At 39.4% G+C, this 288358-nt stretch overlaps 1 protein-coding gene across 10 annotated transcripts; it reads right to left on the reverse strand.

The window, feature by feature from the left end:
• Positions 1-636: 636 nt before the first annotated feature.
• On the reverse strand, positions 637-160017 carry NTNG1 (netrin G1). 10 transcript variants are annotated; one of them, XM_069862570.1, is made up of 8 exons: positions 159910-160017; positions 152916-153622; positions 92410-93050; positions 59782-59954; positions 49501-49527; positions 32395-32562; positions 26754-26891; positions 637-961 (listed from the first exon to the last, which is right to left on the reverse strand). In XM_069862570.1, the coding sequence occupies exons 2-8, from the start codon at positions 153159-153161 to the stop codon at positions 744-746; spliced, it is 1611 nt and encodes a 536-aa protein (XP_069718671.1). In that variant the 5' UTR covers positions 153162-153622; positions 159910-160017; the 3' UTR covers positions 637-743. The 10 variants fall into 10 exon arrangements, with proteins under 10 accessions (XP_069718671.1, XP_069718672.1, XP_069718673.1 ...); XM_069862571.1 differs by lacking the exon at positions 159910-160017 and adding an exon at positions 159041-159060; XM_069862572.1 differs by lacking the exon at positions 159910-160017 and adding an exon at positions 158479-158653 and having other exon boundaries at positions 32473-32562.
• Between the last annotated feature and the right edge of the window lie 128341 nt (positions 160018-288358).

The following is a 288358-nucleotide window of genomic DNA, read 5'->3' on the forward strand; positions in this document are numbered from 1 at the left end:
GCAATAATACAAAAAATCTACATTGTACATTATTTCAAGAAAAATAACTTCATTTGAATACAAAAGGATAAATACACTTTTTGTCCTATAGCCACTCTTGTACAGTAGGTGAACACAGCATCTTACTGATGCAGTGCTGCTAAGGTATACAAGGGTATGACCGGCTCGAGTTTTATTGAGGGGGCTGTTACACATGTGCATCACTAACATCAGACAAAGAAATCTTTCAACCAACAAGGGTTACAGAGCAACGTTCACTAAAGCACAGGTTGGAAAGGATTCGGCGACTGAAGCAGGCCAATATGGCAGCTTTTACAGATTTCCTTATACCCACAATGCACTGACAGCAAAGAATGCCTTTATTTGGTCGGTCCACACACTGGGCGGAGGTACAGTAGCGCACCACAGAGGAGTAGCAAATGTTTTTTAAATTCTCTTCCCATTCCGGGGGCTGCCAAAGCCCTTTCAGTCCCGTGTGAGCTTTGCAGCTGGCACTGATTCGAAGGAACAGGCAGCTGCCAACTTGACTCAAGTCAGAGGTGAACAGTCTTGACTCAGAGCCCAGTCCGTAACTGATCGATATGGCTTAGTTCAGTTAGGCCTCCTTAGTTTGTATGTGGTGATGTTTTCCTCTCATTTTTCCTTTTTTGAATTTCAGTAGCAAACGCTTGGATTTTGTTTTGTTTTCATGTGGCACGTTAATCTGAAGCAGTCTGAATGTGATGCCATCAACCATACGGACTCTAGCATATGCACAGTCCCAGCAGAGCAGTCAGCAGTACCAGAGACCCATGTGATATTGCCCCCCGGCCGGAGTTCTGGCCGCAGCCTCCTGGATCTCTTTCACACTTCAACTTCTCGCATAAAATGCCAGTATAAGCCGGAGGGCACTGGCATCGCACGTTGTTGATGCACGTTCCTCCATTCTGGCAATGCAGTAGTTCATTGTCACATACATTTGCTGCAAGATAGCAGGGGAGGGAGGGGGAAAAAAAGCAGAATAAATATAAGTTCATTTATGGGAGAAACTCTGCACTAAAACTGGAATTAAACCACTACCTCTCTACTCTTCCTGAGACATGTAAACAGGGGATGTGGTTTTTAAAAACTTCAAATGTTGAATTTTGTATTTTATTTGACATACTCTTATCCTCTTTTTTGTTAGGCTGTAGTCTGGGAGAACAAAATCATTCCTTTCAGATCACTGACTATGATAATATTAACTAATGAATTAATATGAATAATGATTAATAATGAAATAATATGAATATTAATACCTGCCTTATGCCAGTGGCTGCATTTTTATAGTTACTATTGAACTAGATCTGTGGGTGGATGTGTTATTATTTGAAAGGGACTATGTATCCAGAGCTTTTGAACAGAGCGTGAATGCTGGTTAAAAATGCAATATGGCTTAGCCGAAATAAAAAGATCTGTATGAGAAGGCAGGGTTTTATAGTCAAGAACTGCATGTATTAATGATCTGAAAAAAATTACCCAAAAAAGATAAAGCAAGTACAGGCAGGAAATTCAGCACACTGTTCAATGGGATTATATAGCATCTACACACGGAAATAAAAGATAATGTTATTTCTGTTGCAGATTGAATATTTCTTCTTAATTAGATTTGCTGCTTTGGTACTAGCCTAACTGCAATCTTAAAAGTATCTTAGATATTTTAGCCTGATACATAACTTCAGAAGTCAGATTCGAGTTAAGAGGAAATAATACAGGCAAAAGTTTTAAAGCTGCACAATATTATCGTATTTGAAAAACCAGCAGCTTTACTTTGTATTACTTAATATCAGTCGCTGTATTTCCCTGGGTAAATATGTAGAGGTATGAGGAATGGATTACTTAAATGTGACAATCTTGTCTTTTGGTCCAGATGATATCACTAGTAGAATATAGGCTAGATCGCAGCTCTGCCTTCCATAGGAGTGACAATTGTAGTGAAGATCTTGCAGCTACTATCTAGGCAGAAAGTAACACTAAAAACTTTCCCTCTGATGATTAGGAAAAGATTATTTAGTTTAGAAGCAGACTTAACATTACATGCTGTTTATGCATACCCTAGCCTCGTAATACCCTAAATAATTCAGAATTGGGAAAATATTGTTAATTTTACTTTAAACATTGCTAATTTTACTTTAAACATTGCTATTTATTGTTACAAAAAAGTACAGTATTATAACTATTAATTTACTTATTTTTAAAAGCAACTCAAATATTGTCAGAACTAAAATTCGAACAGTCCAAGTGATATGCTGCAATTAGATATAAATCTTTACAATTCTGTGCACCAGGAATCTTACTGATAATCTTATCTGTCTTGGCTTGCTTTCAGGAAAATAATCTTGTCAGTCTAGGAGGACTCTCTGACAACTGCTTTCTAATGTCCTGCATCCAAGTGGGCCAAATAAAAATGCAATGTGTTAGAAAGTCATAGAAGCATTTGAGAGAGAACAGTTAATTTTTTTTTTGTTATTCTTTTAGCAATCAAACTTTTCTGCTAAGAGGTATGGATTTAATGTTGTCCAATTTCTGAATTGTGATGTTAAAGTACAACAAGCAACACATATTATTGATGACAAATATATGTCTGAATTTTTTATGTTCTATACATACAGCACAAAAAATAGTATTTACGTTATATGTACAAGGAACAGTAAATCATCACCAAATAAATGTGATTATATTAACAACTCAGAAAGATATAAGAATAACAGTCTGAAAAATATTAACTGTATTCAATAGGTGAGTTAAGTCTCTTATAACTGAGGCTTTATATCTTTAAAGCTGACTTTATTATTCATATTGTATATATTTAGATGTATTAATATGCAAAATCAAAATACTTTATCTGATGGTACAGCTACTGAATCTGCTTGTTCTGGACTAATTGCTGGGATGCTTCCTGCAGCCCAGGGAATAGAAATGGTGAACTATTAGTCCCATCTATAGTGACCATTGTTTGCCTTGAATGATTGAGTAGAAATCAATAGTTAATTAAATACCACTTCTTTAAGAGCAGATGAGATATTTCACTTCATGTTTGGCCTGGAATATATTATCTAAATTTTTCCAAGTATTCAGTAAACCAATTTTATTTTTCAATAGCTTTCCTACTTTTAAACTTCTGACGACAATAGCCTGTTACTTTAAGAGGCCATCAGCCCAGATTCTGATCTGTAGTTACAGATTGCTGGAGATGAGTGGCTGAAGTGGCATTTTGTGATGTGTTGGCTGTTCTGCCTGACACACTGATGCAGGCTGCTATCAAATGCCTCTAATTATTGCTGTCTACAAAGTTTTGCACACAATGTTATAGATGCTGATTTTTTAAATCAAACCATTTATTTTTCATTATGAAGTTTTAAAAAAATGTGCTTAAAGAAGTGATTGATCAAGAGCTTCTTCATTATTCTTGCATGCTTTTAAAAGTTTGCCCACAGAAATGCACTATAGCAAAACCAGGTAGATTATAAGGTTCTCACAAAACAACTACGTAGCTGAAAGTTCTTGAATTGTTAATGTTGTAATATAACAATTTGTTTTTCCTTAGTTTTGTCCTTGTGTCTCTTTCTCTTGCACACACATATATATGTATCATGTCAATAGCAACCGTGCTGATTTGGAAGGTAAATGAAACAATTATGAAAATTTTATAGAATCCCACTATTTTTTTTTGCCAACTTTGTTTTTATTTTATTCTGACCAACTCTAATACAATTTCTACCTTCCTGAAAGCATGGTCAGGATTACTTTTAAAACTTTAATATTAACTAATTATGTTTATTAAGGTTAGGGATATGTGCTGGCATATGTGTTATAGCACATATTATTTCAGAAGTGGCTCTAGGCTTTACTTGGAGAAGGCAGTGACCTGGGAGCTGCTGAGCAGGCCAGGAAGGGCCAGGACCTTGCAGAGCTCTTGCTTTGGGCTGAAGTTCAAGGAGAGCTGCTGCAGCTGGTGCTGTTGGGTGCAGGTAGGGCTGATGGAGCCCCAGCATGTTCCTGACCCCTGGCCTTTTCATTTCCCCAAGCAGCAGGAGCAGTGAGCCTGACAATTCAGGGCTTTCCTGCACTCCTGTCTTCTCTCATCTACCATACCCTTGCCCCTTCTTATACTCCAAGCAGTGAAAAGTTGCTTGCACTGCTGAGAGATGTTGAACCAGCTCTACCTAATCTTCAACATTAAAAGTAACAATTAATGAAAAATTAATTTGAATTAATCTGAAAGGCATCAGGTAACAAGTTCTGATCAACAAATAAAACGTGGAGAAGTGATGGAAGTAAAAGAACTGATTCTGAAGTAATCACAAATGACTGTTAAGACTTGTGTGGCTGAATTTGCTGTGGGTTTGCTGGTAAATCTTCATTAATTAGAAGACAGAACATCATATTTATCATTTAAGAAACAAAATGGGTATCTGATCTTCTCTGTAGAGCTTTGCGGGCCTTTTGGGTGGAATATTTCTGAGCACTGTCTTCAGCTCTGTGCTACTGCAGGAAGTGAAATATTTAAAGTACAATAAAGGAAAAAATTTAATGTTGTTTTCCTAATTCAATAATTTATAATCTAAGCTATGGTCTGATTATGGGATCTTTACACTAGGCAAAGGAGATAGAAAAAGGCCACATATAAAAATGGATAGCTATTTAAAAATTCCTGTTCTTGGCACACGCTTTCGTGTCCCTTCCAACCAACTAACACCAGTAATTAGTTGGAGATGATATTTTAATGAAAATGTAAACTTATTTCCCAAATTAATTATTAATAAAATATTGAAGCCTCGTTTTTTTTAGGTTAAGACCTCTAAGAATGATGATGAAGATGCCTTGCCACACGTCACAAAATATTTTTGATTGGTAATTCAGTGTTATTACATTTGTAAATGGAATACAAAAAAGAAAACAAAGGGAAAACATCTCATCTTTCAACCAGCTCAAATAGTTCAAGGGGTAAGTGATGTGTAATGGAGCAGAATAGATGTCTGTCAAATGTCTGATTTTTTCTTTAAGTGTTCAAATCTGAGTAACGTGGACATTTCTGAGTCTGTCCAAGTCTCAACTTTAGTACTTTTGCAGCTTCTTGAAAGAAAACAGATAGACAACTGTGGCTGATTTTAGTTCTGAAGCAGGAATATAGACACCATAACACAAATGCAAGTTTTGTTCTCTCTCTGATCTGGAGGGCTACCTCAGGCCACAGCACTAGGCTCTTGACTTATGTTCTTTCTGGTTGCTGATTGTGTATGGGCAGCTTCAGAGCACATGCACAGGGCTTTTGGTCTGCCTGCTGCTCAGATAGAAAAACAATAAGCTATTGGACTTAAGCACAATTTCTTCTAGCCCCGTCTTTCCTGAAGGCCATTGAAGAGGGGAGAATGTACATTTTGTACCTTTCTTTGTGCTAAATGAGTTTTTGTATAACTTGCCTAGAAAAGTGTCTTATTCAAGTGGGTCAGTCACATGAATACAAGGAAGAGAAATTTTTCTTCAGTGTACTCTTTTTGTGGTATCATTGTTACAGCTTTCTCTCTCCCTCTCTCTTTTTAAAACCATCTCTTTGGTTTTCTCCATTTTGTTTCTCAGATCGTGAGTATTATAGTCTCTGGACAGGATGGTGGGTTGACAGCTGTCAATAAATTACACAACATTTTGGTCTATTCTAATGCACTGATGTAAGCTTTGACCCTACTTCTGCTGCAGTGAATTTTCTGTACCCGTCATCAGTAGTTTGTGTGAATGGCACTACTTAAGTCACGCAAATTTTTTGACCTTGGATTCCATGCATTGTTCATAACTTTGAAAGCATGCAGGTCTAGTGGCTTCAGAAATTGCTCTTGGCTGTTTTTCTCTAATGCATCGGTTCTCCTGGTACTTCTTATATAGTAAAGAATATTACTTGAATTCATTTATGAGGAATTTTTTAGCACACATGCTAACAGAATATTCTGTCTCAGCATAAGAAGTGAGTAAAAAACCCAAGCATGCTGAAAACCATGTTTTTAGTAATGATGTTCACAGGTAGCTTCAATATATGCAGTGGTTGTCTATTTATAGAGGGCTGTGAACAGCACATTGAAATGCCATGGAAAAAAATTAGGAGGTTATATCTCACTACATAGATAAGTTCAGTTAAATTCAGGGTATGGACAAGCGATTTCTTGTCAAATATAGAATTAGTTCCTATTAATACTATAAAGATTCTGTAACCAACAGACATTATTCTCTAAAATATGTTCACTTAATCAATAAATGGTAAAACCAATCACAGAATATAAAAGGAATTGCAAAAAATGAGGAAGATTGTGTGTACACTTAAGAATACAGACATCTACACATACATACAGCAAACATGCACAAGAAAACCTCTGCAGTCCTGAAAGTGTTAGAAGTATTTGCCCCACAATTTGTCAATAGACATTAATGGAAGTGTGGAATGCAAAACACTTGGTTTCATTCAAGTGCAGAGGATTAAAATTGTTTCCAGTTGTATCAGAACATAAGTGACCACAACCAAATATTTTTGCATTGCCAGAGTCAGCAACATCAAATTATTCCCATTATTTGGAAATAATCCTAAAACCAAAATAGGTAATTACTGTGTGTTAAAGATCTCTATGTGGAGCTCCACTGACTCATGAGATTTTACCCACATTAAGTAAATGAGGATATAGGGCATAAGGAAAACTTGTAAATAGTCAGGCTTCTTCTAAAAGGTTCTAACTACTGCTTTTAAGAGTGTTGCACAGAACATGACAAAACCTCAAATTTTTGTAATTATATCATTCAAAGAACCAGTGGCTAATAACAGACTTGGAGGTTTTATCATTTAGATTTCTCCCCCTTATTACTCCCAATTATTACTAGAATTTAATTTATTGTTACCAGTTACAGTTGCTACCCAATGGTTTTTAAATGTTTTGCTACCATGAATACACACATCAATGTTGATCAGACTTTTTCAGTGGTTTTAAACCACGGACACACCTGATATGAGTAATAGCATTGCTCTTTAGAAGGAGATACACATAACGATTTGTTTTCTTGATGAGACACTAATTCAGCATTTGTTGTAACAGGATCACTAAAAGTATCTTATGATGCTGTCAAATCAAGATGAGGTAGATGCTTTGACAGCATGAAAAGAGAACAGGTTTCTGCTTATCCACCAAAGCACATTCTGAAGTTAAGACAAAATAAATCAGTGTAGACACATACAAGCCTAAAGCATATTTTACTGTGTCAAAATCATGGTCATAAAACGACAAACATTAATACAAAGATCTCCAGTGCAAAGTTGAAACAATGTTGTGATTAATTATATTGCCAACACTACAAAAAAATGAACATTGACTGATTGAGAGTAGTTTCTAAAGGCAGAGATGTCCATCTTGACTTGTCTTAGAAATGCCATTAGAGGCACAACTGAAATAACACTTTATTTTTTATAAAACCAATTTTATTAAGTTATCAAGGAGTAAATGAATAGGTAGGTAATGGAGGAACTGCGTTTACTGAAAATTTCTGTTAGAACTTTTAGATTGTTTGCCTACATGTAATTATCACTTTCAAGCAAAGCCAATTCTAATCAAATTGCAGGCAAAGTCTTCAGAATTTCTACAAGCAGATGCAGCTGCTACTCAGAGTTCTCCCAGCACAAAGTCACAGAATGGACAGTGACTCCTCTCTCCTGTAAATAGGTAACAATTTAGGCATCCATACGGGTAAGATTGGTCGACTATGTTTCACTATTGAAAATGGAAAATCCTCTATAGAACATCTAACGATGGCATGAGGACAGCAAAAGTAGAGAGTTACTCTATTTTACAGGTTGTGTCTGTGCTTTCTCATTTTCCATCTCTATTCTTAATGTAAAACCCTTGGATTTGATTAATAAAGGATAATGAGAAGAAATACATCAAATCTGTCAAAAGGACAAAGGGAAGAACTGAACTTTGGAATTTATACTCTGGTGTGGTAGAGAATCCATAGTAGCTTTGGCAGAAACAACACAAGATGGCTTGATAAAATGGCTGAAAACAAATCCAGATTTAGTTATGTAAGAATGACCTTTGAAACAAAACCTTCCAATCGTTCTCAGTTTCAGGAAATAACGGATTAACCATTCAGTTTTCTGATTTTGATGGTTCCAATTTTATACTTCTCCAAATTAGATGATTCCCACCGTGGGGAAAAAAAAATCCCCATCCTTTTTATTGCATTGGTTATGGAGGAGCACCACTGAGTTGGTATGACCTTCATCATATTTTAGGATAATCTCAGGAGAGCAATAAGCTACTTCATAGCTTTAGTTGCTGAAAAGGGACTACACACCTCTATCATTCATATTGCACTTACAAAGCTGTAAGCTGCAGGGCCATTATTTCTATCTTCCTGGAGATAAATGAACATTCTTACATGATCTGTCTCCTCTTTCCTTAACTTGGAAGAGAAGCAATTGAAACTGCAGGTTTTTTTTTTTTCCTTTTTTTTTTTTCTCTAGTGCCAAGAGCAAGGTCAGGGTTTGGGTGTAACCACTATCAATAAAAACTGGCTAAGCACAAAAAATGAGACACATTAGATGAAGTGGTCGTCAAAAGGTCCTTGGAGGGTGGGATTTGGTTCCCTAAATACAAGCAGCTGCTGCCATTAAAGGTGCCAGAGGGTGTTTCAGACATTTACATGGGGCTGGCAGATATGTCTAAGAACTATGAGAAATTCAGGCACGTGGGAGTGATAGCAGGAGTCCTGCCAGAGGGAAGCCTGTTCAGGCAGCTGTTGCAGCACTGGGTCTGCTGGCAGTTTCTGGCTGCTGTGGGGAGCCTGCAGGCCCTCACCCTCAGCGCGTGGCTACCCTGTCTGCCTTCAACATCTGCTCTGATCCAACATCTGCTCTGATCCAGGGCTGCTGTGGAACAAACACTGGACACAGCTCTTGTGGAAACCCCTAAGCTGTAAGCACGAGCTTTGAAAAGCCTCCTTGGAGGTCTCCACTCAAGCACACTCTGCCCACCAGCCTGGGAGTGTGTTCAAACTCAGGTGCTTGCCCTGGTCCTTGCCCAAGCGATCTAGTGGGCTTGGGCCACTCGTGGCCTTGACATCTGACCTCCTGGTGTGACCCCAGCCTTGTCTCACCCCTTGAGGCTTGTTTGGCACTCTGCAGGCTGTCACTGACCCTGCCACTGCCACCAGGGCTGCTCTGCTCACCTGACCCTGTGCCAGGTCATTCCTTGCCCTGCGACACCCCTATCCCCATGTCCTCTCCACCAGTCCCCTCCTGGTCCTGGCTTGCTCTCTCCTTGTGGAACCAATAACTGCCATTTCTCCTTAGCAGTGGCACCTCTGGTCAGTCCTAGCCAAAAAGCTATCAGGACGGTTTTCCCTGAACAGCAGCATTTTGCGCTTCATGCATGACAACAGTATTTTCTTACAAGCTTTCAAGAATTATCAAACAGAGATGCAACACGTGTAGCTTTTACAGAGCACAAAAAGGCAGAAGAAAGCCTGGAGAGCAAACCAAAGCAGGAGCAAGCAAAGATCAGCAACTGAAATAAATGATTATGAATTATACAGAAGGGTGACTGTTGCAGCATACTTAGCTGCTAGGGTGTTTGACTTACAATAATGTTTTTGATACAAAAGGACGCAAATAATTTCTCTCTTTACAAAGACAAAAATTTCTATTCCTGCTGTTGTCCTGATGAATGCTGCCTTGAAGACTGTCAAACCCCATTAAATCGTCCCCCACACTTATTAATTTATTTGGCAGCAAAACCAGAGAAGATAATCACAACTGAAAATAATTCCTAATGATTTAGGAGATTAGAATTATTCTAATAATTACTTTCCTAAATTTTAGGGAAAGAGAGAGAGAAAATGAGAGAATGTTTTAATGGTTTCTATTAACAATGGCATTAATTCTGCAATAGTACTAATCTGAGGACAAATATTGGATATATTGGTATTCCTCATTCCATTCTGCATGGCCCTAGATCCTGAGGTTCTTTGTAGACAAGATTTAAAATGATTTCAAAGAGAGCTACTGAAAGAGAACTTTAAGATTAAATTGTAATCTTGTTATTTAATGACAGTATTAAAATTGTTTTCTCCTATAATTTTTTTATTTTTTTCTCCCCAATACATTTGTGCATGTCTGTGTACTCTGGAAATTTCAGCAAAAGTGCTCATGATGTGTTTGATAAAGAAGAACACACTAATGAGTTATTTAAGGTTTTTATTGCCGAAAGTGATCTAGCTGTTGTATCTTGATAACATATGTCCTGGTTTTGGCATTAAGAAAAAGTTAAATTTGTAATCATCAGTTTAGTGTCACAGATGGAGTAAGGTTGGTTCTTCAAATTTTATTTTACAATACTTTCTGTGTAAAACAAACATTGTCTAGAAAAATTGTTTGAATTCATAACAGTAATTTTACATTGTAATGAATGTGTTTTTAAAGCAGATTTAGTTGTATTTATTTTCTACACGGACAATGTTATATTAATGTCAAGTTAAATTTTGAACACTGCTGTTCTAAAGTTATTTGTGATTTAAAATTTGAACATTGCAAACTTTCTTCTCACTACTTTGTCTCAAAGCCAATTGCATAGGGCATTTTTAAAAATTAGCAATAAAATCAGCCACAAATATATGTTATGATCAATTTCTACTCTACATAAAATTTGCTTGTGATGGAACCATCAGCAATCTTTAATTACAATATCATAAATATCAAATATATTAAGGTGGAGCGGGTATGTAACTAAAGAATAAGGAGTCTAACTTCTGTGTAAACAGCTATGTTATAATAAGTAAAGGTAAAGTCAAGTCTATATTTATGTCACTGTACATTCCTCTTGTGTGCATTTGTCAAAACAGAGAGATTTAATAACACCAGGATAATACTTTACTACCACAAAACAAAATACCAATGTGCAAAGTAAATGGTCTATAATCTCTCGGGAGATGAACATTCAGAGTTTGTTTGAACATTAGTTATAATGCAAAAGTAAAGGTAAAACATTTACATAGTTCGTATAATACATATGAAATGTGAAGGATATTATTTTGTTAAAGCAACAATGCTGGGAATTAGGAGGCATTCTTGCTGAACCTACATTGACTTATTGTTTTGAATGTGGATGAAACGCTTCAGAGTGCTTTTTGTTGTGCTGCCTCTAGAATGGGGATAAAACTGCTGCCTTTTGTAGGCCTCTCAAAGCTCTTCAGAGTAAGAGCCATTATTGGCAGGAAACAATGGAGAAGCTGATGCCAAGGAAAGTCAAATGATTTATCTATGCTAACAAAAGAAGGGAACAATTGCAGGTCCTGTGAATTCCAGTTCTATTTACTAGATTTGCTAGTTTATTAGATAAATGCAACAGCAGAGTTGACTACTGTTTGCAAGGGAATCTGGAGAATCTCAGCTAGAAAAAGGCTTATAAACTATGGCATTTAAAAAAGTAATATGCAACCTTGTCCACTTAAATGTCATATGCAAATGAATGATGTTTAAATATTCTGACAGTTAGAAATACTGGAGTCATGTATGTACCACCTTCTGATCTGACCAGTCAGAACTCAAGCAGCTTCAAATTCATATGTCAGGAACATGGCAAAGATTTGTTAACAGTGTTTATCCTCTCTGCTTTATCGTAGCTTTCAAAAAAATTATCTGTTGTTGTCTATTTTTAATTATTAAGGTAAAATTGAAAATGGCATTCAACAGGCAGATTCTTAAATCTATATATATCATTTGGCAAAACTGAGAACTAATAAATTAATGTATCAAATAATTAAACCTATTAGCTGCCTCATGGTAGTTTTCATCAACAATATTTCTTGCTACACACAGACTTGCTCTAGGAATCACTAAGCATTTAATTTCATGACAGAGCAGCCATTAGTTGGGAAAACAGATAAAAGATGTTTTCCTTTCCAATACAATCCTCTCTAGCACACTAGATTTTCTGCATTGTGCTAGGCAGGTGTAACCAATGTGAATAGACTTAGCCAGTGTTTTAGCTGAAAACACTTTTAAAATTGCCTTGCAATATCACATCATTCAGCAAAAATGTTGAAAAGATGCTCACACCAAAACACAAAATTACTGTCTTTGTTTATCTAATTATATTGTCCTGTCAAAATTTCAAAGGCTCTTATTATTTATTTGTCTTATCAAAAGCGATCTTTTCATATAATTCAATATTACCTGTTGCATACAGGCAATCTATATATTTTTCACAACATTACTATGCAGGTTACTACTTGTAAGTTATTGTGATAGTGACAGGATTGCACTAATCTCATTTAATCAACTTCACAGTTTTGCTATAATGCAGAAAACACCTCAATAACAATAGATCTGGCTTAGACTTAGAAAGAGAGCACTCAACATGTGTTTGTCGGGGTTAATGCCTAGAAAGGTCTTTCTACATGCGTATGAACTTAAAGCCTCTAAACTTGGAGGTTAACAGTGCTTACTAAGACAAAATGTTAATTCAGAATACTAAAAAGTTCAGAGTTAAAAGCCTCTCATGAGTAAGAATTGTTTCCCTCTGTGCTTTATATGGTTCTTGCATTACTTTTGACACACTGATTAACATCCTTATATTTCTATTTATCAGTCTTCATATACAAAGGTGTTAGAACTTAATTACTAGTGAAGACTGAAATAACCTGAGATCCTCAAGGAATAGATAACAGCAAAATATGATTTCAATTCAAAGTGCTTGCTTTATTTTATTTAAAATTAGCTTCTCTAATGTTTTTATTGTCAGGTTATGCCAGAGTTGATAAATAACAAAGATATCTACATCAGCCTAGACACAGGTAAAATAAATTTCTCTATAATCGGTGTATTATATATTTTTAAAGATATATTTTATCAATACCCTTAAACTTCATGATGAAAAGAAATAATTGTATTACTCGATAAGTCTTTCACTCCCATTTGAGACTGAAAAGGCAAGACCTTGGTCATTTTCTCATGCTCAAGCGAAGCTGTTACAAACTCATATACTCACTTTTGGTTGAGAGAAGGGTCACACAAGAAACGCTAATTTTTTTTTTTTTTTATGAAATGCACTTCTAGGATGTCGCAGATTTCTTTGAAATATATAGTCTTGACTATATTTATTTGTAGAACTCTCGGAGAAAACATAAATAGATTTCTGCCAAATAGAATTTAGATGATGAATCTGTATTTCCTGATAAGTTTATCTCTTTGGATCCATTCCTGTCCTCTGCCCCCAGCCATTTCTCCTTGCACACCCCTACCTTACATAACATGAACTCCCCCAAACCCTTTGCCATGCTTGTCCTTCTCTTCCAGACTTGTCTGATTGCAACTCCTCCAGAACGGTGTGCGTTCCTTTATATTGTCTCCTATGGCTGGAGCTGGTGTTCGCTATATGGCTGTGTAGAGTGCTGGCTGATGGATGCAAGTGATATTTAAGGATGAGGAAAGGCTGTACTTGCCAGTGCGGTGATTTTTTGTAGGACTAGCCTATGCCTGTATACCCTGGTGAGGGGTCAGACACTGGGGCTAAATACCCAGCCTCCTCCTCCTTCATGTAGCCATGAGGCAAGATCAGCTAGCCAAGCACAAGACCAAGCTCTGCACAGATGTGCTCTCTTGGGCAACAGAGGGTGCACTGTGGTTCCTGCTCAGGTTTGAAACACAAGCCCAGTGAAGTGAAACCATGAGAGGAGTGTGAAATGCAAAGGTTTTATGCTGCCATTGTGAGACAGCATTTCTTAAGTAGCATAGCTGAGTGGGATGATGGTTTTCTGAAGCCTGCAAGAAAACTACAGAATGAGTAGCTATTAGGCTAAAAGAGAAAGAGAAGTGCTAAAGGAAAGTGGTTGGAACTGGAACAGAGAGGTTTGGGCCAAAGCTAGGATAGATGGTAAGAGGTGAGGAAAGTATTCAACATATCTAGGCTGGCTCAGTGTTTTGTATTTGCAAAACAGTCAAGGTCTTCTAATGGTTCAGAGCAGTGTGGGCTGCAGCATTATCACTAAGTTGTCATGTTGCCACTGAATAAAAAAGATAGAACTGGAGTACACTTCTCTAAGCATCTTTTCAGTGTGTTTTAAATTGGTAATGGTTTTGCATGAACTAGCAAAGCACTCGGGTCGTTGCAGAAAAATTACAGCAGTATATGGCTTCATTTTGATAGGTGGTGTAAATCTTGACCCAAATTTTCAAGCTTTTTTAGAAATTATGCTGTGTATATGCTGCCTTTCATGTTTTCTCCCTAGTTGTGTACCAAATTGCATACGTGCATATATAATTTGAAGCATTTCAAGACATCTGGCTTAATTTTTGAGACATTTGTGTTTTAATACACTATAGTAATATGTCTGTAAAGATATGAAGAATACGATGCTTTTTCTGAGAAGCGATACCTCTTTGCAGAGAGCTGCACTTTGCTGCATAATATCAACATAATGGGGCTGATTTAAGGATGCTATGTTTGCCCTCAACATGAATTTCCTTGCACTAACAGCCTCAGTTTGAATCTCATTGTGGACTCTCCTGTTCTTGAAATCAGTAGGAAGTAAGCCAGGTTTTTGAACCTTATGAGAGTAGCTTGTTCTCATTGGATGCTAGTCAGTGCTTACTGCCTCACTATCAAAATGCAGCTTCAGCTCTTTAAAGAAAGAACTACATGTGGAAAAACTCTCTTTAGTCTCCTTGGAAATGAAATTCTAAACTCTTCAAAGTAAGAGTCCTATTTCAAGGATCTTCTGGCTTAAAAGGGAAGCTCATTTCCCATTTAAAGTATGTATAACATTCAGAGCTCAGTGATGTAACATCTCGTTAACAGAACACCCAGTGGAATTGTCTCCCATGGACAGCTATTTCTATACTGAGGGTATTGGAGGCGTTAGTTCTTTCTGCACCTGTCAGTGTATATGAGGGACTGGTTAGTGTATATAAGTAACAAAGCTGGTAGTTCTTTTGCTTGTAACTGTTGTGCATTCCTGACCTATAGCTGCTTGGTACTATTTCTTAAGGCTAACCTACATATCTACTCGAGGGAGAATTCCTTCCTCAAAGAGATTATGGCTGAGCTCCTTATACCCTAGCAGGGTCTGAAAAACCAGATTCTTGGCTCTGGTGGAAAAGTCTTCAAATTTAAGAAAGAAATACAGTAAGAACAGGGGCTAGAACAGAGGTGTTTTAGAAAGATAAAGGTGCTTTTGTTTGGCTGTTTAGAGATGCTCAGTATACAGCTCAGCTGCTGGCTCCATAAGCTGTTATGCTTTATGTTTTGTACATCTGGAAAACACACAGAGTTTCACAAATGTCTGTACAGTGTGAAAAATTTGGAAAGTTACTCCAGTCAGTCTATAGAATTGGTACATAGTGGGTAAATTGATCAGCAAACAGAAGTACAAATCAAAATATTGTCTCTAGATTCAGCCAGTGGCATTGTTATTACATGATTTTCCACCACTTCCATCTGAACAAAAGACAGATAGACATTGGAAAGAAGAAAATAGCATATAAAGAAGTACTTGTACAAGCTGTAATTATGAACTATCCAAAATGTTTTTGTGCATAATGATTTAATAATTGTGGACCCCAGCTGTATATTGAAATCAGTGATGTTAATGAACACAGACTCTTTAATATAATTATTTCAATTTTGTTTCAGTTATGAGTAATCTTCTATCCACATTAATTAACAACAACTGAATAATAATCAAACTCTTTTTCCCCTTCTTTGTAAAATCCTTAAACTTCCAGCACTGTCACATTTTCTCTTCTCACCTGATGATTATAGGTAGAAGTTTTATTGACAATTTAATTATTCCCTTTAGAAGCCAAGATAATTAAAATGGGCTTGACTTGGCTTCCATTAAAAGTCTCTCTTAATGATTTTGCCATTGACCATAGTCCAATGTGAGAGAACAGGTCATAATCAACAAAATCATATCTCAGAATTGTGCAGGGATGAAAGAAATTGAAAGAACAACACCACTGATATTATACAGAACATCATGGTACTTTTGGATGGGCTATCAATTCCCTCTAAATATACACTGGCTGAATCCTGTAACCTGTATCCACACGAACATGAATAGCTTGACCACAATCTGTGTGGTTCAGGTTAGTAATCAAAGACCTGACAAAAAGCTGGACTGACATCCATAAGATCAAACTTTTGCTCCTGATTTTATCATACCCATGTTCTTGTCAGAATATTTACTTGCACGCTTAACTTGAAGATGAATTTGAAGTTACTGGAGAAGTTAGTGCATGTCTCAGGGGTATGAATCTAGTGGAAAAGGAGATGGTAATGCAAGCACTTATTATAAAGAAATGCAAGGAGAAGCTAAAGGGGCAGAATGCGTGCAGATTATTTGGTCAGCAGGTCATATTAGCGATGCAGAGTAAAGTGAGTATCAAAAAAAAGACCACTATTTAAAAGCATTTTTATAGAAAGTGCATTGTTAGCAGCAAAGTAAAAAAAAACTTTAAGAAATACAAGCAGTTAAAAAAAAAGTTGAAATTATGATGAAATTACAGAAAAAAAAGTACATACAGACTCCCAGCATTTAGCTATAAGAACACACCAAGTACCAAGGAAAGCCAGAAATGATTGACCAATGTACTAAAGTCATAAAACTGAATAATTAATTTCTTTTTTAAACACATCAGAAGCAGAAACTTTCTAGGAAGTCTCAACGCAAATGAGTAGTGTGTAAGGTAAGGAAGGGGAAAATCTACAAAGTATTGACTATGGAAGAGGAGGAGAAGGACCTGGGGCTGTTGACTGATAGCCAGCCGAACATGAGCCAGCAGTGGCCCAGGTGGCTGAGAAGGCCAATGGCATCTTGGCTTGTATCAGAAACAGCGTGACCAGCAGGTCCAGGGAGGTTATTCTGCCCCTGTGCTCAGCGCTGGTGAGACCACTCCTTGAATCCTGTGTTCAGTTCTGGGCCCCTCACTACAAGAAGGATGTTGAGGCTCTGGAGCGAGTCCAGAGAAGAGTGATGAAGCTGGTGAAGGGGCTGGAGAACAGGTCTTACGAGGAGGGGCTGAGGGAACTGGGATTGTTCAGTCTTGAGAAGAGGAGGCTGAGGGGAGACCTCATTGCTCTCTACAACTACCTGAAAGGAGGTTGTAGAGAGGAGGGTGCTGGCCTCTTCTCCCAAGTGACAGGGGACAGGACAAGAGGGAATGGCCTCAAGCTCCGCCAGGGGAGATTTAGGCTGGACATTAGGAAAAAAATTTTTCACAGAAAGGGTCATTGGGCACTGGAACAGGCTGCCCAGGGAGGTGGTTGAGTCACCGTCCCTGGAGGTATTTAATAGACAGGTAGATGAGTTGCTCAGGGACATGGTTTACTGGCAGATAGGAGTGGTTGGACTCGATGATCCAAGAGGTCTTTTCCAACCTGGTGATTCTATGATTCTATGAAGAGCTTCAGAAGCTTATCAGACTCCTGCCTATGTTGATGAGGGCGTGCTCTGGAGGTGTGTCGTAAAGTTTATACAAACCATTCTTAAAAAATGGAAGATCGTCTATTGCATCAGATCACCAGAAACAAATAATATTACTCCAAGAATTTTGAAAAAAAAATGCAGAAACAAGTTTCTGCCTGCTACTTTTGATTTTACTAATTTAATTACCAGGACAGTCTTGATCAACTATAAGAAGGGACTATGGCAGATGTGATTTTTATAAAGAACTCTAAGGAAATTGAGAGGAAATAAAGACTACCAGGTAAAACTTCTGCAGCAAGCAATTTTATGGAGATTTTTATGAAGAATAGAACTAGCAGATAGATGCATGAGCATGATAAGCATGGAAGAGTGAACTTTTTTGTAGAGAGAAATGGTGTACAAACCTTGTAAATGACCTTCTTAAGGAATCAGTAAGCACATGGATGCAAATGATCGAGTTGATAATGTATTTGAATCTCTAGAAAGTATTTCACAAGATCCCTCAGTGGTGTTTTTCAAAGAAACCAATGAGAGGGGGTTTTGTGGGTGGTTTGCTTTTTTTTCCATGGAATAATCATGGACTAAATAATAGAAAACAGGGTAGAAATACATGTCAGGAACTACTACTCAGTCCTGTAAGAACTGTCAGGACTTACATATACAGAATTGTGCTAAAAAAGTGAGTGTAGAGTAATGTAATAAAGTTTGCTCATATTACAGAAGTATTGTGGCTATAAAGACTTTCAGAAGAATTTCTAAAGTGCTGGGTGACAGCACAATAAAACGGTAGATGAAATTTAGCATTCGAGAGTAATGTCACCCTTTCAGATACCTGTCTTTTACCGTTTAGGAAAGAGACCGTAAGAATAGCTCAGAATTTTTTAAGAAAGGGAAAAAAAACTTGTCTGATGACATTTTTTTTCCTCACCACTATAGATTACTCAAATATTGTCAATCAGTACATCAAATACTAGTAGTATGCAATTAAAAAGCCTTCAGTTCACCAGCTGTTAGATACTAGTATACAATACTGAAGTATACAAACATGAAGTTAGGAATGCTCTTTACTTTAGGACTACAGCCTTTCAGTATGTTCAAATTCAGGGCAGAAACACACCTTAACATCAGGTGTGTCCCTGTACCTCGAATAACTCTCAAATCCATTAAAGATGGAAGTTAATATAATTTTAAAGTTTAAATTTACAGGTAGATCAAATCTTTGTATACCTACTTCCATGCCATCCGTTTATTAATACATAATATTAAAAGGTATTTTTTTAACTTTCAATAGCACTGGGGTACTTAGCTTCTATTGAGGGAGGCAGTCGGCACCTTGCAAGTTAAAACCTATTAGCTGCTTCTTAACTAAATTTTGGTTTATTACCATCATTGTGAACAAAATATCTCTTGGATGAGTTGGATTTGCACTTGTGTAAATGAAGTTAAAACAAATAACTCCTGAAGTCTAAAAAAATCAGCATGTGCTGGTATCAGCAATGCCATCCGTTGTATCAACATCAAGATAGGAAGCGCCGACTATCTTTAATTGCCTTAGGTCAGTAGTTTTATCTGCAGTTAAGTAGGATGGAGATTATTTTACTTACTCCTAAATGATCCTACTAAGGGCCCTTCATAAAAACATCCCATCTAGGCATGTCTGTGGTCCTACTGATCTCTTTATTTCTGTCCTCATAAAAAGGCAGTGAGCAGGCAAATTACATAGAAATTATGGCCACTGATCAGGCTTAAAAGGAAAGCATGACAGATTTTTTTCAGAGGAAAAGCAGTCCTGCTCATCACTGTTCAAATGAACACTTAATAATTCATAACAACTAACTGAGTTATAAATTTCCCCTTCAATGCATTTCCAAATGTGAATAGATTAAATAGTAATTGCTATCAAGCTTTATGTTCTATTTCATGTAGCTAATAAAAGTTTATCTAGTGGAGCTTACTTTGTATCTTTTTGATCTATTCCTAACTGACTGCAATATACTATATTAAAATATTTATCATGTGCTATCAAATATTAACCATTTTTAAATCATCTGACTAAGGAAAACAAATAATGCTACTTGGTTAACTTTTCATGAAGTTCCTAATACTCAGTTGTTCAGAACTCTTCCATGATACAACACCCAAACTACTGAAGACCCTAGAACTTGTATTCATTCTTTCAAAATCAGGCTTTTTTGAAATGGTTTCTGCTCACGTCCATCACCACTGTTGATGGCTCTGCATGCAGAATCCCAGCTTTTCTGTTACAGAGAGCAAGTTATGATTCTGCTTCAGTACAAGAGAATCTCAGAGTTGTTTGTTTTCCTGTATGTTAGTGAGTTTTTAATTATTCTTGGAAGAGTATAGAATTACTATTTTTTTTTTTTACAAAAAAGTTTTTAGGAAGTTTCCTTAATTATCCGCCTACTCAGCCATCTGAAATTATGTGGCTTTGTCTGGTAAAAATACCAGCAACTTGCTAGACTATAACATGAATGATCTAATGATGGGAAGAGGAGAATACTGATCCCACAGCTGTGCTACTCCTGCATGGCAGCCTCGGTCAGCCTAACTGCTGGCTGCCAGGGTTACTTTGCTCCCCAGTTGAATAGGTTATGCTCTCCTAGGGTGCTCCTGCTTGTGCAACCTGTTGTTGATTTATATCACAGAACTAATACAGCAGAAAACTATTCTTCTTGTCTGGTTAGAGTCCCGCTGCGTTAGATCTGAAACAGTTCAATGAAAGGTCAAACAAGTGCATGAGAGATTGCTAGGGGTGTGGGACTGAATAGCTGGGAACTGGGAGAAGAGAGATTGCAGCACTTGCAATCAGAGCACTTTAGAAAGCCATGGAATAGCAGCTTTGAAGCCGACAGCTGGGCAAGATCAAGAGAACAATCTCTTTGCACCAATCCAATCCTTCACCTTGCTGGGGAAACATTATTCTCTTAAAGGTCAGGTGTATAAATGTTGCTACTGAATAATTTCTTTTCACTTTGGAGAAAACAGGTCTGATCAGCAGATTATCAGAGTAAATCCTGTGAAGTGAACAGCAGCAATCTGTTAAGAGCCCGGTGCCTCTTAATAAGATGCTAACTAGCTCCCTCTTACATGCCTCATTCTTTGGTTGATTTATTTCTGTTCTTTTCTTCGGCTTCCCTACACGCAGGCGTTATCTAATTCACAATCCCCATTCTGTTCATAGAAGCCTTCCTTCCAGCAGAGAGGTGCTGAGATAATGTCCTTGAGCTCTCACCAGTGCCCCTCTAAGCCTATTCCTTCTGCAGGTTCTTTCATTCCTGCAACATTCCACACATTTTGTATGCAGCAGTTCTAAAAGCAGCTTGAGACCTCATCCCCAAACTAAGCATGCTACAGTAACAGTGTAGATCTGTACAATAATTATATAGAAAAAGCATCCTATGTTTTCATAGAATCATACAATGGTTTGGGTTGGAAGGGACCTCAAAGACCGTCTAATTCCACCCCACCCTGCCATGGGCAGGAACACCTTCCATAGACCAGGCTGCTCAAGGCCTCATCCAACCTGGCCTTGGACACCTCCAGGGACGGGGCAGCCACAGCTTCCCTGGGCAACCTGGGACAGGGCCTCATCACCCTCATCGTGAAGAATTTCTTCCTAATGTCTAGTTTAAATCTTCCTCTCTCCAATTTAAAGCAATTCCCTGTCATCCTATCACTACATGCCCTTGTAAAAAGTCCCTCCCCAGCCTTCTTGTACGACCCCTTCATGTACTGGAAGGCTGCTATAAGGTCTCCCTGGAGCCTTCTCTTCATCTTCTCCTCTGTGCTTTTCATAGAGGAAAGATGAGTCACTCAATAATTTTTGTTAGATACAGTGTTTGTGTCCCGACACATTTATTCTGACTAAAATATCTTCTCCCCACAGAGATATCAACCTTCTTTTTCTTTTTCAAATCCAGTATCTCATTAAAAAAACCCCAACACTCCATGACATTCATGCTTTGGTGAGCAATTTTCTGTGTATCCCTCTATCTGTGTTGAGATTCTGTGAATCATGTATTTTGGAATGAATGCATTAACATGCACATTCATGTTGTCTTTTCCCAGGTTTAAAAGACCCAGGATATGAGTAGGGCATTACATGTATAAGTCATCAGCATGCTTCCCCTGAGGTGAGTGGAATCCTCTGAGAATCAGGCCTGATAATGCTGTAATTTTATTTGTAATCTTGCCTAGGTTGTCTTATATCTGTAAGCCATACTTTGCCTTGAGTTGCAGCAGTGGGATTCTGGACTGACTTAAGGAGAATTATTCTGGATTTAAGTTTGGAGCCATCTGAAGCAAAGTCTGTTCCTCTTATATCCGAATCCCTGTACACACACAATTTCTTTAGTCTGCATAACAACCATGTTAGGACAGGTATTGCACAAGCAGTATTTCACATATAAAGACCTGGGGCAGATGGTTCCTTTGGGGACAGCAATATTCTGCACCATCAGAACTTTATCCGTTTCAATAAACTCTCCCTACACTTTACTTCCCTTCAGCTCTAAGCATGGCAGTTCACTTACTAGCACCAGCCCTGGCGCCAAAACACACCAGAACTGAAAATACATACAGCATCTGTGCAGATGAGAAATCCCACTGTATCCCAACCAGCTAAAAGCATTGACACTGCTACTGGTAAAAAGTTGTAATAAAATAACGACAGATGGTCTATGGCTCCCCACACAGGCAGTTGCAAAAGTGAGCTGGAAAGCAGGGCATCCTGCTTTCTGTTTCTTTTTACAGAGCAAAGTTTCCCAGGCAGCCGTTCAATGTGTATGTATTGAAGGACTCACATGATACATTTGTATACAAACATGTATAAACTCCACTAACTTTCAAAGGGAGGGGACAATTACATTTATGCGTTTAATCTGTCTAGAAAGAAGTGCATGATGTATCTTTTCAAGATTTTTTTTTTTTTAAGAAATGGATAGTAATACATCTTTTCTTGCTGAATTGTAAACACAAACTTGCAAAAGCAAATGTTTATATAAGTTCCAGGGTTACAATTTCAGGTTTGATTTTCTCTGGAAATTCAATCTGTATGATGATTTTCATCAAATTCCTTGGCTTCTAACATTTGTAACAGATGATAAAATGCAGACAAAAAGCTTATATTTAAATAATCATATATTAAGTTGAATGCACACCGTGACAGAATATAAATTATCTAACAGGCTGCAGAGTGATACAAGTTCTGTCTGGAAGACAAATACAAGCACTGAGCACAGTTTGGGCATTGAAGATAATAGCGTAATCCTCTGCCTGCTTTAATAAAAACTATTTAAAATGAACAAAATACCAAAATAAAAGCGACTATTTAGAGTTTGACAGAAGGCATCTGTCTGAGCACTCATTTGCTAATTGATGATTTAAAGCAGCAATTCACAATAAATAACACCTGAATTTAATTCGGGTACATGCAACCATTTGTAACTTGTACTTGTTCTAGGTCTTTCTGGGCTGCAGGTTCAATGTCTTTCTTTGCTCGTTGACTACATGAAGGGAGATAGTGAATAATATTAATCATTGGACAGTCCCTCACCTTTTTCCCTCTGGGGTGATGATGCCTAATGAAATTCAAACTGTGCTGGTAAACTGAGATTGGCAGAAAAGACACTTTTGTCTAAGTGGATAAACATGCAGCTAGGTTTGGAATAAATTCTTGTGTGTGAAAGGTGTCATTTTTAGATGTTCCTGTATGTATGCAATAGAATTTAGTCACCTGAAAAGTCATGGCCAAGAAATACAAAAGATGCAAGACTATAAGCTTAGAAAATCAAATGAATGCTCCTGCTTCATATTTTGCTTTCATCTGTTTTTTTAAAACTTGGGCAGTTCTGTGTGTTAATGTTTCTCCCTTTTGTTACAGATTCCTTGTGTGGCAAAGCACTACATTCAGTTTAAGACTGGTCCAAAACAGCTGCACTCACTGGTCAAATTTCTTGCCAGGCTTGGAGATTTTTCTTATGTTTTTCTGTTCATTTTTAAAAGGAAATAATTTAATTTCTATCGAATAGAAAAATGAAATATAGCTATGTATTTTCTCATGTTTCTGGAGTTCTAAAAGGGTTTCAGGACCAGACTGTTCTCTTCTTAATTAATGCCTTGTGCTTTGATCTATGTATGTGCACTGGTGAGAAAACTATTGTCAGTGTCTGGGAGGGAGGCAGAAAGCTAAACTCCAGCAGCTTCCCTGCACGCACAACACCTGCAGCATGAATGGTTTTGGGGGAGGGCTTAGAAGTAGCACAAGGCACAGTCACATCTATTATGCTTCTTTTTCTGAGGGCTGCAAACCTTCCTGTACCAACCAAACCCTGCTGACTGCTACTCCTCTGCAGCATAAACCCTGAATTCAACAAGATAACAGCTGTTATCATAGTGCTTTTTATCTGGGAGGCAAAGTCTAAAATTGCATCTGACCTCTGTATGCACAGAGACGCAAGTTATGAGTGCTCTGACTAGATCCTCAGAGGTTTTAGATGAAATCAGTAAGAGTGAGGTACCTAAATGAATACTTCTGAGGATAATCGCTTCTGTGTCTTTTGCCCACGTGTGGTACAAGGTAGACTTGAAACAGTTATTTATCAAATGATATGTTGTGAGCCTTAGAAAACACAACAGGTCTTTAGTGCTGTTTTTTTCCCAAGCAGGATTAGTAACACGTAAAACTAAACCATTCCATTTACTAATACAATCATACAAATAATTAAACTACCTATGGTGCAGATTTAACTTACATCTAGGTCAAGCTTGTGGTTGCCCCAGGTCAATGTTTTTTAGCAAAAAACTTCCATAAGAATAGATTCTCTTAATAATGCCAATAGGCTATGTATAACAAAAAGTAAACAAGCACATATTGGTGTGTTGAGTATATGTGTATTCATCATTGCACACACACATTTCCGTACAGCACAAGCTCAAGGAAACAGATCAAAACCATGTGCTACATGTCCAGACAAATAATCTTTTTGAGCTTTGCTAAGGCAGCAGAATGAGTTCTTGTTTTTCTTGTATATTGGAGTCTGCTTGCTTGCTCAGTCATTGATTTAGATTTAAATGGGAAAATCACAAACAAAGCTAAAATTGCCACACTATGGAATTAAATGAATTGGAATTCTGTTCCTCCATGAAAAGACTTGAAATGAGATTTAAATCAGTGTTTGCTTGGTAATACGTGGCAATGTGATGCCTGTTCCATAAAATTGATAACCGCATCTAGTTGTTTTTCTTCTGAATTTGATCAGATAATTTTGTCAAACTTTGAGAATATCTAACAGTTACACAATCAGATTGAGATTCGTTCAGAAAATTACAATGCAGTGAAGAAAACTTGATTACTTTTGTCAGCAAATATAAGGATACTAGCTTGCATTTCCAGAAACTGTCTAAAGCTTTTACAAATACTGTGATTCAGCTAAAAGCAGTCTAATTATACGCTGGACTCCAAAAGTCCTCCTTAAAAAGAATATTATTAGTGTTATAATGTCCAAACCTGAAAAGATAGGAAATAATGCAATCACTAAGCAATTGGTTTGACAAACTGGTATACATATTATTACATTAATCATATTACTGTAAAATTTGCTCCATGAACTTCCAGACCTGCTCAGTATCTCAGCTACTTGACATCTTTTGTAGACCCACTGTGTGGACATGTTATTTACTGTACTTTATTCAAATTCTACTGCAAAGAATAATATTGATTTTCTTTTTCATTATTTTCCCTGTGGTTCCTGTTACTGCAACTCAATGCTTCACAAATTCTAATCCTTATTTTGCCAGTTCCTGTGGTAAGGCACAGGGGTGGTGACAACGCACTTCTACATAAGGGGTGCAAAGCAGAGTGAGACCCTATGATTTCTGAGCACTTTTTTTGCAGATACTTAGGATCTGATTTTTCAAAATATAAATAATAGAGAACTCTAAGATTCGAATCACTACTTCACCTGTTTTCTGCTGCAACTGTAAGTGCTCAATAATTTTGTGAATCAAAACTTAAGTGCAAGCATCCTGAAAATGAGAATACAGTTAACAACCACATGTGGAAAGTATGGTTTAAATAATCTGCCAAATATAAACAGGAGCATTCTGGCAGAAAATGAGGAAGTCCAATTTTAATTTCTCTTTATATACTAACTTTAATGCTAATTACTTAATTATCACAATCTTTCCTGTAATTCTTTTACTAGTTTTTCTTTCCACATATACTTGCTGACTTGTTACTAGCCCAAATTTTCTACTTCAGAGCTATTCAGCTCTTGGAGAGGCAGCGTTAATATCTAGCTGTTTTTTTAAAAAAAAATTATGATATAAGATTTGCATTACTTTTAGAGCCTTTGTGTGGTTATATGGCAAATTTTACAATATTTGGTTAACTGATGTAAATAATTACATTCTCTCCTGCATTTCTCAGTCCTAAAAATCAAAAGCAAGCTCTTGTAGAAATCTGTCTGTAATGTGTGTATGTATGAATGCAGAGAGGCAGGGAGAAAAGGTGGAAGAAAAACATGACTCTCCATAGTATCTCAAAGTAGATGATCAAAACAGCTATAAAGAATAGATCTTAAGAATTTACTACAGAAGAGATATGCAATTAATGTCTAATCCTGTATGCACCAATGTGGTATTTCCACTTGCTTGTTTACAAGAGCTGTTAACCAAATGAGAAGCTAAATGTACAACTAAGCATTGAAACAGCAACTGCTCTAGCAATATTAATGCAAAATTACATCTCTTACTTTTAAGGATTTACTTTTATTTTTATTTTTTAACTTTTGGCCAGTGTTTTCCAGTTTTATTGCCTGGGGACATAATTTTAAGACATGAAAGCATAGTTACTCAAGAAGTTGAAGTTTAGTACAGAAAATAGTGACCATGTAGAGAAATGACATTTTGTCTTTTAGTAAGACTTTAAAATTTGGAGTTAATATGCTCATTTTTAGTATACAAAACTTATTTCACAGTCGGGAAGACATGCATGTTTCCATATTTCAGTGGGAACTCCTCCAGACATTAGCAAGAGAAAGAGAGAGGACACTGAAAGCATATTGAAATAAATGGATGGCACAGCCAATTTACTGTCCTTATCTGGGAGTCTCCAAAAAAAGGTTCAAGCAGTATGGCGTTCTTACAGTTCCTAGAACATTTTGCACATTTTCTGCTCTTAAGTAGCTGTGTGTGATAGCATACAGGCGCAGAGGCAGCAAAGTTGCAGGAGAGGGGCAACTCTCATAATTACTTACGTTGACAGCCCAAGCTGTGCCAGATATATCCCGGCAGACATTTATCACATTTAGGCCCTGATGTTCCCTCCTTACACTCACAAAATCCTCTGTCATTACAGCGATCATGGACTGAACCAAAAGGGTTACAATAACAGTCTGCAGAAACAAGATAACACATACACACTGGATTCAGGTCTACATATGGTGATAATTCATTCAATTCCAATATAGGGTGCATTTCCAGTGCTAAAGGTAAAGGAAGACTGTCTATTAAGGATATATAGAGCAGTGAATATAACTACTATAGGTCCATTCATTTGTTTGAATATGTCATTTCAGGAAGAGACATTTCATGGTGTGAAGAGAAAAGAATAAACAGAAAAGATAAAAAGGCAGAAGATACGATGGTCTTTGAGAATAAGTGATTGTAATAGATTTTCTTTTGGTAAGAATATTTTTGACAATTTAATGAACATTAGAAAAGCTTTGTATAGTACGGATATATCAAAGTGCCATCAGAGTGAAATGTTTTGCATTATTAAAATAGGCTTGTCTATATTACTCAATATTTTCAGAAGTGCCAAATATCTTTACAGGTCTATATAAATGCACTTTACTTATTTCCAAGATAGTCTTCCTTTATAGTTTTGAGCAGTATAATAATTTATGTGGATATTTGCCATTAAATTGATGAGTTTGTATTTATCAGTGACATTAATAAACCTTTTACATTTTTTCATTACACAATGAAAAGATTGAGGTGAGCAGTAATGTAATACAAAACTTATACTGCCATCTTCATTTTTCTCACCCCCCAGTAGGCAGATGGAAAATGCATTGAGACTCATTCCCTGCTGTATATTTTCCATGTGTGTTCACTTAATTGAAGAGTGACTAGGGTAAACCGTTTCCTCCCACACCACTTATTGTGTTGTTCATTCACAGCTCTTTTCTTTAATGCTATTGCAATATCCATATTCAGCTTTCAGCTAGCTGAACAAAGACAAGACAGAGGCTAGCAGTGCTCTTTTAGCTCTTTTTTGGCACTCCTCTTCTTTAGTTTACTTATTTTTTTTTAATGAAAGGTTGTATCTTATTTGTATGTAGACCCATGTAGACCCAGAGTAACTCCACTATCAACTGAGACCACAGATGCAATTTGGCAGCATCCGATCTCTGCTGTTACTAAAGGCAAAAGACACACAAATTGATTCCTGAATCTGGGCAACCTGCTGGGAATCTGGCTTTATATGTCTGTGAATTGGTGCTACTTTGATGTCTACCTTTGCCAATTGTTCCCTAGCATGAGGTTAAACCTCAGTGCTATTGTAAATGACAAAACGGAGTTGAACTGAGAAATAAAATTAAATAAAAAAAAATCCAAAGGAAAAACTGTAACTGGAAAAAAATTACCAGGAAGACATTTGTCATCTGTTGTCTCAGTGTTTATTAACTATAAATTACAGATGGCACTTTGAACATTTGGCATGCTGAAGAAGAATAGTTACCTTTGGCAAACAGAGTTCCACAATCATAATAGAGTCAATTAGCTAGCAATGTTCGTTAATGAAGTTGAAAGCTGACATGCCAAAAATACTGTGCAAGGCAGAATTATAGCACAGTGAGTGCCATTTGAAAAGCTGGCAGTTCTGATGTTAATCAGATGTATGAAATGTTTATGTAAAAAGGCATAGAACTGAGACACATATTGGATGCAGGAAGTAAAATTTGCTTAAAGAATGTTTATAAAAAATCTTGAAAGATAAAAAGCTTGGAATTACATTAGAAACAGAGAGTCTAATTCTTGTACATTAAAAGTAGCTTAGTTGGACATAGTGGACTTAAAGTGACTTAAAGAAGTGTCTGTGAAAGAAATGTATGGACTCTGATATTTAACATTATAGATACATAATGTTATATTTCCAGGGAACAAGAACCTGACCCTGAGTCAGTGAAAGCTTTCCTACTGAACTCTATTGTATAAGTGAGTAAGAAGTGCCATGCCTGATTTGTGCTGTTTAAGGGAAAGTAGATGGTGGAAACAAAACTTTAAGCCAGGCCTTTTACGGAAGTAGTAGATCAGATCAGAACACACACAGACCCAGTAACTTCTAGTAACTGAATCTAGCCTCCCTCTTTCTCAATACACAACTGATACTACAGATACATATAAGCTACACCAAACATTCAAGCTTGTTGGCCAACACAATACCACAGGTTGTGGAATGTTTCCCAGGAATGGCCAAATACTTAAGATATTAGAAAGCTCAAAAGCCACAATTCCAGTGCCAGAGGGAGGCAGTGAGTGTCTCCAATGCCCTTAAAACCACAGAGCATTATATTAACATTTACATATCCTAATAAGCAGACCACACACCAGGTTCCAGGGTGGGGAAAAAAACACTGCAGGCCTGAACTGGGAAGTAATTTTCCTCCTAACCTCCACGTGGTGACTGTTGGAAGGATGGGATGATGACAGTAGTAGTCACCTGTTCACTGAGATTTACTGCATCAAAGTGATGCTGCCAACAAAACACAATGCAAATAAGTAAAAAAGAAGGTTGGGAAAATGGGCAGAAGCTTGCAGGGTTGCTGCTTATCCATGTGGGTTGAGAGTGACTACAGGACAACCTTCAAGGGTTCGCTTAAACATATTTTATTAGGGTTTCTAAAGGTCTCACAGGCGTTAATTGAGGCTTAAGCCTAAGGGACTGCGAGGGTGGCTTTCTTAAATCTGTGATGATAATGTTTTATTACTCTGGGTCTACTTGGTGGTTTCCATGCTATCCCTGCTTTCCAGTGTGTAGTCACTGAAATAAAGAGTTACTAGCACTTGACCAATAGCTTGTACAAATAAAAAGCTCTTGAAGTTGCTTTTTTTTTTTCACTGTAAGCATGTCAAGTGAATGATTTTTAACTTTAAATTACCTTGATTTATTTAGAATCTGTAGTTGCCCATATGAGGTAATTTTGGAGTTAACTGACAAATCCACAACTTTTTGATATTTTACTTCATGAAATAAAATTTACTTTGCTTTGAAAGAAATTAAGGGCATAATGAAATTAGATTTAAGCCCACTGTATAATGCATTGCATTTGGTTCACTGGTAAAAACCTTCTCAGTATCTCAATTCTTTATAATCTATCAGTTTTAAAAATGAAACACTTTACATTTTCTCCATTTAGTTAGCATCAGCTAAGATTCACAGATTTGTTATCCATGTACTTACCATATATATTTAGAAAAATTATATAAGTAGCTTTGATAAATCAGAGCCAAACCCCTGTTAGCTGCCATTAAACTGGCTTATCCAAACACATTTTACTTTTCTACATATATGGCTACAAGAGAAAAGAATTAGCCTGGAAAAATTACTTTCATACGGGAATAAGGCTTGCACGTGTCACTGGAAATCTGCTTATTAAAATGATCATGCCAACACTCCACTCACACTTAAAACCCCAAACACCGCTTTTAAGCTCAGAGAAAAGAGAAATGAGCGTTTCCAATAGAGCAAGACTCTTTGTGCTTGACCTAGAAGGATGGTGAATCCATCAACTGTCTCAGAGGTGAAAATACTCTACATTTTGCTCAATTGAATCTTAGGAGTCCCAGTTCAGGAAAGCACTTTAAGCACAAACTTCTCTGGTTTCTGAAAAGGGCTTAGGTATCTCCTTCACTTCATTGACTTTAAATAAGAAATAGCGTGAAAGCCTTCTTAAGTTGGCCAATCAGCTACGATACATACATTTTGTACGCCGTATCATTACTATGATCCTGAAAACTGACTTTGTCCAACAAGAACATTATTTATTTAAAACATATCACCTAATATCTAGCAAAACAGGGTTTGATCTTATAGTCATCTCACATAGTACCATTCTTATGGGAGTCCAAGATGATTCTGTTTGCATTAAGGGGGTAAAGTCAGCAAATGCATCATGTTGCTCTCTAATTTTTTTTTAAGACTCTTGCTAAATAAAGGCTTTGTTTATTTAATTTTTGCAGAGTCTGGGCAATTTCAAAGTGCACAATGTTTTTCTAAGTACATCACTTGCAAATTAATTTAAAATATACTTATTTTTTAACCCTGGTTTATAAATTTCCTTGTCTTATGTAGCTATGGCTGCTGTCTTAGCATTTCAGTGTACATAGGAAAACAGGTTACTGAATGAGCTGCTGAAAAATCCCAAATAGTGTAATTTAGTATCATATTCATCAAGCCTATTTAGGCAGCTGAAATTATACAGCCTTCACGCCATCCCAATGATGTCTATCATCTACATCAAACAAATATGAGGGATAGTGGGTTTTTTCCAAGAACATTTGATTGTGTTAATCTTCTCAGCAGAGTCATACAAAATCATGACTTGCCTAGTAAAGTTCTTATTAGCTGAGGCTAATTAATGTCAGAGGAGATCATGCATCTTCTGAATGTGTTGCCAAGCAAAGTTAAAAGAAGGACACGTGAAATGCAGTGCGTGGATGGATCTTGGTGTTTATCACAAAATAATCTGTCAAGCTGCAGACTGAAACAAATAATAGCAACTTAAATAGTTTCTTCCTGGAGTCTCAGCATTGGACTATAAATATTAAAATATAATGTATTTACCTATGGTCTATTTTGGTATGAAAGTAGCTTATAACTACTCTTTACTTTCTTTTTGCTTCCTGGAAATTGGAAATAAAAAAACCCACAATGAAAATCCAAGACAGGTTCTACAGACATTTATGTCTATAAAACACATCATAAAATTAAATTCTCCAGCCCTGTCTGTTGTTAGAAGAGCGCCTTTGTGGCTACCTCTTAACTACTGGTCACTAGAAGAGGCTTCCTCTATTGACTATGTTAATCTTAACCTCGAGTGTCCCAGCTTTTGCTATACACTGTTTGTGGTAACATGAGAACAATGCATATTCTTCTGATGTGATAAAGATCTTTTTCCTAATACACTTTTTTATGACGTTCTGACATTATCTTTAATTCTGCATTTTAGATTTTTACGGCATGTGCTGTACTCAAAGCACTGTTTTCGCCTAGGAATCCCTTTTCTAAATTGGCATCATGTCAAACTGATTTGACAAATTCTTCTCCTAACCACATGTGTGTAATTTTCAGTTTCTCCTTTAAGGAGATGGGAGGTAACACTTCATTTACAGCACTGTGCCTGTGAGCAGAATTAGCTGGGACATTTTTTTGTTAAAATTTAAGTGAATAAAAGGGGTTAATAAACACCACTCCCTATGTCCCATTGATGCAGATGGAAACTTTGGTAAGTGTGCAGGCAAGTATTCAAGAGTCTGCACTAATAATGCTGAAAGTTAGACTGGGAACAGGTATCTATGACTCAACCATTCAGTTTTCATGTGGTCGATTCCAGCATGGCTCCCTCCTGAAGAAGGATAGCACAATCAGTATCTTGGGGACTTCCAGGGAAAGTTTTCCCAGGACCCTTAGCCAGAGAGGTTCATTGTCATATACAGATCCAAAATACCTCCATGGGGCTACAGGGGCAATAGAAATGAGTCTACACAGATCTTCTTATCCATTGAAAAAGCTCATTCTGGCTCAACTGGCAAGTAAGCAGCAGTGGTCCCTAGCAGCTGCCAGTAGCTGAAAAGGCACAGAAGAAAAGCCGCAGTTATCCCGGGACTGACCTATGCACACATTTTCATCGTCCAGCTCTGCAGAAGCATTTCTGAAGTAGCCCAGCCTGCATAACTCACAGTGCTGACCTCTAGTGTTGTGCTTACAGCTCACGCAAATGACCGTATTGAGCAGCTCGATGTAACTGCACCGGTTGGAGTGCCCGAAGCATTCACAGTCTTTCAAGGAAGAACAGAAATGTATACAAAATGTATACAGCAGCAGAGTAATAGCACATTACATGCTTAGTAAAAATGAACCATGAATCAAAGTATGAATGAATGGCACATACATGTTAATCAATGTAACATGGACAACAGCAGATGTTTATCTGCAATGAAAGTGAAGTTTGTTTCAGGCAGGTTAGCGTGACCCGACGATCATGGCATGACGTCAAAGCTTGGCTGTTGTTGGCAGACCGGATGGAACTGAAGCATTTGCAGTTGTAAACCTTTCGGGGCTACTGGAGGCTCAGTTTCCACTGACAGAAATACACATCTTTTTGCACATTTGAGATGAGTATAAATCAAGACATGGAAAACCTTCCTCATATTAAAAATATTAAATACGGTGGACAAAATTGTCAAACTCCATCACGCTTAAATCCACAACTGCAAGTAAAATAAAAGCTTTGTTCTTACATAAATGGTAAGTATTAAAAAACACTACTGAATGCGGGCTACAGTAAGTAGTAGGCATCTGGGGAACTAGACTATTTCATTTTAAGATCAAACAAATACCAAGTTTGACAATTTCGGCCAGCACCTACTAAAACAGTTAACAAAGAAGAAAAGGAAAGAGGAGAGGTGTTATTTAAGAGCTACTGCATTGTACTTCTGAGGTAGGATAAACTCATTTTTATTTTCTGAGATGAAAAAAAATTGAGCCAGAAAAGAGAGTGAAAATTCTGAAGTGTGTACTAAATAGAAGGCATGCTTACTGCAGTCATCTGAGATGCAGCTGGCATGAGAGCCGCTCTTTAAACCCCCCATCACTAAACATAGAATGCTAGTGCCTTTTAGTCTTTAAAAACAAGCAATGTTTGGTTTTATGCAAAAGAAGTAGATATTAGAAATGTATCAGTATCATTATAGAAGGCACAACTATGCTTTTTGTAGAAAGCTTGTGGAAGTTTGATCACTCAACTATGAGACTATGAGCCCAGAATGAATGCAGGAAAGGTTATTAGGATGATCAGAGCAGAGGAGAACCTATTTAAAAAGTGAAGACTAGTATAATTTGGCTTGTTTAGTCCAGGAAACTGAAGACAGGGGTTATCACTTGCCTGTAAATACATCAAGGAGAGAGCTGCCTGCCATGAATATCTGCACTAATGGACAGCATTGGCACAAGAACAAATGGGTGTTATTTGGCCACTGAAAAAAATTCAGCTGGAAATGAGGAGATGGTATCTAGCCATTAGGGCGCTGAGGTTCTTGAACAGTCTTCCAGTTTGTAGCAAAGCCACTGATGCTTTAGAGATGTAGTTTACTAACTGGTGAAAGAGATTATGGTTTGTTTCCTGCATTAATGGAGTACTGAGTGCAGTGACTTGGAAGGGCTTCAAGGTCTTGAAGTTAATTTAGCCTGAAATAAGATAAAGCTGTAGCAGAGAGTGTAAAATGTTCCCACACATGACAGGGGCCAAGTTCCTTGCACTGCTGGGGTATAGTTTGCTGCTGATTATTCTAGGGCACCTAATGAGCAACTGGTTGTTTGCATACAGCATCAGATACAATGTATGTGCCTCTCTGTATTTTTATAAAGAAACAGCAATAAGATTATATTATGCACAACTAATACACATATATTCTTTGGCTGTTTTCTGATGTACTGGGCTCTAAATAGACACCATCTTTTCTTATGCTGTACAATACTTAGCACAACATATGTTTCAGTGTTGAGAGATGCCTTTCTGCTGCCAGGAAACATCAATTCAATTTAAAATACACATGTACTTAACATATATGCACTCTTGTTCTCTTTCATGATATACTGCTAAACTGATGTTTTGTGGTTCACGCAAATCTGATAATTTTGATGCCTATAACTGCTGGAGTATAGTAAAATATTTGGTGTACCAGTCTCAGTATGTTACCCCTTGACATAATTGAGAGAGGAGGAAAAAAGTGTTAATGTTTATTGTCTTGCAACTGGTCAGTATGATACAGCATCTCATCCAGCTACCCAGCAAAATTTCTCCCCTAGTATATACATCTTGTTCAAGTAAAACCTGCCTGTGTGGGGCAGTGGCAACAGATCTGAAAGTGGAAACTAGCAGTAGCAAATCAGGAGTCACAGGGAAAATTGTTGTAAGTTTTTGTGGGTTTGATTTTTAAAATAAGAAAGGCTAGTTAGTGATAAGCAATTTGATCCTTCTTAATGTCAGATGTTAACATCTCACAGAACATCTAACCGAGACAGCAATGCTCAGCAATGCTGTCTCAGTCTTTCTGTCTGACAAGGGACCTTTCTTCTGCTATTATTAGACAATTTGTTTTGGTGAGACAATACTGTCCATACTGGTGTGTTTGTCAGACTTGCAGCTAAACATAATCACACTGTAGGTCAATTTAGAGGAAATAATATACCTTATTTTCCAAATCAGTAACAGGCAGCAGAAGACTACATTTTTACATTTCAAAAATATGCATACTATAAAGATGTGACAATAAATTCTACTACTGCACATAATTCAATAATTCTACTACTGCACATAATTAGCCATTACAAAATCACAGGAAACAAAGCTGCACATAAAGTAATTCACTCTGTAACAAGGCTTGCTCCAAGTTATGATTTGGACTGAAGAAACATCTAATAATTACGAAGGACTTAGTTTGATGTACACACATGCTCCTAAACGTATGCTGAAGTGCTACCAAAGTTCAGACAGAATCATCAACATTAGAGGTAAACAATGAGACCAATTCTTATACTTGGTTGCACTCCTATGGGTTCTGCTCTTCTGTAACAACTGCACTGTGTGAAAGAAGGCCTTTGTCTCAAAGTTAGCTTATACTAACATCCTGGAAAGCTCTAGGAATCTTGATTGTCAGACTAGTAAATGTTACATGGTATAGGAAAAACCCCATTCAACTCAAAACCAGTTTAATCTTCTGATCAAATATTAGCAATGGCACACAGGAAAAAAGAAAGGCATTGCAAGTAATGATTAATTATTTTTTTTGCTTATTTTCACTCCCTCCACTCCTCCATTTGCTAGTGCAATAATATAAACTTATTTTGCTTACTGCTGTTGGCTTGATCAGTGAATCATTTTTACATCCCCCTGTGTTTATAGAAAAAGCTATGTAAAGAGTCCTCATATGATTGAATTGCAATTATCTTCTCCACTGGCTACATGAAGTGCTACCCTAAACCAGACAAACATAATTTGTAGAATTGCATTCCGCATCATGCCAGCTGGGAAGCTAATACCCGTCAATGCTGTATGGCCATATGTGGCCATATGTGGTGCACCTTAACCAGCACACCAAGACCAGAAAGTAGCCTGCTTATTAAACTTGTCAAAGCACAGTTTAAGTTTTTTATGCACATGCCTCCGGCTGGCAGCCCAACTACTTTTTGCAAAGCCATGCAATCACTGAAAGAGACAGCGGGAAGTATCATAATCAGGCTGCAAATGGTTTACCAGCAATGAAATTACATGAGCTTACAGTGCTAGAAAACGCTGCTCTCAGTTTGGAATACCACGTCAGAAAAGGCACAGATAAACTGGAGATGGTTTAAAGCTGAGTAACAATAAGGAGTAAATGGTTTGGAAAATAAAACCTTAGAGGAGAGGTAAAGATGGCTAGATGGGTTTAATGTGAAGGAGAAAGGGAAAAGAGATAGCCATGTTAGATCTGATAATTGTCTTTGGATGATTCAGGGATTGACAAATCCCTTGCCAACTCACAGAAGGATTGATTGTATGAGCCTTTAAAGACTATTTCCAATCTTATGTTGCAACAATCTTGATCCTGCTGTAGAAATCATGATAAAATTACCTACTGAAGGAGGCTTATAAAGAGGTTGATCATTTAATTGTTTTGTTTCTATAAATTAAATACTCCCCCCACCCCCATTAAAATGCTATGCATTTACATCTTGAGTTGACATGCTACTGTGCTGGGGGAAAAGGTTCAGCTGAAGCTTCAGCTGTGACCAATAAAATATGAAACCTCATCAAATGAAACAATGGTAAACACACATGGAGGGAAAGCATAATTTTAAAACTAAGACGGGTATTGCATGAGACAGCTATTAGTGTCATTTTCTAATTAAAAGTACAGAGTATTTAAAGAAAAGTGTATTCAGAAATCATTAAAATATTTTCTTTTTCATATCCCAGTAACTCTGCATCCTCCTCTATATACTAACAAAAGGCAAGCAAAGGAGATTTCATTGTAACCTTAGAAATGACCTGCTTTATAACAAACAGTATAGCTTGTTATCACGATCTCATCAAAGCAGTCAAATTAAGTTCAAACACTCGTTAATATCCCTATTCCCCATTTATATGTTCTTCACAAAAAATGAGATATTCACAATAGCTACAGAAAGACAAAACATCTTTATACATACTCTTCACAGATAAATTGATGAGGAAGAACAATGAGAAGATCTTAGGGTTCAGATTGTGAATGACAGATACGCAAATGAAACAGGTTGCCTGTAAGAGCGAATATTGGCATCCTTCATTATGCCTATAGAATTCCATTATTTTGATAAAACACTGAAACAACCGTTCAAAATGTAGTGCCTACACTCTGAATTTGCACACTGTTGTGAAAAAAATGAAGATGTAAGGCACAGTTACAATGCATTTACATGGCATTTACAGATACTACTTGAGGATATGGACAATGACATTTAATGTATTGTTTGCCCTTAACTAATCTACTTATGTATACTCCTTTACAATTAAAGCATCTTAGTGAAGAAAACAAGACTCCAGCAAATATTTGCTTTCTAGGCAACAATCTGAATTATTATATTCATACATTTAACTCCTTTAAAAACAAATGCCATATCACTTTATACGCCAACAGTGACTGTCTAAGAAGCGTATTTATTATTTAATTTGTACGGCTTATGTTTATGCGACTTAATACTTCTATTGTCAATGAAGATGCCTCACCAGTAAGCTGATGGGTACACTTCACAGATATTCCAGATTCATACAGTGCAGTGTTTTCACAACACAGAGCACTATGGAATCACTGTATGAATCCAAGAATTCCTACCTCTCTTGTGGTTTGCAACTTGAACAGAAGAAACAGTTGACATAGCTAATTTGGGAGCAACTGGATAGGTAATAAAATGAACAGCAAATTAGAAAAGGTATCATATAGGAACAAATCAAAAGAGAAAATAAAGAAGTTTATTTTAATAACTTTTAAGTTAACAGCAGTTATTTTTTTTGTAAGGAAGAGGGGGTAAATGAGGGAAAATGAGTTCTATATTATCAACTATTAAATCACTTGAACTGTAATATCCAAAATAAAGAAAAGGGATGTAGTTCACATCTAAACATTTTTGTTTTAGATGTCATTTGACAGTTTCTGCCATTCCATGACTACTCACTATGTGGTAACCAGAGTGGTCTGCAAAAGGTTTTATTAAATTTACATGCATATTTATTCTGGCCTAATAGGGTAAACAAAGAAAACACGATAAAATAATACAAGGTATAGGCAAATTTCTGTAATTATTCTCATCTATGCTATCTTTGAACGAAATATTTAATCTACAATAAATGTTAAACACTGTAACAATGTGCTGCAAATGCATAATCTGAATGGAAATGCTTTTAAGTTTTTGTGTTTTGTCCTCTCTATCAAAGCATCAAAACTAAATTTACTAAAACTCTTATTTTTGGGAAGAAACACCGAATAATTTTGTGCTGTTCAAGACACATTTTGCAATGAAGTTAAGCTTTAGATCACAAGCAATATAATTAAGCAATGAAATCCATTAGAAATGCTAAGTATCATTTCACTGGGAATGTTTTGATTTAAAATTCATGTGAATAATGTAGGCTAATCCTTACAGAGAACAGTGGAGCAGAGATCAATCTGGGAGGGTTTTTTTGTTTGTTTGTTTTAGGCACACATGTTAAAACTTGGAAAATATAATATGAGCTAAATGAAGTTACTGCAATGCAAAGTATCACTTTGTCAGGGATAGTTAATTTAAAATATATGTGAATAATAGAGGCTAAAATACATTGTTAACCCATATAGAGAGCACAGATCAATTAGTATTTTCTGTTTGATTGGGCACATAGAGACTTGCACATATAACATGGTGGATTTTTATGTATGTGCATGTGTTTTGATTCAGTCATCATTATCAATAGATTTAAACACAGACCCTCTAATGTAGTTCCCCAACAGATTCCCAATATGTTTCATTCAGTTTAGTAGCTAATTTCTACACCAACTTTTCACTAGTTTTATTCTCCATCTATACGTTTTATAACACAGAAAGGGCACCCTTTGAACAATCAAAGCATGCCACAGACCAGATTTCTGCAGGGATTTTTCATGAAGCAACAGTCAGTAAATAAGGAGAACAAAAGGATGTTATTCTCTATAATGAACAATCATTTTGAAATGTGAAGTGTAGCTGAACACAACTTCAAATAATCAAGAATCTTACTTTTATTATTCATCTTAAAACGTTGTTCTGTCTTTTAAAGCTAATCATCATGCCATAGTCTGTGAGTAATTTTTTGTGTGGCACTCAAATTGCAGAAAAATGACTCTGTCCGGCAGAGAATACTGTATTGTGGATGGCATGCAGGCTGGAATGCCTCTTAGCTCACTTGGGAAAACAATGTGGAAACAAGACATTAAAAATGGGTTTGATGTAGACAATGACAATCTTTTTCACTCAAGAATCTCGAAACTTACTCAAGGTATAGACTGCTGTCTAAACAACTCCAATATTATCTAGAAGTTTCTGCATATCAGTAATTTTAACCTGTGCATCTGCTTTCCTAGACTTTTTGCAGTGATGATGTGCATAGTCTGAATGTTGGAAGACTTCAGATAAGGTTTGTTTTATGGTTAGTTTCTCACAGAACAGCATTACTTAGCACCAGAAGAAAAATTAGTTGGATTATCATTGTTACTAGTTTTGTCACCATGAGGGACTTCTTGAAAGCAATTTCAGTAATTTTAGACCACTAGGAATTTTACAGCATCCTACCTTGGTTTGGTTTAGAAACCTCAAGGGAAGAAATATTCGGCCATATCCTATCAAACTTTGGAGGATCTGCATGCATCAGGAAAAATTAGGTTTTGTTATTTACATCTGTGATATTGTTCTAAACAGGCAAGCATATGGACAAAGACATAGATTACAAACATCCACTACTGAACTACTCTAGGTTACACTCGAACAGTACATGACTCCACAGTGAACAAGAAAACAAGCAATTGATGATTCCCAAAACACCAAATGGACATAAAATACTGTGCATAACAATTTATCTTCCATGGTTTAAAATATGATTTTTCTTGATGAGAAGATATCCTAGACCAGTATGTGTCATTCTAACACCAGGAACAAAACTGCAACATGTTCCATTAAATCTGCTCTGTAGAGATAAAGTGACAATATCAGACAAATACGAATGTCTTACCAAAACCACATATCTTACCGTAACATCCTGTTCAAGAGCCTTTTAACAGAATTATACTTCTTCAGAAGTATACTTATTCTTCACAAGAAATATATTTACCAGTACAGCGGACCTTTTCTTTTGCTTTCACACTTTTAACTGTCTTATCTATTTCCTATCATCTGTACTGATCTATTTTACAGCTTGGCTTTGTAAGATCATTAAGTGTCTACATTTCTTAAAGATCCTACATAGTATGTTACCTACATGTAGAAGAATTTAGTCTCACAGCGAATGAGTTAACTATGTCTCTTCAGAGCTTCATGGCCTTTGGTCAATGTTCTTTGGGGCTGGGGCAGTGGTGAGTGATAATCCTTAGCAGAGTGATGCTTGGTGTTGGGGCTGAGAATAGGTAAAGCGGATGGGGTCACAAAAGAAGGAAAGGAAGCTTTTCTTTGGGCCCTGACCTGGGAAATGGTCTTTATACTCTCCTCATTTTTCTGTTATAATCTTTTCTCTGGTTCAATCTGTCTGGGCTGGAATATCAGATTTGGACCACATTTTTATTACTTTCTGTGAGTACTGCAGTGGTTGATATCATTTCTGAGCAGAAGAGAATTTTCCTTAATGGTCACATCAGCCTACATAATTGTTATATTAGCGGAGAGAGCTATTTCTTCATTTCTACCTACAAGGAACTCAGTTAAGTAGTGAGTAGATTGCAGCTGTCACAAACTGGTTGGCATTAAGGCTCTAGGCTTATAGGTTTTTTTGGATGAAGGTGTGTTTCACTGTTATGTCTGCCTTAGTGTAAGAACTGCAGGGATGCTATGACAAAAAGACTGGGGCTCCAAACATCTGATGTAGAAGGAGAACATGATTTTTTCCATAGTATCTACTAACCCATTTGTCAAGGTTGAAGAGAAATTTGTGGGGATGGCTGTCCCTGAAGTCCTCCCACATGGAAAACAATTCAGGGAAAGGATGATGATCTGCACTTAGCCATTTAATGTTAGGATGAAAGAAAAACTGAGTCAGTCAGGTAGATTCCCAGTCTGTGAATTGATAAAAAAATACCCTGCCTGTACTGGTCAGATCCACCAATTCACACATATAGGAAGTGCAAACACAATAGTCATAGCGTATGACAAAAGGTATCTAAAAGCCATACTTATTGAAGTGGTACAACAACCCTAACCTGCTGAAAGACTCTATTTCCATGGACCTGAGACACAACCCTCCTCCTCCTCTTGAAACACTGACTGACAGGTTATATTAAAAAACTTTCAAGCACACACAGACAAATTGCTTGTACAGTTAATTCACTGTTAAAGTTTTGGTAGTTTTAGGAACATTTAGACCTGACCTAGAGATTTTGAAGTGACTGGACATTAGAGAATACATATAAAAATCAGAAGCTAAAAAAGGAAAAGCAATCTTTATTGTCTACGTTGTCCTGCTGTCCCCTGAGCCTTTCTCTTTTAGCCATCATACAACATCAGGGTTGTTGTAGAAAACCTGTAACTTTTCAGATCAGAGCTTCCAATATCCTGCTTCTGTTGTTGAATACTGGATAGCACACCTACTCCAAAAATTCACACGCATAATGATCTGCAATTTAAATGGCCTAAGTATTACCAAAAGCAAAAGTAATAGTGTCAAAGCTTTGTAATGTCTTAGGACTAACCCTCTGGAATATCTGTCATTTAATAAAACTCTAAATAGTATATAGAAAATAATATATTCTGTACAATCTGATTCATATAATAAATAATATTTCATATACAATCTTCTTCTGATGATGATTTCCCCAAGTAATCTCCTGTCTTGTTCAAATAAAATCATTACTTGTACGACAGAAAAAAAAAAGTGTTACATATTTCTTAATAACGTTGTAAATGATATAGATCTATGCTCATTTTAGCAAACTTTCTCAAAATGGATGTTGTGACTTACTGCAAAATAATTAGAAATTCCCTGACCCTTTAAATTATGTTACATTGAGCTGAGTTTCTTAATGGACATTCAAACCAATAGAGAGCATATTTACAGTGTTTGCAGATTACCAATTAAGCATTATTACTGGTGATTATTACTATTTATAATAATAACCTTAGAAGTGACTTTTGGAGACCCTTTCCTCATAGTAAGGTCAACTTAAAAGTCAGATTAGGTTGTTCAGGGTCATATCCAGCTGAGACCAGCTGCTGCCTTTAGTGTCTCTGGGATGGTTGGTAATGTGGTTAATGCTCCCAGGGACTTAATCTTCTCAGTCCTTAGGTTTTTTTTAATATTTGGTAAAAATATTTTTTTCTTATATTCTTATTCATGGAATGTATTATCACCAAGATTACGGATTTCTTGATAAAGGCCTTTCTTCTTATCTTTGAAATTTTCTGGGTTTGTGTGTTGTTTTCTTTTTTAATGGAGACAACTTTACATGCTTTATCTAAAAAGGTATGTGAGACATCCAAGTCAAGGATTGTCGACTGTCATTCGCGCAAGTACCTTGAAGCAGGGTGAGTCATCCTTTGAACAGTCACTGGGAAGATTCATTTAGCAGCTAGTTATTCTTTTATAGCAACTTGTGAAAGTCCTTAGTGATTACCACCAAGGGTTTTATTTATAAAGAAGCTGACTAGATAAACCAAGCTCTACCAGAACTGTTTGATGTATGGACACTGTATTGTGTAATTAAAGTAATTATTTGCCAGAATAATTACTGATTAATAATCAGAAAAATTACTGATGAATTTTGGTGTAGGTATTCTAGAAGATGTATAAATCTACTGTAATACATTCTGTGAGAGTTATTCTGGGCAAACAAGGCTACTGAAATGGGAAAGGAGTTTCCAAATGTACATTTTAGTGTTATCATTTAAAAGTGAAGTTACTGTAGGCACCTTTAAGAGTACAGGTATGTGGGCTATATGACTGAGCAGAAAATCAGATACGACATTGTGATTTTATAGCCAATTACGTGCAGAAAATAACTATTGTTAAAAAAAATACTTACTTTCATGAATAAGGAGAAACTGATTGCATGATATTTATTAAGTGTGTGATAATTTTCTTTTTTTTCCCCTCACAATCTGTATTTTTCTGTATATATATTGGAATTACTTATGGTATTGAATGAAGAAAATCTGTCTCAAATATTCACTGCGCTGATGTAAGCACCATGGGCTGCATCACGATTTCAGATTGGGGAAACAATTTCAGCCTGATTGCAACCAGATATCTGCACAGGAAATAAACCAAAAAAGTCATGATATTGGTAGAAATTAATCAGCACTTTGTTGTTTTCTTACTTCAGTCAAGTACCGAGATGGCAGTAAAATTAAAATGTGTTCCCACTGAGGGAGGCTACCCTTCCTCAGGGATGAAGAGCGCAGGTGATAAAGCATACGAAGGTCAAGTTGTTGGCTGGACTTCTGTGTTCTATGGCAGATAGTGTATTTTCATCTCCTAAACTGTTTCTGCTGATCTGGTCCATAAACAATGCATTTGCTGAGAATTACTAATAATAAATCAGTGAGTCTTAAACAATGCTCACTGTAATGGCAGACAGGGAGCACTTGTGTTGACAACTACCATTACTTATTTAAATTATAGTAACAGTAAGCAACCCTAGTGAGAAACTCTGATTAAGATGCCTTTTAAGTTTTCTTCAACTTCCATTTAAACACAAAAAAGCATTAAAAAATTGTCAGTGTAGGCTTAATGACTCTAGAAGTCCATGTTTCTAGTCACAGAAAACTGACCTGCCTGTTTTAAACCATGAGTAGCTGAGACTAAATATCTGTTCTAAAATATAGATGTCTGCTGAGCACAGTGGAGTTCTATGTGTGACAGTAGGTTTAGATGTTAATATCAGACAAAAAATTAGGAATAAAAAAAATAATGCTCACTGAAGCCAATGGCAGATTTAGTAACTGCTGAAATAATTGGGTGTGTTTGTATCAGATCATATTCCATCACTTATTGTAAAGATCACACTATCATTATTACAGCATTTCTATCTCATTAGGTTGGTTTGAAATTACGATAACCTACCTCACATAAAATTTCCTTTTCAGCAACTTCATAACAATGCAAAATCTAATTAATCAAAAGGGAAGAAATGCTGAAAAAGTTTCTTTATAAAACTCACCTCTTTATTTTACTATATATAATTTTTAAAAAAATACTTGGCCATTGTTAGGCAATCTTTTTTTGGAGCAATGTAGGAAGTTTCATACCTGATCCTCTGAAGAAAGGAGAATTCTGCATAAATGTGAAGAAGTGGTTGTTTTATGGCAGCTCCTCAGCCATAACAGCTTTTATAACTGTTGGAAGAATTTAAATGCAATTAGTCCTTTACTTGCTGTCTTTGAGTAAAAGAAAATGATCTTTTAGAGGCTTAAAAAAATTAAAAATCCAATGATCCACCTCTGGAAACTTTTAGATTTAAGAAAAAAATCCACTGATTTTAAAAAATGTGTTGGCTAATTCTCAAACTAATAAAGTCCGAGGGAGTGTTCTTCAATTGTACATATTTCCACTAAAATATTTGCAAAAGTGCACAATGAATTCAAGTGTTTCTGGAAGGCAATATTTAGGTAATTTGTCATGACAAAAAATGTCAATTATTCTGTTGATAGTTTGGGGGGTGTATTATTTTGCTTTTTATTTTGATTGTTTCTACTTTTTCCTGCAAAGATGCTGAAATCGGCTGGTTGACTGGGATTATTGTACAGTAATTCACAACTGATGAAGAACAGTAAATTAAGATCTTTTTTAAAAAATCAGAATGCTGATTTGGAAATCTTATTCTTCCCTTGTACTCCATGAGTATATGTGTAAAGAACAGAAAGAAAAAAAGGAGAGGCTAAACCACAGAACTTCATTTCTCCTAGCGATTACTCCCCAAGCTTTATGGACAATTAGATTTTAAAATATTTTGCTGGATTATACCTGCTCTCTATAACCTTCCCTGAGTAACTGTAGCTAAGCTTGCATTTTGCAGGTGCAATATGTTTTGCACGGGTACAAAGGTATATACTGAAATGCCCATATCTTATTTTCTACAGTGCCTTAGCACTTGATTGTTTATTAATGCCTAAAATAAAGGTAATTGTGAACTAAGTATTTTCGCATATATTATAGCAAATAAAAGAAGCACTGAAAAGACAATTTGACTGCTTCACTGTTTTTAGGTAACCCCAAGATGATGAAGGCAGACTGAGACGAAGAATAAGAAATGATACTAAACTGTAAGTGGCCATGTCTACTTGACTGGTGAGAGTGGCTCTTCTTATCTGTTAAAATTGGTGGATCTGGCAAAACAAAAACTGAAATAAAAGCTCCGACAAATCCCACCCCAACAACCAGTCACCAGTCTTTGGAGCAGCGTTGGCAGTTTCTGGCCCTGCACTAGAAATCACTCTGCAAAAAGATTCTGCTCAGAGCCGGGGTCAGCACGCTGAACTGATATCCTAGTTAAGCAGAAGAAAACTGGCTTTGTTATGAATTCTACCAGCTAAATAAACTACTCCCAATGTCTTTTATTTGGAATGTTAATTTTTTTTCACGGACTGTGTTCAAATGACTGCATTATACCACATAGGCTATTAGTACTTTCTTTCAGCTCAGCAATGTTTTAATAAAATGAAAAGTCTAATTCTTAAAGTGAAAAATTCTGAGTGCCTCAAAGTATTAAAGGATGGAAAACAAATACTGTTACTGGCTTGATATTATAATCAGTTACTTAGATAAGGTAATTGCATTAGACTAGGAGTCTGATTAACTGTATTTATTAAAAAGTCAGATTTGAATAAAACTGAATTGAAATGAGAACAGTTTGCTAGTATGTCCAAAATTATATATATTAATTTGAAGACAATATTTAAATGTTCTAAGGAGAAAAACAACTTAATGGTTTCTCAACAGTACCATGCTCTCTCTAAAACTTCACCTCAAATACTAATAGAAATGTAACGTACAACCTAGTTATGCATGTTTATATCCTACTGACATATCTGGGTGGGTGGCCTGTAGTGCAGAGCTTGGCATTGTAATGGCTTTGATCTCATGACTGTAAATTTAATGCAAGAACTTCTGTTACTGCAAGGGGGCAAAATCCGATGAAAATCTTTTGTGTTGTTAGAAATAAGAAAAAAATAATCTGCTAGTGTTTGCTCTCATGGCCTTTAATATGTATTTTTATCATAGTAAACTTTCATAACAAATACATAAAACAAATAAAGCTACAATTTTCCTGACACTGTTTTTGTCCCAGAAAAACACCTACTAGATCTTTCAAGGTTAAGAAAACAATAAAATACAAATGTGCCCATTCAGTGGGGTTTTTTTGGTTTTTTTTTTTTTTACTTTTGTGTCTTGCATTCATTAGCATTAAAAAAAATCTTTTATTTTCTCTTATTTGAAATTGGCTATAAAGAACAAAAACGTAGAGAACAAAGGATAAAATACCATTTGATTATCGTGATTGCATCTTGCATTTGGGTGCACGGTCTGTCTCTAAACTCTGACTCATCTGCCACCAGCAGGCTTTAAGGTGATAATCACCCACACAGAGCTATTTGCACATCATGTCTACCCTATCCTGTATCTAATTATAGCCTTTATAACAAACTGTTTAGCATAATTAGTGGAGTTATGCTTTACAGGAATAAAGACAGAAGCTATAGTTTAGACGATTCAACTTTTTGAAGGCATTCATGTACAGATTAGTAACGTTGGTATATGATTACAATAATGAACATTTTGATGCATTGGTCTATGTAAAATTGTACAATCATTATTTTAGCAAGTAAGATAATGTAACTTTCAGAATATTTACATACTGTATGTAAGCATTGCTTAAAATTATAGAATGGTTTTGGGACTCATTAATTGCTAGCACTTTCACCAGTATTTTTCCAGACATGGCTGAAAGATGCTGAAAGGGACAGCATTGGAATCAAGAATGCTGGAAATGACTAGTGAACCTATTATTCAACTGATAGACAACAGCAGGTACAAATGACCTTAATGGGAAAGCTCTGGGGTTGTTAATTTAATTTTTTTTTTTTCTTCTAGATGATCAGAAAGGATGTTTACCTAATGACCCTTTTTGAATTGTGGTCAAACTTTAATGATGAGTTGCTTTAATACAAGATCCTTTAAGGTAAAAAATGGAATAGGTAATGATACATATATGTGCGCACAGGTAAATTTATTTTTCTTTGCTTGCTTTCATTGCAGTCTTAAAAGTGTTAAATGAACATCACTTGCAGAGGCATCTTTGTATGCTGGCAGTTCTGTCTTCATAACCCTCTATCGTAGCCCCATCCTCCTTCTATTAGGAAAAGCTTGAAGCACACAAAAGCCAACCCTCCTCCACCCTTAGCTCCTACCCAAAATAAAACCCAAACTGTATCTCCTGAGAGTAACTTCCTGTCCCCAAATGGGGAAAAACTCTGCTGATATGAACACAAATTTTGTATTAGCATAGACAAAAGAAGAAATCATGCAGAATCCATTAAAGTAGCCACAACTAATTAATCTTGTTTGGTTTTCTGCATTAATAGTACTTCTATTAAATTCTCTTAGAGACCAGGATAAATTTATGTGTTCTATCCTTGTTTAACAATAATTCTATTATTTCTATTTTATAGGAAAGATGTTCAGAACATTGTGCAAATAGAACTATTTTTCCCTTGAGCTATTTAAGAAAAAAACACATGAAAAAGACAAGCAGTGTGCCAGTATTTACTTGTGCTTATGAAGAGGTGCCCATGCTTCATCCTTCCCAGGTAGGCAAAGAAACTTGTTGAATTCTACCACATATTATTCCAAGACATTTACAGCAGATTAAAAACAAAGCAGAGTCTTGCAGAAACTCTTTCATTTCCTGTGGAATGTTAAACGGAATTTTCTCCATTCATAATAGATAAACTGTACTAATCACCCCAGTATTAAATAGAAAGAGGTCAACAATGCATCCTTTCAGGTCACCATTGTTTAAAAGGTATTTGAGTTTCCCTATTAAGTTTTCAAAGGCCAACATCTGCTGATGCTCAGAAATGTAGATGTGGTGACAAAGGCTGTATGGAGTGTGAAGTGAAAACACAATCATATAGTCCATGCAACACAGTACGAAGAAACTATAGCACAACCAAACTCCAAAGAGCTATTTTCCCATTCATCCCATTTCTGCTTTTAATGACAAGAATATTCCTGAGAATACTGACATAAACTTCTTTTTCATTTAGTTCATTTTTTTTGATTATAAAATACATGCATAAACACAAACTTCTGAAAATCATGCAAATGCTAAAGGAGATACTACAGTGGGAAAACTACATTATTAAGAATGGATGCTTTCATTTGCATGCTATTGTCATTGATGCTGTTTTACTACTTAAAGCTGCAAAACAGATGCCATGGCCTGCAGCTATTAATGCTACTCTCATTTCTGAGGAGGTTAGTTTTGATGGTTAGTTTTGCTGTCTAGAGCTCAGCAAATCAGCACCATTTATGAGTTTAAGTAAACTGAGCTGATTTATAAACTGACAGACCTGACCCTGCATCATAAGAAGTAAGACTGTTTAACCCAAATTATTGGAAGCTCTTCAGCTGGATATCAGGTATGGCAAATTGCATTTTACTACTGTGATATTTTATCATTGTGATAGTCCTGCATCAGGATCCCATTTCTACCTGCCTGCGCTATTTGTTATCAGCTAAGGTGTCATGACTGTGCGCACTTCTCAGCTGCTTCTCAGAACTTGGCTAGACTCACAGCTGAGCTGCTGTCAATTGTTTTATTTAACTAATCATCTCTCATTAATCATTTCATTGATACATCAGTTCTTTACATAATGCTGTTATGGTTCTGTTATAGTTTGGGTGTAATATTTTGGTGCTGTAATTGCATACAGGGAAGTAGGAAGTAACACTATTCTGTTTATTTTGTGATGTAAAGACTGGTTCAAAGGCCATTGGGTTAATGCAAAGACACCAGGAGATGCACTGCATTTGATGAGCTACTTCGTAAAAATGAAAACTCTTCCACTGAAAAACTTTTCCATTTGCTCTTCAAATTTAGTCCTATATGTCTCTGTTATTAGCAAACATTATTTTTTTCTTTTCTTTTCTTTTTTTTTTTTTTTGCAAACATGCTCAACAAATGTTTTCTGTGGAATGGTGTCTTAATTCTCCGTAACATACTCAGTTTTACAGAACTCAGTTTTCATCTGCTGATCAGAAACGATCAGAAATCTGCAGTTGAAGGCAGATGTGTTGTCAGGAGTGATGTTCTCTCTGACTATGCAACACGGTTACATGGTGATGCAACAGAGGAAGGCAGATACGTAGCACCTGCACTATAGAGCACATTTTCAGAGAAACATGATCTACAACAGAAAGGGATGTTGGGAAATTAGATCCAAGAAGTTGAATAACAATGCAAAACAATACTGGTTTTATTACTTACTACCAATACTGGAAATACTGGGTATACCTGTAGAGAAAGAAAACACAGAATAATATAGTTAGATGCTTGCTGCGGTTGGCTGAGCTACTACATCTAAGATTCTGAAAACAATTTCCTCATAATTTTCAGAATATTTCATCAATACATAGTTAAACTCAAGCAACTGCCAACATGTACTTAGCCCTTTATAAATGCAGAGCCTTTAGATTTTTCAGTACGAGGCTGCAGGGACCACTAAAATGTATTGACAGATGGGTATTTCTGGGAACCTCACACGCTCCCTGAACTTCACGAATTTGTTCGGAATAGTTTTGTAGTTCAACTAACCAGCCATTAGGTTTAATGCTTTAGATAAAAATATCAGTCATGCATGTATTATGCAGATCTAGGAGAATAATTTAACCAGGGAATAGATGCATTGCTAACTGCTTTGGCCAGCTGCTTAAATCAGTTGATACCTTCTGTTGTATTAACTGCATATAGCTATTTTTTTTTCCCTCTTTTACCTGATGGCTACATAAATTAAGCTATGGAGAAAGGCAATTGAGCAAAACAATCTAATGCATTAGGCTGGACATATTGACTAAGCCTCTCATTGATTCCCCCCTCCTCCTCGGCTTTCATTTCAATTCTTAAGCTAAATTAATGCAATGAAACCATTCCAAAGGCAGGTGAGAATAACCAGAAGAGGTGGGGCTGCTGAGGAGTAAAAATCCTTTGCTAGATCAGCAATGCTGGATCTCATATTGCACGATGCAGTCCAAACATGTAGCTTGTTGTCAGGTCTGCCCTGAAAAGTGTGTAGCAAAGAAATAGGGACATGAAATCTTTCCTGAATGCCATTTTCTTTAGATTAAATGGCATTGTTAACGGCACTATTGCTAATCTCTTGGGTTAATGTGACAAACAGCAGATCAGTGTTTAAATCCTGGACGTTTGCATCCTCTTAGTTAACTACAGGTTGCCTTTTTAAAGTTTTATTGACTTTGATGGCATACATTTTACTGCAGAAATCTGTCTGTTTCTCCATTAAACATCTGCTAGACTTTTTTCAACATCTATCTTGAAGTTTGGTCTTACTCTGAGATGGTATAGACTTCATTTTGCAATTAAGTAAACTGGAGTGGAGGAATGTCTGGGAGGAAATTAATATTCACTGTAAGCAAGGGTGTAGAGTCAAGTTGTGAACATTTCTAACTCATGGCACAGCTAAAACAATGCTGAAGTAACTACATTTGCAGAACAGTGATCGTAACCCAGTCTTTTCTGTTTCACCCTGTCAGCCCTGGCACACATGCCAGAACTGCAGCTCTTTGGTTTCATATCCTATGGAACCTGAGGTCTGGCAGAGCACTGGGCACTGTCCTGGAGACAGCACCATTGTGAATCAAGCCCCACATACAAATATTGTTTGCAAACTGAAATATTTCTACTTCGGATGAGATTAACATGCATTTTCCAAAATTTTAGAATGATGGGGTTTTAAGAGCTAAATAAAAATATCATCATAATAGAACAATGCTGTTTTAGTTCTAAAAGTAGCAAAAAGTGCTTTGTCTATTATGATATTGTAAGAGAACTTCTATCCCTTTATCTTAAATGTCAAAAAGGCAATCAATTTTCAAATAATTTTCCCTGAAGTTTCAGTTACTGCTTGCTTACATTTTTGCAAGTCATTGTAGCTCTCTCAAATTAGCAGGATTTGTTTCCCTTTATACACTGCTGGTAACTGCACAAATATTAGATAAAATACTGAAGCTGCATTCTTGCACTTACACTTCCATTGTGAAATGGCATTTGTATTTCCTCTGGGGATACTCCCCCGCCTCAAATGACTCTCTCTCCTACACACACATAGAAATATCCTTTCCTTTCTTTCCTGAACAGATTGCAGCAGAGAGAGAGGTTTTCCTGCAGGTCTGCTCTCGTCATTTTACTGTATTTAAAAATTGTCAATGAATTCATAGTGATATATACTTCCTGGGAGAGAATAAAGGAAACAAGACGCCTGCTAGCCTGAAGGGCTCTGTATTAATCTTGCAAGGTTCTCTTCAGCTTCTGTTTGAAAAGCTCTTTTTCCATTTATTTTCCTGAAATGGGGAAATCTTCCAGAACCAGCTTGATTTTGTGATGTCAGGTATCCTTGTACGTGGTCACTGGCCTTGATACTGCACTACTTTATACCCTTTCTGCTTAAGAGTGTGAATGGCACATCTAAGTTTGTCAAGAAAAGAGCTCTTAGGTAGGGCCATGAAGCAGAATCGAGAAACACTCAAAACTGCACATATGATACGAAAATTATTCTTAGTAAGAGCGTTCTTGTGAGATCTGGAGTTAGATATTGAGGGTAGCTCCTGAATTCAGCTAAGCTGTGTTTGGTGCAGGTCCTTAGGTAAGGAGGCACAGGAGGTGTGATTCTGCCTATTCCTCTCAGTCAGTGTGGAGGCAGGCGGGGGCCTGACCACACGGATCCTACCGTGGCACTAGTGCCAAGGACCCAGGGACACCCACAAGTAGTGGGGACTAATTCTACTGCTGCCAGAAACTTGTATGTTATGTGACGTGGATCATTTCTGTTCAGCCTTCTATTGAAATCTGTGAGTACTTTGCAGCATTGAAATGATGTGAACAGTTTAGAGTGAGAGATAAAAAATCAGGCTCGTTACATCCCTTGACGAACAGCTCTTCAGGTAGACATGAGCAAGTAATTATATTTATGTATATTCAATTGTAAAACCAAAGCAATGTTCACTCTAAATTATCTTCCAGTTTAAATCACTGGAATGGTTACTAATGGTAATAGTTTTATAGTGAGTAAACAGAAAGGAAAGCATGCAAAAGAAGTTCAGGGGTGGTTACTGCCCCTGAAATGGCAAATATTACAGAAGTCTCTAATACTATATTATTTCTGACTTTACTTGAGGCTGGTGGTTTGGTATGTTACACCTTCAATGTAAGTGCATCTAAATTTCCATGCATTACTTCAGAGAAAAAAAAAATCTTGTATTTTCCTTTCATGCAGTCTTCTGCATCTGCCCTGTAATTTTCTTGTTTCCCTTTTTCCCAGAAATGGGTTGTTTTAGCTATCAGCTACCATTGAGCTGACTATTGAGAACGGAGAAAAAAAGCAAATCAGATGTTGGCAGAGAAAGCAAGATTTTTATTTCTTCTATAGATTGTGTGTATGTGAAATCCATAACAGAAAGGAACAGCACCAAGCTTTCGGTGAGAAGGGCCACACTGCTCCTTACAGTCTCAGGGTGGGTCACACACTGCAGTCCCTCGTATTACCTGTGTTGTCAATGTCTGTGTGAGGTTCCCACCAGCAGAACAAATAATCTACATCTCCTCCTGGGTAGGGAGTACATATGGGATGAAGGAATTATTCTATCAACTCAGTCTTGGCTACCATCTTTCCCATGGGCTTCTCTGCCTCTTCTCCATCACAAGCTGAACGTCTACCTGCTGTACAGCAGGGAGCCAGGGGAAGGCTCCTGCTGCTATTGAAATACTACACCCAACTCACAGCTCGCTCACATTCAAGGAAAGAGTGTCACAAAGAGCTCAGTGAATTATCCAGGTGAGGTGAATCCAGCCCAGAAACTGAGAATTAAGACTGTGTCCTATGAAGGGATGGCAGGATATGATAGTAAATAATGCAGTGCAAGTTTGGATTCAGATTAATTGCTGATCAAAGCTGTGAAAGAGCTTTTCTGACAAAACAGACATCCTTATAACTGCACTCTACAACACACATTTTAACTCTTCGACAGGAACAAAATACAGAGCGTTCCGTAGCAAAGAGTCAGAGCGGGGTTGTTAATGCCATATTTGATCTTTTGCTAGAACGCATGCTGCAGCCTGACAGCACTCCCTGCAGGGAGCCTTTTTTTCCCTTTGCCACTTCTCACTGAGGAATGATTGCAATATCAGATCCTCAGCATCAATTCCAGAAGTTCTGAATTCTATAGTAATTTAAAGCCCCAAGAAGCTGGAGGAACCTAACATCTTGTAATCCTTCAAAGGGAATTATCGTTATGATCATAGCAGTAAACTTTTTGAGTATTGCCAAACCTGTATTCAGCTAAAGGACCATACACAGTGAAAGGCCCATTTCTTAGGAAATTTCACGTTTCATTGCAAGAGCCCTAAAACTCCCGCTACTGTCAATTTTGCAGTTGCTTGCTCTGTAAAGATTGAGAATTTTTCGATTCCCAGAAAAGGAACAGTTTAGATAAAGTTTGTTATCCTCCATCTCTGCTTTCCCAAGCAATATCACCCCAGATAAACGGGACAGAGAAAATAGTTATTGGTTTATTGGATAATGCCTTTTAAAATGTGGGGCTTTTCTCATAATGTTTTAGTGAACTCCAAACCAGTATTAAAAAGCTCTCTGTCTAGGAATCTTCCGGTGAGATCAAATGAATTTCTTCAAGTAATCATAATTTACTTAGAATATTAGGTATCAGAAACTTCAAAAAGCCTATGACTCAAACAATTTTTAGAACTTTGAGTATCTCATAACAGACACTTTGCATTCTTTCTGCTTAAGGACCAGAACCCTCTTTCATTGCTCCTCTTCACTGTATATAGCAAAAAGAGAGTTGTTTGAAACCAGTGAGGGATGAAGCAATTCATTTTGCTGCAACAGATGCCACTATAATCAGTACAAACAACTAACTCACCAGGGTTATGCAAGAAGGTAGAGTGCTGAAGAATAATTTTTCAAGCCCCATTTAAAAAAAGTACATCTCATGCTATTTATAGTATATTGTTTTTTAGGTATGTACCTGCAATGTTTTCCTGGCCATTGTGCTGGATATATGCTGGAGGGAAATTAGTGTATCATTAACAGGTTTTCCTGACACTTTCGTCTTCCTGAATGGTCTTGATAGACTACAGTTTTGCCCTAACTGTCAAGATTCCCAGCCTGACACAGCTTTTGTGCAACATCTTCCTGTGGCTTTACATCTTCTGCAAGCTTCATGAGTCAAAATTAATATGCAATATAAAATAGGAACAATAAAAAGCTTTGTTGTTTCATAACTTATAGAATTCATGTCTTCCTCCTTCTCTATGAAAGTGGTTAGCAAAATCATCAAGGAGCAACATTTTACATCTTAAACGTGAGTGTCCCGTTCCTTCAAATCGAGATAATGTGGGATCACCTCCTGTACCTCAGTCATGAAGTAGTCGCTGGAAAGCTCCTTCCAGTTGTGTCGGAGAATGGGGCCCTTAGGAAATGGGACACTGTACTTTATGAGTCTGCTTTGACAGGACAGCAGGATGTGTGATCTTTTCAGTTACAAAGATCCATGCTACTTGGATTCCTGAACAGAAAGCTTGCCATCACGCAGCCTCTTAATTTACTCTGGTCCTTTGTGTCAGCAAATATTCATAGGAGAATCTACACATGCAGATGATGGTAATCAGTGCAATATTTCAAGTACCATATTTTTTGCCAAAAATTGTTTCTGTGGCAGCTGTGCTGCAGTGATGCCTCGTTAGGTCTTTTTCCATTCAGGGAGAATTAAGGCTGTGCTCCTGTACCATCAGAAGGGGACCCACCACAGGAGAAATTTAGCAAACTGACTGTGACTATCTGTCTAACTGTTGACTGAAAAGAACCACTGATGTTCCCTGTGTCCTGGTCAATCCTTTGCTTCACATTGAACTACGAATTAGGAAAGTCATACAACAGCTGGGAGGCAGTTTTCACTGAGTGTCAAGTGCTTCTGGTATAGGTTATTGGTTGTGGAGAACTGACAAAAAATGAGCAGGCTTTGATGGATGGCAGCCCAGCACAGTCTTAGACAGCTCTGTCTGGTGGAGCAAAGAACATAAGTGCCAAAGATGATCTAAACAACAGGAGGAAGAAAAAGGCTAGTGCTGTCAGACACAGACAACTGCTGAGGAGGAAAGCTATCTTGTAATACCAAGTATAGAGAAATTCAATAAGTTCACTTTGAGTGTCAAAACACATTGCAGAACAAACTACCCATAGAATGTGGCAGCACAAGGGAATAAATGTAATCAAAAAATAGTCAATAAGATAGAGTGAAAATATAAAATAAATGCTATGTGGGAGACAAATGCAGAAATACTGTTAGTGCTGGTAAATAAGAGTACCCGGTGTCTTTCACAAGCAAAACACAGGAAAAATGTTTCGTGTTCTCCTGAAAAACTCACGTTGACTTAAAATAAGAAGGATAGAGAAAGTGGCTTTATGTCAAGGTTTAGACTATGACTGGAGCATAATCTAGAATAGTATTGTATTTCATGAGCTATAGCTTGAAAGGATAGAGTAAAAAAATGGCAGAAGCAGAGGAGTGGAAACAACAGAAGTTCCAACTGGGAAAGATTTGGAAATGGACATTACGCTTCTTGTTGAACCTAACCAAATTTCCCAAATTCAATGAATCTCAAGAAAAAGAATGTTTTTATTTTATTAAAAAAAATTCTGAGTGTTTCAATTTTACAGCTATTTTTAGCTCTATCTTATTTAAGCACATTAATATTAAAAAAACACTTTAAATCCATCTAAAATATTTTGATCTAAATAGAAAAGATAGACACTAAAAATTGGAGGAAGGAAGAGTATCGAAGGGACACTTTATTACTGGATTACACAGCATTTTCCCAGGAAATTAAAGCAATGTATCAAAGGAAGTTTAGGGTCAAACCAGATAAGTTAATTCTATCAATATGTTTCAGCAACTATTTACAGAATTCATGCCTGACTAGGGAGAATATAATGCTAGGGCTGACCAGCCAATGGTGATGGTGACATTAGCACAACAAGGTAAATGAAATTACATTGGTTGTGCAGAGAGTTTACAGAATAATGTAAAATTTCATATGCTCCAACATATGCGGCATTAAAACAGGAACTGACAAAAGAAATGAAGCTTTTACATACCATAAATGATTGCTGCTTGTAGCAAGTAATCAGACAACCCACAAGAAGAGAAACTGATTTAGTTCTGAATAGTACATAGGACCCGATTCAAGAAGTAGTTATCAAAGAACCGCTTCTGAACTGAAAGTCAACATACTTGTTGAGTAGGAAAAGGATAAAAAAAATTCCACTGCAGTAATACTTAAGTTTCAGAGAGTGAGCAGATAAAAATAAGGAAACTACTTAAAAGAAAATTTAAAAGAACAGCTAAAAAGATTTAATACAAACAGTATGGAGGCAGGCTAGAGATAAAGTGCATGATAGACTCAGAATAATCACACATAACCCATCAATTGTTTTTTTAAGTTATAAAAATCAACTATCTCAAACAAACAAACAAAAAAAAACCCTCAACACCCAACCCAAACCAGCAGAATGAAAAAAATTTTGGAACGACACCCTTCAAAAGTGTAAGCCATCACAATGGACAAAGATGTGGAAAAAGCACATAAAATCTGTTAAATATAAACTACAGTATTTTGAGAATCGACTTGCTATAGACATAATCATTCTTTTTTGTTAAAATAACCACACTAGATGCAGGAAGCCTCTGAGAGAGATGACTGGGTAGATGGACGAATAAGGCATAGAAGTACTGAATATTAAATTAATTGTTTTCATTGATGTTCACAACAAAGAAGGTTAGAACAATTCTTATGATATCAGGAAGTTTCTGAATGTCTGTCATAATCTGAATATGTTTTAGAAGACATAATAATATTGAACAATAAGAATTGCCATAAGGTGACTTTCACCCCAAAGGTGTTTAAAGGAATTCAAACATGACATTTCTGAACTAACTACTGTGACATCTAACCTGTCACTTATGTCAGCATTGATGCCAGAAAAAATGTTTTAACTGTGGCATAATCTTTAAAAAGGACTCAAGGGCCGATCCCTGTAATAAAAAAATATAAAGTGGACTCATTTGTATATCATCATAAAAGACCCATGTTGTTCTCATGTCTGGAATATCACATGCAGTTTTAGCCTCACCAAATAAAATAATGACATCAGACAACCAGAAGAGAGCAAGAAAGCACAGATGGTAAGAGATGTAGTATGGTTTTATATATGGTAAGATTAAATAGACTAGGATTTGACATTTAGAAAATAGGTTGGAGGAGTGGACAGGTCAAAGCTGTATAAACAGTCATAAGTGGTATAAAGGATGTAAAAAGGGATGCATTATTCTCTGTTTCTTCCTGTCTAAGGAGGTACAGGCTTAACCATATAAAAACATTTAAGGCAAACAAAAGGAAGTAGCTTTCACTCATTGTGTCATGAAAAAGTGAAATGTCTTGCCATAAGATGTCACTGAGGTCAAGCTTATGACAGCTGGGTCTCTCTCTCCACTCAGCAGCTAGCAACCACTGCAGGTACGATGGAGGGTCCAGCTCAGAAAGCCAGTTTACTGCTGGCAACTGGGAAGGCAAAGAAGAAATTCTTCATACTTCTCTCTGTTTGCCATAAATTCCTGCTGCTAATCACTGCTGAAGTCAGGATTTGAGGACACGTGGAGCATTTGTCAGTTCAAACAATGTTAGATTTTCATGATGCTATCATGGTAGTAGCAGCAGCAGTAATAATAATAATAATAATAAGAAAGGGCTGCCTATTATTTGCAAGCTGTTTTGATTATTGATAGAACTGCATATCTGATGGAATTCAATAATGTTGAAATTTGTTTTAACAAGCTTCAGGCATCTTTTTGGTCGGCGCTAATTCCAGCGTTCTTGGTGTGTGCTCAACTGATTGGAAGTGACATAACTGATAGAGCAAGCTGCATTTAGAAAGACCCCCGTTTTCATGTTCAGATGTGTCTTGCCACTAGTTTAGATGATTGCTGGGGTAGCAACTGCATATTTTATATATATATGTGTATATATATAAAAATATAAATGTCTGTATGTGCACGCATATATATGTACGTATGTGTGTGTATATATATATATATAAATAAAGCTAACCTGGTATTCTCACGATTTTTTCTGAACACAGCTTTAAAGTATTAATTCTGTGAGCCACACTCACTCTTTATAACATGCGAAAAAGTGAATACTCTTACAAAATGTTTTTCCCCTGCTTTCTGGAAGTTCATTTTTTTCTGCTCAGTAAGAGTTTTATCATAATTTCATGCCCCCACACTTCATGGTTTGTTACTTGTTCTATTACTCTCACATTTAACTTGATAAGGTCCTGCTTCCTATGATATTCATTTTTGAGTTTTGATTCTTCACAGCTGCTGCTTTTGAAGTCTTAGATAACATTCTGAGCATTGCATATTGCTCCTGGTTTTAAACTTTTCATTCAGCTGCAGTACATAGCTCTGTTTCTCCCAAATAACTAAACCTGTTATATTCTAATATTCTAAAATGAGCATTTTGCTTTTAATCAGGACAGAACTGTGGACTCTTTTCTTAAAGAAGCTAGTAACTTCTGTCAGAAGGTTTGGTGATTTATCCTCATCTTCTTCAATACTTTCTTCAAAGGAATTTAAGTCTGTTATTCAGTTCAGGAGGATTCTGAATCCCTGTGTATTTCAAACATGCATGGAAGAAGGAACTGATGCTCATACTTGTCTTCGTGTCCTCTCTTTCAGCACCATGTTCTTTATGACACAACCCTATCCAGGACCAGGAAATGCAGCTGTCAATAACTTCGGATAATATGAAAGTGTTCTGGAACAGTGAGTGTAAATGTTGTTGAATGGCTATTAGTTGGATACAAGCAGTTACAAAAATTTAGGGTTTGCCCTTGCTTTTCTCCTTCAACAGTTACAGTAATGTAAAAGAGTGCACATGAATTTGGACTGCAGGTCAACATCAGGTAAAAATGTCCCTTAGCAACCTTTGGATTATTAGTTATTAACTTGAAAAATTTGGTCTGAGATTTTTTAAGTTTCTTAATTAGATAAAAAAATGAACACGACCTCATCTCACATGTTGAGCTGAGGTTGTTTGGAATCTTGAGGCAATAAGGATGAATGAAGAGCTGTGCACACCATGGCTGGAGCAGTACTGCAGATATTCCCACTGGTTTCTCTCCTCTGCGTGTGCTTTTTATGTGAAGGGTCTTATTTTTTTTCATTCTTTAGCTCTTTCTATGCAGTGACTGGGGATTTGTCTGTGGATACAAACGTGCAGTTCTCATGCAGGTTACTTAGATCCATGTGAGAGCACTTATAAATTGACACCTTGTCCAAGTATATGTACTGGGTCATAAAGAAATGACAAATTTTTGTCAGCATTAATCTTCCTTCAGAGTCACGATAGGGGCAGAATTCTAATAATGAAATAACCTTATTACACTGAACTACTTACAGATATTAGCAGTGCCCTTAGGTATAGGCAGATAAGAACCAGGGCTCCACGGTCGGCCCTGGTAATTCTTCTTGCATTTTCCACAGTCTGGGCCAGTTGTGTTGTGCTCACATTCACAAAGTAGTCTTTTGTTTTCTTCTTTACAGCCAGTAGCGTGAAGGTTGCACTTACACCTATTTTTAAAAGGCAAAAATAAAAAAAAAGTGGGAGATTATTTAGAGTTAAGTTTAAGTTCAGATTAAGTCTTAGTAAAGCATGTCCTATGGCACCCACTCTTTTTCTGTGTGTTGTGCCTGTGTTATTATTTTAGCATACTATACAAGACTTCACTCAAATAGCATGTTGTGATATCTTCAGCTTGCAGATATCTAAAAGCAGTAATTCCACCATGACTTTTCACCAAGATGCTGAATATTTTCTTGTTTTCAGTAACGCAGCTCCTTGAAACTAACTAAATAATTAATAATTTTGACTGCAGAAGGTCTATAATCTTGCAAAAATTCAAGTTACTCACTACTCCCTGGAATGAAACAAGTCCTCTGCTTATGTCCTTAAAGAATCTGGCCCAAATTAAGATCCAATATAGGTCTTGGGAGTCTGAGAAAACAGGTTTCAATTAAATATCCTCTGCAATGCCACATTTAAGTAGAAGTGAAGCTCACTATAATGGTGTTTTGTGATTCTTGTTCAGCAAGTACTCTCTTGCCCAGAAAGGAAATTGTTTTGCCTGCTTTAATTAGTTGTAGTAGTTGAAGGTCAGAGGAAATATTTTGTTTAGCATGTTTAGTTTTACTTAGGAAAGAACACTTAATCAAACCTTGTGAAAAAAATCATTAGATAAACCACATTCTGAGTCTTGCCTTAGAACAATTGTATTTTCCTTAAATTCCCCTCTTTCCCTGGAACAAGCACACTTGCACAATAGGAAGCTGGTCTCATAAACAGTAAGGTATTGTCACCTCTTTGCATCCCTTTCCAATAGATGTCAAAATCTGTTTCTGTTTGTGGATGGAAAGACAACTACTATTTAACAACCCTGTCTGATTGTTTTCCTAATGACTGTACATCTAGTGATTTAAAGTGTTCTCGTGTCAGCATTTGTCACCTGTTCCTTAGAGTGACCAATAATTACAGCAAAACAACACATGGGATGGCCAAGTGCAAATTAACAGTTGTCAAACTGACTTCCATTTGGAAGGAATATGACCTGAAGCAACTGCCCACATACACATATATCCCCAGGGTAAAACAAGCTTGCAGTTGTCATAAGTGGCTGCTGGAGAAAATCCACAAGAATCTGTAATACAGTAGATGATAGAACATTCTCCTCAATGCCAGAAATGAGGCAGATGAAACTGCTGTTATTTGAGCAATGCACATTCAAAATGGGGTTCAGCACTCTTTATATTGAAATTACCAAACTGTTTTGAACATGCTAGACAAAATAAAGTGTGATTCATTTTTTATAATTTCCAAAATATTGATGCTTAAAGACTACATCAATGGTATAGTAAATTTTCAATGACTAGCCACTGCAAAATGATGCTTGTCTGGGTGTAAGTGGATGAGATATTGAAGATTTTGGTAAAAAGCACTGCTATTAAGAAAAGTATAAGTGTTTTCACTGTCCAAAGGGATATGAAAATGGAAGACTCCAAAACAGGAGAGAGATAAAATAATGATAAAGCCAAAACTTAGAGAGTCAGAGAAGAAAGAAGCAGGAGAGAATGTGGGGTCACCAGAATAAATAAGAGGGATTGATTGGATGTCTTTCAGGGAGAGATTTCTGTTTTATTGGAGGGACTCATCAGTGTCAGAGGTAGCAAACTGATTTAGGCAGGAGGAAAAAGCCTGCTGATTCTGAAGAAAAGCTGTAGTTCCTGGGACTCTAAAAGGATGCTTCTGACTGGCAGAGGAATCAAAGTGGAGAAAATAAATACAGGTACCTCCGCCAATTGGTTTAAATGTGCACAGCTCTCTAAATAAGCACCTGAAAGTATAGAATGGTTGTGTCAGAAAACCTTTTGCAAAATCTGTTTGCGCTTCTGAGATGCTATACTTGTTATATGTTCCTCAAGAGATAAACTGACCCTCAATTTTGCTTGCATGGTTAAAAGTCCTGGGGAGATTCTAGCCTTCTCCATCTGTCTCCACCTCTGTCTCCATCTCCCTCTGCTTCCATTCATTCTCTCCAGTCCCATAACACTTCATATGTGCACAAAACACTTGCATATGTTTCTATGTATGGAGGTTTCACAGAATCACTAGGCTGGAAAAGACCTCCAGGATCATTGAGTCCAACCTTTCCTATCTGCCATTAAACCATGTCCCTGAGCACCTTATCCACTCATCTTTTAAATACCTCCAGGAATGGTGACTCAACCACCTCCCTGGGCAGTCTGTGCCAGTGCCCAATGACCCTTCCTGTGAAAAACTCCAGTTATACCAGTCGTCCCACCACGTTTCTGTGATGGCAACTATGTCACGGTCTCCGTGCCCTACAATAAGCTTCCAATTCCTCCTGGTTTTTGCCTATGCTGCATGCATTGGTGTACATGCACTTCAGTTGAGCTGTTATTCCCTCAGCTCTCATAAAAGGAATAGTGTTCATTCCCAAATGACTGGTACTTGGATTATCTAACCCATCAGTGACAATTACATCTTTTCCGTCTCTAGATGTACTTGCCCCCACTCGCTCTGAGTTGATAAACTAGAGGTCCTTGTCAGTACACTACCTCTCAGGCACTGGAGTGCTACTTCCAGGCTCACTCCTGACTAGCCTGGTTTCATCCCCCTTCACATCTAGTTTTAAGCTGTATTAATGAGCCCTGCTAGATTTTTGGTGAGGATTTTTGTACCCCTAGGAGACAAGTGTGCCCCATCCCTGGTAAGGAAGCCTGTAGGTGCATAGGCCAGTCCATGATCAAAAAACCCAAAGTTTTGCTCCTCACATATTTATATACATACACAAATAATTCCCGTAAGTTCTTATGTATATTGAATTCCTTTTATTTCCCACTTTCCCTAACTTCACTGCGATTCATCTCTTCATAGGTTCCTTCCTCCTTTTCCTTATTTGCCAGACAAGAAAGCACGGACAACATAGCTCATAGTCTGCTGCCTGCTCTGATGCTCAGGTTTTTAGTTTCCTAGGGCAAGACTGCTGCGGAAGAAGTGCTTCTCAGCCCAGAGCTATGGTGTCATGCTGTGGGAACTGTTCTGTGGTCCATGTGGGAGGGCCCATGCAGTACAATAATGGACAGGGTTTCTTCAGAAGGCATCTTCTGTGATTTTAGCCACCAAGCCCAAACAAAGGAAAGCTACAAATATTGGAGGGCTGTGTTTGTACCAAATATGGGCAAGTTTTCACAAAAACAGCCAAATGGGGTTTTTTTTGTGGAAAATTTTCCTTTTCTTCTGTCAAATTTTAAATGTAAAGACTTCTTAGCCACTTAACTTCCTAAATGGAGGAACTGCTAAATGACTCTTCCTGCCCTAAACAGGTAGAAGACTCACAGATTCATTCAGTCAATGTCTCTCTGCAAATTAACTTATTTTGATGTTTTATAAGAATTTTGAAAGCCTTCCCTGCAGAATTCCCCAGAATGTTGCATCCTGTATTAAAAAAAATCCAAATAATACCATGTTTATGAGAAAGGAGAGCAAACTTTCTATTTCCTTCAATTAAAAAAACAAAAACAAACCCCCCAAGCAATCCCCCAAACCAGCCAGTGCAATACCTCCCAAAATCCCAACCAGCAACGGGGAGAGATGTGTAGCTTTCTATGAGTGTAATTTAAAATGATCGAGATTAAAAAGCAAATTTGATCACTGACAAAAATAAAGGATTGATCTAAAACCTCTGTGGACAGATAATAGATAGTCAAAACCTAACACTAGCAACTGAGCTAAAAAGAGCCAACAATGGTGAATAATACTAAAATCCCTCAGAATAAGTCAAATTTAGCTATGTATGCAAACTTAAAATAATAATTCAAATAATTCAAACTTAGCTATCAAATTTCCAGGGAGAAGAAACTAAGGAACAAATGTGCTTACTGTGGTTTTCTACAAGGTTAGCTAAAGATCAAAGAAAAAAAATACATTTATATTAAAAATGTCAAATGTAAAGTTAATGGCAGCTAGTTAAAATGGGCACAAAAAGAAATGTTTAGATAAAATAAACCCCAAACCATAAAATGTCAGACAATGTGTGGCAAAAACCCCATTTCCTTTGCCTTCATGATGTATAGGCAACATAAAAGTTAGCTTTGTTTTATGATCATTAGTGTTATATAAGTATGAAAAAATCTGTAGAATAATGAAATATTAAGAGATTAAACTGGAGTTCTTGTTGGTGTCAGCAACTATACATGGGGAGTAGAAGAGCAGAAGCATAAGTAGAAAAAAAGATGTATAGAGGAATGAACCACAGAGGCTCTGATTTTCCTCTTGCAACAATTTTTTGCTGAGGTCACTTCACAGATCTCAGAGAGATTAATCATGATTTCCACAGCAAATCAAGGACGTAACTGAATACTGAGTGAGTGTGAAACGCAGACAGCGCTAAAATTGAAGGAGAAAAAAACCTGTCTGTGGAAAGCAAACTGAACGTAAGTTGGAGGGTACCATGTCTGGGGAAAAATAAGCCAATACCAAATTCTCTGCTGTATGCGAAGAGACATTTTTACTGAAAAGTGGAAATAATATTTTGTATACTTCGGTTTTGTTTAGGAATGCAGCATTAGGAATTGGGCAATCTGTCCCAAGGACCACATCAGACTGTATGTATGGACAATCTCAGTGACTTCTGCAAAGGAAAAAAATGCCTGTTGCACTTGAGGGACAGGTTTCTCTGGATGAATGAAAGAGGTAAATGTGCACAGTGGGGCTGAGATATGACTGAAGTACAATAAAAAGCTACTTCTATTTGTGGGAGAAGCAGTAAGGAAAATTGAAATATTTAACATTACAGAAGGAAGACTGCTTAGATACCATCCAGATACCATCCAGATGGACCATGAGAAAACTACTCTTGCGATGAGATATATTGGATTGTGAGCAGTGTGAAAACAAGGCAGCAGAGCCAGGACCTGAGGCATTCTAGGTAACTGTGAATCAACTGGGCAGTGCTGATCTGGTCACTGACTTGAACTCCTACCAGATCACTGTCAGGATGTGGACATCAGCTTACTGTGGAAGACTGCCCAAGTTCAGAGTCCTTCATCTGTCTCATCTCTTCTTTTAAAAGAAGATTACCTTTCTTTTCTGCTCCAGAGGTAAGGAAGTACTTTGTTACCTTATGTGAATATCCATGATGATAAACTTTTGCTGAAAATCCTATGTACCATTTGTAATTTCATAGAATCATAGAATAACCAGGTTGGAAGAGACCCACCAGACCATTGAGTCCAACCATTCCTATCAAACACTAAACCATGCCCCTTAGCACCTCGTCCACCTGTGCCTTAAACACCTCCAGGGAAGGTGAATCAACCACCTCCCTGGGCAGCCTCTGCCAGTGCCCAATGACCCTTTCTGTGAAAAATTTTTTCCTAATGTCCAGCCTAAACCTCCCCTGGCAGAGCTTGAGGCCATTCCCTCTTGTCCTGTCCCCCCTCACTTGGGAGAAGAGGCCATCACCCTCCTCTCTACAACCTCCTTTCAGGTAGTTATAGAGAGCAATGAGGTCTCCCTTCAGCCTCCTCTTCTCCAGGCTAAACACCCCCAGCTGTCTCAGCCGTTCCTCATAAGGCCTGTTCTCCAGCCCCTTCACCAGCTTTGTTGCTCTTCTCTGGACTCGCTCCAGAGCCTCAACATCCTTCTTGTGGTGAGGGGCCCAGAAATGAACACAGGATTCAAGGAGCGGTCTCACCAGTGCCGAGTACAGAGGGAGAATAACCTCCCTGGACCTGCTGGTCACGCCGTTTCTGATACAAGCCAAGATGCCATTGGCCTTCTTGGCCACCTGGGCACACTGCTGGCTCATGTTCAGTCGGATGTCAACCAACACGCCCAGGTCCCTCTCCTCCAGGCAGCTTTCTAGACAGACTTCTCCTAGTCTGTAGCACTGCACAGGGTTGTTGTGCCCCACGTGCAGGACCCGGCATTTGGCCTTGTTAAACCTCATGCCACTGGTCTCAGCCCAGTGGTCCAGCCTGTTCAGATCCCTTTGGAGCCTCCCTACCCTCCAGAAGATCGACACTTCCACCCAGCTTAGTGTCGTCTGCAAACTTGCTAAGGGTGCACTCAATGCCTTCATCCAGGTCACTGATAAAGGCATTGAACAGGGCTGGACCCAGCACTGAGCCCTGGGGAACCCCACTAGTACTGGCCTCCAGCTGGGTTTCACACCATTTCCCACCACTCTCTGGGCCCAGACATCCAACCAGTTTTCCACCCAGGAGAGTGTGCGCCTGTCCAGGCCAGAGGCTGACAGTTTCCCAAGCAGAATGCTGTGAGAAACTCTGTCAAAGGCTTTACTGAAGTCCAGGAAGATACATCCACAGCCTTTCCCTCATCCAGCAGCCGAGTCACTTTGTCATAGAAGGCGATCAGGTTAGTTTGGCAAGACCTGCCTTTTGTGAACCTGTGTTGACTGGGCCTGATCACCCAGTTCTCTTGCATGTGCTTCATGGTAGCACTCAAGATCACCTGCTCCATGACTTTCCCAGCACTGAGGTCAGACTGACAGGCCTGTAGTTCCCTGGGTCCTCCCTGCGACCCTTCTTGTAGATGGGCATAACATCAGCCAGCCTCCAGTCCAGTGGGACTTCCCCAGTCTTCCAGGACTGTTGGAAGATGATGGAAAAGGGTTTGGCCAGCACATCCGCCAGCTCCTTCAATACCCTTGGATGAATCCCACCTGGCCCCATAGACTTGTGGGTGTCTAGCTGGGCTAGCAAGGCTCTGACCACCTCCTCTTGGATCATGGGAGCCTCATTTGCTCCTCTAGCTCCTGGGTTTGTACACAGACGGAAGGACTTTCTTTATGACTAAAGACTGAGGCAAAGAAGGCGTTAAGTACCTCAGCCTTTTCCTCATCCCTTGTCACTGTTGTTCCTTCTGTGTCCAATAGGGACTGTATGGTCTTCCTAGTCCTCCTTTTATTATTTATATATTTATAGAAAGATTTTTTGTTCTCTTTCACAGACTTTGCCCATCTGATTTCTAGTTGAGCCTTAGCCCTTCTGATTTTTTCTCTACACAATCTCACTTCCCTCCTGTAGTCCACCCAAGAAGCCTGTCCCCTCTTCCAGAGCCCATAAACATTTCTCTTCTTCTTGATATCACTCAAGATTTCTCTGTTCAACCAAGCTGTTTTTTTCCCCTGCCGGCTTTTTTTCCGGAACATGGGGATGGCTTTCTCCTGAGCTGCTAGGATTTCCTTTTTGAAGAGCTCCCAGCCCTCATGGGCTCCCTTGCCCTTAAGTACTGTCTCCCAGGAGACTTTGCCAACCAGCCTTCTGAAGAGTTCAAAGTCTGCCCTCTGGAAATTTAATGCTACTGTCCTGCTAACTACCCTCTTCATTTCACCTAGAACAGAAAACCCTATCATCTCATGATTGCTTTGTCCTAGGCGTCCACCTACTGCCACATCCCCCACAAGGCCTCTGTTCACAAACAGCAGGTCCAGGAGGGCACCTTCCCTTGTTGGTTCATTCACCAGCTGTGCAAGGAAGTTGTCTTCCACGCGCTCCAGGAACCTCCTAGACTGCTTCCTTTCTGCTCTATTGTACTTCCAGCAGATATCAGGAAGATTGAAGTCTCCCACAAGAACAAGAGGCATTGATCTAGAGATTAACCCCAGCTGTTTATAGAAGAGCTCATCAGCTGCTTCTCCTTGGCTGGGTGGTCTGTAACAGACTCCCATCACATAATCTACCTTCTTGTGGGCTCCTCTGATTTTAACCCACAGGCACTCAATCTCCTCATCACCACAGTCCATCTCAATGGTGTCCAAGTCCTCCCTTACAAAGAGGGCTACCCCGCCTCCTCTCCTACCCTTCCTATTCCGCCTGAAGGGTTTGTACCCCACCATAGCTGCACTCCAGTTATATGAGTCATCCCACCACGTTTCTGTGATGGCAACGACATCATAGGCTCCTTGCCCTACGACAGCTTCCAGCTCTTCCTTCTTATTCCCCATGCTGCGTGCATTGGTGTAAATGCACTTCAGCTGAGCTGCCGAGCCTTCAGCCCTCTTAGAGGGAACAGAGTTCATTCCCAATTGCCTGGTAACTGGAGTAGCTAGGAACAGAGTGCCCATATCTCCCTTAGCACCCCCAGGTGTGTTCTCCCCCACTTTCTGTGTGGTGATGTACTGGTCCTCACCAGCACACCCTTTCCGAATCACCAGTGCCCCACATCCAGGCTCGTTCCTGTCTAGCCTGGTCTCAACCCCATCCCCCTTCACACCTAGTTTAAAGCTCCATTTATGAGCTTAGCTAGGTTTTTAGCAAGGGCTTTAGCCCCCCTAGGAGACACACGTGTCCCATCCTTAGCAACAAAGCCTGGGGGTGCGTGAGCCACCCCATGATCAAAGAAGCCAAAGCCCCTCTCCTCACACCAGGCTCAGAGCCAGGAATTAATCAAATTCTTCTTCCTGACTTCCAGCTCCTCTCTATTTAGCCTTGGGATGGAGCAGAATACTATTTGTGCCCCAGAGCCCTCCATCATTTTCCCAATGGCCCTGAAGTCTTTCTTGATGGCTTTGGTCTTTCTGTTTACTAGATCATCATTACCAGTTTGGACTGCTATCAGAGGATAGTAGTCTGTCTCGTGGACCAGGGAAGGAAGTTTTCTAGCTAAGGAAGTTTTCTAGCTAAATTTCATTAAAAACTTGCTTTGAAAATCTATTCCTGACTGTTACTGCTTTAAATCTGAGACAGTAACAAAAGTTTAATTAGATTTACATACAAAGCACATTAAACCCAAAATTTCACATATCCCTTTTAGATGCTTCCATTAGAAGAATGTGGTCACTTTGGCTGCATGTATAAGAATGGAGGAGAAGGTCTGAAAACCTAAAAACCTGCTTCTACATCCTGTGTACTGAGTTCCAGATGACAATATTTGATGCCTACATAGTTTCTTGAAATCCAAAGAAAAAAGTCAAAGTGCTTTACAAGGTATTACATACACGTACCCAGAAATGCAATTACTGAGTAGCAGTGGGTGGGTAGCAGCTACTTAGCACGTCAAATGGATTTGCTTGTGTACTGAGAAGGGATGATTGAGGGAGATGTAGCAAGTACAGCAGATATGAGAATACAGGTTAAGGTATGGCAAACGTAAGAGAATGTATGCTGCAGTCTTTGCACTGGACTAGAAAACAGACTGGGGCAAAATCCCATGTAAGGATTAGTATATGTTAAGGGCAAAGTGCAGTTCCAAGATACAATATAAGCTCACCATAAACAGTATTATTGAGGTCTAATGCTTTGTATACTACAACATTACAAAGAACTTCTGAAGTACATGATTATAGGTATCCACAACTCCATAAGCAATTAGGTTGCATACAGGAAATGCAGGTCTTGAAACAGCTTTCTACCTGAAGGGAACATTTGTCTGCCTGTTCCATCTGGTGACAGTTTTTCCACACTTTTCTTTTTTTGTTGTTGTGGGAATGGCTCTGTCAGTGCTGAGCTTGTGGAAGTGAAAACCACCTCCCCACAACACTTGTCTGCATTTGGAAACTTCCATCCTGATGTTTCCACAGCTCAGCTGATATCCATCTTTCTAGTTCAGCCTGTGAGGGCTCTTCCTGCTAAGCAGCCTGGTTACAGCATACGCAGGAACACATTTCCCTCCAACGTGCAAATTCAATTTTGAATCACAGGAGATTGATGTTGCTGTCCAACGCTATAAACTCTAATTGTGTGGGAGAACAAATTTGTTTTTCTGACCACTCATCTTTGACAGACTCATTATTTTGTCATAAGGCAATTGAAATGATATTTTTGGCAGTTACATAAGGTGCAGGAAGCACTCTGGCGTGTTGAAGGAGCAGTGTTGTTGTAGTGGGAGCAGGAACCCTGGGAGCACTGTGTTCTTCACAGGCTCTATTTACATACAGACAACTGACATTAAAATGCTGTAAATATCACTAAGGTAATCACTAATAGTGTGCTGACGCTCTTGCATGTGAGTGCCAACCAACAGAGTAGGGGTCACATGAGGGTATCATTTCTGTTGAAGAGATCATTCATGGGAAAGAAAGACAAGAGAAGCTCTTTGATACATTTTTAACAACTAGCCATATGTTCCTCACTTAGATACATCTTTGGATCATTCTAGGTCATCTTTAAAGTTTAGAAAATCAACTTAAAACCAACTTGTAAGCCCTCTGCACAGACCCTTAAATTTTACATGCCACGAATCAGCTCTCTGCTCCCAGATAAGCGAAGTCTGAGCTTGCAGAGGAGTTGGCTTGTTTGCTCTTTGCGTTACTGCCCACGCAACATGGTACACACACAACATAAAATACCATCCCCTCATGGTTTTAATTAGGTGTTTTAAAACACTGTTAGCAATGTTGGGAGCCTTAGTCAGCTCCCTAGTGCTAGCAACTACTTCCAGCACCTTGGTACAGTTGTCTTAAAGGACTTGGCTATGTTTAGCAGGACATCAATCGTGTTAAGGCTGTCATCTACATTATGCCTCTCAAGCTTGCTAATGACCTTGAGGCAGCTTCACCAGTGAGATTTAGTTTTCTAATATGTTGTTGACAAAGATGGAAATTTCATGTTGCAAATACAGTTTTAAACCATGAAAAAGGAAGAGATGTAAGTTTAGAAAGCGAAAGTTAAAATGTAAGCACCTCTAAAATATGCCATGAAGTCTTTGGGATAAAACCAGCTTTGCATCTGAATCATTAGATTTTCAGGTTTTACTCTTTCTTTTTTTTTTTTTTTTCTTTTATGAGACAAATTCATCACAACATGAGAAACTGTGCAGGCAAGTGACAAAACTCTTGCACCACTGAGTGTACAGGTAAACACCATGAAACAACTCAGATAAGTCTGTTTTCCTTTAAATCTCTCTAAAAGTGGAACATCTTTTCAGACAGGCTCACAGTCTTGGAAACATCACAAGTCTGCTGATTATTATTATTCATTATGTCATAGGATTTTTCTATGTCATGTCAAAAAAAAAAACAACCCACAAACTATGCTGATCCTTATGCTAGACAGCTTTACAATTGGAACAGATTTTGTGCGGATGAAAAAAGTATAAAGGACACTGTTGTGAAGAAATAAAATGATTGCTGGCCAATTTACTTCTGTGAGGATGGAATAGATACTGTGAAGACACATATAAAAGAGATAACAAGATAATTCTTGCAATCTAGGCTACCAATGCTCACTGCGGGGACTACCCTTCTGAAGAAGTTCTGAACTAAAAAGGTCAAAAAAACTGAGCACAGTTGGCAATCAGAAAATGGCATGGGCTGCAAGTAGGTCTGCTGAACAAATGTCCCAGCTCACGTGAAGCACAAAAGTCAACTCAATTTTTTATTCAGCATTTTTTTGAGTCACATGAATATCTCAGGTCCACATTGCTGTAAGGAATCCAAGTCCAAAAAAGGCACTACATCTTTTTTTGGGAAGTTATGAATAAGATCCCTGTAGTCTGCTGGTAAAATGTAGCCACTACAGTGAGAGTAATGAAATGCGAATCTTTTCTTTCATTTGTATATTTACGGAAATGCCTTTGGTCACCAGTCTTCTTCCCTGTCCCTTTCCCCGATTTTATCTAATACATCATAATCTCCCACTGAAAAAAAAAAATTCCTCTGTGGAATGGGGCTACATCAATAATGAAGGATAAAAAAATTCAATAATAACAAATATAACTTTGTATAGGTAGATATATTATTCTTTCATTTGCAAAGCAAGGACTAATGTTGGATCAGATTTTTTAAGCTTCTTAAATCTGTAAGTAGCTTTGTGGCTAGAAAAGAAGTTTAACCTGCGCTCAGTAATCCTACTGCACCTTAGTACCTTTGAATCCAGAGATTTACAGAAGCCTCTTCAACTTTATTCTTTACTGTTTAGTTTTTGCTGCTAAATTTGGGAGGCAATTGAATTAGATTCCCACAGGCAGTATGGAAAATTGGGGAAGATAGCTTCTTATTCTCCCTCAGCTGAATATAATGTATCTAGTAGGGAACAGTGAAACCTAGGCACAGAGAGCATGTTTGCTTTGCTTTCTCAGTGGCCTACTTCCAAGCAGGTTAGAGAGCTTGAAATTAAAAAAGAAAACAAAGTCCAAAAGGGCAGCATAATTCCCTTTCCCACAGGAGCGAGTACTTTCAAGACTCACAGAAAGCATGCAGGGCATGGAATTGCCTGCTGTTTGCAGTAAGCCTGCCCAACCACAGAGTACACAAGGGCTGAATTTAAATATTAACATGTTTTTAAGATTTGTTATGTTAAGATGCAAGTAAACATTTCTCTATAACCTGATTATTTCTATGGGAACTACTGTCAAATTAAATACTGGTCAATATGAACAAGAACTACAGGACCACTATTGATCGATTTGTATCTCAACCTGTATTTGATGAGTACACTGCCTGATAGATACATACTGTCTGCCTTTTGAAGCCAAGTGTTAGTGGGGCAGGTCCTTTTGGCTTCACTGCTCCTTTCCCCCTGCCCCTTTCAGACAGAGGCCCAGAAGCAATCTCACCTTGCCAAATAAACTGTAAATGTTTCTGAAATGCAGCAGTTTACTAGATGACATCCTACCATGCAAACAGAGGCAACTGAAAATGTTTACAGGCTAGGTCAGAAACACTCAGAACTCAAATATAGAAAGGAGGAGGCAGTAACCTATTTAATCTCTTACAAACACCTCAGTCTTTAAGCATTTGAAACTGTTCTGATTTCTTAATACAAAACATTACAGACCAACAGATATGAAAATATTCAGGCTTACTTCAGTCTCTTAAATCCAAAGTCTAAAAATAATCCAATGATGCTTATGCTAGTAGAAAGGAACAACTAATTCTGAGTCCAAGTTATTTCAGTTCACCATATAAAAAAAATACCTACCCTTAGTAATAAATACTTAGATACAGCTAGCCAAGTGGAATGGCCAAATGCTCTTTTAAAACTTTCACTTCACATTCTCTAAGTGTTAAAGCTGAAATAAATCTGTCTGGAAATATAGCTGTCATTAGCTGCTGTACAGAACTAACTTCCATCCCCTTCCCAAATATTCATTTTTGCTTTTCCTTCAGAGATATGAGGTTTCATGGAAATGTGTCAATAAAGAGAGTGGCTATAAAATCTGCTAGATTTTGCCAGCAGCATGTTCTGCAAATAATTTCACCCGTGAACACAGTTTGCCAGATTCTTCGCTGATGTAACTCTATCTGGCTGCAGCAAAATCAATGAATTTATGTTAGTTCACACTGTCTGAAACGTGGCCTAATTTGTTTCCAGTTTTCATTCATATTATCCTAGACTCAGTGGCTGTATTTTTAGATAATGGCAAATAATCACTTATAATTTTGAATGGCAGGCCCAAGATTTTGAACAAGTATGGGATGGAAACTGGGAGTCAGTGGAGGATAAGGAGCCCCAGGTGTGATGTGCTTTTAGGGACACAACTGCTGAGAAGGTAGGGTGCTGCTATTTCACACTGTTTCTCTTTTGCTTTTATCTCTACCCTCAGAAATAGGAAGCTTTTCTTATCTACGTGAAGGATGCTGAACAGGGACCTTGCCAGTCATGTCTCTCCCAGAAAGGAAGTAAAATCTTTTGCTAAGATGAAGATCAATAATTCCTCCTGGTGCTCCCAGTTGATCATTTAACACTAGTGATTGTTTTGCTAGGTTCCCAGGCTACCACTGAAGAACGGGGAAAAAACAAAGGATGTAAACTCTATGTATATCAGTGTTACAATGAACTTTTCTTTTTCCTTCCCTCCCACCTGAAAATGTCACTCTTTCTTTATGGAACCTCTCTGGTCTCACCTACTAACTTGCTGTACTTCACACAGCAATCAATGTCATGATACATACATGAAAGGGGATGGCAAAGTGGGAAGAACATCTGTTGCAGAGGTACCACACAGCTTAGGTGTTCTGAGTTGCCATGATATATCACAGGTGTTTTAAAAAGTTTGTTCTAAACATCAAGAAAAAGTAGTAGATAGCAAAAACCTGCATATGCTCAGCTGCCCATACTGTTATGCATCTGAGAGAGACAGGCTACTGGGACAAGACTGAATCTCTCTCCGCCAGCTGCAATAGTGCAATCCGCTTCGCAGTACCCTCTCATTATCCGTCTGATGGTGCAAAAAAGCTAAGGAGCATGCTGGCTGAGATTTTACCACTGCTTGTTGCCACCACAATATTAAGGAAGCAAAGTTTTTGTTATCTTTTTTTTCTGCTGAGAAACAACCTGCTTAGCCAGCCCTAGTTCCCTATCCATCCATTGGGCAGTAAGTCACTATCAGCAAGTCAATATAGACCAACAGATACCCTAGACACATCTTGTACTTTAATCACTATAATACCACCAGGCATAATTTAACCACTATATCACAGCAGTTGTAAAAATCTGTACCACAACCTGCTAGATCATTAAGAACGTGACACACAGACCTCAGATGAAAGACAGCAATATTTCACTGCTAAGTTTTATAGCTTGCACATTCAAAACCAAAAGTTAAAAATTCTTCAGAAGTCACAGTTTCTTCTCTTTTCTCCTGATACAAATCCGAACATTAGATTTGAAATTCCTGGCATTGCGTTAATGTGCATCACTACTTTTATTTTATTGAGAGACCAATTTTTCTGGTTTTAATTTAATTAATACCGGTCTTACATCTGCTCACTAGCAATCCCAAGAAAGCTGCTCTAAGATGCTAGCAATTACACCAAACTTCCTGTCTTTATTTGTAAGTAGTATTTCACAGTATCAGCTGCCAGCTGGTACCCTGAATTCTTTTTCCCAGCACAACACTGAAAAGGAACAATTTGTTGTGTGGGAGGTCTAAAACTGTGGTTATTAAATTACCATCCAAGTGGACATGCTTACAATACCATTCAAAAATATAACTTAACTCTCTGCAACAGAAAAATTTTACCCTCGCACGTAGCAATACCTCAAGTGAGCTGTTACTTATTTGTGTCCATGATTAATGCTGGACAGACCTAGCCAAAGCAGAAATCTCTTTACTTTAGCCTTAGAGAAAGACTCAGTGTGTAGCACCTATTGTATCACAGTAAAGAACAAAGATTTTCATGAGCCATTGTCAGGCGAGCAGCGTTTCTGCTACATGAGAAACAAACGAGGTTAATTTCATACCAATTGCGATAACTTTTTGAGGAATGTAATAGAGAAAAGCAGCATAAAAATATCTGTGGTGCGCACAGAATTCAACACTAGAGAAACCAGTTCTGTGAAGCAATACATCTGCTGCTCTATTCAAAAGATTTTAAAGGATTTCTGTTTAAGAGACCTCCTATGGACTCATTTAAAGTCTCAAATGTGCCCCTAGTAGTTATTGCTGCAGGGACTGTATATATGGAAGAGCCGGGTATGCGCTGTAACGAGTTGCCTCCAAGAGAGAGAAAATATGCATTATGCTACTCTGAGAAATCCTCCTGTGAGGAGCAGCCCCTGTGATACCTCACTCAGTGAAAAGGCCCCCTGCCACTGCTACTGCAGGATGCCGAGCGAGGGCTGGCCCCGTGCAGCTGCAGCAGCCGTGAGGGTGGGATCCCTGCACACAAGCACAGAAGATGTGCACAACAGCCCTCTCCGCATATGGCTGCTCTGGGACAGCAGATTTCAGTTGCAGAAGTAAGATATCTCTGATAGCTTTAATGCAACGAATAGCTCAGTCCTGTTTCTACTGCCGTCAGTAACAGGAAAGGCCTTTTTGTGGATCCTGGTATCGGAATTTAGTGAGGAACCTTCTCCCCTGCTCATTCCTTGATAGGCATCTGCTTGTTAAGTTTCTGTCTGTAGGTGAGAGGATTTTACAAATCAAACAAAGCCCTGAGGACACTTCCACCTCTCTTCCAAACAAACACAGAGGCCAGGAAAGGTTTGCCTCCAAGAGGAAAATGAGTCATAATTGAGAGAAAAGCAAATGCAAAGCAGAATCATTTACAGAGCTTTCCTTACCCTGTCAGAGTGCCTAGTTCAGCCCAACCCACTGTGGCTCCTACAGAACACCTGGTCGGGGCCATGCAGGATGCACCACGGGAGTAGAGCTGGAGCCGAGGGTAGGTTATAGCAGGAAAGCTTCAGGCAGTTGATCAGGAGACCCCACTTACCTCTCTTTGAAAACTGCCAGAAAGAAGTCAGACTTTTCTCCAAAGAGAAAGGACTACTGATCATATCCTTGGGGGTTTTTTTTCTACATATTTTGGCCACCTTTTGCTCTAAGTGTACCACCAATATGCACAACCAGCAATAAAACACACATAAAGAACACGGCTGAGTTCTTGATCCAGTCATGTTCTGTTAATAAATATAGTTCCATGTAACCTAACAGTCCCTGAAAAGCCCAGGACTTCAGTGCTTTAAAAAGACATGTACTTCCAAGTCATATTTCTTTTCTTTTATCTGTTTTGTTTTACAGGAGATGTGTGTGGGAAACCTAAATAACTGTCAACAGAGGCACCCTTGAATTTTCAGTATCACCATGAGATGTCTAGGCACTGACTGGCCATTTAGGAAAAAAACAAGGATAATCAAGGGTGTAGCAGAAATGTTGTTCAGGTTGGTTTCTTAAGAATCCCAAGAATCCAGACATGAAAACTTTTGGCATATTTGGAGTACTGTGTCCAGCTCTGGAGCCCTCAGCACAAGAAGGACATGGAGCTGTTGGAGGGTCAGAGGAGGGCCACAAAAATGATCCGAAGGCTGGAGCACCTCTGCTATAAGAACAGGCTGAGAGCGGGGGTTGTTTAGCCTGGAGAAAGCTATGGGGAGACCTTATAGCGACCTTCCAGTACTTAATGGGGCCTATAGGAAAGATGGATAATTACAAGGCACACGGCAGGTATATTCTTTACTGGCATATGTTCCAAGCTATTTGTGAATAAACTATCAGAGTTGAGGGCTGCATAATGAACTGTTCAGAGCAAAGGAAGCTGACTAAATGTTTCAAAAGTGGTTTTGTTCTGGTGTTTTCTTGTGCTTCATTAGGGTTCATTTTCAAAATGCTTAGGTCTCATAGCTCCATCTGAAATAATTGGGAGCTGGTTGCTTTTTATTACCAAAACAGAAACTACAAATCCATTTAAAAATATATAGACCTTTTTATGTTTCTCTTTTTTCCTTTTTCTCTTTTAGTTTTTTATCTTGATCAGAGGTCAGAATTTCAAAAAGTGAGAAAACAGAACAAAACATTTCTCATTGTTTATCATGCTAGCATCAATTTTTTTAAACTTTTAAATTTCATAAAATATAAGCTCCTTGTCACAGAATAATTCCCAGAGGGAATTATTCTGATAAGAATTATTTGCTGCTAGAGCCGTGCAAGTAATTGATTTTTCAGTTCACTGACTGAACTGAAAAAACTTGGGGGGGGGATAATTTGTGTCAAATGAAATGTATAGTTTTATGTTCAGGTTTTAAATCCCTTTTTATAAATTATTTTTGACAATTCTTTTAATGACAATATTTCCAAATGAAAAATTGTGCCTTTTTTGAGTTTTCAAAAAAATCAGTCAGAAGTATTTATTAATGTGGGTTGAATTCTGAAGATACTTTTAGCTGTCCCTGACAGAATTTCCTTCTGTGAATAATTTGTACCTTAAAAATACTAATCCTTTCTCATGCTGAAGAAAATTAGATGGAAGTGAGTGGTTTGTGTTTGTGCATCGTGTCTGAAGCATGCCAAAAGCAACTTAACATCCTATAGGTTAACTTAGACCTTGAAAAAAAGCTATTGGTTCATTTGATCTTTAGTCCTGTTGGTATAACAACACAGCACAATGAAATTATTTGCTGGGACTAATTATAAATGGTCCAGGAAATGAATGAAGTTCTAACTGTGCCTTTTCTTTTTAATTTGGGAAAAAAATTTCTTCTTTCACCTACTACATTTCAGTTACTAACTTTGCACAGAGAAAGCTTGTTTTCTTTTTCAAAAATAACATAACATGTTATGCTATTCAAAAATAACATAATAGACACTTCCTACTGTTATCTTGAAGACATTAAGTTTGGTGGATTCTGCAAACATTATGTTTTATTCAAGTCAATGGAATTATACGAAGATGGTAAAATTCCAAATGCTTTTCAGTGTTGGAAAGCTTGCAATAAATACTATCAATGGAGCCAATTTACTCACTTCTCATGCAAGAAAAATGTGAATGTCGTACATTAATAGACAGCCTGTGGGTATGTCTCCTAATGGATGACCTGGTCTTCTCAGAAGTGAGTGACCAGAGCTAGGGAAGGCTATTCACTTGTCAGATGCAGCTGGATAGGAGCTGTTAGACCTCAGATGGGAAAAAGGACAGGAGACCTCGCTTTTAGCATTGGCCTTGGAGCAGTGAACAGGAGACACATATGGATGCACACATATGCCTGCCTGTCACAATATCACCAGTGCTGATTGGTTTGCCAAAACAGGTCTGCCACTGGGTTAAATACTTGCCCTAGCTCCAAATTCCTGTGACACAGGAGAAGAGACTTTGCGTATGCCCTTCTTTGTGAAATGGGGTTGAGGATACTGCTTTGATATTATTCTGTAAGTCTAAGTAGCAAAGGACCAGTAGTTCCAAAACAAAGTCTTAAGATTCTGACCTAATGTCAGACTAGAATAAAATAGTGATTGCTTTTGGTCTTCAAGTGCATTGGAGCATTTATTATTCATGTTTGTTTTTAATGAAAACTCGGTAAATAAAAGAATGTTCAGACAGAGGCTAGAGAGGAGCTGCACTGTCCACTGAGGGCTCAGGAACATGTTTTTGTTGTCTATGAAAACAGACATGATGGGAGGTTGAATTTGATCCAGTGACTATAATACGCCACATACCATAAGAATTAGACAACTTCATTTATATTTCAAATGTTTCAAATCAATACTTGCCTTCATATTCTGTGACCCCCACCAGGAAACTCTTATAGCTGAAAATTTAAGGAATAGATTGCAAGTTATGAATAATATAAGGCTGTCGTAGGGGAAAGTAAATTGTGAAATACTGCTGACAAAACCAATCAGTTTATGTTTATGCTGAAGAACAAATCTTTGAAATTCCATCTTGCATAACATAGCTTTTAAGTTCCTATACAACTTTTTTCCATTTTCCCTGAAATGTCAAGCAGGCTTCCTCAGCCACAAACTCCAATGGAAAATTCTGTTCTCAAAGAATGTTTCAGCTAATCTGGAAGTAAAACGTATGCATATATATAAAAAAATAAACATAATGCATAGCTCTATGAACAGTACTGGAGAGCTAGTAGATTGAGCTAAAGAAAGAACCTAGATTTGAGGGGAAAAAAATAAAGTAGTCACTAATACAAGAAGGTCTGTCAGCAGCCATTTTTCAAGCAGCAGCATATTACAAGAAATAGATCTAGCAAGACTGGACAGAACCCTGTTTGAGGCATGGACAATCAGAGGGTGAACAACAGCTTCCTTGTGTTAAAGCATTCTTCATGCCATGGACTTAAGGAGACTGCTGTTTGAAATGAATTGTTTTTTGTTTGCACAATGACAGAGAGTTGCCATCCATTGAAAAGAAGAGGGATTTGTCTTGAAGACCTGGTAAGTGGGAAGAAACAAGGGGCACTGAGAGGATCCAGCGAGAGTTCTTCCACGATGGAGAGTGTTATCCTTAATGAACTCGGGCACAATTATCAGAAACCTCCTGAATTATGCAACTAAAAAACAAAAAGAAAAGGATAACAGACACTTTATTAGGCAATAAGTAATACTTCTGGGGATGAAGGCGCTAGTGTTTGTCTGGTACATTTCAGTGCTGTGTTCTTTCTCTCACACAATGAGAGAGTTGCAGAGGAGGAAGGAGACTGAGATTTAGGATGGTGCCCACAGAAGTCATGACCTTCTGCCCCCACCATTACTGCTCAATGTCTTTCCTCATCTGTTCTTATGCCTGCTCAGCAACTCCTCCTGTTGACCTACATGAGCCAGGAGAGGAGTGTTACATAGGATTCAGAAGTGCCTCCAGATCTTGTTAAAGCTGTTCTTTGCTTTCATGTTGGGTAGAAAACCTCAGAGGAAAAAGCAGAACATTGTGGATTTTCTGCTGTATACAGATTCATCATGATATATAGCAAATCAACTGAACTAAATGACTTAGTGGTGATATAATCATATCACAAGGGGAACAAGCTTCTGGCACCTGTCCAAGCTTCTTGCAACAGAAATTGCATGTAGCTTTCAGAATACAACATATTTATCCCCCCCCCCCTTTTTTTCTGTGCAAAACTCTTGTGTGTTTTGTCTCAGTTTTACCCTTTCATAATATTCTATGGGTTTTCAGATGCTCACTTACCACTGAAGATAAAGAACTTGATAAAATAAGGAGAAAAAAATGTCTTGGTCTGTAACAGGCTTCTCTTGAGATGAGTCTGCACTGCAGACTGCGAACTCCAATAACACCCACGACAAAACAGCTGCCTTCTCTCAGTGTTACTGCCATCCACTCCTGCGGCTGCAAGGCAGGACAAGTGCCCTGGCCTGCTGCATGCAAATCTCTTAGGATGAAGTCTCAACTACAATTCATGACAATTCTTTCCCCTTTATGTTTGTCTAGTGTAGTTACAGCAGCTGAATTTTCAAACATGGTTTCTTTTAAAATGTGCTAAGCTTATGAGGATAGAAAAAAGTACACATTTTATGTCATAGGAATTAGGGGAAGCTCCTGCATTCAGGGCACCAAAGACTGGACTTCGTGTTCCATTAATGTGTTTGCATCGCAGCAATATTTGTACAATACTTAGAAAGGCCTCTTTCCTGTTACAGCATACACTCAGCCCATTTTAAATTGCAGAACATTTTCTCTGGGAGTAAGCCCATTTTTAGTGGTCCTAATAAGTGCAAGAGATATTTCTAAAGCCCTGGTATAATACAACATAGTCAAAATTTACAAAATCTCCAATTTCTCTCAAGAGCCAGCACTAAACCACCTCTAGGTGGATTCATTTTAAGTGCCAAAGGTCTCTAAAAATGTAACATAATGCTCTTTGAATCAAGCCTTTAGACAGAGCATATGTATCTTCTCCCCACAATTCACAGGCAGGCTGAATGTCAGCCACACACTTAATTGTGCATTTGTTAGTCAAAACCTGGGAATGACTGTACACTGAGGAAACCAATTACCTACGTTTAAAGTATGTACTTAACCTCCTTTTGGAATCAAGATACAACACTTTGTCATTCCGTTGGTACCACTCTCCTGCATCTCTCCTATTTAAAGCAGGTGTATTTCATGAAGCATTAACAAAAAGACAAGCAAATGTATAGATCACAAAATGTATAGTCTGCATTAGTCTCCAGAAACAGCCGTTGGAATGAAGAGATTTCAGAATCTGATCTTTTAACACAGTGACTCTGTATCTGTAAAAAAAAAAAAAGTCCACATGTATATTTTAAACTATGAGATATTTGTATGTCAGAACTGAGGCTGTGGCAATCATCCACCTGAAAGGATGAATCTCAGGAAGAATCACCACCTTGAAGGCTCCTTCTGCAATGACTAACTGATCTACCTGATGAGAAGGTAAAATGGTGTGAACTGGTTTGAGTGTGTAAGGACTCTACGCTGTTGAAACTTTCTTTTGAGGAGAGGTTAAATTTTATTTTACATTTCCCTATTCCTTTCATCCAACTGTTTCTCCAATCCCCATTCAGAAAAAAAAAATCAAATGAAAAAGGGGGATGAACCCTCTTTTTTTCCAGATCTAGCTTGCAGAATCGGTTAAACATTTTCAGTGGCAGAATATCAGCAGCTAATGACGCTCAGATTGTGTGGTATTTGGCTCATTAGTAACTGCAACGCACCATTCTGGAACCACAGTTCCCATCTTTCAATCTGCAGAGGGGAAGGAGCTGCCCGTACTGACAGACTGCAATTCCTATGGGACACAAGTGATTAAAAATGTAACTGGCTCCTTGCTGTTCTGCTGTCCTGCTGGAAGAATGACTTCAGGGGCATTCAAAGGAAGGGAGGCATGGTTCCATAAGCACAGAAACCTTAATGAAGCTTGTTAAATGATAAATAATCTTCCACATTAACAAAGAATAATAAGTTTAGTTTTTCATTGTAAATTGAGATATTCCTACCACAGGTTTCCCTTCTGCCTTTGAGCCACTCAGGCAGCGACTCCCCATGCAATAAAACTGAAGGAGTGATGGTCACCACAAAAGAAGCTAAGACAGTAAGAAATGAGCAGCTGGAGCTACACGGGGGTGAGAGGAGGGAAGGAGGATTTCCCGAAGTGTGTCACTGACAAAACAGATGCTGTCTTATATTGCAGCTCTCTCCCTTGTCCCAACTGCCATCATTGCACCCTGTTTCCACCATATCTGCTCTCCCAGCAGTGCAGAAGGTTGTGGGACCTGCTGAGCTCTAACTGGGGGGCAGGAATGGTAATTTCCTGGATTTTTTTAAAGTCAATTCCTGGCTGTGCTTGCACAGCAAAATCAACACCCCTAGCTCTAAGCGAAGGGAAGAAGCAGCCTACGGTTCAATAAATACAATGAGAGGATCTAGAACCAATTCAAATGTGATGAGGCTATAGAAATACCACCAAGGTAAGGTTAAAAACCCCCAAACCTCTGAAATGACTCTCTCTCTTCCTCAAAAGCTACACATGACAGGCATCTGATGACCAGGACATCTGTGTTGCAATGAATGCTAGCAGCATACATAAAATGTGAGGGATCACCTACTGAGGGAATGAATTTAATGTTCCCTCTCCTGAACAAAGGCTACCAAAGGTTCCTGGACTTCAGTTCATGTTCACATGGCTTGGCCTGTTTTTTTCTGAACAGGCTTAAACACAAACACTACAGAAGCATTATCAAATCAAAGAAGTTAAAATTACTATGTTTATGACAACTTCAGTAAACACCATCCCAAAGTATAAAGGTCCTTAATGCACGAGGGATTTAAATGGGGAAATGAGTAAAATCAGTTTTACCAAATATATAAGTCAGAAACAATAAGCAGTCCAGCAACCATTCTCTCTCTGGTAACTTGCATTAATATATATATAAAGTGTTCTGGGAACTGAAGCAATGCTTCAGTTCAATAAGACTAATGCAATTTAAGAGAAAGAATCCTGTTTTTCCCCTCCTTGCAATTTCAAATGAGAGCTTCCTAAAACTTGTGACCATTGCTGAAATCCAATTCAGGACTCTGGCTTATCAAATTCCCAGCTCTGGCACCATGCCTTTGAGGTATTATAAAGTGCTGCTCATCACACCAGCTCTGTCTATAAATGCTCCAGATAACTTTAAAGTGCAGACACCCCATTTTGAAACAGGCAAGTGTTCACTGTGAATCAAAATGGAGTAACCAAGTGTGTGCAGCTTTCAGCCAGCAATTCTTTTCTTGCGAGGCAACAAAGGAAAATGTGTAAGCACAAAAACGTCTGTCTGTAACATTTTTTTTAAACTTGGAAACCTTTGCAGGACAGCACACCTACACAAAACCACCGCTTTCTGAGTCCCTGGAGAGCAAGCATCTTATTCTGTAATTCATCCCACAGCTAAGAAACCACCACGCTAACAAGCTCTCCCCAGCCTCTTCCCCTGCAGGTACTTCCCTGGAAGCACAATCTTAAATCAGACACTGCCATGCCAGATATAGACCCCCAGACAAAGACCAAACTCTCTCTGCCAACGCGGTATAAGAAAGCCATGGCAGCACCAGCATCTGACTTTGATGAAATCACCAACTTTTCCATTCAGACAGTTGGAGCTGAATTAATCCCTCATCTTCTTTAATGCTGAGAGCCATGTCTTGGGAATTCAGTACAGGAACATACTCATCTCTCTGATAGGCAATAATGCAATATATTACTGATGGGGGAGCCTGCACATCAGCACTGTGACAGTGACCCTGACCAGCAGATGACTGAATGTGTAAGGAGAGAAGGACCTGCTCTAGCTTGAAGGCACAGCCTCAACTTTGACAGACAGTCCTTCACTCTTGTCCCAGTACTAATTTTCCAATGCATTACTTTGTCACTTGGGTATCCAGAAATGCTTACTATGAAGGTATATGACAGCCCCTGATAATACATGTCTGTGGCAAATTAACTGATCCCTCTTTACAGTGGTGATCTTTAATGCTTATAGGGTATGGTAGGTTATTAGATGGAAGGCACTCTGTTATGGTCCCTGGTGTAATACGTTACCAGACAGCAATGTGCCAACTATCTATCACTTACAAAATCATGTCATCCCTGAAATAGGGCCTGGCAGCACGGGTTAAGGGAGGAAGAGAGTTTTAATTATATCTGTGGACAAAAAGAGGTCCCAAGAAGAGTGGGCAGCATGATTATTTATTGGCTGCTCAAAAGCACTCAACACAGTCCAAGAAAAAGATCAGGCTCTGAGATATAGTGGTTCACAGTGCTGTTACAGACTAGCCTTGAAGTCAAGTTCATGCTGAAGAATAAAATTACCTCTTACAATATGCGGTTTGCTTCTGAAAATGAAAAGGGTAAGAGATGTATTAGTAACGCTGGCATTAGTGAAGGCAGCTGGTTTTAGATATTTGGTATTTCAGGGATGTGAGTTTAGCATCATTATTAGAAGTACAGCTTACTATACTCCTCTGCTAACTTCCCAACAGTGAGCAGATGGTTACCCTATTACCAACCATTTGCATTTAACATATTGTAATGATTTATATACCACATGTCACTGAGCAAAGTGAAAACGTTCACTGGCAAGTAATTAGTTGAGTGCGAAGACGCATATCTCAATGTATATAGCTTTATTGTAATCAAATTTTATCTTTTTGGTTGTTAATAGGTTTATTGTGCAGCATAACAGAAATACTGATGGCAGTTAAACATGAACCACTATGTCCCTCTGTCACTGGGACAGCACTGGGACAACATATCATTAACATTCGTACCAGTAATGGTGCAAGGAGGACAGATTATAATGATCCATTGTGCTTCTCTACCAATCTTTCTTAAGTGTATTTCAAAGTACTCTATAAAACTTCATATATTAGATACTGGCTCATACTACAGGCCAACACACATCTAGAGAGGGTGGAAGGCAGGATACTGCACGGCAGAGAAGAGAGAGACTCTGCATAGCTCCCATGAAAACAGAAATGGATTTAAGGATGAAAATGAAAAGAATCACAAGCTCTTCCAGGGCGTTGACAAGGAAGAAGCAGACAACTATTGATGTTTTCACAAACATCAAAGTCAGAGGATTGACTCAAAGGTTCAAAGAAAGAATATAACTTTAGAAAACTGCCCTCCAGCACTGGGATATGGGCATGTATACGTACCTTATGCATTGCATTATCCATAGTACGTCCCAAGGCCTAGTTGGATTTAACCCACAGTATGAAACTATAGATGATCAGCTCCTGTTTGAATTGTTTTTGTTTGGTTTTAGGCTTATTTTAAAACAGTGGTCATCACCCCAGAAATGTCAAAATAATCATCACTGAAGTACAGCTACGTTACTCCACAGTATGGCAACATTTCCAGCATAAAAGTCATACCAATCATTCCTTTTTGGTAATTGATGCTTGCTTAGAACTCTGGATGAACTGTTGTGTAAGCAACCAGATGCTGTTGATGGACAGAATCTAAGGCTCCAAGGACCCAGTGTGCTGCAAAAATTAAAGGTGGTCTCATATAGCAGTGGTAATATATTAAGAAGTTCTCCAGTTCCTGCTCCCTCCTAGTGTCATTAGGATGCCTCTTGCCATTCAGCATCCTTTCATTTCTATTATGTCCCATGAATCTAACCAGGACACAGACTGTTATCCTGCAAAGGGTGCAGCCAACATTATGCTTTCCTGAACACGTCAGCAGCCAGACTTTCTCTTGGGAATACTACCTGCAGCATAGCCTCTTGTCTCCTTTTCCCTGACTATATTACTGCCTGCGAAATTCACAGCATTGCCATTTCTTTCTGTAGCACTTTTATTACTTTTCCATGAACAAGATTATATTCTATGAAAACAGACGTGCAGCACTGTTGAAAACTTACCCTGTTGTTCAGCCCATTTAACAAGATGTTTTACTTGATCTTTGGTGCAGACTCATTTGCATTACAGCCTGCTCTTATCAAGTAAGAAACATGACAATTCCCTTTGTGCACTAGTACTGCTGAGGCCCATTACTCCCAGAGACAGACTCAAAAGCAGAAGGGTTCTCACAGATCCCATGTAATGAGACTGTTAGACCTTCACCTTTACTAATTCACTTTCCGTTCTTCTGAATAGGTGTCTCTGTGTGATTGTATCACTGGACTTAGCAGAACTGTCCTGCTTAAATGATGAAGGCATCAGCTGCCTTAAATGAAGATGAGAGGATGAAAAGACTGAGAGGTGTGGTTTTATCTCATTTCTTTTAAACAGAAGCTGGGACAGCCTCTTTAATTCTGTCCTTCCTTGCCTTTTTTCCTTCCTTCTGTCCTCCCCTCGTCTCCATAACATATAGGGAGAGATACACAGCATTTACTACAGAACTGTACTAATGGAAATAAGAGGAAAGTTAATTATCTTAGTTTCAAGTATTTCCCTAAATCACAGCTGAATGATGGCTCATCTATCACAACTAATGAAAAAGATTATCTGAGAGAGAGAAACGCCACCTGTGTTAAGAGAAAGCACATGGATATTCTGGGTTCAACTACTACCTTCTGAGGCACTTCACATGTGAGGAGTATTCAGGAAATATCAGCTCCTAAGCATGTGTAATTAGGTACTGAGGTGGACAAAACAAACGGCAGGCAATCTCACCATGCTGATAGCCATGGAAGGGATCAGAATGTTAAAATAAAAAACCAAAGGAAAAAACCCCAACCCTACAAGTTGGTAGTTCCTATTACTTGTAAAACAGTTGGAAATTTTAAACTTTTAAGATGATAATATGCTGTATCACTCCAGCTTTAAATTCAACCTGAAGGACACTCCTGTGCCAGGAATCATTTATAAATGTGATCCGGACGATCCTTAAGCTTATTTCAGTGTTTGCATTAAACTGAAATATTTTGAAATGAAAAGCTTAAAGGAAAGAAAGTTTCTGCAAGATACCGGAATCACTGAATTTATTCAGAAAGGCTCTTTGGATAGCTTTTCAGCATACAAAGCAATACAGAAAGAAAATTTCTCATTTCTTTCATCAGGAGTTTCATCTCTACTCCTTTAATGTTCAATGGCAAAATGAATTATACTACAAAAAGGCTTGGTGCCTCTCTTCAAACACCCTGATCCTGCATGATACTGAGCTTCCTTGAAAGACAGCTGGGGGAGATCAGTATGGAAATACTTGACATCTTGCAAAATGAGCCAAGAAAAGATCATCAAATGCTAATGAGCAAAGACGGTGAGTGAAACCTGGTGATTTAAACCCACTCAGTTCAAAGGTGCATGGCAGAATTAGAGACCTAGTCAGCCATCCAGACTCTAATGCTCTGCTTCCCTTCCAGCCACTGCAAGACTGAGACCACTCTGAGCTGATGGACAGGACTTGTGTCACGAGGACAGAGGGTGGAAACAATATTATTTGAACATAGGCAGGAGTAAAAGTCATCCAGGACATCACTACTGAGCAAAACCTTTGAGAATGCTCATGTGTGAAAAATCATAGTGACCACTTAATTATTTCAATTCCTGATTATCCTAGATTTGTTTACAGAAAATGAAAGACCATTTTCCTTAGCAGATATATTAAAAAAAGCTAATTGCACTTGGGAGTTAAAGATAAATTGACATGCTTTTAAATACATACATTCTTTTTCTTTCCTATTCTCTAATGAGTTCATAATTTAATTGGAGAAACTGCTAGATTCCCTCCAAATACTAGTGAAAATCTCAAAGGGGAATAAGCTGCTTATGCAAGTGTTCTCATAAAACAAAGAGTATTCAAGTATGGTAAATAAATACTAGAAACAAGAATGGTTTTCAGTTGTCTCCTTAGAAGCTTGAAGCCTACATATTGTCATATTGATGGTCTGGTTCTGAGCTGAACATTAACAGAAACAGTTTCTATTATAAATAAAACTAAAGCACTTGTATATATTACCTCTTCCCTAGGGCAATGTTCTCCTTTTGGGTAAATTACAGAGGGATATTATTACAGCATTGTCAAGTGTATGCCAGCATAACATACAGGTTTAATCCAATTAATCCATCTGTGGAATGGATATGTAGAATAAACCAGAGGATGAAACCTGGTACAAACCAGCCTTTATGGTGTGATTGTCCACTGCAGGTAGCAACGCAAACTCCTGGCTCAGGAAGGTAGATCAGCTTTTTGGAAGAGGAGGGATGCTCGCCTCCCCCAACCCATCATAGCAGTGCTGAGTGGTTCGGGTCACAGCTGTCAGGAGGGGCAGGCTAACTAAAAAGACAAAAAAGCCCCAGCTCCCCAAGCAGCAAATATGCTTTCCTTCAGAGTAATTTATTCAGATTCTGAAATGGCTTTAAATTCAGATGAGATGATGTGAGAGCAAGAAACTGTTAAAACCGAGGATATTTTTCACTTGCTGTGAGAGGTTTCTGTTGCTGCTGGAAGTGCAATCGTAGTTGAGACAGGGTCAGAAAACCCCGGGGCTTAAATACAGAAACTTCAAGGCAAGAAGAGTATAAAAATAACTTCCAAAGGGCTTGATAACATTGTACAGAGACTACATATTCTGGTGTCATGAGGAAACTGGTAGCTCTTAGATCAAACCCTAATCACCCAAAAGCAACAAGATCCTTTGTTTTAGCCAGCTAGTCATTCTGTCACCCACTGAGGCGATGCAGTTTTACTAGCATCCAGAATTAATTTACAATACATGTCACTGACAATAACACTTAAAGCAAAAATACTTTGGAATGAATGTGATTAAACCTTTAGCAGCCTGATACAAAATCTGCTGAGAACCTTTTGCTTGACTTCAAAGGAATTATTATCAGGATTTTAGGGAACTTCTCCTACAAAAAAAAAAGTGTTAAATAAGGGAGCTGTGCCTCACAGCTTACTTCCAGGACTGTCCTTCACAAGGAATTGAAGACAGGCAGAGTCCACAGACAGTCCAGGCCATGACTGCAAGGGAGCAAAGTGAGAGAAACCTTTCTGAGGTTACTACCCAGGACACGCTCTGATTCTCTGCAGCAAGGCCAGATGAGGGGAAATATGTCTACTCCTGCTTAGTTTCCCATCCCAGAAGACTTTATTTATGCATTAGTCGACCTTTCTAGCCGTTAGGACCATCTTGCTTCAGCAGTTAATTAACACAAGTGCCATAATTTAATACAGCTAATGCTACTTGATGCCCTTTAATGTACCTTCCATTAGTGATATTATTGTAGTATTATCCTGTAAATTAAAATGAGATCAAGACTAAGAGAGGCTCTCTTTAATTAAGGTACTGGCACACTACATCGTCCATTATTCACTAGAAAAAAATCACCCTGATTTAGTGAAGCAGACCATCAGTAAGTCAGAATTGGTTCATGTGGATTATTAGGTTTCTTGAATAATGCAGGCACAATGGGGTTGCTGAAATTGCTAACAGCCACATTTCCTTTTTTTATCATCTTAATAAATACACAATGGAAGTGGTACATTGAAGATGAATAAACAGGTAGTAATAGAGGAGGTAAGGCATTTGTTGAGAGTACACAGGTTTTTATCTCTAATGCAACATACATCAGGCTTATTTCACACCAGAATGCAAAGCAATGACAAAACAAACCCTATATTAAGTGGGAAAATCTCCTACCTATTATTTGTTGTGAAGTATTAACCGCCACAGCATCTTGTATATTAAATATGGCAGCTTTAAGATAGATGCTTTTCATTGTTATTGATCCTTACAGTGTGAAACAAATTACATTTCATGCTGCCTTTAGAAACATGCTTTTATGAGCTTTGGTGATTTAAACTATATTTAACCTACAGATTATTTTTTTCAGTAAAAAGGACTTTAAAACATGTCTGCTAGCATAACTTATCTACCACCTCAAGCTCCTTGGTAATGTCTCCTTGTATCCTGCACTCATAGAACAGTCTAATCTAGCTTTACTAAATGTATATCTAGGTTTCAAAGCCCAAAATATGAATCACTGTAGCAAAAAATAATAATAAAAAAGATACTTACTTTCCAGTTAACATCAGAAATTAATGTGCAATGTCTGGAAAGTTCAGCTGAATCAGGAACAGTGGCACAAAACCCCTGGCAAAGCTTGGTCCCCTCCATCATGTTCCCATGCTCAGGCCATACCAGGACCCTATAATGCTGATTTGGAGACTTTTAAGGGGGAGGCCCTACAAAGTTTCTGGTAGGAAACCAAAAATACCTAAAACCAGGTGACAAGTTACATTTGATGTGACTAAATAGTTGGGGCTGCATACTGCAGGCCCACAGCTACTTAGCAGTAAACAAAACCATAAAGTCTGTAACAAAGAGGTCTCACTACACACTGAAGGAAAGGCCAACAAACCCCCAAAGAGTTGTTCTTCTCATTAGCAGAAGAGTGATAAGAATTCACATGAATCTAATCTAGTGAGATACTATTACACATCAGATACTTCTTTTAAAGCACGTGTCCAATTACTGCAGCATTTAGACAACAAGCATCAGCATCAGATAAGCTCTCTGTACAGTCACGCTTCATTTCTATAGATAATGTTTCACAAGATTGCCATGCCCCAGATGTGCTCAGAAGGTTTCTGTTTCTAATTTGCACGCAATGCAAATTTTTAATCCTTCAGATGCTTTCTTTGATAAAGTACTGATAGTCTAATTGAACTCAGATTAAGCTCCAAATGAGCTTTCAGATGGGGAGCAGCTTTTCCTGAAAGTGTAAGGACCTTCAGATCCTGAGCTTTGATACCTATGTAAATCTAACCTATATAGGAGTCCAATGGAGAAGGTACACACATTAAATAGAAGACTTTTTTCATATAGTGAGGCTAATGTTACTAAATGATTTCAAACAGTATCTTAAGCTGTCCATGATCTACTTAGTCCTCCCAAGATACTTCAGAAAAATAATTTGTTCAGTAACTAATGAGAGTTACAATAAGAATTCTTAAACCAGCAACAGTTATCTTATACTTTCACACATTAAATTAGTGATTCTGTACATGTGAATAGGTATTGGGTATGGACACAGAAGATTGTAGCTACACGCTACATTTATGGTCCTAAGAAATGTATTTTGATGTCATTTAAAATTTTATCGGCAGTGCAAAAGTGCTTATGCATTCAAATCTGCATGTGGCATCAATTCTTCCTTTATATGAAGTTAGAGAAATATTTTTCAATAGATTAAATCACAGTACTTTGCTTCTATTTTGATTCTGTGTTTCGATTTTTGCAATATGGAAATGCTTATGAACATAAAAGGCTTGTACACAAGAGGCAGAAAATGGCAAGGTCACTATGGGAGTAACAAAAATATAGTCACCAGTGTTTTATATAATCACTGTCTCTACATTTTTTCACTCAGTCCTGTGTCTGCAAAAATGCCCTGGCCTTCCAAGACACATTAGCTTTTCTGTTCCTTTCAATACTTAGCTTCTCTTAAAAAAAAAACCAACCAAACAAAAAAAAACAGAGGAAGGTTTGAACTCTCTATAGATGGAACAGAGGAGAGGGAAAAGGTACATTAGAGAGGTGAGTGAATTTCTAGTAGAGTAACTCCCATTTATTTCTTCTGAACAAATTGGCATCCAAGACATGCGTAAAGGCTATCACCCTCCTGCTTGAGGTCATCAGTCAATTGCTAGTTTGAGTTCAGAAGAAAATTTCCCGATAGGAATGTCATTGCACAGTTATTATTCTTAGGACTACGGCACCTGATACCAGCCACTGCTTGCCCCAGAGGGAACTATTTGTCTTGAACCCAGCTGAGTAATCATCTTTGTTATATTCAAATCAGTCTTTTCAAAACACTGTTGGTTTTTTCCATTTTACTTCAGCTTCACTGCATTTCAGAGCTAATTAAAGTACAAGGAATGGAGTCTAATATCCGCCGCCTTCCCCTTTCATACGCATTTCACAGCTGGATCTAGTGGGAAGGGTCTACACAAGGGCTGCTGTATCAATCACAGCTTACATTAAAGGCCTGAGAAAGTCAAATGATAAGACAGAATCTCTCTTTTTAGTTAATTGCTACCAGGTGAGGCTTTAACTTTAAGAAAGCAGAAAATGTCCTGGTAAAACAGAAACTGCTGGTATTACCCTGCTTTTGAGACCTAGGGTTCAAACTCCCAGGCTAGTGACGGCAAACACCCAGGACTTTGTGCCACTGAGTCAGAAACTTCTACTCTGACTAGAAGCAGACTTCAACTGTGCCAGATTTCCAATGTCTCAGCAGAAAATGTTGTCATGTTTGAGGAAATAAATGGTTTTGAATAACCTCTAAAACTGAACATACAGGCCTGTTTTTAATGGTATATATTCTCTTACCTTCCGTATACCCTTATGTCTGAAATTGCATAAAAGTAGCGTGCCAGATGTTGCTCATCTACATATATTTCTCCAGTTGCTGGCCTAAGCAGTCTTATCCTCAGGTCCGTGATGGTAAAGAAATCTCTTAACTTCTTGGTTGTGTCAAGCTGTCCATAAAGAGAAGCCATGTTATGTAGTCGAGGTCCAGCAAAAAAAGCAAATCTATCTTTGATTTCAAAGTGGATTATCTTGCTATTTGTCATGTACCCAGTAGAGTATTCCTCTGTGCAAATAATTTCCAGGACTGTGTGCTGCGATAAATCCCTCACTGATTTTGGATCCATGTGGAAAGCATCTAAGCAGTCTGTGGCATAATATTGGTAGGGCTGCCATGTTCGTCCATAGTCGAGTGATTTCTCCAGGATCATTTGGTCTGGACGGCCAGATTCAAAAGTGATAACTATGTTATCTGTCAGCTCAATGGTTTTGTTCCAGGAAAGTGTGATATTAACATGAAGAGGCTTTGGATATTCCTTCCAAGTCGTAGACTGCCAAAATGTGGAAGGATGTCTTCCTTCAAGATCGAACATCAGTTCTGGAGGATGAGCCAGTTCTTGGGTACTTGCATCACATTCATTATTGCACATGTAAGGATTGCCCTGGAAAAGAGCAAAGCAGTGTTACAAGAGGCATGGTAGAGGTGACTGTGACACATAAAGATGTTTTTTGTCTGGCACATGAGAACCACTGCTTTTAATTCAGAGGTGAAACCAAGAAACAAAGCATAAATGCTTGCAAGAGATACCTTTATCTTAATGAGATTTATCCTGGCTATTTTGCCAGTTGAAGTAAACGTACAAACACACACACATATATATAGCACCCTTGCTTCTCTAACATTAACATTTTTCTTAGTATGTTTCAGAGAAAGAAAAGAGTTTATTTACCCTGAGCAACCTGGGCCAGCAATTGAGTCACAGAAAACCAAGAACAGCAGGCAGGTCTCTAATAACTCAGTAACTGCGACTTTTCCTAGAAAGATGCAGCAGCTGAAGAGAATTTCTTTTTTAAAACAAGTACATTCCTCAAAAGCTCTGGTTATAAAAGACATAATTTTTAGAGCAAATGTTTTGAGGTCAGCAAATGCAGCCCATAGGTACTCGGTATGAACCAGTACCCAGTATACCTTCAAGTTCCCTTTCACCTGGGGTGTGACATTTATCATGCTTAACTGTGCTTCCAGCGTAGCACTCACCACCAAAAGCCATTAGAAAAAACAGTGCTCTGCCAGCTCTGAGGCTTGATTTAGACATCTGCCATGTTATTACAGGGTAGCGAAGTACTTCAGGAAAGACTCTTCATGAGGCTCTGGCTCCAATTTATCAGGACAAGATAATCCAGTACTTGATTAGGTAGGAGATGTCAGCAGCTCCTGCTGGAATGCTGCCGAGGTGGCTGGAGCTCTGAACTGGGGGTTGAGTTAAAAACAGCAACAAAAAAAGCTTGCCAATAGTGCACAGCTTTTACTGCTGTTTGTCCTTTGTAGCAAGGTGAAAGTGAATTATTCTCTTCCTGGCCTTTTGATGCATTAACTTGCACATTACAATCTTCTGCTTCTTCACAAAGGCTATTTTCTCTGCAGATTGGGGATATCTTGCCAAGATATCAGACCCTATAGGCTGTACTAAATAACATCTATCTAATTTCAGCTTTCAACAGTACATTAATACTTTGATACTTGTTCATTCTGTGTTTGTTCAAGAGAGCAACCACTGCTGTATATCCTCCTCTCTGCCTTACTGTCCAATTGTAGAGGAAGCCAAGCCTCTTTTCACTGATGGTCAGCACTGCTGGGGTAAAACATGCATATGCCTATACCTAACACTTCTCGACAGGGGTATAAGCATAGCTGTTATTGTCATTAATCAGAGTTCCCCCCACCTACCCTGAAAACAGAACAAGCCCTGGTACAATAATCAACCTTTTATTTTCTTATAATTACACTTATGCTTCTCTCCACCTCAAGATAATGAGGCGATTCAATGCCATACAGTGTGGGAAATAGGTTTCTAACATGAGTTTCCATCTTGGTCACTGCTTTGCTTCTTGACATACTCCCATGAAACACAAGCAAAAGGCCTTTGCGCTCACTCTGACCTCCCCACTGGCAACTTCCTCTTACCTGGGCAGGGAAGTACTATTTTCTTTCTCTCTGTCTTTCCTATTAATAGAGCTGAATGCTAAAACTGACAACAATTCACTGCTCAAAGATTGGAAAAAAACTACAAGACAACAAAAAGGGTTATTCGAAAAGTAGCACACTGCTTGTTACACTGACAGCTTCAAAGCACACAGCTGTAACTGGAAATACTCTGTAAAGCATGTCTATAATAAGTCCCTGCTATGGCTCCGATTTCAAGCCCATGGTTGCTATTTCTATGCCTTCCTTTTGAATAAAACAGTGAAAATCAAAAATAAGTTTTAAGCAGAACAGAGAAAACACCAAATATTTTAATTATTTGAGCTCCACTTAATATATTAGACAAATACCAGGATTTGCTAACTTACTTAGGCCTCTTCTTTTCCTTAGGGAATGTACACATATTTTGAAATCTGTAAGGTTCCAGACCCTTTGACTAGATGTAAATATCAATTTTGCAGAAAATGCTCAGAGCTACATAAATCACACCTTTCTGAAGTTTACTAGAAAAATCTAGTCACTTTGTGCCTGTCACTATGAAGCTGCCTCTGTACCTATAACGTATATCCTTCTGTCATCACTTTGGCAAAAGCAACTTCACTGAGAGGTCACGGGTATTGAAACCCAGCAAATAAATGCTCCCGGTTAGCCAGACAGGTGCATTAAGCACTGCTGAGGAATGGCTTTGGGCTCCTGCTGCACAACCAACCACTGAGTCTGTTGTGATTCTTCATGTTAAAAACTAAAGTTGTTCTTATCTGCTAGTCCTGGATGCTGGCGAAGGCACGTTTTATGACTTCTAGTGGATAACCCAGATTGTGTGGGATGTATTGTTTCTTTCTGTATGTAAGAGCTGACTTCTTTTGTGCTCTTTTTCTTTCGCTTTTACCTTTTTAGCAAAAGCTGAGGTGACAACATAATCAGAAAACACTGGGAGACAGGGCTCTAACAAAACACAAGCTAGTGTGGGTGCAGGAAGATCAGGAGAACTGATAGCAATAAGGTAACCAAAAGAATGGTGCAGGGAATGCTAAAAATCAGCCCTAGCTTACTACTGGATGGTAGTCTACATCTCTGTGGGCACAAAGCTTTTTGGGAAAGATGAAACTATTCCAATTAATAGCAGAATATAGTGAGAAATGGGCCAGAATTGCTGTGTTGTCCTGCACCTAAAACTCTTACCGGAGGTAATATCACCACTGAAAGCCTGGGGACATCCCTGCAAATGAGAATGCTAATAAAAAGCTTCAGGCATATCCTCCCCAATAAACTAAATTCTTCTTTTGATTTTATAGCACATAGTTCTTTTTTAAGAGGTGAATGATTTGATGACACCAAAATAACCTGCATGGAGTTCAGTATTCTAGAGGAAATTACAAGGGAAAAAAACCCCTAAGCTGATATAAGCCGATAAAATAACTGTCCTGAATTCTAACACAGGGAAGGGGAATGAAATGATGAGTTCAGGTAAGATCCTCCCTGCATATTGACAGGGCAGTTGCTGATGTAATTTTGAAATATTTAACATGATTATTGTTTCAGAGGCTTGGAATCAGATTCCCATTTTCTCTAGCAGCAACTTGACTTTAAACTGCTTCTAATTCATCTTCAATGTAATTTGCATGTTAAATTGTACTTACATTACCAAAACCGTGCAAAGGGGTCTTACACAACATGAACGTCCCTTAATACATATTAGTATGAAAACAATTAATTTAACTGGGATGAGTTACATATTTTAATGTCTTGATCTCTGTGATAATCCTCTTTAAAACCTCTATCTCAGTAAAATGAATACAACAACGAAAAACTTTCCCTGGTTTGTGAAAACTAAGCCCATTCTGTGTTGGGGGCATCTAATGGACTGGAGCATTAGCAGCTGTCAGTAATTTTGTGACCAGCAGGCAGCCATAAATAGATCTTCATTTAAGCCTTCCAATCAGCAGTTCTTCAGCTAGACAAAGTGGAAAATATTTATAACTTTTCTAAATTATATTTAAGCCATTAGGAGAATGCTAAATAATTAAACGCTAATAAATACTTCTAAACACTTTACTGCCAATTAGCATAAAAGGTAGCTGAAGCTTTCCCAACAGCATGACCAACTAAACAAAACCCACTATTTCCTGTACGGTAATTGGAGATTGGTATTAAATAGCTCCTTGCAGGCAGGCAAATTAGAATGCTATTTATTTTGTTTTATGCTGCTAATGGAATTCAAAATATTACCAAAACCACTGACAGTCTAAAAGTTTTGGTTTTAGGAAGAGGCACAACAAAGGCATGTGGCTATAGCACACAATTTCATCATGCTCGGCCCTGGCTGGAAAAAGCAGAATTACCTGAGAAGCTGCTAACCAGGGCTGACTGGTCCCTGTAGGGTTTCCCCTCAATTAGCTGGATTTAGTTTGTTTTAGCACACAGTGATTTATGTTTGTGCCAGCCAGGCTGAATTTTATGGTGGTGTCTGATCTGCTCTGCAAGTGTCCCTGCCCAGGAGGGGGTTTCGGGGCTGGCCTTGCTCCCGACGGGCAGGAGTGAGTCTTACTGCGTGCATCTTCAAGAACAACTTGGTGATGGCGAGGACAGTGATCCTAGACTGAGAATTTCCATTAAAACCAGAGGGCTAGCAGTAGTATGACCTTTGCATGTCAGCGGGGGACCTGGCAGTGGTGTTGCAGCTGCCATTCAAGGGTTAAAGTCCAAGTGCTGCCACTCAGGTGAAGCCACCTGCCCCTCAACAGGATGGCTCCCCAGTGGCACCCACACAGGCTTAGAGCTTGATTGAAGATGTTGCTTCTTTCAATCTGCCTCGTGTCCACACTAAAACCTCATGGACTTTTTTACTCAGGAACAATGACAGAGGGGCTTAACTTTTCTGCAGCGCGAGTATAAGAAGCTGTATCACAGATTACATGCTGTAATAGACACCTGGCTAAGTCTCTACAGAGGATTATAACTTGCATTTTCAAACTGGTGAAGGCTGCTGAGGTCAAACAGGCCAAGATTTTAAGAAGGAGCAAAATAAATTTTCAAGAATTGAGTCACAGTGACCAATTCCTATATTGCTGCCTCAAGGTAGTTACCTCAGATGCACGAGAAATAAATATAGCCCCAGTCACGTTTGGAGTGAGGTTGTGCAGTAAATTACTGCATTCAAGTCACACTTTTGGAATAACAGAGTATACCTTTTCCTTTCCAAAAGATCATCACAAGTAGTTTGCCTGGTACTGTGCTGTACATCACAGGTGACTAATTAGACAGAAATAGCTAAAAGCAGCAACTGCCCTAATGCTTATGTTTTGCATTTGGTTTCTAACCAGGAATTACGTGTTTACCATGACAGAGACAGATTACAAAACCATTTATTGGGAAATACTACTCATTAGGCATTGTCCTACTAATGGCGAGCAGTCAGGGTGGTGGAGGGTTGGCAAGACACAGAATTTGTCGCATGACAATGGATGTTATCAAACTCTCTACATCCATTAGCTAGTTTGAGAGCATCTCGGTCAATGTCTGCGGAATTATTGTTGTGATGAAGACAGGGATGGCTGTAGACAAGAACATTTTTCCATCAATAGCCTTTCATCACTGCAGTGACAGCATTTTATGTTAAGAAAGAAAAAGTGCTAAAATCTCGGTGGAAGACTTGATGCTCTTTCACAGAGCTCCCAAGTGAGAGGCATCTGGGTGGCCAGACAAGCGCTTTGAACTCTGAGCTGTAGGCTGAACAATATATACATTCTCCAAAACCAGCAAAAAGAAAATAAAAGCATGTTTAAATCAATAACTTCTGGAAAGACTTAAAAAGATTAAATCAGTGAGTATCTGACTGGCTGAAAATAAATAATAATGCTTAACAACTTCATGCACTTTTAAGCTTGAAAGTGCATTGCAGATTACTTCCCTGATCCTGCAACAAACTTGGTGCAAGCAGGCCCTTAAAATTAAGATTTTAAAAAGACATTGAAGCCCCTCAAGATCTGACACTTTGCCTTGTGGAACACAGATCTAGCTAATCTTCATGACAACACCTCCATGACAAATGGGATCATATCCCAAATTTACATATAGATGCAGAATTAGAGAGAAATGCTTTTGCATGATGAACTCCGATTATATTGCATCATTTCTTTCACAGCCTTTTGGTAGATCATGTGAAGGCATTCTTGGCACTCAGACAAGCTCTCAGATTATTAGATTATGCCTCTTTACAATACAATGAACTGAAAATGCATCATAAGAAAAACTTTTCAACATTTGCAGCAATGAATTCATTGGTGCATTTGTCAAAGGCATTTAGCACTTTCTCAGGCAGGAAAGGGAAGAGACCGGCATGGCTGAGTCAAGACCTGTTGATTAAACTAAAGAAGAAGAGGGAACTGCACAGGCAGTGCAAGCAGGGACAGGGAACCTGGGAGGTGTATAGGGACATTGCCCAGTTGTGTAGGGATGAAGTCAGGAAGGCCAAGGCACAGCTGGACCTTAACTTGACAAGGGAAGTAAAGACCAACAAGAAGGGCTTCTACGTCAATCAAAAGAGGAAGGTGAAAGTGAATGTACCCCCACTGACGGTTAGGAATGGTGACCTTGTATCAACAGATGAGGAGAAGGCTGAGGTACTTAACAACTTTTTTGCCTCAGTCTTCACCGATAACCGCTCTCCTCACCCCTCCTGGGTCATGGGACAGCAAGATGGTGACCATGGGGGTAAACCCCCTCCCACAGCAGAGGAGGATCAAGTGGTGTCCCACAGGGGTCCGTACTGGGACTGGTGCTGTTTAATATCTTCATCAACTGACAGCGAGATTGAATGCACCCTCAGCAAGTTTGCAGATGACACCAAGCTGAGTGGAGTGGTTGCCACACCAGAAGGACGGGATGTCATCCAGAGGGACCTGGACAAGCTGGAGAAGTGGGCCTGTGAGAACCTCATGAGGTTCAACAAGGCCAAGTGCAAGGTCCTACACCTGGGCTGGGGCAATCCCCAATTTCAGTGCAAGATGGGGGATGACATGATTGAGAACTGCCCTGCAGAGAAGGACTTGGGGGTGCTGGTCGATCTTATAGCGACCTTCCGGTACCTGAAAGGGGCCTACAGGAAAGCCAGAGAGGGACTATTCATAAAGGCTTGTGGTGATAGGACAAGGGGGAACAGGTATAAACTGGAGAGGGGCAGACATACGCTTGTTATAAGGAAGAATTTCTTCACCATCGGAGTGGTGAGACACTGGAACAGGTTGCTAACAGATGCCCCATCCCTGGAAGTGTTCAAGGCCAGGTTGGATGGGGCATTGGGCAGCCTGATCTAGTGGGATGTCCCTGCCTATGGCAGGAGGATTGGAACTATATGATCTTTAAAGTCCCTTCCAAACCTAACTATTCTATGATTCTGTGATTTACTTTGTATCAGAACATTTTCTCATTTTAGTTACGTTAAGTTACTTTTTGGAAATGTTATTTAATGTACTTTATGAGGCAAATGGAGTTTTGTTTCTTCCAAAATATCTCTACCTATTTTTCTGGGGGAGAAGCTTCCTTATTCCTAGTTGGTAATTTTATGCTTCCAAGGCTACCTTTGACTTGGCAACCTTGCTGATGTTATTTTGACCATGCAACCATTCTGGCATAACAGTACCTTAAGGCAGTTCTACTGGAACTCACCCAAGTGTGGGTTTGTTATTTCAGAAGCTGAATATTGGTGTTTTCCTTTTGTATCAGCACATATCTGGCAATATAATCACCTTCCTATTTATAGCTTTTGCAAAGTCATGAGGTGCATAACCCTAGGACCCCATCTTGCTGAGCTCTGGACGAACAATAGAGCAGAATCTTTTTTTTTCCAAGAATATTGGGGTTTCTTTATACACCAGACACATATTTGGGCTTGAGAAACCAAAATCCCTGGGGACACAGCATCCCCTTCTCTCAGTGCATTGGTACTAGTTCTGGGGAAGCCAGTCCATCCACTGTCGTGCTTCTTGGAGAAGGCAGCAGAGGGTATCAGTCTCCAGCATCTTGTTCAGCTTGCATCAGTGCATTTTTGTCCGAGCCACTCTTCCAGCTGTCCCGCCACCCTGCAGGAGCTCTGGCAAAGAAGGTATGCAGGAGATATGGGGGATCTCAACTGGGAACAGCTTCTGCTGTGAATAACAACCTTGGGTGTCTCTACCTTACATTCTGTGGTCTGTTAGAGATCTCATCTTGCTCACTTTCTGATTATTTTGGACTATCCATGAATTTAGAGTGGGAGACATTAAGGGGGCAGGAAAAAAGGAGATGTCTAAAACACTACAGTTGAAAGGTGTCATCCCTGGGCAAGGGAAAGCTATCGCAAAGGCAAGTTGGCCTGTTATCATGGACAGATGGTCTCAGTTACTGTGATGATCACAGATGGAACATGAGCATCAAAAACCTGAGAAAGAAAATCACCTTGGTGGCAACAGGAGGAATCAAGGTGCTGGAAACACTAAAGAAAGTTCATTTATTTATATACTCGTGGTTATAAATTACTGTGTTCAGGTTTTTTTTGGTCCATAAAAGAAATCTGTGGATAGCAAAAAGGCTGACAAAGGTCCTGACTAGCCCCACCTGGGCAGCAGGTGTTAACAATCCTGACCAGTCCCACTTGAGCTCCTGGTCCAGGTTCTACTTAAGGTTAGGCTGGGGTGTTCAGCTGGCTCTTTTTCCTGGGTGAGTCTCAACTACTATGTTGTAGCTCTGCCTCCTGCTGCTCCTGAGGGGGCTTCCCTTGATGACCCTGCTTTGTCCAGTTGTGCCTGGGGCCAATGATGGACTGTCTATGTCTCCTGGCTGTGCTTATGCTATGAGGGATGGTGAAGATATGTGAGGACATGGCTGGTGCTTGGGTTGTCCTCTGCTCCTATGGGTGCCCCTTTGTTGGGTGACTCTGCTCCTGCTGCTCCTTGAGGGACATGGAGGAAATGGGTGTGACAGAAATGCAAAGCTTCACAGCTTGTCTTAGGCAACAATGAAGCAGATTTACATTAGCTGAGTACAAAATCAGATCATGGGATATTGAATCATGGGAGCATGGAAATCCTGTGTTGTCAAAAATTTCAGGAAGACTCTTGGTGTGAGGAAACTGGAACACTGCAGTCTGGGTGGATTCCTGCCCTATGCTGCTGAGGGTGGCCCACCAAACCCTTCCATACAAGGCAGGATGGTCACTGTACGCAGTGCTTGGCTGGTGCTTCCTGTCAATGGGTGAGACGTGCATGAGTGCCAGGAGGTTCTCTTCTAGTAGATAATGGAATTGAGTATATAAGTAAACAGAACTAGTCCTATGGTTTTTTTTGCCCACAGACAAACTGAAGAAACGTGCCTTGCAACAGGGATGGAGGCAGGTGGGACGTGATGTCTGTGGCTTCTGCTAAAGGTTGCTCTTAGCTTTCTAGTGGTTCCCAAGGAAGACCCATTTTCCACCCCAATGGCCCCTGCTCCTGTGGTAAGGGTCTCCTTGCCTTCCTGGTGGATACCTCTTGAGTAGTATCTGTGGAGGCTCATGCAAAGTATTGACACTGTGAGTCCTGGCAATTGAGTATCTTCTGATGGAGGTCAAGAATTGCAGCCTGATTTCTATGTAAATCAAGTGAAGTAAGCAGAAAAGAGCACTGATGTGGTGTTTAACTGATGAGATACAACAATGTTCAGTGCAACTGTATCGTCTGCTAATTTCAGTAAATATGTCTTACTTAGACAGCTCTATGTAGACCATTCATCACAGCCCTTGCAAACTGTCAGTTACGCACACACTAACTCTCATGTGGCGTTCAAAGTGAGCAGTGTATAAATGACTAAAAATTCTAAAGTTATTGAAAAATGAGCATACAGTTTTGTAACAACTTAAATAAAAACTAGATAGGTCTGGATCTCTCCATCTATGGACAGAAATATGGTTTTTGTATCTCTGTTTTAAAGGGAGTTACAGTGAAAACTTTTTTCACCAAGCTGTTACTGGTTAGTTATATCTTTTTATAGTAAGATTTTTGATATACCTGGAGAGGCTTACCCTGTAGTTCAGAAATCTTCTATCCTTAGTACATCTGGACTAAAACTTTCTGTTACCAAACTGCCAATTAAATAGCTTAATGACAGTGTTGTATGTATTATTTATTGAGAAAGATGCATCTCCACCCCCACTTATTTTCTTTTCCCTTAGCCATGGTATTTTCAGTCCAGAAGGTTTCTAAAGCACTATGTAGCTCATCAACATAGCTTTCAGTATCATCTGACTGTCTACCAAAGCAGACTGTCATAGCTTTTTAATAGCACACAGTGTCCAACTATTCAGAGTGGAACTGATGATTGCTGTATTTGATCTAAATTTCAAAAGGATTTTACATAAGCATGTGCAAAAATGTACAGTGCAAAACAATAAGCTCTTCCTAAACTATACAAGCCTTTTTTGTGTATTGCTACTGTATTTAAGTTTGGAATTACGGAAGTCCACACTAGTACAAACAGTTACTATAAAGCAAATACAAAGAAGAAACTTTTTAAAAAATGACACCCACTTAACCTCTATGTTATTGGCTTCTATGCAGGTTCAAACTAGGTAGTAGAAGTCTGAAATGCTAATGTCACTAGGAATATGTAATGACAACTTCAGCACTTATTTGTGTGGTCCATACAGTAGTTCAAGTTGCCTGTTAGGCTTGGCTGACTGAACAATATGATAGATAATATGCTTTATAACTAGTGCTTAATAATTTGGCAACTTTCAGAATCACCGATGCTCCAATTGCAGTCACAGCGCAGCATCGCATAGTTTTGAATGGGTGGTTTGAAGCCACATTTGTAAGGGTGGGTGTAAAGCTGCACCTTTCCAGCCACGCACCGAGGGTTCCCATCCTGCTGGGGCCTCGCAGCTGCTCACTTGCCCGTTTTCCTCATGGCACAGCAAAACAGACCATGGGCTTCCAGTCACTAACACTCATTTTACACTAAATTAGAATGAGGCTACTCTTAAAAATAGCACAAGCTTAACTTTTCTGGGTTTGAGGGGGGGGAGCTCGGAAAAAAAAATAAATTACAAACCCCCATTTTACCACTTTTCTTTCCAGCCCAGCAGCTTCCAGTAGATCCACTGGAAAAATCTCTTTCCTTCAGAGCTGCAATTTTGCTGTGGGATTAGCTCTGTCTGGAGCAAGCATCAGCCTGCAATCTAGTGGCGTGCTGCTTGCTCAGCCCTCTCCCTGCTCGCCTCCCCCTGCACTCCTGCTGCGGAGCTGACAGCCTTCCAGCTGGCAGCCCCTCTCTAAGGACAAATTTCCTGAAAACTTGGGAGATCCCACCGTTGTGCGTAGCAATTACACTGCTGTGTGGTGAGCAAGTAGTATTTACTCCCCCTCACCCCCCACCTCGTAGTGTTAGCTTTCCCCTGAATCAAGTCTCTGATGTACTGCTTGGCCAGCTGAGTGCTGATACAGCCAGAAGGGAAGCAACAGCTGGGGATAGAAGTGAAGCAGTGCAGATAGATTGACTGGCTTGAGGGCAACATGAAAATGCACCCTACATTGTGAACAAAGAGCTAAACTATGCCTGTGCTGTCATATTCTTGCTTCTCTGTTAAAAGGTCATTTAAATACACAAACAGCTACTTGCATGTGCGTAAAAGACTACTCTGGGGGTGTAAATGTGTATTGGGCTTGGGCACAACGAGTCCTGTCCCAGCAAAATGACTTACACTACATATGTCACCCCAAGGCACCATTATATTTTATTCTTACAAAGGGCAGCAGGATTAGGACAAGAAAGTCACATTATTTCCTTTCCTACAGATGTTAACATAGTACTTGCAAATGCTACTAGGGGTCTGCACTAAGGATGTTTCATCAGCAATTTCTACAATCTAAATTGGGATATGAAGAATTCTGGTTTGTTTGTTTTGCAGGCAGTCCCTTTTTGCCTCTACATGAATGCATGTGTCTGAGCATGTTTCAGATTTTTTTCTTTGCTTCATCTGAACATTTTATTCTTTCCTAGAAAGGGAACTGTACAATATGCCAGAGGTGGGAAGTACAGCTGAGTTTGATGGGAGGTATGTTATGTTATCTGATTGTGATTGTAGGCTTTACATTTTACTCTGAATACTGGCACACTCTTATGATGAAGACTAAGATACCAAAATGCACTCTATCAAGCTATTCTGCTTCACACAGTTGATACAAAACTGTTTCATGCACCGTAACATACAACTCCTGTACTGGGAAGTTAAAAGGGGAAATAACAAACCTAACTGGCTTTGTGGAAGCAAAGTCCTTGTTTAAGTATTAAACATCAGGAAACAGATCTTATTATTTGTTTCTTGCTTATAATTCCCACCAACTTAAAAAATGCTATTTGCTTGCCTAAAGGTGCAGCTACTACAGACAGTCAATTGGCATAGTCTGTGGGATATTGAGTATGAATTGTGGTAAAACAATGACAGAAGGATACCAAATCCTCCATGGTATTCATGAATGGTTGCCTGTGACAAACCACTGCCAGCTTTAAGAGTTTTCCTGGGGCGATTCCTGCTTCCTCTATGGGAGACTTTTAAGACTGCTACAGAGAATTCCTAAGTAGTAGCAATTGTTAAATAACTTTTGTTAAATGGGACGTAAAAAATAGTTAGAAGTATCTCAAATGTTGCTTTATTTCTTCCAAAAGAAAGTAATCTTTCTTAGAAGAGATGGTCTAATCAAATAACTGTACAGGCTACATCAAGAAATACGTATATTCATCAGAGCACTACCTGAATAATGAGTTGATGTTTTACTAATCATGGCAGTGAGACAAAGACTGAGTGTAATTCAATAAATAGTCAATTCCCCAAATCTGAAAAATCTTTTTCTTTGTTATCATTAAAAGCAGACAGCTTTGCTAAGCCAAAGCAGGTTGTCTTTCCCAACTATGCTAGCTCCTTATTTCACATACTTATCACACCAATTTCAATAGGTTACTCATGTAATAGGATATAGTAATGTAGCATACTTGTTATGAATAAAGATAGAAAAACTATGTCAATTAAAGCTATAAGAAAATTTATCAACCCATGTTTATGTAATATTGTATGTTTATATAATGTTTTGCATATTACTTTTTCGCTGGAAATCTCCAAGTGACTTACAAGCAGGTATGTTCAGCTGCCCAGAGTTACAACTGGGGGAGATTACAGAGAGAGAGGTGAAGTAATTAGTCCTCAGACAAGTGGTAGCTCACATAGGAACAGACCCTTTTCCTTTGGCCCACAGGCCCTTTTTTCAAAGAGAAATTCTTTTTGTCTTTGTATTAATGCCATAGAGAAAAGAAACTGCAGAGCCAGACAACAAATAAAAGGGACTAAAGAGGCAGACTCAATGCTTTTCTTCTTGGGGATGTCTCAGCTGTGCTTCTGAGACTGTCTGCATCTGCAGGCACTGCAGCCCACTCCAGAGTGTTATTGATTCTCTGCCCATGGATTTAATGCAAAATTGTATTTCTCCAATAATTGTAATTTTATTTCCAATTCTTAATGTCAGTATTTGTTTTGACAATTTCTGATCTGCTCCTGCACTACCAGTGTGTCTATTGCCATTTTTAATAAGCTTTAGAGCTGGTGGATTAACACTGAATGTCAAACACCACAATTAGAATTGCCGATGTTGTGCAGAAACACTGCTTTAATATATATAAAAATATCTCTCTTACTACTGCCACAGAATATGCACCTAATTCAGCTGTATTTGATCATTTTTTTGTTAAAGAATTCTCAGGCTCAGAGGACCTTTGCATGTATTTGAACCATTTAAAGGAAGAATGAAAAGGAACATGAACAAAAATGACAATTGTAAATGAAATCCAATTTAACCTCATTTCTCTTAAAAGGTGGGCTACGTTGTTTTTCCTTAATTTATGTTTGTCAGGATGGCGAGATAAATATTTTAATGAATCACAGTATGTACCTACATAATGAGGAATTGTTATAGAAACAAATTTAAATGTTGAATTTTATTACACAGTGAAGAGATGTCTTATTGGTATTCACAATGAATTGTGTGATGTCTCTGCACATTCAGAATATAGCACACAGTGCTTTGAAAAAGAATGAAGATGCTTATCAAGCCCATGTTATGATATGGCACCAATATAAGTAATTCAGTAAAAAAGAAAACCCATACGGTATCTTTTGAGCAAGGGTTGCAAACTTTGTGAACAACTGGTAATTTGTTCAGTTCTGTGCTGGAGATTGTCGTATAATTTCCTTTATTACATATAACCATAATAAAATAACTACATCGCTCTGAAAAATACACAGGCATTTCCTATAATAATTTGTACTGTTACCTGCAAACTTACAGTTCAGGTAAGGCATGCGGTTGCACTGATTCCTAAAAACCTGTCATTTCCAAAATGTCTTTCATCACAGCATGTTGAGATTTGGAGAATCCCAACTGACTGGATGGCAGAGAAAGGGGAAGGAATGCAGCTGCTCCCCTGTCCCATGCAGAGGGCAAGGGCATAATCCTTGCACAATCTCTGCCACTGCCTCTCAGGCTGTGCTGCCTCAGGGTGGGGGACTCAGGGAAATGGGAGCTGGGGATAAAACTAGCCTCCAGAAATATTTCATGGCCTCAGGTACTGTCCAAAATGACACAGAGTACCTCCCAAGTCTGAATGACAGTCTTCTACCTGAAATAAAAAGCAGAGCATCTCTAAGTGGAAGAAAAGAAAGAAAGAAGAATGGCTTATGATAACATATGTACTACTTTCAGTTAATGCATGAGAGGTATAGCATGCAAGCAACTCCTTTGAACTGAGCCAAATTTGCTTACTGAGTTGACTGTAAGGTAATTCACATCTGGAGATGAAGAAGCTTCTTTCACCACAGAGCTGTGGTAAGCCTGCTGCAATACGAGGTTCCACTTTGAACCTCTGCATGCCTCCACTGTAACAAGGAGGTGTCATTAACTGGGCTAGCTCAGGCAACCTCATTAGTAAGAACAGGGAGTAGTGGTGCTCAGCAATTTGATGTTGTTTCCTTGCATGCTCTTAACCCTTCACCAAGATTAAGCCTGGATGCTTATGCCAGGATGAGACAATTGTAACTCCTGAGCATTGTTGAACCTTAAATATTTGAGTTGTGGTAAGCATTAGGTGGGAAAGTTTCTCACAAGGAGAGACTGAATCTAATTTTTCTGTAGTGGGAAAATAGACTTTCTACAATTGCCTGCTGGGATGCCTGAAGGTAAAGTTTAAGGACAGGGATTCCTTTTGTCCTAATACATTTCAATCTATTACAGAGTAAGTTGATAGGAGAAGCTCTAAGTATGCTCCTTTCCATTGTATCACCCTAAGAAGTAATAAATTACAGCGTATTATGTTCTCTATCAGTTCTACTCACCATAGGCTTGTCTTACACAAAACGTGATAAAAGAGAAACACCTCAGATAAAGTAATGCAATTAACCACTGCCATTTGAAAACTGAAAAATTACGTTTCCTTACCCCAGCCTGGCTAGCTGTTCAATTATTTGTGAGCAGAAATCTGGTTAATTGACTTGCTGGTTCACTGTAGGACTACTCTCCAACAGACTCTGCTTCTAGTAGTGTATAGGAAAGGTCAAAATCTTGCACCAGCTGCTGGTATTCCCAGTGGCACAGCCCAGAGTTTAGGGATGCTTAGGGGCAGGAGTGCACCAGGACAGCCCAGCTCCATTTCCAGCTGCCTTGGTGAGAGGCATGACAGTGACATGAGCTCCCTAACACCTGGATGTGCCTCTGAAGTAAGACACGCTTGTGGCTGTATAAGGCAGCACCTGAAGCCAGAAAAACATGAAGTTGCCTTGCTGCAGTGATAGATATGCCTCTGTGTATTCCTACAGTTACTCTGTAATTTAAACAATCTAGTATCATTCTGCATTTATCTTTACAGGGCAATTTACGCCCCAGTTTGGACTAAAGGAGCTGTATGAAGTGCACTGATTAGAATAAAAGTAGCTGTCTATAAAATGAGTCACTATTTGTAAGGGTGCAAAAATAAAAGATCTCAGAGAAGGCAAGGTATTCTTTCCTCTGACACAAAATTTAGGGCTGTGCTATGCTACCAAAGCCATATGCCTCTTTCTTTAGGGGTATGAAGCATTTAAATGTTTTATATAAAACCACCTTGCATATACCATGTAAGTATGATCAGGCCCTAATAAACTTCAAAAGATTTATGCCCTTAGACTTCTTAATTTTAATTTCTCCTCATCTTTGATTGGGCATTTACTGAAAGTGCAGCAGTGACATGAGTGGCAAATAACTCCAAATTTTAGCTGATTACTTAAGTCAATATAGGGCTCTAACTAGTTTCAAATTGTTTTGAGATTACTTTTGTGAATTTTATCATGTAGCATTTGGATACATTAGTTAAATAGTACTTTACATGGAAAATTGCAATTTAAAAAAACTGGCTAACAATTAAAATATACATAAGAAGAAAGCAAGCCTGTCACGTTATCTTTGATTTTAATAACTCATAGTGACATATTAAGGTTATTTCAAATGACTTATCAGTTTAATTTATTTGACCAGCAAGCTGAGAGGTACTTTGTCATAGAAGCTGCTTAGAAAAAAAAATTCTGTTGTTTCTCTCGCCTCCTTGCAAACAGTTGTGATTCTCACTATCTATATCTCTATACCTATCTGTATGTATTTTGGAACACAGTACTGACTAGCTTTAGATTATAAAATCAATTCCTGCATCTGACAATATGGCCAGTAAAGTTCCTTCCTGAAGTGCCAATATTTCTTAAGCTGCTCTTCTAGACTTAATTTTGTAAGCTTTATTTTGCAGATGTATGAGTAGAAACTTAAAATTGCAGCAATGTATATATGTAAAAGTTTGCAAACAGTTTTAACTCTAACTTTGCATTTTCTTGTAGTGCACTTCCCAAAAACTGCACTCCCCCAAATGGAGAAACTGCCTGTGTACATGTGGATGATTTGGAACTTGTTTGATGTCAAATTTTTTTTATATAATGCTTCAAAGTGGAAACTTCTGATTTTTTTTAATCTACAAGCACATAAGAAGAACACAATTTTAAACTGTATGTTGAATATATGAAAATTTATTATGTTATAAAATAACCTTATACCACAGAATATACCTTATTAGGACTTTATGGTTTTATTTAAATTCTCTGAAGATCCTTTCAATGAGACAAATCCTATCCTGAGATTTAATGAGTTTAATTCCTAGTCAAGAATTCACCAAAACCAACAGATGTTCTTACTGAATAAAACCTGAATAGCAATTGAATAAAAGCTCCAGGAGGTATCCCAGTAATTATGAGGTCCCAGATCACGCTGTCACTTCTCAGCAGCTTATAGCTCTGCGTACATCGCGCTTCTCTGAAGGTGGCCCTGCTTTGCTATCAGCTGCTCTCCCGCAGCATCAGTGGAGGAAAGTGACTTGCACTAGTTTTTGCATGAGAAAAACTCCTGGAGTGTGGAGATGGGGCAGAGCTGAGGACGAAGTCCCTGTGGTGCTCTGGGGCTGTGGGGAACCCACAGGACTGGGAAGCAGCAGCCACAGCCCCACCTGAAGGCAGATAAAAAGGCAGCAGAACAAATGCATGACTTGGGTAAATCTGGAGTAATTGTGTTTCTCTGCATGTTAAGGCAAGTGCGTTTCATAGCAGTGCTTGCCTTCTCAGGTATCATCTTCTGTTAATTAAAGAAATGCTTTATAATAGAATAGCTGTCATAAATGATATAATTGCTACCAGTCTGATATCTTAATTAAACTACACCACAGGCTGTAAGTCCTTCAGGGCACCTTCATTTAAGATGCTTGATGTTTGTCAGTCACCATTATGAATGGCATTTTGGTTTTCTGAATATGACCTACAAATGCACGGCTTTATGAGCTGAGCTTAGGCTAGCAGGGCAAAGTCACACATGGGCTGATGTAACTACAAGAGATAAACAGACTGAAAAGGCAGGTTTGTGGAGGTTCTTACTAGCTTTTATACAATAACAAAACTCATCATCCCGCAGAAGAATTTAGGATCAGTTATGTAGTAATGGTGCTTGAATTCTGATTTTGTATTGGATACCCACGTTTGTCATTAAAAAGCACGTTATATGTCAAAGACGGATTCTAAAATCAGTGTTTCTCATCCCGCTACTCATTTTTATTAACAGCTGAGGAGACCACCAGCCAATTTGTAGCTTACCCTATTGTCCAAGAGACACAACTATGTTGAGTACCATGTGTACGTGTAAAATGTTTATAGTTCAGTTACGTAACAAAATTAATATAATGGTCTAAGATAAACAGAGAAAGATAAAAAAGCTTTCTTCTGGGCAGCTGAATGTATTGATTATTGCTATTTGTTTACACATTGGTATTGCAGTAGGCCCCCACTGAGAGGTCCGGGCCCACAGCCTACCAAGGGGCATTGCCTACACAGGGATGAAAGCAACCTTGGCCATGAGGCATTCCACATCTTGACATCGTTTTGATAAATGCAATTGTCAGCTTTATTATTTTGTTGACAGTGAGCTTCTCTTTTGCCCCCATAATGATGACATCCTGTCATGCACCGGTCTTAGCAAAGCTCAGGTGTTGCTTGTTGCTGTGCCTTGGAGAAGGGGATGCAGAACCGCCACATCCTACACTCCTGAGTTAATAGAGAATAGGAAAACTTCAGGAAAAAGTGCAAGAAATAACAAAGCTATTAGGCCTTATATGTATTTGCTGTTACTCTGGTGTTTGGGATGAATAGTTTCTTCATGTATCCCTCTTAAATCCCACTCAAGACTGTGGGAATCTTTGCATGGATTTCAACTGAAGCAGATTTGCCCCAAGACACTCAACTACATAAACAGCAGCAGGAATCTATAAGACGAAATTCTTCCACAAGAAACAGTAGCAAAAATACCAAGGGGCATGCTGTGCTCAATGGGGAATACCATGAGTAAAATCAATCTCTTAATGATGAATAATTGTAAAGGTTCAAAGAATGACATTATTGCAATAAGTGATGTCCCCCTCCAGTCATCTCAGACGAGGACTTTTCTCCCACTGTGTTTTACTGTTTGGGATTATAATATTACTGGACTTCACATTATGTAAAATTAATTATTCCTTATTATATCTGCATTTTTTAAAAAACCACCAATTACGAAGTATGACATTTAAAATAATTCACCAAGTGAGTTTAATTAAATTACAAATGGACAGAATGATCCACAAATAGAACTACTGCTTTGAGAGCAGGCTGCAGCATGCTGCCTGCATGGCATTAGCAGAACAGGCAGTAATGATGCATGTGTATGCTAGATTTTGGAAATGAAACTTTTCTGAACTGGTGAAATACCAAGAATAATAATTAAATATGAGTGTGATTTTGTAAGAAAATATACCATTCATCCATAAAAGCAGCATCCCAGACTGCAGTCTTCCTGGTGGTTTCATGCTTTGATTTTTAAAATACTTCTTTAAAGGGCAGTCACAGTATAACTCAAGTCAATGGTGAGAGGCTGCATGAAGGATTGACTTTGAGTTTTGAATCTTTAGCAGGACAGATAAGTAAGAAGGGCTAGGGAAGGCTTACTTAATTTTTGCAGTGATACAAGACAAACTAAGTACTTGTAAGGACAATACAATTGCTTTTCCAGCTTTAGAGGAAACTCATGTTTTTTTCACTCTTACATGACATAATGCAGAAGGAGCTATGTACTGAGTGGATTCTGTGTTACATTCCTAAACTACTCCAGAGCTTGAGGGGAGATCATCTTTAGTCTCCTGGATGATTATCAATAGTGGCTGAAAAAGAATCTCTGGAAAAATACACATTTGCTTGTAAGTGCTGCGAAAATCTAGTTAAGATTTGGACCATATCGCTTACAATCTTGTCTTTAAAGAAATGTTATAAGAAGTATGTGGGAATAACTTCTGTGACTTCGTTAAAGCTGCTACTGCGAAAAAAAAAGATGAAATTAAATCCTCAAACATGTGTTAGGTTTTCCTGCAAATCAATTTTCTCTGATAAATGCATTAAGGCTTCAGAAGTTGAAGATTTTGACACTCAAATACATGTCAATTAAATTATGTTTTAGTTCCCTAACGAATCACAACTGATGCTGGTACCATTCTTGGGATATTTATTTGTCATGACTAATGCCACAGAATGATTAACCTCTTCAGAAGTGGAGAGTCTCAGGGACAGAGGAGCAGCACTCAGGCAACACTTCTCACAGGAAGCATTTACAGACACATGCTGTTGCAAATCTTCTGGCCAGAGAATAAAATGTGAATTCTTTATTCACAGCTGAGAGCCTTTACTCAAAGTAGCTCCCCCTGAAGTCACTGCAACTATATCTGAGAGCTGATTGTGTGAACCACATGTGATGCCGTGTAAATGGGATCAGTGACTGGAGCATCACTGAAGTGCCTGCTTTCAGAAATCCATCCTAAGGCCCTGCAGTCCTTACTCCTGCCTTTCTACAGGTAGGGCTTGAGGTATGTCCTTGGTCAAGAAAGTAGTCTGAAAAGAAAGTCACTGGGTGGGGGTGGAGGGGAGAGTACAACTAAATTTTGGAACAAGTTAGTGATAACTGTTGGCAATGCCGGATAAAACTGAAATAGAGAGGTGATAATGGTATGCAACAGGAAAGCAGGAGTGCGAAGAACTGAGGTCATAAAAAAAAAGGAAAAAAACAATTAAAAGTTTAAAAATGACAACTTCTTTTTGTTACCATTTTCCTTCTCTTTAATCCTCAATTATTTCAGATGATTTCTATGAATATAAAAGTCAGGAAGACACAGACAGGTCTTTCTTTCATAAATGGTAAGGCAATACTGGAAGCCCTGCTTGTTCCTCTTGAAGACTGATGATGGAGAAGGTATGCTGCTAATGCAGTCCTGCTGATGTGCTCTGAGTATGCAGAAGGTCCCACTTACAGGGCATTATAAGTGGATTGCCCAGAGGCAGTATACCTGTCCACTGGGCCAAGCATCTTTCCAGGCAAGGTTCTGGCTAAAAAGCACCTTTCCCTCCTTCTTCTTTTCATCTCTCTTCCTGATTTTCTCAGGTATTTAGCTGTGGTTCCCTTCTTTTTCCTAGAACATGATATTATAACAAAAAGCACACATACCAATCTCTCCTCAGAACACTGTTCCCGACCAATCAGGGTCATAGTCACTATTTTAGTCATGGCCTCAAATTCTTTATTCCAGAAGATAATGCCCTCAGAAGGGCAAAGTTTATAATAGGCAACAAAATGCATAGCATTTCACCTATCCTTATTCCCAGCACAGTGGATATGCTCACATGGGAAAACCAGGGAATAACTACAACACAAAAATGCCCATCTATGCCAGTTAAACTCTATTCAGTGTTTGTAAAATAGGCACTGATAGTGTAGGGTGACAGGATCACTCATTACTTGGAGTTTCCAGAGGTTTTGGCTCCTCATTCCTACCTTTTATTTTTTTTTATATATGGGCTAACATAATAAAAATAGCATAACTCCATTCATGCACATAAAACCACACCTTCATTTTGTTGTGTATGAGGCAAAGAATCAAGTATCCAGTCTGAAGGCAGCAGCCTACCTACAATGAGGAATATTACACCCAAGAAGAAAAGCATTAGAAAATAAAAAGTCACTGTCTTAAAATGGGTCAAGAAAATGGCATGGAAAACTGCTAGATTACAAAAAAAAGCAAATTACCATTAAGTCATTTCCCCCACTGTCCTATTTCGTCTCATTCCTCCATCTGAGTGGTCATTAAGCTAAATGACAAAACATGCGGAAAAGACCAGGACAAGAACTTCTCATGCTGAACTGACAACTTTGTACGTCCTCTTTTTCCTGCACTCTGTTCCCCAAAAGTCTAAAGATGCTGTTATAAAGAGTACATGTTTGTGAACCAGAAGTTGGCTCTTAATGGAACCTGAGCATAAGGTTTTTTTATGGCTTGCAATGTTAAGTAATTTTACTTAAAATGCCATTTTGAAAACTAAATACATGAGAATACGCAGGAACTGGTGGTCTGGTTCACTGACACTGTATTTCACCAGTACTGGGCAACTCTAGCAGTTAAGTCTCCTACAGGGTTTGACAAATAAGCCTACCTAGTGCCTCTAAAATACTTTTTTCAAATAGGAGAAAAATCTCACAGTTTAATATCAAATTAATTAATGGATGGACCAGTGTGTGGGCATGCACTAATCACTGCATTAAGATAGGTATCATTGCACAGAATTTTGTTTGTTGGATGCAAAGAGTTAGAGGCAGGCCAAAAGCAATTGATATTAACTATCTGTTTGGAGTTATTGTGTAATATCCATCATCCATCACATCTAGTACCTGCTACTTGACAGTTATCTCAGTCTAACTGCTAAAAAGAAAAGCGTCCTCATACTCAGGATCTCTAAACCCTTTCTGACTGGAGCTGCTACTGGCTCCACTAGGAAAACTCATAGGAACCAAAGCTCCTGATGGCAATACTACTATTTTGAATATTTTCTAAGACTCTTTATCAGGCTCTACCGATTATTTTGAATTTCAATGTAAACACTTTATTTTTTTTCTGTAAACAGAGAAAAGTCAATTACACAAATGAGCAAAGGTAAACATCATGTCTGTTGCAAAGTTATACATAGTCTTATACCTTACTTGTGTTATTGTTTAAGTATTATATTGTATGACAATCTTTAAAAAATATTTAGAGCAACTATCATTGCTATGATATATTTGTTTTACCATTTTTGTCTTCTTTTCAGTACCTCATACTTTCAGTGTTGTAAAAAGCAGCTTATGATCATACATTTGTTGTTTGGACAAAAAAGATGAAGAACTGAGAGTCCATCTGGTTAATTACCATATTTCAAGAGTTAAAAGAAAATCTAATGGTTTACATTTGCTTTTATTCTTGACCAGATCCAAGGATCTCCCCTAATCTGACTAATACTTGAATTTACTCTTGAATTTCTTTAAAGCTAATGTGCCTAAAAATACCTGTAAAATTTTCCAGATGTGAACTGGAACACTGCTTTTTTTTCCTCAGGAAGTCTCATATTCCTACTTTTGCCTCAAACCAGCCACTTTCTAGGAGAAATATCAAGGAATTAATCGCATCTGCCTACAAAGCCTGGGTCACTGTTATCAAATGACGAGATTCAAGGCATGGCAACTTGGATTTTTGCAAACTGCGTGACAGGTACAGCAAGGTGGGCTCTTTTGTAAATCATTTGTTTCATCTACACAAATCTGCTAACTGGTATTTTTCTGTTTGCTTTTAAATTTCTTTTCCCTTACTGTGATTATGAGAGGTACATGAGTGCCTAAGGCTATGTTACTATCTCCAGACTCGGGCACTTTAAAACAAATGTCTTTTTTATGCATCTTCTGTTTTCTGTCTTGGTATTGACGCAGACGTATGTTGTGGCTTCTCCATGTAGCAGGCGTAGGTATCCTCACTTCTCAGTGGCCCTGTCTGGCCTTGGTATATTTGCAAATGTCGAAGTCTAAAAGCTGCCTTCACCACAGAAGTCACAAGGTAAATGTAATGAGTAATCAATCTTCTGAACAGCAATCAGGAAACCTCTTAATGAACATCCTACACAAACACAATAATTAATTTAAGCTATGACGTGAATAGCAATTAAGATAATCAGCTTCAAATGGTGTGCCTACTGTACCCATTTTTTGGCTGTCACAGTTAGGATGTTATATACAATACAAACATATTGGTTTGTTTTGAAGAATACTAATTTCAGGAGGGAAAGGTGACACAAATGCTTTATGCTGATCAGGTTGTTTGTTCCTATGTGTTCAGACTAAAGCAAAACACAATATCAATGTCAAAGCAGAATAGAAAGGATGTGCTTAGAAACTAAAAAAAAAAAACCCAAGCCACCAAACCTAACACAAAACACCCAGCAAAACCAGTCCTCTAACCACAAGCCTCAGACAAGCGATCGTGGTTTATGTACATTAAGTGCTGGAGAACGAGTTGTGTTTGGGCACAGGTTCAAGTCAGGCAGTGTAAACTTAGCTCTTCTTTATTAATTAGGAAGACATGTCATTCTGAAAACCACAGGCTGATGCTCAGGCAGCATAAGTTAGCCTGGTGTCACTTTACTCAGTCCAGCTCAAGATATGTAATGCAATTTTTTTGAGACAAAACATTTCCTTCTCTGAATTAGTAAGTAACACTCAAAAACTTTACAGAGTGAATGAATTTCAAAAGCCCCATTCACTTCACATTCATAGAGGGCAAGAAAAGCAGGCGGGATGGTGTTACTCCCCCGTGGGCAGGTTGGAGGCAGCTCTGCACAGTCACGTTATGGCAGCACTGCAGAGGTGTATTTAAGCAGGAGCAAAAATGTTTCCTTAAGGATTAAACAATGCACCTATCTTCCCTACACACTTCTAACAATCTTTTCTTTTACACAGCTTTTATTTTTACAAATCCTAACTACTAAAATTGTCAGAAATGACTAAAGAAATGTGTCTGAAGATAAGCTCCTCCTAGGCAACTTTTACTGACTTTCAGTATCAGTATATTTTAGGATCTGGTTTACTTATTACTGTTTATTTATTTAGATTGGCTGTCATTTCAAAATGATGGGGGAAAAAAAATTCCTTTTCTTCTAGCTCAAACTAGTCTGATGGGTAACCACTTAACAGTTATATGTCAAGAAGAAAATTGATTATTAATAATAACCTCACATACTCACAAATAAAGAGGATGAGGAGCAATGGAAAAAGAAGGGAAAAAATCATAAAATGAATCAGGCTAGAGAGAGGAGTGGGATAGAAGAACAGGAACATGCTAACACTGGTTCAAGAAACACCCTAGCACAACTAATATTACATACATTTATTGAAGGTATTTCCTCTTCAGTAATTATTTTCTACTCTTCTCTAGTGTCTCCGCAGATAGCTCTTGTTCTCAGTTCCTCTATCATGCTTCAAAACAAACCTATGCTTTTCTTCTCCATACAGTGTGAAAGTGAAAAAATTACTTTCCTAATTTCTCAGCTGTTAAAAGAGCACCTGTTGCCATTGCCATTTGCCAAAGAAGGAATCAGTAACTCCCAAATGCAAGGGTCTTTTTTCTTTCTCCATTCCACAGAAAATGCAATGTCTAGAATGGAAGCCTCATCCTTCCCTCTGTCCTCCCCATCTCACAATGCCTGACCGTTTCCTTTGGATTTCTTTGTGGCTGCTCTAATCTGTTAGCACCGGCAAGACCTTCTCCTGCCTCCTGCCTCCTGCAGGCACAGTTCACATCTAGGTTCCACTGCCCTAGGGAGTCTTGGCAGCCGCACTGTCCTCAGACAACCCCCGGGATCTTCTCCTCCATGCTCAGAGGCATAAGGCAGGCAGATGGGCTCTCAGATGGTGATGGGGACAGCAAGGCACAGGATGTGCATAACAGTGCCTTGTAGAGAGTGAATGGGAACAGACTGTGAAAGGCGGGGGTCAGGAGGTTTCCAGTCATGCTCTGAAGAGGACAGAAACTGTAGCACGTGAAAGAGTCTGAGATTTCAAAGTCTTGTCTCTGAACTGGACATCAAACTGGAAAATTTAAAAAATTTTTCTTGGAAGAAAATTTCCACTACTACTAATTTCTACATTTAGCATATAAGTTGTTAAAAATGTGGACACAAAACATCTGACTTTTTCTGGGGGGGGTGAGGGGTGCAATTAAAAAAAGAAAAAAAAGTGGGATATACAGAGGTAAAAGAATGGCAGCACCAGACAGACCATGACTTTGATTTGTGAGATTTTCATAGCTGTGTCAAAATCAATCTGACTTTTTAGTTCAGTAGATAACAACATCTATTAAAAAAACAACCCAAACCAATACCACCAAATAGATCAGCAGACTATCTCTACCCACTTCAGTTGTTATGATATAATTGAGTAGATTGAGTATGTTAAGGGTATCTCTGCAGAAATGTAGAATGCAAGCACTAAGAAACTAGCCAAGCCGTATGAAAGCACACCAGTTGGGCTGGGACAGAAAAGGAGGAAGGTCAGGAACTTTGAAAGGAATGAAGATCAATACAGAAGTCTTGAGAGAAATTAATCTGAGACTGACCGAGAAACCAAAAACTACCTTAGGTGAACTGGCAGAAGCAGCTGCCTGTTCTAAAAAGAATAGTGTTTGCACTTTTGCTGAAGTTTCTTTTTATTTCTCTCTTTTTTTTTTGGCTTCTCATTTCCTTTCCATCTCTGTTTTCCCTTGATTAATAACAGAAAAAAATGGTGTTTTCTTTCTTTTGCTGCTATATGAGGCTATTGCAAAACTGCTGAAAACTGCCAAGAGCAAAAAAAGCTAGAAAGATAAAGGATTAAAAATGTTCAAGTTCATTCAGCAGCCAAGAAGCTGACCCAAAACTTTAGGTAACAAGTGCATGCAGATGTCAACTTAAAGTTCAGATAGATCAACATTTCAAGTGAATTTTCTGCACGTTTTTTTGAGAGAAAGGTAAGAAAGAAGGCAATAAAACTGGAAGAAAGCTTTTAAGTTTCCTTTGAGCGTGCAGTCTGCTCTGCAGCTCAGCTTAGCTGGAAGAGATATTCAAATAGTCTAGATTTTTTCTTTCTGGAACTTTCCCAATTAGAAATGGTTTATTAACCAAGGGAAATTAGTGAGAAGCCCCACTAACTAATAAGGTTTCCCTTTGAAGAATGGCTTGCTTTCCTTAGACTTGGCATCAAGGGAGAGCTCCAGTACCGCCCCTGGGCTACGTGCAAGGTGCAGAAGGAAGGAGAGGAAGCACAAAACCCACTCCATTTCATCCCCTGCTCTCCCATCTCTCCGCCCTTCCTGAAGCTCAAATTTTGTCTAAATAACCCTTACCACGGTGGGGCCTGGACCATTAGCAGTTTTTCAAAAATCCTAAAAGTGACAGACAAAATGACAGCAAACCAGTACTACTTCTGCTAAAGCTACTGATGTTAGTTTGGATATAACACACGCAAATTGGAGCAGAGAGTGGACCTGAACAGCTGGAGAATAGTATTCACTGTACAAAAGTCAGTGTTGTGTATAACTAAGATCTATAAAGTCTCTTCATTCAAGTCTTTCGCTCCAAGGAATCTTTGTGTTTTCACCTTGGTAACTATGACGTGGAATGAGATACGATGCCTGCTAAAGACCTCAGCTATCAATTAGTAATAGGCAGGAATGAAAGAAGAATATCTAATGTATGACTGATACAGTCTCCTGTGAGAATAGCTGGGTTTGTTAAGTGCATGCCTGCATTTCTGGGGAAGACACAGTGAGCTGCCTGATGCCCACAGCAGTTGGCACTGAACAGTTGGTAGCTTCTGCATCTCCCTCTCAGGAGAGCGCCTGATTTACACCAGGGTTTGGTTTCATTTTTAAATCTCACACAGAACCTGCCATGGAGAATGACACTGATGGTCAGGTAAGAGATGTTCAGCAAAGGCACCTGTCAGACATGGTGAGAAAGAAATGTTGCTTATGAGGTTTAAGTGATGGCTCAGGAACAGGTTAAAACTCCTGTGGCACAGCCGCCCACAGATTTGGTGGGGTTTGGTGAACTGTATGCAAACTTGCACAGGCATGAGCTCCCACTTTGCTGGCAGGGCAGGTGGAGCTTGTCCCTTGTCCTGGCACAGGAGCACAAGGTAGCAGAGGCACAGTGAGTGGGGTCACTCTCAACCCTCTCCTCCCCACCCCCTCCCCTTCCTTACCAAGCACCTCTGTTCAGAGACAAAGTTTTATCTAAGGAGGCTTAGCTCTCTGAGCATGTGAATGCAAGGGTGTATCATAGATATGTCAATAATATAAACCCTTAAATGAATAGCCCACATAATGTTTTGGCACCTGGAATGCAGACCAAAGAAGCTTTTCTGTTAGAAAAGTGTTTTTTGATAAACACTTCATAACAAAAAGCCAAAGTCACAAGACTGTGTTCCATATATGCATAACGGCAGCCAACACATGCACTACAAATATGTCTATTATTTACTAGTCACCTGAAGCTTTTTCAGCACCAGCAGCGAACCAGACAACCTTATCAGTGGAACTGCTTTGACACCAAGCAGCTTTTCTCACAGATAAAGTTTTCTCAGATTCTGCCAGGCTCTGCAATGAGAACTGGAGAAAAGTTCAGGATGGCATACAAGCTCTCCACAAAAAAGCACACAAAAGCAGCCTGTGCTTATCATCAGAGCCGCTGGCACACTCTTAACCTTCTCACCAACAGCTGTGAAAAGATTCTTTTTTCTGATCTGAAAAAAAGAACCACAGTTTTATTTTTTCCTCAAAAAGTTCCAGAAACAGTAATATGACCTTTTGGGGAACAGTGTAGAAAAGGGGAGAGATAATGGGTCCTTTGAAACAATGAATCAATGGAGAGAACTGAAAAAGAATCTGTCAGAAAAATTCTCTTACATAATCTATTACCCTGATGAAACTTGTGCTTGCTGGGTTAGAGAACAAACTGGTTATCATTCTGTGGTAGGAGAGTGGCAGTACTGTGTACTGCAGTCTTTAACAGGGACACACAACTTGGGATATTTTGAGCTTGGCAATTTATATAAGCCAAGAGCCTAATCCTGTGCATGCAGGGATCTGGAGCAACGAAGAAAGCAGGGAAACAAAAGAAGGATTCGGCTAACTTCTCTGCAACCCCATGACTCCTGAGTGGAAAAGAAAGGAATGGAAGATAAATTAATTGGCTGTGCATGCCACTGGCCAGGCGGCTGGTACCAGCTTGCGGGGGCGCTCCCACCTGGCTTTTCTGCTTGCTGGTCAAGTTAAAGAATCTGATGTTCATGAAGAAGAAAATGTGTGCTTGTTAGTCCTCTCTGACAGTTTAACTCACCTTTTGAGATTTGGTTTTGAAACTGTGTAACCCACAATTGAGGATTTTTTTTGTAGACTTCAGTGGCAGTTAACAGAGACACCAAAGGTAACCAGAACTGGATTAACACAAGACTGACTGCAGATATAAATCACACAATTGCACCAAAACCTTACGAGTTAAGCTTGTAAAATACCTAAATACCTAAATATTACAGAGCAAAATGGCTTGTAAAATTTCAAAGTTTTCCATACTCTGTCTATTAAAGATAGCTATACATCCACATGTATCAAATACAGTGTAGAACATTTGATTATTTTAAGACAGTAAGTACAATGAATTAAATAAAGAATTAAAATTATCTTCCAGTTTCAAGATAAAAAGATGCATCTGCTAAAAATTGCTAAAGCCCACACTAATATAAAGTTTTCTGTACAATCTTATAGCTGTCATCTTCCAGCAAAGCCAGAGTCCTTTGGGAATCAGAAACACTTCATGCTTTTAAAAGCTTTATGAATCCACTACGAAAAGAAATCATATCACAGCAGTATGCTTAGAAAAAAAAATCTCAAAACTAGTATTCTTTCAAAATGCTGATGAAATTTATAATTCATGGTGATAAAACTCAAATTCAGTGCACTTTTTTGGTCCTTGTCGTAACATCATTAAACAAATAATTAAAATACCTCCCAGATTTACCTGTGCTTGGTTATTTGAGAGAGTTTTAGCCAATTACTGCTGAAGACAACCCCTCCCAATCCCCCAAATTCTACCTGTATAAAATGAAAAGATCAGAGGATTTCTTCCTCTGTTTTCGCCTCCCTTCATCATTTCTACATAGGACACAGTACTTCTAACATAGTTAATTTCAGTGCTGCCAGTGCAGGGCTGCCCTCCAGTTAGTCAGGCTGCTTCTCTTGTGCAGGGTGTCAGAAACAAACATGAGAGAAACGAACACAGAGAAAAAAAATTGAAATTGCTAGGAGGATTATACAGGCACCATAGCTGAAACTATTTTTGCCTTTTTAAAGAGAGTATTATGTTTCATTTTGATACTGTCACCTCAAAACAAACAAAGGAAATTGAAGAAAACAGTACTTTCTTAAAAGCCTAGTCTTAAAGTTTATTTAGATGTTGCTTTTTCAGAACTGGAATAATCCACAGTAGAGAGATAATGTGTTGAAAGGTGCATGGTTTGTTAGCAGTAAATAGTGGTAAATACAATCCTGCTCTGCCTTTTATATAGCAGAGCTGGCTGGGCTGCCAGCTCTTCTGTCCAAGAATACATTAGCAATTCATCAAAAGAGCAAATGTCATTATACATGGGAAGCCCAGGGAATTATTTTGCATTTGATTTCCAGCTCTGATAGCATTATTATTGATTTAAATATTCTCCAGCATAACATGCACTAGACACAAAAGATCATTGTATTTTTGAACTGCCAATCACAGTAATCCCGAGTTGCCCAAATACTGATGGCTTTAATAAAATTGAATATACAACCCCCTAAGGTCAGCTTTGTAGCCTGTTAACTAATGAACTTCATCAGAAGCTCCCAGACTGAAGAGTAATTTATGAAATATCTGAGAATACAAACCTAAAATAGATGCATCAGTTGCACTGTGCACCCCAAAAGCCAGGAATCCTTTACTGCAAAAATCCATTTTAGGTAAAAGTAGTGAAAATGAGGAAGGAAATATTCCCTTGTGTTTCTCATTTCAAGTAAATAACAGTACAGTGGGGTCAGCACAGGGAGGTCACGCACAATCCCAGCTCAGCCTCCCAGAGGGAGTGAGACTGGGCCTCCCAGGAGCACAAGCTGCTGCTGCCTCCATTAGAAATCTCCATCTTAGAAGGAAAATCAGGACAAGAGCAACCAGGTACAGAAGATATGTGATAATTTTGTCTTAAAATGCAAAGGCTTTTTACTATATTCCTTAAAAATGCAAGTTTATACTTTTTTTAGAGTGCAGGACTATCTGGCTGCAGTGCTGGGTGTACGACTGGAAGTTACCCAGGGCTATGGCTTCTGGGCCAAGAGAAGGACACTCCTCTGAAGGTGTCCAACAGATGCTGTGTGTCTCAGACCCCCCCCAACATGCGATGGAGGGTGTTACTGCTGATATGAACAGTTCAAGAAAAGAAGAAAGTTGCCAAGTGCACAAAACAGGCATCCCAAGCTGCCTCAGCAAGCTTAGGGTGTTGCAGAAAACAAGGTCTTATGGATAGTTGTTGGACCTCCTGAAGAATAAACAACCTAAGTCATTGCCTGAACATAAAAGGGACTTGGCAGGAGACTGGGCCACAAAACAGTTTTGACAGTGGTTAGTAAGATGTCCAGAAGAAAGATGGGGAGTTATTTCTGCAGCTAGCGAGACACTATATTCTGCCATGAGTGGGACAGGCAGGGCTACAGCTTGCGGCAATTTAAGACTGCGTATGGATTTAAATCAACACAGCTGCTGAAGGAACTGGGGAAAGGAAACAAAAAGATCTCACAGCTCCATGTGAGCATATCTGAGCGGGACATCTGGGATGTTCCTTCAGGGCCTAGAGAAAACTACGAGCGAGGTTGAGAACTTGGTATGAGAAAACACAAGTTTACTACTCCGTGGTTAGTCTGTTTATAACTAGTACGGGATACAGAGGAGAATGGATGCTGAAGGAATTTGATCCCTCTTTCTGTAAATGCCAAAACAAGCAAGCAAACAAACAAAACAGAGAAGGAGCTTTGTTTAGATAAATGCACCCATCCAAAACCAACAGATATAAAATGCTGCTGGAGCTAGACACAGTAACACTTTCAGCTCAAGAAGGGCTTTGATGTCTACTCCCCAGCATCTCTGGCTTGAGAGATTCAAATCATAGCCCTGCTCTGGAGGTCAGAGACCCACAGCAGAGTTGGAAGACTAGGCCAGCTGCTTGCTTTAATGCAAAATTCACCAGCGTAGGGGACTGCCCTATCAGCTGCAGTTTAAGCTAAACCAGGGGACCTCAGGCTGAAGGCATTCCCTTCTGTGGCCTCTGCTTGTGGGAAAGGGACAATAACCACAGCAAGGATGGAGAGGAGGAGACAGCAGCAGGCATGCTATCTTGAACCACACGGTAGAAGTATTGAAGTTTTAATGACACATGAAACATCGTGTTCTGGGGAACTTTAAAATCTCCAGGCGTGGTGGCCGGTAGAGTGAACAATAGCAACAAATACTCAAAGATCACCACCACTCTTCCAGATGCTTCACCAGATCAACTTTTGCGTTATTGACATGTGTTTGTCTAGCTTCCACTTCCATTCTTGGAAGTGTTGGAGTCTGTCTTGCCTTTATCAGCAAAGGAAAGAGAATTGTGGTCCCAGGAGAAGCTAGGACATATACAGAAACACAGACTACTGTGCTTCCCAGTCCCTGCTGGCATAGCTCAGCTTTGTCACATTTAGCCATAGACAGGTTACAATTATTTTCTGTTTTCTTTTATTCTCACTTAGTGAATTACAGTGGAAAAGTTTAGTTAATCAGAACTAACTTGTTCCTGCCATACTGGTAATTACATACATAACTGCCTACATGGTATATAAAAATTCTGTGATCCCATACCTAGAGAAACACATGCATGTGGGCTAGGGAAAGAGTGGGCTGAAGACAGGTACAAATAGCATGATTTAGTTAGCTTGTCTGAATGTTAAGCTTCAGTGTGTTATTCTAAGATATCCATTTATTTATGGGTTTGGATTCTTACCATATAAAATATGTACTTTTTTATAAAATTAAAGTATCCTTTACTGAGAAAGCATAAAAAATCCCACTCTAGATATTCAAGGATGACAGTGGATTTGCTCTGCTTGATTTATTTCTTTACATTTTATCCACCTACATCTTTCTCAGGTGCTACCATTCTCCTTCTAGTTTCACATATTAAAGGGAGCATTATCCTTCCAAAAGGAGGCATTCTTCAAATCCTATGTAATCTGAACACTAGACTGTTATTTCTAAAAACATAAGCCTAAAAATGCAGTGCACAAATATATTTTTCATCATATAAAAACACAATACTGATGGAATGCTCCATGTCTGAATAAATAAATTGTAAGTATCATAGCATGCATTTATTCTTCTACACTCAGGTTTTTAGGTTCCCTTTTTTTGAAAGCCATGCTGCAAGTTTCTCCTCATTATGGACCCAGCTTTCAGGAATGCGCTGATAACTAGATGTGGTTGATTCTTCTGTTTGAGACCATACACAAATTTACCCCATTAAGGTCAGTGTTGGTGATTATTCTTAACAAAGAGCTTAAGTGAGCATGTCAAGGCTAGCCTGTGGATGTTACCAAAGGTTTGCAAAGCTATGCTGGCTTCTGGTCACTTCTGAGCAAGGTAAGTGTCAAACGACATGAATAAGACTTGGGTGAGTTTTTTACTTTTCTAGAATTTTGCAGATATTAATTTATGGATAGCATGTTACGGGTAGCCAGTATGTTTATTTCTAATCTTGTGGTTACCTGTAGAAATTGTTGTATGCTAATCTCTGCTGTGTGTATTGGTGCATGTTCGTGGTGGAAGTGCTTTCAGCCAAGTGGTAATGTGGGAAGCCAAAGGAGAAAGTTGGTGGGAGAGAAATTGCTTGTTCTATGTTTTGTTGTTGCTAGAGCTGGTACTAGCCAGTCACGGGTCTGTTCTGGACGCCCTCAGTGGAAGTACTTTGACTCAGTTATGCAGTAATGTTGGTTCTCAGGCTCTCGAAACTGAAGGTTTGTGAAGTTGTGTGCTGTGCCCCCTTAGCCCACGGGGGAAGGCTGCTAAGCATCACAAGACACCCAGGCAAAAATCAAGGCTGGTGTGTGGGGCAGCAGCATGCCCAAAGTGCTACAGTATTCACAATCAGAACTTCCCTTTTTCTAATTTAGAACTTGATACGTGCTGTGGAAGCAAAAGAGCTTCTAACGATATGTGTTTTAATAATTTGCTAATGAGACACTAAAAATATGTTGAAATAATAAAGGACTATATATTAATCAAAATTTACACTCCTCCACAAGGAGGAGACTACACTTGACATCAGATGTTCTAAAAGCACCTAGCTTTTAGCTAGCAGTACCAACTGTTTTCCAAGATGCTACAAGGCCAGGTCTCTTCCAGAAAGCAATGTAAGATGTTAATTGCTAAAACTTTCTCAGAAAAGCTTCTTCCAAGGTAAATTTGATAATGTTTTTATCTTATTTCACTTAAAACTGATTTCTGAGTAGCTCTGCTTAAGCTTTGCAGAGTTCAGTACCTACTCAGCCATTTTTTAAATATTTTCTGTGGTAAACCAAAGCCCTTCCCTGGTAACAAAAGAACCATGGACACAGCACAAAGCATATGGAACAAACTTTCACAGGGGAAAAAAAAATATTATATTAGGATGCAAGAAAAACAGGATAGAAATGCTGGCAATATTGGCCACTCCCTTAAATCATTGCTGTGCCCTCTCTTAAAAAATACTTTTGCTTACTTCACCTGCCATAGGACATAGCCAAAATAAAAAAGAATCAAAACGAGGGGATGGAAATGATTAGATGTCTGGGCTTTCTTCTACAGGATGAAAATGAGAGCTTCATTTGCTTAGGGGGAAACACAACAGCATAGTGTGACTTGCACAAAACTAGTAAGTGAAATGCTCTATTTGTTCTTTTATATAATGAAATTAGATGAGATAAATCAGTGAAACAAGTAATATAGTTGAAACATATTACTGATAGAACTTATTCCTATGATGTTTAGCTGAAAACATCAGCATTGTGAAAAAGATGACAAACATGAGAAACATAAGTGGAAGGGAGCACCGTTTAGGTCAAGGCAGGTTCTGGATTTATGTTCGTTGTTGCAGAAGGCAGAATTTAGTACTGAAAGTACAAAACGGCCATTTGAAACTTGAAAAGGGAAAAAAGAAAGGTAACAACTCTGTTTCAAAAACCGTTTTCAACTCTCAAAAGGTCAAATTCAGCCCAAATTCAGAACAGCAGATACAAAGTACACACAAGCTGAATTTGGTTCTAGAAGTGTATGACTTTATCTTTCATCTCCAAGGTTTTACTGATTTTTTTGTTGTTTTTTTTTTTTCTGAAAAAGCTTGGACTGAGTTGTTATTCTAGGCACAGTCCCATATGCTTTAATGTGACTATCATTTTATTTGTGCATTTTAGTCAAATGCATTAGTCATGTATTAGAGATGACCTTGTAAGGGATATCTTTGAAAGTAGGAGAATATTATAATATTATGAAAGGAACTCTAATTAAAATGATATAAAGCTAATAAAGATGGATCATTAAGTCTAGAAAAACATATGCTCAGGGAGGGCAATAACTCTAAATGGAAGTATGCACTGAATAATGTCATTCTGACACAAACATCCTGAATTATTTTTGTACTAAGTATGCCCATTGCTATGGGCTTTTGCAACTGAAATACAGTTAGTATGTTCCACTTTGTCAAATACAATTATACAGTTTTTGCAATCTATTTTACACCAATTCCTTTCATTACAGTGTTCAAAAAAAGTTGCCCATTAGGAGATATTTAATCAACAGCAATTGCAAAGTACAAAACAACTGAAATAGGAAAAGTAGTAATTTCTTATTTCCTAACTAAGAAAGCATGGTGGACTTGATGAGTCATTTACATTAGTGCTACAGGAGTACAAGAGGCATGTAAAACACTAAAATGCAGAAAAGCTCTAGCCCATCCTCGAAGTGGGATGGAAACGAATTTTCATGTGACAGTGATGATACTGGAGGTGCTGAGCAGTTGTGGATATTTACAATGTTAAGCAGAGATGTGGGGAGCAGAGATGTGGGGAAGCACAGGTTTTGAGTGGTTCTCCCACGAGCCCTGCATGAGGGGCAATGATATCACTTTTTTTTGTCCTGGGAACACAACAGGCTCACAATTTCCCCTGTTCAAGCTGATATAACCAGGTTGGCCCTGCCCTCGGCACCCAAGATGTGTGCTGCCACATCTGAGCCCAGAAAACGTCATGGGTGCTACGTCTGCCTGTTCCTCCCTTAGCCACTGAGTTATGTACATATGCTAGACAGCAGATTTATGAAGGTTGTGGTTATAGTACTGGAAGCCCAAAGAGAAGATTGAAGAGACATATTTACATCCACTGCCAATGCAGAGATGCAGAAATGCCAAATTTTGGCTCCTGACTTGCACTGAAAACTCAGAAAATGCCATCATTACAGCATCATGTACAATACTGCCTGAGGATGCAACTGTGGCAATTTGCACATCCTTGGGAAAACTAATGATTATTTCAACATGTTCAGAAGACAAACTCCTGACAAAATAGAAGTGAAATAAAAAAAGCCCATAACATAAACACCACCAACAGATATGCATCCGATTAAATGCCACCCTTGGTGAGGAGAACCGAGTTTTACATGCAGAAGCTGTGCCATGCCTCAAATAAACACTTCAGCTATTTAACCCACATATGGTTAAACTGAAAATTGTGTTATCCCCTTTTTAGCCTAAATTATGGGCAGACCTTGGCATATGAAGCCTGACTTTGGAAATGTGCCTACTGCATGTCACTGCTTCTTTGCAGCAATGATGTGATTTCGATTCCTGCATGGCGGTGCGAGGGGGATGCTGATTGTAAAAAGCAATCCCATCACCTAACAATAGCTCCATGATGAAATCTCTTACACAGATTAAAGAAGGAAGGGCAATCAGAAAAAGCAGAACTGTCTGCCTAATTACTTGAAAAATGTCTCAGCCACTACCTTTTATAATACCTGGTGGGTATAAACATGTCCACAGTTTTAATTAATTTTACCTCTTCTTTCATTGCACCTGGATAGCCTGAAGAAATGGAATTCTAATGAAATTACAGTCAAGCATTTCTACCCGAGTTTGAAATACATTTTGGCAATAACAGGAAAATGAGGCATTTCCATGGGATTAATTGGGGAGAAAGTATGTATTTGGAAAAATACTTTCCTACAATGATAATTATTCCAAGTCAAGCTACAATGTAAATTCCTTATATTAATTCATATAATATTGCTTTTTAGTGTCCATTTTAACTTAAGAAGGTAATGGAGCAGGCTTGTCCCTGTGGCAAAGTGGAGTTATGGTGAAAATCCCTCTCTTGGCGTTTTCAAAGCAGCAACAGCATGAGCTCATACCTTTGACCTTGCAGTCCTGCAACTCTCATTTAAAACTGATGAGTGAGATCCTTGAATTTATTCTGCTGAAAACAACACTTTTAATAATGATGTTTATAAACTTACCACTAATTGTCCAGCATCCTGAAGTGCCAGCTATGCAGAAAAATGAAGGGAGCAGAGGTCTTCCTCACCTTTTTTTTTGGGAGGGGAAGGGAAATAGGTTTGCTTGTATTCTTTGAGGATGTTAGATAGGAGTTGCTGTCTTGTCAAACAGCCTGAATTTGGGCCAAAGTTTAAGAAAAAGGTACCTTGCATGTTCCCTCTTCCACATGACTCCAGGGAAGCCTCATGCTTGTGCTAGTCTAAAGCAGCTAAAATGGAAATAAAACCCTAAATATAAATCTTGGATAGGAACCTAATGTTCTCTAATGCTTGCAATTGTCAGCCACCCTTCTGCAGCTGAAATATTTCACTCCTTTTCTTATATTATTCGTTAAAGTCGTTATGCATCTTGTAAAGAAAGCAAGTGCTATAGGGGTTTAAATCCATGTGGATAATGAAATTGGGAAAGCAGGACAAATACTGGGGGAAACAGAATCCAAAATGTGTATTTATAGGACAGTCACAGTAACGCAGTGTCAACATTTCCATCAAATCTCAACCTCCAAAGCTTGGGAGTTTGGGGTGGTGTAGGACTAGCACTTGGGTGTAGGATCAGCCAGTATTTCCAGCGTTCCACAGCACTGCTGATGAATACAGCATAGAACTGTGGCTTGGCTAATGCTGACCTGAACATTTTCCATGGTCCCCAGCCATTAAAAGCAGGAACCTTTTGAGCTGGTGAGGGATGGCTTGAAGCTAGCTACTAAATTTTACTTTTCTCTTGGTCATTAAATCTCTCATTCTGTGGACAGATATTGTGTAGTAAATGTAACTCTAGTTTCTTGTAAACTCATTGTCTTTAATGTTTAGCAAGTTTATACAGGCATTTAGATTGGTCTTATTTTATGCAAACAAGCACATTACGCTTGTTTTAATTTTTTGCTTCAAAGGCTTAACATCTGGAAGTTACAGAATTAACAAGTCATTGAAAACGTCATCCCAAGTGTATAAAACATTTTTAATGATAATATTGTAGGCTAGCCATTCAGAAAAGATCAATATAATGATGGTAGTCAGATGCAAAGTATCACAACAAGAATTTGCTCTCAAAAAAAGCTGGAAAGCTCTCAAACATCCTCATGCATACACAATTATTTATCATAAATGCATTGAATGGTTTGGGCCTATGATGGCAAGTGTGGAACCTGTACCAGTGCAGCCTGGGACTGCTAAACAACTCCAAGGCAGGCATGTCTTGGAATGACTAGTATATGCTTTGGAAAGCATGTGAAACCCTATATGTTTAATTGTCCTGAATAAAGCCATGGAAAATCTGCCATGCTGAGGCAGGAGAAATTACAATATGCTTCTTATACAGTAAATGAATCGATCCAGAAGATCCGTCTGTTCCTTTGAGTACATCAGTCCCCCCAGTGCATGTCATCACTGACCAGCCACCTTATTATCATGAAAAAACCCTGGTCCCCCATGAGGTGGAAGACAAATTACAACCTGACCCTCAGTCTTAAATATGAAGTACTGAGGAAGGAAAAAGGGTAGTTGTAGGGAGGTTGATCAGAAGTAGCAGAGAGGCTGTAAGTGACAGAAATTGAAAACTGGGAGTCCAAAGCAGGACTGCAAGCAAAGAAGGAAAATTCTGCAGGGAACATTCTGCAAAGAGTGACTTAGCACAAGCAGGATCTGTGGTATCTCCTGCCTGTCAGGTGGATTAATTTGGAAAGTCACATTTAGGCTAAGTATGTTTACACTGTCCTTAGTTGCACAGAGTGGAGATCTGAGCTAGCCATAAATCTGTTGTTTAGAGGTTTCTGTGATAGCTACAAACCTGATAACTTGGGTAGCAGCAGCCTAGTTTTGGCAGTGCAACACTCATCATGGACTAATTGACCTTGCTGAGAGTGCACTGGCTCTGCCAGATGATTTATGGCTTCCACACTACATCACTATCATATCCCTATGATATGGTCTTTCCTATCTATCTTCCCACTTAAACTCTCATTCAGGCTCTTGCTATGTGGTGTCTTGATTACAGCAACAACCTTTTCTCTGGCCTTGACAAATGCAATCTTGCCCTGTTGATAACCATCCAGAACGCTGCTGCAAAGATCACTTTTCTAGCTCATTGCTTTGGCCATCAGCACCAGCTCCCCCTCCTCCCTCTTGTCAACCATCAGCTGTTCGCCCTCACTTTCAAAACCCTTCACAGCCTATTCCCGCCCCACTCATCACCTCCAGTTTGATATAAGGAAGCTAACTCTTCCCTCTTATCACTGCCTGGTGATAAGAGACTTCAATCCTTACCTGCTTGATTTTTATTTACTTATTTATGACACAGGCACCCTTGTACTTTCTCCCATGCTGCTTTTCACATTTGGGAGGAGTTCTCCATAAACATCAGTGAAATGAGATCATGAATCTCCTTAAGCTGGTGTGCTTAGAAGCCTCTCGTTTACAGTGATGACTAGAGGAAATGTGATACTTAATATTAATTGCGTGCTGTATTACAACTACTGTCTGTCATGCAGACTAGTACTGACACTCTGCTACTTTGTGCTTTACAACTTATACCTGCTACCTCCTTAAAATGAAAGCTTGCATTTGGGTAAGGGACCATCCAGATGTTTGGACAGTACCTAGTTAGCACAAGAAGGGCTCCTAAATATTATGGCTGTATAAATAATTTTTATAGCGGCACTATAGAAACTACTTGCTTGGGAGTTAACCAGTTAAACCCTTATCTTCACTAAGTTTATGGAAATTATATATGGTTAACTGCTGATGCAGACTGTAATATTACCCTCTGCCTGACTTCTCCTGCCTTCTCCTACAACTTCTTAGACATTGTTGGTTATTCTCATGTGATTCGATGTTCAGTGAACTCTGATTCCCTTGTGACAAAAAAAGGATGAGAGGCATGGAAAGTGGTTTTGGTTTTGTTTTTTAGCTGGAGGTGTGTGAGAAACAGTAAGAAACAAAAGAAATGCAGGAAGTATTTTAAGTTTAAGCACCATCACCTTTTTGTTTGTTTGTTTGTTTGTTTGTTTTTTTAAACACTGGAACGCCCGAGTTTTAACACTAGTCTTTTAAATTTAACCACATGGCAAACACAAGAGAGATTCCTTGGAGGCTATCAGTGACTGACTTTCCACAATTTTGTACAAAAGCAGGAACTTCCATGCTGTGAGATATTGAGTGTAGCCCCTAAAACTCTAAAAAATACACTTAATTTTTTTGAAGACACCTAAAGTGAACAGTGAGATAGTGAAGGAAGCGTGAATTATGGTTTCCTATGACTTTCTTACATTAATTTTCCACTGGGAGAATCCTTAATCACAGTGTTCATTAGAAGCTTGTACTTTAAAGCATTTAGAAGCAATGTGGTACTGTGGGAAGTCAGCAAATGCTTTGGTTTGTTCCGAAGAGCAAGAAGGAGCATTGATTTACATGCTACAAGCTGAAAAAGAACACGTGAAGGGAATATTTTCAACTTAAGATAATACTATTCTTAGCTGGCAAACTTGTGGTTTTGATCCTTCTCAGATATATAGCCAACAGTGAGCTATCTGGCTGCAAATTCCCCCTGCTTTTTTTTTCTCTTGGTTAAATCTGTGATTTGAATGCACACTCCAGTACTTGGGAACATTATGTGGATTTCCAAAACTTTCTGAAAGACTTTCTGTCCATTAGCCATTGGCTGCTTTACAAAAAGGCATAAAGATAGCATTTTCCTCTTCTAACAGATGCAATCTCTTTGCAGTGTTGTTCGTACTGGTGGAAGGAAAGCAATATTCCTTTCCTCTTGGATTTGCTGAAATAGTGGCATCTCTCAACACAAACTGAAAATATATTTGGAACTTAATTTGATTCAGCTTTCAGAATTTCACACATGAGGGATAAACACATGAGGATCAGCTTTCTGTAATTAGTGAGGCTGTTAGAAGGGCTGAATCCCATGAGGTCATTTGGGCAGCAAACAACTGTTTTCGTAGTGCTAAGAAGCAGCTAAGATCTGCTCTTGACATGACCCACTACACTGACAATTTTATATCAGTTTTCATTCTTGAAGCTTATATGAAAGAGTTTTACATTTCTAGTTTATGAATATATTGTAGAAATTGTTAGCCACAGTGTGGACTGAACTCGCCTATTTTGGTTTCCAGTTTATGCTCATCACACATGAAAAGGGAGAAAAGTAGTCCTGAAAAAGTATTTCATCCTGATTAAGACTTGGAACAACTGCAGGCATAATTGGGAGCACCCTGAAGGCTGCTCCAGCTTATGCTGGTTACAAAAGTCCCAGCAATCTGATTTCACTGACTCTGTGGAAGGGTTTTTCTCGGGTCTGTTCCACATCCTCCAGCTGCTGGCATGGTCCATCTCCTGAATGTGCTTCTGAAAGAGGGGGAGGATCAAAGAGCAGATGGCACGGAGCTGGTTTTGCCAGTCCTCTGCCACCAGAGGGATTATTCTGTGCCAGTAAAAATCCTCTACTACATCCTCAAGCCTGATTTTTGACTACTTTGCATGGCTGAGGTAGCACTGAGCATCCAAACCAGGGTCTAGGCACTTCCACAGTGGACTTGCTCCAAACTCTCCTAGGTGCAGCTGAGTGTGCAGAGAAGCCCACAGCAGACAATAAGTGTTTTCTAATGAATGAGGCAGAGCCGTGCAGTAAATTTGTCTGGGATACTGTGGCAAGCCCCAAAAGAGGCAGAGGTCTAATATCCATTGAAGAGTGAAGATAAAAATAAATGTCGCACAGCAGCTCTCCTCACTTTGCACTAAACGAGGACAGTTTTAAAGGGTAAATATTGTTTAGAATAATCCGTTGTGCAGAAGCCTTTGGATCATCCACCACTTCTGTAACATGTTTCAGAATAGTTACCCTGAGTTGTATCAAAGGACTGTCCACAACCCTTTAACTAAGAAAATCATCAGAAAATCCATGTGTATTTCAAAATCTGAACAAAGTACTTCAACAAACTTCACAGTGGAAAGGGGGCAAGCTGCTGGTTGAGTGGTGACAAGGTGTTTCATAACTAAGGATCTGCAAAGCCTTGCTGACGGCAAGATCAGCACAGCAGGACCAGTGTTCAAGGAAAGATATTTTTAAATCTGGGAGAAATTTTATGGCTCTTCTACAACCCAAATCATCACAGAATCAATTAAGGCCATTTTTATTTCTGAAGGGCAGCATCTGGCCTACTTGGCACACTCAAATATTTCAAATATGTATTTTTCAAAGCAAAAAGCATAACAAGAGTATATAACTCAAACTGGCAGAACACTATACTTCGACATTTTGTAGATAATAACAGTTTAACACAGCATAAACTCCTCTTCTGCTGTGCTTTAGCCTGATGCAACCTAGAAAAGCATCATACACAGTTTAGAACAGAAATGCTAGGAGATCTTTAAAAGCAGTGGTACTATCAGGCTCTGCTGCTCCTACAGGAGCTTCTGTGGTATTTAGTGACTGGTTTTAGCATCTGAGGTTTATTGTAAGTGGACAAGACTCTGAAACAGCAAGGTCACAACACTGCAAAATTTATGCTACAGTTGTCTTTTTCCAAAATAAGAAAAGAAAAAGGCTGTACAAACTTCAGAAGACTTATACCAAATTCACTTCATTTGATTTGTGTCTCCATTCACATGAAAATCTCTCCCTGGCGCTGAATCTGACCCTGCCTCGTGCAGGACTGGCTTCTGCTTCATTCGTTCCCCTGTTCGATTTCAGTGTCACTTATACATACTTTTCCTTCTACAAACTACCCAAACATAATCCAGGCACGACTCAGAGAACTAAGCTATGCCTGAGCAACGCGACTGAGTGCCAGCTGCCTTTGTTTGTCCTCAAGTACCAAGATACTCCTCCACTCAGCACATTCTGGAAAAGTCTGGGTAGCCCCTCACACCATGCCCAGGAACAGCCAGACCCTGGGATGTGTATGCACACTGCAGGCTGGAGGAAAGCCAGATCAGCCAATTCCTCATTTGTGTCAATGTGTTTAAGCTTCTTCCTAACTATGTTTTAACCTGGGTAGAGAAGAGGAGCCATATGGCACTTTCTGTCCCTGACAACAACTGCTGTTAGTGCAGTCAGCCCATTACTGGGGTGATTTGTTTAGTTTCAGCTGGGTCACTAACTTGTGGCAAACTCAGTTGTAATTAAGTTGGGTATTAGGCAGAGCCCTAGCATAAACTGGTTACATTTTCATATGTAATTTGCATTGTATTTTCTGCTGTAATACTGCTTACAGATGAAGTGTCCTGACCAACTGCTGCTCATGGCCACTGCCTTTCCCACGTTCTAATCCGAGCCCAATGTGCCTGGGACCCCCAAGAAATCAGGCAGCTATAGCATCAGCCACAGAGCCATGCCATAATTACAATAAGAAATAGAAATAATGCAGTCGTCAGCCTTAGCACCTCTTCTAGCTAAAGTCTGCCTTCTGATCCCCACATTTTTATTGCTTTTTACATTTGTGTTTCAATTACACTGCAAGCTACTTAAAACAGGGACAATGCCTTCCCTTTATTTTGCACAAAATCCAGCCCAATGAGGCAGAACCATTTTGGTTTTTTTTTTAGACATTTGCTGTACTATAAGCTAAATGGCTCTGGGATTCAAAGCATTTTCTTAGGTGCTTATCGTGTATATTTTCTCAAAAGGCATACATGAAAGAATGATACCTGTTTAGGTCTTCTAGAATTCCTGATTTCCCCAGTTTCCTGTGTTTAATAACATGATGAAGTGCTCAATAGTGCCACCACCCCAAAATTAAGCAATGCACTGTTAACAGACCAGTAATATCCTCTCCTTTTTACAATAGAGATTTCTGAATCTAATATTAACACTAAGCACAAGGTAAATTGGTTCATAAAGCTTAGAAAAGAACAAAACAGTGTTGAAAGTCATTCAGGGCTCCTCTATTCCTTAACTTGATTGTGTTAACATGTTAATAAAAGGCATGCAGTTCTTAAAAGCTTACTGTGTAAGAATACCAAATGACAAAAAAAAATGTAGATACTGTCAGATCACACAATCATTGTAGCTGCTTTATAACCTCTTGACTTGGAACCATAACCTCAGAACAACGGAGAAAAAGATCATAATAATCTAATTACAAATAATGACTGAGTATAAAATAATGGCTTTGATAACAAAAAATTTAAAAATTGCAATGATAAACAAATCAACACCCTTTCACTAAGCAGTAAATAACTACAGTTCATCATAAAAAATAACAAAAGAATGTCATTTCTGTAGGTATTTAAGATAAGCATGGGACAAAATATGGGGCAGCAGACAACGGAGACTTAATCCCAAATGGACACTATTAATACCATAAAAATTCAGCAATTCTGCGAATTCCCTACATCCTCTGCCTGGAAATGGAGATGACCAAAATGAGATGCAAAGCAGTGCCTTTATCTAATGAATAATGCAAATGAGTGCTCCTCTTATGGTGCAGCAGCCTGCAGGAATCCTCTCTGCCTCACCTCACATTTCTTGTGGATTTAAGCACCATGTGTCAGATGAAATTAGAGAATGGAATTGCCAAGAAATGACAAAGCCTTACAGCCCCAAGTTGGTGCATACAGCAAGGTATGTTAAGATGCGCAGTATGGAGGAGGAGAGAGCAGACATCTCATTAAAGTGAAAGTGTTGCTCTTTTTCTTTCACCTAGTTAATGGACTTGTAAGACACAGCAATCTGCAATTATTTGTGTGTCTACTAGTTAGAAACATCCTCTAAAATGAAACCGAGGTGGGATTTTGAAAACTTTACTAAATCTTTCAGTTTTTTTTCTTAATGGTGGTGCTATTTTATCTCTGATAGCAGTTAACTGCATCAGCATTTTTCTCCTAGCATCACAAAGCACAGTGCATCTTATCCATTAGTTACATGCCTTACTGTAACTTTTCCTTAGCATCAACCATTACCCTCCAAAAATATTCTCAAACAAACAAACCTGGAGGCATATAAGCCCTGAAAATTAACTCCCCTCATCCCCCTAGTCATTATTTTGCCTGAATGCAGGACAGATTTCATTTGCTCCATTAAAACCTCTTAGCATGCTGAACAGCCGTCACCAAGTCCCTTCTCTTTGCCATTGCATCAGGTCCCCAACATGGGAATTTCTGAAACTTGATGCTTTTCTGACAGGTGCTTTCTTAAAAATACAGAGCAGGTAGACCTAACCTAACAAAGCCACTTGCTGCTCAGACAACTTCTTAGTTATCAAATACAGAATGGTGAAGGAGCAGCCCAACTGTGAAAATGATCTCCCAAGGATCTGGGATCCCAGGAGGGGATTCCTCATCATTGAGATGTACATCTTAATACACAGGGACTACAAGACTGAGTGTTCAGTTTGGCCACAAAGTGGTTCAGGCAAGCACACTTTGGTATAGAGGGAAATGACCTCTCCCTTGAAAAAGGAAGGGCACCCCAAAGTCATAAACTGTAAAGCTGATAACTTAACACAGTCATTAAACTTTAGGGTACTACACAACTTTAGGGCTGCATTCTTATTGTTCACTGAGCTATGCTGTGAACCAGCAGGCAACAAATCAGTGGTTTGATTCAGTAACTCATTAGAGAGGTAAATCTATGTACTACGCAAAAGAAGAGATTAGACCTGTCTTACTACACATCCTTTCAGGAAACGTGGAAAAAAACCCAATGCCTTTTTCTCACAAGCTGACAAAGACATCATTGCTATTTATAGTTGTGCTTCAGTTCATCAGTTGGAGGCACACTGCAGAAGATGCTAAAGCACTAGCAACATTGCTACTAAATTAAGAGCTTACAGTTTGTCTTTAATAGTTGAAAGCAAAGCCATTTCTCTATTGGGCGGCTTGTTGCAAACTTCATAACAAATGTAAAAAAAAAAAGTATATTTTGGATGGATTTTCTCTCAACTCAATCCTCGTGAATCAAGGGAGAATTGCCTGGGATGCACGTCTTAAAGAAATTTAGTGCCAACTCCATAAAAACGTGACTTACAATCAATACAGCATTTTCACCCTCTTCAATTAGAGGCACACGGATCAGTTCTCTACTCTTGTTCCTGTTAGTAGTTACCATGACAGGAATATACAGAGAGTTTAGGTTTCTGATGACAAGGACAATGATAACTAGAGAAAAAAAACCACTGTTAAAGCAAACTAAGCAGTTGATTTGAAGCAGGGAGACAATTAAAGCACAGCATTTCTGAAACAGTAATAAAAATGTCACTGAAGATGACGGATTGTTACAAGTCCTTGGCTTCTTCCTAGCACTGCAATAGAATATGCTGTTTAATCAGTTCCAAGAGATTATTAGTGATATATGTTATTTTCACAAACTTAAGGAATTGAGCATCATTTGATAAATCTACTGCAGGCTAAAATTAGATTTTTTTTCAACTTTAGTTCTGTAACCTTTACACATACTATTAACAAAAAGAAAATTATAAAAAGATAGTTGGAACCTGGCTCAAACTGAGAAGAGCTAAAAACATTCCACTAAACAACCAAACCAAATTGTAAAATAGCTCTCTTCTATGGCTGCAGATCTGCCCAACACCTGTGAAGTTCACTGACTGCAGAAGAAGTTATTGAGCCACACATTCCGTCGAAAGGGACTCTCACTTTTTATTAGCTTAAGGCTCTTTAAATTACTTGTAAATCAGCACATATTTTGTGCTGTCTGCATTGCTTTTCTGCACAAAGCATTAAGAAACCTAGGTCACAGAATGGTTTGGGTTGGAAAGGAACTTAAAGATCATCCAGTTCCAACTCCCCTGCTATAGGCAGGGTCATCTTCCACTAGATTAGGTTGCTCAAAGCCCCATCCAACCTGGCCTTGGACACCTTCAGGGATGGGGCATCCACAACTTCTCTGTGCTTGTGCTTCACCACCCTCACAGTAAAACAATTTTTCCTAGTATCTAATGTAAATCTATCCTCTTTCACCTTAAAACCATATCATCCTATCCCTACACTTCCTGACACAGAGCTTCTCTTCAGCTTTCCTGTAGGCCTCCTTTAAGTACCGGAAGGCTCCTTTAAGGTCTCCCTGGAGCCTTCTCTTCTGCAGGCTGGAAAACCCCAACTCTCTCAGCCTGTCCCCTTATGGGAGGTTCTGAAGCCCTCTGATCATCTTCATGGCCTCCTCTGGACGTGCTCTAACAGAATCATGTCCTTCCTGTGCTGAGGATTCCAGAACTGAACACAGTACTCCAGGTGAGGTCTCATGAGAGCAGGGTAGAGGGGCAGAACTACCTCCCTCAACCTGTTGGCCACACTTCTTTTGATGCAGCCCAGGACATGGTTGGCCATCTGGTCTTCAAGCACACATTCCCAGCTCGTGTTGAGCTTCTCATCCACCAACACCATCCACTACCACTATGTCGAGTAGACCCCACTCACAAGGAAGTCTGCTGCCTCCCAGAAGCCAGGGTAAGGGATATGGCCAGGAAACTTCCCAGCCTGGTGAGATCTAAGACTATTACCTATTACCACTGCTCCATGTGGGAGGGGATGAAGCAGCAGTAAGAAGCCCAAGGGGGATTAAAAGAGATTTTAGGGCCTTGGGATGGCTACTGATGGAATCTCAGGCCCAGGTGATAACTGAACCTAGCTACCTGGCACGTGGAGATCTACGAAGTGCAAGGCTTAAGTAGACACATGTATTGTCAGATGCAGCAGTACTGTAGGCTCAATTATAGTTTTCTCTGCTTCATGAGTTATTGGCCAGATGTCTTCCAACAAAGTCTGTGTGACAATACTGCTGGAATCTCACAAGCATTTCTTACATGGAGAAAAGCTGGTTGCTCCTGAAAACCAATCATCCAAAAATTCTCAAAGAATTGCACAGAAATAATGACAGATCTCTGTCCTCCTCTTCTGAGATGCAACATTACTACATGCTTCTCTCCATATGCATGGGTTGCTTAGGGGCTGCAGCACCTCCTGGGGCACAGGGCACATTACCTTGTAGGTTGACATTACTAGCTCAAGAGAGGAGGTTTATCACTCTGTTCTTCAGCAGCAGCAGCCCTTTGCTATAGCTACCCTAACGATGTTCACACATATTTCCCAGCAAAACACTATGGATCTGATCTCTGGTTAAGAGAGGTATTTTTGAATTCCAAAGGTGTTTCCAATTTATGATTTATTTAATCATTGTGAAAGTAAACATGTTCTGCTCTTCCTGCAAGGCTTTATACAGCTCATGATTATAAACAAACCAATTGCTAATTCAGAGCAAAGGCAATGACAACGAAGGCTTGCTCAGCATTGCCCTTACATCTACTTTCTGAGGCCTTGGACATTGGCTAGGATGACAGCCAAAAAAGCCCCAGCTGTGCCTTGCTTATGTGACAGGAGTTTAGAGAGGCTCATGTAAGGCGGTGTCAATAAAAAAAAAAGGTGTTAACATAGGTCATCACAGGTGCCATTCATCTCTAATTATTTTGCAAAAAGCATTATTTTTTCTTGGTCAGCTCCTGTAAATCTTGTCTTAGGGTATCAGAAGGAGTTGGCCTGGCAGGAGGAGGATGCTGAAGGTTACACTAAAATAGGTGCAATGCCCTTGAGGATGAGAACTAGAAAAAAAACAAACCCCAAACCCAAACAAATGCTGAGGCTAAGGTTAAATTCAGTGGGGCCCTGCTGCTGCTGTCTGATTTTTGTTTCTGCTCTTATGTACAATTTTATTATTCTGAACCCATCACTTAGCAGTACGAGGCCCTTGACAAGATACAATCACCAGAATGACATTTACTCCAAATTCTTAGTCAGATTATTATTGATTGAAAGAGTCGAACACTGCCTGTAAAAAGGCTGCACCTGCTTTCTCTGCAGTCCTGCAATGTATTTACTGTCTCGGAGACTTCACTTAGCAAAAGCACGATGATGAGGTGGGGCCTCATAAACCAATCCACATTTCAGCACATGTTCCTCCTATCCTGCTGCTGAACTCCTTAATCTTAAGACTTCAAGAAGATCTTAAAAACATTTCACTGGTACCTGTCTGAGGGCCACACTGAATTCTGAATGGGTCTGTGCCATTTTAAGAGACTTTTGCCCAAAAATGGGTAGCAGAAGTGCAAGTTAGAACTAACCCATCAGCTCTGGTGGCTTCTCAAGCTGTAGAGCCCTTAATGTGTGACGAAACACGGATTCAGCCAGGAGGGAGGCAGGCTTTTTGTCTTCTTTGGAGCAACTCCCCATTTCTTTCTTCCGTCTTCCTTTTCTCCACCATTTTCTCCTCCATTTCAGAGAGGCTGGCTCCAGGAGGGGTGCAGAGGTGCCACAAGTGGCAGAGGTGCAGGAGCCACCTTCTCCACAGTGGCTGCACCATCCTGTTCAATGCACATACACCATTTTACATCAGCTGAAGACTTGTAGAAACAACTTGTACAAGGAGGAGAAACAAATATGTGTATGGCTTCAAAAAACCTAATAAATCTCCTACAAATTTCAGACATCAACCAGTATCCATTGTTTAACGTTTATAAATTACATACTCCCTATTAAAGCCTAAGATTTCACAAAATGCCATGCTAAACCCCACGTCTTTTGTGATTCACAAATAACAGAACTGTTGAATTCTTGTTTGGAGACTTGTTTTTAGACCTACAAAACCTGAAGTTCATAAATGATGATGCTTAGCTAATGTGGACTACTGCAACTGATGATGGTGCAAAAATGGAGAACTATGGGAAGATTATTCAATAATAGTCTTCTGTCCTTTTTAATTATTTATAAATAAGCCATGAGATGCATAAAACTAAAATAATCTATTTTAATATGCAAACCCCTGATATGTATTTAATATATGCATTCCAGCTGGCACTTTACAGATAGGTCTAGAATGTGTATTCTCTCATGCGCCATAATTGCCAAAACTGTACCCAAGAAAAATCGTATCTCATTAACCAAATCATGTCCTGTCACTAGAGACAGCCAGCCTTGCACTGAAGCTCACAAATAAAGTAATCCAAAACCAAGAACCAGTATAATGAGTAAAGAAGATTTTATAACTGGAAAAGTTTGCAGATCAATGAACTGCAGTGAAATTCCTTCTGATGAGAAAAAGATGAAAAGATAAAAACACACTGCTAATTTTGCTTTTACTTAAGACGTCTATGAAGTTTCCAGTTGAGACTTTCAAACTGGTATAGTACAATAGTACTATAGGCAGCAGTATTTGGGCATGACCAATTGCTGTCAGTAGAAGTCCTCCTTTTGGCTTATACGTGGCACAGATTTCAATGGAAGATCATATTTGAAGTCCTGTTTATGGAAAGCCAAACACTGAATCTTAGGCATGAAATATACATTGTGATTCACCTCCACCTGCTTTCTTGTTAATGAAGGATACCTTTTTTTAAAATCAAACCAACTACTTTAGATAACAAAGCACTTGTGTGTTCTTCACCTTTTATTTTCAAAAGTTTCTCTCACTTCTATTTCAGGAAAAAGGGGACTGTAGATGCAAACTACTGGCAAAAAAATTACCCTCAAATTTTAGCGAGAAAAGTTACAACACTTCAACCCCTTAAGCCCATTACTTAATGATTCTGAAGTCTGAGATACCTTGCTAGGATATTTCTGCAGGCTATCGCTACAGTATTCATAGTGCTTGGCAGATCCATATGGTCAAGGAAGCCAAGAGGCATGTCACAGTCTGGAAAACTGCGATAAAAATAGACACGGAAAATAGCACATGTAGAAAGAATTGTTCTAGCAGTCAGAAAACTAAATTTTGTACTTTTTTTTCTACAGGAATGCACATTGTTATCGTTAAAAAATGAGGGCTTTTGTGTAGTTGTTTGCTATTGCTTTTTTTTACCTTCCCCCCACTCATTTGTAAATGTCACCCACAAGCAGCTCTGTCTAGTTTTCACTGGAGGAAAGTGCCTTATGAGCAGGTGTAGATGGTAAAAATCAATTTGATGAGCTAAAATGATGCCTCCTGACAGTTTTACAGATCAAAATCTAAAATGTACCAGGATGCTGGAAATACACAGTATGTACATGTAAGAAACTGCTCTTCTCGTCATAATGGTGTCCTCTTTTAAAGGTTTTACAACTACTTAGCTATAAAAATTCTCTCTAGGCTGAAGCCTGACATAAAATATCTCTAGTATTGCACAATTTCTTGTTTGCAATAAATATAATTAAAATTAATTTGTGCCCTTTTCTTTCCTCTCCTTTTTTATTCCTAAATGTCTTTAAAACAATCTGCTTAAAGAACTAGAAGAAATAAAACCATTTTACAGAAAAGACGATACAGCAAACATTAAAGCTACATGAAATCACTTATGCACATTGCCAAGCCAGCTCAATGCCAAGGATTTTCATATCCCTAGAGATATTTGTACTTGCAGGTCAAGATGGTGTCACCGCAAGTGACCTGTGAAAACATAAACCTCCATACCTAAAATGTGTATCAACAGCCATTGTTTCTACAAGTAAATTGGGTACAGAATGATTCCTGCTTTTCAGCTAGCGAGATTAGTATCCCAGCGTACACAAGGTCGTGCATCTCATCAGTCAATGACCTTAATATATCTGGGATTATTTTTGACTTTTCAGATCTAGCTAGTATTTATAGGCCTTGAAAAAAGTCAAGAAATATTCGGTTTAATGGATGTCTTACCTGGTTTTAGCTACTCTTAATTAAGTATGTTGGTTTTTATGAACTGGAAATTGCTGCTTTGGCAAAACAAAATCAGCACTGTTTAAAATAAAAAAAAAAAAGGCAGCAAATGCCACAAATTCAGCCCTTTCTAAGCTTGGTAGATAAAAAGAAATGACTGGGTTTTGTCCACGTGTAAGAAGATAGGTTATTTACATACTTTGTCAATGAGGACTGCTAATGATTGCCTGAATTTTCCCCACCTCTGCTCCACAGCACAGAGGAGAAGGGACGAGAGAGCTTGATGATCATTTCAGTCTGTACATCTATATTTTTCTTGAATGTTTTGACAGAATACTTAATATTTGCATGGGGTGACTTGGGCTGTACACAGGACTTGCTGCTTTATAAGGAACAAAAATATCTAAAAGTTAAAATCATTATTTGGGAGTCAGCTTATTGACTTCTGTCATCTTGTAGAACTTGAGGAGAGCCCACTAACCAGAACGGTTGTCCTGACATACACAGGGTCTGCAGAACTCTCAGCTGAGTTCACTTGGTTTTGTTTCAACTAAGATGCTTACAAATGGAAATTTTAATATACAGAAGTGCCTCAGGAACATGCATTTGGTTTCCAGTGATTTTTAGCTGATAGAAAGTACAAGCTCTGCCAGAAAGAAACATGAAACTTGGGGGTTTAGAGACATACAGGTAAAAAATTAAGAAGGAAAAATATGTTTGTCCAGATAATCCGGACAAACCTGAGCAGCCTAAAACTAGCTTTGCTCAGTTCTGCCAAGTAAACCTAAAATTGGCACTCTGAGACTTGTCTGTCACAGCGGGAGGAAATACAATATCACGCTCCTTGTACACTGTCCTCAAAATGAGACAGCAGCCTGGAAAGCCCAATGCTGCACAGCTCGTTAGGACCATGGGCCATCACACCCCTGACCAAAATTTGCAAAAGCAAAATTGGCTGCTCTCCGTGAGGAGGGTGATCCTGCACTGCTGCTCTGCCAGGCTGGCTGCACAGCATCACCAGCTTAGAAAGCAAAGGTTCCTCTGACAAAAGGTGAATTCACCACCCCCCCAAACCCCGCCTGTAAAAAAAAAAAAAAAAATCTTAGTTCAGGGTTTCTAGCAGAGCAGAGCAGGAGCGCAGTCACCCGCTGCCAGGGGCCCTCAGTCCAGGAGGGTAGGGTGGGGTGATGACCCCTAGACCAGGAGCACCACTCAGGGTGCTGCTTTACTGCATTGTTCCTCTGTACCCTAGCAAATTCTGTTAGGAGAGTCTGCCTGCAGTGAGTCGGAGGTTCGAGATCACCTCTGCCGCACTGGAAGTGGTACAGATTACAACACATTGCTAGTAAAGACTTTATTTATAAAGCAGTATTGTTTTATTGCGGAAGGCAGCAATAAAGGTGCTGCAGAGGGGACATTTCTCGTCCAGCTGCGCTGACAGCAAGCCATTCAGATTGCCCCTGTGGATGTCAGAGTATCCGTTTTACAGTGGAAGCCATTTATTTCCTTATAAAATTGCTGTTGCCATTTCCGCACCCAAACAGAGTAGTTGGGCAGCTCCCTCCCAGATACCTGTCTTGGCTGGTGAGGATGGGTGCTTCGGGGGCCCCAGGGTGCCAAGGGCAGCAGAGGGGACACTAGTTCAGGTATTTGTGAGAACCTCATCTGCAAGGCCAAAATTGCCCCCAGCAAGAGGATGCGGATGCAGTGGAGGGGACAGGATAGCATGGAAGCAGCAGGCAGCTCGCGGATGCCGTGAGCCACCGTGTCTCCACCTGCACTAACCTCCCAGCCAGCAGCAACTGCCTTGCTGGCCTGCCAGGAATTCTCTCTCGAAATTTTCTATGGACAGGAGAAAAGTGTTTAAGTAAGTTCTCCCCAAAAGTTTAAAAAAAAATAACATTTAAAAAAAAATCTGAAATTAAACCCTGATTAAATTGTTTTTGTCTTGCCATGGCCATCAATAATCTGCCAGTAAAAGGAGCATCTTCATAGCTGTTTCTTTCAAACATGTGCACTGCATGACTCTTACTAGGTGACAGAAGCCCTAAAATAATTCCCATTACTGCTTAAGTTTTACATGACACGTTATAATCCCTTCCTTTCTACAATCAAGTGTTATTAAAAGACACTGATCTTTTTATTAGCTACAAATGTCTAATATTTCCAGCTAAATCCAGGGGAAAAATCAAAATAGGGAAGCAGGTACTAAATGGAATAAAGGCAGTGTTAAAAGCAGCAGCTAAGCAGTTTCTATGAAGTCTATTTATAAAACATACGTCTTGTTAGAAGGATGCACTTTAACATGTTGAAGTGATATGTGCCTTAAAAATCTGCAACTAAAAACAAGTAGAAACCCTGACTTTGTTTAGGAACTCTGGTTTACCCCTAAATATTTTTAACAACTGAAGTACTTTGTGGGTGTACTTTTGCTAAAAGTTTTGAAAACATTCCAGTACCTAAAGTGTAACTGAGAAGTAAAAAAACTGAACAGTTTTGATAGTGATTTACTGGGGAATCTTGATGGGTGATAATGAATAAAATGCAAATCTTTTTTACTGGCAATCCTCAGTTTTGATTGATGAGAAATTATTAATTTTTAGATAGCTCCCAGTTGGAAGAAAACAGACACTTTACCAAACCAATTTGTTATGCCCGCTGACATTAATTATATCAATTTTTTTCTCTTTTATGAAACTAAGAATGCCTTTACCAAGAAGTCTGAGGAACAAGGTACTTGTGCAGTGTCTGCGGGCAGGCTGCTACCAAAGGCACAGATAGGCTGTTGCTGCTGTGCTGACCGGTGGGAGGGAGCGCGGACAGCACAAGTAAAGGGATCCTCTGGTCTCAGGCTGGAACGTAAGGACCAAAATGGTGTTTTGATGGGAAAAGCCACGTCAGTCGGGCAGCGGCAGAGTCCTGCCCTAAGAAGGGAAGAAGAAAAAGGACAGAGGGGCCGTAGCTCACCGTATAGGTCTTATGGTACTCAGAACTGAATGAAATATGCAATAACTTAAGAGGAAATGCCCAAATAAAAGCCTTGCTCCATGAAAGATAAAGTTCTTTCCAACAATGACAAAGCAACACTTGCATTAATTAAATGTGCTCAGAGGAGTTTAAAATAGATGAATGCAGGTGTTATAAATAAAGTCTGCAAAACTGAGCTATACATATTTTTAAAGTATACAATCATGAAAATCCACATTAAACAAGACAGTAACAATAACCTCACCTTTAACTCCTGCTCCAGTTCTACCCCATGCTGCCTAATAAGATTGCACAGATGGAACTAAAATGAAGGATTGCATGTCCTTATTCAGCCCATAAAAGAAAAAAACCTTTTTTTATCAGCATCTTGACAGCACTGTTCAACGCTGTTTTAAAGTGTCTTACCCTAGAATGCACGTATGCATGACAAAATGCTCTGAACCCCTCAGTTTCATGTCACATTTTGATTTATACATTACTCAGAAGAATATCTGTTCATTTAATTATTTCTGTAAACATAATAGTGGTGTTGCTAACTACACTATAGAGCATTTTTCCTTTTTTAAGGAATATGAGCCTACTTGTAATTAAAGGAATGCTATATTAATGATGCTGAAAGTCTCAGAGGAAAAAAATTTAATGTCCACCTCATAATATTATGCCAGAATTACACGCACAGAAGACTTTTTAATAATCTTTGTTTCTTAATTTAGTTTTGATTAGCTATGAAATACAGAGTAGCACTCAAGGGCTCAAATTTCTACTGTCATCAGCATTTCTGCTCTATAAATTGTACAAACTCACAGGTCTCTGGTCTACAGGCTTCTTTTCAAGCCTCTCTTTAACCTATGAAGAAAACTAGCTGTAGGCAGTGATAATTGCTGATAATTTTATATTTTTTTAGCCTTTGGGATACGGGGTGGTGTTATGATAGCTAGGTCTAATCACAAGCAGAAATTAGTATTTTTATGTTGCCATTACAGTCGCAAATACAGGTTGGTAACGTAAATTCGTCTTCAGTCTGCAAATTACAGCAACAGCCACTAGGAGTCTCCTAGTTAAATTGGTGATGAATTTACAAGCTAATCCTGGCTACAGTTTGAATGCAAACCCCGTTTGCTGGGTTTGAGCGCAGAGGAGAGCCAGTGTGAGGGGTAGGTGCAGCGCTGGGATGCTAGGAGTCCAGAGCTTTGAGCAGCATCGTGGGGCTCCCGATGCTCACACTTAGGGCACAGCCAGAAATTGTTTCATAAACAAGGAAGTCACAAGTCACCTGTACACTGCTCTTACAGGGGAAAAAGACAGGGATGGTCATCAAAGGCAGATATACTCATTTTTGTAACTGGACAGAGTTTTGTGAAGTTGTAACAGGTGCTGACAAAGAAGGAAGCAGATTTCACCAGCTGTTAGTTACTCCCAGAGATTTAAAGCAGATTTATTCTATAAACTGAAATCCTGCAGACCACAAGACCTAGCACCCCCAGGTACTTAGAATTTACTTGCAGTATCTGCAAAGTGAATCCTGCAGTTCTGAAAGCATGATGAGGCTTCTTTTTCTCCTCTCTTCCCTTCCCCTCTCCTCCCAGGCCAACTAAGCGTAAGTGTATGGTGCCAGACACACTCTTACCAAAGACAAATAAATGCTCCACGTTCATGAATTACAGACCCGCAGGAATGGTCACGCTCACTCAAATGCTCTGACTGTACAGTCCAACTCTGTGACAGACAAAAGACAGCCGAATTTCCTTGAAGGAATGCCACAGAAAGCAGTCTTGCATCATCTGCCAGCATGTGCGCCTCACTCTAAGCAGCTAGAGATTGCTTTAAAATGTACAGGGAAGCCACAGGTTACCAGTCAGCCACAGGGCTGGTTATCCTGTAGGCAGGAGGAGTATTCCCTGTTAGGGAAGGATGCTGTCACATCCTCCTTACAGACACAAGCAACACCACAGCCACAAACTGTGAGCATTCACTGCTCTAAGCCATTCATATGTTTATAAGTTCCTTTCATGCATCTCTCATCTCAAGCAAAATCCTTTCCCAAGCCCTAAAAATCCTGAGTGACTTTAAAAATGATGAGATTTTAAACAAATAATAACTGGGAGTGCTATTTATTTGGCTTCTGCTTTTTTGAGATTCTCAGTTTCGTTTTCAAAATTTTCTCCACAACCAAGGACTAAAGAAATAAAAATGAAGTTTTACATGAAAGCTGAGAATCTCACATAATCATAGGACTCCAGGGGTTTGAGGCTTCGGAATAATCTCATGAGTTGTCAATACTGAATGTCACCAGAAACTATAACGTTATTCTCAGAACAGTTTGCATAAAAGCAGTTATGGGATAGTTTTTTTTGCTGCACATTCCGTGTAATACCTATGGATGCAGTCTGGGAAGGACAACCCAAAGATGTGCACAAGTGCTGAGCTGCCATGTGCTGAGTTTAGCAACCAGCTAGAAGAGTGTTGCATTTTGCAAGAAATCTGCATGTACAAAACCTTGTTATTTGGTCTGTTAATTAAACAAGCTCACAGAGTAAAAAATCATAATGGACTTGTAAGAACATTTAACTCTGTGGGGAATATACAGAAACAAGGAGGAGGCAAATTTTACCATTAACTCCCACCTCCTCTGCACTGTATGCTGGCGTGCATTGCAATGCATGATGCATTGTGTGTTATTGCAGACTCTCCCTCTCAGATTGCTTTAAATTTTACCATAATCTCCCAGCAAGACTTGGGTGCATCGCTCAGTCTGCTTGTGTTTCAGGGATGTAATCTATGCTGCACTGATAGCTGACACAGGCTCAACAGCTAGTACCTTAGTTGTTATAGTCTGTGATGAACAGAAAAATGACTAAGCCTGATCAGAGGACTGACGTGAAAACAAAACAGGAGGCTGCTTCGATGACCTCCTCTTCCTGCAGAAGCAGGCTCAGTTGTTTGGTACCCTTGCTTATTCTTAGGATATCCAAAAAGGCCCTGATCTCTTATAAGGAATTACCAGAAAGCAGTTGAGCTTTAACCTGTTTTCAGTTACAAAGCACTGGTACACAGGTTCGGCACACAAATATCCAACACTCACAATAATAAACTCAAACATTTGTATAAATCAGTTCATCACTTCACCCTGCTGAAAAGAAAACTTTGAATCTCTGTAGTTTCAAATTAGGGATTTTTTAGTGTAAGGACATACCTAGCAGAAATGCACTCTTTTCCACTGCCCACGTTCTTCAAGCATGACAGTGCTATCTTCTGAACTCATTTTCTAAAACTAAAAATGAACACAAAAATGAAAGATCTCCTCAAGGGGAAACATCAAAGACTCAGCCCTACAAATATGTAAAACCTTGGTTTGAAAGAAATGTGTAATTTCTATCTGTAGCTGTAGCACAGGTGGACATGGAGCATTTTTAGGGAATTGTGGGCTCTGCTGCTGTGGAGCACCTCAGGAACATCAAACACTTCTGACATTTGCCTGATGTTTCAAGCAAGTCAAGCCATTAGCAATGTGTACGGGAATATGGTGTATAGGTACAATATATGTTTAGACTGAAAGCAAATCATCTAGGAGTCAGTCACTATACATTCACATCACTAAATACACTCCCTCACTGTGTGTGCTCTCTCCTTCTCCCCAGTTCTTCCTGTTTCTCTGCGCCTTATGTCAGGATTTTGGTGGCTGCCTGGATCTCAATGGCTTAAGCAGCAAGTAAGCTACACCCATCACCTCAGGTGATTCCTAAGCAAACTTACATCCCTCACCACAGCATTAAGAACCTCACTAGGTTAAACATTCACAGAAGGAGTCCTGGCATCATTTTTAATACTCAGATTTAATCAAAATGTCCTTTAAAAAATCTATTGAAATCATTATTCTAACTAGAGTGGATTGATAACCAAGGCATTCAGAAACTTAAGAAATTACTTACGATGGGAACTGCTGTTTATCTATACTAAAAGGAGGAAGCAAAGTTTCTTTTGTGTTAAGAAGAACTTTTGACTACACCATGAATTACTAAGTGTCACTGATTGAGGGCTAAATCACACCTCTTACTATTCTGAGGGAGAAAATACATTTCAAGATAAAGACCATATTATATGGAGCATATTGCTTTTATTTGTTTTTAAACAGTGGCTGCCTGAAGCTGCCTGGAGGTTTAGAGTGTCAAAATCATGTCAACAGAGATGGATTAGTGGGCAGAGAGCAAGTGGTGCCGTCAAAGGTTTGCAGTGAATGTAATTTATTCACATAGCTCCACAATTTATCCACGTGGCTATTACCATAATGTATGTGGGAAGCTGCTGCACATGTGCAGATAATGACCTAAACGTATGTATGGTTGGACCTGAACTCCTTACAGAACAGTAGTGGTCGAAATGATACTATAAGGCATTTAAACGCAAATTTCTTTCCTGTGAGGATGCTGTCACACAGTGATGATGGTTCGTACACAACAAAATAAACATCTTTTAAACTTTTCTCTGTTATGATAATCTAACTTACAAGAACTCATTGTTTTTTCAAATATAAATTATGTAGGTAATGAGAGGTATGTTTCCAATACTTTATTAACAGACGTAAGTACATACGTTTTCCACCTCAAACTCACATTCTCCAGTCAAGGAATAATGTATTTTCCACTCAATATTGAACAGAAATATTCATTGCAAAGAAAATTAATTTTCCATGTTTGCGGTGACAAACAAGTTGCCTACAAGTTGAAGGTTTTCTTTACCTTAAACGATCTCTTACAGCACGATCTCTCAAACACTTATGATTGGCACTTCTGTAAATGGTTGATATATATAGTGTCTGCTTGGTTTCTCATACCTGTACAATTATTTTCCAAGCCTAACATTTCCAAAAGTAGTCTCTAATTTTAGGAGCATCTAAGTTAAGGAGCTTGACTTTGGTCTCTCTTAGTTGGCTTGAATGCCTACCGTTTTAGTTGAAGAAAGGTGTCAGCAGCTGGTAGAGCTGCCCCCTCCTTCTTTTCCCCCCAAAGGTGTTTCTCACTGCTCTGCCTGTACAGGCAGGTGGGGTACCTGCTGCATGGGGCAGCAAGGCTCCAGCAACGCTGCATGTGGCTGTGTGGGCTTGCCCAAAAAGCTCCACCAGCCCAGCTCCTACCACTTTTTACCTTTTGCAGTTTGAGTTGCTAAGAACCACTTCATTTTTGAAAATCAAGCTGAATTATACCCTGCTATAACGCTTTCAGGCAATCATGTTGAAACTAATTCACTCAAGCCTTTTGTGATCCAGGCAAACACTGCCATCAGACATCAGCACACTAAGAATTTTATGCCACTTTCTTTCAAGTAATTAGAAGTTGATCTAGAGAGATACTGAATTCAGACAAAGGCAAGCTAGGTCCCCATAAGAAGAACATTTCACTGCCCAGCTTAATGCACCACTCGGCATTGTGTTCAGCGGAATCTTTCACATTCAGAACGTGATGCAGATTTTCCTGGATACTTACACACGTGCTATAGGGCTTCTATTTTGAAGGCATCTATTGCAAACATACCTCCACTAATTATGCAAAATGAAAAGCTTGCCTTACCATTGCACAGAAAGTCTCGGGGGGATCTCCACACGTTATGTCAGGGGGATCCAGAGTCACTTTTACGTATTTGATCATGTCTCTGGCTTCCGGCTGGCAGGCCATGTAATCCCATACTTTTCCTTCTTCTGTGTAAATCTGAGTCTTACAGACGTCATAGTGTCCCCACACAGAAGGGTAGTGCTGCATCATGGAGGACACGGTAACCCAGAGGGCGTGAAGTGACAGGAATCTTGACAAATACATTTCTAAATCCTTTTACGTCACCTTTGTAAGGATGCTTGGTACCGGTGTATGTGCAGTCTATAGATTATACATAGATGTACATATACATGTATATAATTTATAGAATAGGTTTCAACTCAAATGTGAAGCATTAGGATAGGGTGTTTGTTTCACTAAGTTGAAGACTTTGGTAGAAGCCAGCCAGACCCCGATGACAGCCTTTCACAGCAACGCAGCGCTTGTCTTTATTTTTTAACTTATCTGTCAGGGCTTCTTGTAAAAGATGTCCAATAGTAGATAATAATTTGTGAAGCTGTGGGTCTTCAGATACACTGTCGATAACCCTGAGTGATTCTCCGTGTTCAGGGCTAGCAGGGGATGCCCAGCTGCACTGATAAATCAGTATCCGAAGCAAAAGGATGAGCGTCTACAGGCTGGTGTCTGTTTCCCATCAATCATTCTTTTCCTCTGGCACCGGCACCCTTTTAGAAACAATAAGAGTTAGAGTTATTGTCCAAGAATCAATGCATTACAAAATATATGATATGTTGACATTTTAGAGGTTTGATGCAATATAAAGCAAATTGGTATTATATGGATAACCTTTACTGTGGGTGCTGTACTAGAATGAACAAACTACCAAAATCATTCCCAGTGAAAAGTATTTTGACATGAGGGATTTAACTCTTCTCTAACAAAGACAGATTTATAACATTCCAGGTGAGTTACAGGTTTCTGCTTTCAGAACTGTATTTTCACCCTAGCAAAATGGGAGAGCAGGCTACTGAACTCAACCATTGCCCATATTGTGCAGGCAGGCAGGGGAGTGGGGAGCAGCAGGAAAGCTTTTTAATAAAAGTGATAGAGATGGGTATCAGGGCTACCAGGTGCTGATAGTCTCTTAGCGAGATGACCTCAGCAAGCTTCAAAAGCTTTACGCATTTTTAAAATTTCTCATTAGCACTGAAAAGCTTTCCTCCTTGTTTGTTGTTTTTTTTTATTATTATTATTTGAACTGTGATTTACTGATCACACTGATGGTAAACTACCGATAAAGATAATGGTTCATTTGTAGCTTACAGTAAGGATGCTTTCCCCCTCTGTTATGACAATCTTGTTCTCCTAGGTTTGGGGATGGGGGTATCTGTGTACTCAGCATTTATTTCATAGCAGATATGTCCCCTTTCCTCTCTTCAGAAAGCAACTAGAAATTCCCTTGGTTTTTATCACCTCAATCATATTATTACAGCTATGAAATCCTAGGATGTTATTACAACAACTTAAAATACACAGTAAAAAATACAAATTATGCATGAGGGAAACTGCAAAAATGGAATAAGTTCCCTGAACATGGAAAAGAAAAAATAGGGCTAAGAACTCTTAACACACTTCTCCCAGCCTGTGCCCAGTGTCAGCCCGTGCCAGCCAAGTACAGGGAGCTCAGGTGCTGGGCTCTGTGCAGGACGAGGGTTCCAGCCAGCTGCTGCGGCACCTCTGTACTCTTTTTGTCTGGATGCTAAAATCTAAGCAAGTCAATCAGATAGACATTAAGAAAGAACCGCAAGTCACCACTTTCTGCAGCCCGCTTTGCTTGTTCCCGGTTTTTAATTATGCCCAGTGTCACGAACCCACCTATATCCCAAAATCACAGGAAGTGTTATGTGACTTGGTGAGCTCCTTGGCATGTCATTTTGGTAATATGCATTTTCAAAATTTATCTTCAGAGCTATTCGCACATGGCCTCCCTATATTTAAGTAATGCTTCATCATAAACTGAGCTAAACTACAGACACTATGAAATGCCAACAGATGGTTGAATTGTGTTTCCATAGCAAAGTAATTTACAATAATTGCTGTAAGGACGTAAATGCAATTTTCCATTATATTCATTTTATTAAGTGTTACCATGCAACTCCCTTATATTTTATCAGAATATGCGGGGAATGTCTTAATTTTCATGTGATAACAGTTCTCAATTAGTACAAATATATTTAAGTTTCAAAACTGAATTTGACAAAAACCCCAGAAATACCTAAGACCAAAATAAAAAAAGATCTTTTTCGGAAGCACACTGTGCAAGCGCCACAGCTTTTTTAGTGACCTTACATTCTTTTTCGTTTTCAGTGTGAATGATTGCTTATTATTTTGGGCTTCAGTAATCCAGAGAAAACTTTCCATGTCACTGTAAAGACACTTCCTACTCTTTCCTGCTAGTCCTTTCCAATATATTTCAGTATTTTGCAGGCAAAAACCCCCACACTACCTGTCCCCCCGCCAGCTTATACAGTCATTATACAAAAGAGAACAACTGCCCTGCTGAAAAAAAGTCAAAATATTGTACATTTGTGACAAATCAAAATGTACTCTCTATTGGAGGAGTCTTGGTCATAGCTGGAACAAAGAGTAAGTGAATATGATGTTTCTGTCTAGAAATAAGAAGTTATGGAGTTTAATTATCCTTAGACTACAGGCCTGTATATTCAGGCAAAACCAGATTTGTTTGCTTTAATATTTTCCTTGCTAGCTCTTCAGTTACCCATAACCTTTTATAACTGCTGAGACTGGGATCTACTAATAATCAGGGCTGAAATAATGTGAAGCAAGTCACTACCTTAACACACTGTGCTGAAATACTTCCCATATAACGAATTCTCATTAAAGTAAGCTAGAGTCATAATGATGGTCGTTACATGGAATTATAGACTATAACATTGATCGAATTTAGTGCACTGACAAGGAAAAAGTGCAGAGGAGTGCAAGACATTGCTACAGCATTAGGCAGCAGTAGCAGTGTACGACAGACATTCCTGACAAGAAACAGCCAATTATAGCTTAAAATTCTGGCATATAACCAGTTCTGATTAATAGTTTTCCATTACATTACAGACATATTATTAATGTATTAAAAATGTCAAGCTTTGGCAAGAACTAATATGGCATGGCTCAGTTAGTCTGCAATATCTTCTTTAATGAGCTTCCATTGATACAGAGAAAGATATTGACCAAAGCACATTAAGGATCATGTGCTGAGCACTACTGGAGTTTTTCTGATGGGGCTATACCATTTGTCTTCCTTGTATTTATCCCTGCAGAGTCACTCAGTATATGCATTCTACGTTTCGGTGCTCTATTGCTAAGGACATATCTATTCGATTTATTCGGTAAAAAACCTGTCTAGAATAACATTTCTGAAGTTTACAGCTGCACCAGTCGCATAGCGCTAAGCCTCCAGCTGTAGGCAACACAAAGCAAGGTTTTTTTGTACCTAGTCATGCCTATGCCTCTGACCTTACCAAAAAAGCAGTCAAACAAATCACGAATAACTAATGTCTGGTGCTCCAATTCCCTGCACCCTGCAGTGTTCTGCTAGTTGCACACCCTGGATGTTGGGGATCCAAAGGGTTGGCAAAGAGGGAGCAGTGTGGAGGAACAGCAGACTGCTGGAAGGACATTAGCTAACGCATGCAAAGCCTCCAGAGCATTCTGCTTCTGGAGATCTTCTTTGTGGGGCAACCACGGTATTAACTGCGGGGCATTTCAGGTCTTGAATGTTCCCATGTGCCATAGCCTCTGCAATATGGAAAGCACTGGGGGGAACAGTGCTGAAGGTGACTTCTGCTGCCTCTGCCTTCCCCAAGAGCACTGCTCTGACTGTAAAGTGCTGGGTGTTTGGGCCACAGCGAGTATGGTAGAGCTATTTGAGTAGAATGGCGTGCAGCTGACCCCTAGGCTAAAATCAGCGGTGAAGGTGGCTCTGAGCACTCGCATCCCTTACCAGGTGGTAAAGTCACACTTTATGCAGCATTTTAATTCTGCGGTTTGAGCTGGTATCCCCTCTGCAAACCAGCTGAAATGCACCTCAGCAGAATTGGTGCTGGTCAAGAACTTAAGTTCTCATCAGGGGCTGTTAGCAAACACTCCTCCTATGCCTCCTTCCATCACCATGAAAATCCACCCCCTTCCCCACATCATTCCCTCCGCACACGCCACATCGCTGGACGCCTTGCACAAGCGCCCTGCTGGGAAGTCACTGTGCAGACCCTATGGGTGGGCTCCTGGCCTCCCCCTTTGCCAAACAGCAGGTATGTGAAGGAGGTAATAAAATAAAAAGTGACTGCCACTCACACAGATCGAGCGTTTGACAAAGCGTGCACTGCTACCGCACACGAGTAAGAATGAGCTGTTATAATGCGCGGCAGCCTGAGGAGAACCGGCTAAAATCACGAAGCGAGGCAAGGAGTGCTGGCTGTCACTACCCAACACTGGCAGCTGCAGAACAGTTTTCTTCCAAAGGAAACACATTTTGAGTTTGTATCCCTAAATAGCTTCACCAGATGAATGTATCTAATCAAGCCAACACAAAAAGACCCTTGGTGTCCACTCCAGTCATTAATTACTTAAAGCCAGTTTGCAATGCATGAAATAATGTGATTTACAAAACATAACTAGTCATCATAGCTGCAAGTTACAACAATTAATAAATAGCAAGTGTTTTATACCTTGCTGCACCTAGGCAACTTGAGAACATGCTAAATACAGAGCTCCAATATTTTAAAAAATCCCACCAAACCTCTTTAATAAATGCAAAATTATTCACCTTTGCAAACAAGAAGGGACCCTACATTTAATGATTTAATACACACTTTCCATCATACTTGCAAGAAATACAGCATATTCCAAACAACTGCTGCGGTGCCTTTGCTGCTCCAAAGAAAGTTTAGGTTCTATTTTTATCCAGCTTATTTAACTATTTAGTAGAAACAGATTTCTTAACCTCAGGAGGAATTTAAAATGTCAATATCTATTGGCTGAATAAAACAAAACACAGCATTCTGCTACCAAAAAACCCTGGGATTTGGCACTGTATTTAAAAACATTTCTGGCTTTCCCACATCATTCTTCGTTAAGTGACACCTCACATTACCGCTGCCATTACTTCCTGGCTATTATCAGCTGTCAGCATACAGAATAAAAGCTCTCCAGCTTTAAATATAAATTTTAGAGGCTTTGCACATAGGTGGTATAAGTTTTCCCCTTAGAATCTTTATAATTGTGGCTTATTGCCTTAAATACCTCTGTACCTAGCATAAATCTGTTCTGCAAGTTTTTCCTCTCAGGAGTTAAGGCGGTTGCAGTTTTTTTTCTCATTATTTTTCACTCTCAGCGAGGTAACAGACGCTCCTCAGGCAGTGTATCCAGCGTACAGGGCTACCAAGCTCTCAAGCTGCAGTGAAAAGTTACAATTTTCTAACAATAAGTGCTTAGCCTCAAAACTGAACAAAAACGAACGACTGATGGACTCTGAATTTGTTGTGTGCTACTGCCAGATTTTACATACGTAGCTAGAAAGTTGGTGCCGCTTCTTATCAGCGTCACAGGGCTGTGGGTTGACGGCAAAGTCCATGGCTCCGTGAGAACACTGCCACTAACTGCTGGAAACTCTCTGGCAAACATCCTTTAAAGCTCCAAATGTATCCCAGAAATCAACCTTTATTTTTTTTTTTTCCAAATGAAAAAAAACAAACCAAAACGGCTCCACAGAAAAAAAAAAAAAAACAAACACCAAAACCAAACCGCAACAAAAAACCCCCTCAAACAAACAAAAAAACAAAACCAACAAAAAAACAACAAACAAAAAAACCCAGCCGGGGAAAGTTCTACTGTGTTTCTCTTCCCTTCGCGCGGCTGCTCAGGCCACAGCTGCTCATCCTCAACCGCACGGTCCTTAGGCAAGACAGTGATTTATTCCCTCTTTAAAAGCATCTCCACCGCTCGTTTCACTTGGTCTCCGCTACCATCTCCACAGAAGCGAGGCCGGCTCCTAGAGCACCAGATCCGGAATCTCTAAAAGTTGATTGCAGAACAATAAAAGTCTCATTCGGCTGCGGCCGCGCACGCACCGGCTCTGAGGGCGCGGAAGCCTCCGCTTTATCGGGTTCGGCCGCTCCGCGCCGCGGGGAGGGGGGGGTCCCTCGGGGGGGCCTCCGCGGCCGCCGCTCGCGGGCGGGGGAGCCGGTTCCCGGCCGAGCGGCGGGACCCGCCCGCCGCCCCGTCTCCTTCCCGGGCCGCCCCCGCCCTCCGCCGCGCGGGGCTCTCGCTCCGGAGCCCCGAGCTCCGCCGCGCAGGTTCCGCCGCGGCGCGCCCCGCCCCGCTCCGCTCCCGGGCGGCAGGGGGCGCGCGCCCCGCGCCGCCGCGCTCCGAGCCGCGGGGGGCGCGGCCGGCCCCGTCCCGGCACTCACCGCGGGCGCGGGGAGCTCCCTCGGCGGCGCCGCGTCCCCCCGGGGAAGCCGCGGGCGGGGGCGGCCGCCGGGCGTCCGAGTCGGTCGGGGCCGCGGTGCTCGGGCGGGGCGGGGCGCGCAGGGCATCGCCGCGGGGAGACGCCCCCCCCCCCCCCCCCCCGACCCCCGCTCCGCCGCCGCTCCGAGGCGCGGAGCTCGCCGGGCAAACTTCGTGCGGCGACGGTAGCGGCTCCTCCTCGCTTCGGAGCGACCTCCCCACGACTGCCGGCGAGCGGGGCGGCGGCGGCTACCCCACCTCCGGGCCCTAGCGCCGCCGCGCCCGCCTCCCCCCCCCCCACCCCGTCGCCGCCGCGCTCCCCGCCCCGCCGCGCCGACCCGCCCGGGGGAGCGGGGGGCGCCCGCCGAGCGCCGCCGCCCCCGGGAGGGTCCCCGCGAGGAGCCGGTCCCGGCGCTGCCCGCGGCACCTGCCGAACCAGCGGGGAAGCGTTACTTGTACCGCCGCGGAGCCGCCGTCACCGCCCTCCTCGTACCGCTCCTTGCGGGCTCCCGAGCGACGCGAAAACTCCGGCCCCGCATCCTGCTCTGCCCGACTCCTTCCCTCCTGCTCCCGCTCCGCTCCTGTCGGTTCAATGAGAGACGTACACAGTTCTCCCGGTTTCTACAGGCTATAAAACGTACCGATAACTAGTAACGATTAGCGAGTCCCGTGTAGGAACTGCTCGTACTCCCGGCAACTAACCGGTTACTGGATTTGACCGAGTCCCGGTGCCGGCTCCGGGCGGGATCTGGTGTGGATGCTCGGGCGCCGCGTTTATTGTTTGTTTGAGTCTTTTGCATATTCAGAGGTGTTAAATGTGCGTGTGGAGGCACTGGTGCCGTTGTATTCGCTCGACGAGGTTTGGCGGTTTGAAATGCCAGGGTGTAACCAGAGGAGAGGAGGCAGCGGGTTTCTGGTAGAATAAGAGACTCGTTCTCCGCTTGGGCTTCGGAATTTGGTGGGTCGTGTGAATAACTGGCAGGAGCTGTTGAGGAGGATGTTTTACTTCTTCCCCTAATGGACACGTAAACCAGCAAAGTAAAAAAGATGCCTTCTACTTCCTCCCAGCTTTTGTTTGCCTGTGTAGGTGGTGGTGTTGCTTCTCTCTTTCCATCTCTTCTCAGGCGTTTCTGTGGCTGTGTTAGCGCAGGTGCCACACACATGGAAAAGCTGTTAGTGCGGGAAAGCTGGGAATGATCAAAGGGGTGGGGAAATTAAGCTTCGAGGTTTTTCAGCCCCTAAAGCAGTTCTTGCTTGGTTTGCAGCCTCCTGACATATGGAAATGGTCCCTGAGCTGGTACAAAAGGATAGACGATGAAACGAGTGTTTTTCTTTTGCCACTTGAACTGGAAGCATGTTGGGCACTGAGGCTCCGTAATGCTTTGCGCAAAGGAGAGGGTCAGAGTTTCACTGCGGTTGGAAAAAAATGGGTTGTTTTCCCATTTGCAAGACAAATGGATGGCTGTACGGTAAAGTGCGAGACACTTACGCCCTGAGCCGGGTCCCTGCAGTGGGACGTGTGGGTGGACAAGCCCTGCTGCCTGTGACAGCTATCGGCGACCTCTGCCTCGGAGGTGCTCCACACTTGGTGGCTGTGGGCACGTCTGGGTTGACTGTTCACAGATGCTGCAAGGTGAATGGTCTGAGAGTGTTCGAGGAGGGCTTTCTTGCTTTTAACTTGGGGAGAGGAAGCTTCCTTTCCACTCATGCAGGGTGCAGCTCTTCATGTTAAAATAGTGCCAGTGGCATACTTGGTGGAGAGCAGAGCTGAGGGTGCCGCAGATACCTGTTTTGCACCTTGTGCCACTCGGGTAGCGTGCCCTAAGCCTCACCTAAGGAACTGTGTTGAACGTTTTCTGTCCTCCGCACCGAGTCTTTGGCCTGTCTTGCTGAGACCATCGCTTGGCTGGTGGAACTAGTTGGTCACAAAGATTAAAGGCAGGACCAAGTCATTTGATTTGTCAAACATCATTAAGTTCTTCTGCTAATGATATTAGCCTCTTCTGTATCAAAGCTGGAGCAGCTGGTTTGAATACAGTGTCACCAAGTCTGAGATTAGATGTGCTGTACTGTAAAAATGATGGCCAAGAATCAAATCCAGTCTGAGGATGTGGACCAACTTCACAGTCAAATTTTAAGCTCATCAGAGAAAAGGATCTGATTTAAATTCTTTGTCAAAGGCTGTTGCAAGGATTGAAAAGCAGATGGAATTCAGCAGCTAAAGGAGACTTGCCTGTGTTGTTTTTTGGCTCGTTAGAGTCATAAGCTGGAGCAAAACATGGAAAGGATGATGCCTGTATATTCAAACTGAAAATATTGCATGAATGCCTGTATTGAATTTCTGACAGCCGCTTTAGCAGTGCATACCAATTGTTCACGTGTAAGTGGACTGGGGAACTTGCTGCCACAGCACCTTGAGAGTGGGCTTTAGCAGGATTCCTAAAGCAGATTTGATATTTAGATAGAAAATAAGATTAGACAAAGTTTGAATATTTATAAATGTGCAGACCACTGCAGGTCCCAGAACCTGCTTTACTGGGTTGGAAATTTGCTAAAAAGAAGATTTATCCAGTTGTTGAATACCAAAGGAAGGAAAGTCACAACGCTGGGAACATGTTATCTTGAAAGTGCTTGCAGCGTTATTTCTTGTATTTTCACAGCAATAGCTGGTATTTGCCCCGATGGAATCAGTGAAAGGGATTAATTTTTGATTACTGGCCTGAGCATGAGAGTACCTATGCCTGTTAGGATACTCATTGCTACAAGGCATAATTTCTACTGGAAGCAGCATAAATTGCTGGTACAAAAGCGGTTAATGCTGACTGCAAACTTTTTAATGAAACAACAGCTGAACTGTAATTTTTTTTTTTAACCAAGTTCTAAAACTAATCAAGCTTTGCATGATTTTCAAGCTGTGGTTTGGATATTTAGTGCGTCCCCTCATGTGCCATTATGAATCTTTTATTACCTACTCTAGTCCGAGTTGACCTCTAGTGATACAGCAGATTATTTTATTAATGCACTTCCCCACAGCAGAGGCCCATTGCACTGGGCAGTGACAGAGTCCCTGCCTTTGCCTGAACTAGCAAGTGTCCCTGGAAACGTGTCCAGAGATTAGGAGAGCTTCTCTGTCTGAAACCCATTGTTTCGGCATAGTTGTATTTGAGGCCGGAAAGGAAATGTGCAGGTGTGAGAGATGCAGTGGCTGTGGTCTGACCTCAAAACAAAGAGGCTGATCACGGCGGAGGGGCTGGAGCCCTGGCAGCGCAGCAAGGAGTGAGCAGTGGGTGCAGCTGGTCAGGGCTGAGCCCTGTCAGGGAAGGTCCTGCTGCTGAGAGAGCGACTTGGTGCCACCGGGCATCTCTACGCTGCGGAGCCACTGCCTGCTCCACATGGAGCTTGGCTCCACCGGCATGCTGCATACTTGTTTCTGAGCTCTTTTGCTGCCAGCTGAAGGAGGTTTTGCGAAGGTGCAGGAAGGAGGAGCAGGAGGAGCGCTGGTTTGCCCTTACCTCTCCCTGCTGAGCTGGCATAGGGGTAGAAATAGCCAAGAAACAGCGAACTCTCTCAGTGATGGGCTTGTCCGTCCATTTCATTGCTGCTTTGTCCACAGTAGTTTAACCTCTGGTAAAGACAGTTGATTGGCAAAGATCTGAATGTTGGTCTGGGCTGGCAACTTTGTTGCCTGCAGCAGAGCCATTTCTAGTAGAATGACCGGAAAACAGTATTGAGATAAATGGCAAAATCAAAAGGTGTCTGTGTTTGTGCAGGCAGGGGGGACAAATCCTGACCCTACTCAGTGAAGCCACAAAAATGCAGACATCCCCGAGCAGTGTTTTGCCACTTCCTGAGCTTCCGTGCAGCTCAGGGGCAGGAGACAGGGAGTCTACAGAAAAACATGTCACCCTTTGCTCTAAAATCTCCATTACACTACAGATTACAAGAAGTTTTGTTTGAGCAGGATGGGTGGCTGAGCAGAAGAATGCTGGCAGCTGCAAGTGCCTTGTCTAGGCTGGGGCTTCCCTCATACGCTCTGCCCAAAGCGGACCCAGCTAGCAGCACTGGGATGTTTTAATGGACAAGGCCAGCACTTTCAAAAGCCCTCCAGCCCCTGAGTAAGGTAATCTGGGTGGCCAGCTGGGAGTATGATATTGCACTGATGCGCACTATGTAACGAGATGTGTGAGTCTGACATCCTACTCCTGCCTCCATTTCCATATGGCTTGATAATGACTTTTTCTCCTTAGAGGGAAAGGAGATCTCTCCCAGTTATGTTTTAGGGCTGCAGGTTACTCTAAAGAGAACATCTTGGTCTGAAATCTTGAAATTGGGTATGTATGAAATCTGGGAGAGAGACTACTTTATTAGCAGAGTTTTGCCAGGGATTATGTCCTGCTGGCAGGGTGTGGGACCCCATTACTCATTCCTTGAGACTAGGGTAGAAAACAAACCATTTCAGGTTCCCTGGGAGAAGCGTTTCTGTAATTCCCATGCAGGCAAAGGAGTTCCAGGAAGCGTGCCCTTGGTGAGAAGGCAAAGTCAGTTACTTGATATACAAAGGGTTATTCTTAAGTATCGGACTTGTTGATTCAGATATGCATGTAAATTACAGCCTGGATTTCCACTTGGAGGATGAAAAATGTTTTGTTCTAATAATAAATACTGAATCTCTGCTGTTTCCATTTGCATAACACACATGGCACAATGTGTAAATCCTTGACAATATTTTTTCAGAATTTAGCAGCTTGTTTTTCTGCAAACATAAACATTTACTTTTCGTGTTAATAATTAATAATATGCCACATGCCCATAATAAATGCAAAATCTAATCTTGTATAGACATAAATGTTTCTGCCAAAGTGGTCTTCCTGTGCTGTAAATGACTTTCACAAAGTGGTAGCATACATTCTATTTTCCATCACTGGTGATTTGTTTTGTTAACAGATATGTCATTAAACTAAATGTCCTAAATGTTTTCTTTGAAAATAACAAAGAGTTCACACCTTCTTTTTCACAAAAAGAAAATTGTCAGGAATTATTAAAAAAGGGGAAGTAGCTATTATCAAAATCTTTGCATCTGTATCCAAAGCAAAATGTAGTCAGGGATGTGGAAAATCCCAGCAATGGAGGGAGGGGAACATGAGATATGAGAGCACCCATCTTCATCTCTGGAGTGGAAAGAAGGAACTGGCTTCCCTGGGGCCAAAGTCACTCCTGCTATTGGACGGAGAATGACTCTACATGGTGCAGAACAAGATACGGGGTGGTGTAGGGTAGAAGATCTAGGTATACCCTTCTCTTGCCTATTGATTCCTCCTTTCAGAGCCCAGTATTTTGAGGTTTAATCATTTCCTAGAAACCAGCAGGAGCTGAGAAACCGTCTCACAAAGCCTTTGGGTTGTATTGCCCTTAATGGCTGTCCCACCTGGCCGCCGCACTGCTCCTCCTCACTGTGCTAGCACAGCCGGCAGCAGCCAGTGGGCTGAAAGCTGTAGATGTGCTCATGAGCCCTCCTTGACAAACTGGATCGTATTTTAACACAGATTTCTGGTACAAAATGGAATGTAGTTTGTCTTATTGTCAGTGAAGCCACGTGTAACTGTGGTTTGCTAAACAGCACTGGAAATAGCCGTCTTTCCAGAGGAGGCTGAACCTGCTTATGGGGAAAGGTAGGAATATGCTAACACCAGAGGAGTAACAAAACACGAGAAGTTTTATTAGTCTGTTTTGTAAAGACTTTGTAATTTCTATATGTTTTGCTTTTATTTATACTACCCCAACCAACTGATAACTCTGTCTTTAGATAAGTCTCATTGTTGCTGTAGGTTTAACTATTCAATGTGTTTGTTGTGGTTGGCAGTGTGAATGACAAGAGGATCTTCAGAAAGTGGTCAAACCTCACAGAAAAGGTAAACATTAACGTTCCAGCATGAAACAAGAGAGGAGAGGAAAGAGGTTTTTCTGAAGCATTTTCATGCTATCCTTGTGCATTCTGTATAAGACAAAGATTGTAAAAGTCCGATTGCTATTCGTGGGCCAACACTTACTAGTCAAATGAAAATAGGGTGCCCTGATAAGGATGGGTTCAGAGTAACTTAGCTGGGCTGACTCAGCCATTTTTACAGTGACAAACTCTCTGAATGGTATTGTCCAAGGTACTTTGGAGGAAGGTTTTCAAAATTCTCTTATTTTCTGAATTTCTCTGTGCTCCTTCTGCTTGGGCAATCTTTCTGATGGAAACCCACAGGCATGTAGAGCTTCGTGGAGGCTCAGGTTGCTGTAACTGATCTGAGTCCTTGGGGAGCTTATTCACCCACATGGGAGACCGTAGGTGCGGTGCAGTTGTCAATACAATTGATCAAAAATGTGCACAGCACAGGTTTTTTTTGTGCTTGCGAAAAGGCATTTGAGAATGAAATGTTCTATAGAAACGGCCAGCACCAATACAAGCTTCAACTATTTTTCAAATATAATAGTAAGCATGATACGTTATAAAAAGGAGTAGATTATTTGTCCAAAAATAGTGAACCTATTTTTTAAATGGAAATGTCATCTTTTAATTCTGTATTTTGAAAGTATTTCATGTGCTTGGTTCTTTTTAGCAGATAGACTTGTCAGGTCTTGGAGTGAGGGACTACTTATGTTTGTGTACAGAACCTAACACTGGTCTCATCCAAATTACACATCTAAGGTTGGACTTGGCTACACATAATACATGGAGTAATTAACAGTAATTCATCATCTGTTGTCAGATATCTTCTAGCTGTTAATACTATCCTAAACATCTTTCCTTTTCAAAAATAGCTTTTTAAAGACATATAGTGCTCATAGTATGTGATAGCCAGCTGAAGCAATGAGCCACCCTGAATTCTGTTTCCAAATAGAGCTTAATGTTTGGGTCCAATGCTGATTATATTTGCTGTGTTAAAGAACCAGCTATATTCTTTTCTTTCAGTAGGGCAAAAGGCACGTATTGAGAACTACAGGTTGTTTACACAATCCTGCATGTGTTCCTACACAAATATGGACATTACTTAGTAGCAGTTTTAATCAGCCCAATATTTTAATATTGAATAGAATCACTCCAGGGATGATTTGCATTGTTCTATTGTTGATGAATTTCTTTCATGGAGGAAAAGCATAATTTAACATTCAGGAATGAATTACAGTAGTGCTCTGACATGGGATAAAACCAGAAGAACAATGGCAGAGAGAGTATTTGAAATTATCTTATCCCTCCCAATGAAAAGGAGAAATAAGTATATAAAAGCATTTACTACTTGAAAACCCGGATTATGAAGAGGCTTTTTTGAGTGCTCATTTGATAGGAGTGTGGAACTCCTGAAGATAGTGAAACAGGGGAAACTGTTTTCATATGGCTGAGCTACACTTTTGTCAGGTAAGCATTAGTTTTGATTTGTGGTATACCACTGTGAACCAGTGAAGGGCAGCACTAACCAACTGTTCTAGGTAACTAGAAAGATCACTAATTACGTTTTCAAATTAAATGTGATGTAAACATTAATCGTTTGACTGGATTTGCCATGAAATTTGTTGCATTGCGGGTTAGTACAGAACAGTAACTTCAAGAGTGTTCTGTGCTGCTCAGAGTGGAATTTGCAGCTACAAATGAACAGCTTGCTTGTAACAGATTTTAGGAAATCTGGGCATTCCTTTTATTGAAAAGCTGAATCTCTTCCTAAGAGTATAGTCAATTCAATTACTTTATTAGGTTATAGCATAGGATCTACACATCAAAACAGATTATAGCAGATCGAATGATGGTTTGTATCAGAAATATGTAACAAACAATACAGGTATTTTTGTAGTTCAAAACACTGGAGGTATGCTTTTCCATGCAATTTGGTAGATGACATTACTTCATTTATTTCTGAACTTTTCTTCAGCTTTTTTACAGGAAAAAATTATTTGTATGTCTGATAAGCTCATGTTTATGCTCAGTATGACAGGATACTGGAAAGAACATTCATTGGCAATTTTATTCTTTTAATTTAGTTGTAAACTTGTAAAAACTTCTTCAAAGTACTGTCTTACTTACTATGGTGTTTGGGATGGAATAAATTAAATGGTGATCTACTATTTAGTCTCATTTTAAATCTCCTGTGCTCATGTGCACATTTAAAAATTATTTTAACAATGTTCCTCCCCCCCCCCCAAATATATTGATTTTTCATAGGAAAATATGTTATACTGTAACTTCATGCAAACACTAGTTCATCTATTTACTTGTAAAAGTAAGGCTATACATCATTCTCAATTTGAAGTATTTGTCATGGCTATGAAAAACAGATGAATCAGTCCTGTTAAATGATTAACCAAGTACCCTGTAAAAAAGATCTTCACTGTGGTTTTATAATAGAGAAAGGTCTCTCTGTATTAATTCAAATAGCAACCAACAATATTAATTTGCAGCATTGTTCCTTTTTACGGAGAAAATCGTCATTCTAATACTAGGAGTATTTTACTGCTAAAGAGAATATGTCTTGACTCAGATCACAAAGGCAAGCATACGCGCATTCAGCCTTACTGTATCCTTCATATCCAGGCTGCCCGCTGTGGCCTCTGGCTGCCCAGCCAGTCCGCACTGGGGTCATGCAGACCCAGGGTGGTCCCCAGGGCTGAAGAGAGATGGAGAAACGTGTCTGGGATCTCCAGGAGCAGTTCTGAATTGAATGACTCCTGCTGACCCTCTGAGCAGTATGCTGCTGATTAGCTTTTTAGACATGTGATAAAGATCAGCATAAAGCCCAGCCGTTGGGCAAGCTGTTCCCTATTAATCCAAAAGCATCTGCTTTAACCTCAGAAGTTTTGATGTGCAATATATGTACACGCAATCATCGCAGATGCCTCCACTGTCAGCAAAAAGCAAGTTTGTGAGAAAAGCTTTAAATGGTTGCTAGAGTTAAGAGGACCCCTTGTGTTGTCTAGAACTATTTTTGTTGCTGTTTTGTCCACTCTTGAGTATTTGAAGTACTAATATGAATCCAATTAATGCGTTTTACTTTGTACTTGCAATGTTTTTCTTCTATTGAATCCTTTGGGTAGGAATGGCATCTATGGCACTTCAGGCACTGAAAAGTAGGTGTTTGGTCTAGGTGAGTTACTTTGTCTTCCTAGTGCGAAGGGATGAGATACGCAAGGATTCATCCCATGTAAGAGATCTATCTGAATTAGGGAGACTTAATCAGAGAGAGAATCCAGCTGGGAGCTGTAAGGCTTAGTGATAGGCTCCAGGTGAGTGATCCCCGTTGCACTGTCTCTGCAGGCCAGGGACAGCTCTGCTGAACCACTTTTGAGAGAGGTGCTGATTTTATTTCCTCACCCTCTTTTTCACAAAGATGTGCGATTCCTTCAGCCTTGTGGTGATGGAGGGAAGTTCTTGGGGCCAAGATAACTCTAGTTGTTTTCTTTCTTTATCAGATTTGTGTACTAACTAAACATAAATATCAGGATTTTCACATTCCTAGGGCCAACAACGTTTTTTTATATTTTACATTTCACCTGCATTTGAAGACATTTATTACTGTGTTTACTGTGCAAGACTGTCCAATTCATGAAAAATTTCCCTTCTCCTTTTAAAGGATTAAAATAATATTTTATGGGATGCTAGTTACAAATTAAAATGGTGACATTTGCTGCAATGATAGTTTGTATGTTGGAGAACGAGACCGATAGATCAGATTATAGAAAAGACGCATGAATCAACAAATAAATTAAAAGATTAAAAGTTTAAGCTGGCACTGAAGTTTACATGTTTACTTTAGTATGTAAAGCATCTATTGATTTGAAGTTTGATCAGTAGTAGTTACAAATTTATTCTCATATACAGTATTATTATTGTATTAGAAGTATGCTGGGTTAACTGAGTAGGTTTCTGGCACTTCAGCCTGAACACTGATGGTCTGGGCTGCTGGAGGTGCTCAGATAAAAATGTTTTACCCCTTGGTGAAATTAGAATCATAGAATCATAGAATAACCAGGTTGGAAAAGACCCACTGGATGATCGAGTCCAACCATTCCTATCAAACACTAAACCATGCCCCTCAGTGCCTCGTCCACCTGTCCCTTAAACACCTCCAGGGACGGTGACTCAACCACCTCCCTGGGCAGCCTGTTCCAGTGCCCAGTGACCCTTTTTGTGAAAAATTTTTTCCTAATGTCCAGCCTAAACCTCCCCTGGCAGAGCTTGAGGCCATTCCCTCTCGTCCTGTCCCCTGTCACTTGGGAGAAGAGGCCAGCACCCTCCTCTCTACAACCTCCTTTCAGGGAGTTGTAGAGAGCAATGAGGTCTCCCCTCAGCCTCCTCTTCTCCAGGCTAAACAACCCCAGCTGTCTCAGCCGTTCCTCATAAGGCCTGTTCTCCAGCCCCTTCACCAGCTTTGTTGCTCTTCTCTGGACTCGCTCCAGAGCCTCAACATCCTTCTTGTGGTGAGGGGCCCAGAAATGAACACAGTATTCGAGGAGCGATCTCACCAGTGCCGAGTACAGAGGGAGAATAACCTCCCTGGACCTGCTGGTCACACTGTTTCTGATACAAGCCAAGATGCCATTGGCCTTCTTGGCCACCTGGGCACACTGCTGGCTCATGTTCACTGCACACTACAGGTGCGTCAGTTCTCTAGGGGCATTGTGCGTTGCTGAGGAGGCTGAGAAGAGCTGGTGGGGATGTCCCTGGGTACAGAGTGTGCTGCCAGGTCCTGGGTGGTTGTAGCTGGAGTGGGAGGGAGAGTGCTCTGAGGCAAGAACAGTGGAGAAGGTTGAGGAATACAGACTGGCCATTGGCATGAAAGAGCTGGAGGAGAGGGAAGGCAGGAGGAGGTCAGGCCTGTCTGAAACATGGCCCTGTACCAGGCTTGTGAACTTGGACTGCAGGGCTGTGTGCCTCTGGACATTTGTTTGTTTTCTCCAAGGCTTCTAAATGTAAGGCTTCTGTGGGTAAGCATTTCTTTTCCTAATCTCTTCGTTTCTCATTTTCTTCATCTATCTTCTGAAAAAGCATTATATTTGACATCACACACAGTTGTGACCTTGATGCCACCAGGGAAGGGTGCATGTGTGACCTCCTCACCTCTAAGTTTGGGCCTTTGTAGGGGGGGTCCAAGGACTGATTTCAGGGCCTGAGAGCATGGGTACTTGCTGCACTATGCTCCAAAGAGGCACGTACAGAGAACAAAATGTGTGAACCTGGAGGTTCCTATTATAAAATAGAGCTTGAAACGAACTGCTTACAATAGACGCGTAATTCCAGAAAAGCAAAACTGGGTCAAGCTGAACCTGGGGTTTATTAACAGTGGGAAGCTGGGCAATGGACATGGTCTGCTGGTAAAACAACAAGTACAAAAGATCTCCAAAAGCAAATTGTTTAACAGAATTCATTTTTTTTCTTTTCAGAGTTATGCACAAACACCAAAAAAGTATTGGAAAGAAAAGTTTCTGAAATCAGAAGTTAAATGCTAAGGAGATGCTTCTAGCATCCATCTGTAGTTCATGCTAAAGCTATAACTACTTCCAACAGGTGCAGGGTGGAGATCTGGCCCTTTTGAAAATGCCTGCAATGTGTCATTCGGGCCTTCTACCCTCTGTGGCTATTTGATTTCAGCAGCTTTGTTTGCAGATCTGTGGCTGGGTTCACAGGGACTGTGAACTCGAAGAGCATGTTTTGATATTCCCATCTGCCACACTGGGGAGTCTGGCCACTGGCTTCCAGTCCTACCTAGCATTTCATGCAGAATTGACATCAGCTGAAGCTGTAATTTTAAGTATTGGCCACGTGTAATCTTCTGACTGTCCAGTTTGCAATGCCTCTCCATATTTTTTCCTAAACTGAAAAATTGTGATTAAAATTATACGAGGAACGTAGAACTGGACATTGAATCAGTAGAACACAAAGAGCATAACCAACACAAGTAAGAACATAAACTGAAGTACCTGTTCTCATTTTTCATATTCTTCACCTGATGGCTGAATACACAGATTATATCCAGAATAAGAAACTGTGCTAGACCAATATATTACAACATTTAAAAAATGTATTATTTATAGAGTAATAAATATATTATTTTACATTTGTAGATATTTAGTGGCATGGATCTAAATGATAAGTTTACAGGAAATAAAAACACGCTGCTATGATTGGAATCGGAAGTGATTGTACTGGAACAAACCATAACGAGCACCACCAGCAGACTAAACAGGGCAGGGGAGCCAGAGGGAAGATATTAAATGCTTCTGTGAGGGTCAGGGTAGTACAACTTATAACTGCAGATGCTGAAGCTTGTAGGTAAGTCTACTTAGGGGAGTAATTTTATACTAGCTCTTAAGGGTTCTTTAGTCTTTGTAATTGCATTCTCTTGTAAATAAATATGCAGGCTATCTTGCCAAACGGAGTCTTTTGCAGTAGGGAATTACAATATTTAGACTTATATCATGTCACAAGTTGTTGCTTGAACACCTATTTATTTCTGAGAAACTCGGTCAGCTGCCCTGAAATAGCTGCTTACTCCATTCAGATTCTTATTAAAAAACTATTAAAATTGGGATCTGAACTAGGTTTTGGGGTGTTTTTTAAAGGCTGTGTTTTGCTCAGCCCAGCAATCTGATTGTTCAAAAGATGAGCATTTCTCAACACAAACAGCCTGAAATGTGTTTTAAAAGAAAGCCATTACAAACATTGTTTTCTAATACATTTCACAGTTTATTGATGCTGAGTGGTGCAAAAATTATGGAGAAATACATCTAGAGTCATTTTGTCACTGGAGCATCATAGAAAGTGTGATTAGTCTCATAATGAATAATAAACAACGTACAGCTTGAACTGCTGGGAGGATGCATGTGCATGACTGCAATAGCAGTCTCGTAGGCTGATTGTGGATGTTAAGGTCCTCTCCCCTCCCCCAAATGCAGAAATGAGCATGTAGTGGCACAAGCAATTGCAATTCAGTTGTCTTTCATATACAGGCTGCTAAAAGATGATAGGGATTGAATTGAGATGTGTGTTGGAAATGACATTAACATGGAAAGGCTATTCCCTTGCTTTGGTGCTCTTTAGGATAACCTGTGCGTGCTTGCCTCACTGCAGCTGTAATCTTAACATTATCACTATCAAATGCATATACTTGGTTATTTCTGCATCCTTTTATTCATACCAAATGAAAACCAGTATGTGTGTTCTCCAGTCGATCTAATCACTTCATCTGTTTTCTCATACAGATAGGCTTTTTCACTCCCATCTGCCATGTAGAACTCTGCAGCGTTGTAGGAATAGCTTAAGCAATGTTGGTGTATCAGATAAAAGAGGCATTTACCGTGGAACAGATTAAGAACTTTTCCTCTCTTTTGAATCAGTTAGATAATAGATGGTTAGTGGTTCATGTAGCTTGTTGGCTCCTTAGCAGCATCCTGAGAAGGCAGAAATCCTTGGATGGTGTTATTGCACCACTGTGACATAGTGCGCATGACATCATCCTCTACCACAGGGAAGATGGAATTAATGCAGTAGCCTGGGGATTTCTGGAGAAGCTATTCTGGTTTTGTCCTGACAGATACTGAAAAGGAGAAGGGTACCAGTAGGATGAAGTTCTTGTTAGTGCCATCTTTGCTCCACCTTCTGTGGTATATTAACCATACCTCAGTCATCTGTCTATGTCTAAATCCCTCAATCCTATTACCAGTTACTGGAACCAGCCACTCCCCGTATGTATTTTAGAAGTCAGTCTCTGATTATTAAATCATGACTGCATGTTAACACCCATTATTTTTATAAACCCACTGCAGACTCCCATGCATAATAAATAAATTGTATTAACTCCAGTTCATATAAAATATTTATAAATATTATGGAAAAGGCTCGCTTTCTGTGCATAGTTATTAGACATTTTAGATTACAGAAGATTTGAAATGGTCAATTATGTAAAATTATGAGAATACAGACTTAAAACTAGGCTCATAATCCTACAACAAGAGAGACACGCAAAACAAAAATTCCAACTGGGTTCAAGAAGAGTGACATGCTTTATGTTTCTTAATTATCTTTATTTCCCAGTAGTAATGCTGTTGCCAGAGCTCAATTTACTATGTGCCAATGAAAGAATAATAAGTTGCAGAGAGACTCCTATATCAGATGACAGTTTGACTCTCCGGTGTTCTCAGAACCTAAAGCCATAAAGGAGAGATTATTTTATCTATACTGTGTTTGACTCAGAGCAATTTTGGAGTTTGGGTGAAATTCAGTTGCGAAGTAAATGGTTCTTACCAGAAACCCTTCTGGACATAGGTAATGAGGCTGTTGATGTCACTGAATGTTCAGCAGCTAATAGGAATTACAAATGTAAATATTTTTTTGCAAATCTAGGTCATAAATCATAATTGAGTCCTTGAAAATATCCCCTAGTGTGATAGTTAAAAACAAAAGCTGGAGCAGGAGTACTGTGGCTACTGGTTTGCAGTGCTGTGGTTTATAGAACAGGGAAGGACATGACTGAGTGATAGAAAACATTTTTGGAAAATATTCAGATTCTGCTGAATCCGATAGAAATCATCTTCACTTCTCTGGGAGAACCTGGGGAGGCCAGTGACAGATACCTCTGAAACCCTCAGCCTAGCTGTCATACAGCTGCCTGTTAGCTTGCCCACCAGGGATTAGACGATTTTGAAAAGTTTAAATTACTGTTTTGGTAAGGAAGCTCTTCTAAGAGAACTCAGTATAGTCCTTTACATAAACAGGGTAAACCTGTTTACCCAACCTCCTCTCATCCACCGCCTCCTTCTAACTAAATCTAGGTTATGTCCCTAGTTAGAAAATTTAATTAATAAATAAGTTAAATGTTTGTACAGCACCTTGAAGCTGTAAAGTGGTGTCTACATCCTGAGTACTAGCAAGTCTCTCAATTATGATACAGCATGTTTATACAAATATGTTTGATGTCCTCAGAACATTTGGACTAAGTGGAGCATATTTCCTGTTGCGAATAGATTTTGCTGGTTGGAAGCCATGCCTTATGAAATGCTGACTGCTGTCACAGCATCCAGTTCAGGAAAATAACAACATAAAGAAACATAATTTGCGGCATTAAAGCTGCATTTTCTGAAGATTTGGAAGCAGAAGTAAAAGATTTCAAAGAATACCCTCTTTCTTGTTTAATCTGAATACCATTGCTTTGCCGATTACAGAAGCACCTGCAAGTTTTATTTATAGTGGTATTGCATTTGACTAGTTAATGGTCTGACTATTTTCCTTCTGTATTTTTATGAGTTTATAATTTGGACATTTTAAAATGGAAATATAATGAAAATCATAATAGAATACCATTGTCCTCATCGTAGTTAAGCAGAGGAGAGCGCTAGCTTTGGGAACACCTGGACTTGCTGTGAATTCCAGGACTGTAGTCGGGGGGAAGTGTTGCTCTGAACTGGCCTTGCTGTCACTGTAGTTGTGGGAGAACTATAATAATATGCATGGTAAGACTAAGAAAAAAATGTAGTCTAAGTCAGAATCCTCTTCTATTTTCATGCTTAAGACAATGAATTCTCCCTGTATATACCAGGCTGTACTTTATTACCATAAGCTTTCTTTGACTTAAAATATCTTTAGCATTCTGATTTTTGAGTGTTGAAGCTGTCAGGCAGTGCTTCAGCAAGGAGAATCTACGTTTTCCAGGGAAATATTTCATATCATTACAATGCTTTTCAACGCTAACTGAGGATAGTTTATGAACTACAATGTCACTGCTAATGCCAGTAAAGAGGTCACATTTTGCTGTGATGGAGAAGAAAAATTGTGCCTAAGGACACCAGAGAATGCACATACATTTTGGGTAAAGAGCTGTTAGACTTCTAACAGCCATGTCAGAATTCATATGCTTGTAATTGAAAACTGATACTGGATAATTAAACCATGCCAGCAGATAGCCTCAAAGATATGCTACCAAGGATACAATGTGCTATTCATGGTATTAAAAAAGCTTCAAGGTAGAAAACTGAATTGCTCACCATTAGGCTGGCTTGGCTGCTGCTGAAGTGAAAAGCAGAACTCCTGTAAGCCTCCGTAGGAGCCACACTGCACTGCTGACATATGCATCAGATAATTTCATCATTAATTGCATGACCAAATATCTTAATTGTAAATCTGACTCAGACGTACTCATCAGTAATATATTAAGAGTATAGGTGGGCAAAGAGCAATTGTTCTTGCAATGACTGTCAAGCCTTCAGCATTATGTGTTTTTTTTGCCAGACGAAATTAAAGTTTAGAGGAGACAGAAAAAAAACCCATTCAGAATAGTGGTCTGGTAAGAACCACCTGATTAGGAAGTTACCTTAGTGATGGTTAAGAGAATAATTCCACAAACTTGAGCACTATCCTGCTTAGGTGTTGCTTTCCCTCCACTCCATGGGAGCCACTGTGCTCCAGGAGAAGTAATAAATCATGGCAGGTAGGGCTGGAAAAGGCTGCCTGGGTGTCCCTGCGGTCTGCAGGCTCCCTGGATGCTAAGTTCCATCCTGCCTCCCTGCTGGGTGGCAGGCGACACCCACGCTTGCACGACTGGTTTCACTGGCAAAAAGTAGCTGGCCTGAAACTCTCTGTAGTTTCATGATCTTTTGTCATGCTGCCTTCTGAGACCATGATTAACTCCCATGTTTTATGTCAGGTATTACCCTGAAAAGCATTTCCAAATGGTGCTTCCCTCTTCTAGGTTATGGGCATTCACTTCCTACAGTTGCTCTTCATAAGCCAAAGGACTTTTTTTTTCTACCGTTCTTGCTTTCAGCTCTATTTTCTCTGTTATTTTCTATCTATCTTATAGATATCAGATGACAGGCAGAACTACAGATGGAATTTAACTGAGTAATCCTCAAATTCATTACTTCAGACTTCTACCTATGTTTTGCATATCTGAAAGCTGGTAATGATTTTTCTGTGGATAATTCATCATTGGTGCAACCTTTTCTTGTCTTATCTTTTCCCCTATCTTATCAGCTGAGACTGAGCCTGTAGAATAGAAACATCTTCCACTTCTCCACCTAGTGCTGTACTGAGACCTCCTGGTTTCTCTGCCTGTGATCCCACACCTGCAGCGCTGCTTTGCATCGTTGAACTTCTTATCTCATCTGTTTTTTTTGTGTGAAATACACGAGGTGATATTGCAGGCAGGTTGAGCTGTCTTCATTATATGCTATTTGCTTCCACAACACAGTGGCCGTGGGAGTGGGCTGCACTACTTTAGCCTCCTCCTGCTAATCTGGACACCCAGTACTCTACCACAGCTTCACCAACAGACAGGATTTCTGTTTAGCCAAACAGTTAGTTGATCCCATACCTGCTTAACTGCCTAAATCTCTGACTTTGTGTTTACTTTTAATCTTGTTTTGCAGATGATTTTTTTTTTCATGTGTCATGGGGTATAGAAGCTTCCCTTCTCTTCCCATTGAGGTTCTTTCAGTTGAGGTAGCCCATCAGCGCAGGCTTCTTGGTCCTGTGTGACCTCAAAGAACTTCTTGTCCACAGCAATTTCACATCACTATTTAAGCTGATTAGTAAAGAGCATTTACTGTAGATACTAAAATCCTAAGCACTTAGGAGATCTTCACACTGCATAAGCTATTATGCAGTTTGTCTTTTTTTCTGACATAGTCATATAAATCTTATAATATCAGTTCTCTCACTGTGAGCAATTTCCGATGTTGGTCATATGTTTTCTGCTGATTCCTGAAGTTTCCTGGCTGTCAGCTAGGGTAGGGATGCAAACTGTGTGTTTGGTTCATGCAATTTCCTTCTTGAGAATGATCAGAAATCCCAATACAGAGTTGGGAGATTGCTGTGTTTTGTTCCCAAGCACTGAGCTGCTTCACCCACTAGGTTGTCCAACTGGGCAAAGTTGCAGCCAGTATCTAAAGTGTCTGTTCTGTGTGATGGGGAAAGGATGAATGATCACAGTGTGGATCCTTTCCTTGTTTCTCCAGTAAATACTAAGGGTTTTTCATGTTTTACTGGGTGAAATACTGTACTAATTTACATGAATGTAATAGTACCAATGTCCATTGGATTATATTGTTAAAAATTGAGAAGAATTTAATTAATTACATTTTTGGTTAAATGCAATTACTAATTAAAGAATAGTAGTTTCTATGATACTCTTGGCATTCTTTGTAGCATTTTAAGGAAATGTAGACTATATATGGAGATCATACTGGGAGGTGTGAGGGTTTCCAGAGCAATTGCTTTGACTGAAACCTACAGTGAATAGAAGAATAAAACCCAAGGTAAATATCAGTAGCTTTATTGCTCCCATTCACAACAGGGAATGCTACAGGAAAGCAGTCAGTTTCTATATAGGCTCTATTTTTCGCCTTTGGCTTTCCAGTGGATATTGTGATTTGGAATGGAAAATGCACAAAAATAGTTGCTTTCATGCATGCTAAATGCTTTCTTCAGTGCTCTTGTCCAAGAAACAGCTGGTGATACATGCAAGAGATCCCGAAGCTGCAGCCTGGCTGAGATGAGTGCCCCTCGGCATGTTTGTGTGATGCTATGCAGTGTGAGACCCCTGCCCATCAGCCACCAGCCAAGGTGGCATGTCCACAGCACGAGGGTGGCCCAGAACTCTGGGATGTGAAGGGGGCTGAGGGGTACATCTCAGTCTCATTCAGGAGTGAATGCTGCCTCTTTTCTTGTTCCTTTAAGGTGTCCCACCTAACAAATCTTTACTTTCCTTTCTCTGGTTTCAGTTGTAGCTCTCCAGCTTAATTCTTCTGTTACTGTGAAATACGTAAAGAGATATAGAACATTCTCCAACAAAATATTTGAAGACAATTGTACTTCCCAGTACTTGTTAACATGTTATCTGGATGTGACTTCCTTAGGAGTTATAGTATAAATGTGCAATAAAATATATGAATAATTTAGCTGCTGAAATATTCTTGATTAACCAAGCTGACAATATCCTTTTCTCTGACGAGTGGAAGAAAGAAGTCAAGCATAGGCGAGTGAAGTTGTTTTATTTTGGTGAGAAGTATGAATTGCACTGTCTTAAACCAGAATACTTGGTTCCCCACCCCACTCTGAAACTCAGAGTACACGTCCAGAAGGAGCTTAAGATGGGCCAGTCAAACCTTCGCTTTCTCTTAGACCATTCAGTTTCTCCCTGGTTGCCATCAGGCTCAATAGCTCACTGAATTCATAATTAAAATATGTTCTTAATTTTTAGCTTGAATTAATCTGCCTTTAGCTTTTAGCCCTTGCTTCTTATTATGCCTTTTCCTGCTAGATTAAAGATCCCTTTAGTGACTGGTGTTTTCTCCCCATGAGGTGCTTATCAGTTGTAATCAACTCACTACTCAGTCTTCTTCTTGATAAGATAAACAGATTGAGCTGTTCAGGTCTCTCACTGTAAAGTATTTCCTCCCGCCTAAAATAATGTATGTGAACCTCTTCTGCACAATCTTCAACTTTTTTTAACATCCTCTACCTTACACGGCTTCTCATATCTAAAAGGAGCAATCTACCACAAAAATTGCCTTTTTTTTTTTTTCCTGAGGAACAATCATCATACAATGACCCTATGCAAGCCTCAAAATAACAAGAACTGGATTTCTTTTGACAGCAATCATTTATTAGGCAGTGAGGCCAGCTGAATATCTCTTACTGCTTCACTTTCGTGTGAACCAGATTGCAGTAAAATCCTCTGATTCATTGAAGGGGAAGGTGAACAGCAGCATGTGTCCCCAAGAGGGGCCACCTAGCCCTGTCACAGCTGCCAGCGTGTCGGACTTAAACCAGGAAGCTTTGCAGAGGGGAATGGAGTTACGCACAGCAGTGGGACAAAGCTAGGGATAATGCCATGGCCAGCCCTGCTATGGCAAACCTGGGAGCATGCTAATACCATAGTGATTTGGTGATTTTAAGCACATCCAATATTAAGCAGTAGCAAACGTACTGTAAGAGCAGAGTGCTCTGGGGAGAAAGTTAAGTCAGATGAGCTCTGCAGCCTTTGGGTTTATCCCAGCTGTGAGGGGAGGGCCGAGAGCAGAAGGAAACTGCTTCCTCTCTCGCAGATGCGATGCAGATCCCTTGTTTACTACTTGTGATTCTCATTAGTATCATTGATAATGATGTGGTCCAAGAATCAAGCCATTGTAAATTTTAAAAAATTGTGATTTGCCCAGATTTGGTAATTACCTCACTTCAAAATACAGAGTAGATAATACATAATTAAAAAGGCAGTTTTAAGGTTAGTTAAAAAAAAGCAGAAGAATAAAAGACCTACTGTTTAAGTTTCTGGTTAATCTATATACCTGGTGGAATCAAATTGCTGTTTTAGAAGTCAAAGTGAGTTACAGGCAAGTTCCTCCTGATGCTGTCATGCAGAACCTAGTTTTTCTGCTGTCTACACCTGCAAATCTCCACATGAGTGCAGGGAACCTGCCCACAAAGACTTCACTGCATGGCAAGGACCCAAATACCCCCCAAAATCTGCACTTTTTTACAGGAATGCTATGCATGGTGAAACACGTGGCATTTGTGCCTTCAGCTGCTGAAGGACCAACGAGATCATGTGTTGGGATTTTAATAGACATCTGTGACTGAACCGTAATGGTTCAATAGTTTTTCTATGCTGTTTGAAAAAAGCTGTATAAGAAATTGCTAATACCTCATTTAAAACCTTAATCCTTTTGATGTGATGACAGGGGGTCAGGCTTGGAGGCGGTGTCACAAACAGAAAGATACGAATGTTCAGCATATAGAAGTATTCATTAATGACTCATAAGCAAGTATGCCTGGCTACTAATTGGAGATTTTTATGCAGAAGGATTGCATTTATGGGCTCCATACAATCTAAATTATTTTCATTCTTCTGCTCGTGAGGCTATCTTTTTGGCAGGAAGAACTCATTAATCAAAATGGTGCTTTTTGTAAATGACAGACTACTGGGAGGGTGGGGAGAGAGGAGGGCAGGTAGAACATGCGTCTGAAATGCCAGAGAGATACTACGCTGATACAGCTCATACCACCAAATAGTAAAAGGGATGTCAGAACAGAGGAAAGCTTCTTTTCCAGTTCTCCTTGTATCAGTGCATCGTTGATGAAACCCAGTTCTACCCCTGCGTGTTGAAATCTGAAGTCACACTTCTATTATCATTTTGTATCTGTTCATTTTTTTAAAGCAATGTGGCTAAAATCCAGTCTGCTTACCATCAGGGTATTTGAATGAGCATTTTATGTTCTTGGCTGTTGCAATTTTTTCATTGTCTCAGGTTTCTTGTCTGAGTCAGGGTTTGTTGGGGAGCTGTGGTGTCTGAGTAGGGAGCCTGATCCTGGTACGGGGTAACCCCTTTCTGCTTGTGTGCAGAGGTTGCTCTGCAGTTACCAGAGGGAGCACAGACTGGAGATCAGGCTGTGCAGAGCAGTGCTAAAGTGCATGAGGTACCTAAGGATAGACAACTGCTACGTATGTGCTTAACAATGTGCAAGGGAAGACTACAAATGTTTCCTCTGCTTGCTTCCCTCCAAGCTAAGGCCTCTGCTGTTTTCACATTTATCATTCTTGAGCAAGAAACAGATATAATTTAAACAGCTAAAAAAAGGTCTATCCACCCTTTTAAAGGACTGAACTATGCATTCTCTGAAACAGTTTTCTTGGCACAGAAAACTCGGTATTTGAGCTCTTTTTGCTTACCCTATATCACTGGCTAACAGACAGCAATTTCGTGTTTCTGCTGGTGGGACGACCTTTTATCCTGTTCTAGCAAGGCCAGATTGATCTATTTTTAAAGATAATAAATACGTCATTGACCCTGTCTGCTAGCATATTTTACAAATTCATTAACACTTTTCTTAAGTTGTATTATTTACTGTCCTATACAGCTCTGCAGAGACAACTCCAGCTATTGTACTGTAAATCACTGATATGCAGACTGAAAGCAGTTGCTGTTAATGAGGTAGCTCACCTACCACTCACTTGTCAGAGATGTTATTAAGAGCAGTATGATGTGCACAACTTTGGTGGAGGCTGAATTTGTGTGTGTAATAAATGGAGGAAAAATTGACAGGATGATTGGCCACACACCCAAGCAGACTGTCTGCAATGGCAGGACTTCACAAAAAACATTAGAGAAATTAACACAGATATCCTTCTGATTAACCAGATTTTCAAAGTCTAGCACAAGCTCTTTACTCTTTGGAAGGAAATACTTCCAAGGAGAATAGAGAATTGTTTTTAATGGAGGTAATCTTCTAATAAATTATTCTGACCAAGGGGAGACTTGGAGGGGCAAGGTAATCCCAGAGTAAAGTTGATTTAACTTCTCCATTATCCTCAGGAAGGCTCTGGGATTGGAGCTTTGAAGATCTGTATGTGATGTTCTTAAAAGGTTTCAGCAGAGGCTTAAACTCCTATAATGTTAAATATGTTTTCTGAAGAGATCAGATTCTTATACCAGAGCAGGACATGAGCAACATTTTTGTGCATGCACTAAAGCAGATGACACTGGCTTTTTGAAAAGGTTACAAGATGCAAAAATATTTTTTTTTTCTTCTGACTACAGCCTTATTACTTTCCCAGCTAGGAACAAGCAGATGTTTTACATTTTTCTCCAGAATTCAGTAACGCATATGTAAGGAACCTGTGCTTTCGTTTTGGTTCCTAGTGGACATGACAGTACCTCAAAGCTGTGTGTAATGCAACCTCTGCCCACACACTTGAGGTCTGGGGTGAAGCACATTGGTGGGGGATGATTTCAAGGCTCATAGTGTAGCTAGCTGCCCTCACTGGCCTGCACATAGAGAGAATATGATTCTGCACGTCTTAAGAACCAGCACCCTTTTTGTCTGGGTACAAGAAGGAAACCTGAAATTGTCATCTTTCAACAGGACATTCTGATTTGCATTACAAGGCTGGGAAGAAAACATGCATTTCATCTTCTTTGACAGTTGGCCTTCTGAATTACATTTATCAGCCATATTAGCCTAGTGGCCTTTGGCAGAAGAGGAGCAGGGGTTGGTAGTGTTGTTCTTGCTGATCAGAGACAATGCATGGCTCCAGAATTCTCCATTCTCCTTGTTACCTCGGTGGCATTTATAAATGTGACAGATGTGAATTAGCTCAGCTATTTACAGGCTGGATTGCACATGGCTTGCTGGCAGGGGAGGTGCAGTAGTTTTTTTTTCTTCCTCTCACTTAGTGTTTGATATCCACCAGGAAAGCTGCGGCAGCCAAATGTAATAGCGGTCACAAGCCTCAATAAGACTCTGCTGATCTATTTGCCTTGCTAATTTCTGTAGACAGTTATGCTTGCATCTGTGGTGGATGTCGCCAGGAGGATCTTCCTTTTACAACTCTATGTGGTCGTGTTATGGGCTAATGAAGATGAAGGAGGCTGCGCACCTGAATTCCTGACCGTGCAGAGGGCTGCGCCTCACCCTTGTTAGTTGTTGTTAGGATGCTAATGATGCTTCTACCTTTCACATAGCCTGTTTGATTGGTGTTCCCTCCTGAATGGGGCACTGTAATGAACAGTAATGCATGGTGAGGAGTTCACATAGCCCCTGAACCAGTACTTCGTCTTGCTTAGTAGGAATAGGGGAAAAAACTCACAACCACTCAGCTTCTATTTTCAGAAATTTTTCTCTATATGCTACTTAGCTTGTAAGTTCACATTTTTGCTGTGTTTCTCTGCTGTAGTAGACAGAAGTGAGTTTTCCTTAGACTGTATTGGCATGTCTGTATATGAGTGTGTGCAGAAAGTGCCTGGTGGGGTGGGAGGAGAGGGGGGCTCAGCTGGGAAGACAGGGGGCTAGTGAGCAGCCACAGCCTCTCAAATCCACCTGGGATGGGGTGAGAGGAGGCTTCTAAAGCTTGGGTTTGCATTACAGCAGGCTGTGTGCTGCTGGGATTCAGACGAGGCGTTCATTCAGACTGAGCCACTCTGAGGTGCTTGCCCGTGTCCCCTTCCCTTGGCTGAAGCTCCTGCAAGCCAGCAAGGGTTTAAATAAGGGGGACACAATCCTTCCTCCAGATGCTAAAAGGTCTCACTGCTGCCTTCTGTGTCAGCCATAAAATCTCCATGTCCTTGTTGCTGCTGGTGAGGCTCTCCCATGCATCACAAACAGTGCTGAAGGGTCTTAAAGTAGGGACGTACTTTCCACCCTGAGCTCCAGGGGAAACGTGGGCTTCCCATGTCAGACCTTGCTCAGCACCGCCTCTGCAGCTGCTTCTTGTATAGGCTTAATTATGCGGCTGTCTTATGTCATATACCGTGGGTTTGTGGCACAGAGCAAAAGATTGATGTGGAAAGCTATTTTCTGTGTTAAAAGAGTTATTTCTGTGATAACTGCATGTTTGCAAGCGCGCACCCCTTCAAACTGTTTGAGAGTGATCTCTTTTACTCTCTTCAATACCTCCCAAGCAAGTGTGCACAGTCACCACCAGAATCAGTTATTGTGGAAAATCCTTCCCCTTCTGCCCCTTCACATTGCTGAAATTCAATTTTAGCCTGGGAACAAATTATTTAAAGGATTCATATGGGCAGGGCAAATTTTGTAACGGACTGGTCCATATCGCCATCCTGGAAGCAGTCCTGCCTGTCAGCTGAGCCACTGCAGTATTTGTAATTTTTATGTATTAGTGATCTGGCAACTTTCTCTGGCGTCTTATGCCATACAAAATTAGCCCAGCATATGGGTAGTTTAAATTGGAGGACACAGGTTTGAGTACTGAGCAAACAGTGACTATGCTAATTGGCTTCATGGGTACAGTATTCCATGTCTGCAAAGTAGAATCACCTCAGCTGTTTTATAATAAATAAATAATAAAAATGAGAGTCCCTGATTTGGGGATTTTTTTGTTTTGTTTTGGCAATGGCAAATATTTCCAGCCTCCTACTTCTTGTGATTGGAGTGTGCATGCAGTCCAATTCTCTATGTATTGTAATGAATGGCTCTTAGAAACAGGTGAACCAACATCTTTTTCCTTTGAGTTTCTAACGTAGCTATGGTTGATAATAAAGATCGAGCATCTGAAGGTGTTCATCAAGTTCCTAACGTCAAAACAGTAAGGAAAGCAGGAATCGCTGTGCTCACAAGAGCTGTAAATATCTCTTAAGACTGAATATCAATTTTCAAAAAACAAAGCTTGCTATAAAAAGAAAACCCTAGGAAGATATAGTTTACAATAAGATTTATTATATGAATTTCTACTGACTACAGCAGTTTCCAAGCTTGCCAAGCTGATTTTTTTTTTATTATTTGTTTAGCTGCAAGTGTTTTAATGACCCTCATTCTTCCTCTGCCTGATCCTAATTCTGCAGCCCATAGCCACTGATGGTTTCTGCGCCAGGGTGACCTACTGCACTGGTGAACGCCGAGTCAGCAGCAGCGCCAACTCTCACCCAGCCCTGTTCCTAAATCCCGTCTGGCAGAAACACCCGATTGCTGCAGGGCTGAGCATGTGCTTTGTCCTTCCAAAAGTCCTGAGCCCTGCTGGGTGGGAAAGGCAGATCCGCCACAGAGTGGGAAGCTGAGATGCGTTTGGGAAGTCATTTGCTGCTGTTTAGGTCCCTGTGCTCAGTGCAGTTCTTGCCAAACGCTAGCATTGGGATTTAGTGCGTTTACTCTTTGTTACTTTAATGCAGCCTGAACTTGTGCAAAGTGAGTACAAGTAATTTCAGTTATCTTCTCACTATATATATATATAAAAGAGTAGCATACGGGGAAAAGGAGAGAAAAGGATGACTTTGCTTGGCAAAAGCTAGTTCCTTGTGAGCAGGTGTGCTTTTTCCTCCATACTGTACAAACACACCTCAGTTCTTACATTAAATTTTACCATCTGTGTTTTGGGAACATAGAAATGATCTTCCAAATAGGTTATTTTATATTTTGACTATGGCTTTTTGGGGTTATGGAGGTATTCAGAAACTGAGAAATGGGATCTAAGTGTACTCTACTGAGGGCTTCCTAAGCTGCTTTCATTCTTTGGGCTGGTTTTGAACACCAAGAACCTGTGTTTTAGATGATTTTTCTGTAGTTTTAACTGTGAATAAATGAAGGAATTTGATTGTTATATCTGTCCTGGATGAGAGGAAGCTGCTGTAGCTCTAACAAACATTTTTCCCAGCTGGTTATAAATCATAGTTCATAAGGATAGATCATTCTTCATGGTAAATGAGCTAGAGAAATTCTCCTTTCTGTCATGCCCCTCCTTGATGAAGCGATGATCATTGCTATGCTAAAAACCTTAAGAAAGATGCTAAACAATCTGCTTACAAATACAAGTGTTTATAATGGAGATATGTGTGTATATATATATTTGGATATAACAGCATAATAGTATTGTTATTGTAGTTCTCTGTCAGCCTTGCAACAATACTCCCTCTTCAGTGCAGTGCTCACACTCTGCCTCTTGTTATTTATGCTGCTGCTTGGGTTCCCCCTCTAATCATGAACAATTAAAAGCACTATTTTGTTACTTCAGATTGCACCTCTGTGTAATTACCTGTGGGAATAAAGTCCTGTTGGCTTCTCTAGCCAGAGGCAAGCTCACAGTATATGTTGCTTAGAGATTTCCTGTTTATGACTGTCCACAATTCTCCTTGGTTATTTTTCAGGCGTACTGCTCTTTTCCTAAAATTGGATTGCAGAGCACTCCTCATCTCGCAACTCATACAATAGGATCAGGATAGCAGTAAATGCAGTAGCTTTTGGCCAGTGTTACACCACCAGCTGATCTACTTTTTGTTAGAGGAGTCTGTTAGTTACTGTCCATTGGTGAGCAATGACTTCATCTGCTGGGAATGCATGTAACCTAATTCTGAGTAATTTTAGAAGGGTCATGGCTACAATCTCCTATTGGCTTTGTTATCTGCAAGATTTTTTAAGTAAAGGAGCTAGCACTGTTTTACTTCCCATATGGTAGCTTCTGTTTCGAGAATAATCTGAGGATTTTGAGAAGAATCAGATGGGTTATGTCATGATAATGAAAAGTTTATCTAACCATAAGTACAGGCTTTAAAAATAACAAAAGAAATCATGATCTACACTTGTTATTTTGGCTGTCTTGTAGCTTTCATGGATTCTTATATACAGCATGTGCAACAACAATAATGTGTTCTTGATACTCTGATAGATGACTATGAGAACAGCCAGTCCTTCTAAAACCTGAGCATCAGACACTTTCATTCTTTCTAGTACATAATTTTTAATTCTTTTGAAACAAAGCAGCACAATTCAGGGAGTGCAAAGGTTGGCAGGTAGCATGATGATTAAGATTGAACAACTTAATTGTATTCTAGATAGAAAGTGTCAAAAGGAATCAATGATACGGGAACCAATAAGAAGCACAACTTGGGCAGTCACTTTCTTTCTCGTTTCTATCACAGAACAGAGTGCTTTGTAATTTAGTATGGCCACACAAGGGATTTTTTCTTTTTCTTTCATAGAGGTGTTCACAGGAGAAAGTCACAAAACTTTACCAATATTTAAATTAAGTTTCAGGTTCCCTGTATTATTATTCCATGCATATATCAAGTGAAGCACTGTTTTTTTGTTAGATGATCAGACTTTGGTCCAATGCATAAAATACATCTGAAATGTGTCATTCTATTTGATAGCTGCCCATATATCCTAAAAGAAAATCACAAGTACTGTATTTTGCAGGTCACAAGCTTGGCAAAAGGCATTTCCCAGTTCCAACATTTTTACCAGCTCTGTTTTGTACAGAGAAATTAAGCACGCTCATGGTAAACGTGTTTAATAGCATTGTATCTAGCAATTTCATGTGGACAGTAAAGAAGTAACTAACCATGTTTTAAAATAAATAGAATCATACCCTTTAGGTTACCTGCTCAGTGTGATCCATTGAATGCCAAAGGTTACACTGCCAAATCTACAAGAAAAGAAGCAATGGCGAGGACAAAAATTCTTCAACAGGAGCGATAACAAGTTTCTAGCTGGAGAATAATCTGTATGTCCTTTTAGAATATAATGGATTTACTTATCCCACAGCTGATCTGGTGGTCATCACCACACACGTACTGTTAGAAATAATTGAGTACAAAGTCTGACATACAAAAAAATAAGACTGTAATACTTTTTGTTTAAAAAAATAAGAAAATCAACTATGATCACTTTCAAAATAGTTCCCTTCTGAGCTGACATACAGCTGCATATGGTGCTGCCAATGTTCAAAGTGATTCCGCAGATCATTTTCTGAAAGGCTTCACCTTTTTTGCTTTCACGTATTCTACCAAGAAAAGATGGGTTCCTTTGAGCATTGATTTGATCTTTGGGAAGAGGTAGAAATCGCAGGAAACCAGGGCTGGCTGATAGAGTGGGTGCTCAAGCACGGTGATCTTATTAGCTAAAACCAGACGAAGTGTTGAGCACTGGTGCACACCAGCGTTCCCCAACCGAGGGTAAGAAAACGGAAATCAAGAGTAAGAAATATTTGAACACATCCATTTGTACTGAGTGAAGCTATGGAGTTGAGCCTTATCTCACTGTGACAGGCTAGAATGTGTTCTATTGCCTCTTTGTCTCTCCCCTCCCACTATTGGTTCCTGAACTACATGCTTGGTCTTTGGGTTTTTTTTGTGTCAGACCTTTTGTACCATAGCAGCACTTCAGTCTTACACATTGTTGCCTTAATTGTAAACAGAATAGAATGAATATGTATTGTATCACTACTTCTAATTTTCAATTTTAGCTGTTCTGTGAGTTTAAATTAAAAAAAATAGAGAGAATGAAAAGACTCTTTTTGTCCTGAGGCAGGAATCATTTCACCTCCTTCTGGTCTGGGCTGCAATGGCTCAGTGATACCACAGAACACTTTGGCAGGGAAAGAAAAAAAAATCTAGCATGTGACTGTAAATCCAGCAGTAATTTAGCATATCCAGATTGAAATTTCTCCCAGCTACTGTTATGTTTAACACGCCCACAGCTGCAGGAAATGCTGGGGGCCTTTAAGCAATGACTGTCCCAGGGAACTTGGCTTTCTGTTTCCCTCTGAGGCTGGGCTGCCTGGTGGCACATGCACCCACCCCACATAGGCACTGCGGTTGCTCCTGGAAGATTGTGTTGGATCTCTGATTCTTCCTTTCACAGCTTTTTATTGGAGGAGAGTAACAGGACTGTCCCTGAGGGAGATGAAAAAACTTGACGTGGCTTTTGTTCATGGTATTGTCATTCTTGGACGCACCAAGCAGGGTCCCTGCCTGGGAGTAGGGCAGAAGCCTTCCTGGCATGGATGGCCACAGAGGCTCCTGCACACTGCCTGCCCCATTGGCAGCTCTGCTTTTATAATATAAACTCTGGGCAGGTGGTATACCTATGAATCAGCCCTTGGAGGGTCTTGTGTGGCCGGTAATACCTTTCCTCTTCCTACATCTTTCTGAAGCTTAAGGAGAAGTTTGGTGTTATGTAGGCTACCAGCTGCCTGCCCCTTACCCTTCTTCCTGGGGCCCTAATTGTGTTCCTGCTGGAACAGGAATGGTGTGGCTTGGCTCCAGGGTTACCTTATGGCTTCAGATCCTGTTCCTGGAGGAAGCTGCCTTTCCTGGTGGCTCAGTTTTCAGGAGCTGTTTACATGGTCTCCTCTCTGCCTTGTGAATCAGTGAACCGCAGCACACTTCCAGGATGGCTTGCCAGCTCTTGTGTTGCTGGCAATACTTGCCATATCTCTCTGTCATGTGTGCCTTGAACATGACGGGTGCGTAGCCAGCCTGGGCAAGTGTCTTCTCACAGGCATTGTAGGACATTGCTGACTCTTCCACTTTATTTCCCTAAACTAATTAGATGCAAACCAAAAACCTATGCCTTTAAACACTGAGTATAAAACCTGTGTTTGTAACTGGAATAAACTGTATATGTAATTGTCATTAAAAAAGGCAGCCTGCTCAGGTAAAATGTGCAGATGATTATATATAGGAGTAAAAACCAGAAAATGAGAGAAGCATGAACAGTTCCTGTGTTTATTCATGGCTGGAATTTACTGCTTTCTCCCTGCTTCCACTCACTGTATGAAACTGAATTCTTTCTTCATGGGACAATGGTTATAATAGTTCTAATTTGGTACTACATCAGCTTCCAATTAGAATGAAAGTTGAGATTTTCAACAGTTCTGCAAGATAAAATCTTCCAAAAACTTCTAGATCAGAAATGCCAGATCAGGAGATGCTGGCTGCTCCATCAGTCAGAATCGGTTTTACATGTTAAAATCAAATTTCCGTTTTAGAATCAGCAAGCAAAATAAATAAATAAATAATGGTTTCACATTTTTATTTAAAATAAAAACTATTTTGAAATGGTACTTTGAAGAAATTATTCTTCACTTGTTCTGTGTGGAAGATTAAGACCTTAAAGAAAACTGAGTTATTTCTGCAGAGAAGTAATATATTGTTCCACAATATGTTCCACAAATGCTGTACATTCCAAGGAAAGAATCTTTCAGCCAAAAGGATGTGACATTGCAGCAAGAACTGAAGTTACGTTGTTAGACCATGTTAAAATACATTTGAAAGTGATAGCACTAAGCCTGCAGCTGAAGTCTGCCAACTTTTTCTGAAAATTTAGTCCAGCAATGGCAAACCACTTCTAGTAGTGTGAACTGTGGTGCAGGCAGAGATCTGCTTTGCTACAGGGGCAAAGTGCAGCAGTGTCTGTCCAAGTGACCTTGGCCCCAGCTGGTGAATAATTCCCCTGTCAGATATGGGCTGGGTGCTGGTGGTCCTGGAGTCCCCCGGGCATGGAGATGACTAGCCCAGCTAGCCCAACTCCAACCTCTTTTGCTCCTTCCCGTGATTTTTTCCAGACAGTGTGTCCCTGCTCTGTTTTGCCATGTAGCTGTATGAAATGACAGTGGCGTATGAAGGGGGTGGCCCTGGAATGACAGGTTTAAAGAGCTCTGCTCTTAAGTGTGAGCCCATTGCCTAGTGTGTCCTACCCAGATCTGAGCTTCCCATGGGGAAGAATCAATAGTATGTCGGAAACCATGGGTTTCTTTAATTGCCAAAATGTGTTGGTTGATAAATTGTATATACTTCCATATATACATGTGTGTGTGTATGTGTGTATATATATATAAATATACTTCCATATATATATGTATGTATGTATATATTTATAATTTACCAACCAGTCATGGTGGAAAAAAACCCTTGCAAAGCTGTAGCGTGCACTGACTGCTTTGGCTTACTAGACACAACACCGACTCCCTTGCTGAAGACACAAAAATTATGTTGTAGCAAGTAGTAGGGCTCCCTTGAGCAAAAATCTCACTTGAGGAGTGTAAAGGGACAGTAAAGAGACAGATGGCAGGTCCCCTGGGTATTCACACAAGGAGATAAATTCAAAACAGTGGTAATTTAGCAAAAAAAGATAGATTCATTGTGACAATTTATTGATTTGAGTTTATCAGATGGGGGGAGGAGGAAGCCAAAAGAACAATGGGGAGAAAGACAAGAGTAGCTTTTATCATACTTACCTATAAAAATTTCCCCTAGTATGGACATATGCTGTGACTATAACTTCACCTTTGAGTTTTGGTTACATAAAGCAGTGTCTTGAGCATCATTGTCAGGGTTGCTGCTCTCATCAAACACAGTTCTTCTTGTGTACTCTCAACTCTTAAAGGAGTTTGGATTAAACACGAATGTAGCATCCATATATTACCAAAATGCATAAAACCCAGAATTTGTGTTGCTCCCTGTGTTGTTTGCACTGCATTGTTCCAGTAAAGATGTTGATATCAGGAATATATATAATATAATATAATATACCTGGAATCACTTTCCTGATGTGGTGGTTATTAGAATAGGTAAAGGTGCACACAGAAGAAATGCTTCCTCAAAATATAGTGACTGATCCTACATTTTCATGCTTCCTACTCTATATATCCTTGTTTTTATTACAGCATAAAGTACTTTTCCATGGTACAATAAATAGAAATACAGCATATGCATGTATATTTATCACATTTGTGGCTGATACCTTCCGGTGAAAATTAGGAACACAAATAGGGCTATGAATACTAGGTCAATGTGACAAGTAAATTTAGACCAAGACAGCAAGCTGCTATGTGGGACCAAACATACAAGGATTTTCTGCTTACGGATATAAGGATAAATCTGAAACAACTCCACAAAATTAATTAAGGTGGAAAAAAAAAGTAAGTTTGAGGCAATTAAAGCCCTAATTATGAGTCCTCTCTAGTTTGGGGGTGGATTTTGGAACTGCAGTTTAGGCCCGATTCTGATCAAAAGTGTATCTGTTCAGATATAACTGTTTATACCTGAAGTCCAAGCTGAAGAATAAAAACAGTGGCCTGATTTTATATGAATTCATTAATTATAACTGTAGTTATAAAAAAAATTTGGAATAGTCTAAATTTTGAGGAAAACAACCCTTATTCAAATCCCACTTTAATGTAGTCCTTGCCAATTTGCCTTTGATAACAGATGTTACTTCTCTTGATAATTTATTGTGGCCAAACCACTTATTTCAGGCCAGAAAACTGAATAAATGATAAAAGCTAAAAGGAAACAAGGTGCATATTTTCATCAGTCCAAAGGCTTGGTTTTCCCCCAAGATGCTCTTGGTTGCACAGGAGGTTGGGTGCCTACCCAAGTTCATGTGCAGACACACATACGTATTTACCTCGTTCTTCACATGCATTCATTAGCTTAGGACTTGTTCATTTACATTTTTGCTCTTCTAGCTTATTTCTTTTTTTGCCTCCTCAAAAGTCTGTTCTCTCTCTGTCCTCTCGGTTCTGCTCCAGGGGAATCCTCTTTGCCAGTTCAGAACATTTTGTCTGCGTTTGAAATGATGGCCCCTTCTGCCCTTTATCCATGGATGCTTTTACATCTCATTTCTCAGCCCTTTTATATGCTGTCCAACTTCTTTCCAAGACTGAAGGGTGCACCCTGCCCCATAGGTCAGAGTGCTTTGAAACCTGAAGTTCTACTTTTAGAAGATAATGATCAGACTCTTCGACTCAACAGCAAAATACCTTTGATAAGAACTTGCTACTAAACTAGCATTGTAGCCTGCTGAAAGTACCATTGTTTGGAGGAGATGGAACATAACAATTAAATAATTATTTACTAAGTTATCTTTTTCCCTCTCAGAGATTCTAAGCAGGGAATTACACTGCTTCATTTGTCAATGCAGCAAGAATTTTAGCATGGAAGTGGAAGTAAGAGAATTTGTCTTGTAATATTGCATTCTATTAAGACACAGGGTTATCACAAGCCAACTACAGAGATAAGCAGGTACTTTAGTGGACAACAGGTGTATAAAACAGGAGTGATAAAGCCTAAAGGAATGTTTCTGAGGGAGTCCTGCTGCCACACCAGTGTGCCCAAACTTCTCTGTGCTATTGAATCTGATCCATGTGTATTTCACTCTTAAATCATAAAAAAAGATCCATGGCTTTGAGTACAAATTGTCCTCAGAAATCTTGCTTTCTCTGTGCCAGTTGTCTCTCTGCCTTGCAGTCTTTTCTAGTACCCTTTTCATAAGTTTAACAGCCACATGCATACAAGAAGCATGCAGAGGCTGAAACCATCTTGGTCATAGTTCTACAAGAAGATCTAAGATTTCAGCAGAAATCATAGAATCATAGAATAACCAGGTTGGAAAAGACCCAGCGATCATCGAGTCCAACCATTCCTATCAAACACTAAACCATGCCCCTCAGCGCCTCATCCACCTGTGCCTTAAACACCTTCAGGGAAGGTGACTCAACCACCTCCCTGGGCAGCCTGTTCCAGTGCCCAATGACCCTTTCTGTGAAAAATTTTTCCTGATGTCCAGCCTAAACCTCTCCAGGCAGAGCTTGAGGCCATTTCCTCTTGTCCTGTCCCCTGTCACTTGGGAGAAGAGGCCAGCACCCTCCTCTCCACAACCTCCTTTCAGGTAGTTATAGAGAGCAATGAGGTCTCCCCTCAGCCTCCTCTTCTCCAGGCTAAACAACCCCAGCTCTCTCAGCCGCTCCTTATAAGGCCTGTTCTCCAGCCCCTTCACCAGCTTCGTTGCTCTTCTCTGGACTCGCTCCAGAGCCTCAACATCCTTCTTGTGGTGAGGGTCCCAGAAATGAACACAGTATTCAAGGAGCGGTCTCACCAGCCAAGGACTAGAGGAATTTTTCCGGAAGCCACTGGGAGATGGGTATGACGAGAGGTAAAGCATTTTAGTGGTAAAGTTAAAAGCAAACTTCAGACGTCAGATTCAGAGAGAGGCTCTGACTTGCATCATGATGATTTCTACATCTGTGCTGAGATACCAGGATCCTTCTGCCTGGACGCCTCATGTGCAGCCACAGCTGAGCTATGGGGCTGAGCACTGCCTTGAGAGGCTGAGAACAAATTGCTACCAGTGGTTTGCAGACTGACTAGGAACCCTTCTGGACAAAATAATCTATGGAAAAGTAAGGTGTTGTTCTTAGTAGTAATACTTTTCATATTCCTTTTCTTGCAATTACTTTCACAACATGAATGAATAGACGTACTGCTAAGAATAAACTTGATACTTGCACTACATTGTAATAAAATTGAAGATAATTTTCCATAGAAAGAGAGAGTAAAAAGAAACATTTTGTCTTTACTGATGGCATAGCAAAATACCAGCCTGCCACCAGCTCTACACTGCTGCATTACCTGGGAAAGAGGCAAAGGTTTCATGCTCTTTGAAACCTTTAATTTCTCTGACTAAGAAGCCCATTTTGCATTATTTATAATTGTGCAGATTTCATGGCTTGTCACAACCTTAACTACACTTGAATGCAGTTTCTATGTGTGTTAAATATAGCATTTTCAAATAAGTGACATTTCCCACATTTTACGCAGTGACAAATTGCAATTGTCAAAGTAAAGATCTTAAAAATACTAAATAATCTGTGTCGTAGGCTGGTGAAAACAACTATCTTGGTGTTTCACCTCTTTGGAGGGGTTCAGGCAATACATGGTCCATATGCAAAGTGTCAGCAAAACCACCACACAATGTCATGTAACGGGCATTGTTGTGTTATTCCTCTTTGTGCCGGTTCCTAAAAGTTGGAGTCGTGTCTCAGGTTCAGTGTGTCTTGAGTACTCTGCGAGAGGACAGTCTTTGCCTTGAAGGATTTATTATCAAAACCAGTCTTACTCTGATTATTATTTTTCTTTTCTTTTCTGGAGTATTATAAATAAGAACAAATTCTTCTGTCAGTAGTAGAAGTAGTTTTTCTTGATTCACTGGATAAGCACTGAGCATTTAAAGTGGACTATTTTTATCAATTTTTGGAAGCATTTAACCCTAAATTTCTTATTTTGTCCTACAGCTACGCATACAAGGAACTACTAAGAGCTGCACTATCCTTATGATAAAATAATTTAGGAACTGCTGAAACAAGTTTTTCCCTCGATATGCCAAGACAACAGATTTCACTTCTTCTGGCATGGGAAAGAGCGAGGGAAATCTTTGAAATGTGTTACTAAAAGATCACTGACCAACTCTAACTTCATAGATAGGTGTGGGCCTGCATTAAATGAACAAAACAAACACAGACTTGCACACAATTAAGCTGAAAGATGATTCTAAGTAGCATAGCACGTCTCCATTGCATATTGCCTTATCTTGTTAATGTCAGCCTGAAAGTGTTCCAGGCAAATCTGTTCAGAAAAAGAGCACAGTATGTACGAATCTCTCTAATCTAAACAAGCTAGGATGCTTCTTACAGGTGTGCAGTTTACAAGGCATGGAACATATGCTGAATGAGGAAAGGAAAAGAAATCGTGATCACGTAATGATCAACCATCTGAATAAACAAGGATGCTGCGAACAGAAGACTTCTATCACTTAAATGAACACAAAACCTGCAAATAAATCCTACACTTTCAAAAGGCTTTATTAATGTATTTTGGTGACTTTTTTTACCCCTAATGCCAGTGTTTGATATTCTGAAGTACTGTTTAGGGGGACACAAGACATTCAGTGTAGCTCATGCAAACAAGCAAAAATCTTAATAAACTAAGAAAAAACCCTTAATAGACTGTGATTATAACTAAATATCTTGATCAATCAAATCCAACACTCCTCACCCCCCAAATTCAACCTGATTCTAAACAGAACATTTGCCAACTGCTCACATGGGAATGGGCCAGGATTCAACATTTAAAGTAATACCTAATTAATGCTGTTCTGCAACAGATGTCAAGTTTTTTTTTTTTTCTAGTCTCATGTACATATAACTTTTATCTTGTATAAAACATGTCCTCTGAAGTCCATTTTTTACTTCTGTTTTGGTGCAGCCCAATCTGAACTTACCATGAAGGAATAGCTGAGGATCACCCTGATGCTCATATGTGGAAAAGTCAGAGCAGACAGCAAGGTACTGGGGATGAGAGCTAAGCACCAAAGGTGCCATGGGTTGTGTAATACAGAGTCTGGGACACAGCCAGTCACTGTCCTAGCACTAATTTAGCTTTTTGTCGTCCTGGGGTCTCAGGACAACAGGAGGCCAACGGCATAAGGGGGTGATGATTTTCCTCAGTTTTGTCCATTTATGGGCCAATCGTATCTGGCCTGTGTAATCCTATGGCTTTTATGGCACTTACATTTCTAATAGCAGTGTGCAGAGTGTCTGTTTGGGACCAGCCAGTGCTTTAGCCAGGCAAAGCAAAGTGAGTCAGCCGTAGCCAGCACAGTCTGAGCTGTGTCTCAGCAGAACTAGTGATGTGTCCCAGACCTCCCACTGCAGGTAGTTTTGTTCTGCAATTGAGAGAATTTACTAAAATTCACCTGCCCCCCATTAATTTCCCTTGGCTGCCCAGCTCCCTGTCCCCTGCTGCTGCACAGGCTGTCTGGGGCTGGCACTGGCAGAGCTGCTCACAAGCAGCTTCAAGGGATTGGTTTGCACTGTGCTGGCCAGGGACTGGTACTTTACCAGAAGAGTCTTGCCATCACACATTGTTCTACTAAAGCCACTTCTATAAAATGTACACAAGGAATTTGTATGGGTGTCTGGAGAAGTCTACAGAGAAGTTCCATTTTACGACCTCAGACAAAAAAACCAACCCCAAAACACAATCATAAGAAAAATGATGAGGAACACGAGGGAGATTGAAACTGCAGAGACAGCAGAGAGTGCAATGATTAGTGGGGGAACTCTGAAACGCTGCATGCTTATTTTATCTCTCTCATCTCATCTGCCAACCTGTAGCACTTCCAAAAAGAAATAACACATCGCTTAGCTTATGGAATTAAGGAGAGCAGGTTTTGTGGTATATATGGCCCTATAGATCTCTCTTTGCATAGGGCCTCCAAAATCTAGGAATAACAGTGTAAGCCACAGAGATGATAGAGTGGAATGAAACACAGAGACAAGCAACAAGCGACTCTTGGCAGGGCAAGCTTGATTTACCGAAAAAAAAGTACAGTAGCAAAAGGAATGTATGTGTGTGTCTGTATGCACATACCTGAACCTATCCAAAATAAAATTCCAAACATATTGTTTCCATTGTATCCATAGATTTAAAGGCCCAAGGAAAGACTGATACCTTCCTTCTCCAAACCTTATTCTGCTTCTATTTTCACCTGGGAAAGGGAGGTGAAACAAAAAGTGCAGTCAACCCATATTATAGCATGAGCAGGATGATACCTTTACAGCCTGGCATCGCTGGCTTAGGCTGATATTAATGAACTCTCTTTGGGTTCTTTTAGCTGCTGCTTTAAATATCCTGGGGGCAGGGACTAATGTATTTGAAACAGACAGATGACATGAAGAAAACAAACTTTAGGGTGTACAATCTATATGGATAATTTAAAAAACTAATTTCTGGACTCTAAATCCTCTCCAATACAGACGTTTAAAAATGCTATGGCCAATAAAGAACAATTGTTCTTTATTTCGAGCTTTCCAGCTTTTGCTGGCTTGTAACATGCAAAAGTGTGATAAAAACCTCTTTGGCCTGTACTAAACCTCTTTCGAATCTGACATAACAATACAAAGTGTTTACGGCCTTTAATATCTCCGGTTACAGCCTCTCCTTTTTCTCTCCCTCTCTGATTGATATGAATGCATGGGAAAAATTTAAAAAATGAAAACTTTATAATTATGGGATGGCTTGCTTGACATTTTTCAACAAAACCTGAGCTTTTGCTTTCAGGCTGTTTTTCTAGCTTGAATGAATTTTTATGGTTGCATCATAAAACCTTGAAAATCATCATTTATAGGAAAAAGTGTGTCACAACCTTAGTTATGACATATCATGAGTTCCCATTCTAAAAAAAATTGTTAACTTCTGGGATCTTGAGAATATATTGTGATGTTCATGCACCATCTGCTTGATTATATTCCAAAAAAACGTGATGGTGAAACACACACATTCTAAGCGTCAGTCTAAATTAACTTATCAGCTCCATAAATGACAAACACAGAGAGATACCCATGTAGCAAACCTATCTATACTTCATTTGTCAGTACACTGTATTTCATTTGGAGAGTAGAGGACAAATGCCTTGTTTAGGGTTAGTAACGTTGCATTGAGACAGCTTTTCCTGGGCTATATGTTTTCCCTTGTGTGTAATTCTGCTTTGGTGATAATTTGAAATTGATGAATTAAGCTGTCAGGAATCCTGATGTTGGCTTGGAAATCACAACTTTTCAAATGTGAAATGTGTGGAAAACTTCTTAATTAGTCCCTAGACTTTTAAACTTTAGGATTTGTATCTCAAAATTGAATTAAAAAAAAAAAAAGCACAAACTTTAAAAACATAGGTATAGTTTTCACTAAAGAGTAGACATTGAGGGACTGGGACTTCGAACAAGTTCTAATCATTAGCAATTATTTTGACAAACAAACATTTTCAGTGGTTAGATAATCAGGTTCCTTGTGCCCTCCAACGTCACTAATGTGTATCAGATACCAGCTAGGACTGTGATATTGAACTGCTAGTCATTTTTCACTTCCACCATGCGCACACTGAGCACACACAAAACTGACAAGACTGCGGATATAGGGAAATCTTACTGTTTTAGTACAGCCATCAAAAGTTATCAACCAAAGAAATATAAGCATCCGAAGATGGATCAGTAGAACTGCTGGCTATATGAAACAAAAAGGATCTCCCTCCCCTAGTTCTGCAAACAAGGAATGAGTGAAGCATAGGAATTTCAGTTTAAGTTAATGCCATGTTGGCTGACACACAGGCAGCTTCAATTCTCTTTAATTAGTTCAGAGTTAAGTGACAAAGTCTTTAATCAGCAAGCTAACAAGTAGAGCAGCTGATTGCTCTGTGTGTGCATGCACTTGTGTGGGGGTGTGACGGAAAGAAATAAATAAAATTACTTTCCTTGCTTTAAATGAAATGGGATCTCTAATTTTATTACAGCTGCAATCAGTTTAGAGGTATGATAGAGCAATAAAAATTGATTCTGTCGTGTTTTATTCCTTTAACAAAGTATTTCGTTTAAGAAGATAATACAGCAACTGTTTAGCTTCTCAAGCTATGAATTTAGGCCTTACTTCCACAGCATTTCTGCGGAGGGAATGATCAACCAAGCTTATCTTGATGTTGTACTGTTATATTTAAAGCACACCTATTTCTGTTTGCCACTGATCAGATTGAAGATTGGACCCTCTTTTCTTAGAAAGGTCTAGAAATCATGATCCACGTCTGTAAGCTTATTAACTGTCAGTATTGCAGTTCATTACATCAAGGTCTTAAGATAAATACTGTGAAAACCCTCTAACTGCTGCAAGCCACTTACCAGCTTAGTAATGCAGATTACCATCAACACATCACCTTGTGCTACGCTGCCTGCCTGGGTTCCCATTGAGTAAAGTCCAGTTCATGATTTCTGCCTCAGATCCAAAGCTCTTTGCATAGAGCCTGCAGCTGCCTGCAAGACTGTCACTCCAATGCACTAAACCAAAGCATGTCAGCTGGCAGAAGATGGCATATACGGTCCTTTACTGGCACCGAGCTTGTGGGTCTCATGCACATGAACTGGAAATGGCCTGTGGGCTTGTTCACTTTCAGAGTTATTAGTTCCAAGCCAAATTGTTGCTACCTGGAGCTCCAGGCACAGAACAGACCCCGTGTGTTTGGTACACGTGGGTCAGAAAGGCAAAGATTGTCCTAAGCAATTTCTGAAACTAAATGAATCAGAAGGCAAAGGAGTTAGGTGGAGGAGCTCAGAGAAACACTGAGGCTGTATCCATTAGTACGGGCAGCAGTGTAGTGACATTAGGAACTCAAATGGACCTTGAAATAAATGAACCTACTACTTTAGTAGTAGCTAACGACCTAATCAAGACCTTCCTTTGCAAGTCTCTACAGGAGAGAAAAGACTTTACAATTAATTGGTAAAAGATATGGCACACAAACACAAAGCGACCCTTTCCTATCTGAGTGACAAAAATCCTGAAAATTCACTGAGATTTTTCTCATTGGTTTCAAAGAGACCACAATTTCAGCCGTAATCGATAATTTATAATAGGGACCATATCAGAAACACAGTTTGAGATCAGCAACGGGGCTGAAATATCTGAGTCTTCAGGGCTGAATAGCACTCAGATGTGAACAGCTGGTGTATGGAGGGGAATGGTGCAGAGGGCTCCACCACAGATCCCTGGGAGTGATGGAGAGAGGCACATCCCCACAGCTCTTCCTAACTGCCCACATATAAAAAATCTGTAGGGTTGTCTCCACTCTTAAGCAACAACCATGCTCCTGGGAACTTCGTTTTTTTAATTTACAATGGAGTGCGGAAAGAGGTTAGCTTGAGAAGACAGACTTGGAAAACAGACCCTTGAATATGAAGCTGACAGGTTTTATTTAGAAAGCCAGCATATGCACTGGCTGCATTCGTATCTGCAGCGTTCACCAGCTTGACAGGCAATCTAGACTATGGTGTATATTAAAGAGAAGTAGTTTTGGATTCAAATTTTGGTTCCCTTCTTACAATTTCTATAACACTGAACATTTTTATACAAGTACTGGTTTTGTTTTTCAATAAAGACTACAGATTCAATTTCTCTCATGTCTTTATATTTAACAGCTCACTGAAAAAAAATGTGTTTTAACATAAGTCTGGCTGCCTAGTTAGGCAAGTTTACTTTCATTTTTTCTATGCAAATAAAATACCATCAGAGTTGATCATAAAGTCGTGCCTGAAGAGACTAGGAATGGATTACAAAGTTTTTTATGGCTTTAATTTAACCTCAGAAATAACATCCAGCAAGTAGAACGTTCTGCCTAGCTACATAAACAATATTCTCATATTCAGATTTTTTTTTTCATTTCCCAGTGACCTTAGGTGGATGGATTGGTACCACAAGTTTTCTCAGGCTAGTGCCACTCCTCCAAGATGACAAAGTAAATGGCTTGCTCGTAGGAGCTAGTGTGGACTTATGTCAGTCACAAAGTATAAGTAATGTATTATTGAAAACCAAATGCTATGGACCTCAGTTCAAGTACTGACTCAAGAAAATACCTTTAGGAGAGGACTTAAACACAATGCAGAATATGTGCAAGTTCTTTCTTGAATTAAGATGGAAAAGAATGTCTGTAGTATTGTTTGTAAATCTTCCTAGGGCTGGAAAAATCAGGAAACCTAAAAAAAAGCCAGACATGGTTGTTGCAGTATAGTGGTCCAGAGTCAAGGGTTGCTAGATCTCTTAGTAAGAAGTAAGATCATTGGAGTGGAGAACTGTTTTAACTTGTCTTGAATCAGTATTCTGTGAAAGATATAGATAAGACACTCTGTTTACAGAGTCCTTCTCTAAAGATCAGAATAGCCATAAAAAAATGCTGCACTGTAAAAAAATTTCTCTCATTTATTATAGAGGTGGTTCCCACACCGGTCTTCTCTTGTGTGTAGAAAGACCTCTATCAGATATTTTTTTAACCTGGTGCATAAATACACATGCAAAATCTGATTGCACACAGGGCACGTTGACACCCACGTGGTGCTCCTTCATGATCTGGAACAAGGTGATCAGCTACTTCTGCCCTTCTCTGCCTCTGTGACACGTGGAGGCAACCCGTGCTAGCTACTTTTGTACAGGGAACTGGGGCAGATGCTGGGAAAGCAGTACATAGATCCAGGGAAAACAGCTGAGCAGGTCTGTAGGTTCATTTAAATTGGTCCCAATGGCTAAACATTATTAACTATTCTAGAGTTAACAGGAGACTTCTGTACAGCAGCAAACAGAGAGTCCTTCTGCTACTTTCAACTTAAACCAAACTCAAGAGATGGCTAAAAATCAAATAATAATAAATGGAAGCTAAAATTCTATTATGTAAGTTGCATCAATTTAGATTTCCTGTTAAACTCTGTAAAATGTACTTGTATTTGACTCATGTAAGCTTATCAATATATCCCATGATTTTTACAGCTCTCTCAAGGATCTTCATGATACTGATTCAGTGAGTGCAAGTGTGAAAAGAAATAAGAATATAATAAGAAAGGACTATTAGGATTGTCCCCAAAGTAAGGGGATGTATATAAGTACTCTGTTATGGATATGATCCCATGTGGTAAAGACTGTTTAACTTATGAAATGACAAAAAGAGACCCAGACCCTAGCAGCTGAATGAAACACCTGATCTTTATCAGTCTGCAGTCAGGGATGATTTTGCTTTGACCAATGACCCATTTCCTAAGTGACAAAAGGTATCCCTTGAAGTAGTTGTTACCAAATAAGAGATTTTAAGAACAAGCTTTAGAAAATAAAGTATTTAAAACAGAAGTGGGGTTATGTAGTTTCTGGGTTTTAATTTCTGGAGGTAGCTACAAAGTTTGAACAGCCAGAGGTGTTACAGAAAGCTGATTGTTTACTCACTGGTAAGTGAAACAAATGTGTAATTGTAATCCAAATGCAACAAGTGTGTTCAGATAATAAACCCTGCAGCTACTGCTACTTGTGTTCTGGTAGTCTTAAAAGAAAGTTCCCTGGAATTGGAGGTTAGGACTGAGGCTTGAATACAGAAAATAAGGGACCATGATCACACTGCCAAGAAGGTTACTGCTTTAATTTGTCCACTAGGCGCTTTCTGTTTGTAGCTACAGATTACTCATAGTAAGACAAAAAGGACTGACTTTCTGTGGAGAAGCATGCTACTGCATATCTGAAAGGTCTTATTTAAATGAGCATCTAGGCACTTGAAGAATTATTCCCTGGCAGGAGATCAGAGCTTCTGGAGAGCCCTAGACATGGAGAGGACAAGTTAACTGTGCTTTACCTTGCTGCAGTATAAATACAATATGTGTTTTCTAAGGACTGACTGATTTCTGGCTGGACTAGCCGTGCAGATGTATGGCATCTCAGCAGATTAATGACACTGCCTGCTATGCAAACCCTGGAGCTGGTTTCCATTGAAATGGAGTACAGCAGCACAGTGAAAGTAGATGCAGATAAATGTGAGGAGTACAAATGGAAATACTCATTTTGGAATGATCCTTCCCTAGAGTTTTAAGGCTCTTGCTGTACTGCATTGGGATACCACTGGCATGTAGGAAATATTTTTAATACATACTTGTTTTTCCTTGGTTAACTTCATTTTAGGTTAACCTAAAATATTTAACCTAACGTGTTAACCTGTGTAATGTGGACAAAAGGGAGTAAACAGAAGAGGGACAAGGACAAGGAAAGGGGAGAAAAGAGAATCTCCAGGGAAGCTGAGGAGCTTTCCAATGAACAAATAGTATCATCTACTTTGAGGCTAAACTGATTAGCTCCCTTATAATCACATCTCAGATGATGAACTTTGTGATCTTCCTCTGTAAGAGCCCTCTATGGTTGTTCTATTTCATTCTTTAAGAAGATTAAGTGGTAATCCTGAAGCTCCACAAAACCACCTGTTGTTTGGGCCCCTGTGTAATATGGCTTTTGAGGCAATTCGTTAACAGTTCAGTAGTAGGATTGCAAATAGGCTTACTTATTTGTGTACTGGCTGGTTTCCAGTCCACATGCTCTGCGTGGCACAGGGTGCTAGACTTCTAACACCATCATTATCTGACCCTTAGGAAAACTGGGCCAAATTAACCAATCCTCTCTTCTGCTTTCCCCTCCCAGGGGACAGTTTCTGTTTGTGGGGACACTGCTTTTTTTTTTTTCTTTTCTTTTTTTCTGTAATAGCATTTTCAGTGAGATGGTCTCTTTACCATCTGGTTGTTCCAGGGTTTAAACATGCCAGGTGCTGGTGAATACATTTACTTAATCAGGAAGGGTCCCTTGCTACATGCCTAGAACTGAGAGGTCAAAACAGGAGAGCCAGTCAGCTGCAGGTTGAGCTTTAAACAACAGTCATGCCTGAACTGGGTCAAAATCCTTGTTCTACATAGTTTGCTGGGACACAGAGCCAGCCGTTCAGGCTGGGGTGTATTCCTGTAAACTACACTGTCTGACCATCCTACTCAAATGTCACTCACTACAAGTGAAATTCCTAAATTTAAACCCATAACCTTCACTCCAGAGGAATATAGAAACTTATTTTTCTGAACAGTTCAAAATCCTGAAATGATAGAACATATTTGTAAGATATGAATTAAATGTTCTACATCTCCTGCTTTTCTGCTCTGCCAATGTTAAGGCCACAATCCAACAATATGTTAAGCCTGTACTTAATTCTAAGCATCTTAATGATCTGATGGAAGAAGCCAGTAGTGTGGCTGTTTTTCTGCTTTGATTTAAAGACTCCCTTAAATGCATTGCTGACTTTGACCTTCTTTATCACAGGTTAATGCATTATGATTAAAAATGAATAAGTTCAGTTGTACCATCATCCACAAAACTGTCTCAGTCAATCCATTAATATAAGGTTCTTCTCATCACTGTATTTATTCTTCTCCATCATCCCCTTAATGAAACCTGTGAGAAGGAAAAGAAATTTTCAAGTTTTAAATCTTATCATAAATTGTAGAGGTATTTCAGTCAAAGGTCTTATGTTAAGAATGTCTTACACTTAGCTACTTTTTACATGAAAATATAGGCCATACTTTGATACTCTTAAAGTAGTTCTCAGATGTCTTGCTCACACATCTGCCTTTCCATCCCAGTCTGAGTCCAGCAACCCTAAACCCTAAACCTTCAATCATAAGGTTTTTCCAGCATCAAGGGAATGCATCCTGGGAGTAATATTTGCACTCTGCTTGTGTCCTCCCCTTGAGCTGTGGTGACCGGTAGAGCTACAGCTATTTGCTGCACTCTGTTTACAAACACAAGATTTTGTGAGCAGTGGGTGCTAAGAAAAATCACGCATCAACTTGCCAGTCCTATTCTGACTGCGAAAGTCTGATTGCTTACCAAAAAAAAAAAAAAAATTGTAAACATATGGCCATTGTGTTTGATTAATCTGTTCCTTCACATTCCCTGGCAAGGAATGGAAGGGTCACCAGACCTGGGCAGAAGATAAGTCACTTCTAGCTGCCCTTCAGTTTGATCTCTAGTAATCACCATTAGTGTTGTGTGCAGGTTAATTGAAGACATTATATTGCAAAATGGAACAGTATGATTAGCACTTATCATGCTGGAAATGGATCAGTAAAAAAAAAATAATCTGAAAAATGTTTTTGTCATGGTTTCTTAAGGGGCAGAGTAAGAGTCTAAACCAAAAGACTACTGATGTGAGAATCTGATTTGATCAGTGGTGCTAAGCATAGATGGAAAATGGATTAATCATCCCATTCCTGACACTGCAGTTGAGAGAGGGTTAATAACAAGAGTATTCTTTCACAGTGCTCTTCAGCCTAAGGAAGATCATGGTAACGAAATGTAGGGAAGTGCTTTGAGTGACAGTTTATTCATCAAGGCATTGATTGTTTCCTACCATTCAGCTTGAAGATAGGTTGTTGAGTAAAGCAGAAATGTCTAATTAAAATTCCTTCATGATGTGGTTCATCTAGAAAGGCAAGAAATCAACAGCTAAGATAGCTGGAGAGCTTAAAAAATTCTGTTTTCCAGGATTTCATAATACCTTTTTTACACAATCAATTTAGAAGCCTAACTCTGGGGTTTTATCCTTCAGTGCTGTTACCTAGCTGTAGCTGCCCTATGAAGTTTCAAGGCAGACACATGTTGTTGCTTCACTTTTGGCTAATGGCTTTGTATTTTCTAGTGACAACCTGCCAGGCAGGAGCAGTGACAAACCTGACCTTCTTCTGAGACAGAGTAAATAAACCAGAGAATTTACTCTGGTTTTGACTGAGGATGTGAATTTGAATTGTTGATGGCTCCTTATATTCCCCAGAAATTCGCCTATAAGCTCAGGACTGGACGGTAGCTTAGATGTGTAGCTGGCTGAAGGGTGATGGTGGTGGGTGGAGACTGAAGTGGAGCCCTGCTTTTGTGGGTCACCAGGATCTGAGGTGCCTCATTCTTAGTAGTGTCCGATGCAGGAAAATGGTTCTGAAACCACCTACCTATCTTTGTCTTGGCTTCCCTAATTTTACACATCATTTTAATAGTTTCCTGAAGGTCATGCATCTGATTAATAGATCATCAACTTGTGCTCATCATTTGCAGGTTCTTCCATTTTCTTCAGGAGAAGCTTCTGGGCATTTGTTCCAACCTATTATCTGTACCGAAGTTGCCTTCTTTACTTGTTCCATCTGAGTGGATGTGTCAGACATCTCAAGGGTCCTCTCTATAGGAACACTGGTTTTAGCTCTTTAGTTGTGTGAAGAGCAGCATTTGTGAAATGTTAATAAGCACTGTAAACTCTTTCACTACAGCAACTCAGCATGCTGTAGCTCAGCCTTGTTGTGGCTGCTCTCATTTGCACGCAAAATTACTAACAGTCCAGTGCACATATTCTCTGCAAGCCAAATATTCTCTAAATTGTGGATGTCTCTTCCTGTGTTACTCAAAGACTAGAGACAGTAATGGTTTCCCAGCTTTCCTGTCTCCCAAAGTAGATGTTATACTAACTACGCTGTCACATGAGTAGTAAAATCTCAGATGTTTTGTATGAAGATGGCTTTTAAAGCCTAAATCGATGCTGAGCAAGCACAACTCTTTATCCTTTATTGTTCAGTATTGCTCAGCTTGTAATCTCCTCTAAGTCAGTAAATAAAATCCCCTTCCTAGAAAGAGCTCTAAATTTCATCTTGAAGAATTGCACAACAGTTGAGTGGCACTATATTAGAATCATAGAATCACAGAATCACAGAATAACCGGGTTGGAAGAGACCCACCGGGTCATCGAGTCCAACCATTCCTATCAAACACTAAACCATGCCCCTTAGCACCTGATCCACCCGTGCCTTAAACACCTCCAGGGAAGGTGACTCAACCACCTCCCTGGGCAGCCTGTTCCAGTGCCCAATGACCCTTTCGGTGAAAAATTTTTTCCTAATGTCCAGCCTAAACCTCTCCTGGCAGAGCTTGAGGCCATTTCCTCTTGTCCTGTCCCCCGTCACCTGGGAGAAGAGGCCAGCACCCTCCTCTCTACAACCTCCTTTCAGGTAGTTATAGAGAGCAATGAGGTCTCCCCTCAGCCTCCTCTTCTCCAGGCTAAACAACCCCAGCTCTCTCAGCCGCTCCTCATAAGGCCTGTTCTCCAGCCCCTTCACCAGCTTTGTTGCTCTTCTCTGGACTCTCTCCAGAGCCTCAACATCCTTCTTGTGGTGAGGGTCCCAGAAATGAACACATTATTCGAGGAGCGGTCTCACCAGTGCCGAGTACAGAGGGAGGATAACCTCCCTAGACCTGCTGGTCACGCTGTTTCTGATACAAGCCAAGATGCCATTGGCCTTCTTGGCCACCTGGGCACACTGCTGGCTCATGTTCAGTCGGCTGTCAACCAACACCCCCAGGTCCCTCTCCTCCAGGCAGTTTTCTAGACAGACTTCTCCTAGTCTGTAGCACTGCACAGGGTTGTTGTGCCCCAAGTGCAGGACCCGGCATTTGGCCTTGTTAAACCTCGTGCCATTGGACTCTGCCCAGCGGTCCAGCCTGTTCAGATCCCTTTGGAGCCTCCCGACCCTCCAGCAGATCAACACTTCCACCCAGCTTAGTGTCGTCTGCAAACTTGCTAAGGGTGCACTCGATGCCTTCATCCAGGTCATTGATAAAGACATTGAACAGGGCTGGACCCAGCACTGAGCCCTGGGGAACCCCACTTGTCACTGGCCTCCAGCTGGATTTCACACCATTTCCCACCACTCTCTGGGCCCTCCAGCCAACCAGTTTTCCACCCAGGAGAGTGTGCGCCTGCCCAGGCCAGAGGCTGACAGTTTCCTGAGCAGAATGCTGTGAGAGACTGTGTCAAAGGCTTCACTGAAGTCCAGGAAGATACATCCACAGCCTTTCTCTTGTCCAGCAGCCGAGTCACTTTGTCATAGAAGCCGATCAGGTTAGTTTGGCAAGACCTGCCTTTTGTGAACCAGTGTTGACTGGGCCTAATCACCTCCTGACAACCTCCAAGTGGTCAGAAGTACTGAGCTGTGAGAAGCTCAATATGAGCCAGCAATGTGCACTCACAGCCCAGAAAGCCAACTGTATCCAGGACTGCATCAAAAGAAGGGTGACCAGCAGGTCGAAGGAGATGAATCTTCCTCTCTGCTCTGCTTTTGTGAGACCTCACCTAGAGTACTGTGTTACATTGTGGAGTTCAGTACAGGAAGGACATGGACCCATTAGAGCGAGTCCAGAGGAAGGCCTTGAAGATGATCAGATGGCTGGAGAACCTCCCATATGAGGACAGGCTGGCAGAATTGGGCTTCATCAGCCTAAAGAAGAGAAGGCTCCAGGGGAACCTTGGAGCAGCCTTCCAGTACTTAATGGGGGCCTACAGAAAAGATGGGGAGTGGTTCATTATTAGGGAGCGCAATGATAGGACAAGGGGTAGTGATTTTATGCTGAAAGTCAGTAGATTTAGGTTAAATATTAGGAAGAAATTTTTTGCTATGAGGTTGGTGAGGCACTGGCACAGATTGCGCAGAGAAGTTGTGGATGCAGGTGTTCAAGGCTACGTATGATGGGGCTTCGAGCAACCTGATCTAATGGAAGGTGTTCCTGGCCATAGCAGGGGAACTGGAACTGTATGATCTTTAAGTTCTCTTCTAACACATCTTTCTATATTTCTATGTCTACGACAACCTCACAGGGGAGAGAGAGAGAGAGAACTGTTGCACATATAAAGAGCACGAAAGAGAAGTTGACTTTTTCCCCCATGAATTACTATTTCCTACTCTTTAGCTAGGAGTGGTATCATATTTCACTACAATGAAATATCAGGATACAGACCCATGAGGGAAAAAGTGACTGTAACTGAATTTAAGACAGGTATTTGCATATTCCAGGCCGAGCCGATGGGGCTGCGCAGGGCACCGCGGCAGCTCCTCGGGGCCTGGCGGGGCCGGCTCGGACAGAGGGCAGAACATGCCCGGCCCTGCGCCGGCGAGGAGAATGGTTTTATGGGTCAATCCAAAATCTACAGCTACCGGAATCCTAGCAAAACTTCTCGTGCTCATCCTCCACTCCAAGAAGAAAACTCTGTCATGTATCGTGAGGTGAAATGTCAGGGCAAAGCACTAAACAAAGCCTACAGGAAAGGAGATGGAGCTGTCAAGTTTTTTAGAAAAGCTGGGGTTGTTTAGCCTTGAGAAGAGGAGGCTGAGGGGAGACCTCATTGCTCTCCATAACTACTTGAAAGGAGGTTGTAGAGAGGAGGGTGCTGGCCTCTTCTCCCAAGTGACGGGGGACAGGACAAGAGGAAATGGCCTCAAGCTCCGCCAGGGGAGATTTAGGCTGGACATTAGGAAAAAATTTTTCACCGAAAGGGTCATTGGGCACTGGAACAGGCTGCCCAGGGAGGTGGTTGAGTCACCTTCCCTGGAGGTGTTTAAGGCGCGGGTGGATCAGGTGCTAAGGGGCATGGTTTAGTGTTTGATAGGAATGGTTGGACTCGATGATCTGGTGGGTTTCTTCCAACCTGGTTATTCTATGATTCTTTTAGATAACTATAAAAGGAATTTTCAATATTGTGGACATTAATTCTGGATTTTGCATAAAATACTCAGAAGTCAAGTGATTTTTATTCATGTCAAGGTATTTCTAGATGTTAACTGGAGATTTGTTGAAGTGTTTATTAGAAATGAGAGGGAAATAAGAAATGTATGGCTTGAGACAATGAAAGAAGTCTAAAAGTCACCTCTTACAGAAACAAAGCCTGGACTCATGAAGAAAATAAGTTACTGGTTTCTTTGTTTCTCATTAAAGTAATTGACTGTGGAGAATTCATATATTTTAGCCGGGTAATTTCTGAGTTTTTGTGGTAATACATTCATTAGGATGAAAGCTGACCACAAACAGCAATCCTTCTAGCTGTACAGGGGCTCTGGTACAAAGCAGCAGATTCAAACACCTGCACTGGTAGACAATGCTGCACACATACCTGCTGTGAATTCTTCTTTTACATTTTAAAGATGATGTAGAAGTAGTCCTTTGGAGGGTAAGCAAGATAGGAAAACAGAAATCATAGAAAGGTCTGGAATTATTAAGGTATCTAGAAATAATTTCTTTTAATTTACTGTTTTCTTAATGGAAGATTGTCTTCAGTCACAAGTGGGGCAAACAAATTATTTCACCACTTGTAGGAACAATGTGAATAATTCTGTGGTGTGATTCATTACGTGCCATTGAAAACAATTTTGGTTTAATCAGAAACCATAGTAAATATGTAATTAATAAGTTCTCAAAATGCATGGGTTAAAAATGTCAAATAGTATTGGTTGGTAACAGCTTCATTTGTCTACTTCTTTACTTGAAGTTGTATTGCATGGCACAATCACATATACAGCTTAGTAATTTATGGAACTGAGAGCAGACATTAATGAGAAAAAGCTTTTAAAATAAAGACTTCTATTAGATAATTTATGGACCTGTGCCCATAAAGGTCAAAAAAGGAATGACTGAACAGTTAGTTTCTATGCCTGAACTAGGAAGTGCCCAAGCTTACACCTATAAGAACATAACAATTAGAGAAGGAAAGAGTTGATAAAATTGGAGGAAAGCTATACCTTGCTAACTGGCACTTTGAAACTAGTATTAATTCTAAAAGCTAATGACAAACTTGCTTCTCCCCGCTCCAAATTTAACTAATGAAGAGTTTGGTATTTGGTTTCTTTTGTGTTTGAGATGAATTAATACACCTGCATACAATATAAAGGCACTGGTCAGGGAGAAGTGTATGTTATTGAAAACAACACAGACAGCATAGTTTTTAATAAATTATTTATCTAAAGTATTTTTGTGGTAGGGAAGGCAATGCCCAGCTCTGACTGGCACAAATTGGTGCAGCAATGTTGACATTGAAAGAGCAGGGCTGACTTCCAGTTGCTGCAGAGGTAACACAGCCCATCATCCAAGCTGTAGCATCAGCTCTCCCTTCTGTCTAGCAGCTGGGTGTGATAGCGGTGTAGTAACATTAACACCGGCAACCTGGTACCCAGTTCTGCATACAAGTGGGAAACAACTGCAGAGGGAATACTGCTGCCTGCTTGTCCCAAGCCTGTCTGTTGGGAGCAAGTTGGGTATGAACCACACCAGATGTCTGTGCTGCCATCAACAGCTGTGTCTGTCAAAAAATATCCTGCTTATGCTTTTGAACTGGAAAAGGGTTTGCTAGTGAAAAAAAGAAATGTGAAGAACCCCAAAATGATAAAACTTCTAGAAGATGACAACTGCAGCAATCAGAACCTTAGGAGAATCAGTTATTTTACTGTCTAGGTACTTTCATGTACCTAGATATCTAATCCTCCAGTCTCAATTTGCCAAGGCATGTAATGCTATGTATGTTTTTTCTGCTGACTGACATCTAGGAACTGACTCAGTAATGCCATACTGCCACCAGATAACTGTTCCTAAGAGTATTGCAGCACACACTATGTATTTAATATGGTTTCCATAAGTAATGCTGCAAACACTACCTTGCTCTTCCATTTACCAGCTCAAAGCAGGGCAAACTTGGGGTGCTGCTCCAAGAGTGACTTGAATGATAGCAGATAAATATGTATGTACTACAGAAACTAAATGATATTCTATGATACTTTCTTCCCAATCTGAGATTATACAAAACAAATTGAAAAGAGCAACTGTGTTCAATGACTGGTGGGCTCTGGAACATCAATTTTAGTTTAGTTTTTTTTAGAGTTGGTTTTAGCAGCATTATGGGATAAAAAGCTACCTGAAAGGCTGTAGCAAGATTTCTCTTAAACCAGGAATACAACAGAGTTACAAACCTAGTTCCTATCTGTGGCTCTATGGTAGGCATCAGAGGAATTGCTGGAAAGCCTGCAGGTGGATGACTTTCCATTTGGTTCACTGCTTCCTTTCACTATAAACTCTGTAGTAGGAAGAAGACTCTTGGCCTAGTTATACATCCTGATGAGTATTGCCTCACCACCTGGGAATGATCTTGCCTGCCTCCCCAGGTGAGATTGCCTCGCCTCTCCTGGCGAGATCCCAGCTGAGGAGAGAAACAGCCAAGCCTTGTTTCCCCATGCAGGGGCTAGTAGTGGCTAGTGCTGACTACTGTGTAGTGCAGAATGCTGAATGACTGCCTATCACCTGGCAAAACAATTGTCTTGTTCTGATATCCAAAGATATTGTAAGTTTTATTTTGACACTGTGTTTCTGGGGCAAGTAGTTAGGAAGGACGGTCAGAAATGGCCTTTCAAAGCTATTGCTTAAAGTGGAGCTATTGCATTCCCAGGTATAACCTTTAAATTTTGTGAACCCCAGGAGCTACTTTAGCCGTGGGGACTATTTTGTGTGGCATAAAACCAGGTGTGATTCTTTTTGTATAATGTACAACTGGTGGGCTTTTACAAGGAGGAATTGTAGGAACAGTGATATTAATATACCTGTTAGTTCACTTACATGATGAATTACAAGTTATGATTGTTATAAAACAATTTATTGTTTTTATTTAGAAATCCTCATTCTTGGGCTATTGTGAGTCTTAGAGCAAGAGACCAGGAGACTTCTTGCTTTTCAGCTAATTAATAAAAAATTCAGTGTCTCCAGAATGCATGTGCTTTGCTTGGCTTTTTTTAGATTAATAATTTAACAGATATATTTGAGTGAGTTTAATGCAATTTTCTCCTCTTTCACTTTAAAGTCTTGTTCTGGTATGTAATAGAAATATTGCTTTCATTCATGTTTTCATGAAACGAATCTCATTTTCCCCCACTTCAGGATGATCTAATGCTGCAGCAAAGGGGGCTAAGGGGAGAGGCTTGAGCAGCTAGGTTATTCAAGTATGGCTGTCATGTCTGAGTGGCCACTGCAAATTACTTACTTTTCATAGCTTACATCTTAATTTGTAAGTACTTCACATATCACCATGAACTTTAACTGAAGAAAACTTGGTGATGGTGTCATGTGAAAACAGGCAGTGGGTACGTCTGGATGGGCTTGCTCTGGAAGTAGTGGTGAGACATGAGAACTGCTGGGGAAGCTTAGCCTGCTCTTGCTCTGCCCGTTTCCACACAAACACAGCAGAGATAGAGTGTTTCATGGGCTGGGGTACGCTCCTTCCCTGCTGTGTGTGCAGTATGGCATCGGAGTTGTTCCAGGTGATACTGCACTGACAGGCAAAGGCATCTGTGGTTCTTACTGGATTCTCCTAGCCTGCTGCCCTTGCCCTCTTTCCAACCAGTGTCCTTCATGCTGATACCATGAGCTGCATGAAAAAGTCCATAGCTGCTCCAGTTACCACCCAGAGGCTGTGAAGGGCCAATATGTGCTGCTGTGGCTGCCTGCAGGTGACCCTCTTTTACATGTCTGGTGGGCTCCACAGCAGATGGTGTCACTAAAAAGATAAGGAAGGAAGGATACGGCCATCCACCCACCAGCAGCTGGGCTGAATTAAACATCATGTAAAATGGGTGTACTGCTTTCTGCTGGAAACAGAAACAAGCGGTAAGCAAGAGAATAACATGGTGGCTACTGTTAGCCTTACAGCGTTGTGTAGCCGAGGATACCTTTTCTTTTTCCCTAGAGACCATCCAGCACATGATTCAGCGCTGTGGGCTGTCTGCTCAGCAGTCAGAAACTGTCACTTAGGGAACAGATATTATGTATTTTTTCCTAATTCTCCAGAATTCCTGCTGGAAACTAGACCAAGAATTGCACTGTCTGATGTGTAAATTATACGTGAAGTAGTTCAAATGTTCAGTCATAAAAAATAAGAAACCTCACCCTTTCATAACTTGAATACAGAGCAGAATATTCAGGTAAAAATAATTTAGGATAGTAATTATAGTCTAAACCAACTTGTCAGCAGCTTGTTGTTTAAATTCCTTCTCCTACTCCAAGCTTCTGAAACCTGTAGGGAAATCACAGTAAGAAATACTCCTTCTGCCTGCTATGTTTATCAGAAATAGGATGCTATATGTGAACACTTAACCATGTAATGAAAAAAGGATCTCATTTGCAGTGAACTGAAGTTTCAGGAGGTCAACCAGTGTTCTGATAAAGCTTAATCTTTACTGGCAACATCTAATATTAATTACCAACATTCACACCTTTCACCATTAAAATCTGAACATGTATGCATGTAATTATGAGTCATCTAATGGTTCAACAGCTTTAATTTTTTTCATAGTGTGCATTTAATTTTGTTTCACCATGAGAGGACTGGACTTCTATTTACTATGGGCAGAGACAACTCAGAATAAATCCTGACAGTCTGAGTTACTCCTGAGCTCTTGCATTTAATGGAAACATGGTGTGAAAATTGTTTCCATGCTTTCTTTATGGAAAAGATGATCTGACAGTTGGACAACTGATATCACCACTAGTGGAAGTGATGGTATGGCAGGGTGGGAAAGGCACACGTTGCTTAGCTCTTTTTGCATTAGGAACCCTTCACCAGCCAGGAAATGCAAGTACCCTAACAGCACATTCTTATTTTAAATACAGCACTGGCCTGGGTGCCTTATTACAGATAAACTAAGAGCAGCTCCAATGGGCAATACTGGGTATTCTGGTAAGTGTGCAAGATTGCTGGTATCACTGGCTTTACACCAGGGGGTTCTGCAGACAAGATATGGTCAATAGATGATCAGGCATCCCTTCCTTCACCCACCTCTTTACCTCCAGGCAAAATGAAGCCTGTATGTTAGCTGCAGATGTTGCATTCAGAAAACAAATGTGGTTTGGTTGAGCTCTTCCTCATTGCCACAGCAGCCTCACAGAGCAGCCCCTGAGGTCTGGCATTTGCTGTACATTAGATGAGATGCTTAGGCTGGTGGGATAAGCATGGATGCCAACGGGGATAATGAACTGATTGCTGCAAAACTGGAAAATGGTCACCAACTCATTTTGCATAGGCTACTGGACAGATACCAACTGGGTAGAATGGAATGAGCTTAGTTTAGGACTTAAAAAAAACCCACAACCCCGTTTGTAGCCACTAATAAATAAAACAGAAGTGAAATGGTGGCCAATGAATGAGGCTAGTGGAGGACAGTGCAAGGCACTGAGAAAATTCCATATAGGAAAACAGTTATTGCAGCAGTTGGAGATGGTAGGGAGATGCTCAGCAGAAGGGAGAGGGTGAAGAGTGTGGAGGAACAGTCTGTGATAGTTTTATGACTAAGAAATAGCAATTACTGCCATTGCTTTCTTGTCTGCCTTTTTTTTTTTTTTTTTCATTTTGACTCTGCAGGAATACTGGCTTTATAACTACTTGAATATAGGTAGCCCCCTGCAGCTGGACTACTATCAGGCTGGAGGAGCTGTGAGAAATTCTAGCCTCCTTACAGAGATGGTTCTATCCTCAGGTGATGAATCTTGGCTCCTGCTCCTCTGTAGCTATTCACTGGTGCTCTCAGTGCCAAGAGGAAGATTTCTCCTCACTAGTTCTCTGACGCTTTTGAGTCTTTAAAGCAGTTTTATAAAATATAGATGTTATCAGAGAGTTATAGCTAAGCTGTCTGGAACTCAGGCCCTTGTGCAAGGAGACTGCTTGACAGGAGGAGAAATTCTTTGTAGTCCTTACCCCTGCAATATCATAAGATAGTAAGCAGGAAGTGGTCTGATAGTTAAAGCAGATGGTTTTTCAGTGAACGCCTTCTGTGGCTTGTATTCTCTGTAATTTTTTTAGTGAGACAAACCAGCTTTCCTCATATGACAGCTTCATTGCTGTGTCTTGTGGAAACATGCTGCCACTTATACTAATTTTACTTTGTAAGAACATAAGTATGAGAGCACACTGGTAAAGCAAAAAATTCAACATTGCTATGGTTTGAGAGTTACTTTTTTTTTGGACAGAAATGGTTGCCAATAGAGGGAAGTGATTTATAAAAGCTATGCAGAGAATAATAACAACATTAAAATAAAGATAGACGTGTTCCTGCTTCTCCTGATTTTTATATATGCACACCATGAGGCAATGCAGTTGCTAAAAGAGTACTCCCCAAAAGTGGTGCTCTACATTGACTCAGTTTGTAAATGAGAACAGTGAGGGGAAAAATAATAAAGACAAACTTATTCCAGAAGACTGCACTAACAGGGTTTAGAGACTGAAAACAGGTTGTATGGAAATGAATGCAGAGCACTAGTGTTAGTAAAGGCCAGAGACTGCTGCTAGGAGAGGAGCTGGGAGCTGTAAGAGTGGGCTGGTCGTACTGGGGAGCAAAGATATGGTGTCACGTCTGACATCAGTCTGTGCAGACTAAGGGAAAGAGAAACATTTCTGACTTTGATGCTTTCCTCTGAAGACAGTTTAAGGCAGGACCATACTGATTCATGCTGTCTTCCCCTCTAACTAGTATATAAAACATCTGTGTAAATTGGAGATGAAAACATGGTAATTGGTTTCTTTTAGGCTATATTGACTCCCATGGAATATATCCAAAGGTTTAAGATTAGAGCCTGAGTGGACATTGACTCAACTTCCTACAGTGCCACGATGTTATCCTACAGTGTCTAGTTTTGCTGGAAAGGATTCACAGTGTTGCTTGATTAGATTCATGCTTTGTCCTTAGAGTTCTCCTTTTGGAGTGATTTGAGGTCCCTGAAGGTCAAAGTAGAGGAACTTGCACTAATATTTATAAGGATCCATGATAATTCAGAAACAATCTCTGGAAATGGATTTCTTAATTATCTGCCTTCACCATATTAATTTTTGAGGTAGAATAAGAATTCTGAAATGATTGTGCATCCATTGTTCACATTTAAACGCTGCATGATTGAACTCATTCATATTAATTGCATATGTTGGCATGGTCTCTAATTTTGGGTGGGAGTGTAAAGTTCAGTGTAATCCTCTCTGCTGAGGATATATAGAATTCAAAGATAATGCAGTTAATGGGGTCAAGTCTTTTCCCCTTTTAAGAATGCATATTTGAAATCAGTTCAAGAATTTCAGTGATGGCAAACAAAAATTCAGTTAGAGCTGTGTGGTTGTTTTCTGAACAATGTTGGTTAAACCTGCACATGGAAAGCATTCAGTATAACCATGTCTAGAAGCTGAGTTTTGGCTTCATGGTGCAGAGCACTGACTGAGAATGTACTGAATTGCAATTTACCAAGTTTCAGACAGTTTAAAAATGTTTTCAGTGTCATAGCACTGGTGATAAAGACAGCTAATTTTCTCCAGTGCCTTAATCAGTTTCTGTTGCAGATATGTAATAAGAAAGACCAACCACATGAAATGCTGTAGTTCATCCCCAAGCTAACCATGGTCTTGTAGACATGCCTACTTGGAAAAGAAGCCATGTGATTTAATCATTAAAGGATGAGAGTTGTGGACACCCGTATTATAACAAGAAAGTTTGTCAGGTGTATTTTATGGCCCTCTAAAGAGGAGGAATAATGGTATCAAGCTGTTATATCTCAGAGCTGTTCCAGGTAATATCTGGAATGCAAAAGACAACCTGCATATAGCAATGATCAGTTTTGAATATTACAGCTGGGAAGGAAAGCAAAGTATTCTGACCTTGAAGATCAATGCATGATTTTTATAGGAGTCTGCTAATTAATTTTTCTATCTTAAACATATCAAATTACATAATTGTCAAAAATTCTTTCAGAGCAGTGAATCTGTTGGAATGCTTCTTCAGCCTGATGTGTTCCATATTCTGTCAGCCCACCATCTATTTACTGATCTTTCCCTATTAATTACTCTTTTTTATTATCAATGTTTGTCAAATTATATTTGTTTTCAAATAACCTCCAAGAACTCTGGGGTCAGAAGAGCTCCTTGGGAGATATGTGGCTCTCCTGAAACTTGGAATCTTGGGGTGAGACCTTGCCAGCATTCATCTTTCTGTACAACTCAATGACAGTGGATGTTCCTGTTCTGCTGCAGGTCACTTGCCTCTCTGAAGGTTCAGCAGTAACGTAGGGACCCTTCCCTAAGTGTGGGTGTGGAAGAAGCGCGTTGTCTCCTTTGGGCTCAGGGTCACTGTTTCTCTGAGTAGCAGCTGGGGATGGCAGCACCATGTTGCCTTCTCTCACTCAGATCTCACCTGGAAGTGTAATACCTTGGCCTGGAGCAAGGCCAGACCCTTCTCTGGAGGATCAGCCCTCTCCCTTGCACCCAGGGTTTGCCCTCACACATCAGTCAGGAGAAGATCATATCCTCCCCTCTGCCTGCTCACATGGAGGTTTTTTAGGCAGAACAATACATGTGCATGACAAAAAGCTAGATAATGCCTACCACAAAGGGATCGAGCTTTTCATAAGGAAAAAAAGTAGTGTAGTGAATGCTAAGGGTCAAATATTTCCTCAAACTTTTTCATAGTTAAAAGCCTATAAGAACGTTTGTAATCATACTTGGTCACTGAATGAAGAGGCAGAAAAAAGTGAACTCATTCTGATTTAGAGGTAAACAGTGTATCGAGAATGTCAATGCAGAGAGACTGAAAATGAACATTTGAAATATGTCTCTATAGCATCCACATAAAAGCATATACCTCTGAGGAATTGCTTGTGCCTTTCCTCAGTGTTTTGGTTTGGGTTTTTGTTCACCATTTAAACAAAATAAACCTTCCCCAAAATTCTGAAAGCAATGATTTTTCTCAACGCATACTGCAGTTTAGTATCTCGAGACACTGTCTTCAGTTAGTTGACCCTGAAGTAGGGCTCTAAATGACAAATTGATGACATCATAATAATTTTTCTTATGTAATAAATGGTGAAGCCATTAGCACAGGACTATGTGACTTAACTGCAGACCAAAGAGAATGAATGGCTACCTTCTCAAAGAAAAAAACCTCTTATTCAACACATACATCTTCAATAATAGCAGGGGAAATGCAGAAAATTACTGTCAAAGTAAATTGCATTTTGTATGAATGCCGTCTCCTTTCAAGTATGCCCCAGCATGACAATCTTTCTTTATTTAGTGGTGTTGCCCTTTTCTCTTTAAAGACCTTTAGTGAAGTCTTCTTTTATATTTCATGTATCATTAAAGTGACTTAAATGGTCAGGGATGTGGTAGCCCTGACATTTATTTTTAATTATTAACATAAATAAAGAGGCATCTGTATTCCACACCTGCTGCAATTATAAAAATACATTTTCTTCATTTATAAAACAAATTATGTGCTTCAGAAAGTCAACTAGAAAGATGAGAGGCAGTTCTTTTTGGTAATCTTTATATATTCTCATCATTTATTAGGTATGAACTCAAAAGACCAACGATGGGGTTTTGAAGCCACTCAGTTCATGGCTCCTGTGCAGTTTCTGGGAAGGGTATCTGCATAGTATTGAAAACAGAATTGTGGAGGAAAAATACTCCAGAAGTGTTTTGTCATATCCTCATATCTAGATTGCTAGGATGTCCAACCTCAGACAGTGTCTCTTCTGAAAAAAAGCAGTTTGATGAGAAATGCTGCATTGGTCACCAAAAAATTAAACTAGAACAAACAGAAAAGAAGGCCATTCAACCATTTAGACACCATCTAGAAAAGCAGTTTGGTTTAAATTCTGGGTCACTTTAAAAAGGGAAAGTTTCATATGAACTCTAAAAGCTGAGATACATTTTGCTGAGCATTGCTTTCCATTTTTCATTCCATTTGTACGGGTAAGTCCGCATTGCTTATAAAATGTATACTTAATTAATTTTTTAAAAATACAATAATTGCAATTAATCTAATGTGAAACTCCATTTGTCAAAGTACTCCGCTTAAGCAGTTTATACTCCTTTCTCACACAGGCTGTTCTCTTTCTTTTTTTCTTACCAAAATGTCTGTCTTGAAATAATAACGGTATTTTAACACTCTTGGCAAGACTAGCTACAGCACAACAGCAGAATCAGCTTGTTACGCCTAAATCATTCCTCTTTAAACTGTACTGCAGTAGGTTAGATAGTCTCATCTAACAAAGTTCAGAAAAGCTTTTTGTCCTTTTCTGTGTTTGATGGAAGACAGGAACTATCTATCTAGTGTAATATAAAGAAGCTGTTTCTTGAGTTCTTCCACCTGTTCAACAATTAACTGACTTCAACTAATTGTGATATACAGTAGTGCAAGTGAAGATGATGTCTTTTTGTAGATGTTTTGTGTCTGGAGATTTCTTGTGATCCCTTTAGATGTAAGGGAGCTAAGCTCTAAGTTTGCTGATGTCTGCATGGCCCTAAGTCTCTGCTGAGGCTTCTCCACCTTACAGCATGTCACAGCTCTTCAGACTTGCAAAGGTTTTACTGGTACTGGCTGTCTAATTTGAATATTTGCCTCTCATGACACATCTAGGTTGTCTTTAGCATTTGTCAGAATGCAAGGCATTAGCTGAGCACCTATTGATAAAATAAGATATGATGGTAATTTGCTGTAAATTCACAAAATTGTTGTTTAAAAGTTTAAGTAATTAGTTAAAAGCTTTTTGATTAATGGTAGCTAACAGCTTGTATGTATGAATATTATAGTGCTGAATGGCTGAATTCCAGGTGAAGTGATTGATTGTGTTCTGGGAGTGCACATATGTTCCTGGATGCATATAAATTATTGTTAGTCATGCGGTTTCAGCAACAGCATTATTTTCAGTGATCTCTTCCATTTTAATGTCTTCACTTTTCAGTCTGTTTCTAGACATTGGAGACTGCCATGTCTTGCATCACTCCCTTTATAGTTATTCCCTGGTTCATACCTCAGGGACAATGACAATAAGAGTGAAAAGAAAATGTATTTTGATATCTTGATGAAAATAGCAATTTAACAACAACAACAAAAAAAAACCCAAACCCAAAACCAAACAAACATTTTACACTTGAAGCAAGTAAAAGATCTACTTTCACTTTGTTGTGACAGGGTAATTTGCTCTTAGGTTAGTATTTTCATGAATACTCAACAGCCACACAGGTTAAAATATTTAGATGTCTGTTCTATTTGCTTCAATTGGAGTCAAGCAGTGAAAGAAGCTGGTTACTAAACTGTTCACACAATTTTTTTCTCAGGATGTAGTTCTGTCACCTGACACTCAGTGAAACTTGTGTTCTTTTGTTATGAAAGTGTTTATCGAAATTTTATTTTAAGTAAACAAATGTAACTGCATGGACTGTTTGCCAAGTGTGTTGCAGCTGCTCTGGCTGTTTTGTTAGCATAGATAGTCCACCTGGCATCTCTGCCTCATATGAAGAGATCTGTCTGAACACTAAGCTTCCAGGACATGGCCAGAGCCGAAGAGTTTGATGGACCTTGCTTCATGGTATTAGGTATCACCTTGACCCACTAAGGGGTTTGACATTTAATGCAAAATGGAACAAAGTGAGGGGAGCAGTTTAATACCACGCCAGCACAGGACAGAGGGAATGCAAAGCTGGCATCTGTTAACTTTTGGCCCCACCTTCTGATGTAGGCAATAGCTCTTTGGATGCAGCTTGCAAATAAAGAGCTATATAATATAATGTCCTGAAAACCAACCCAAATATGCTAGACTGACAGCAATTGCTGTGGAGTGCTCAGTGGTTCAGTGATTCAACTGAAGAGGCAGCAACTAGCCTTCCACCATTCTCTATGCCCATGAACCTCAGGTGGTGTTTGCCAAACCCATTTTCAGAGAGAAAGATGTCCTGATGTCCTTTCAGGATTTGGCCTTTATGCTCGGACTTTTGTCTGGAATTTTGTGGGCATGTCTCCCACAGCCAAGACTGGGACCATCCACGCATTTCATGTAGAGCACAGAGCAGCTGTCAGATAGTAACTGCTTTCATTCACCAGCCCTCTCCCTCTGTTATTTGTATGTTACTGTCATTTCTGCCTCTCTTCTCATGTACAGCATATCAGCTTCTAGATGTTCAGAACAGTTTCTGCATGCAGATCTGGAGTAGGTTTGCTATCAGAAATCAATATTTTAAATGATGTTTTCCCCTAGAAGATTATTATCATTGTAAAATCAAAATATTTTGCAATTCTTGAAAGCTCAAAGACTATTCTGTGTATGAGCTGACAGGAAACCATAATCAAATTGTCAAGCAATTGCTCCTACTGTGGCAAAGTGAGAATGTTAGATTACATGTGTCAGCATGTGAAGATAAAGACTGCATAGTGAACAGCACACTAAAGGCTTGATAGAAGATGGAAGTTTATCGCTGTATACTGTAACCTATTGTAGACAGTTCTGCTACCTCAGCAGTCCTCAGTTTGCATTAAAAACCCTTATGATCAATAAAATGCCTCAGTTTTGTCATTTGGAAGACATTTTAAATTTTCTACCAACCTCATTTGGTCAATTAAACTGAAGACTAATTGCTATTCCAAAGGGTTAAGTAATAAAAGACGTGGAATACTAATATAAATGCACTAGATGTTTACTGACTCTAATATTGTTATCACTTTTCTAATCTCTTCATACAGGCACCCAAATGCATGCTGCTGTGATTATTTGAGTAAGAAAAATGGCTCATTTATTCAACATATGCATTGGCTGCTAGGCTAGCTTTATAGATGTTTAAAGATTTATGTTCAAATTATTTTTCTCCAGTTTTCCTGTCCTTTTACCTATTCTTCTGTAAACTCTTCAATCTTCCCATTCTTTGTGGATGCTTTGCACCGTGGATGTTCACTGGAAAGATCTCACCCGTGCTTGTAACCCGAAACCTGCCGAGAACTTGAACTCTCACTAAATTCAGTCAGAATTAATCACCTTGCAAGATCAGTCAGTTGTATGGGGTGTGTTCTCAAGCAGCCCAAACATTCCTGTAGCTCTTTCTCTTCCAGAGATAGGATCAAAAAAAGATTTGCAGGAATGAATTTTAAAAGGATTTAACTCTGATAAGCACATTGTCATTCCAGCTGGTTATTTAACTGCAGCACAGAACAGGCACTTAATGTCAGTTAAATAAATTCAATCATTTCAGAAAAGTACAGTATTTAGCCACTTAACTAGTACAGACTTCTTTGTCTGACCCTGAAATAGCTTGTAATTCCCTAAGAAATTTTGAAAGGAAAAAAATAGTGCTATGTGACAGAAAGAAGAAAATAAGTAGTATGAAATCAGAATCAGGTCTACCAATGGTAGATTAAACTGATATTGTACATTGACAAGGTGACTGACAAAGAGAGTACACCCTTTGGTTATCAGGAAAATTTGGAAACGTAGTCTTTAAAAGTATATGGAGGGAAATACAATGTAGTCACTAATACATATTTAATATAATGTCAAGAAAAGAAAAAATATGATAAATTGTGAATGTTTAAACTAATCTTTAGATTTCTGATATTCCTAGAGTAAGGGCCTGGAGCATCCTTCAAGCAAGACTAGTAAGTGGGAAATCGAGCCATATGGCTGCAGGTAAAAGCAGAGAGCGGTGGATGGAGGCAAGATCTTTCCTCTGGGTTCTGCTAGAAAGGGTAAAGCAGCCAGACTTGGCTGTGCCTCTGCTTTCTGTTAGTGGGTGCAACAGGTGGACTGTCACCTTCAGGTAAAAAACAGAGGGTAGGTTTAGTTTTAAACTGAAAATTAGTCAGCTAGTGAGGCAACAGCATAACATGGGGCCAGGACTAGACTGAATGTCCAGTAAGTCAGTTCCAGTTCTTTAATCTTACACATTTTATCCTAAAAATGCACGTTATTTCTCAGGACTATTATACATCTGGTGAGTGTATTCAGTCACACAGTTCTGTGCTTCTGTCACCTGTATATCTCCTCTGCTGCATTAGAGTATATCATTTGGAGAATGTGTGCTGTGGAGCAATTAGGTCTAGGCTTGTACTTCTATTGAGTACCTACCAAGGGAACTATCCAACTCTCTAGTTTTTACTTCCTTTGCTGTTTATAGGGGTCACATGCATTTATAGCTGAGAAAATATCTTTTTCAGAGTCTTGAAGGCTTATCAAATGCTAGAAACTGAGACTTGGATGAACAGCAGGACTGAAGCTGTGACTGGTCCAAGGTCTGAGTGCAGTGCTAGGAAAAAAAATCACTTCCACTCCAAGCTAGTGTTTCTTGTAACTGAGCGCTTCAATGTCTCCTCTCTCCTTGATCTCTCTCCATGAAAAGACTACAGTCAGCAGCAAGATATAGCTCCTCAATGTAAGTGATCTGAGAACATTGTTGAAAAAGGTATGGTTTTGACATGTAGAAAAATGGTCTTAAATGCCCAGTATTCTAGAATATTGAAGTTAGAAGTACAAAGTGAGAGTTAAGAAAACCTTGTGGGCTGAAAGCTTGCTGCAGATTCAAGTCGATACACACTAGCGCTAGTGGTCTGAAATATGTGTACTAGCAATCTTCAGGTCTTTCATTAGTCAGTTAGTTTTCATTGTCAATCACTGTCTCCTCATCCCAAAGGCATCCCTTCAGTGGAAATTTTTTGATCATCTTAGTTAACAACTAAGCAGCTGGTCACTTTTGTGTGTCACCTGTGCCTAATCAATCAATCCTCCCTGGCTACTTCCTTTGTGGTGCTACTACATGAGCTGCAAAAGAGAAAGAATTATGTAGTACTTACTATTGCTTTGACTCTTAGGTTGAAACTGCTTACTTGTGGTTTACTTTTTTATAGCTCTTCAAACTGCTTAGCTAAAAAGGCATTTAAAATGTTTGTTGTATTGCTGGGAAGCATAGCTTGCCAGGGGCTATTATAATGATAAAATAAATGACAGTGACTGTGCTTTGCCAACAGAATATTGGACCATAAACTTTTCCTTCAGCAATTTACACAGTCACTATCTGAATGGAAGGTGGGGATAGCATTTGAGTGAATTGCCTTAGATTCGACATTCTCCTTTGACTGGCTCTGCTCTTTCCTTAGAGAACCTTAAGCACACATCTTCCTGAAATGAATCTTACACAGGACCCTCCTTCATATTCCCGCCTCCTTCAATTTCTTTGTTAATGAGCAGAATTTTAGCATTAGAAGAACGTCTTTGTAGTATCATTCAAGGAGGAGTCTGTTGTCATGCATCTTAATAATTTATCATGCTCTTGATGAGAATTCTAGAAGATCAGTAGATAACAGTAAACAGACGCAGGGAGACAGCTCTTTGATGCTGCTGTTGTTAATTTTGCAGCAACTGAATTGGTCTTCTGTCATTACAACTCAAGACACATAATTGCAAGATCATCATTTTTGGAAAGTTACTACTGCCAAATATTTTACAAAATGACTGTGCTATTAATTAACCAGTTTAAAACAGAATCTACACCTTTCCTTAGTAACAGAGAAGGGAGGAAAAACATGTAGTTTGGAGACATTAAAACATTCATAAATGAGGAGAAAAATGAGTTACAATCTCTTTTCTAAAATTAGAAAGAGAGTTTTTTTAGAATATAACCAAGCCATTATATATGGGCACACTAGTTCTGATAAAAATAGAATTAAACTGAACCTATAGTTAATAAAAAATAGCGAAGGCTTGAGAAACCGATAATTTTTGCATATCAGAATATCTCCTGGGGATAGTAGGGACTAGCAGGCATGGAAATATGTCATAAATAAGGTAATTCTTGAGAGGGAAATGGTTTGGTGACCTAAGGTTAAGGAAAGACATTTGGGAGTTTCTGACATTATTTTTTTGTGGTCTTAGGTGCTTTTTGTCTCTTTGCTTCTACATGGATAGTTTGGATGCTCAGGTGTGTGTGTGTGTGTGGGGCTTTTAAGGGGTCGTGTTTCGTTTTTTTGTATGTTGTTCCCCCCATTTTTGCAGAGAGCTTTCTTATGCAATCGGTTTTTTTCATGGTCTTGTCCGCTACAGTGTTTACAAAGAGCTATGGTAGGGAACCATATGGAACAGCAGCATCCCAACATCAGCTCCTGGAGGAAGCGATACCTGCAGTTGCTTGTGAACCTAGCTGCTTTTGGGAATGGGGCACTTCGTGATGCCCATTGTTGGTGGTAATAAAAAAAAAAAAAAAGTTGATGGTTCTTAATTCCCTCTGGTACACTCCTTACCAGAAGTGACAGCAAAATTGGGTGATCTGTGAAAATGGAGAACACAGAAACTGTAACTTCTGCCACGTTTGTGCTCAAATGCAATGAGAAAATTAAAAAAGGTCTGATGGATGTTAATTGGTGTCTACTTCTACCATATTGGCATACCCTTCTTAGTTACTACAGTTTTCTTGCTGCTGGTTAAAAATCCATTTGGGAGAGAGCAGACAATTGTAGCTGGAGAGATAAGATTACAGCATTATAGAATATTTCAGGGAATCTGAGGAAATGAAACCAAAATCCCCACAATCTCCAGGACTGACCTTTCCAGAAGTTTAACATTTTTGGAGCATAATTCAAGGGAAGCAGCACAAAAGGGAGTTGATTTATTTATTCCTATCAGAGAAAGTGAGAGGTTAGTTTCTGGTCTAAGATGCAGTGGTAGAAGCAAGGAATCACTTTATGAAAATGAATGGTGTTTACAGAAGTATAACGAATCCAACCTTGTGGCTGTGTTGACTCGAGTTCTGCTTGTGGAGTTAAATCTACCTTATAAAATTTCAAGTATTTGTCTCATTATTTCTCTGAATTGGCTCTCCTCCTACCTGTAGTAGATATCTAGGTACAGCTAGGTGTATCTGTTGATCAAGCCTGTTGAGTAGCCCCCCACCTCAGACCAGCTTGCTGCCCAAAGGTAGGGGAAGCCTGGCCAGTAAATCTGCTTCTCTGTGCCTTTGTAATCCAAGTCCCTGTTCCAAGAGCACTAATTTTCTGCTAATGTTTCTGGTACAGGACAGCAGTAAAGACAGCTATTAAAGAGGAAATGGAATCAAGCGCAGCTAAGAAAAAAAGCTAATTAAAAATGAAGGGGATGAGGAGCCTAGAAGATGTAATGGTCCTGTAAAATATTTTGGTCCTAGAACAAAGAGTACTTCTGAAATATTTTCTTAAAAGCATTGTCAAGGTAAGTTCCTTCTGTTCTGTAGAGATCTGTTTCTGTTTTGGGTATCTGTCAGAAAACTGCTAGTCACTGTGTAATTTTTGCCCTCTCATCTTGTCCATCTGGGGGTTTTCTGTTCTTCAAAGTGATTTTATTTGTTTCGGTAACATAGCTATCCATAGCTATCCAAGTCTTCCCAGTGCCAAACTGAGTTTGGAGATATCCATTAGGAACCAAATACAAAACAGCTTCATAAACATTGTTATCAAAGAGACACTCTGCATGATTTCAAGTACCCACTTTACTAACATGTGACTATTCTCAAGAGTAACAGGGGCTGCATTTGATTCTCAATACTAAACAATAATTCAAGAGTCATGGCCTACAGTTATTTGCACTAGGATAAATGTAGAGGACCCCCACAGAAGTCAGTTGTTATGGCTTTGTATGGGGGAGATCAAAATGTTTTTTCTCTGCATCATAAATAGGGCTCTATGAGGCCCTATACATAGATTATATTGTTAAGCACTTACCTTACCACCAAACAGAAGAAAAGGTATTTAACAACCTTACAGAAATGAAAGTGGGATTTAGTAATTCACATTCACAATCAAGATATTCACATTTTTTGTCAACTGCCTGTTTGTTTATCCTTTTTCTATGACACTATTGCTTGTAGCTTCCTATTTTATTTGGGAAAAAAAGATGAAAAAGAAGAGTAATATCTTCTAGCATTTTTTGTAGTAGCAGTTATGGTAATTTTAGAAAATTGTCATGCCAGTCAGTGTGTTAAGGTAATTTGAAAGCATCATAAGATGAAAAAGAAGAAAATATATTTATGCTGATCATGGCTGGTTTACCAGCAGTGGAAGCCTGGGTTTTCATTACTGTTGATGTAACAGGTCTGTTGTGACACCCACCTCACTGCTTCACAAAAAAACCCATGACTGGTTCTTTGAAAGAAGGTTGAGAAACTTAGAACAGGGAATATAGCCCAGTGTAAGTCCTGGTTTTGGGACACTCCTGACTGAGCCTCTTCTGCTGAGACCAGAGCCTGAACTGTCTTGAGCTGCACAACAATGTGCTATGTTATTTTGTTGAAGGGGATTGAAGGTAAAGAGGTTAAGAATACTTAGTCAAAAACATGCAGAATTCAGTGCTGGAGTTCAAAACTTGGGGGTTTTTTGTCCTTCAAGATCCTGGGGTATGTTATGATGCTGCTGAGGGCAAGCACCCTGGGAAAGGCAGTGTCTCTTGCCATTTGGTTCCTTCATCATCCTGCCTTCCCAGGCCTGGCCCTCCTCTCCCTCCTGTCCCAGTATGGGCAGGAAGATGCCTCTCCCTTGGTGTGAAAAGAAGAAGAAAATATCACCTTTTCATCTTCAATGTTTTAGTGACTTTAACGAGCATGGCAGGTATAGGAAAAGGACTGGAGAGGGCTGAGGGAGAGAGGTTGCTGTGATCATCCTCAGACACTGAGGTGGCACATGGGGCCATATCCTCAAACAGATGCTTTGTTGAGGAAAAATGAAGGTCTTTTTCATCCTAGCCCAGGAAACATGGAGACCTTGTAAACACAGAAGTTGCTGAACTATGCATGTTGATCAGTTCTGATGTGCTTTCAGCCCAGGTGATTTTCCTCAAGGGCAATTTGTGGAGGCACTTCTGCCTTGACCCTATTCCCCAGAAGGATATGATGGGGCCAAACATGTGACAGGGAGAGCAGAAAGGGGCCATTGACTAAGAAATCCAGGTAGGGGCTTTAGAGATTCACGGGAGACATCCAGGAAATGAGTTGCTTCTGACCCAAAGCTTCCTTACTGAGCTGAGGACTAACTGCTCCTCCCTGTGAACATCTGCCTCTGGGTTGATGCCAGCATCTTTGTGCCTGTAGGATTTGATGTAGTCAATGAGCTCAAGCTTCCAACCCCTGGCTGTCTCATAGAGGTCAAAGGGGTTGGCTTTTCCTGTCCTGTTTCTCAGGCCAAATGCAGAAGCCCTTGAAGGAGGCTGGCACCTGGGGTGCCATCTGCCCATGAAGGAATGGATGCGTAAGCAGAGGGAGTGCAGGTCCATGAGAACCTTTTCACACCTACACAGGCAGCAGCGGGGAAGGAGAAACAGGAGCAGCCTGTCGAAAAGTCAAAGCTTAAAGCATCCTTAACAGGAGTGTAGGAGTGAATACTGTTTAATCTCTGAATTTTGCCACTCTCTCAGGAGACATGAGTGGAAGAGAGAGGAAAGTACATCAATGACATATCCTGTAACATGGCAGAGAAATGCACTTGCTTTTTTTTACTGCAACACTGTGGAGGAGCACTAGTTATTGGCTTAAACTCTGTTGTAGTCAGGTACTGTACAAACACAGCAAAAGTCCTGTGAACTCCCTGGGATGGGGGCTGTCTGTGCAAACTAGGGAGTACAGACCCCTTCTTTTTTTTGCTCTGACAAGCTGACTTGCTTTCAGTCAAACAATGTTTCCATTAAAAACAGAATCAGGTGCCTGTTTCAAATGTCCTGCAGGTAGCACCTGGCTTGCTCTATCATTTCTAAATGTGTGCATTACATGTATGCTCAGGGGGCTCAGCATCTTTTCCCAAGAGATTTACCTACTGGGCTTATCCGAGGTTTCTGTGGATTTACATCAAATAACTAAGCAAAGCATCCTCTTAGAATCAAGCAGGTTTTTATAACTTGTTACAGATCCCCAGATTTATCCACGGTTATTAAAAAATGGTGAAGGTTCTTGGTGCATAAAACGTTAGTATACTGTTTTCACAATACAGTGATAAAAATTCGTTGCTGTCTTTCCCATAGCTTCTGGTACAAAGAAGAGATGAATGTAGGGTCCATTTCACCTAATCTTTTCTCTGAATGACACTTTAGGTGTGTCTACATCCTGCAGAATAATCAATGTACAATCCTTTATACCATTTGAGGTGTAGAGAGCCATCCACACTGGGCAGGGCATCATCATGTAGGAATGATTCTTCATGTCTCAGAATCAACATGCTCCCGCTTAGCACTGTGCAGCTGGTAGCTCCCAGCTTTGGTATTGGTGATATGGTTGTCTGAGTTGTTCCTTGCTGTGTGGTGTTGATTTGTCCTGTAAACAAATCCATGAATGATTTTTTTTGTTGGGGATTTAGTGAGGATGCAACAAAGGTGTTTGAGTTGGTGTGGATAGTACTTATGAGCTTAGAGAGCAGAACATCCACACTGCATAGTGCTTATAGTACCTGTTTGCTAGCAGAGTTTGGTAACTGTTAACTGCTTCTTTCACAATCCATTTTCTATATGGAGGGCTCTGGTGGACACTATTTTACAGCATGTATTAGGTAGTAACCTCACAAAATACCAGCTCTTGAAAGATCCTTATATTAAGCAGGTGGAAATACCTATTCAATAAGGTGCTCATTGTTTTACTGGCTAATTGGGAATTTCACTGTCTTCCAGTTTGATGTTTTGTTTTGCATCTCCAAGAAGGAAACATAACTTTGTGTAGTTGAAAACATCATGTCTTTTACTATCTGGAAACTTCTGAGTGCGTATGCTCATCCTGATGCTGAAGGATAAAAGTGTATGAATTATATTACCTTGAAATATAGATATGCCAATACTTCCCAAAGTCTCTTTGTAGGCCTTGAAACTTTTCAGAAACATCTACAAAGTACAAAATAAATGTTACGGTCTAGTCTTTCTCCCACCCTGTATGCAGAGTTTTTCTTAGCATCAGTACAGATGTGTTCACACCTGCCCCCCTGGCTCCTGCCAGCTTCTGCTCATTTTAGAGTGCAGGCAGAGAGAGTAAATCATGACAGTGTGGAAAATATCTGTATAGAGCCACTGCTATGTAAGTGACTCTTATGACCTGGAAGGCACAAGAAAGCACTTTGTCTCAGCTGGGACACTCAGCTGAAATAATGTTGTTTTGGTTCCCTTTCCCTTGCTTGAGCAGTGGTGAAATTTTAGGCAAGATGTTGTACCTTCCTGTTTCCATCTAAGATTTTAAGGGTCTTTTCATAACGAGAGCCTTAGCTCTTTCAAGAGGCCACCTGCCTCTTGGTGACCAAAGAGTGACTATGCCATGCGGTGCCTTAGGTGCCTTAGCCTTTGTCCTCCCACAGTCCCCCTATGCCATACTGCAGCTCACCTCGACTCTTTAGCTCTGCAACCTTTCCTTGAGCTTCTGTGGCAGAGTTAGCCCCTTGCTTTTGTGCTGCCTTTCTCCTGGCGGTGCATCTGCAAACTGTGTACCGGAGTTGACAGTTCTCATGGGAAGTGATCATTACCAGCAAAAAATTTGTCTCTCACTGGCCACCCTATCTTTCCTGAGAGTTGGCTGTAGCTCTTGGTTTACAGCAGGGGGTCCAATGAGACCCAAACTAGCTGGTGTGCAGTACCTGCTCCTGATTAATGTGTGATTGAGTCAGTGCAAACAACATCAGAAGCAGGAACAACCTGTTGGGAGTTTGACCAGGTCTTGATGAAAACAAGGTACTTAGTAGGGGAGATATTTTGACAGTAGGCAATATGCTGAACTGGCAAGGATGCCCAGGCTAGGATGCTCATTTTCTCTCAGCTGGCCACTGGAAAAAGATTCAATTTCCATTTTTATTTTGTCCTTTTGTTGTACCTTTTTCACCAAGGTAACCATTATAGTCAATGTCTGCCATTAACTATGGACCCTACTGATAAATCTTTGTGTGTATGATCCTGTCTCAACATCCTCTGTGCTACATGTAGCATGTTGTGTCCCAAGATCAGTTGGAGTCTCTTTGGTTGTATTAGTAATACAGTAACACAATATCACAGAGCTCATTTGTAAAGGCTGTCAGGTGTTACTATAGCACCACATAACCTCTTCTAGAAGGATGGCAGACCTGAGAATTTTACAAATAAACTGAAGAGGAAAAACTGCAACTTGTATTCATATATAGTTAGGATGCTTGGCCAGTGCACACATTTCAGATAAAGCAATAAGCTTTCAGCTTCCGTGTAACTCTGCACAGCAGGTCACCTGCTTGGGCTGTCTGGATATGGATGAGAAAGAATATTTCTGTTGGTAATCCAAAGAATGCTCTATGGACCAGATTTTTAAAAGATAAGTCTTTACCCACGATGAGCCAGATTTCCTTCAAAAGCTCATCCCCAGTTTAGGCACCAAAACAAAGTGACCATATTCAACCAAAGAGCTCAGTGGGTTATGTGCAGTCCTGATGTCTGTGGCACTACTGGGGCAACGGGAGGGAGCTGCTTCTGTGGATCTAGCAGTCATGAAAGTGTCTAAGTACGATCTTGGCATATTGAAAATCTCTCCACAACTGAGGGTACTGAGCCCTCAAAAATAACCCCCTCTTATGAAAGCCTGGTCCTGCATCTGCTCAATCTGGAAGTGCTGGGAGTGAGCTCTTGCTATGTAGATTTGATTTCCTTGTTGAATTAATTTAGAATTGGTTATCACATTTTGTCATTGTGTTGTGTATGTTATAAGCATAGATAGATTTGCAAGAGTAAAGAAATTGTTATTAATTTGTTAACACGTTGTTACAAGTACTCACTGATGTATTTCACATCATTCTCTGATTTGTTTGAAGCATGTATCTTTTTTACAGCAAATAATAGTGCAGTTGATTAAATGTTGGGAGAATCTTTGCTGCCTGTCAGCAGGATAGTTTTTACTGAGACAGTGGTTGTTCCACATTTTTTGCTTTGTCTCATCCTTGGAGAAGTAAGTGTAAGAAATAAAGAGTTTATGAATAGATTGCATCTTAGAGCACGTCCAGGTGTGTGTCTGTGTCTGCCCTGTCTCCCCGGTTCTTCCTGCCCCAAGACCTTGGCTTTACTTCCCGGTGATGATAAGAGTTCTGCTCAAAACTCTATTTCAGCTTCAACAGGTCAGGAGGTCACCACAGGGCCCAGAGGTTCTTTGTGGTGGACTGTGGTCTGCCTTTACACAATTATTAACTTTGTTACTTCCTTTGTAACAACACAAAAATTCTGGAATATCATGAGATGTTCCTAAGAGCACAAGCCTGTGCTGGCGAGAATGCGGGAAGGTTAATAGCCTAGCTGATGTCGTGCACAAAAGTCATTGGTACAATCAAGAACAAGGATGAGCCTTGCAATCAATTATTTCAATGTTTTCCAGAATGAAAGCCCGCTCATGCAGGCAGTGGGTTTGCACTATGAACACAGCCAGTAAAACACTCAGTGATCCTCTCACTGTAAGAGTTCAACCCACATATGGAACTGTGGTTATTATTAATGATACACTTTACCCATTGTTATAAATAAATCGTGGTTTTTCTAAAACAGCGCTTTGACTCATTGCAAACCGTAACACACTTCCAATATGTACATTCAAGACTTCAGCTGTGATCTTTAAAGTCTTTTACTTTGATTCTGTAGATTCTTATAACTACATTGATGAACAATTAGATATAAACTGTCACATACAGCTTATGGTGTGCATTGCTTCGCATTTTCTACTGCATTGCTGTATTATTTGCCTGAGTATAGCCAGTAATTGAGCAGAACTTTCTGCTATGATATTTCTGATTTGAAGTGAGTTAAACACTAGGATTCAGATTATTTTCTGGCACAGCTTTGACCTCACTGGGTTTCTCCTAATGGAGAATATCATCCTTTCTACATAGAAGTACATTAAAATGACGACTTTTTTTAATCTGTGGATATTCATTAACATAAAGGATTATCCTAGACTTGTCCTGTGGTGAACCTTTTAATACCTGGAGAAATGGAGGAGTATTGAGAGAATGACATCTGTCTGATAAATAATTACTCATTCCTCTTGATGCCTAGGGTTCAAAAATTAGGCTACCTAGCTTAACTAGTGATAACCTGCCATCCATTAAACCCAAAGGCTTTTTCTTTTTGAGACCCCTTTCACTCAGAACCTGTATCTCTGTGCAATACTCACCTTGAATCTCCAAGTTCTGTACATCCCATGAGTAGCCTAAGTTATCTTTAAGTTATGTATAGTCTTTCCTGGATTGTGAGGTTTTTTTTGTTGTAGAAAATAGAAATAAAGTTGCTCCTCATTTCTGTAGTTCCTTATTGAAGAGGGGAGACTGTCAATAGAATAACTGTACAGTCCCATCTCTCACTTTAGAGAACATGCAGTAAAATGTGGGTGACTTGGTTATTTAGCAGCATATCTGGTCCTGACTGCCACCAGGAGAGAGATTTTTATCTCAAAATCTCAGGCCCTTTACAAACACTGGTCTGTTTAATTAACTCTATTTTACACTCAGGAATATGAGACAGAGGTTAGTAATGACTTTTTAAAAAGGTAACTTCTGATGTTTGGATGCCTCAGTATTGCTGTAAGTGATTGAAAAATGACTTTGTCCAGGAAATCCCATGGAGGTTTATGCTCTTGCCTAAATCTTCTGCATTTCTAGGTCTTGGATTAATCTTTCTAAGTAGATCACTATTTGAAAAGGGTTTTTGATGGGGTTTTAATTACTGCGTAGTACTGAGTGCAAAAAATCACATCCTTGTGGTTTTCCTAGAAGGTTAGGGAGGGACTTCATCTGAGTTTTCAGGCAGTAACATGTGAGGAATAAGAAATAAAAATAACAATATGGATTTGGTGTTTCACAAAGGTAAGAGATTCACATCATGTTCTGGGTATAATATCAACATAACCCAGAGCACTTGCAAAATGCACTGAAACTCTTGAAGTGCAGCATGGATTCAGGCTTTTACTGACCTACCACAGAATACGTCCAAGCAGTGCATTTCAAAATGAGAAAACAAGAAGTGAAGGAAACCAAAATACCAATCAAAACAGAAACAAAAGTATTTATGACTGGCAAGAATTAAACCCATGATTTCATTCATTGTTGGCCTTGGAAATGAAAAGATCTAATCCCGAGACTTGCCTTGCTTGTTATAATGTTTGATTTCAAATGCACAGTATAAGTTTTCTTTGCTACTGCATTTGTATACGATTATGACATCTGCTGTCAAAATATATAATACTTTATCATTATTTGTGCAGTAAATCTGGGTATCTTTTCAAAGGGTACCACCATGAGAACTTCTTTTTTCACTCTTGTATTCCATAGCATTTCCAATCTGTTTTTCCTAAGTGATTACAATTAGCTTGGAAAAATATCTACTGTAGGTTTTAGAGAATGTTTTGTTTGACTTAGAGCATTATTGTAATATTATTTTAGTTGGTTAAAAATAAAATAGACATTGCTGTTACTACATAAGGATCTTGCAACAAATTAATTTTCAACTTAACCATTTCAGATAACACCGAGAAAGCTTGAGGTGAGTGTTTCCTGGTTTGCTTACACTGTTGGCAAAAAAGTAGAGGGGAAAAAAATGCTTCCTGCAGTTATTCCCTTCCTGCATTTATTCCCTTCCTGGGGAGCAGGCTTGAGGAATGAAGAATTCTATGAACACCTGCTGCAGCACTTGCTATTTTTCAAATACTCAAAGTCAGCAGTCAGATGAAGTGCTTTTGCATAGGAGACACGTCCTTCAGTGAACTAGACAAGAACTATAGACATTCTCCAATAATGATAGGCATCTCCACAAGTGATTTACTGTGCAACATGCATTGTTTATAGATATGAATCCTTGTCAAGCCTGCACATGCAGTTCTGTGCAGCATGCTGATGTACCTCGAGGCTTGTGAAACGGTCTCTTTCAAACTGGTTCCTCAAGTGCTCCAGCATCATAAAGTCTATTAGTCACATAAGTTCTGTGTTTCATTTAGACACTTCCACGTTGGAGACATGACACTGTATGGATACCACAACTCATTTGTAGAAAATCTTTATAACTGTATATTCACTATTTCCCTATAAAGAATTTCCTTATTTCATGAACCTGGTCTCTAATTCTGTTATAATCTATTGAGTAAAGAAAGCATTTTTTTTAATTGTCAAGATATAAACTTAGAAGCTTTATAACATCATTTTAAAAAAGGCAAAATAGATTCTCTGAGTGCATTCATAGTGTTAAACAGTATTTAACAAGAGATCTTCTATTAAAATCATAGGCTTCTGCCTAAAAAAAACCCCCAAAACAGCAAGGGTTTAATGGAAAACAAAATAAATCAAACAAAAGCAAAATGAGTCTTAGCTATGAATCTGGCATTAGGCAATTTGGCACCAGTTTGTATCCTTGGAGAGCAGCTGCATTGCAGAGGAGCTGCTCTCTGACAAGAGGGTGGCTTTATAAGCCTGTTCAAGGCTCTGCTGCAGCATTCTGCCAAATGAGTTTCTTCTGCCGAGGGACAGGTGCTGAATCATGTCTCTCTTGGTCAAACAGGAGCCATCTGCTTCTGTACCAGCACTGTCCTTTCCTAGTGGAGAAGTTAGCTTCTCCTCTGCCATCCTGGACCTAAGAAGAGGTATCAATGACTGGGCAGGGAATCCAATCCTGTATCCTAAGTAACTTAATTTTTTCTGTTAGCACAGTGAAGTTGTCACTCCTTTCACTAACTAGCTCAAATGAGAAGATGACTCTGGAGCCACTGGCATGATATGTAAACTTTTTGTAGGACAACTTATCTTTAACCTGCATCCCCGAGGTTGAATTTGAGCAATAAGTAGAGGGTTGGAGCAACAGTTAAACAGGGTTATAAGATCAGGCATGTAATAAAACCCTGCCTGGGGGTCTGGGTTGTTCCTACAGCTCCCAAAAAAGGGTGAAGTATCTCACATTCAATTCTCAATGGCAATGAAATGCAGTAGGCCAGCAAAATGGAAGTCCAGTGTGGCTTCATGTTTAGTGGCGTTGTCTGAAACTGTCTAAATGTGACTGGTACTCTGATACTTGTGTGACTGAAGTTTTAAACTGATGCTGTAATCCTACAGAAAGGGTGATTTGGGGGAAGGAGTTTAACTGTAGCCTAAAATAAGCGGCTGGTCCCAGACTCCCTGGAGCAGCTTGCTTTCCTTGGACAATGCAGGATGGCAGCACACTAAGCTTCAAACACTGACGAATATCTTTGAAGTGCTACTAGCAATATTAAAACTGCAAATGCTTACAGTAGCCCCATTTCAAGCACTTACCTGCAGTTTTCCTGTAGTCATTATTTGTTCTCATTTTTCTGTAGCTCAGCAATTCTCTGGCATGAAAGTGGTACACATAAATAATATTGACAAAAGAGAGAGAATGGATTGAAAACATATATAGATATAAACATGTATGCATCCCACATTAGCTATTACCATAGAATGTGCCAACTAAACTAGTCTGCATTGATAACTATTATATAATTACTTGAAAATATTGCAAAACAGCAACTCAATCTGGAAAGAGCACTGAAGAAAAAATGCAGGAAGGCATTCTCAACCAGGAAAGTATGTGTTTATTTTTAAGCATACTCTCGCTGAACTTCTGAAAATTCTCACTGAATATCTTAGGATTCACACACTTATTTAAATGCTTTACTAAATTATGACCTAAAGTTCTCTAGCTACCTGGAGATAAGAGTAAAAATAAGAAATGCATTCAATAAGAGAAATATTTTAAAAGACTAACAACAATAAGATGTTGATGCAGGATATGTTCCTGGGAGTAGTGAAAGGTCACTGGCCTTGCCTATACAGACATTAATGCAGGAGAAATTCCATGAACTTTGGTTGTCACCCACCTTTTCCAGATGAAGAGTAAACCTGCACTTCTTAACGAGATGTGGAGTAGTTAGGTAGCTCTGTTTGCATTTTGTAAGTACAGAGGTATTCTTCCACTCCAGGAAACAACAGGTTGGATCCCTAGCTATTTAAGACCAGCCTAAATTTTAGATTTTGCCAGCCTAAACAAGGACTGATTTCCATCCTGGGCTGTTAATAATAAAGAATTATTCTACTTCTCAGAAAGATGGTACTCTTATTTATTGTAAAAGAATTTACTACATTTTATATGTAAATAAATACTAGATTTTAAAAACTATTCACTCATTGACAATAATGAAAGAAGTATTCTTAACACATTTCTAGATGCTATGAAAATGTTTTGAAAAAGATTTTTGACATGAAACTCATACCAGAATACTAACCTTTCATATTTTTTTTCCTATGAAATATTAAATAGCAAGAAAATTCTGGCTGAAATCTGCACAAAAAAAAAAAAAATTAGATTGTTGTCAACCAGTGAAGAGTGCGTGCCAGAAATATTTAGAGCAGATATTGATTGAGATACCATCTTACAGCCTTGGCAGGTAGATAGCTTTTACACTGAATAAGGAAAGCCAAAAGGCTAAATCCTCCGAAGAGAAGGGTGTTCAAAAACCTGCCCAGGCTCATGACCCAGGAGCAATCTCTTCATAGTACTTCTGAGTGAAATAGCCTATTATTGATTCAACAGGCTTTCTTGCTTTCCTTGTCTTTAGTTCCCTCTGTTGTCCTTCAGTTCAGTCAATTGGGGCTTTTCAGGAAATCTCAAATTGGAAGTATCTGATCTCTTGCTTTGTAATTTCTATTACTCCCTGCCAGAATACCTTGTTAAAGTGCTGGGAAGTCTGAGAACACAGGAATAACTTAAGAATGAAGAGCATGAAAAGAATACTTTTTATGTATTATACATACATATATATATATAGATATAGATATAATGTGTGATTTAGTGTGTATATATATACCTGTATTCAAATATATATATATATATATGTATAAAACCCTGCAGTATTCTCACAATGAAACCAGAGAATTCTGAGTGATGGAGATGCATGTTTAAGGTCACTTTTGCCAGGTCCTGTGCTGTCCTTGTTAGTAGGACTACAAGCAGCCTTTTGTGTAGTTGAGAGGATTAACCTGAGAGGAGGAATGTTTGTAATGTAATGTGCAAGAATAATTTAATTATAAAGACTTCATAGCAAGTTTGCCTAAAGCATAAAGCTAGATTTTCTTCTAAGACAAATGGATCCCTTTCTTTTTGAAAGCAATGGGCTATGCCACTTGTGTTAGCTGAGTAACCTAAGTCAATTTTTATGAAGAAATATGTGATTAATATGGCTTCTGCTGCCCCGTGGCCAATCAAGTCTTAGTTGGGGTAGGGATTTATGTCTTTTGTTTCGTGTGTGTGTGGGGTATTGGTATGTGTGAGGTGATGGTGTATTTTTAAGAAAAGCTCTATTAATTAATGATTTTTTTCTTCAGAGCTGCAACTCTTCCTAAGATTTTAGGAATGTGTCATTTGAAGTGTGCAAACACCTTTTTTGGAATCAAGAAAAATGACACAAATCAAATGCTAAACCACTTTTTTTCCTAAACCACATGATCAATATAAAGTTTTTCTGCAATACTGAGTAACAAAATGGCAAGCACAGAATACACATGGAAAAAGTGAAATGGAGAGGAGCATTGGAGAAGTTTGGAAGGGACAGGTGGGGAAGGAGGGCAATTAAGTTTATAACAGTCTTTCTGGTTATGATCAGCTGTGTTATCAATTCAGGAACTTAGAAGTACATATAAACTGTATGATCTTGATTGTTGCATTCAGGAAAGATAACCATATTATCTTGAAGATAATTTTATTTGGAAATCTAGAACGATTCACTTAAACTTCAGTTTCTTATTGTTTCCATTGGAAGACTTCTGTTTTAATACAAGCTTCTGGAGTGGAAATACATGACATTTTAAATTTAAGTTTCAGTTTATATTGAACCTACAGAACAAAGAACTTGAAGAATTGCACTACAAGAAAGACATTAAGTTTGGACATGAAGCATGTCCAAAGAAGGGCAAAGAAGCTGGTGCAGGGTCTTGAGAACAAATCTTATGAAGGGCAGCTGAGGGAACTTGGATTGTGTAGTCTAGAGAAAAGGAAGCTGAGGGGAGACCTTATTGCTCTCTACAACTACCTGAGAGGAGGTTGTAGTGAGACAGGTATTGGTCTCTTGTCCCATGTACCAATTGATAGGATGAGAGAAAATGGCCTCAAGTTGTTCCAGGGGAGGTTTAGTTTGGATGTTAGGAAATATTACTTCACTGAAACGATTTTCAAGCATTGGAACAGGCTGCCCAGGGCAGTGGTTAAGCCACCATCCCTGGAGGTATCTAAAAGATGTGTAAATGTGATGTGGCACTTAAGGATATGGCTTAATGGTAGACTTGGCAGCGCTAGGGTTATAGATGAACTTGGTGATCTTAAAGGTCTTCTCCAACCTAAACAATTTTGTGATTAAATCTGGTTGGGTTCACCTAAACTTCTGCCTCTAACAGCACATCTTTGCCCAGTGCAGGTTATTCTCTGAGAAGATGAGGTCAAGGCACAAAGAGTTTTATGAGGGCCTGGCTTGGAGAAACTCAGCCTAGGGCTTTTCCAAGTTGCTAGGCTCATTCTCTCTAGATCTTGGTGCTTTTTAGTCCCACCTCTTTTTATAGAATTCTTCTTCTTCACAAAAGGTGTAAAGTATTTTGTAGTGTTTTTAACGCTTCTGACTTTTTAATAATGGCTGCTGCTAAGCAGGACAGAACTGGAACCTCTCTTTTCCATCAACAATTAATATCATGTCCCATGACTGTAGTTTCTGACCCAGTAAGTGGCAAAAATTCTGTATTGTCTGAACACTGCATCCATGATTATAGGCTAGCTAATGAACTTTTTTCTTACCACTTAAGTACAAATCTCTATACTGGGGTAGAATTTATAGGAATATAAATCCATTTATTTTATAATAATCTTATTAATAGCTGGTCCTATCTGCTTGACTCTAACATGTTTAATGATATGGTCCATGGACTAAACATCTCATAATGTAAGATAAGTAATGTGTTTTGGGCCCACACCTTAGAGATAAAAAGCTTAGTAGGTTTATTACAGCTGATCTTCCTTAAATTTCTGTCTCCTTAGAACTCAGACTTTGCATGCTGTGTGCTTCCTGAATGTAACATAGCAAGTCAATTATATAAATTAATTTTCGGTGATTTGCTACTGGCTGCTTATTGATCTCTGATGAAAAATTATTATGAAAATAAATTTATGTGCCCATAAACTTGATGGCAATAGCAATGAACAGGATTTGCATGCAGGTATAACTACTGCTTACATTCCCAACAGAAAGGCTACATTGCTTCACTCCAGATAATTGGAAGTGAGAAATCATACTCTACATTTTAGATTCATGACTATGGTATATGTCTGTCTGTACATGTGTGCATGCATGCAATATACTCATCATAAGGTATATTAGAGGTGTTTAGCTCTTTCACTCACATTAGTGACCATAATGCATATCTTTGGTAGATCAGGCTTGATTGTTCAAATTCATGCTGCTGAAATGCTTTTCGTACAGAAAGTGGCCCTCTGTTTTTCAGACTTCTCATATCCATTCTGCTGGAGCAATATGTCCTTTCTCAGTTTTTCAAAGGTGGACAGCTGCTTCATACTTGTATAGTTCATTCTGGAGATGGAGGTACCATAAATTGAGTTTTGATTGAGGCTACTGCCTGTGAGTATTTGGGTTGGTACTGCTGACAAATAGGAATTAGTTATTGGATATGAATGTAGGATTTTGTGGTACTTTGAGAGCTTTCTGCAAGTTTGGAGGATAGGACTACAGGGCTCAGCCAAATGCAACATGGTATCGGAAGGGGCTAGCATTTGTTGAGCTTCATGGTTTAAAGTAGAAGCTATATAAAAACTGGTGACTTATAATAACCTTGTGGTCCGTCCTCAAGGTGTTAATCATACACTACATTAAACAGTCAATTTTATCTGTGCATCAATCTCCCATGAAATGATGGGAAAAACAGCATCATAGTAAGACAGCCCAACATAATAATTAATATGCAGTATTAAATCTCTCATAAGCAGACAGTAAGGAAAAGAAAGCTCAATCATAACATTGGATTTAATTTGCTGAGGGAAACAGCCTTCACACCTGAGCCACAGTCACAGCTTGGTTTTCTCTCAATTAAATCCATGCTTGTCTAAAGCAATGAGGGTTTGGAGGACAAGATCAGGGCACATGCTAATGAAATTTCCTGCAGTACAAGGGCATTACATAGAAAATATTACAATGCAAAGACTGCATAATCTGTGTTTTAAATTGTCTCTAAAGCAATGAATGTAAGAGGTTTGTGAACATCAGATGTAGATCATGCTATTCATAAGCAGAGTTGTTTTGTCAAAATAAAAATTCTAAAAGTAGGAAAGTACACTTGTGATGTGTTTAAGGACTGAAAAATTGGAAATGCTTATATATTAAAATATTTGCTTATAAAATAGGGGTGGTTTTGAGTTATAACATTAAAAAAGAACATTATTCTATATGATATTGCCACTTAAGAATACTTATCACTATATATATATATATATATTTCTACACCTACATAGCCCTTGAAAATCTAATGTAATAAAAAAATGTTTCTACTTACTTCTGCCCAGATCCATTTTGAATTCTTCCCTACATAAACTGTATTGTTGGCCAAATCCAAACTCTAACACTATGAACTACTATGATACTGCTCTACTAATTAGTATTTTTTGCCAGACTGTTAGAATTTCTGGCACTATTGTATAAATCCCAGAAAATCTCTAAGCTGGAGCTTCCAGAAAGTTGCTGGTAGTTACTATTACTGACTGCTTATCTTTTGCTGAAAACTGTGCCTTGGAAGGATGATGAGCAATTGCATTCACAAAGACTTTGAGGTACGCCTATGCAATTGCAGAGTGTTCTTCAAAGTTTTTCAGCAAAAAAGTTTTTGGGAACCTTTTCAAGGTTCTTCGTCTGTATATACCCTTAAGCAAATACCCCTGTTAACTAGTTCTCCAATAAACATGTATATGTTTGTGCATTGCTTCCATGAATCTTCCTCAACTGAATAGAAATTGAACTGTTTAAAGTAATTCTGAACTAAGAATTTTTTTCCGTGCTATAATGCATCATTTGTCTTCTGTCTGTAGCTTTAACATTAAAAGAACTTCATAAAAGAAACATTGGATAGCTTACAAAGTTTGTTAAAGCTATGAGACTGCTTCCATTTGCCTCCAAAATATTAATTCTGAAATTTTGGGTTCTTTTGAGCCAAAGTTATGAATCTCAAAATGTCGCATGAGGGGAGAAATACGACATTATATATTCACAACTCTAGGAATCCCATTCTAATTCTGTTTGGCTTTACACAATCTTCACTCCAAGTAGTTAATTTCAACAGAAATACAGTACAACCAAACGACTATAACTAATTGGAAACAGGACAGCCATTTTCAGAATTTATTACTGTAGAAAACACCGAATTAAAAATACTAGAGATGAAAAGAGAAGGGTGTAAGTCATCAATCTATTTATATTTTCCCTTCCCTGCTATCTCTGGATTTTCTTGAATCTGTCTAGATGACTTATTTCCCTCTATCTCAAGATATTTTGCCAGGTATTCAGCTATTTTTATCATATTCTTAGTTTGATCCGACTTGCACTTGTGTTATATGTCACATTTGTATCATTGCATCTTTTTCTCTGTCTTGGAGTTTAGACATATGCCAAAAAACTTCCACTAAGTCACTGGGCTGCTACCCATAAACTGAATTTCAAAATACTAAATTGAATTTGAAACAGGAAGCAAACCCCTGAAGAAAAGATTTTAAAAAAACAAAACAAAAACAAACAAAACTTCTACCATGAGCAGTGCTTAACTAGGCTATTTAGAGACTTTAGAAGTTTGCTATTTAATTATTTAAGAAAATCTCCCAACTAGTAATTTCTGTTTTGATGTTGTTTTGGGGTCTAGTATTTTGTTATTTTTGTGTAGTCTGGTTAGTTTTCAAGAAATGGACTGTCACCCCCTGTTCTGTGATACTTTATTTCCATATAAAGCCCAAAGCAGCAGTGGTCTCTCTATAGAATCACAGAGTATCCTCAGTTGTAAGGGACAGATGAAATGTCTACAAGTCAGTCTCAGAATATTTAAAAAGCAAACTTCATCTTTGGGAAACCATGTTTATGCCACTTTCATGGAATTGTCTGGAATCTCCTGGGAGTATTGATAATAATACACATTAAGACCTGAAAATAAACTTGTGTGGAATCAATATCTAACGCTCTCAGGGACCTTGGATGTTCTAAGATTGATGGTTATGGCAACATCCAACTCATGACTCTGTAGATTTATGTATACATGATAAGCAGAATAAGGTATGTGTGAAAATTGACAAAGAATAAAGAGAACTTTGTTTTTAAAAGTCTCAAATGGTGGAACAGTTCTAGCGTAAATGAATTTAATGTTTATATTGTAAAAACAAGAAATGATTTTACTTCTTTCTACCTGAAACAACAAAAATAAAACTCAGATCTAAAATCTCTCTAAGTCAGAACTAAAAAGAAATGACTCTGTGAAGGATTTTGCTGTTGTGTATAAATCCAAAAAGAAAGAAATTAAGCCCCCAAATCAAGCACCAAAAACTATCATAGAAACATAAGGATAGTAATAATGTGATACTAAGGCAAACTAGCAGTATGACTGGAACTTTAACCAATATTTTTGATCACAACAAAGAAGTAAAAAATATGCATAGCAACAGATCAGTGCAAAATGTTTCCACGTTAGAGTGTGACATGAAATAGCTGGCATGTTTTTGTTGTATTCTGCTTTTCCCTTTTGATTCATAAATGTTCTGGTAATAATATAAATCATTATTCATTAATTTCCTCTGATCAGAATTACCCTAAGAGGGTCTAAGAGAAGAAATTGGCTCCTTGTACCCACTCAGACAGAGGTTTTGTTAACAACACGTAACCATGACAGACACCCCAAAAAGGGTTGGGATTAAAATATTATTATGAAATTAAACTGTGGGTGCATAAATGACGGAATCAAGCTATGAGTCTGCTGAAGCAATGGGAGCTTTCATGGATTAAGGGTCTGAGAGAGAGTGTGGTAAACATCTAAATGAATATAACTTAAGATTTTAAAAACTTTCTTAGAGATATTAAGAAAAGAGATGAAAGCTTGGTGGAAATTAGATTATTTTAAGTTGCCCAGTTAATAAAAGAAGGAAGGTGTCATCTGTTTTGACACATTTGAAGGTAGATTTTTCATATTATTCCAAATAAAGTTCATATATTAGGAAGGGGGAAAAAGAAAACAAAAAAGTTAAGAGTAATTAAATTTTAGTTTTCAAAAAGTCAACCAAGACACTGAGTTCTTTTTTCTCCTTCTGGGACTGCAAGGACAGCTGTCCTCCAACCTTTCTTCTGTTAAAGAAATCCATGAAGAGGGCATGTAAGCTGTAATTAAGCCTTCTTCACACTGTGTGGTTCAAAATGTGAAGCTAAAGCAAAACAGAGAGAAGATCCCTCTCCTGCACCTATTGAGCTGCAGAGAATTAAATTCTTTCTGAGTGTCCTTTTATCTCAAAAGGAGGACTGCTTCACAGAGAACCCTGAATAAAATCACAATAATTACAAATGCACAGTGGCTTATAAACATGTTTTTGTAGTGGGACTAAGGCATACTCAAAATAAATATCAGTTTAGGAGTGGAAAGCAGTCCTTATGCTCACTGCTGTGTTACATACTAACATTTGTGACAGGCTCTTTAAAAGAGAAAATGCACTCAACTGTGACTGGTCATGTTTTCCTATTACTCTCATAAACTGAAACATTTAAGTATTAAATGCAGTGTCAATGAGTATTAGTCTGAAAAGTAAAAGACAAACACAAACCTCTACAATACAAACACATCCCTAGCCCCCAAACAAGCCTCTCTCCAAAGCAAAAGAAAACAAAATCCACTAAACCAGATACTAAAGTTTCCATGGGTGACTGATGTTTACGAATACTCTCCCAAGGCTTCCTCAGCAAGAAGCCAGAATGAATGGGATATAAAGTGATCTCATTCGTCAAAAATTACAGAATTATTATTCTTATTATTAGCAAGGAACTGCTTTTATCGGTGTCTTTTCTGACAGAAACATTAGCCCTGAAACCAGCAGTAGAAAGTTATGATGATATAATAAGTTTGTTGCATAGGTTACTGTAAAATAATGGTGATGTAATTGTAATAAAAAGCTCACAAAATACAAAGCTTACAATGAGTGGCATAGACAGGTAAAAATGTCAGCAATGATCATTTTAAAGACACAAGATATTGCTGGAAATGCTATACGTGGTTTCTATGGTTAACTGCTTAACTGTGCAATGTGCCTGATTGCAATGACTTTACTGTTGTGCAATGTCATGGGGAGAAATGTGTAAGAAGGAAGGCAACAAGCAAGCTTTCAAGGAAGAAAGAGTATGAACGCCCTTGGCAGTCCCTGGGTCCCTGCCTGCAGTGAGGGCCTGTCCCCTTCCCATGCAAAGGGATACTGGGATATGGCCCCGATGACCTGGAACACCTACTGGAATGCTTGATATGGAAAAATCTTTGCACAGAGGAAGAAATAGAGTTTAGACTGAAGAAATGATGTGAAGGCAAATACCCAGTAGTACTCTGAAAGTTTTGGCATATTCTTCAAATGGCACATCGTGCTTACAAGCTCGTAATTGACTGTTGCTGAAGTGGAGTTGTTGTACTCTGATAGGTAGGACTGAGGCACAAGGATTACAAGGTTTTATCTGCATGGTGGAATGATGGAAATTTTGAGGGAGGAATGGAAACAGAGAGGTGAGTATACATTATTCAAGATGCATCATCATACGCACCAAGGCTTCTGTTGGACTAACAATCATGCCCAGAACCAGATGTTTGTGGTCTTGCCACGTGTCTGCATGAACAAGGTATCATGCAATGGGGATATGTGGGTGTGAGGGTGTTCAAATACATGACTACATACAAACAATCAGATAACATGGGCAGGAATTGGAAATTGAATGCATTTTAACTTGTGTAAAATGTAATTTTTATTCAGAAAGGGCTGGTCAACATGCAAGATGATAGTCAACAAGAAAGCATACTGTATATGTAAAAATGAGCTTTATGTCACAGATACTGGTGCTGGACTGCTGGGTGGACAGACTACTAAAAAAAATGTGCTTTCTTGTTTGAGCTACCAATTGCCATGTTGCTGAATAGCCATGGGCCCCTATTAAATGGCAGTTTAAAAATTAAGCACTGCAAAGGGAATTAAGCCCTTGATCTCTTTCTACAGGATATTGTGGATGCTAAATATGATGGAGCAAATTCATGTAATTAAAAATCTCATATGGACTATTAAATCTGGAGATCAGGAAGATGAGATTGTCTGGGTGGCTGACCCTGATGAGAGTGATCTAGATTCTATTGTGAAAGATATAGAGCCCCAAAAGAAGAAACACCCAACTGTTATGTCTGTGATCACAGATGGAGGGTGTGGCGGGGAAGAACTATGCTTTTGCAGAATTAGGTACCTGCTAGTTATTAATAGATCTTGCTGTGTTATATAATTATATGACATTGTATGCCACTTATTTAATAGACCTTAGGCACTAACTGAATTATATAGCCTTGCCAGATATGTTTTTTTCAAATATGTTTCTAAATAGATAGATAGTTGTTGCTGTGCAAAGAACAATGGATACAGTGCCAGACATGAAATTATTTTCACAATAGTGTTCTGGCTGGGTGTTAGTAGGATACAAATCCAAAGAAAATGATGTCAGATTACTTGGGGAGGGAAAGGATCAAACTTGGTCCAGAACTGATTGGAGAATGAAGTGATTCTAGATAGAGGACAGCTCCCAGCTAAAGAATAGTGGGTCCTACTAGAGCTTTATCAGATTTGCTGAAATATTTTTTTGTATTCTGTCTTAGAAGAGATATGCAGTGGTGGCATAACATAATAGAGCTTTAAGAGAACAAAGAGAAATCTCCACTATGTATCAAGCTGCAATATGTTGTAACATGTTACAATATGGAAACTTAATTTCCATAGATTTTGTTGTTATTTTCCCAATACTTATGCATTTCAGCATCATCTGTTGTTGTTGTACCTAATCGGAGTGTATTTCCCATAGGAACTTAATCCAACAGTTGGAAATTGGTTAAGATTTTAGTTGATTAAGATTTTAGCTTGTCTTTTGTAATACAGACCCCTTAGATCAGTAGCTTTGGATTGTCAATAACTAAACTAGAATTTGTGATTAAATCAGTACGAATATGGGCTGAAGCCAAAGAGACCTTTGTGGAACCAAAACAGAAATCTGGAGACAAATAGAGATGAGACTGTGAAGGATTAAAATGAGAAAGGAGAGAATCCAGAGAGGCAGGAGTATGGCAAACCATGCTATGATAATGCTTCAGATCTCAATTTGTTGGGTTGGAGCTACCGGATGACTAGCTGGTGTATTAAAGTAAATGTGAGTGGAGTAAGATCTGTGATGGGGGATGGTCTTTAGAGACTTTTGCCTTGGAAGGACAGGTTTTAGAGAAAAATGGACAAAGGAAAAAAGCTTCATGTTTTCATATGTAGATATTTGAATTTCAACATGTGTCCATTTAAATGTAAAATCTGTGTATTTGTTTGCTACGATGTAAAGAAAAAGCATTACAATTTCAATTACAATTTATTTACAATTCCTTTCAGATAAACCACTGGACTGATATTAGAAAATCATACTAAGAAATATGCTGTTTCCAGGTGTTTGGGGCAGAAATCACACAAACCTCAGATACCTCACATCCAAAAAATTTTAAGCATTTGGCCTTCATAAATTCTAGACTGGAGTAAATATCAGACTGATTGTCAAATATATATTAGTTACTGAATAGGAATGAAGCAGTGCTATATCTAGTCATTTGGCCCAAGTTCAGTAAAATATTATTTTATTCAGATTTTTACTATACGCTTGCTAAATTAATCTCTGTGAAAGCCACCAACTGGAAAGAGCAGTACATGGGGGAGGTATGCTACAGCATATGCTCTAGTTCTGCCCTTGAATAGGATGGTTCTGAAAACAAATTATATAATGTGTTGACAGAAAACTATAATCCCTGAGGTAAATTTGGCTTCAGAAAATATTCTCCAAGAATCATTTGACAGCTCCTTTGAGAAGAAGGATATGGTAAGAATGGTACCTGATACAATGTTAACAAATCTGAATCTACCCAATCTTTTTTTTAAAAGACCTGAAATATCCATGATTTATAGTGGATATAGGGCCAATAGTATAATATGTACTTAATTTTGACAGGAAAGAGAGAAAGCTTTTGAGTCTACAGGGTTACGTTCTAGCACATTCGTTCTTGATTTCACAACTAGCGAAAGGGGTCCTATTCTGCTAAAAGTCCTGCGGAGAATTTGATCAAATTTAGCTCTTAGCTGAACTGCTAGGAATCCAGAATAACTGATTCAGTCAGTGAAGTCTGTGTGGACTTGCACAAAAATTACTGACAGAAGAACCTGAGTCAGTCAAGTATTACCAAGTGATGTGTATTTTATAAATGACTGGTATCAAACTTACAGTTTCCTCATTGATGTAAGCTGTAAAGATGGAGGTGAACGTGTGGCACGGAGGCATGGGTCACACTTCAGTGGATTGTTTTCAGAGGTTCTTATGTGAGACTGTTTTGAAGTGCAGTTTCAATAAGGAAGGTTTAATGCTGTTATTTTAGTACTAGCTGGATTCCAGTGAAATGAAAGCTACATAACTCTTCTTACATTTTAAGCCCCTTGTTAGTCATAGGAAGACTACTATATTTACAATGAACACCATTTAACTGCTATTTTGGACATGAGCCTGGGTTCAGAAAGCTCATTTGCTTGAGGCCACTAATCACCACAAAGTCATGGTATGGCTGATCTCTGTCAGGACTGATTACATGTACTTGTATTCTATAGTTAACTAAGCATGATTGCCACTTTAAATATCACTTGAAAAATTAGAATTCATATACAGTCAGTTTTGAGTATTTCCTCTGTACAAAGAGGCATTAAACCTCCCAATGAGTTATTAAAGGGTTAGTGAAATTTGGGAATAGCCATTAATGGTCCACAGAGAAGGTGAGATGGTTCTGGACAACTGCAGAGGGTAGCTGTCAAGCCATGATATGGTGGAGGAAAGGCCAGTCCCCTTTCTACAAGTGTTAACATGTGCAGAGGGAATTGGATGTGTTTCTGAAAAGCAGGAAGTATAGTCAAGTATAGACACTATCTGGAGAACCAGAAGTTCAGCGCAAATTGCTCGTTTAAAAACTGTAGCCTGAATTTCCATGTTTGTCAGTCTCCTCCATTTTCTTATTAGGCCACCTCATATTATAAAAAAAAAAAAAAAAAGAAACTTTCTAGGTCCCACATAAGAGTAAAGATACTCTTGATTTGGTATTGAATTACTTCAGTGAGATCAGGTTTAAATTGGCATTATGTGTGTTGAATCAAAGCTTTAAGCATGTGAATTTTAATACGCACACAGGTTCTTCTTCAGCAAGACATGCTGATACATGCTTCACTTGTAGAATTTAGTAGCTGTGCTGACTCTTACACATAGAAACATATGTAGGCTTTGCTGAAAATGATTTTGAAGTTATTAATGGTTTTCATCCTACTTTGTGTTTGTGTCTTGAAACATAGGCAGTGTACACATAAAGGTCAAAAGTTGTATTTTGCTGGTAAAAGCCATTTAAAAAAGAAAAGGCTCTTCAAAAGCTTTGGGGAAAAAATAATACTTTGCAGCAGATTTGTTGCTATTTGTTGCTATTTTCTTTTATGCATTTCTCTTATTTTTTTCATATTTGACTGCACTGCTTGGCCTTTGATCATGCCAGTGAATTAAATGGCAATTGAATATCACGGAGAAGCCTTTCTTTTAAGTAAAAGAGTGAAATATCCTGGTTCACATTCAAGTTCTTGTATGCTTGAAATAAAGGAAGATCTCATCAGTCTTTCGGTCCACATTTTAGTTTATCTGTACTTGAAAACTCTATATTTGATGTATTGCAGAGAATTTGATCTATTTATTCTGAGTAGCTGAAACTTTGTTGTCTTATTAGACATTTATTTAGCTCACTGCAACCTACTATGACACCTGAAGCATAGCCCAGCTTGGAAAGGAGTGTAAAGTGACAAATGTCCTTTTACAAACCTCACATATATCATATCATAAATATTAAAGTACCAAGGAAAACTGTTCCTTCTTGCATAGTCCATCAGGAGACATATCCCTATCATTTCTATTTCCTTTATTATTTCACCAATATCATTTTAAAGAAGGGGGAGCAGAATGTTAATGATAACAAAAATGCCAGCAAATAAAACTCTCTAAGACTCATTTTGGACTTTTAGAAAGCAATCATCCTTTATCAGGCCCAGGCAACATGCGGGAGTGATCTCCATCAATCATGTGGAATGAGACAAAAGCTGGTTACAGAATATATTTCCCACTTGCATGCATATGTATAAATTACCACAGAAATCTTGTGCATATTCTATTACTTTGCAAGGTCTAGCTTTAATGTTTTTATAAAACTTCACAACAGTCAAAATTCTTGCTAATTTGGAGCTGTCTCCAGCTCACTGCTTGACCTTGCCTTTAAGATTTGGAGAAACAGAGGTGATTACAGAAGAAGAGACATTTGCTCAGCACAGATCATACTTCACACAAGAAGTTATCATCTTCAAAGAATGAATAGCATCTGGAAAAATAGTCTGAAAGAAAACATGCTATCAGAGAAAGAAAACATGCTATCAGAGGGACATTCTGTCTAACTTTCAAAGAACACATTTACTTACATGAAATGTAATCCTACTTCAGTTTAAATAAAAAATATTCCACTTTTTGTTATAGTGACTACTTCTTGTATCATTAGACCATAGGAAAAAGACAGTGTCTGTAACCTAGTTTACAGAATAAACAAGATGAAATATTTCTGATTATTGTATTAACTTTGTTTGTTCTATGTGAAATACTAAAAGGATTAAATTGAACCTTCCTGACAATTTTAACGTAAGCTATTATTACTGATGATAGTTCATATTTGCAGTCTGGCTTTTACTGCTTATGCCTTCTCTTGTGGCATGGAGAGCTATCCACCTTGACAACCTAGGGCCTCATAAAGTAGGAAGATATTTTTTTTCTGTCTCGTTTTTGTTTGACATAAATATTTTAATCTTTTTATATTTCTTTTTTGGGCTTTTCTAATTTTATTCTAGTAGGGACAGCTGTTGCCCCAGTGGTACCCTGCCCTCCTCCAGCAAAGAGTATAGATGTTTTGCTCTTGGTGTTGCATGCAGATTGGGCATGAGGAAGTGTTTTAGGAACTATCCTAATGCTTCCTCCATTGAAACTGAGTATATATGACACTATCCCAGACGTGACAAAACTTTATTCTCCCAGGGTGTGGAAAGCTTTTGCCTCAGTGTTATAACTAGCTTCATTTGCCCTACTGAGACAGCAAGATTGTCACAGAGTGGAAATATTTTTTACTCTGAGAAATTTATTCTGTGTTTTTGTGTTAAGTACTGGAACTTTTTTTGGAAAGTTCTTTTACTTTCTTTCAGTGTTCTGTTCTTGCCTACAAAATGTTTCCACTCTTCCATTTGTGATCTCTTTTATGACATTCATTTGGTCTTTGCAAGGGAATATTTTACCTGCACAAACTCAAAGCAAGTCAAAGGCCACCTTGAGGAAGCCATGGTGGATGAAGTTACGGTATAATGGTATCATGCTCAGAATAATGATCCCTCTTCCAGTTTCAATAGAAATCAGAGGTACCTCTCTGCAATGTAGAATTTTCATTCTACTCACATTCTTTATTGATTTCCAGTGCTTGAATCCTATTTTATTGAAGTATCCTCCCAACCAACTGCAAAATGTCAACTGTTTACAAAATATTTCATCTTTTCTATTACCAAATTCTATTCAATTAAATGTGTAGCATCAGCAAACATTGAAACTTCAGAACTTTCCAGAGAAAATAATGCTGTATAGGGTTTTTTTGGTTTTGTTTTTGGCTTTTTTTTTTTTTTTTTTTTTTTTTACTGTCCAAGTTCACCATTCAAATGAGGTAGCTTAAGACAACTAACTGTCATTGATAGTCAGATTTTTCAGCAGCTGAAAATAACTGTGGAGCTGCTGAGTAACATTCATATCTTAAACCAAGTTGCTTTTAGATAATTATTTAGACAAATTATATGGCCTGACAATTTATGTGACTTGCAAGGAGCAGAGTAGCTGTGAACAGAATAGTACTTAACTATATATAAACTACTTAATAGTCTATGCTGGAACTGATTTTTGTCTCGTGTTTTTTGAAAATATCTTGACTACCAGATAAATTCTCCTGCTTTACCAATGTTGGACTACTGGAAATACGTGTTCGGCAGTGTTTGATTTAAGAATAAGACATGGTTTATTGTGTAAAAAGATGGCAGAATCATACTATAAAATATTAGCCAATTTCATCTGCGTATCAGGGAAAATAGAGACGTCATTAAATAGAGAAGAAAAAAGCATATTTTAAAATTTTTCTGTGTTGGGAATATTCAGCAAGGAACCAACTGAACCTTGGAAACAAAAAAAACCCAAATAAGCTGCAAAGCTGTATTAAGATGACTGAACAGTGGCAAACTCATAGTGTTAGGTATCTTACCTCAGCAGCTCATGGTGCCTGAGGCAAAGGTGCTTTTGTGTCTGTCGACACAAAGTGAAACTCTAGTTACTCCAGCTTGGTGGGTATGAAATGGAAGATTGTTCTGCTGAACCCCACTCTTCAGATTCCTATTTTTGTTATTTAAGGGACATATTTATTTGAGCCTCTCTTCTATATCTGTTCATTCTCTCTGCCTTAGCAGACAGCCAAATTCAAGTCATAAAATAATAAATCAGGTCCCTAGAAGAGGATAAACAGGGAAGCTGAGTCAGAGCTCTTCTCTTGCACCAGACGCAGAGTACAGCTCATCATCAGATTTTGGTGGCTGTGGGCAAACATCATCAGACCCACATGTATTCCCTCCCGAGCACATTGAAGAAGAGATGCCTTTTTCTGCCCTAGAAGAAGCCTCCCTGCTGAACTGAGAATAGAAACACAACCTGCAGAGTCTGGAGACCCAGTTTCTATATTTCTGTACCAGCTTCAATGAAGCTGGTGCTGTAATATAGATTTAAAAGGATTGCATAGGCAGTGACTCAGACTTGTTGATTTAGGGTCAGGTTGGATAAGCCCACAGGAACTTGAGTGTACCAGATAAAGCATACCTGACCTGCTTGAAAAGATCAGCTTTAAAAGGAAGATGACTGAAATATGGCAAATGAGAGGGAAAAAAAAATGAGGCTAAGTATGACCTATAATAAATTTTTCAGATTTTATGACCAATTTAGACAAAGACCACATAATAATTTTATTTTATTTGCTCTGTTATCAGTTTTTCATTATTGTGGCCTTCATGGTGAACTAGGTTGGATGAATAAATATCAAAAGGGTTTCAGTTTCTCGTACAAGTGATACATATCCAAGCAACAGCAGGATTCTGTTTCTCTTCCTTGACTTTGAAGAAAGGATCATCCCATTGGAACTGCCACTTGCAGGAAAAAAGAAAGAGCTCATAATTATTTTTAATATGATATCTTTAGAGTCTTCAAAATTATGAGAACCTCTGTGAATAGTGTAGACACCTAGGTGTGTAAGAATCCCAGGCTGTGTTTTGCAGGCTTTGCTTATCGTGAAAGAGCATTTGTGGTGTTATTGACTCCTCTTTGGTTTATGAACTTACAGCAGCTCCCAAACCCTTCCCTGCAAAAGTGCCCTGGGCAAGCACTTTTGATTCTCACAGCTGATCTTTCTTGACTATGTGCAGCAACATGTGTTTGTCACTTTTTGTCATCTTTTTTAAGATGATTTCCTCTGTCAAGATTATTATTATGTTCTCAATTATTATTGAGAACTCTGATCTTGCATGTTAATGTTACCTGCAGTCCCTCTCGACTGTATGCCAGTTATCTAGTTAATTTTGCATCCATCTAAAAGTAATTTAATTTGCAACATATTTCTAAAGCTTCCCTATGAGAATGTCATGCAAAACTGTGTCAAAAGCTTTACTAAAAACAAGGTATATGGCACCTACTCCTTCTTTCCCATTCATGAAGTCTGTCTTGAAAGAAAACTGGACTGATTTGACATTTGTTCTTGACAAACACACCGGCTGCTGTTAACCTCCTTGTTACTGTCCAAGTGCTTACAAATACTTTCTATTAAAAGTTCCAGATTTTTTCTGTACATCAACATAAAGTGAATTCATCTAAAATTGTCCAGTGCCTCTGTTTTCCCCTGTAAACCCACAAAAAAAGAGGGCTGCAATATAAATCTATGATTTATCGCATAATAGACCAGAAGTTTGGAGTAGCTATGGATTTTGTATGGCAACATTCAATTAGACAAATTTCAGATTTGAAAGAAAACTGTTCAGAGGCAGGCTTCAGTATTAGTCAGACCTCTTGGATTTTGGTGAAAGAAATTATTCAAATTTGAATCTGAGAGCATTCCTACAAACTTTTTAAGGCATTAATGTCTTTTACAACAGTCTGGTAAATTCCTTTATAAAGAGATATGTGATTTAACACTGTTAGAAATGGAGTGTAGGAATGTGAGTTTTGGTAACATGTAAACCTGAATAATTATTGCCTGATGCAAGCCCAAACTTTTGATATTTGCAACAGATAATACCTATGAAATAACCTATATCTGTAGATATGCTTGGGTCTTTTAAATCTTGAGAGTAGACAGCAAGTTCTGTGCATTTTATATTATTCTGTTGCTTTTCATTGGAAAGTACCATTTCAGAAATGCCAATTATTTGAAGGAACATATGTACATAATAAAAGATTTCATGGATTATTATAAAATTAGGCTAATAGTATAACAGAATAATAGAATCATAGAACTGGTTGGTTGGAAAAGACCTTTGAGATCATTGAGCCCAATTGTCTCTTCATCAGCTTCGTTGCCCTTTTCAAATTGTTTTGTTTTAGCAAGTTCAAAATGCTTTATTGCACTCTAGTAGTTTCAAGGTTGATACTATACATATACATGTACATAAAATATATGCGTATAAAAGAAATATATAAAACACACCACACAATATACAAGATTTATAAAACACTTGAAAAGTATGAGTTAAGGTATTGTAACTGTTTAGCCCAGAAATGAGAGGCTGGAGAGAGAAGTTTTGGTAGTTTCTAAGATTTACAAGCCTATGAAAAATGGAGTAATACCTTTCATTTTAAGAAAAGCTGATTTACATTAAGTAAAAATGTGTTAATTATATGGATATTTAAGAATCAAAGAAGGCTACATGTGGAGGCTGTGAAATGTCCTTTACTGAAGAATTTAATTGCAGGTTAGAGAAAAAATCTCCATGGACAGCATAGTTACACTTGACCTTGAATCAAGTTTCGGGGCATGAATGGGGTACTACTTAAGGTTCCTTTCAGCTTTTTTATTACTTTTGTAGTGGTTACATCTAAATTAAATGTTTTGGAAAGGTAAAATGACAAAGGTCTGACATCTTTGCGGACCCGTTGATTACAATCACAAATCTCAGAAAGCATTGTAGGATAGAAACTCAAAGGTTGTATCTATTTGTGACAGAATTTATAAAGATTAGACTGCAAAATATACCTATTTTCAAAAGAGTTAAGGTTAGATCACATATGACTCTATTCCTGTTCTGATCTTTCTTACTGCAGCTCTACAGCAACACCACTGACCTCCACTGAATTAATTACTGCTGATTTTCACCATATTTTGGTCTGTTTTCTTCTTTTCTCTTTCTCATTTTTTTAGATTTTTTTCTCCCATTTTTCTCAAGTTTTGCTGTTACTGAAAACCTGAATGTCATACTTAGACTTTATCAGATTATAAATGAAAAATGTATGTAAATTCAATCCATAATGTAGACAATCTGAGTTATAGTTTAACATGCACTATCCCACTGACTGAAGGAAGAATAGCTATTGACAGATACTGGGAAAGAAAATTTTGAACATGTAAACAAACATGAATATAAGAGTACAATATGTAACAATGTAAAATGACCTTCAGATTCTCAAGTGGATTAATGTTTTTTGACATCAGCCCACGCAATCAATGTTGCTTTTTGTCTGTCTATTATTTAACACCATAGTTTAGGCTTCTAAAAGCACTGAATAAAAGCATTCTTCCCACAAATATATCTCAAACTAATTGGCTCTCTCTCATACAATTTACGTAACCAAAATGACATGATTTCATCTGTTCAAGGACACATCATCACATCTGGGATGGGGGGGTGGGTGGGTGAATCATGCCTTCCACCAAAGAAAACAAATCTGATACATTATTATTGTTTGTTTGTATGGCACCAAGAATAACCTAGATGCTATCGGGTTACTGATAAAACAAAGGGGAGTGAGCTCCAAACACAACTGATCCTGTTCTGCATGAAAATAGATCCAGGCATAAGAAAGGAATGAGCTGAAAGTAATGCAATGAGTAGTTCCTAGCCTGAGAACTGTGCAGTTATTATGTGGAATCCGTAAGTGCTGAGATACCAGAGTTCAGGATGACATTACAGGACTGACCCTCCAAATCATTAGAGAGGTGAGGACATTTCTGCAAAACTGAGCAAAACTGTCTCTTCTGGAAGTAGAGATTATTCTACCTGAAGGTAGACAAACACTCATCTCCCCAAATGCATCAAGGAAGAAAATTTGCTGAATCATGCACTCAGCACACATATGAATAGAATTGTTTTGAATACAACTATCATGATTTTATTAGACAGTGATTACAAAGATATTATGAAATCTGAACCTATGATTTGTGACTGCCAAAACAGCATACAGCTAACATAAAATGTTAGAAATAAAATTACAAAATTGTTGTCAACTGTAATTTCAGAAACTTCTCAATTGACAGTTACTGCTTAACAAAAAAAAAAGAGCATCCTCATTAATGAACTCTGCTGTGAAAATTCATCTGCATATAATTTTAGAAGAATTAACATTTCTCATTTAAAGAGAGGATTCCAGTGGCTTTAACAAGCAGTATCATTGTCTTATCCCTGTATCTAGGGGAATGCAAAAAATTTCCATCATTTTAGTAGCTGAAACTTGGTTGTTGTAACACTTGGGAGCCTATGTTCTGCAAAGGTCATAAAATGAAAGCTGACAGAGGCTGTCCAGGAGGCGTGGCAGTCCTGGGCAGCAGGAGTTACCCTCTGCTCTCCTGTGAAATATGTATCCCTGCGTGCCTGTGTGCTCATCCCACATCGAATATCATAACATTTGTAATGATTGCAAGGTTCTTTTCCTACCCCACCTCCCCTCTCCCTTGGAAGAAAATAGGGACATGGCTGGATCTTGCTTGTTTCCAATCAAAGTAACAATTCTTTGTGACTTATTTTACAACATATTTTTTTCATAGTACTAGGGAAAGTATGCAAAAGTATCACATAGAATCATAGAATCATAGAATAACCAGGTTGGAAGAGACCCACCGGATCATCGAGTCCAACCATTCCTATCAAACACTAAACCATGCCCCTTAGCACCTCGTCCACCCGCGCCTTAAACACCTCCAGGGAAGGTGAATCAACCACCTCCCTGGGCAGCCTCTGCCAGTGCCCAATGACCCTTTCTGTGAAAAATTTTTTCCTAATGTCCAGCCTAAATCTCCCTTGGTGGAGCTTGAGGCCATTCCCTCTTGTCCTGTCCCCCGTCACTTGGGAGAAGAGGCCAGCACCCTCCTCTCTACAACCTCCTTTCAGGTAGTTGTAGAGAGCAATGAGGTCTCCCCTCAGCCTCCTCTTCTCCAGGCTAAACAACCCCAGCCCTCTCAGCCATTCCTCATAAGGCCTGTTCTCCAGCCACTTCACCAGCTTCGTTGGTCTTCTCTGGACTCGCTCCAGAGCCTCAACATCCTTCTTGTGGTGAGGGGCCCAGAAATGAACACAGTATTCAAGGAGTGGTCTGACCAGTGCCGAGTCCAGAGGGAGAATAACCTCCCTGGACCTGCTGGTCACACTGTTTCTGATACAAGCCAAGATGCCATTGGCCTTCTTGGCCACCTGGGCACACTGCTGGCTCATATTCAGTCGGCTGTCAACCAACACCCCCAGGTCCCTCTCCTCCAGGCAGCTTTCTAGACAGACTTCTCCTAGTCTGTAGCACTGCACAGGGTTGTTGTGCCCCAAGTGCAGGACCCGGCATTTGGCCTTGTTAAACCTCATGCCATTGGACTCTGCCCAGCGGTCCAGCCTGTTCAGATCCCTTTGCAGATCCTCCCTACCCTCCAGCAGATCAACACTTCCACCCAGCTTAGTGTCATCTGCAAACTTGCTAAGGGTGCACTCGATGCCTTCATCCAGGTCATTGATAAAGACATTGAACAGGGCTGGACCTAGCACTGAGCCCTGGGGAACCCCACTTGTCACTGGCCTCCAGCTGGATTTCACACCATTTCCCACCACTCTCTGGGCCCGGCCAGCCAACCAGTTTTCCACCCAGGAGAGTGTGCGCCTGTCCAGGCCAGAGGCTGACAGTTTCCTGAGCAGAATGCTGTGAGAAACTCTGTCAAAGGCTTTACTGAAGTCCAGGAAGACACATCCACAGCCTTTCTCTTGTCCAGCAGCTGAGTCACTTTGTCATAGAAGGCGATCGGGTTAGTTTGGCAAGACCTGCCTTTTGTGAACCAGTGTTGACTGGGCCTGATCACCCAGTTCTCTTGCATGTGCTTCATGATAGCACTCAAGATCACCTGCTCCATGACTTTCCCAGCATGAGGTCAGACAGACAGGCCTGTAGTTCCCTGGGTCCTCCCTGCGACCCTTCTTGTAGATGGGCACAACATCAGCCAGCCTCCAGTGATCTCACTTAGGTTTGAAGAAGTCAAACCTAAATAACAGAGAAGAGGATAGTGCAGGAAAGAAACTACCAACAACTTGTGTTTTTACTGCTTCTAATCTGCTTTTTGGAATGTAGGTGAGTGAGCTAGAAATGAGGCAGAAAACTATGCAGGGAGAATGTAGCCAGTGACAAATATTCAAAAATGAATAAGGACTCAAAATTGAGCCCATAACTTATAGGATATTTATATCCTATGAGAAACTTCCTGTTCTTTCTAATAGAGTTTTTAGCTCTTTAGGGGATATATTTTCAGCTTCTCTCTGTAGTTATAAGGATTTTTACATTTTTTCCTGTAAACTAAAAGCTGACTTTCTCACAAAATCACCAGATTCGAACATTTAAAACTTTACTCAGTGCTATGAAATACTGAGTGTCTTCAAACTGAAATACTGGGCAATGTTAGGTAGAAATGCATCCGAATTAAAGGCAAATAAACCAAAGCAGAAAGAGAGAACTGAAGTAAAGGGAAAATGAAGTGCCAAATTCAGAGATGAAAGGTGTAATTTGCCCCATCTAGTAGTTTACCTTAGATATGTTGTTGGCCATAAGGAACAGATATGTTGTGCTAAGAACCAGCACAACATTCTTGTTTAAGCGCTGCTTCTATTTATTTTCCCAAGGTTCCGCCATCTGGTGATTTGCAGAGCTTTCATGTGTTTCTTGCCTCAGCCCCAGTGTGACACTCTGCATGTGGACTCTTCAGTTCTCTCTGTATTTGAGAAGAGCCCTCACCTTCTTCCTTTGTAGTGTCCTTTTCTTGTGGATCCCGGGGCTTGTGCCAGAGTGCAGCATGTACTGAAAGTTGACTAATTTCTTGTTGGGGACACGAGAGCAACTGTTGGAAGCATTGAGAACACACTGTTTTCTTAAGATAAAAGAGGTGAAATAGTGGAACAGGATGGTGGCAGGAAGACAAGTCGTCCTGCTGCATTGTTGTAGTAGAAAGTCAAGAAAATAGGTTGTCCGTGAAACTTCAAAAGGATGACAGTTCCCCAGCTTTCTTCTATTCTTCCAGATGCTGCTGGGTGCCTCTAAACTGGAGAAATCCACTTCTTGTTGTGAAGTACCAAGGTTTCTTGTAAAGATCATCCTGCCTCAGTTTCAGGATCTTTCTCTGGCCCTGCAGTTGAGTTAGATAAAGCCACCAGCCCCTTGTCACCTACCCAGGTAAGGGAAATGATTAAAGAAAAGGCAAAACTATTGACACAGACACCTGTCTTGGAAAACATCAAATGCAAAGCACTGCGAAGTTCTGCATAAAGGACTTCAAATGAAGACATTGTAGACATTCAAGTCTCCTTCAGATTTCTATTTTAATGTGCAATAATTATAATTTTGAAGATGTGATAGAGCAAGCTATTAATAAACTACCCCTTTCTTCACATCATAGAAATACAAAATATGTTCTTTTTTCACAGAGACTTATTTCAGTAACACAATCTTACTTTGTTTTATCATGGTATGCTGGGAAACAACTCTACCCCATGAGTGATGTGGTTAAAGTAGCACATTACCAACAGCAATGATGCTGAAATATTTTCTGTTTCTACATTTGATTCACAGTCCCTTTCACTGGTAGAGCAAGATGAAAAGAAATTAATAGTTTTAATAGGTACAGGATGTTTCTACTTAGGAGGACTACCTGTCTAAATGGGTTTTAAGCAGACAGGGGAACAATGATCATACTTTTCATCGTTAGTGATGGTACCAGAATAATAAAAAAAATGGATTCATTAAACAGCCTGAAGTCATAGAATACAGAGAAGGTGGGTGACAAATATCTGGATATAAATGAGTTAATCCTCTGATAATTTAAAGGAATAACAATTATTGAAGCTGTATCTTCAGCTGGTGAAAATTAAGTAAGCAGCATTGGTTTACTCAGATTTTTATCATCATATTTAGTTGTTGCAGCTTTTAATCAAAGCAGGACAAGAGGCATAAAACTAATGTGGACCCTTTGTGCTTTGTAGCTGTGGGGTGGTCACTATAATAAAGGTTGTTTTGTTTGTTTGTTAAATAACCCATTTTATTATTTTTAATATGATTAAAAAAAATCACATAAAAGGTTGAGAGTAGTCTTGTTCTCTCCTGTTTTCCAAGCAATTACAATTCCATAAGAAACAGAATTTTAAGACTTCTCAAGTTGATTTTGAGTGGCATAGAGACCCTGTTGTAAGGATGAGGGCTCTGACCTGTGTCTAGGCTTTTGGGGGCCCCAGGAGGTATGCCTGCCAGCCTACTCTGGTAGCTGGGGCCAGGGAGGGCCTGTCCAGGGGGCTTCATAGTGGGGCTGGTGCCTTTACTCTTCAACCTTATGCATAAGTAATATCTCTGTTAGCCCCAGGCTAATTTCGTATGTGAGGGAAAAACGATATGTAAGGTAATGCTACAAAAAAATCTGTGACTGGAATGGAAATGGATGTACAGAGAAAGTTCTGCCTGCTTTTCCATTTGCCCTGCCTGTGTGCAGACTTTCAGGGTTATTTTACTATAAAATTATGGTTCTCTTTTGTGCCTGTAACTTCATTTTAAATGCTGTTCGCTTTGCTGTATTTTTGCATGTACTGCCGATTCTCTAGTACTGCTGATTCCCTAGTACAGCATTAATGGATTCAGGAAATATAGTATCTTATGTGGTAGAAGCTAAATTTAAACAAGCTGTGGCTCTTCAAAATTTTCTTTGATTCAAGTAAATGAAATATAAGACTTTTACTTTAAAGTTTTTCTGTTGCAAGATTTGAAGGCTGACACATAAACTTATGCTGATGCTTCTGAGATCTGGAAATATGTGTGTGGGTGGTACCCCATCTTGAACTTGATAATGTCTGAAAAGAAGTGGAGTTTCTGCTTGCAGTCTTTTAAAATGGAGTTTTCTGTCCATGAGTTTCTATTAAAAGTCTGACTTCAGTCTTGGCTCCACCTGTGGAGTCTCTGAACTAGATGAAAATGCAGTTTCAACAAATAACATAATTATTCCACTATGATCTTTACTTTTGTGGGCTTTTTTTAAGGAAGGGGAGAATTTAGACACAGAGCTCATCATGTATGCTTTCACAGGCATTGTGGAAGTATAACGTAGTAGGAGGTTAAATGTGCACATGGTGTACAGAATCAATATTTTTGTTCTAACTACTTACTGTCAATAAATCTTTTCGCTTGCCGTACATATGAACAACTCATTTTTTTTAGTCAGTAAACCAATATCTAGTAAATATCTACACACATGTATTGCAGAATATTTCCTGAAAATAAAATTTCTTTTTCTTCCTGTTTTTAACAGGAAAGGAATGTAATTAAATGGAAAATGGATGTTATATACCTCATATTCCTTCAGTAATTAAATAAATAATATTATGCTAGTGTAACTTCTAATGGAATCCTATAATGCATGTGAGACTAGAGGGTTATGACCACTTAGTTCCTTCTAATTTTCTCTCATTTCTGTGTGTTACTGCACTTTTCTTTAATTCAATGTCAGGAGTGATAAAGCAGAAAGTAGCCTATGGAGAATAATCAAGTAAAGTGATAGTGCTTCATCCTAAACCCTTATTTTTGTTTGCTCTTCTGTTGGAGCACCATCCCTTGGCTCAGCTTGGAAATTACACCAACGTTCATGAGCTTCCTCACCTCAATGCAGAGCTTTAAACTAGGAACTATGAGGGGAGGATGATAAGAACCTGTAAGTGGAAGTGCCCCTGGACCAGGACTGAAAATTAAGTTTTTTGTATTTTTATGACAAGCTCAAAGAAAAGACAGAAAATGATAGTGGGTCAGTCTTCAGATCACCTTTGGTGTCTTTGTTAGACCTGTAGAAAATAGATAATATTTGGTTTTCTGGAATAATTTATGTGATGTAATACACGAGGAGCTTATTCAACAAAGAGAAACCTCAAAGAAACAAAATAAAAAGACTTCCAAGGAAAAAGGCATTGCTCTGCATATCAAATGCATGTGTGCCTGTCCTAAGGCAGAGATCAAGGAAGACAAAAAAACTGTGAAATTGATCTTTGCGTCACAGCTAAAGAGAAGAGTAATATGAGCACTATTGGCATGGTGATTTACTATGAGCTGACGAATCGGAAAAATCAAGTGAGGAGAGCATAGACGGGGTAACCCAAGGCACATGGTGATGTGGTAACAGGGAGGTTTAACTGACTGAGTTAGGAAAGTGGTATAGTGGGGTACAAACCAAACAGGTTCTTCAAATCAGATATTTTCTATTCTTTTAATTCATGAGAGAAGCAAGATTTAGAGAGAGATACTTATGTAGACTTGATTATGCCTGCAAGGTAATTTCTAGCAGATAAATCTTGAAATTGAAGGTAGTTTGAATGAGGACAGCCAAGCAATGACAGAGTCTGTGATCTCTGGAAAAGTTCTTACATTTCAGAGCAGAAACAACATAGTCCTCACAAGCAAACACAAAACTCCAAAATCTGCACTAAAGGAACCAAGATATTTTGCGAAGTTGGTTTTCAGGTGCCACAGAGAATGCCTAAATTACTTTTTCTGAAAGGCTGGTTAAGCTGAAAAAGCAGTTATAAAGCAGATCTTCTAAGGAAAATAATTTCAGAATAATCTGGGGAAGCACAGCGTAGATGGAGTTAATACAGACAGGTGCAAAACTGGTTGGAAATCCATATCCAGAGTCACTTGATGAACCAGATTCAAAATGAAAGGCAAAGCTGAACAGCAGTAAGGTTGTTTATCTTGTGCTGATTCTTTTCTTTTGAGTTTACTTAGTTTTTAATGAATAAACTAGAAGACAGAATGGTGTGCCATTTTTTTAAATCTAAGGCACATCTGGGAGAGAATTTGGATGTATTGGAGGATGGAAATAGAATCAAAAAATTATCTTGAAGAAATTGGAGAAATACTGTGAAACTGATAGTCGAAGTCTGATGGTTATGCTCTGTGGAAGCAACAGCAGAAGCAGGAACAGCTGGCTACCAAGAAGTTCTGCAGGAAGCAATCATGGGCATCCAATCAGCTGATCATAGCTCTGATTTGCAGCCTAGGGAAACATGATCCAGATAAGGCCATGAAATGAGTACAAGCAGAAATGCACCCTGCCAGATGTATGAGGTAATCTTTCTGAGTTACTATGTAAGCCTCAGCTGCAATGTGGCCGTTTGTACACTGCAATTCAAGATAGATACAGACAAAAACGGAGATGTTACAGAAGGAAAAAGAGAACTGACCAGAAAGGGTGCCTGCCTTGATTTATTACTTGTCAACAGAGAGGGTGTCATGGGTGAAGTGGCGATTGGCAGCTGCCTTGGCTACAGTGGCCATGAAGCAGTAAGGTTTAGAATCTGTGGTAGTAGGAGGAAAACCAATAGCAAGACCTCAACTCTGGATATGAGGAAAGAAGTCCTCAGGTTGCTCAGGGAATTGCTTAATAAGATCACTTGGGATAAAGCTTTTGAAGGTGCTGAGGGTCATTGATGTTTGTCACTTTTTAAGTACCACTTCCTAAAAGCACAGGAACAGGCAGTTCCAAAACGCTGGAAGTCAAGCAGGCGAGGCAATAGGCTGGCCTGGCTGAGCAGGGATCTTCTACTGGAACTGAGGCATGAAAGAAAGGTGTATGGCCAGTGGAAACAAGGACAGTTGACATGGAAGGACTACAGCGATGCTGTTCGCTACTGCAGGGCAGAAATTCATGTGGCCAAAACTTAATTAGAGTTGAAGCTGGCCAGCACTGTGAAGAGCAATAAAAAGAGCTTTTTAAAATATGTTAATAGCAAAGGTAGGCCAGAAATAGCACTGGCCCATTACTTCAAAAATAGGGATTTAGACAAAGCAGAGATGTTTAATGCTTTCTTTGCCTTGGTCTTGAACACCAATAGTGCAAAAAATCAAAATTTTGCAAGACCCAAGCTTTCCTGTTTCACTCCTTCTCAGTGTTCCAGTCTGTTAGGTGGTAAGTTAACTGGTAGTCCAATCTTACTAAGTTGGTGCTTGCAGCTGTTAGAGAAGGAAATGTAACCTCACATATTCACATTTGACCTAAAAGCCAGCTTCCCTATAAAGACTAATCATTTTTACGCAAGGAATTTTGGTATGAGAACTTTATAGTGTTTCTATACTTCCATTAGGAAGTAGGATAGGCAGAACTTGTCATATCCAATTTGGGATATTAAACATTGTGCAGCTTAAGTGTCTGGGATTTATCTGCTTGGTTTTTTTAAGATTTAGAGTTTCTAGAAGTCACTAATATTGTCTCACTTTTGGTCCAATTCCAACTTAGCAAGAGGGTTTTTTTTGGTTTTGTTATTATTTTTTTTTTGGTTGAGCATTATGATAGAAGGCTGTGGAAAAGACTGATCATTTGAGGTGATTTTATGATTATATGAATCCAAAATGCTAATCGATTTTGGTTGAAGAGTACATCATTGAACAATAAATTTTGTGAAATGAATTCAAAAGCTTTACAAAGTCTTTTTATACAAAAAAAATGATGTTAAATGTGCAGCTATTGTCTCGTATGAATGCACTGATAATATCTCCATGTTGCAGAACAGTAGATCCGCATTTTTATGGAAGGGTTATTTAATAAAAGCAGCAGGTCTCGGTCTTTGTGACATTTTGTTCCCCTATGCTTTTCAAATCAACCTTTAATTTGAATTTGCTAAATATTATTTAGTATTTTTATTCATGCACAACACGTATACTTCTATGTTCTCATGGAGGCAGAAATGTATTCATCATAAATGATACAGAGTTTTGAGCATATTTTAACAGAAATACCCACAGTATACAGTCATTTAAAAACAAATTTGCAAAACACTTTTTTTTCAACCAAAATGAAATGCAAATGCTGAATATAGACACAATATTTCAAATACGACAGATTATACTTTCCATTCTGAGCTGCTAGCATTATTGTTGCCATGTGTGGCTGAGCTCCTGGTAATCTGAATCCTTGTCATGGAGCATACAATTTCTGCAATGTGCTTCTGCATTTAGGAAAGTTGAGTAACACACTTTGGGAGCTGATTTCTTGATTCTTTTTGTATTCTTTAAATACAATCAGAAGCTGATTAAATTTAGGTTTCTCTCTATCCAGTAGATCTGAAGCAGGGTGAACTACAAAATTAAGAGGAGGGAAGACGCGCTCAGAGAGACAGAGTTTAAAAGACGGGATTCAGTTTCTGTGGACAACACTCACTTAGGAAGGAAGGGGAGGGTTTCCCTACCCCCTAATCCTGAGTGTAGTTTGATGCTGGCAGCTTATCCACACCCTGATAACTTGGGTATTTGTTAACAGCAATTAGGATGGTTTTACTTCATTTTCTAAAGCAGGCAAGGACAATCTGAAATAAAGCCGGGACTTGCTGGAGCCAGTAGCAGTTTAGCTCATAGAGTGCAAACTCTAGTTTACTATGTGTGCAGCTCTGCTGGTTGCTGACCACAGACAACACTTTAAAAATCAAGGTACTCATAGCCAAAATTAGAATAGAGCAACTATATAAAAACAAGTTTGCAAACATATTTCTGGTAGTTTGAACACAATGCAATAATACTTTGCTTTTGTGCAAATAAAATTGTGCCGTGAGTCTTTTTGTGTTCTGTTTTTCATATTTTTTTCCAATGTTACTGATGAGATAGCAAGTTTAACTCTGTCAGGCTCTCATCTACTATGATCTACCTTCATTTAACAAAACTACTCATTTCCATTGCTAGAGAGGCAATCAGATCTAGTGTTTTTTGTTTGTTTAGCCTTTAAAGTGAATTTATATTTTAAAGGATTTGCACAGTTGGGATTGCCAGTGGACCTTGCTGTTGCCTCTGCCAAAGACAGGAGTAGGCACATTTCTCTGGCTGTTTAAATAAAGGCAACTCTAGATCCAGAAGTTCTCAATAGGGCATTTTTGGAAGCTTGCCTCATGTCTCTATTCCCCAAAAGTTTTATTTTGATTTTAGTATCCATAAGCAGCCATTGATTTTTCTAACCTATTTTCCTCCCTGATGTATTTAATATCAAGCCGCGTCTGCCATCCATCTACAAATCACCTAGGCTGTACAATCCAGCTCTGCCATCCATCTACAAATTGCAATGACTTTAGTCAGGAAATTAGAAGCAGGCTTAATTCTTTTGGAAAATAAAAGCTTCTTAAACCACTTACTTCAGCCCTCTCTCATGAGCCAACTTGTGATTCTGTTTGTTGCAGTTCCTGGCTCATGGACTTTGTCAAGGTATAACAGACAGCATATTGTAGCTGATTCAAATCCTGGCAATCAGAATGGTTGGGTGCGGTTTTGCCTTTTAAAGAAAAAGAATCATAATTTAAAAAAAAATAATTCTAGAAATAGGCATTTTAATGACAAGACAAAGAAGATTAAAACCTATTGCATTAGAAGGATCTAGTATATTAGAAGCATCTAGTATAACAGTATCCCTTTACCAAAACCAATAAAATATTTAAAATTAATTGCTTCTAATTAATTACTGTCATTATGTCCTGAATTTCCTTGGCATGATGAAGTCCATTATCAAACTCTTTGTTTTGTAAAAGTAACTCCCAGAATATATTTCCAGAAGTAAAACTGAAGTCTCAGTAAGAATGAACATATTAAAGTTCAGTCATCTTAATTTCTGACAGATTTTAAAGATGTTTCAAAAACATTGTGGTTGTTCCTGTTAAGCTTATGCCAAAGGCATGGCTCCCCACGTGTTTCAGCCAAAGAAAGATGACGCCTTGCCTTTGTCTTTGGCTATTTCTGTGAGCAGAAATGTACAGAAACCAGGATTTGGGAACTTACATAGACTTATTGTGCCATAGAATTCAATAACAATGTCTGTATTTCAAATACTTTGTTAGTTTTGATCAGCAACTAGAATTATGTTGTCCTTATTATACATTAAGTATATAATAATGCACACAGAATATTCATAGCAATAAAATATACAGTCTCGTATATTCATATAACGGCATATTTTTATGCTACTTTGGGGGTGTTAAGACCAGAGAACTATTTTTAGAAGAGGTAGGTATACACCCAGCTGGATTTTCTAAAGCATCTGAAATACAGCAAAGACTTATCATTGCGCTGTGCCAAAATTTCTTATTTTGGAACTCTTGTAGGGGATATCTTCATAAGTTTTACATCACACAGGGTAGCGTGTTCTAAGGGACAGATTCTGTCTGTGTTGTTATTGAAGAAGAGGCACCTTCCTCTACAAACAGCTCATCTGCATCTTACTCAGCATCATACCCTACAATCTTCACCCATTGAATTCAATAGGTGTAACTACCAAGAACTTAACAGAGCTACAAGTTTCCACAAGAGAATTGTCTTGAAACTCTGCACAAAGATTAATGCATGGTAGATGAAATTATAGACTTTTTAGCTTATTACCCAAAAAAGCCTCTAAATAACAAGTAACGAAAACCTCAGAGTCTGGCTGTGTCTGAGACAATAAGGGTCAAGAAGAGTATCACTTGAAAAGAGCTAAGTGAGCAAACACTAGATTTGCATGCCTGGAGTACATCAACATTAATTCTAAGCATTACATGGTAATGCCTTTCCGTGGTGCAAATCAGCTGTGGCAGGCAACTTTTTTCTTTGGGCTGTTGTCCTTCCAATGTTTTTCCTGGATGACCAAATAGTTTCACTACTTGTTTTATAGGATTATTGCACATATTCAAGAAGAAAATTTCCTGCTTGTACATGCAACTTACTTATACATTCCACATAAACCAATCTAAAGATGGCCTCTGGAGATATTTACAAAGATGACTCAGTTTAGATTCCTTGTAATGTATCATTTAGAACTAAAAGAGATTTCATCTGGTAGAAGAAGAAACCTGATGTTCTACAAAGTGTGCTTTGCTGCTGAAAACTTCATGCATATGGACTGCCTCTGTGTTTTGACAGTAAGTGAGGGGAATACTAGATGTCAACTAATCAACTTATACAGAAGACCCAAGAATTCATATTTACCAATAAGAAGTTACCATTTCTTTTTCTGTGAGGTTCTGGAAAGAGCTGTTTAACAGCTAAATTTGTTTTGTTATGACTGAGACTGTATCTTGAACTGAAAGGGAAAAGGTACTACTGGAGAGAGAAGTCATCACTTCTCAATGGGAACAGAAAGTCTTGGGGAGTTTGATAGGGATGCTGAAAATGCATGAAGTGAAGGTTTAAAATATGATTATGAATCACTACATAAAAAGTCAGTCATGTACAACACCTCAGGATTTATAGATCAGAACAGTATATTTTAAGCAAGTTAAAACTTTGCTATATAAGTAACAGAATGGTGGACTTCAGTCGGCTCTTTACTGAAAAGGCTGAAGATTTTAAATATTTAGCAAGATGTACCTTTTAACCTTCACTCCCCCTGGGAAACAGACTAAACTCTACCCAAATCATTAAATTAATCCTTAGTGGCCTCTGTAAAATCAAAATTTCATTTCTCTGGCATGCCAATGATACTATTAGCGTTTGAAAATCTACGGCACAAAAAATTATCCACCCATATAGTTTGGTCTGCTCTCTGAAAACTTCAGAATGGTTACATTATAGACACATAATTTAAAAAGTAATTTAAAATTTATTATTGCAATTAGCTATCCATGACTAGCTGTATTCGAAGAATAAAAAGATTAGTCTTTTTTCTGGAAAGCGCATGTGGATGCACGGTATACTGAATGATATAAAGGAAAAGGAAATGTATATTCCCGCAAAATGTTTTTAGTACCACTTTGATTCTGCAGTAAATTTTGGGACTGCCTTTTTAGTGCAGTTCACATGGGTCAGCTTTAGATCAGTGCTGCTGAGTGTTCCCCTCTCTTAGAAGACTTGGTGTCAGGGGAGACATGACAATCACCCTGGCTCCAGCTCAGGTACCTTGGTTCACCTCCCCAGCTTCTCCCTTGGGTATTCAGTGGCAGAAGCTTGGTGACTACTTGAGTCCTAGAGACTTTTCACACACACACTACTGGAGGAAAGCACCTAGTATCCCCGGTTGTGTAAAGCTGGGCTTTTTTTAAGCCAACTGTGAGTGCATCTCAGCAAGATGCCCCATGCCGTAGGACTTCATGTCTGTGAATAGGCAGTCCACTTGACTGGTGCTCTAGCACGATGTGGTCCCAGCGTACCTCATGGCCTGGGTGCTCCTGGTACCCTGCTCGCACTCCCCACCCACCCTGCAGTGCTGGGACTCACCTGCACACCTCGCAAGGTGGGCTACTGAAAGTGTTTATGACACTGTGAAGGGCGATGTTGGGGTGTTCACAACCTTCCTGTCTAAGCCTACATGGCCACCTGAGGCTGAGGTTGGAGCACTACCAAATCCAGATGGCAGAAACATACAAGCCTGGACCAGAGGCATGAGCTGGGAAGGAGAGCTGAGCTGTGCTTGCAGCTGATGCTTCTCTTCTGGATGCCAAATCAACAGGCAAATGAACATCATTGTGTTACACATTTCCCCCCTGATTAGTGCCTTTGTTTCAGGGGACACAGGTGGCTGAGGAATGGCTTTGGCCAGAGGAAGCTCTTAGCCCACAGTTATCAGCAGGGAGGTGGTAGCAAGAAGCTGAGAACCTGCAGCTTCTGTGAGGATGTCCTGAGGGTCCATACCATTTGCTGTAACTGGGGAGAGCACTTGGAAGCAGCCAAGAACCATGAAACTCTGGGAGAAAGAGCTATTCCCACCCCCCTTCTCCTTCTCTTCTGCTTGGTTTCCAGTCACTTTGGCCTTTCTCTATCCAATCCAGCCATTTTGGCTTTTATCTATCTTAAAATATATTTTGAAGCAATTTTGCTATTCTGAATTTAGAAGCTTTTTGGTCCTGACTGCCCCCACACGCTGGTCCCACCCGGTGCCTGACCGGAGGGGGCGGTCCCGGCGGTTACCTCGGGAGATTTAAAGGGTCCCCTGGGAGCACTGCGAAGAGGAGCGGGGCAGTTTGAGCGGGCAGGGCGAGCAGGCAGGGTGCAGAGAGGACCTAGAGACTAGACAGAAGACACCGAGGACCATGGTGGCCACCCGGCAGAAGATTCAAGCAGCCCCGTGTGCTGCAGCAGGCAGGGTGGATGCTGCCACTCAGACAGAGCCACAGTGGGTGCAGGCAGCTCCCCAGACCCTGGGCTGCAGGCAGGGCCCCCCTCCCACACCGGCTCGTGCCTCTGGTCCTGGCTCCACTTGTGAAAGCTGCGCTCGAGTGGAGGAACTCTGTCGTATGGTGGAGGAGTTAAGGGAGGAGGTAAAGAGGCTGAGGACCATCAGGGAGTGTGAGAGGGAGATAGACCAGGGGAGTAGTGCCCTCTCACTAACTCAGCAGCCTGCTGGAGCTGGTGTGTCCAAACACCATCCACCTGCAAACTGCAAGGTTGGGGGAACAAGAGATGGGGAGTGGCAGCAAGTTCCTGCCAGATGAAGGAAACCTGCTCCCCTCACCCAGACAGCAAAACCCCAGATCCCCCTGGTGAACTGCAGGTGGAATCCAACCCTGAGGATGGGGACAATGGCTCCCACAGCCTAGAATCTTTCCCTAGGCTGCACCATCCTCAGAAAAAGATAAAAACATCCTCCATTAAGAAGAAGAGGAGGGTGATTGTTGTAGGGGACTCCCTCCTAAAAGGAATGGAGGGACCCATTTGCAGACCGGACCCACTCCACAGAGAGGTCTGCTGCTTACCGAGGGCATCAGTGAAGGAGGTAGCTAGAAAACTTCCTTCCCTGGTCCACGAGACAGACTACTGTCCTCTGATAGCAGTCCAAACTGGTAATGATGATCTAGTAAACAGAAAGACCAAAACCATCAAGAAAGACTTCAGGGCTATTGGGAAAATGATGGAGGGCTCTGGGGCACAAATAGTATTCTGCTCCATCCCAGGGCTAAATAGAGAGGAGCTGGAAGTCAGGAAGAAGAATTCGATTAATTCCTGGCTCTGAGCCTGGTGTGAGGAGAGGGGCTTTGGCTTCTTTGATCATGGGGTGGCTCACGCACCCCCAGGCTTTGTTGCTAAGGATGGGACACGTGTGTCTCCTTGGGGGGATAAAGCCCTTGCTAAAAACCTAGCTAAGCTCATAAATGGAGCTTTAAACTAGATGTGAAGGGGGAGGGGGTTGAGACCAGGCTAGACAGGAGTAAGCCTGGTCATGGGGCACTGGTGATTTGGAGAGGGTGTGCTGGTGAGGACCAGTACATCACCACACAGAAAGTGGGGGAGAACACACCTGGGGGTGCTAAGGGAGATACAGGCACTCTGGAGCTAGCTACTCCAGTTACCAGGCAATTGGGAATGAACTCTGTTCCCTCTAAGAGGGCTGAAGGCTCGGCAGCTCAGCTGAAGTGCATTTACACCAATGCATGCAGCATGGGGAATAAGAAGGAAGAGCTGGAAGCTGTCGAAGGGCAAGGAGCCTATGATGTCGTTGCCATCACAGAAACGTGGTGGGACGACTCATATAACTGGAGTGCAGCTATGGTGGGGTACAAACTCTTCAGGCGGGATAGGATGGGTGGGAGAGGAGGCAGGGTAGCCCTCTGTGTAAGGGAGGACTTGGACACCATTGAGATGGACTGTGGTGATGAGGAGATTGAGTGCCTGTGGGTTAAAATCAGAGGAGCCCACAAGAAGGTAGATTATGTGATGGGAGTCTGTTACAGACCACCCAGCCAAGGAGAAGCAGCTGATGAGCTCTTCTATAAACAGCTGGGGTTAATCTCTAGATCAATGCCTCTTGTTCTTATGGGAGACTTCAATCTTCCTGATATCTGCTGGAAGTACAATAGAGCAGAAAGGAAGCAGTCTAGGAGGTTCCTGGAGCGCGTGGAAGACAACTTCCTTGCACAGCTGGTGAATGAGCCAACCAGGGAGGGTGCCCTCCTGGACCTGCTGTTTGTGAACAGAGAAGGCCTTGTGGGGGATGTGGCAGTAGGTGGACGCCTAGGACAAAGCAATCATGAGATGATAGGGTTTTGTGTTCTAGGTGAAGTAAAGAGGGTGGTTAGCAGGACAGTAGCATTAAATTTCCAGAGGGCAGACTTTGAACTCTTCAGAAGGCTGGTTGGCAAAGTCTCCTGGGAGACAGTACTTAAGGGCAAGGGAGCCCATGAGGGCTGGGAGCTCTTCAAAAAGGAAATCCTAGCAGCTCAGGAGAAAGCCATCCCCATGTTCTGGAAAAAAAGCTGGCAGGGGAAAAAACCAGCTTGGTTGAACAGAGAGATCTTGAGTGATATCAAGAATAAGAGAAATGTTTATGGGCTCTGGAAGAGGGGACAGGCTTCTTGGGTGGACTACAGGAGGGAAGTGAGATTGTGTAGAGAAAAAATCAGAAGGGCTAAGGCTCAACTAGAAATCAGATTGGCAAAGTCTGTGAAAGAGAACAAAAAATCTTTCTATAAATATATAAATAATAAAAGGAGGACTAGGGAGACCATATGGTGCCTATTGGATGCAGAAGGAACAACAGTGACAAAGGATGAGGAAAAGGCTGAGGTACTTAATGCCTTCTTTGCCTCAGTCTTTACTTGTAAAGAAAGTTGTTCCATCTGTGTACAAACCCAGGAGCTAGAGGAGCAAAATGAGGCTCCCATGATCCAAGAGGAGGTGGTCAGAGCCTTGCTAGCCCGACTAGACACCCACAAGTCTATGGGGCCGGATGGATTCATCCAAGGGTATTGAAGGAGCTGGTGGATGTGCTGGCCAAGCCCCTTTTCATCATCTTCCAACAGTCCTGGAAGACCAGGGAAGTCCCACTGGACTGGAGGCTGGCTGATGTTGTGCCCATCTACAAGAAGGGTCGCAGGGAGGATCCAGGGAACTACAGGCCTGTCAGTCTGACCTCAGTGCCAGGGAAAGTCATGGAGCAGGTGATCTTGAGTGCTATCATGAAGCACATGCAAGAGAACTGGGTGATCAGGCCCAGTCAACACAGGTTCACAAAAGGCAGGTCTTGCCAAACTAACCCGATCGCCTTCTATGACAAAGTGACTCGGCTGCTGGACGAGGGAAAGGCTGTGGATGTGTCTTCCTGGACTTCAGTAAAGCCTTTGACAGAGTTTCTCACAGCATTCTGCTTCGGAAACTGTCACCTCTGGCCTGGACAGGCGCACACTCTCCTGGGTGGAAAACCGGTTGGCTGGCCGGGCCCAGAGAGTGGTGGGAAATGGTGTGAAATCCAGCTGGAGGCCAGTGACAAGTGGGGTTCCCCAGGGCTCAGTGCTGGGTCCAGCCCTGTTCAATGTCTTTATCAATGACCTGGATGAAGGCATTGAGTGCACTCTTAGCAAGTTTGCAGACAACATTAAGCTGGGAGGAAGTGTTGATCTGCTGGAGGGTAGGGAGGCTCCAAAGGGATCTGAACAAGCTGGACCACTGGGCAGAGTCCAATGGCATGAGGTTTAACAAGGCCAAATGCCGGGTCCTGCACTTGGGGCACAACAACCCTGTGCAGTGCTACAGACTAGGAGAAGTCTGTCTAGAAAGCTGCCTGGAGGAGAGGGACCTGGGGGTGTTGGTTGACAGCCGACTGAACATGAGCCAGCAGTGTGCCCAGGTGGCCAAGAAGGCCAATGGCATCTTGGCTTGTATCAGAAACAGCGTGACCAGCAGGTCCAGGGAGGTTATTCTCCCTCTGTACTCGGCACTGGTGAGACCGCTCCTCGAATACTATGTTCATTTCTGGGACCCTCACCACAAGAAGGATGTTGAGGCTTTGGAGTGAGTCCAGAGAAGAGCAACGAAGCTGGTGAAGTGGCTGGAGAACAGGCCTTATGAGGAACGGCTGACAGAGCTGGGGGTGTTTAGGCTGGAGAAGAGGAGGCTGAGGGGAGACCTCATTGCTCTCTACAACTACCTGAAAGGGCTCTTCTCCCAAGTGACAGGGGACAGGACAAGAGGGAATGGCCTCAAGCTCTGCCTGGAGAGGTTTAGGCTGGACATTAGGAAAAAATTTTTCACAGAAAGGGTCACTGGGCACTGGAACAGGCTGCCCAGGGAGGTGGTTGAGTCACCGTCCCTGGAGGTGTTTAAGGGACGGGTGGACGAGGTGCTAAGGGGCATGGTTTAGTGTTTGATAGGAATGGTTGGACTCAATGATCCGGTGGGTCTCTTCCAACCTGGTTATTCTATGATTCTATGATCTGCTATAAAAGCAGAAAGTCCAGGCAGGTCTAATTAAAACCTTGAGGCAAGCTGGGGACCTGTCATAAACTGTCAGACCCTTAAGCTTTCACATAGTTAAAATTAGCAAAGATGCTGATGTGAGTAATTGAAGAATGTGGAAGGAAGGCTAGTGCCTGAAAGATACCTCTGATTTAATAGATTTATTTTCTGTTTTTGAAACAGCTCCTGTATTTTGGGAAGCTTTGGTTCAAATGTAGACAGCCTGTGATTAGTGTTTTGCTGCTTAATGAACCAGAAAGAGGCCTAATGAAGTTACTGTTAAACTAAATCAAAATACTGTAATTGTTCAAGAGGAGTTGAAATTTAAATACTTCAATACTGTATGATTTTAGGGAAGTACCATTTAGTTTGGTATCAGACATCTTTGTGCTAAATTTCCCTCAAATATTTGCAATGTCTTCAAGATATGGTGAACCAGAGTATTGTGAAAAAATAAACAGGGGCATCCAAACAACTGCTTGTTACGGTTGATTGCTGTCTTTGTTCAGTTTTATGTAAACAGTACTTTAACATCTTGTAAAGTACTAATACTTAAATTGTAGCTTTGTTTAGGTTGGAAAAGACCTTTAAGGTCATTGAGTCCAACTCTAAACGTGACACTGTCAAGTTCACCGCTAATCCATGTCCCTAAAGTCCATGCCCACGCATCTTTTAAATACCTCCAGGAATGGTGACTCAACCATTTTCCTGGGCAGCCTGTTCCAATGCCCGCCAACCATTTAGATGAAATAATTTTTTATAATATTCAGTCTAAATCTCTCCTGGTGCTACCGGAGGCCGTTTGCTTTCATCTTATCACTTTGTACTTGGGAGAAGAGACCGACAGCCACCTCACTATAACCTCCTTTCAGGTAGTTGTAGAGAGCTGTGAGGTCTCCCTTGAGCCTCCCTTTCTCCAGGATAAACAGCCCCAGTTTCCTCAGCTGCTCCTTATAAGACTTCAAAATACTTAGGCAGTAAATAAATCTGCTAGTATTTTTTCATTTCTAGATGTTGATAACAACATCTTTTCTTCTTTCATGTCACAAAAGTAATATCAAATCCTTTGATAGCCTAGAGCACAGTGAACTGGAGAGAAACAGAGAAGGAATAGCTGGAAAAGAAAATATTCCAGTGCTCTCCAGCCTCTAGTCAGCTCCTTGCAGACCACAAATATGAGATCACAGAAAATATAATTGTGAATGTGTGTTTGATGACTCTCCCAGTTTCTATGCTGAGATGATTTCAACACTGGGGAGAACTTTTTATTAAGCAGTTACTTGCATAATCATATTTTTAGAGTAAGTTTTAAGGAGTCATGTTAGCAAGTGGATAGAAATAATTTGGCTGTTGTTTTACTACATAAATTCTGAGAAAAATATGCTTAGTTTTGTTCCCCAACAAAGTATTATTAAAGACAGATAGTTATAGTGGCTTTGGTCTTGCATGCACAGGTAAGCTCAATATTGCTTTGGTAAGCATGTCTGTGAATGAATATATGGGTCTGAAAAATATGTTGTTGCCAGAGCTGAGCAACTTAAATTGTAAAAGTACTTTCCTGCTGCAAAGTAGACACTTCTTGTTAATGAAAATTATTGGAATTGCATTTCTGATTTATTGACAAATTAAGAAAAGTACACATATATTTGGTCACACTGTCTTTCTAAAATAGCTTTCTTTTACTCGTACTCATGGATCAATGAAAGCTACAGAAAAAAAATACAATATTGTACTTAAAGCAGAGAGTTTTTTCAAGCTTATCATTTCCAGAATGCAAGCAAGCAACATGTTCCTTACATTTACTATGGCTATGAAATAATCTTTAAAGTATAATAATGTGGTAGTACACCAGCAAGTCATATTTTATGCTAATATTTGAAACCTTTAAAATATTTGAATGTGAGGAAAAAAAGACTGTTTTTGTTTAAAGATTTATCCAAAGCAATCCGCTTGTTGATGTCTGATCCAAGATTCAACTGTTATTGAAATACCATTCAAAATCTATATTTCTCTGCATTCCAGATCCTGAAGATAAAAGAGAAGTAAAAGAGGCCTCTTCCTATGAACAATTGCACCAAGCTCTTTCAGGCTTCTTTTTTTGTTTTGTTTTGGTGTTTTGTTTTGTTTTCTATTCAAGCTGATCAGTGACTGCAGACAAGAAGACACAATGATAGTTGCCCTATGAACATTTTCATCTCTGGCCTTATGCTGATATTTATTTACATCTTGACTAAATTTCAAGATAAATTCTATGAGGGAGGTGGGGAACCACAAAACTCTGCAATGACTTTGGAAAATGTTCCTTGATTTAATATTTAAATTTTAATATTTAATAAATGAGTACATGTAAGATGCAGGTAAAATTTGCTTATGGTAAGCAGAGTTGCTTAATTAAAACACAACTCCCACCAGACATGGCTAGGCCACAGCAATACCAGGTCTCTGTGAGAATAAAAATTCACTTTGAAATGGGTAGAATGCTGCTTACCTGCCGTGGGTTGGGTAGATACAAAATGGGATAAAGAGTATGTAGATTGCATATAATGCAGTGGAGGAGATTGGAAGATGACCATCAGTGAACTAAGAGCCTGCAGGCAAAACTTTGAGCTTCTATTTGTGATTTTTCCATGTCCTCCTTTTGCGGCAGATCTTGCCATGGGGAGAAGGTTTTTAAGAAGATCCAGGGAAAACACGGGAAATTCTCTATCTGTGATATCATATGATTTCCTTGAAGTTGCAATTGTTCATTGGGAAGAACTAGTTTTGGGAATCCTAAAGCTATAATTAGGGGAGCAGATGAAAAGAAGAAATTCTTTTGATTTTTATACAGCTACCGCAGAGACAGAGTATTTAACTCCATGATTAAATTTAAAGCATTGAGCTGGTTTAATATAAAGCAACTTTATAAATTTCAAAAATAGTTCCATAGTTGCTAAGCAAGTAGGAAATTCAAGTTATTTTGATAAGAATGTCAGCATTCTGTTGTGGAAATAAATGGAAACAAGTTTCTCTTTTTATGGTAATTTCAATTTTCTGTGTCTGCAGAAGCATTTAAAAAATCTATTGAGAGAAGATGGTAATTTATAATGAAAATAGTGAATTGTGAAAATTTTTTTGATTAAAACTTTTGACATTAAGGAGAAATCTTCATGCTCAAGGTAATTAATTCATACTAACCCATGAATCCATGATATGTGTTTCTATAATGCCACTTGAAAGAATAAGTGAAAATTCGAAGAAATTTTACAAAGACCATGTACATGAAGCCTCATCACATTGGTCTGTGGTACCTAGTGTTATTGTTTGTGCTCTATAGATAGAGGAGCATCTGGAGGTGTGTGGAAAAGTTATATTCTGCCAGCAAGCAGGAATGAGTCCTGTGTGACTTGCCCAAAATCACACAAGAAGCTCTGGTGGACCTGGGAGGATAATCTAAATCTCTTGGTGCCTTCTAGTGACCTGAGGAGGGGATGGCTGCACCAGTGCCTCACAATCCACAAATGCTTATGCATGTGTGAAGGCTGTTCTCTTGCTGGGAACAGACTGATGGGAAATTGTTAAGGGCATTTTGGTTTCCTCTTGCTTTATCACAAAGGGGTAAATGGGATTAAAGAGCCACAACTTGTATACACTGTTGCACTGAATTAGTACCTAACAGATCACTATCCATGTATATCTATAATACTGTAAGTCAGATAGCCTGTATGCAACTTTAGTAGTTTTCTAATGTACATCTGTCTTGTGTGTTAAGGTGACGAATATATGGGAGGGATCGACCACTTTAGGTTCTGGGTCCTGTCTCAGCCACGTATTTTTTTTTTAAGGTTATTTTCCAAGGAAACATAATGTACTTTGTAAATTGAATTTCATAATTATTGAAATTGTTTGCATATTTATCTGCATCTAAAAGTATTAGTACTCTTGTCAATCAATGATTGTGTGCAAATTACAGAAGTATAGGAATACTAAATACCCACAAATATAATAAGAAGAGACTATAGAGTAGGTAGATGTTGGTACAACAGCAAGACAGTTTTATGGATTAAAATTTCAATTTCAAGGTATTTAGAAATTAAAAATATATTATAATTTTCTTGACAATGTTTGTCATAGGAAGCTCTACGGTGTTTTCATAATAATAATATTAATCACTTAAAAGAACCTGGTTACTTACTAGGCTCTCCAATCCTTCTTTCTAGTTTACACACTCTGTTACTCTAGAGGGTGAAATCCAGAAATCTACACTCAATATTTATGCAGTCTCAAATGAAATAAAATTCCCAGCACATTCAGTAGGACTTTTACCTAAACCAATTTCTGAATAAGTACCTCAGAACCTGTCCCCTAGTGGAAATATGTCATCTGAATTTAAAAAGAATTGCTCTGAATATACAGAGAGCTATCACATTCTGCAGCTGAATAGAATTCACAGCATCCTAGGTTTTAAATTATTAATTCCTATGAATTTGTTTTCCTCTACTTTCCTTCAAAACTTCTCACTAAGAAAGATATTGTCCTTGTTGGTGTGGGGTTGATGTCAGACTTCCTCCATCTAAGGAGCCACCATGGTCAGGTTACTCTTCACTAACCACTTCCCTTCTTGCGCTATACAACCCGAGTGACCCCAGGTCAGATATAATATATTATGGTAGGTGAAGAAATCATCCAGCAATAAGGCTTCATTCCTGTGAATTAACACATACCTGGAGGTCTTATGCTCACTTCAGGTGAAGTTCGTATTTTGACTACAGTTAGACTTTAAATAAGCTACTTGAATAGTTAAAATTATGATAGATATTATTATGCCGTATGATAATACTTCTATATTTGTTGCCACCTGCAATATTTCATGATTATTTAAAGGTAGCATTCAATATTTGATTTTAAATAAGACTAAGCAAACAGAATTGGGTAGTGAATATTTGGGCACATTTTGCCAACTTCTTTCATCTTCTGTATCTTCTATGTTTGCAAGTAACAGTGATTTGAATTTGACTAGAAGAATGTCCTTTTTTGTGAATGAATTTTTTTTCACATTGGTGTAAAATAAGACCAGATTGATGGTATTTCCTGGCTCTTTTTAGAAGCTTTTACTGTGCTAGCATTCATTATGGGCAGTACAGCTCTGATCCAACTAGGTGACAGACCTTCAAATTTATATAGAGCCTTATCTCGGTCACCAAATCATAGATTTGATGAAAGGAATCATCAAATTCATCATATTCATCTCTGGATGAATATCCAGAGAATTTCTTCTTTCCCTGCAGTCTTATTGAAACATGTTCTCTTCTGGGGCAATTGTCTCATGAAGGTGCAGCCTTTCTCCAAGCTTGGGGAAGAGAAATCTTATTTAGACAAATCAATTTTTCAAAAATTGCTGTTTGATTATTTATGTAGCATGTTGTTTCTACTCTCTGAAAGTTTCAAGATCTTTCAGTGTTGGAACAAGAGAGTAATTCAGAGTGTATTAAGTGATTAAAAATTTCAAAATGATGACCGAAAATTTTATTTAATCAAATATTATGCAAGGAAAAACTGAATATGGTAATGCTCTTATCTTCCATTGTATATCCTCTGTTCAGATTACGTAGTACTTGGAGTACTGAATTTTACATTAGTATGGGGTGGAATGGGTGATAAAGTGCGGTAATGCGTATTGTCAGTATTTGTTATTTAGAAAACAATATTTTGATTAAGCATAAAGGTCAATTGATATGTTTCCTGCTTCTATGAGTGTAACTCAGCATATTCTTTTTCATCAAAACTCGTTCTCACAAATTCAGAACCCCAAGTCCTAAAAACTTGGGGATTGATTGTTAATTGTTTCAGAATTTTGTCTAGAGAAATACGTCGTACAAAAACTTGCATCACAAAGAACTTAGGGGAAGAGTAAGTAAGAAAATTCATACAATGATAGGATAAGCACAGCCTATGCAAATTTGTTTAAGAACTTGAATCTAAACGTGTTGCTGAAAATAGCAAACTTTCAAGTGATTGTGCTGTATTATTCAGTGGCCCATATGGTACTAACACTGTTACTGCTTGGATCAGCCTACCACTCAGACTGAGTAACAGATAAAGAAGTGGAGCTTGATCATTTAAGTCAGTGAGAGGTCTGCCACTGAGTTTGATCAGAAAAAAAATAGAACCTCTGCTCCCTGCCTGATACTTTCCACAAAACTTCTGTATTTTTAAATGTGGCATGCTGAGACTTGACATCTGAAAATTTGTATATACTTAGATAAGTGAAACATTATATTAACAAAACTAGCATAGTCTCTAAAGGATATGAGGGAAAATGCCTTTATTTATAGACAATGATTGTAGTTTTCCTTTTAGTGCTCTTAGAAGTTCTTTCAGTCCCCTTGGTCTTAAGTGGTATTGGTACTACAGCATCGTATCATCCCATACACCTTAGGAAGCTGTAAAAAATAACTGCCTTTTCTGTAGGTTTTGCAAAGAAAATAAATTTAAAATGTTCTTAATTACTAAGTACAAATAAAATAGAGAAAAATATACTTTTTAAGAGAAAGTAATTTATCAAAATTAGTTGTTAATTAAATTTCCTCTTTCCCATCATTAGCTGAAAAAAAATTAGTCTATGTAGATTCCTCTTTTGGCAGCACAGGGAATCATCCATTATGACCTGAGCAGCCAATGAGGAGTCACAGTCTCTTGTGACATGAGGTTATGCCTTCCTGAGATCCATCTTGTCCAGTACTAAAGACAATTAGGAAAACCTTGAAGAGATAAAAGTGAAGCCCAAGGATTGGAAGATGACTGGTCATTTTTCATTAGCTACTACTCTACAGTATGGAACAATGTCATGTAATGACCAAAAACTCTCTTAACACCTGTCATGTAGGTAAAGTAGATATTACAGAATCAATGAAGTTGTTACACTGAGGGAGAATTTCATCCAAAATGGGAAGATATTGAATGAGTTCTTACAATCACACTTTTCTGTTGTTTTCCATAGGTGGCCTGGTGATATTTTCAGATTCCTTCCACCAACCTGCCAGATGACAGTATGGGGCTACTCAGTGTCTTTTTCATAAAATGTTGTGCCACGTGCAAACTTTCATCTTACCCCTCAGTTTGCCTTTATGTTCCCTGTGCTTACTTTCAAAGATGTAGGCATTTTGCTAAACTGCAAGGAAACTCTATTGTGTAAATGACGAAGTTCAGAGTCACAGGTAGTCCTCTGTCTAATTGCACATTTCTTACCAGTGCAGAGTTTAAGGATTACAGGAACTGTTTTTTATCGTATTATACCCTGCAAATTCAGTGAAAAGTAACTTCTATAGATTGTAACTACAATGGATTTTTTTTCTCCTCATTGTGTACAGATTAGAGCCATATTGAATTATAATGCCTCTCATTTCTTTTCTGTGCATTAGGAATGGAGGAATGTCAAATGTATCCAATAATGTGGAAAGAAGGTATCACAGAGTAAATTGCAGATGCAAATGAGTGACATCAAAAGCCTTTTTGTCCTAACTCATAGCTCCAGTGTTATTAGCTATTATCCCTGGACTGGTAATTTACAGTTAGTGTCAAAATGACCTGACATGTTGCTGGTAGTATGAAAAATGATAATGAAGATTACTGGTCTTCTATGAGGTTTCTTGCTCTAACTAGATAAATAATTCTTTTGAATGAAAGTGATTTTGTCAGAGTCAAACAGGTTGAATATAGATGTTTAATGCAATATTGAAGGAGATGTGGCTGCTCCAGTGCACTGCAATGCCAGTTTCAGAACTTTCTTGATTAATTTGATTACTTTGAAATCACAACTGATAAAATTAATTCCAGGCTCACTGCAATTGCTAGGAGCATTTCTGCTGATTTCCATAATCTCACCAAGAGGTATTTTAAAGAACAAACACCCTCCCCTAAACCAACCAAAAAACACACCCCATCCTCCAAAATCCACAAAAAAACCAAGCAAGAAGACACCACATTGTTTAAAAAGGCCTAAAAGGAAACTTCAATATTTATAATAAAAATTATCGTAAGGTATTTCATGATTTCTCTCTTTTCTTTGCTCAAATATTTGTTTTATAACTTTTCCTGCTGAAAGACTCAAACTTAGAATTTCCTTAATATTTAATATCTGGCTAAATATTACTTAATACTAGTCACATATTCATTTTATTTAAATTTTATTCTTATAGTCTATCAGAGAAATATAAAATATTGCCACTTGCTTTCATTAGGCTAAAATATTTCCTCCAGTTCATATTGGATTGATGTATTTCAGTTTGGTTTCAATAGTGTTATAGAAACCTTCCTTAAGCCTTCCTCCCTGTATCATACAACTTTCTAAAACTAAACCTCTTTAGCCTCAGCAAAGCACAGAGTGTTTAAATAGAATTTAAATGAATTATAGAAAATATGACTTCATATTTTTCCCCATTAGTTTGTATTAGACAAATAAAAGAGGCCCTGTATCTTGTATCAAGCCAAACTTATCTTTATGATTCCTATACTTTCATCTGAACCCACAGCAAAGGAAAATGGCACACGCTGAGCAACTTTTTATGCTCATGGTAATCTCACTGTGACAGATTTACTTTAATCTGTCAATGATTCATGTTTGACACAGACTTGAATTAATGTTGAGAGAATTAAAAGGATTGGCAAACCTTTTCTCTTTAAACTTAGGATGCAAAGCAGACAGGGAGTTGAATACCTCTAGCCAAGACAATTAATATATCAAAGAATGTTCCTTAGGCTAGACTCAAAGATCAGGTGCTCTTGCTACAAGGAAGAGGAATTCATTTTGGGGGAGGGAGGAAGACCAGGAAAATTAAACTGGAAATGACATTTTCCCCTCTCCCTCAAGAATGTCAAGAAAGACATCTAGGTTTACATATAGTAGACATAACCAGACTGAGACATGGTTTCTGTAACAATAATTAAATGCATCAAAGCAGCCAGTCAAACACAATACAAGTATGCCTTTTTTCATAAAGAGAATCTGGAAATAGCAATTTAGTGCCTGGCAAAGGGTCAAGGGAAAAAGTGACCAGATAAAGAGAGAGGATGCTTTAAGCCTCAGATTTTGGCTTCCACTCAATGTCTCTGTATAATTGTTTCAGTGTATATTGAAGTAAGTGGAAAAACTCCCATTGACTTGAATGCTGCTTATGCAGTAATGGTTTGGCCACAGTTATGACACCCGCCTTTCTAAGGGATAACGTTGGAAGCTTTGTTGGTTTCAGACCTACTCCATCTGAAATCAGTTAGTAACAGTAAGGGTCTGTGTTGAACATCAGTGATGTTAAGATGGTTACTCTCGCTTCCAGGTCCAGGATGCTGCTGTGGTGCAGTATTTGTAGGAGAGAAGAGGATTTACACATGTGTCTTCCAGCTAGGGATCTCACTTTCAGATTAGTACTGTATTAGCTTTTCCTTTCAACTAGGCAGAATCAAGAAGGTGATAATACAATTATCAGCATGGTTCTGAACATTGTGCTCCATATACCTGGCACAGGAAACTGGTATACCTTGTTATTGGGAGGCTCTTGCATGGGTGTATGAGGTAAATCCTAAAGAATGGTTCTGGAGTCGTGCTTAGACAAGTCTCCAAAGGAAACTAGGTCATATATATTTCCCTTGAATAACCACTTCTGAATTTGGCCTGTTTTGCTTTGGAGAAATATTTCTTTGGCAATATTTATATGAGGGCTATCTTGAGGTTTCGTTAAACTTAGAGAAAAAAAAGAAATGCCCCTCCTCTATGTTTTTACTAGTGAAATATGCTATGATTTCCAGAAGCAAATTATTATGTTAACTCTTTTATTTACCTGTTTTCATGTCAAGGTTAAAAGAATAGAGCATACTAGATTTAGGAAACCTAAGTGTCAACATGAGGTAAAGTGCACTAGCATTACATTTCTACACCAATCACAACTAATAAGTTCAAAACCACATCAACTAAGGTTATTGTACCCTTGACTTGAAATGTTAACTGTAACACAAAAACAATCACTTAACACTGCTAGACCTCTTCCTTGTCAAATCACATATCACTAATGTGATTTTGACTGCAAGTTTGGTTGTGTGAATTGTCAGGTTTCCTTTGAATCCACACAGAATTGATTGGGGTAAAATACCAATGTTACAGTAACTTCTGTGCTTTAGGTTACATAAATGCATATAATTCTCCTTTTTACTAAAAATCACTGCTGGTAAATATAAAAAAAGAAAACAGAAGAGAGAATATTTGAACTGCTGCTACTAATTATTCAGCGCTGAAGACTAGTCTTTTGCAAAGCCTTAAATAATACATACAGAGAGATTAGAAATCCCTGGCAATGAAGTTTTGAATTTCGTTCTATATGCCCCTCTTCCGTATTTTCTTTGAAGCTTGCTCACATTTTTAGGATGGCAAATCTTTTATTCCAATTCAAAATATTTTTTTGCATCAAGAACTTTAGCCAAGCCAATGCTTTTTCTTAAATGCAAGTCTTCAAAGGGGAAAAAAAATGTTGAAATTTGTTGTTTAAAAACATGTTGCTTTACGTTAGCCAAGGTGTAAAACTTCTGTTTTATTTTTGGTTTGTTTTTCTTTTTTCCTTTTTGAATAAAACCAACTCAGAATATGTATGCTGAGAAATTTCAAATGACCCTTTCATTAAGTAGTTTTGAAAATCAACATCTGTCTTCATAACATCTAAAAAAAAAATAATGTCTTTGTATTTCTTCTATTGTTTCAGTGAAAATATTTTTTTCTCTGAAAAATAACAGAAGAAATGTATTTTATTAGGAAGCAGACAGACATCCAGAGGTTAAAATTCCAGCAATTCTTAATTGGAAAGTGCTACTGAATGGTGCAAACTTTTTGTATTACAAACTTCTTGAGCTGAATTACAAAATATGTGAAGGAAACTGCAGAATGATCAGGGGTTAGAAAGAAAACTAGAAAACAAAGGTATAAAGACACACTATATAAAGGCCTGAGGCAGTGCACCTTATTTATACAACAGAGGATGTCTACAGAATAAGCAACCAGCACAACAGGGATATGACTACTAGATAGGTTTGAATCAGTGGATTTGTATTCTTCTCACATATCCCTCTTCCCAGAAGCAGAGAAAATGAAAGAAACTCCCTCCAGAGCACTCTCACCCATTCATCCTTTTCAAATCTGATGCTCACAGTTATGATAGTTATATTTTAGCATTAGGCAACCCAGGCTACTAATCTTACATGACCTCTTCCAAGCTAAGTCATGCCCTCATGAGTCATTTACTTTCCTTTTCTCTTTTTTTTTTTCTTTCTGTGGGAGGAAACGTTATCAAAATAATAATAATAGTAACAATAGTATCGAAATAAAGATAGAATCTCTATCTTGTTGCTGTCTAAACATAAAGATGTAGAGCATAGTTTTCCATGTCACGGGATGTGCATTCTTTCTAGCTTACAATCTTCCTGCTTCAATTTATTTGCAAGTGGTCCAGTATGAGCTAAAGCAGAACCAGTTCTTTAACTTTTCAGCTAAGCCTCTTCTAAGTAACTTAATTTTCTGAAATTTAGCAACATGTTTTTCAGACAGTGGATGTCTCTGAATGATAACATGTGACGTTTATAAGTATCACTGAAGTAACAGGGCGCTGGTATGCAGAGAGCTCTTTGTGCTTATTCCTACAGAAGGCAAGGCCATTTTTGTGTTGCTGCAATGCTATACATTAAAGGGAAAAAATAGTTGGACCTGCAGGGAGGAGCAGACAGGACAGGTGACCCAAACCTAAATAATGAAGTATTCCATTCCATGTATCTCATAGTCAGTATAAAGCTGAGGGGTCATGAAGGTCAGTCTCTCTTTTATGGCCAATGCCCTGTGAGGACCTTGTCTGTCTGTCTCTTGCCAATCACAATCTGCGTGTTCTTGAATCCAATTCTTGAATCCAGTTCATTAATGCAGCTCATAAATCCAGCTCCTGTCTGTCACTGAGTCCAGAGTAGGACTGTCCGCATGCCTGCCCTGCAGTATCGGTGGAGAGGTATAGTCACCTGTAGAGTTTGATTTGGTTTTGTGTATTTGTATATATTATTATAATGATTATTGTTGCAATTGTTATTATTATTGTTGTTGTTATTTTTTCATTAAGCTGTTTTAGTTTTAGATTCCAACCCACAAGTCTCTCTCATTTCCCTTCCCCCTTTCCCTGTGTATACATGTGAATCTGGGGCTACAAATGCCCACTTTAGAATCATAGAATCATAGAATAACCAGGTTGGAAAAGACCCACCGGATCATTGAGTCCAACCATTCCTATCAAACACTAAACCATGCCCCTGAGCACCTCGTCCACCCGTGCCTTAAACACCTCCAGGGAAGGTGACTCAACCACCTCCCTGGGCAGCCTGTTCCAGTGCCCAATGACCCTTTCTGTGAAAAATTTTTTCCTAATGTCCAGTCTAAACCTCCCCTGGCGGAGCTTGAGGCCATTTAGCTGCTGACCAGTCCAGGGTTGGGGCTAAACTGGGACACGGAAGGGACGTTTTCTAAATATAAGGTTTGTAACTACCCTTGAATGCAAATAATATCTAATCGCAGTTTTATTAAAACCAATTGACTAATCTCTCTTTAGTGTTTTCATAGGGAGGCAACAACAAGGAGTGGAAAGTACCATCCCTGCCATGACAAAACACCCCCAGCAAAACAGATTTACAGAAGCTCAAGGCAGCAAAGAAATCAGCATTCCAGTGAGTGGTTCTGTCTCTAAAAATCTCTCATATTTTATCACTAATATTC

This window comes from Phaenicophaeus curvirostris, chromosome 8 (assembly GCF_032191515.1).
Source record: "Phaenicophaeus curvirostris isolate KB17595 chromosome 8, BPBGC_Pcur_1.0, whole genome shotgun sequence".
In the NCBI taxonomy this organism is placed as follows: domain Eukaryota; kingdom Metazoa; phylum Chordata; class Aves; order Cuculiformes; family Cuculidae; genus Phaenicophaeus; species Phaenicophaeus curvirostris.

What these genes read in the sequence shown, in the direction of transcription:
- NTNG1 (XM_069862570.1), bottom strand. Translation starts at nt 153,161, where the DNA reads ATGTATTTGTCAAGATTCCTGTCACTTCACGCCCTCTGGGTTACCGTG. An exon ending in TAAGGGCACTGCTAATATCT is followed by an intron (nt 49,528 to 59,781) that starts GTAAGTAGTTCA and finishes CTTTCTCTACAG; the next exon opens with GTATACCCAGTATTTCCAGT. An exon ending in CAGTATTTCCAGTATTGGTA is followed by an intron (nt 32,563 to 49,500) that starts GTAAGTAATAAA and finishes CTTCCTTGAAAG; the next exon opens with ACTGTGAATGCTTCGGGCAC.